We start from the raw sequence: 288358 nt of genomic DNA on the forward strand, positions 1-288358 counted from the left end.
TCGGTGCCTTGCTCAAGAGTCTCACCTCAGTCGTGGTATTGAGGGTGGAAAGAGTGTTGGTTATTCACTCCCCCCACATACAATCCCTGCCGGACCTGAAACTCGAACCCACGACCTTCGGGTTACAAGTCCGACTCTCTATCCATTAGGCCACGACTGCCTATATACTGTATGGATGGTCATTTATTGAAACTCAAATGTAAATATTCTAATATTTTGAGATACTGATTTTTGACTTTCATGAGCTGTAAGCACTAATCATCAAAATTAAAACAAAAACCTTTTGAAGTGTTTTACTTTACATGCAATGAATCTAAAATATATGAAAGTTTCACTTTTTGAAATGTTACAAAAAAATTGACTTTTTCACCATATTCTAATTTTCGGAGATGCACCTGTGTATATATATATATGTATGTATATGTATGTGTAAATTGGACAAGTATTTTAGCAAATAAATTTACAGTCTTATTGTGTTTAATATATGTGTAATAATATGAAATCGCGTTTGGTCTCGTGCTGTGTCGCGTATCTTGTTGGTGTGTGCATTTGCCTGGCCATTTTTGGTTGGTGGGCAGGAGGGTGGGTCCAGCTGAGTTGAGGTGGTGATTTGTTGGATTGGTATAAAGGGGGTTGTTGTGCCACGGCGGCGGTCGCGGCGGTCGTCGTGTGAGGCCCTCTTAGTGTGAAGACCGAAGAGTGTAAAGACCATCAACTCTACCGTGCGACTCCACCAAGGGATAGAAGTATCGCTTTTTATTTTAGTTTATTCATTTATATATTTATAATTGAAATGTTGTTATATGCATGTCAATTTTATTTAATTTCTTTATTTTCTTAAATATGTGGGTATATATTATTTATAGAGTTGTAACTTTTAGTTACTTTTTCTTATAAGTCGCTTTGGACAAAAGTGTCTGCTACATGACAAAAGTAAGTAAAAGTAAGTAAGTAATATATGTGACATGTGAAACCTTGTGTCATTCGTCCTTGAATAAAAGAATCAATACAAATCTCCTGTATCTGCTATTGTGATTAAACCACGGAATGTTTGTTATGAAACCTCAAACATTTGTGTCTGTATATCTCTTGATTATCTTAATTTACTGCCTATAGTTTACAGTAAATCTGATCACAGCTCTTAATCGCTTGGTCAATCTGTCTTTGTGCATGACCTGGTTGCAGTAGAGTGCGATCTTATTCATCTTTTGTGTGCGTGCGTGTATGTGTTTGCATGTCAACAGATACCACAAGGAAAACACAAGGTAAAATAACGCTGTAACAATGCATGATATCTGATGTAACTGCTAATATTGTGGGGTCCCTTGACCCACTTGTATTTTGGTGCTCTTTTCAGTTGTAATTTTTCAAGTTGTCATTTTTCTGTTTCATCAATTAAAGGTTCCTCAATCAGAGCCCCTAATTCACAATGAAGCCAGTGTTGTTCAGCATGACCGTCCTGCTCATTTGCTACAACTGTTTGAGTGAAGAACACATTTACACATCTATCGGTCTGGTCATCTGCTTCATGCTCTGGGCTAAAATGGTATTCTACGCAGAAAATGGCTTGTCGGATGGATTTGGCCGGGCGGTGTTGATTACAGGTTGTGATAGTGGATTTGGACATCACCTGGCAAAGAAACTGGACCGCATGGGCTTCACAGTGTTTGCCGGATGTTTATGTCCTGATGGTCCCGGGGCTCAGAGTCTGGTTGAAGATGGCTCTGACCGTATAAAGGTACTCCAGCTGGATGTGACCAAAGATGAAGATGTCTGCTTGGCCAAGGGTTTTGTGCAAGCAAATTTGCCAGAGAAGGGTAACTTAAACACTTCAATGTGTCTTATTCATAGTATTTCACATTTCAAGGATGAAATCCCTCTTGTTCTGTATATTGTAATTTTCCCAGGCCTCTATGCTGTGGTAAATAATGCTGGAATCAGTGACTGGGGAGAGACCGAGTGGAGCACTGCCAAGGACTTCCAGAAGATGGCTGACGTTAACCTGTTTGGTGCCATCAGAGTCACCATCCCATTCTTGCCACTTGTCAGAGCATCCAAAGGTCATTGGTGCTGTCTATTCTAACTTGCGTATAATGTACTAAAGTCATTGTTGATTAAAATGCCCATTATTATACCATTTTTAAGGTTCCTAATATTGTTTTGGGAATCTCCCACAATAGGTTTACATGCATGCAACATCAAAAAAACAGTTTTCTCATAAAATGCATTGACTTTTACCTCATTTTCCAACGAATCTCAAACGATTTGTTCAAAGCAGTTCTAAGATTCACTCTGCATCTCAATGTTTATACTATCCATCCTAACTAAAATGTGAGGTTATCCCAAAGCATAGTATTCCAGCAGGCACAGGACGTCATTGTAAGTTCAGATTGATGTTGAACAGATTCTGGTTGAGAATGACAATCGGTTTGACGTCAGTATTTGACACCAATTTGACATTGACTTAATGTTGTATTTTAGTTACACAATGTAAAAACAAGAAAAATCAACGTCAGCAGTCGGTATTGGACATCAAATTAACATTTACATTTAGACGTCGCAACCGAAATTTAACTAAATATCAACATCTTATGACATTGTGTGACTGCTGGGATGTTGAAAGGAGTTTGCCAATTTCAGGTAGATTTTTGAAGTGTGGATCCGTGCGCACTCTATGACCACAATCCATTGCACTTTGGTTCAGAACTACAAACACGAATAAAAAAAAAAAAAAAAAAACACAAACATGATGGATGTGTGTGACCAGTTAAGTAGAGCATTTTAAATAAAGCTATGCTACGGGGTGATTCATGTATGTCATATATGGGGGTTATTTCATATGTTAATATGTGCAGCAACAGTTTTTCATACATGCAGCATGTTGTGGATGTATTGGAGTGTAGTCTCGGTACTTGCTCTGCTGCCGCAGCAGCAGCGTAGCAGATCTATTCCGATAAAACCAAACACATTAATTCAATTCAAGTTTATTTGTATAGCGCTTTTCACGATACAAACCATTGCAATGCAGCTTTACAGAAAATTAAAGTTTCTACATTATATTTAGTAATAGCTTATCAGTGGTGGCTGTCAAGTTGATGTCCATATGGAAGTAATGTACAGTAAACATCATGCAGTTAGTTAATGACGTAATCAAACAGACGGTGAACACTATTAACAGCAAAGATTATTGCAATCAAACGTGTTGCACAATTTGGTAGTTTTTCATGTTGTCTGAGGGTTGGCATCATCTGAGGGGTTGGCATCATCTCTTCTCAGGTGTTCGGTCATCTCAGATCTTTGTAAGGATTGGATCCAGACTGAAGCTTGTGTAGTTACCTTGGGATGCCAATCCCGTGGTAGAAACAGAGAAGGAAATAGAGACAAAATTAGCATAGCTGCTGTTCCAACTAAGCAAAAACGATATTCAACCCAAGCATTAACATGTACATTACCATACCAAACACTGTAACCAACAGTGCACCCAATAATCTGGTAAATTTGTGTGCAGAAATGTTTTCTAAAATCAACTCTATACTAATTTTGCATACAGTACATACAGTTTTGCAATGTTTAAAATAAATAATTTAGAGATTATGCGCTGGTCTGTGCTCAGGTCAACTGTTGTCAAAATAAAAGCTGATACTGACACTGATCAGCCAAACAGAAAAGCTTATTGAGTGATGCAGATCATTTAAAAATGCCTTGATAATTTCAGTTGGCCACTTATATTTTCCATTTAGGTACTGATGTGTAGACTTTATGTAATGTATACCTTTAAGGTAGTAATATACACCCTTTAGAGGTGTAAAAAAAAACAAGCAAAGGCAAAGTGTACCTTTTTTGAAAGGGTACTACTGCGCCAGTGACTACAATTGTAACTTTTTTTTCTTACTGAGAGTTTTACTTACTGCTACTTTTAATTTCATCATTCATTCTTAGGTCGTATGTTATATGTGTCAAGTATCTTTTCTTTCTTCAACTGTCTGAACATGGGAGCATACTGTGTATCCAAACGGGGACTGGAAGCATTTGCAGACTGCTTGAGAGTAGAGATGGCCAGTTTTGGAGTTAAGGTAAGGCCTGAGTCATTCTTTCAAAGGGAAACTTACAGTGTCATTGATGTTTTAAAAGCCTAAGTGGACATTTATTTTTATTTTTTACTGTTGTTATTATTACAAATAGGACATTACTTTGAACACAGTGCATTATTTTATTTTTCTGTTCTTGTAGGTCAGTATTATTCAGCCTGGAGATTTTGGCATAGCCACAAGCATTCTGCCCAAGAAAACACCGCAAGACATATGGGATGAATTTGATGATGCACGTAAACTAACCTTCAACCAGAAATACATTGAGATGGCATGGGAATATTTTAATTTATTGTGTACTTCAGGATTTAAGGATTGCTCTATGGTTATCAATGCTATGTTACACGCTCTCACTGCTCCCAAACCTCAAACCCGATACCTGCTCGTATCCTGGAGAGATATGTTTTTTTTCTACATATGCCCTTTTCTCCCTACTTGTATCACTGATTCTGTGTTTTATGTGAGTTACATGTATCACAAGCGTAAAGTTATGCTTTACTCATAATTTGATTAGTCATAATAAGAAGAGAGCTTGCTTTACGCAGATGACTCAAGTCCTAAGTGTTGCTGTAAGACTGCTGTAACTCTAACATGAGACATTACAAATTGTTCCTGGACAGTTGTTAACTAAAATACTGAAGTGTATACTGAAACATTCTTTATTATAAAGGTGTGTTATGTACTCCTTCCCCTTTTCTTTCTGAGTAGAAACATAAAGTATTTATCACAGATAATCTTGCTGAAGCCTATGCTGAAGAATTTATCATGGGCAACATTCAAAGGACTTTAAAGGTCAAGAAAATCTTTCAATTCATCCCGCTTTTTATTTGGACGCGATTTGTCCTGAATTGTGACTGCTATTATAGATGTATGGGTTGGGAAACTATGTGGAACATTTATGCTACAAAAATGCATTCACAACACCACAGGACCACTAAAACTATTGAAGGTGAAAGACTGGAAAACTAAGAAAAAATGTGACAGGTTAACGTGAAAAAGTTTGGGGCAGTGAAATTAATTGAAAGATTCTGTTTTTAAAAAGAAATGCTGTTCGTTTGAGCTTTCTATTCATCAAAGAATCCTTGAAAATACTGTGCCATGTGTAACGGTGGTGGCCGCCCTAGCTTAGATAAGCTCTAAAGGAAATGTCCGGGCGCCAGTCAGGATTAATCCTGACAAAATTTAAAACCACTCAGGATAGCAAAAAAAACAAAGACCACCTGTTACAATACTAATTTACAAAAAAAAAAAAAAAAAAAACATAAAGTCAAATGTGCGGAAGTAAATGTGCGAGTGCGTGCGTGTGTAGTAGTGAATGAATGAATATGAATGAGTGTGTATGGGTGGCTTAAAGGTACTGACCAACTTTGCAATCAGAAAGGAAACTGGAGAGTGTTGCAGGTTTTGTAGAAACCAGGAGAGGTGGATAAACAGCCCTCACTTGTCTTCCGAACAGTATTACTAAAAGCAGATGATCTTGATGTGCAACACTAGAAGTCAAATAAACTTCACGACGCACCAGACATTGCTCACAGGAAGCCACAGTTCGACAAGCGTCAGTCTTTCCACTTTGTACGCCATCCACTCACTCTTACTACTGCAAACCTTACTGATGACGCAATTTTTTTCAGGTACGTCACGCTTCCTTCTATCCTACTTCCTTCCGCTGTTAATTGAAACACTCCACCCCAGTCACACAAAGTGAAAGTAAATGAATTCTGTGGCACGGATTTTCCGCATTGCCACACATGGTTTCCACAGAAATATGAATCAATGATTCTTGAGCAGCAAATCAGCATCATATAATGATTCCCAAAAGATCATGTGGTGAAAATTCAGCTTTGCATCACATACTAAATTACACTTTAAAATATACATAGAAAGCATAATAATAAAAATTAAAAAATGACCTAGAAACTTATTCATTAAACTAGTTGGTGAATTTGTAATGTAAATTTGGGTGTTTGATGATGCCATATTTCATCTGTATGCAAACTCAATGTGTTGTTCACAGATGTAGTATGAGGAACTAAGATAAGCATGATTTAAATAAATAAAGCTCCTGGAGAGACAACCTATGTTTTGCTGAAATGGTTGAAAAGCCTCTTTCACCAGTCAGGTTTTCCTCCTGTAATGTTTCCTGCTATCGTGGATATGGTATTACTCCAGGTCAAGTCATGATGTTTTATTTATAAAGTGTTTCATTTCTGCTTTTCTCTTTAACCATTATCTGGAAGTGTATTGCTCTGTGACCCATTTCGTTTGATTTAGATAAACATCCCACTACTTTCAGTAACTTGTGTACATTTATATCCAGAGGAAGAAGAAGCGTGTCATTGTCTACAGTTCGCAAAGATATAGTTAGATAGAGGGCCTCCTTTCCAACCACAAGGCCAAAAGTCCCTGTCTAACACTCCAAAAGTCATATAGCAATACAATGCTACATAATACAACACTGTTTTATCGCTTCATAGCCCTTTCCAGCAGACCTCATTTAGCACTGTCACAGTGAATCATTTCTTAATATTTAAAGGTTGTATGTTCACCCTGTAAAGCCTGACATATGAGCTAGTCAGAAAAATCAATCTTTGAGTTTTGAACTTTTCAAAATTGATTAAACTTTATTGAACCTTTATTATAGTTAACAGTTTATACACACACACACACACACATACCCGTGTTTTGCTGCAATGCCCTTTCACCAAATTTTATTTTATTAGCTTGCAATGTAAATCAATGGGATCTTTATAACAATATAGCAAATACTTGCTTTAAATTGTATAAATATCAGTCGTCACTCTATATCTCCAATAATATGTCTTAATAAAACTAAGCATCTAAATATCATCTTACTATCAAAATATATAATGCAATGCACAATGATTCAGTAGGCTTTACATGGTTAAATGCTTGTTTATAATATTTCTATAATGCATTATACTGAGCCTTTTACAAGATAAATGCATTTTTATACCTTAACACTCATATGGTTTAATACCATATTGTTGACAAGACTGATTTGCATTTCCCGATATGCATTTGCCTTGCAAATCAAGTATGGGTTGTAGTAGTCGGCCCACAATAAAGTTACTATGAAAAAGCTTCTGAATAGGATGACATTTAGAAAACAAAAATATTTACCATATTTTCCACATCAGTACTTTCAAAACAAGGCGTAACACTACAATAAAGTTCCATTTATTAACATGAGTTAACTACATTAGTTAACATGAACTAACAATGAAAATACTTTTCTTTTTCAACATTTGGCCAACTAATGCATTACTAAAAATTTGAATATATGAATATTATTTAATGGACCTGAGATGACATGTAATTCATAAATGCTGTAATAAATGTATTGCTCATTGTTAGTCAGTGTCAGGTAATGCATTAATGGAACCTTATTCTGAAGTCAAAAAGTTTACCAAAAGTTTCAGTTTCCTTTCAGTTATCAGTGAAACTAAAACACAAACCAAGCACCAAACAAACGATCCACAGATCACTGCTTCCTTAAGAACAAACACTCAAAAGTTCTGTCACATTGTAAATGATGATGGGTTCTCATGGTTCTGTCCAACAACAGTTTTGTTTGTTGATATGTACTGCTCAGAGGTCTGCTGAGAGGAGCGTCGCGAAATGTACCGTTTCCCCAGGCACCGCAAGTCTTGGAAGATCTGACAAAAGTGGCTCCTGAATTTAACCCCGATGAAGGCGTACAGAATGGGATTCAAGCAACAGTGAAGGTAGGCCACACTCCTGCTGATAGACAAAGTCATCAGAGTCGTCTGTTCTTCCTCGCAGACTCTCTCACTGAACCGTTTACTGGTGTGGACGAGAAGCGCCACGTTGTAAGGCAGATGGCAAAGGACGAACACTAAGACCACGGCCAGGACCACACGGATCGCCTTGTGCTTCTGGAAGTTTTGTGCTTTGAGTAGAGTCACCATGGTGCACGAGTAGCAGAATATCATGACCATCAACGGCACCAAGAACCCGAGCACCATCTGCATGCTCGGAATCAGGATTTTCATGATTCTGGCCAGGTTTTGCACCTCAAAGTCAAGGATGCATTCCTTGTTTTCCTCCTTGTAAAATATAAGCGTAGGCAGAGACAATATAAAAGCGAGCAGCCATATGAGTGAGCAGATGAGACGGCTGTACACCTGAGCTTGCAGTCGAATTCGAACCGATCGTCTGGCTTGCACGATGGCGATGTAGCGGTCGCCGCTGATGCAGGCCAGCAGGAGCGTGCTGCTGTACACGTTGATGCTGTAGGCTGCTCTCAGAAACTTACAAGCCCACGTGCCCATGCTCCAGTCGTGCTGTTCATTGTAGATGATCAGTGGAAGGGCGATGACGAAGAACAGATCCGCCAGTGCCACGTTGACCAGATAGATATCGGTCATGGTTTTTGCTTTCTTGTAGAAGGCGTATGTCAAGAGGACCAAAACATTGCCCAGCAGGCCGAGCGCGCAAATCAGAGAGTAGATGAATGTTGGGATGGTCACTTGCTGTTCGGTCACCAATGTCAGGTTACAAGGTTCCACATCATCTTCATAAAAATAGTAGTTATCCGTGGACTCATTCATAACTGTATGACTGACCTTGAAAGAACAGAGGGATGGAAAGAATTCAGATCTGAACATCTAAAATGAAAACTACCGCACAGTACCTCCAATGTTTTTTACGAGAGGAAAAAAATACATTTGCATATCAAAACAAGTGTACTTGAAATAAAAACTGTACTTGCAAATAATGTAATATTAATTAAATAAAAAGCCACTATCACTTTCATGACCGCGTGTCTTTTAAAAAGTGCACTTTGTAACAATGTCAAATTCAAATTTCTACTTTAAAGAACATTTTAATTCCCTTTTTTAATCATCTTTTGCTCATGTTTTTAAGTACACTTATTTAGAATACAATTCAATTTCATATAATGTCAATAGAAATTCGATTCAGTAACCTTTTTAACCATATTTTAAAGAAAATAGAAGTAATTATGAAATTATCAGTTCAGCTAATTGAATTTCCTATAAAGTATAATACATTTTAATTTAGTGGCAACTGATGTGCATTATGTGCAAAGTGTCAGAAAACATTACAGTTACTGTAGTTTGCACTATTAGTATATTACCGTAATAAGAACTCTTTTCAAAAGTATGCTAAACTTTTGCCTGGCAGCATGTGTAAGAGGGAAGTTATGCAAATGATTCTGCATCAAGGCTGCTTGTGTATAGATAGCAGATAAGATAATGATACCACAGTGATATTTACGAAAAAAGGAAAGGCGTTTGTGTCCTTGTTTCAGCCGCTTGCAGGTGTATTTCTGCACATGTAAAAGTCTGACTGCATTTACTGGTATTAAAGGGGGGAAATGTTTAGATAAAGACCACTCCAACTCATTCATTAAAATAATAATAAATGGAAAATTAAATGTTTGTTTTCTCTTAAGAAAGCCATGCTCAGAAACAATTTATATCCAACAGTATTTAAGCATTAAACAATTTAATATAACTGCACTGACACTAACGGATGAGAACAAAACTTGAACTGAACTCGAGTTGAATAATAACAATTTTGTCTTGCTTATAGTGCAAATGAATTATTTTCATAACTGATTAATTTCACAACATTATTACAAAGTGATCTTCCTGTTTATTCCTGTAAAACTGCTTTGAAATAATCTGTATCTATAGAAATAAATGTCGCTTGACATAATTCTAACATTCAGTCATTCAACATTTGTGATGTCAAAACTATGACAAATAAAAGCACTTTTTTCCCACAGTCTCTTGCAAACAAATGCACTTTCCTCAAATTAATATCTGTATTTAAAATACTGTACCTCTTCTTTTAAGTCCTTCTTTCTGACTCTTTCTCTGGCTGATTTGAGAAGAGAGGGATATTTCAACAGTTCACATGTGAATGTGATGCACCTGTTTCAGTGTGGTCCTTTATGCTTCTATAGACCGGCCCACATGTGAGATCATGCTGTAGGTGCTGTCACAAATGCAGTGTTGATAAAATGTTATCCGGTTCTGTTATCTGATGAAGCTTCTTCTTTGATGTCCTTTTTTTCCCTCCTACACTGATGGCAATTTTCATTTGGCTTTTTACCACCTCCAGGAAAAGCTTAGATCTCTTAAATATATATATAAAACAAAGTTTAAGAGACTGTTCTTTCAAAACATTACACCAGTCTGTCAGCTGACCTCAACAAACAAAAACTGAGAAGTAAACAGAGGAACAGAGAGAATTGCTGCATTGTCTGGTGACACTGTCACACAGGACACATGTTTTAATCCAGTCAATATGTATTATGATGGTTTTATAGTTGAGTTTATGGATTTGCATGATGTCTTAGCCATTTTATTCCTCTTACCTATTTTAATGCCTTTAAATTAGACTGGGTCTGCCTGTCATGAGAGCGATCACTGATCACATGACAAGGAATTGGAAATGGACATTATTGGATTGTATGCACTGTTGGACCAGAGATTGCCTTACTATTGGGAGATGAGGGGGTCTGTAATACTTACTATTGGAGAAAGTGTAACGGTCAACTTGGATTACGTGTGCCTTAATAACCAATGACATTACAGCCTTGACGTCATTGAGTTGTGCGATACTCAATCGCTGTTTACAGATACCATAGGAATGAATAAGAAATGCCATAAGCTGAATCCCACCTGTTGCAAAAAGTCAGTGACTTCTCTTATAAAACTGCATTTTATTTGTGGTAAAGTCTAAAAATTGTTCAATCCAAAAGTATCGTTTAGTGTAAAACATGTTGATGATTAGCAGATAAGCTGTTGATTCAGTAAATGATGATTCGTTTAAAAAGCTCTAATAAGCTGTTTATTCAGCGTAGTGAAGCCTCTCCTCCATTGACATCCATTCAAAAAAAAACAAAACAAAAAAACAGCCTCTGGTCTCCTTTCCATTACACTTTTTTGGCTAAAGGTTGCAGGCTCTAGTGGCTTTGGTTGGACACTTGAAAGTGAAAGTGAAGTGACCCATACTCGGAATTGGTGCTCTGCATTTAACCCATCCAAGTGCACACACACAGCAGTGAACAGCCATTCATGCTGTGGCGAACAGTTGGGTGTTCGGTGCCTCGCTCAAGGGTCTCACCGCAGTCGTAGTATTATTGAGGGTGGAGAGAGCGCTGGTTATTCACTCCCCCCACCTACAATTCCTGCTGGACCCGAGACTCGAACCTGTGACCTTTGGGTTACAAGTCCATTAGGCCACAACTTCCCCCGACTTGCATTTGAGACTATCAACACACTGGCACTCATTCGGACTGTTTTAGGGTATGGCGTTATGTGAATATTGTAAATACACATTTGATTTTCACTTTAAAATGGTCTGCCTCATGTCTTTAAACACTCCAAGCTCTCACACTGTTCTCACTCTTTCTGACTGTTCCAGGCGCATCTCAGTAAAACCTTGTTTCCTTGGTTTTTAAAAAATATTCTGTACCACTTTTCTCTCCTTAAAGTGTGGGTGTGATGAACAAATACATTATAATACAAATACAATAATTCCTCATAACTTTACCCTGATATTTACAACCATACTTGTCCTCCTTTTAAAGTCACAAAGCTTTAACATTATGAAACCAAAGTACAAATGTAAATAATTAGTAATAAATGAAAACATACATGCATGAAAGAACGAATAATGGACATATTGAAAGATATTTTATGCAGAAATTCCTGTTGGTTATCATTTGGTAATGAAGCTGTTGTAAAATACAAAGAGTTCCAGTTTTACGACAATACCGGGGTAAATTGTTAGGGTGCCAGTTTGATCAGCTTAGTGTTTATGTTGTGTCCTGTTTGTCTGGATCACAGGGCTGACACATGGTGTTTTTGTTGGTTGTGTATTGTTACCCTACCCCTCTTTTTACCTTGTTATCTCGTTATGGCTCACACCTGTTTTAGTTGGTTCATCACCCTTTTTATTCCCCTCTTGTTTTTGTCCTGTGACAGATTTAATCTTTGCTCTGACAGTTAACAAGGAACTTGTCTGCAGTGACAGTGTGACTTTGTCTTGTTTTCCTGCTTATTATCCAAATTTAGAGATTTCAATTGAATTGAATTTATTTTATTTTTATATTTTCTCCCTGTTCTACTAGCCTCTTGTTTTTGAGTTTAGCCTGGTTAGTTTAGTTTTATTTTATTTTTTTAATTCCTGCAACTGAATTTAGTTTACCATCCTAAGTCAATTAATAACAGTTAGGCGTTTTTATAACAATATGTGGGGAAAAAAGCTAGAATTGCATCTACATTATACAGTTGCACTGTAATGAGCAATAGGTGTTCATATCAGTGTGTGTGTATGCTTGAGTAGGCGTTTGACATTTAATCATGCTGATGCCAACTTTTGATATGCAAATTGTCTGACCTACAAAACAAATAATAAAGCAGTTCATTACACAGCCAAGACATCTTCTAGTTTTGTTCTTTCAGGCTGCAAGTGGATGCCTTTGGTGAAGCTTTACAAAGTGATGGCAGAAGGAATGGATCCTAGATTTTACTAATACGTAGTAAAACACACACACACAAAAATCATTAGATGTTGTTTTCAAGGTTATATAACATATGTTACATATAGTTCTATATCATTATACCAGACTTACAGTCTTAAAGGTTTTGCACTCATGTACGATACACAGAATCTCACATAGATCCATTCACACGGCCTGATCTAAAGAACAACTGGTTTATCATTGTATGGTGTGGATGCCATGGTGACAGTGGGTCCCCTCAAAGGGATTTTTCACCCAAAATTTAAAAAATTGCTGTTGAATAACTCACCCTCAGGCCACTGTACGTGACTTTTCTTCTACAGCAGAACAGTAAAGAATATTTTTAGCTGAAACCATATTCCTTGGTGATTTATAAAATGCAAGTCAACAGCTACATCACCATGACAGCCAAAAAAGTAAATAAAGTAGTGCTGTCAGTTGCTTAATCCCACCTAACATTAAAGGGGCCATCGGATGCTAAATTCACTTTACAAGTTGTTTGAACATAAATGTGTGTTGGAAGTGTGATACAAATCCACCCAGTGTTTTTTTTTTTTAAATCCCTATTTTAAAATCCCCTTTCTCAAATCAGGCTGTTCTGAGATTCCTGTCAGAATTAAAATGATCAATTTGTGGTGAAGGTTGATGCATCAGAAGTCGGGGGCCGTTTTGCCCCAGAGCTCTTGTTGTGATGGGAAAATACACAGCTGTGCTTTTCTTTTTTTTCTTCTCCAGCTTTCCCCAGTGGAATAGAAATACAATATCAGTAATTGCTGGCTGTCAGGTTGGCATTGGGAGAGTAGCACCACTGGTTGGAGGCTCAGGGGTACCTGTCATCATAATAACCTTGAATAAGACACTTGACATAACTGTCTCTGGTGGTCTTCCACTAATAATAGAACCACAGTTACACCAATAACTAGTAAATATCTTCTTGTTGTAAATTGGTGGAATCAACATCGATGTAATACATAAATATTTTCTAGAAAACTCTACTTCTTGATAATATATTGCTCTGTTTGAGTTTACTGACTTTTTTCACTGGTTTGCTATTTTATATTGAGGTGTTATACACTCCAAGAAAATTAGCTATTTATGTTAAATGCTTTGATATATTTTTGTTATGCTTTACAAACTATGCCAAGTTGTAAATATGGTGGCATAAATGTTATTGCTATGATTATTCTGATTATTCCACTTTATGTTTGGTGGTCTTAACTATTATGTACTTACATAAAAAAACATAAGTATGTACTTATTGTGTTCATTTTGCATTGCAAAACACTTCTGTTGCTATTGAGGTGGGATACAGGTAAGGTCAGGGACAGGTTTGGTGGGATGGGTAGGTTTAAGGGTGGGTTAAGGTGTAAGGGATGGGTCAACAGTGTAATTATAAATGTAATTACAGAAATTATATGCAGGTATTTTTTTAAATATAAGTACAATGTAAAAACATCCATGTACACAAAAAGTGTTGAATTACAACATGTTGAAAAAACATTTTGTTATACATTTTTAGTATGATACATTTCCAGAGTATAACAACTGGTGTCAATGTTACAACTAATCTGTAATTCAGGTGATTCTGTAATTTGGCAACAAAAATAGTAATTTGAATAGTCATTTAAAAACCAGTATAGTTCCCAAGTAAATGAATCTGTCTTCACAACTTCACATACTGCAAGTCATAAAGTTCACACTCAATAATCATGTCTTCCATCTGTTTATTTAAAAAACAATAAGTGCCAAATAACATCATTCTATGATTTAGCATTAACTTGGATCCACCAAATTAATTTTGATAGGATAACAGATGTAGGAGTAATATTCCTGCTGGTTGGTGTTTCCGTCTGGGATATCAAGTCCCACCTAGGAAGAATGACAGAAAGAGAATAATCTTCACTTTCTGAGAAAAGGATGCAAACCATTAATAAACATAAACAGTTGATGCAATCAGGGAAGCCTCAGACTCTTTTTTTCCCTACATAATAAATCACCTGCACCTTAGAGCACACAGACAAAAACCAATAAGAACTGCTGTCATGTGTTTAAATGTCTGATTTTTGGGAACTCAAACCTGTGAGCCAGTTCTGGGAGGTAATTATACCAAATCATTTTGACGGCAGTCTTAGGCTCAGGCATTTCAGACTGACTAAAACAAATGGGGGTGAAATGGGATTGCTATTCTGGTTAATCCTGTTATCTAATTATATATGTTGAGGCAACATCACATGAGTTTTTTTGTGTGTGTGTGTGTATCCAGGAATTTATTCAGTAAATTTGTTTTTCGGTATATTTATTTTCATTGTAGTTTATGTGCATGTTTTCTTACTGAATAAAAAAATAGCCACTTCAGTTGAGTGGATTCCTTTTTTAAGCACATTTTAAGATTTTATGAGCATCTTTGTGTTTTTTATGCAATATCCCAAACCTTGTATATACAAATGTGTAAATGTAAACAGCTAATGTCAGTGATGTCAGTGTCATTTTTTTCACATCAAAACAACAATTTCTGATTGTTGTTCACACAAAGCTTTTATATGTGTCACGAATTCAGCTTCTGTGGCTCCATCCGCTGACCACCAGAGGGCGCCGTCACCTGAGTATTAACCATCATTGGACTCCATTTCCCACATACCCCGTACCTGTGGCTGATTTCACTCACAGGTGTTTCCCATTGACTCTGGCCTATTTAAACTGTTCTCTCAGCTTCCTCATTGTGAAGTCTTGTCTTGCCATGCAAACATTTCTGAGCATTTCGGCCATGTATGATTCCCAGTGTATGACCTGGACTGTTTACTGGACTCTGATTCTCTGTCGCCTGCCTATTCTGATTCAACCTGCCTTGTTATTCGATTCTCCTGTGTGTTTGCTGCCAGCCCTGATCTTCAGCCTGAACTCTGACTTTGATTCTGCCTTATCTACGTTGTGTTTGAAGCCCGTGATTGAACTCTGCCTGTTTGACTTGCATTCTGTTTTAATAAAGCTGCACATGGATCCTAACGTCACTGACTCCTCGTTATAATATGGCTTTAAAAGATGTTGAAATTTAGCTCATGTGGACTACAATTATGATATTTTTGAGGCATTTCTAGGGTATGTTAAATATAATCTTACTAAGGCATATTATTGGAGATATAGAGTGACAACTGATATTTATATAATTTTATGCAAGTATCTACTATACTGTTATAAAGATCTCATTGATTGTAATGACAAGAGATCAGAGTTTAATCTTACTTATTGGTCATATAAATATCAGCATCTGCAAAATTTTGTATGTTTGCTTGCTTTGGGCCATGAATAAATTGACGTGTTTTTTCCCTCCATATATTCTCACTATGTCATACTATATATCTTATTTTTCAAATATGATACAAAACATAAAACACATGCTTTTTATTATTTGTTATACTTAAAAAAATATATATAGGCCTATATAGCTTTTCTGACTATTATTTTATATGCACTTTTTTATATGCACTTTATAGGGTTAAATGGCATTAGGTGATTGAAACCACATCCACTAAAAATGTTCCATTATTCATACCCTAAAAACAACTTTAAGTAACTCTGGTTGCTAGTTGTAAACTAGAAACATGTACTAAAGGACAAAGGTGGGCCTATTATTACTGGAATGTTTTATAATATAGAAAGTAGTTCAGTAATGAACAAATTATGTATTGATATATTTAGATACACACAAATGTAATTTTTCAAACAATAGTGCTTACCCCACTGTATAGGAGTCCAGTCTGGACAGGTCATCAGAGACCCCCAGCAGCACATCCAGCGTTCCTACCTTCAGAAACATCACAACAAACCGTTGCACAAGCTACAGCAATGGCATTATAGATGAATCAAACATAACAAAATCAACCTCTCACATGCTGAGGTTTCAGATCAGAATCCTGAGGGCAGGGGGTTTGAGGAAAGACTGCCTTTTTAATACAAACAATAGCAGACACTGTTGTGCAGTATAGTCTTTGGGAGACCTGCTTGGAAATAATCAATATTATATTCCGTTTTGTGCCCATTTTCTCATTACATCGAGTTCACCAAAAAATGAACCTTCTGTTATTATTTACTCACCTTCATGTCGTTCCAAAACTATATGATTCATTTCATCTGTCGAACATAAATGAAGATATTTTGAGAATTATCTTGCAGTGGGCCCCAAAACTGTTTGGTTACCAACATTCTCCAAAAAATCTTCTGTTGTGTTCAGTAGGTTTGAATTGACATGAAGTTGAGTAAATGATGACGGATCTTTTGAGTGAAATTTTTGGGCGAAATAACAATTTGATCCAGCAGAATATGGACCCACTGCATCTGCATGTAGCAAAACTGCTAAAAGACAAATAGGGTCTGTGTCATGAGGCTATATTTGCTTGGGTGGCACCCTATGGCTTTTAGGGGAAGTCCACTTGAAATTAATATGTAAAGTAAACCTCCATCTTCTTGGTAACCAATAACGGTAGCATTTGACTTCAATAATATTTTTTCTATACTATGGCTACCGTCAACAGTTTGGTTATCAGCATTTTTCAAAATATCTTCATTTGTGTTCAACAGAAGAAAGAAACATGTTTGGAACAACCTAAGGATGAGTAAATTACTTTTAGTTTTGTGTATTGTTTCCTCATTTGTAAGTACACTCTTAGAAGAAAAGGTTCTATATAGAACCTTAAAAGGTTCTATCAGGCGCTACATATTTGGAACCCCCAAAAGGTTCTACATAGAACCCTTTTTAAATGTTCAATCAAAAGAAGCCTTTGGGGTTCTTTGTAACCAGGAAAAAGGTTCTATAAAGAACCCTTTAGGGGTTCCCATCATGGAATCATTCTTTGGATTAAATTTTTGTTTTGTTTTAATTAGTTATATGAGCTGTTTAAGCCTTAATATTTAATTTATCACTAGAAAAACTGAAATATCCATAAGCATAACACATCAAGGTTTTGTGTGATCATTTAAGACATTTTTATTAGCATTTACTGTGACAAGCAATATATAACACAGCAATTCATAGTGCAACAGTTACAGAGATTAACATAAATCCATGTTTCTTTATTCATACTTTTTAATATATTTTTAATAAGCCTATAAACCTATAAACCAAGTAGTCTGACTTTTTTTTCTTTTGTATGCTGCAACTTTGCCCAATTCTGTAACCCACAAACGATGGTGAACCACATGTTTCTAAAAAGACTAACTGTAGTATTGTTTTTAAATTTATAAGAATTAAATATTGATTTTACATTCAGATAAGCATTTAAACAATAAAAACAAAGGACCCATGACAATCTCAGCACTGGGAAGGGCTAAATAGTGCTGATTGAAATTAACTGAACGATGGCTTTTGGATGCTCCATACTGAACAAAAAGTAGACAGCAAACAGATACTTCTGGCATCTGTGTTATTGGTCAGTGATGCATCCAATTTGATGCTAACTCTCGTTGCGATGATTAGGCTTGACATCCTAAGATGGGGATACAAGTCAGAGAAACATTTATTAGACCTATGGAGAGTACAGTACAACGGGAAAAAGAAAGGAATCTGTCACAATTAAATCAAATCTTAAAACTTACTTGAATTAGTTAGGAGTGGGGTGTTTTCATCTGTATGTTGATGAACAAACAAGTAATGCTGCTCTCCAGAGTTCAGACCTGCAGTGACAGTGCAAAATATGTATTTATTTATCAATCAATCATAAGAACATGCATGATATAACGTGGAAAATAGAAGAAGAAAAAAAGTTAGGCAGCTAACACACTTCTCCAAGCCTCAGCGTTCATGCTTTCTCCTTTAAACTGATTGCAGCATTTATTTATTTTAATTTTTTTTTGCTTTTTGATTTCTCTGTGCCGCCTTTCTGCTGTCGGTGTGACAAAGGACAGCTCAGCCTCGTCATTCTTCCATTCTCCTCCAGGGGGCGGTAGACAAGCTTTTTGTAAACTACTGTACATTTTACCCTCTTAGATTTTAAGTTAAAATTTATCAACAAAACACATTCTCAAGTTCATGTTTCTCTGATGTTGGTGAGTGGTCAAAAATGACCTGCAAGTAAACAAATAAAACAAATATTTCAGATTTTATTTAACTTTTTCGGGACTTGGAAACAGGACAAGTGTGTTTCATCAGCTCAAAAAAAAAGGCATTAACCTAAGAGCGAACATTTATTTATTTATTTATTTATTCATTCATTTATTCTTTCCTTTAAAAAAAAAAAAAAAAACATACGCGTGGCTTTTCTGTTTTTTAAATCATTCAAAATTAGGCCCCCATTTAGTTCCACTCAGGGTGCCTCACTGCAACATTGGTTTTTGACTTTTTTTTATTTCAGGAATCCTAAAATATAGCCCACGAGATCCACTTTTCTGCAGAGTTCAGCTCTAACCCCAATCAAACACACCTGAGCATGCTAATCAATGTGTTCAGGATTTTTAGAAAATCACAGGTAGGTGAGTTTGATCAGGGTTGAAGCTAAAGTCTGAAGCGCGTTGGCGCTCCAGGGCAAGATTTGAGGAGCCCTGATTTATTTAGGAATGAAAAAGAGGGACTAGTTGATATATGTTTTTTCACTAGAGCGTTTATAACACAACTTTGTCAGATTTTTATTTATTTATGTTTTATTTCCGAAAACCATGGGCATTTCTGTTTTGAAATCATTAAAAAAAATGGGCCCTCATTTGCTTCCAGTCAAAGTGGCTCACCGCAAGATTGAGTTTTGACTTTTATTTTAATCTATTTATTTATTCATTCATTTATTTATTTCGCTTGATTTAATTTATATTAACCAGGTATGACATTTCTGTTTTTAAATCGTTCAAAAATACGTCCCCATTTACTCACCGCAACATTGATTTTTGAATTTATTAATTTAAATGTATATTTTTATTGTTATTTATTTATGTCACTTAATTTGATTCATATTAAACACAGGCATGGCATTTTAGTTTTTTTTAATCATTCAGAAATACATCCCCGGTGTGTCTTCTTTAAATGGCTCTTGAGTGTTGTACTCGCTTACGGCCATACCACCCTGAGCACGCCCGATCTCGTCCGATCTCAGATGGAGGGAGTCTATGGAGACTCCTATGTTCGTTAGTTTATCCCAAAACACAGCACTTGAAATGTCTCTTTGGCGCTGACATTGTCAACCTGGTCTCATAAAAATGCATACCTCTGTGCACTTTCTGTGCGACACCGTTTTATGGTAACGGTGGGTTTATGGTAATACACCGACACAGTGTATTACCATACAGACATCTGTCTCTACATCTCACTGAGAGAAGATGTGGGAAAGCTTCTTTCTCACCTATACATTTGTTCCTTTCCCCCCATTGTCAACAGCAAAATATAAGGTTCTACATGAATGCAAGTGATATTCACTGTCATGTTTTGTATCATTTGAAATGTCTCAGTGCAACTGGTACAATGGTCTCAATCTTACAAGAAGCAGACTAAAATGTAATAAAGATCCTAAAAGTTATGTTGCTACCTGTAGAGGGTGTGCCCTTTCCCAGTGTATTTCATTAAAATTACCAACTGTCCCCAAAAGGTGTAAACTCTCCACATCTAGGCCTTGATCAATACAAATTCCAGTTGTTAGTACCTGTCTCCATTTGGAGGATCTTTCTCTTGGTCTGAGTACTTAAGGAAATGTTGCAAGAAGATAGATGAGCCCATGAAGTGGAGTGTGTTCACACACTATGTATTGTAAATCAGGGATGCATCCTTTACTCTTAGATTTAATGTCTTGTATTGATTATCTCTGAATTAACTATGCTATTTGCATGACTGAAACACAAGAACAAGACAAGACTGAACACACAGGAAACCTCCAGCCACCATTGGATACCTTTGTTGGGCAAATTAGGTGGAATTTACAGCATGAAAGCAACAATGCCAAGCTCATGCCAGTAAAGCTAAGCTGATAAATCTAATGTGAATGCACACATTATTTCCCATATAAGTAAAAACATAAGATTTAGTTATTCAATAGTTGTCTAAATATGACAGTAATGCAGATGTACACTATTATTAGATTAGTTGCATCATACTTTGAATCAATAAATATATCGAAACAGATGTATTTACAATAATAAAAACATGGCAAGCTATACAGACTGCATATAATCAGCACTTTAGGTTACTAGATTTGCACTGAATGCAGCAAAATACAATGAAAATCACATGCAATTAAACATTTGACTAAACATGTTTGGTTTTCTAAAATGATTCAAAAGAATGTATTTTAACATCAGTAAGACGCCACAGGTTTTTCAACAGGTATCCAATAATATTAATAAACAAGCTATTAGTAACAGACTGATTTTACAAATAATACAATTAAATAAATAGACAAATGATGGCAAGTGAAAGTAACGGTAGTCTTAGATAAATTATTTTCATGTCAAGACCAGATTTGAAAATGTGTGTAGTGGTGTATACTCTTTCAGTGTGTATACACATCTATGTTGAGGGATGCACAGCTGAGGCACTAGGGGCGTTTAAGGGCTCAGTCTGTAGGGGGTGGCTCAGAATAATCTCCTGCAGCAGAACAGCATTGGTCTCCTTCCACTCCTTGAATTTACTTGCAGTGAGAGCAGAGTCAGCCAGTACCTGCTCCAAAGTCAGTAGATCTGCTTCTTTAGCCTAAATGAAAAGATCATTTTTATTTAAATTAGTTGTTATCAGATATGCATATTAAAATACAGTCTATTTATAGCAAACTATTACACGGTTCTGTGCAATGCTTGAGTCATGAAATTCCAAGGTATGTCACTTCCTGATAACAACAGGTAAAAACTAATAACACAGGCTCATCAGTCACTCAACACAGGCACTGCAGTCGGCAGTTTTCTTCATGGAAGCTTTGCGTTTGTTTGGCTAATAAAATATTACAACTCAAATCACTATTCTCTGTTCAAATATTGAATTATGTCATCCTGGTATCGCAGACTCGGTCTCTTGTTTCTTACAAATGCATGAAACAACAGGCTCCGCTTTACGTCAGGCTGCTGGTAAGCCTGACAGGCTTTATTCTGTGAAAACAACCGGCTGGATGTACATTATCCCTTACTTATAAACACAAAAATTTATCATTTAAGTAATATTCACTTTATTTGACATAATTACAAAACATTACCAAAATATGCTTTATCGTCATGAAACCTTATCATTTCCATGTGTTTTTAAGCCTTACCATTTTAAACATTTAAGAGATTTTAAAGCATTCAAGCACAATAAGACACAAAATAACTTAACTGAGTACTCAAATTGACCCTTTCGCAGCTTCTTGTGCTTGAACGTACAAATACACCTTGTCAATTTAATTATCAAGCACAAAAAGACGTGAAAGAACTTAATTCAGCACCCGTGCGCTGTGGTCTGTGCACGCAGAGAGACGCGTCTCTCCTTGAGCTTGAACGGACGAATGCATACAAAATGATGTCGAAAATACTCGTCTTGGCAAGTGTTCTCTAAAAACTGTCGGTTATGTCTTAGGTGAATGTAAACAGTTGAGGAACAAATCAGATGTGTGTCATTATGGATCCATGCATTGTGTCTTAAAGTGAAAGAGAGAAAAAACTGAGAAAATCACTGACTGAATTACTTTTATATTTTTAACAAGAATTAATCTATAATTAATTTATACAGTGAAGACTATGCACTGCTATTTTACATTTGATTATTTGGTTTCTGTACCTGAACTCAATCATTGTTTAATTTTTATCTATGTAGTAATTATTTATTTTGTGCTGTTTACACAATTTCAAACAGTCAGGTCACCTTTATTTATATAGCGCTTTTAACAATAAAGATTGTGTCAAAGCACTTAACAGTATCAAATTGGAGGATAGAGTGTCAGTAATGTATAAAAATAAGATTAAACACTCAATTTTCAGTTAAAGGCATTTCATTATTGAATTCAGTGATGTCATTGTCTAGCTCAGTTTAGTTTAAATATTATCTGTGAAATCAACCTGACAATAATCACTAGAAATTAAGTGTCCCCAACTGAGCAAGCCGGAGGCGACAGCAGCAAGGAACCAAAACTCACTCTGTGACAGAATGGAGAAAAAAAAACCTTGGGAGAAACCAGGCTCAGTCGGGGGGACAGTTCTCCTCTGGCCAGGAGATTATTGTTTATTTATTGTTTTAATTAAAATTTTAAACGTATTAATGTATTTATTTATATTTTATATTGTTGCAATTTCTAACAATAATAGTATTATAGGTATTTTATTATATTTTTAGTTATTTTCTTTAATTTTTAAAAGAACAGTTTTTAAACAGGGCCCATGGGTACAACCTGCACTGGGGCCCTGCAAACCCCTGTTATGGCCCTGCTCCCAAGATATTAAAGACATCTTAAAGAAGCTCCCAAGACATAAAGGGGGTACTGGGGGGGGGTAAAAATCTGACAGGGGTCAAGATTCGGCACAACACCTTCACTTCTAAATTTGAATCTTTAGCATATAGCCTCTTTTTCTTGCATACTGGCACTTCTCACATGTTGCGTCATTGTCCGTGAGCAGCAAAACCACCAGTACTAACAAGCAATTTGAAAATATTTAACACAAAAAAATTAAGACATCCCACGCTTCTCCTGCATATTGTTAGCAGCTCTCTGTTGCTCGCAAATTATATACAACCTGCCGGAAATCAAGCGAGCAAGAGAGAAAAGCCCTCGTTTCCAACTGGTAATTATGCGTTTTGAAGGCGTCTCCTCTGACCACTTTCGTCACATTCTACATCAGTTTCACAGGAGTACCAACCCAGGTAACACAGCTTACGAGCAAACAACTGAAGATGAGAAGGGAGGACAGCTGTGATTTTTGGTGTGATTTAAATTTAAATTGGTTGTGATTTAAATGGCAATGGCTATCAGTTATGGAGCTACTCTTTTTTTTTTTTTTTTTTTTTTTTTTTACATTTTTACAAGATGTGACTGTTATATTATATTATATTATTAAAAACATATTATAATACACATGTGTCGCACAAGAGAGTAACAGCACTTTTTTCCCCACTTTAAGCACCGGTGATATCTTCATGTAAACTGTGAAGAATTAACAAAACAATAGAATAGTCATGACATTAAGCCTCTTGTGTAAGAAACAAGACATCCAAATAACTTGAGTGCTATTGTCATGATATATATTTTTTAGTCAGCAGTATTTGTACGAGGGGCAGTCGTGGCCTAATGGATAGAGAGTTGGACTTGTAACCCGAAGGTTGTGGGTTCGAGTCTCAGGTCCGGCAGGGATTGTAGGTGGGGGAGTGAATAACCAACACTCTCTCCACCCTCAATACCACGACTGAGGTGAGACCCTTGAGCAAGGCACCGAACCCCCAACTGCTCCCCGGGCACCACAGCATTGGCTGCCCACTGCTCCAGGTGTATGTTCACTACTGTGTGTACACTTGGATGGGTTAAATGCAGAGCACAAATTCTGAGTATGGGTCACCATACTTGGCCACACACCACTTCCCTTTCCCCTTTGTAAGTGCATTTGGTTTTCACGATATGGTAAATAGTTAAATACTGAGAGACAAAATGTTTTCATATGTTAGAAAATTTTTGTCTGAATGTCTAACCTTTAGAGTGCTGTTGAGGGTTCTGAGGAGATGTATCTTCTCATTGAGTATCTGGTTTTTGCAACGCTTTATAAAGGAGGCTCGTAATTCCCATTTAGAAGATGGCTTCCGCTCACCCGTTGGAGACAAACTTGCTCTTTTCAAATGCAAGTACAACCTTTCCATTTCATCATCAGTTCCTTCCTGTCCGTCTAGAACTATTAAAACAATTATAAATTTTATTTTTAACCTAAGCAGTCAAACTTTTAAAACATTTTTGTTATTATTATTATTGATAGACCTTTAACAAACAATTCTAATATGCTTCAAATTGATCAGCAGTCATGCTGAACAATGTAATTCCCTAGCATAAATCTGATGTTAAAATGGTCCGCCAACTTGCTTACTTTCTGGTCTGGTGTCATTTGAGATCAGCTGCGTTTCTGGTTCCTCTGGCTCTGCAGATATTGCCATAGGTGATGTGCTAGATGAGCATCCAAGGGGGTCTTGAGATGGAGCTGTGGCTTCACTACATGGTGAGGTTTCCTTTATTTTGGTGTTCACTGTATGGACCACAGCAGAGCAGACCACTGTTTCACCAGCAGTAGGGTTTGTCTGGGAAACAAGGTCCAGCCAAGACCGTCTATGCTTTGCCAGAGAAGAGACAGAGCTGTGGGACGTCATTGTACTGGCGGGGGAGGAGAGGGTTCCAGTGCCATCACTAGGAACAGGGGAGGAATATGGAGGAGGAAGGCTTCCCTAAATGGGGAAGATACCGCAGAGTGAGAGCAGGATAATGGCATACTCTAATATAATATACGTCTGGTGCAAATGTTTGCAAAATATCTAACATAGTTCTTCTAGTTCAGGGGTTTTCAACTTTCCTGCAGAGGTCCACTTTCCTGCAGAGTTTAGCTCCAAACCTAATCAAACACACCTGAACAAGCTAATCGAGACATTCAGGATAACTAGGAAGTTACAGGCAGGTGAACAAGGTTGGAGCTAGAATCTGTAGGAAAGTGGATCTTGAGGGCCAGAGCTAAGAACTCCAGTTATAGATCATAGTGGCTTTGTTTTATAAAGCCCCCTTTTTATTATCACAATAGTCATGAAGTACACCAATTACCTCATTGACAGCTACCATATACTATGAAATGGCAGACCACTAGTACAAATGACTATACCACTGTTTACTAAACATGTTCTCAAAATTATGTTGTGAGCCCAGATAATGTAAGGGATTCAGCTCAGTTATTAGAAAACAGTTGTCTCTTACTTTCATAATCAATCTGTATGTGAACAATCATATTCATGCATTTTCTCTGATCGGATAGCTATCTGATCGTGAAAAGACCAGGTGTAAATGCCCTCTGAAATGCATTCGAGATGGATTTAAATCTATATGCTCAAACCACTCCAGGTGGTTGTCTGGGATGTATTCCAGATGAAACTGGACAAAGTGTAAATGCATCTGGTAAATGCATATGTGAGAGCATGTTGTAGGCTATGACATGTTATAGTCATATACGACAGCGCTAACGCAACATGCATTGATGAGTAGCTGAGTATCTGTTCAGCAAGCCGATGTAGAAACCCAAGTGAAATTAAGTTGCAGACGCTCAACACACAATCATTTTCATTCAAAGTAGTAAGACTAACATATCTTTCCAGTCCTGAAGCTGTGATGAATGAATAAAATGCAGCTCATATCTGTTGCTTTCTTTGACGTGAACTCCATTAAATTTGCATATAGCAATGGATTTTAAAATTTAATTTATATCCGTTTGGTAGAGACACATTTATGTGGCCAAGTGTGAATGGATAAGTTTAAACAAATCAGCTATCCGATCAGAGAAAACACATGAAGTGACCAGGTGTAAACAGGCCCTAAAACACAACTGGCAACCATGTTCTGCTGCTGTGTGAATGTAGACCATGTAAAAACAGAAACTTGAGGTTTGCAAATAATGTATGGACAGGCCTTTGGCATAAGGGCAAGGCCAGATACACTGTGCATCTGTGAACTTGCCTGGTGCACAGTGGCTGATGGACCATTGACACTTGCTACAGCTTGGGTGTGGTGCTCAGAGTATGGTGGTGGTGGTGTGTCAGTGGACTCCTCATGATCACTGGCCTCACTGTAGCATTCTGTCCAGTCGAAAAATAAAGATGCAAAAAATAAATTTAAAAAGATGAATACTGTAAAAAATTCTTCCAACACTAGTACACTAACTCACACAGCTTACCAGCTGTATGAACCTCGGTGGGTTCATACTGAATAGATGCCAAACCAAGTTTATTCAACCATCTGAAATCACAAAACATCAGAACACGTTACCAACAATTACAAATAGGACTGTCAAAATGAATGTGTTTATACATTCAGTTACTGTCTAGCACCATTCTTTATAAATTAAATATTTAATTAATTTTAAGTTTCCATCTACTATCTTCAGTCACATGCTTTCTCTAAAGAAACCCCAAAGATATGTCAGACAACTCAACGTCAGTAAATCCAGACAATAAAAAAGTCAGAGTACACAACATTCAGTCAGAAACAATCATACATGCTGCTGTTTTGAGTCTTGAACTTTCAGAAACCAATTTGATTTCCCATATTTCATTCATATCCATCATAACTATTGTAGTATGGACATGGTAACCACTCACAGCACCTTTCATTATTATCAACAATCAAGTATTAAATATCAACCAAAGAAACATACACTAAAAAAAGTTATTATTTGTCATTTGTACAAACAAGAATGAGAAGGGCATCAGTGCCTCAGTGACCCTGAAAGCCATTTTGACCAGAGCTTTGGCTCCTGGTAGGGTCTCCCTCTGCAAATTTGTCCAAGGAAATAGGCCAGACAAATAGAGAGAGAGGGATACGGGGTTCCCTCTCCTGTATGTGAATGGTGCCTAGTTGGGCTTGAAAGAATAACATGGGATCATGTAGGACAACCTTCAAGGGGAAGCTTAGGAAAATGGTGTAATGCACAATGTACATAAAGCAGACAGAGGGGAGAGGGAAGAGGGAAGAGGGAAGAGGGGGGAGTTGGGGGCACTCACACAGGATACTGGACTCTGTCCTTCTCTGGAGTCACCCAGGGTGAGAGACAAGTGAGAGACCTGACTTGGAGTTTTGGAGATTAGCCTGATAGGGTTGGCTCAGTGTGATTTTGCGTCACACAGGGGAAGACTCTGACTCTAATTGTGTTCTGTGCTTATGCACTGAACCACATTTCAGAGTATTTGGCCTTCTTAGAGACCCTGGGTGGCTCTCCGGAAGGTGCTGTCAGCTGATCACCAACTGGTGGTGAGTTGGATAAGATGGGGGAGGTTGACTGACAGACGTGGGAAACACACTTTGCAAGTGAACAGGGAATGATTGGCAGAGGACCTTGTCTGGCAAATATTTAACTCCCACCTCTGAAGGAGCTATTGCTTCATTCCGAGGGAGACTGTAGACATGGAATCAGAGTGTGATGTGTCCAAAACCTCCATTGGAGAAGAGGCTGCTTCAAGCTGTCCCTGGAAGGTTACTTTTGCCTGTCACAATGGCACTATACTGAAGGCACTCAATGTGGTCAGGGACAGTGAGGGATAGTGCATGGCGATTGGCAGACAGGTGTTTCGGTTCCCATATAAAAAAAAATAAAAATGGGACTGAAGAGTGTGTTCTATTTATCAAGGGATCATACTTATCACCCTATCTGGCAAAGCTTATGCCAGAGTTCTGGAAAGGAGAATCCATCCAGTTGGAACAATGTGGACACTGGAGACTTACTGAAATGGTTTGAAAACTAGTGTGAAGCAGTGGGGATGAGGATCAGCACCTCCAAATCTGAGGACCGGACCGCCAAGGTGAAGCAGGAGCTGAGCCCAAATGCAAAGCTCTGTTTGTCAGGTGATTTATGTTCCGACCCTCACATATGGTCATGAACTTTGGGTAACGAGATAGTGGGTAGAAGTGACAGAAATTTGTTTTCTCCACAGGGTGTCTGGGCTAACCTTGATAGAGTGAAAAGCTGTGACATCAGAAGAGACTGGCAGAAGAGACACTTACATCACATCACATCACATCACATCACATAATTGTGAGACATCCACACAAATGGCCAAATGCAACAATTACACATTTGATTGCTTTGTTTTGTTTTTCTTAAAAAAGGAACTGAATGTGTTCATCTATTTTAACAGTTTATACAAACCACTACTTTGACTACTGTAAATACAATTTTGAACGTTACTAAACAGAATACATGTTTTTGTTTTATTTAGTTTTGTTTTGTCAGAATGAGATGTCAGTGGGCTTACAAGTTCATGTCCTCATTGCTGTCTGCTGCAAAGTAAAACATCATGACTTTGGGATGGCAAGCTTTGATCGCACTGTGAGAAACAAAAAGAATGTGAAGGGTTGTTCAGTTGAAAAATATTTGTAATTATCATAATGAGGACTGCATTCTACTTAAAGGCCATCGCAGTTGGAGAAAAAAACAACAACTTTGTACTTTGTAAAAACAGAATTAACAGGAATTTAAATGAAACTTACTATTTTTTCTTACATTCCATAGCCCTGTCAATTACAAAATCTGTCAAATTTATAAAGCCTTCTGCTTTTTCAGCCTGGAGAAACACAAAAACACAAAACCAAAGTAGTCGTACATACCATGTATATGTGTGTGTGTGTGTGTGTGTGTGTATATATACAGTGCCCTTCTTAAGTATTGGAACAGTAAAGACACAATTGCTCTGTTGGCTGTGGAATCAAGACATTTGCAAATATGATTAAAAGATGAATATGAGACAAAACTACCGAATGTCACATTTTATTATTAGCTGTTTCAACACATATATGTTTTACCAAATAAAAAGAAAAGCACTTTTAGAGTTAATCCCACTCATTGATGTGAGCATAAGTATTGGGACAGTTGAACATAAGGCAGATATAAAAGATTAAAAGCTATTATTTAGTTGCAGATCCCGTGTGCACAATCACAGCAGTGAGTCTGTGACCCATAGACATCACCAGACTCTTGGTCTCATCCTTTGAAATACTTTTCCCAGCCTTTAATGCAGCCAATTCCAATTGTTGCTTGTTTTGGGGAGTTTCTGCCTTTACTCTCCTCTTCAGCTGGTGAAATTCATGTTCAAACTGATTTAAATCTGGAGACTGACTTGGCCAATCGAAGACTTTCCATTTCTTTGCTCTTATAAATTCCTTGACTGAACTGGCAGGGTGTTTTGGGTCATTGTCCTGATGCAATATGAAGCACTTCCCAATGAATCTGGTGGCATTTTCTTGATTAAGTCGGAAGTCGTGGCCTAATGGTTAGAGAGTCGGACTCGTAATCCAAAGGTTGTGGGTTCGAGTCTCAGGCCGGCAGGGATTGTAGGTGGGGGGAGTGAATGTCCAGTGCTCTCTCCACCCTCAATACCACGACTGAGGTGCCCTTGAGCAAGGCACCGAACCCCCAACTGCTCCCCGGGCGCCGCAGCATAAATGGCTGCCCACTGCTCCGGGTGTGTGTTCACGGTGTGTGTGTGTTCACTGCTGTGTGTGTGCACGTTGGATGGGTTAAATGCAGAGCACGAATGCCGAGTATGGGTCACCATACTTGGAAGTATGTCACTTCACTTTCACTTTCACTTTTCACTTTCATTATTGGTAGGCAAGATGGTTTTGTACCGTTCAAATTCATTCTGCTCCTGTCATCATACATTAAGTCATCAGTAAAGTTGAGAGGGCCTGTTCCAGAGACAGCCATGCATGCCCATGCCATGACATCACCTCCACCATGCTTTACAGATGAGGCTGTATGCTTGGGATCATTGCAGTTCCCGTTTTTCTCCACATTTTTGCTTTCCCATCACTTAGATAAAGGTTCATCTTTGTCTCGTCGGTCCATAAACACAGTTCCAAAACTCTTCTGGCTCACCTTTGTGCTTTTCTGCAAACTCTAATCTTGCCTTTCTATTTTTGGTGCTGGTTAGAGGTTTGCATCTTGCTGTGTAGCATCTGTAATTCTGTGTCAAAGTATCCTGAGGACAGTAGATTGTCAGAGCATCACCCCAGCTTTCTGGAAGTTGTTGGTGATTTTATAGACACATCTTTTAGGATTCCTGGTCCCACTTTATATTAGGTGGCCTTAACTACTACGTACTTACATTTAAATTAATAATTTGATACAATGTACTTATTGTGCACATACATGTATTTACATTGTACTTATATTTTTAAAAATGCCTATATGTAGTTACATCTGTAATTAATTTCTGTAATTACATTTATAATTACACTGTTGACCCACCCCTTACACCTTAACCCACCCTTAAACCTACCCATACCTCCAAACCTGTGCCTAACCTTACCCATATCCCACCTCAATAGCAGCAAAAGTGTTTTGCAATACAATAAGTACATTGTACTTACATCAAAAAGTAAGTACATAGTAGTTAAGGCCACCTAATATAAAGTGTGACCGGATTCCTTTTCACAGCTTTTATGATTTGTCTGTTATCAACTACTGTTGTTTTCTCAGCCGATCAGATCATTGTTGGTTGCTGGTGTCGCTGGTGGTTTCCAAACTCTTGATTTCTCCATGCCCTTTATTTTTGCTAGAGCTCTAACTGACTTCCTCTTTTCTTTTAGCATCCAAATTGCTTGCTTTTCTCTCAAAGTCAGCTCCCTCGTCTTCATCCTGGTTTGTGTGTGTCATCATCGAATGCAAGATTCAGAATACAGAAGTAATGGATATAACTGATATGACACATTCCCTGCTTTTAATATCTGAAGAATTAATGTGTATATATATATATATATATATATATATATATATATATATATATTCAGTACTAGAGGAAACAGTAGCATGAATAAGGAGTATGGAATTCAGATGGAATTCAGCATTCAGATGACTCACCACTTGATTTGGGTACCAGTACAGAGAGCTTTTCTTTAGCACGAACCAATACTTTTTCCACTTAATACCCAGAAATCCCTTCCCCTCTTTTTTCCTGTAAAGCCAGCCCTGATGGTCGACTGGCTTCAGATCTTTCACTGAAACTCTCCTTCTGCTCATTCTTGGACTTCCTGTTAGAACAAATATTTAAATACCACAATAAAACAGAAATGATTACACAGGAAAAATTCTTCTCATGCGACTATATCTCAAGTTGTTTGCGCAATGTGATACTAACCTCCACAATTCTTTTTCTTTGACTTCTGTCTGAGGGACGCCTGAAAACAAATACATGAAATTTGCTGTTATTATCATGACCACACCATGTCTCGCTATTACGATTTCAAACTTTCTCAATGCAGACCAGAATATTTCATGTACAATAAATTCACAAAAAATTACCGGATTGTACTCATCAGAATCCAAACGAGGCGCAAGAGAAATGGGAAAGGAGGCCTGGTAAGAGACCAAAGCAGACACAACAAAGTGATTATTAGGGTCAGTCAGTTTCAGTCAGGTCCCTTTATTTTACGGTGCTGTTCTGCATGTGCATACTATGGACTTATCAGTTATTGTAATTAACCTTGAACCTAATATCTAATCCTGACCTTAAAGTCACTATTACATCAAAATGGACATTGCGAGGACCTCTTATCTCCAGCAAGTTGTCATTCCCATGAGATCACAGCAATAGCAAACGACAATGATACAATTTTCCAGTTAATTCCCGATGGGCAAAACCAAGTCGAGAAGCTGTTTCTCTCAGACATGTCACAACAGGGAGGAAAAAGACAAAACCAATTTCTGTTACATGCTGACTTTAAGTTCAAGTAGCTACCTTATATTACTCAGTACTAGTTAGTGGGTAAGTACACTGTAAAGTAAGTCTGCATTCTGTAAAATGAAGTGCAATCGGGCCACTGCTAAAATTCAGAAATCACACTGCTCAAAAAATAAAAGGGATAGTTCACACAAAAATAAAAATTCAGTCATTAATTATTCACCCTCATGTCGTTCCAAGGACCTTTGTTCATCTTCGGAACACAAATTAAGATATTTTTTATTAAATCTGAGACCTCCATAGACAGCAAGGGTCCAGGTGCCTACCACGTTTAAGGCACAGAAAGGTACCAAGAACATTGACAAAATAGTCCATGTGACATCAATGGTTCAATATTTTATGAAGCTACGAGAACACTTTCTGTGCGCAAAAAAAAAAAAAAAACTCTTTATTCAGCAATTCTTCTCCCCTGAGTTACCGTCTACTGCCATCATTGAGAGTAAAATACGCATGTGCTACACCTTGTTTACAGTTATGCCAAACGGGATACAGCTGCGGCCAATAAATTACATTTTCCACCTATTAGATTGTGTTTTATTAATGTCGACTCGACACCTAACCCAACCCCAACCCTAAACCTACCCCTTACAATAATGCAAAAACAGTAATTATTGTTGAACAGTGTGACAAAAATTACGCTATATTGATGTGCGCATGCCCAGTAGCAACAGCTGTATCCCTTCTAGTCTTAAAGGGATACTCCACCCCAAAATGAAAGTTTTGTCAATATTCACTTACCCCCCATGTCATTCCAAACCCGTAAAAGCTTAGTTTGTCCTCGGAACACAATTTAAGATATTTTGGGCTTGTGACTGTCCCATTGACTGCATAGTAAAATGCACTGTCAAGGTCCATAAAAGGATAAAAAACTTAGTCAAAATAGTCCCTCTGCCATCAGTGGTTCAATCTGAATTTTATGAAGCGACGAGAATACTTTTTGTACGCAAAGAAAATATAAAAAACGACATTTATTCAACAATTCGTCTCCTCTTTATCTCTCTTGTCCGTGAAGCGCCATTTTGAAAAGAATCCGATGGACATAAAGTGCGTACGCTGTTCTCTGTCATCAGCATGGATACGTATTGTACGTTTATTTATGCTGATTTGAATGGACACAGCATACTCTTGCATTACTGATGACAGAGAAGGTTTTACAGGTTTGGAACAATTAATGACAGAATTTTCATGTTTGGGTGAACTATGCCTTTAAGGGAACACTTAAATAACACATTGGCTCTCGATGGATGAAGCTGAAAATCTTTAGTCATATGCATGGTGTAATTTATTGAGAATAAAATGATGAGGGCTGGATAAAAAAAATAAATAAAAAAAAAGAGAATCAGACTAAAAATAATAATAATAATAATAATAATACAGGCTGATCTAACTGGCCTTAATTTCATCAAAGCAATTCATATTATAAGTCAGTAGTGTGTATGGCCACCATGTGCCTATATGAAAAATGTCTGGGCATGCTTCTGATAAAATGGTGGATGGTGTCTCCTGCCAGACCTAGATCAGGGCATCAGTGAGCTCCTGGAGAATCTGTGGTGCTACTAGCCATCTTCGGATGTTCCGACACACAACATCCCGGACGTTCTCAATTGGACTCATGTCTGGAGAACATGAGGGCCAGTCAATGTCATCAATTCCTTCGTCATCCAGAAAATGTGTACACACTGTGGCCATATGAGGCCTGGTATTGTCATGCACTAGGAGGAACCCAGAGCCTAGGCTTCATGTATCTTCATCAAGTGCAAATGCATAGAATGTAAACATAATAAGGTCCAAAATGATCAGCAATAGCCCAGTATGTAAACAGGACAATGCGACATTGACAAGGAATAAAGTGTATGAGGTGGGGAATCTGTAATAACCAGTAATGATGTGTATTGTTGTGTGTGCTGCAGCAATGCAAAGTCCAGTTCACAGTTAATGCCACTGTTGAAGATTGGTACATAATGAATCCAAATTTAAGTGGGTGGAGAGGGGAGAGGGGAGAGGGGAACAGTGTTTGTTCATCAGTCTAACTGCCTGGGGATAAAGGCTGTTGGCCATTCTGGTGGTCCTGGCCTGAAGATACCTGTACCTCCTACCAGAGGGCAAAAGGTGGAACAAAATGTGTGCTGGGTGAAACTGGTCTCTTATGATGTTGTGTGTCCTGCGCAGGCAGCGGGAGGTGTACATAGTAGAAACCTCCGGGAGGACGGTCCCAATGATTTTACCACCAGTTTTCACCACCCTCTGAATCATCTGCTGTTCAGCTGCAGTGCAGCTGGAAAACCATACTAGCAGCCCATAGGTCAGCACACTGTGAATTGCACAATTGTAGAAGTTTAACATGAAGTTCTGGGGCAATTTGGCTTTTTTCAGCTTCATCAGGAAAAAGAGACGCTGCTGGGCCTTCCCTACAGCTAAGGTGATGTTAGTGCCCCAAGACAGATCCTCCGACACAGTGAGACCCAGGAACTTAAAACTGTTCACCCGAATTTAAAACTGTTCTACAGCCTCTCCGTTAATGTAGAGAGGTGAATGTCCAGGATGATTTAATTTACGAAAGTCCGCTATAGTTTATTTTGTCTTTTTAATGTTAAGAGCTAGGATATGCTTTATACACCACCCTGCCAGTAGTTCAGTCTCCTCCCTGTATGTCATCTCGTTGTTTGTTATTAGGCCAAGCAAAGTTGTGTCATCTGCAAATTTAACAATGTGATTAGTGGGGAATGAGGCAGAACAGTCATGTGTGTAAAGTGTGTAAAGTAGTGGACGGAGCACACAACCCTGAGGGGCACCAGTGTTCGCCCATTTTCACACATTGAGAGCGGTTGGTTAAAAAGTCCAGTATCCAGTTACTAGTGTTGGGTTCGAGTCCACCTTTGTCGAGTCTGAGTCGATACCAAGTCTGTTACCTATTGAGTCCGAGTCCGAGTTTGAGTCCAAAAGGTGCCGAGTTGGACTCAAGTCCAAGTCTTTAATGTTCGAGTCCGAGTCGAGTCCGGTCGAGTTCATGGTAAATTATTGTGTTTGTGGAGGTTGCACAAACTCCAGCCTGTCAGGACATCGAGTCCACAGGTTTCCTAACAAGAAATAGGACGGTATCTTCTGGGCCTTGGTGCGTTAGTGCAGGTGAAGAGACTGGACTTCACTAATGCATCTGCTTCAAACACCGCGGTGGTGTGTAACTTAACGATCACTTTACACCGGAGGATTATCATCCAGGCGATATGAGTTTCACATGAGATGCTGAAGCAAGAATTTAGTGAGACTCGGTGCGGTTCCTTCGGTGCATCGGGTCCTGGTCCGCCTGTGTTCGGCCGCCGGCGGGAGACATGATGCTCACGGATCCGGCTGAGATGCAGCTCCACGAAAATGTCAACTGTGCACCGTAAGTCTTGTTTTTTTAATATTTTGTTAACTACCAAATCAGTGAACATAATTATTTAAATAATTACACAACGAGATGTGTATAAGTTGTTGTAAAGCACCGAAGCTAGTTTGTAAGCATTTGCAATATCGTTATATATTTAAAACCGTGTAAAAACGTTACCGTATGAGAAGGCATAACTGGTAACCTCATTTTGCTAATATTATTACCATCAAGTCTAGTGACAGCTTAGTGACATTGTTTGCACAGCTAATTGGTAATTTTTTTTTGTCATGTTGTGTGTTTTTAAGGCTTTGGGAGATGGGAGTGTGAAGATCTGAAGCAGAGGAGGCCAGCTGTTATGAAGCACCTCTACTGGACCACGGCTTTCACTCCTAATGGAGACGCAGATGTGATGGCGGCCAAGTGGAAAAGCATGGCCAGCAGTGAATGTGATCTAAACTTGTGTTTGCTTCTCCCAGCATATGCCGTCTGAGAGAGGCATACTGCAGGTCACCACAGGCTCCACGAGAACACAGCACTGTCATATCCACTACACCTGCTCCTCTCTCCAGATCCCTCCAGTCAGAGGATCAACATGATGAGGCTGTTGGTGTATATCTAGCACAGCCTTCACCATTTAACACACTTTAACAACACGAGTCCGAGTTCGAGTACCCCAACTCTACCAGTTACATAATACGTTGTTCAATCCAAGGTTGCTCAGTTTCAGCAGGAGTGTGTTTGGCCGGATTGTATTAAAAGCCGAACTAAAGTCAACGAAAAGCAGCTTAGCATAGGTGTTTTTGTGCACCAGGTGTTTTAGAAGTATGTGAAGCACAATGGCAATAGCATCCTCCGGTGATCTGTTCTTCCTGTATGCAAACTGGTACTGGTCGAGAGCAGGTGGTAAGGCCTTTTTTTTGTGTTTCATGACCAGCCGTTCCAGGCACTTTGCAGGGATCGGTGTGAGTGCCACAGACCTGTAGTCATTCAGGCATGCGACATTGGCTTGTTTGGGGACAGGAATGATTGTGGCTGCTTAAAAACATGCTGGGACCATGACTTGGACAGCAACAGGTTGAAGATGGTTGTGAGGACGTCTGCCAGCTAGGCCGCACAGTCCTTTAGCACCCGGCCCAGCACTCCGTCTGGACCAGATGCCTTCCTGGGGTTGATGTTGCTAAGGCAGAGTCTCACTTCATGAAGGCTCAGGACAGGTGCAGTGTTGTCGTTGGAGGGCAGGTGGGGCAACAAAGTGTCCTTGTTCTCCCTCTCAAAACTGGCATAAAACAGGTTTAATTCCTCTGCTAGGGTGGAAGCACTACTCACAGAGGCAGATGTTTTTCCCTTGTAGTCCGATATTGCCCTAATACCCTCCCACACCTGCCGGGAGTTTGTTGAGGTGTTAAAGTGGGCTTCAATCCGCCTTTTGTAATCCAGTTTAGCAGACTTGATGCCCATTCTGAGAGCACTCCTGGCTGTGCTGTAAGCCCCACTGTCCCCAGACCTATATTCAGCATCTCTGGCTTTAATCAGCAGCCGAACCTCATGTGTCATCCATGGTTTTTGGTTAGGAAAGACATGGATCAGCTTCCAGGATATAACCCTGTCTACACAGAAACTGATATAGTCCATCACTGTGGTGGTGTACTCATCAAGGGCCTTGCGTGTTAGTAATTCCAGGTCTCTGAAAACATCCCAGTTTGTATGGTGGAAGAAGTCCTGTAGCTCAGGGATAGCATTTTAGGCCATGTTCTAACTGGCTTCGCGATGGGCCTGGCAGTCTTAATAATAGGTGTATACCGAGGATGAGTGAGATGTGATCACTCAAACCCAGATGAGGATATGCCTGGACTTTGTAAGCATTTGTCACATTGGTATACACCTGGTCCAGCGTTTTATCTCCTCTGGTAGCACAGTTCACATTAGGGTGGAATTTGTGAAATACAGCCTTTAAGTCAGCATGATTAAAATCCCCCACTGCTATAAAGATACTGTCTGGGTGTACAGCCAGGCTGTTATTAATGCTGTCGTGTAGCTGTGCTAGAGCCAGTTTCGCATTAGCGTCTGGAGGGATATACACAGCACAGATATACACAACAGAAAATTATCTTGGGGGATAAAATGGTCTACATTTAAGCAGCATGAACTCCACGTCAGGGCAACAGAGTCTTCCAACTAGAGTGACATTTGTACACCAAGAGTTGTTGGTGTAAATACACAAGCCTCCACCGATCTTCTTACCCGAGTCAGCTGTTCTGTTAGCTCAGTGGGCGGTAAGGCCGGCTAGCTCAATAGCCACGTCTGATCCAGAGGTAAATTTCTAATCAGCATTGGAGTTAAGAAATGGAGCATAGCGGTACTTCTGGCAGGCCATGTTAGTCAAGCTCGCATCAGCTGACACTCAGCTGATCGACGTCTACCTATAGAATCACGACACCAATAATAATTCCCTTCATAAGGTCCCTTCAGTCGTTATTCAGCAGCTATCGCTTCGCTCAGGAACTAATAGACGGCATATTCCATCTCCATAGGAAGTGTTCAATCAGGATTTTCAACATAATTCCCACAGAGTATCTTACCAGATTCAGTTGTGAACTTAAAGCGAATTCGCTGTGTTGTTTGTCAAGCCGATAGACTGAAAGCGATCTGAGCGAGCATGGCTCCTCACAATTGATATAGACATTTTGCCTGCTTGTTAAGGCTTATCTAGTGTCCAGTATCATATCGTTGCTAGACCTGCCGTTGCTTAGGCTATCGGGTGTTTCTGCAGTGCTGGTATCCGGGTAAACTTGCGACAGCAAGAAGCTAATATTAAGCTATTGTTTAAGGCCATCTAATTATCTTGATATATGCTTGCTTCTGTGGGGCATCTGGTTATTGGTAATGCTATTTCTTTAAGTCTGACTACTGCAACATGCCGTGCTTAAGCAAGCTACACACTGTTGCATAAGCTTCGAGAGTATTGGTAAGGATTGTCTACTACACTAATGCGGGTTATCAGATAGAGGACATGTATGTCAGCGAACGCTAATATCATGGGAAGCAATAACCTGCATAAACATGACTTGAATTATTGAGTTATATGCCGTGTTAAGGATGCTAAGCTTAGGCTAGGCAGAATCTGCAATCGTTAAACCTGTCATTGCTTGCTCTACGGCTGCAGTACGCAGTATTTGCTACAACTGGCAACCCGGCTGAAATCTAGTGGATTCCGCATCTTAATTTCAGGTTGCATTAAAAAGTGGCTTGCTGCTCTTCTTGGCTGTTATTAAGAAGAGCACCTCTTTGCTGCTACACTCCTCCGGTAAGGAGCAAGCTGCTCTTCCTACCTGCTCATAGCATAAGAGCACCCCTTCGTCGCCACTCTCCATCCGTAAGGCATTCAGTTAGATTGCTATCAGCATTTTGGTTGGGGGGTTCAGTATATGGTTGGTTCGGGGGGTATTCTGCTCTCCCTGCTCCTATCCATGCTAGGCTGCGTGGATGGGCAGGGAGCGTTTGCCCAGAACAGAACCATTCCTCCAACCTAAAATGCATGCTAATCGTAAGTTATATTGACAATAGTGGTCCTAACAGAACTGAATAACTGCACTGTAGTGTATGCCAGAAAAAGCTGAACATAATCATTAAAACAAAAACATTACACTGGCATGGCATGGAAACGCTTCAAAATGTCACAACCATACATATATCCCTGCTTTATTAATATGAGAGAAAAAATTTATTCACAACAGAGGAACCAAGAAAAAGAGTAGAAGAGTTTACTGACCTAACATTGAAACTGTGGGTGGAAAAGACACACGCAAAACGAAACATATAGCTCCATTTCCTCAAACTGCTCATGTTCCTCTTTCAGGTATAACAGAATGGCAGAAACTATGAAAATAATATTTTCTACGATGCAGTGTAGACTTCTTTATGCCTGATCTTTAAAACTTGTTGCCATAAAACGTGTGAAACGCCATACCTTCTCGACTTATAAACCATTAGCCATCATAAACAATAATACAGGCTACAATCTGTACTGCACTGTTTTATAAGTGACATGAAAAATATGACTTAGGTGTCAAAATCTGCTGTCTATTTATGAAAAAATAAAAACATTTAGAATTCAATTTGTTTAGATGATTACTTAGAAGAGACATTTTTAAGATCTTCAGCCTGCAGTTGATAACGCTGTTCCATTACAGTACCTGTATATAATAATCTATGAATACATTATCTGTTTTACCTGTTCACCAGACTTGACCGGGTGGAGTGTCTGACCATCTGTTTTTATACTCTGAAATGGCATGTAACTGTCCTCCTACCACACTTAAAATTAAGTGGTTAAGGCCACAGCCAAATCATTTTAGAGAAAAAAGGACTTCTGCTTACGCAATAAACATTTCAAAACATCCTCTACTTCTTATTCTACACAAGCAGAACCATAAACACGATCACATGGAAGCTGATTATGTCTTCATCTACACATTCAGCTGTTAATGATGAATGGTGTTCACATGAAATAGAGGTGAACTCCTGCGACAGAGACCTGCGCTCTTGTACTCTCAGCCGTGTGTTGTGTAGTCTCTGCTACAACTGTTTGCAATAATCATGAATGAACCAAAATGTCAGCAAAAAAGCTAGTTAAGAGAATAGTGCAAAAAGTGTGAGAAGACTAACACTAGTCACTGTGCTGATATAAGAGCAGTAATAATAAGTGTGTGTGTGATTTTTTCAAATTAGAGAAGGACAGTTTTGATAAACGTGCATTGTGCATGGAGTACAATGACTGCAGTTTGTATTAACTTGAGTGAGTTTGGACATGTTTTATATAAAACCAGAATACAAATATTTTTGATACTGTAGTGTTCTATCATTGGATAAAGTCAAAATAATTCACTTGTCTGCACAGAGTTGCAGCTCCCTGTCTGTAAATAAAATAAAATAAAATAAAATAAAATAAAATAAAATAAAATAAAATAAAATAAAATAAAATAAAATAAAATAAAATAAAATAAAATAAAATAAAATAAAATAAAATAAAATAAAATAAAATAAAATAAAATAAAATAAAATAAAATAAAATAAAAATTAAATTAAATTAAATTAAATTAAATTAAATTAAATACTTTATAGATGTCACGAATCCTGGCCATGCTCTTCCGTTAACTCGCCACCAGATGTCACTCACTCACCACATTGACTCTTACACTACACAGCACACTGGACTACAGTTCCCACAATCCATTGCACAGATCACAGCTGTCACCATTCACACATCACACACACCTGATTATCATTTCAATCACCACCACACACCATATAAGCCTGGGACTTGCTCTTGCTCAGGGCCGAGTATTGATCTGTGTTTAGTGCTCACTTAGCGCTAGCTGCTTTACCCTGCCATTCCGTGTTTCTGTTGTGTTCCTGTATTGTTAGCGTTTATCACTCGCATAGCGATAGCAACTCTACAGAGCCATAGTCATTGTCTTAGCCTTAGTCTTGCCTTGTTTTCCTGCCGTGTTTGACCCTGCTCTTGTTTCCTGGATTTACCCTTTGCCTCTGCCGTTTGGACTCTGTTCGCTCCCCGTTTGGACTTATTGCTCTCGACTCTGGATTATCTCTCTGCCTTGCCCCTTTGGATACTGTTCGCCGATCGTTGACCCACGCTTGTTCCACGGATTGCTGTGTCTTGCCCTTGCCATACCTGTTTGCCACTGTCTGACCCTGCCTGTTTCTGACCATGTTTAATAATAAAGCTTTGCATATGGATCCGCACGTCTCACGTCTCGTCAGCCCCGTAACAATAGAAGTGGTTCTTACCGCTTGAGAGAATGACCAGGACCGCATGGCACCGTTGCTGTACCTGCTGAAGAGATGACAACAGATTTAATGTAGGAACAGGCATGGCACAATAAGCTATGTCTGAAGCTAAAGCAATAATACTGAAACAGGGTAAAGATACATAAAGTGGAAAAATCACTTGGTGTATGAAATTCATTTGCACAGATGAACTCCAAAGGTAGTTCTGAGCACATTCTCATTATAAACTTAAAATACATTTTTCAATCGTATAGTTCTAGATATTTGATTGTCTCCTCTCTGTTTTTTATTTATTTATCTATTTAAAGATTGATGCATTTTGCGAGCCTTTTCAAAATGTTTACAGCTTTTACATACGTTAAATATAATGCAGCCCAAAGAAAGCCATCAGTACTGAATGGGTGCATCATTAGTTAGACTGTCAAACGATTAAAAATGATAATTTCAATAGTTTTAGTGGCACCAAATAAGTTTTCAACACTGACACTGGAGAGACAGACACAGAGCCCCTGAACAATATTCCCACATGGAGTTATTTTACAGTCAAGGTCATCTTTTTGTGGCAGACTTGGGGCCATCGCACAGAACACATACTTGCATTCTGTCTAAGGTATTTCTAATTGGTGAAAACATGAAAACATGCATCAGAAGGATGTTGTTGTCAATTGTCTTGCTGTTTTTGCACTGCATTTTTAGGATAGTCAGACCCTTGCATTCTGTTCCTTTGCATTGCACTCTGTTTAGCATCCACAAACGAGTGCCTAAAACATGTTTTCTATTTAGGTGCTACTTCAAATTTGAATTCATATTTTTGTATTTTATTATATTTAATAGTTTGTGTTTTGCACTAAGGGAAAACAATTATAAGAGAAAAGGCTGTGAAAACAATGAAGGCTTTAGTCATCTCTATTTAGAGAAATCCCACCACTTCAGTCCCACGACATGCGACCAACAGTGTTTATATCAGTCCTGTTTTTATTTCCATATGGAACAATCCCAATACCAATCTTTTTTTCACTGTGCTTTCTTTGTCTTCAACAAGTAAATATTTTTAACATTTTATAATAATGTCCCATTCATTACCATTAATTAATGCCTTAGCCATCATGAACTAGCAATATTCTTTCTTTCTTTCTTTAATTTCCTTTGTTTTGCTTACGAAAATACAATTGTCCGTTGTTTGCTTATGCAAGTTCATAGTGCATCAATTAATGTTAACAGATTTAAAAAATAAATAAATTAGTAAACATTAAAATGACTAGTGACAGGTTAATATGTGACTAACAATGTTAACAAGCCTTATTGTCAAGTATTACCACAATTCCTGCTTTGGTTTTAAACTGCAGTTACAAACTAAATTTAATTTTTCAAAATATGAAATTATTTACTACCTCTACACATAATGGTACTGTAAGTGATCCAGATCATGGGGTTGTCTCTATTTTTGGTGCTCGCTGAATTTAAACCATGATGTCACCACACTATTGCTTGCTATAAATATACACAAAGGAGCAGAAAGTCCACAGAGCATCTCGCATCCTGGCAGGGAAAATATAATATAAATATAAAACTATCTGGGCTGAGATTCTTCCTGTGCTTTTGTTTTGGCTGAGAGTGAATGCGCACTACTCTGCGGATGCTGCGAGTGCCGTTAAGTTCTGCACCCACCTGTTGATGAATGCATTGCTAGAGGTCCAGTCAGCATCCTGTGGTAGGACAGAGAACAGTTAATATATGCTTCAGCATGGGCAAGACCACTGTGCTGTGCTCTACTTCAACATTTCATTCTGTTTCTTCTTGAACAATGAGTTCAAGTGGATGGGCACCCTGGTGGTGATACTATGTCAAAAGCTACAGCTTACAGACTAATTATTGTATACATCAGATAAAAAAAAAAAAAGAGTTAAGACAAAAGATATGATCAGACTACAGTGTTTAAGCAAAAACGTGTTATATTCCCATGTATCAGTCACAGAACACCATATAATTAATATTCATGCACAATATAATATAATATGAGTAAATTTACATTCCACGCAAAGCCTGTGCCCATTGCTTATTTGTTCCTTTACTCAGCAGGGATCAATGCATTTCTTCAATAAAGTACATTGCATTGAGCAACAAGCAGATTTCAGATTTTGTGAGGGCAAAGCAACAAATGTGGGAACATTGAAGAGGTCAGTATGAATGAAACATTAAGTGAAATTATTAGGGTAAGTTGGAATGATAGAAATAGGAAGAACACAGAAACAGCTAGAAAGATTGTAAAATCTTTATGTAAAAGGAAAGGAATAGGAATAAGAGAAAACTACACCCTAGTTTTGTGAAGTCATTCACAGTGTTTAAAAATACAAAGCTGTAAAGCTGCCTTAAGAAGGAGCAATTATTGGCAATTGTTAATACTTTTTTTGAAGTTGTTTTATTTTTAATTTATTGTAAAATGTACCATAAGTTGTACCATGCCACTCAATTCTTACTGTATGTTTAAGATGAGTACATCTTGGGACAAATGTCACCAAACAGCTGTATGTCATGAACATGATTTCATACAAATCAACTTTCTGCATACAAATCAACTTTCTCTTGGTCCACTTATCTATAGAGTTTTTAAATCGGTAAATATTACCGGTTACTAACTTGCATCTGCATCATTTTAATGAAGACAACCAGATAATTCAGTGAAGACAATACAAAAACATCTGGAACAGCAGCTTTAATGGAAAGAAGCAACTAATGTGGTACAAAAGAGTAAATGTGGAGGAAAAACCATCTTAGACCAGTAGTTAATATGACACAATCCCTTCTGCATAATCCAGAAATGCAAAATACTGTTATAAAACCCAGCATTCAGTGAAAACATTACATCTGATGTTGTAGTTTAACCATGAAATAATTGTTATTTATACAGTGCTCAATCTTATTTGTAATATTTGTTTCCATTTATCTGGCAGTGGTCACCCTACTGTATGAACCTGTTACCACAATTCCTCAATCAAAAATGATTTGACATCAGCAATGGCTAAAAAGCATAGATTTTACAGTGACAAGCTGCCAATTTATTTACCCTTAATTCAAAACCGTTCATATTTTCCTTATTTTGTGGAACACAAAATGAGATTTTTTGAACAACGTCTGAGTAGTTTTTTTTTAATAACCTAAAAATTCAATTTATGGTACAGAAAATTAAAGTTTGGACAACCTGCAAAGTATAAACAACACAGGGTGAGTAAATGATGTCAGAATTCCTGTTTGAGTAAACTATACCTTTGATAAAAAAATAAGGAAAAAAAAATGTTTTCAAAATGCAATAAACATATTCCTAATGTACCCATTGTAACGTACCACAAATACAAAGCACAGTACCACAAATGTAAAAGATCAAAAATTCATTCCTTTGGTGTAACACAAAAATAACTTACTCAAAAGACATACTCTTAACACACAAAGAAAACCGTAAACTGTAACCATAATGAAACTCCTAGAAACCTTAAAAACAAAGTTTGTTGAACCCTCCAAATACATCTATTGAAGGTTTTACATCCAACGCAAAAGGACAAGAGAAACAACAGGATGCATTTGTTTCTCTAATTAGAAATTAGTTGACTAATCTGTTTGGAAAGACATGGGGTTTAGTAGGAATGGGAAAAATGACAGGAATTTTTGTTCCATAAATGCTTTGAATTTTAAGGATTCCACAGTGGAAATAGCTGAGGTAGATATACATTTTCAAGTGGCTTAATATGCAAATTAATACAAGTGTACAAGTCATTATTTCTGAAATGCATCTCATTTTTGCCCAGGTGTTTCCAAACATACATTTCTGAGGTTAAATTCTAGTCATTTTAGACACATTCTAGGCAATCTAGTCAAGTGGTAATGTAGACAAATAAGAGGCACAAAGAAATACCCCAAGAGGAGAGTGAAAGCATGAAGTACATGAGAAAATAGTCACCGCACACAGCTGGACAAAGGGTGAAGGCAAGCTGACATTAGTGAGTCAATAGCTTAAGCCGTGTGATCCAACTGACCAGTAGCGAGGTCTCCGCGGGGGGGCGTTTGGGGGTGAATGTCATGGGGGTCTTTTTGACTAAGTCCTCTTGATAAGGTATGGTGGCGCTGTTGTGTAGATCCGCATTGACAAGGAATCGGTTGTTCCGTGAGTAGTCGGTCCCACAAGCGGGTCTTTCGGCTGTGAACTTGTGAGACGAGCCTGGGCCCGGGGCCTCCTCAACGATAGTTGGTATGCGTTCGTTGCTTAGGTATCTGTACAGAAGATCTTCACCTAGACCACAAGATTAAAAGATGCATGTAAGTGCAGATGTTTTCAAATCCCTAGAACAAATTTCTTAGCAATCATACGGTCTGTAAAAATGGGCTGTTTTCTAGGCAGATGTACTTATGTTTAAGCGTTTCCAAAGTAAAAGTGGAGTTATATAAACACTACCATTTCAAAATTTGGGGGTCTGTAAGATTTTTTACATTTTTGAAAGTCACACTCACCAAAGCTGCATTTATTTAATCAAAAATACAGTAAAACAGTACTACTGTGAAATATTATTACAGTTGAAAGTGTCTGTTTTTTATATATTTTCAAATGTAATATACTGTAATATAATTCAAAGCTGAATTACTCCAGTCTTTAGTGTTTTTCAGATATCATTCTAATATGATGATTTGCTGCCCAATAAACAGTTATTATTATCATTGTTGAAAACAGCTTTTGCTGCTTCATACTTCTGTGGTAAACATTACCATTTTTTCAGCATGAAAAAAAAAAAAAAAAACAGCATTTATGTGAAATAGATTTTTTGTAACAATATAAAAGTCTTTACTGTCTTAGGCAGGGCTTGAAAACGAAATGAATAAATCGGTTCACTCTGAGCAGAATCGATATTTTAACGTTTCTTTTCCTGCGTTCCTCTGTATTATTACCGTTCCGAAACCGGTTTGAGTACAAAAAATACCGGTTAAAAACATTATTTTAAAAACTTTTTCTTTGCCAATAATAATAATAATAATAATATTTTATTAAAAATAAAAAAAAAATGGTTTAAAATTAAACAGTAAAATTAAACTGTTAACGGTTTAAAGACATTAAAGTAATTTTTCAAGATATTTAAAAATATTTGGTGCATTGTAAAAAAAACGCTATTCATATGAAATTGCATTTTGAGAGGAAAGTGTAACTTTTTATGTTTCTTTAACTGTATTTTATTTTGATAATGAACAAGACTGGATTATAACTTTGAATTTTGGTTAGAACACATTTATGTTTGAGTGTTACATACATTGGATTGTAAGAGCATTACTGTGCACCTTTTTCTGGATTTTACAAACTGAAGTCTAAATGACTTTTTGTCATCTCTGAGGCCTCTGAAGTGGTTAAACTGGATCGGTGTGAAGATGTTATGTACCTTTCCGTCCCTGTGTCCGGGGCTTTGCATACAGGTCTGCCACGCTCAAACATGTATCCGAAGGCATTGACAGAGGTCGTGGTTTACCTGTGTGCACCATTCATGTAAAACAGTCAAACTCAATGTAAACAAAAATTTCAATTTAAGCTACACTGCAATGATGAAGAAAGAAAATGGATGAATGTGAATCAGAAATGTTTAAATCTGACATTTTTCTGAAATAATGACCTTGTGATGAGGATCTTCCTCTTGGACGCATCTGTACGTTGACCTCAAGTGGTTGAACAGACAATTTGTCATTGGTGAAGTGCTGGTGGCTCTCCAGGTCCAGGAAGGAGTTCGGGGACTCTGAGCCTTTAGGTCTGATATTAAGGCTGGTGTATGAGCTATTCCGTACTTCCCTGTAACAGAGGACAAAAGCTTGTTTAATCAGCAGGAATGATTAAAAACACAGAATCATGTTTAAAGAAATAGTTCACCCAAAGATGATTTTTTTTTTTACTTTAAGCCATCGCTTCTGGCCAAAATCCATTCAGAGTCCCCATAATCCATAACGCCATTGAAAAAGTCCATCCTTTTTTGTCCATTCCTATCCACCAACATATTTGTTTAGAGCTGTTTTGGACTGTTTTCGCTTCAAATGATGCTGGATATGTGCATATTTCACTCTTGATTCAGAAGAGTTCACTTTTACACTGGAAAACGCAATATTTTGGATAGCGGACTGTCATGGTTAAACTTAAACTGGGACTGGTTTTCACATATATCTGATCCTTTCAAAAGTATTTGTGACTCTTTTTGTTTGGAGCAATTGATAAATTTACCCACACGGTTAAATCACAAAGATCCAACTAAATCCACGTTACTTGATGTCGTTTTAACTAATGCTCCTCGTAAATTTTCTGCAGCAGGTGTTTTTTGTAACGATGTTAGTGATCATTGTCCTGTGGTTTGTATGAGAAACTGTAGGATTCCAAAGGGTAAATCTCATTTTATTTTCAAACGACAATTTAAATATTTTAATGAGCAAGCTTTTTTTGCAAGATATTTATAATAATGTTGATTTAGCCTGGGAGCATTTTAAAAGCACTTTCTTGACTATATGTGATAAACATGCACCTTATAAAAGATTTAGAGTGAGAAATAGAGATAATCCCTGGTTTAATGAGTCCATAGCTTCACGTATTTAAAAAAAGAGATGCTGCATGGGCTAAAGCAAAGAAAACTAATAATCACATGGACTGGATTAATTACAGAACAATAAGGAACAATTGTACAAAATTAGTAAAAAGCTCTAAATGTGATTATTTAAATATGATAAATGAGAATATTAAAGATCCGTTTTGGAAATTGACCAAATCAGTTTCTGGTCAAAAAACCTCTACCAAGCTACCTGATTATTTGAAATTAAATAAGAGTATAATTAAAGATAAAGAGAACACTGTAAATGCTTTTAACAGCCATTTTATTTTGGCGGGAGTAACCCACAACTATAGTAATGTAAGGGAAAAAGAAAATGTGGTGTTATACTACTCAGTTGTTCAGTTTTACTCCCATTTTAGCTACACAAGTTCATAAAGTTCTATCAAATTTGGATATTCAAAAATCAGAAGGGTCTGATAAAATAGAACCTTATTTTTTAAGAATTTCGGCAGATCTTATAACAGAGCCCATCGCTTATTTTTTAACTTGAGTTTAACTTCAAGTGTTATTCCTCGTGCATGGAAATCAGCACTGGTTCTCCCTTTGTTAAAAGGTGGTGACCCATCTAATTTGGATAACTATCGATCAGTTTGTAGGTTGTCTGTGTTGGCAAAAGTATTTGAATCTTTTGTTAATGATCAAGTGAAACAGTTCTTAACTGAAAATAAAGTTTTATTGTTACAGATGATATTGTTAAATGATTGAATAGTAATTATTTGTGCAGCATTATTTGTAGATCTCTCTAAAGCATTTGACTGAAATATAAACTGAAATAAAAAATGATAAAAGGTGTTCCACAGGGTTCTATTTTAGCACCAGTTTTTTTTCTATTTATATTAATGATATTGGTCGTGGGATAGCCTCAGCTAGAGTTCATTTATATATATGACAATTATTTACACAGTAGCACATTCGGTGAATCAAGCCATAGAGCTCTTGCAAGAATCTTTTCAGCTACTGCAACTGTCATTGTCCAACTTAAAATTTTAATCTCAAATAAAACAAAATACATGCTTTTCACTCGTTGCCGCATCTGAAACAGATCATTGTATTTTAACTTTACAAGGAGAATCTATTGAAAGAGTAAATTGCTACAATTACTTGGGTATATGGTTGGATGACAAATTGGGATTTTATGTACATATTGAAAAACTTTAAATAAAGCTTAAACTAAAATTTAGTGTTCTTTTTTCACTTAAAGAAATGTTTTCCTTTTGAAGCAAGAAATTTATGTTGATGTGATCTATATGCATGCCGGTTTATCTTCACTTAAAAATTTGGACTATGTATACCATGCTGCTTTACGTTTTGTGACGAGTGCCTCTTCACGCACTCATCATTGTATATTGTATGAATTGGTGGGATGGTCCTCTTTGTTTCAAAGAAGGAAAGTGCATATGCTGTTGTTTATCGCTAAGGCATTGTTAGGTAAATTACCAATGTATATCTGCAGTCTTTTATCCTTTTACACTTGTAATTACAGCACTAGATCTTCTGCTAAACTTCTTTTAAATGTTCCAAGAGTATATTCAGAGCTCGGCAAAACTGCTTTGTCTTTTTTTTGCTCCCTCGTTATGGAACGAGTTGCAGAGGGTTATTATGCTGGAAACACTCTTTAAATAAATAAAAAATACTCTAAAGGAAACATGTACTTGCTATGAGTACATTTTTTTTTTCTTCTTCTTTTTGTGTTATGTATTTGTAATCACCTGAATGTAGGGCAAACTGTTTGTTTGTTTTATGTGTTTGTAATTGTTTTATTATGAAACATTTTGTGCAGCCATTTTGGCCAGGACTCCCTGGAAGAAGAGATTTTGCATCTCAGAGGGACTATCCTGGTAAAATAAAGGATAAATAAAAAAAATAAAAAAATGGTTCTGTATAGTTAGTTTCATTATCATGGACTTTCCGTTTGTTGTCCTTTTATTCTAATTTCCCTCCATGTATTAGTTATTAGTTCCCTCAACTACCCTGTATTTAAGCTGCTCTAGTTCACTCTTCAGTTTTCGGTTGCTGTTTGTGTTTGAGTACACACTGTTACACTTGTTTGTGTCTTGTTTAATAAAAAAGCTTTGCATTGTTACATCTTCATCTTCAGACCTTCTGTGACAAGGACTCGTTTAAACTTAAAAAACATCTTAATGATGGAGCTATTGCTTAAACAGACACAGCTTCACAAACTGTTAACTGATGGACTGGAGTGGTGTGAATTACTTGTGGATTATTGTGATGTTTTTAATCATTCATTTTTTAGGTAAACTATTATTTTAGCTTTGGAATTGTTCAGAAATGCAATGGAAAAGTGAGAATCCTACAATCAGTACTACATTGGTACCATCTGATAGTCAGATAGTAACACCATTGTACTACATCCCATGAACGGAATATTTACCATGACTAAAATACCGTAATATTTACAAGGTATTTCACTTCTACATGTTACAAGAGAACATTCACAGAGGTTTTCTTGGTGACAACAGCAACCAGTCTCACCGTGGTGTGTAAGGCACTGATGGAGGTGGAGGGATGTACAGGTCCAGTATGGCTGACTTGTCCTTTGTACAGCCGAGTTTGGCAGAATTGTCTGACTGACTTTTACTAGGAGACGTGGAGCTCTGTAGAACACAAGGAAAACCATTTGTACTTCATTCACCCTTTCAAAACATCTCTCCACAAATAAAAAGCCAAATATATACTAAATAGAGTGACAAAATGCAATCTGATGTATTAATGCAGCTATGTATATAACACACAATGATAAAACAAACAATAGATCTATTGTTCAAACAGTTTTAGACATTGGTGTGACTCCAAAATGTTGAAATACTTTTTGGGGTCACTGAATATACCTGAAAATGACATACTCATTTTTAAGCATTCACAGCAAAGTATAATTTAAGATTTATAAACCGATACCAACGCACTTTGTTCAAACAATATTGTGATGTTGTGTGATTTTGTAAAAACTTTAGCAAAAAAAAAAAAAGTTACTTACTTGACTATAAAATTCCCATCCATTTGGATTACAATTTTAACATAAACAAATAAACTTCATGTCATGCATATTTGTCAATAATACATAAATTAAACAAGATTTTTACACTCAGCCACAATCATGGTGTAGTTTAATATTTACTATTTGCATCTACTTTAAATTTTGTAATTTTAATTTTATTAAAATTTTATTTTAAATACTTTCAAAATGCATATATCCAATTTGCTTAGAATCAGCACTAACATTTATTGTTATAACAATAAAAATGTATTCAGTATAAAGGTATTAACATGGTTAAAATATGGATAGCTGTGAAACAAGCAAGATTCAGTTAGTTAAAATTTATGAGACTGAAACACTGGCATATTACATTGGACTTACATATAACATTGTATGGACAAAATACCTGATTCAATATCTATTTCCAAATTTCATGTTAATTTAAAAAAATATTTTTTTGAAGATGTGTCCACATGTTTGGCCATATAGTGTTAAAATATGGTTACATAAAATTATTAATAGAAATACATAATACATGCTGTCTTTGATTAACAATTTTACAGTCTGAAAAACAAAAACAAAAAAACTATTCAGTTCACTTCTATGATCATCTAAGAGTTGATGACTGTTAGAATTGACACACCTGAGGCACGGGCGGTTTCCAGCGCATGTTTTTGAGAGGTGCTGGGGTAAATCCTGAGGTTCCTGTGGGCCTTTTCTTTAAAAGAAGCACCACACTTTTAGGGTCCTCTCTCAGCTTAGCCACCAGGTTCTTCAGCTGCCAACCCACCTGGAGCAAACAAGCACAAGCCCTTAAGTACTTCCCAAAAGCATTCTGTTAATACAGACACAGGCTCTTCAGATTATGTTCCCAAAGTGAACGAGGTTCCAAACTAAATCTAAGGCAGCACTGTACAAATCAGTGAGAAATTCATGCAAAATAGCAGATGGAGTGGTGAACAACTGCAAAACACATATTTTATTCAATACCCAAATTTACAGATAAAAAAGGGTTTAGTGTGATTGAAAGCGTACAATTAATGTACCACTGTTTAATACAAAGAAATTGTGTGCAGACATACATACCACTGTCTGCTGATTGACTTGGATGACTTCATCTCCAGCATGGATCTTGCGTGTCATATCTGCTGGGGACTACAGGGGAAATTCTATGAGTATTTGTTTTCTTGAAATATTGACGTGTCTGTCAAAACCATTTAAACAATTTGTCCCAAAATCCCACCCTCCCTCACTAAATAAATACAAAAAAGAATGCTTAAAAATTGGTACAATTGTAACTAATAAATCAAATCTACATTCATAATGGTGGGAAAATTTAAGTACATGCTATGGATTCATAAAAAGGCATCACCACAAGCAGAAATATAAATAGCTACCACATCTCTACATAAGTAAAATGTAAATAAACCAAAACAAGAAATTTAAAGTAAAATAGCATGTCTTCTAAAAAACTATGTACATGATATGATACACATGCTACACAAATAATTAAAATATTTAATTTTATGTTTCTGTACTTCCTTGCACCAAAGTCATATACAGTACAATATAGACAATATTCTATATTATATAGACAGTACAACAATATTCATACTCATCGGAAAAATGAAAAAAACGAAAACAATGTTTCTGCACCGCACCATTTTCGCAGGCCTGCTATTCAAGGGCTGCACAAAAAAAACAAATGAACAGGGCAACCGGTGTAGTCCGATTCACACACACAAAAAAAATCACTTCTGTGGTTCTCCCCATAGGAAAGAAAAATCTAAAGTGAGATCGATGAATGAGTCCTAGACATGAATGAGTTTACTTTAAGATTGAATGGAGATTTTTGCTCTCACTCTCACAATGGTCTCCTTTAAAGCTTTAGAAGAGATCTCAACAACATCAAACACTGTGCTCAGATTTTTCTCTTTAGCTAGAGACTCTGGATCGCTCACATTTGTCTCTTTTAAAGCTTTAGAAGAGATCTCAACAACATCACAGACTGTGCTCAGATTTTTCTCCTAGTCTAGAGACTCTCGATTTCTCAAATTTGTCTTCTGTAAAGAGATCTCTTTTATTTAATTTTTCTTCCCTCTCTGGTTAGCTTCAATGTCATTTATCCATACCATTTCAAGCAAAGACAAAACGTTTTAATGTTTCTCCTAAAATAAAACTGAAGACATCTTAAGACAACGCTGATATCTCAATGAGACATATAAGAGAATCATCTCTTAGTATACTGAGCGTAGAGAAACCTCTGTCAGAGGCATAGCCTTGTGGGCAGCACACTGACGTGAAGGCACAACTGCACCTCAGACAGCATGGGTTAAATCTCAGCTAAAGGTACTTTCCTGTTCAATTCTCAACTGTCCAATTGTTTCCTGTCTCTACTCCTACTGTCCTGACCATTAAAGGTGACAAACCCCATTGCAATAAACCAAGCACCCTCTGAGCAGTACAACATTTCTATAATGGAGTCTTGCAAGAGATAACAAGACAATAAAGAGATCTCCCAAGTTTCTCACACGTTTCTCTCCCATTGTCATTTTGGATTCCTTTCTTTCATAACTTTCTCATGTCTCAGTAGTGTCTACTTTTATTTCTCCTAAGGATTTTAAGGAGAAACATCTGAGACACTGTTGAGACTAAAATGAGAAATACATGAGAATCACAACTAAGTCTCCTGAGGTTAGAAATAGCAACCACCGAGCAATAAAATATTCCTATAATGGAGCCTTCATAGAGATTGCAGCAAGACAATAAAAATATATTCTATGTTTCTTCCACCACATTCTCAGCTCTTTTTTTCTCAAATATTTCTTGTCTCATTTGTGACTACTTCTATTTCTCCTGAGGAATTTTAGGAGAAACATCTGAAATGTTGTTGATACTAAAATGAGAGATATATGAGAATCTAAGTCTCCTGAGCTTAGGAAAAGCAACCACTGAGCAATACATTTTTCCTATGGGTCAGTCCAAATTGACTGCCATAGGAAAGAAAGGGATATAGGTAAAAAATATGAAAATACAATTTTTTTTTTTTTCATGTACCATCTACAATGCATAAAAAGTGAAGGTTTGAAACTCTAGTCTAAACATCAAGAGTGTCAAGTAGATACGCACACTGGTGTGACTGTTTTGATCATTTTTGCAATAAGTTTGTGTCTGAAAAACTGTTCTAAATAACTAGGGAATCAACAGCCTTTTATATATTTATAAATAGAGCCATACAGGCATCCATATTTACATTTTATACAGAAATAAATGGTCCATAATTTAGATGTGAATATTGTTCAGTAACACATACAGTAAGTATATAAACATTATTAAAATGAAATACAGAACATTAATTTCATTAAAATAAAGTTATTATACAATTATGGTCAGTTTTGACCACGAACATCACGAGTGTGATTACCAAAGCCACAGCGTTAATGAATTGTACAAAAAGACTCATGAATTGAGGAGTTGCCAGTGTGAATCAGTCTGACACATCTTTCTGATGAATCTTTCTCTAAATGAACGGACAGAGATCAGGCTACTGAATCAACAGAACTCACTTAACTGCAAATTTCATGTCCCTCCGTCATTATTTCAATATTGTCATGACGCTTCTACCCTGCCATCAAAAAAGCATAAAGAAATCTCTTTATCCATCTACTGTACCTCATTGTCATGCCTTTGGTGGTAATCTCGAGATTAGCTTGGAAGCATCATTTGGATTTTCATTGGGTCCAAATTGGGTCTAAAGCATAAGTTACTTGATATTAAATTCTTATTCAATGAACGGTCACATAAAAGTTGTACTGTTGGACTGAATATAAGAATGGCTATCATTAACTGCAGACTTGTGCTGATGGCTGAAACACAGTCTAAAATTCAGTACAACAGCAGTGCATGTGATATTGCTTAAATACAAGCTTGAGATGTTTTTGTTTTATTGTTTAAAAATAAACAATAAAATTACAAGCAAGAGTGATGAACAAACTGTAATTAATCATCAACTGGTTTGGGGCGGATGAATCATCTCTTGACTCTTGGGAATGTAGTTCCAGAGAAGTGTTATGTGATTTAGACATCATTGTCTGGAATATCTGTTGTTAAAAACTGACTAAAGCAAATTAATTAACCTGTTCAAAGGTTACAGGTTGGGACCCCTGGGACCACAAAAATGTGACAAACACCAAATCTGACGATTGGCAATGATTAAGCAATATCACAAGCAAGAGAGCTGTTGTTCAAATTAACAGAAGCGTCATCTTTACATGCTATTTAATATGTTTCAGAGCTGTAAAGCTCCATGCATTACTTAGGAATGCAAACCTGACATCTTTAGCCCTCACAAACACTGTTCAGTCTGTAAACCGAGAGAAGTCCCATCTACTTTCCATTATTTTCTTAATTTAGACTGAACATGGTGTGCACACAGAGGCTAAATTTAACTCAGCCATTGGCATCAAAAAGCGAAATGTGATGAATCAAAGGCTTTCGTCATTGGAGCCCTTACTCACATGTTCAGTGGTGCCAGTGATGACATGAAGCCCGTTGTAGGTGGATTTTATGTACATGCCCTGAGTAACAGGAAGACAGAGAGAAAAATCATGAAAACTACAGAAAAAGAGAGCAGACTCTATACAGTTGGTAAAGAGGAAGCTACAGCCATACAAAGGAAATATATGTTGATTCATATTCTGTGTGCTGATTTCTGACTGTATCTGGTTTAACGTAGCATGTCTTGTAATCACTGGGGCTGAGGTCAACCAGGAACACCATCTTGGTTAATACTGGAAGACCATTTTGGACCAGCAAAAAAAAATCTGCTATCCAAAAACCAGCTTAATCACCTTACGGAAGTTATTTCCCCTCCCAATTTAAATTTTGTCATATTTTTCTCATCCTCAAGTCATTCCACACCCTTATAACTTTCTTATATTCCATGAAACACAAACATGTTTAAAGGAAACATTTAGAATTTTTTGTTCATGCAATTACAATCAATGCAGACGCATTAACGTACACGGGAATACTAATTTGTATTGATCTATCAAGCATTTAAAACTTGAAATTGACCCTTTTGTGTTCCATGGAAGAATACTACATGGGGTTTAAATTATGAGATTTTTTTTTTTCCGCCAGTGAAGATATCCAATATGAACATAAATAATAAATCTCACCAATCCCTCTCCTGGTTTGATGCTGGCCAGCTGAACTTCCTCCAGACACGCTGACTGGCTCATGAGAGGATCAGAGGTGGTTCTCACAGTCTGGTCACAAATACTGTTCAATATCTTTGACTGCAATTTAGAAGAACAGAGTGTTTAGAAAAATAGTGTTGGATGGATGAAGGACATCTCCAAAATGGCTAACTTTATCTGGATAGTCTACTTTAGACATGTCAACTAGAGTATTAGTAGACTGTCTACTTAATATCCGCTAACACTTTATTTGAATGGCTCCCCAACAGACATTCCACAGACTACAAGTAACTTTGCAAGTTTGTCAACTTATTCTACCCTATAACCCTAACAGTCTACTTATAATTAGTCAAATGTGGACTAATAATTGGTCAAACTTGGCTATGCGATACAAATACATACATATCTGCAGATTTATTTCCACATTTGCCCCATGTCATAGTATCAGGTGAATGGAGAAGAACACAGCAACCAAGTCCCAAGGGGAAGGAGTTGAGATAATAGCTATTATCTAATTTTTCAGTTATGAACAGCTTTTAAAAACTATGGGAACTCCCTTCCTCCTTCGAAACCCACCCTTTTGTCACTTTACACTACCAAACCACCTAATTACAGCTCGTTATTAAAAAAGGTAGACTGGTGGAGTATATTTCTGCTCATGCAAGCATCGCACCAACTGAAAAGCAATACTGTGGATAAATATAAATAAAAACACATGATCGAAGGTGGTGTTCCAGAGTCTAGTGGACTAACACATTGATTATACCAATAATGTGAGCACTTACTTTAATCTGATCTAATGCAATCTTTAATCTAGGCCTGGAAAAATAGATCCATTAGGTCTACTTAAAAATTCCACAATAATCCAAAGAAGCCAAGCCCATAAATGAAGTCCAACAAATCATGAGGCTTGCATAAACAAACTGAATGCTATCTGAGCTTTGATTTAATTTCCCACTCAATGCACAAGAACAGGAGTATAAACAAAATGAACAGTAACATTCTGGATGAAACACTGGAGAGAACAGCAAGCGCCCATGATTTATTTTTAATTATGAATGTGTCACTGCTAGAATTGTCTCAACATTAAACTAGGTTGTAATCTGAAAAGCTGAATGAAGTTCAGCCAGGTGGTCCTAATGAGAAGCACTATTTTCCTCTCTATATAGTGTACAACATAACTTAATATACAAATCATCTACACTGGTCTTGTAAAGCAGACAGCCCATTTATACTATAAACTTCTTATGAATAGGCTGCCTTTATTTCTGTCGAGGTTACTTGACAATGAAGAAGATAAATAATAGCATTCCTGCTTTGGGTTTGTGAATTTGTCAACCCATTATGCTTACACTTAGCGTGTACTTGCATGTAATTTCCAAACGTCCTTCACCCTGCCTAATTCCCAATGCTTTGCCTGCTTGACAGCATATGCTCACATATCTGCTCTGCGCGTAAGAGTTTTTATTTCCAGTGTTGGGCAGATTAATAATATTCTATCACTGAAAATTCTAGTCAGTATTGTAATCCATTGATTACACATTATATGTAATGCATTCTGAATACTTTCTAATTACTTTGAGATTGTTTTTATATGTTTTTGTTTTAGTATGATAAAATGCATTTTGATATAAAAATACAAAGAGGAAAAATACATACATGAAAAGTACACACACGCTTGATTTTGTGAATTGTGGGGACATTTCATAGGCGTAATGGTTCTTATACTATATATTTTGCCCTACACCTAAACCTACCCCTTTTTTTACTTTCTCAAAAAAACTTTTGAAATATGGGGACATGGGGAAATGTCCTCATAAATCACCTTCTCCTTGTAATACCCATGTCATTACACAAATTTGTGTCCTCATATGTCACAAAAACACACGCACACACACACGCACACAAAATCCTCATTTACAAAATTAAGTGAAATAAATAACGTGAGCATGAAAAATGAGTATAAAATTATTTTTAAAAACTAATACTGGAAATGCAAAATACTTACAACATCCAAAATCTTCTCTTCCATGTCATAGATAGTGCAGTCCTGTGCAAGAAAGAAAGAAAAAGTCCAGAACATTGAAACCTCTGTGAATAAAAAGTTCAGATTTAGAAATGTTGTATAATTACAGAGCTTGACACAACAACAGTGAATGACCTCCAGCCTCAAATAAACAGCTTTCAGCCTTGAATTACATCTCCATGTCCAGTCCAAGACAAGATAATTACACAACACATTGTGGGAGTACACCAAAGTGAGGAAGAGGAGGACAAGGAAACCCAGCATCTGGTGCATTAAGGCAAAGAAGGCTTCAATAAAGGCATTTTGATGTCATATATTTGAAAGGAATGTTCTGAAGATTTCATATACTGAGCTGAAATTAAATGTACGCTGAATAGGAGAACCAGTCCTCCTGATCTAAAGAAGCTTATTGTTTTTAAATGTTCCAAGGTTGCTGGGCATTTGCTATGCCAGCGTTGAAGGAACAGTTCATCCAATGATAATCAACACTTAGTACACAGACTACATCAAATATGGTGACACACTTCAGCTAGAGTGCAAACCTCATTGGATTTCGATATTTTACATTTATAATCATATTTTGGAGCTTCACGTGACTGGGAATGAGAAGAAAATGTCAGAAGTTGTTTTTTGTTTTTTTCTGTCACCCCTCCGCATTTGTAATGCTGTATTCCAGCTCTCCAGTAAGAGGCTATGCAATCTAATGATTTTATCCCACATCATTAAACTCCTGACTGAGCTGGAAACTTGACCAGACAATCTCTTGACCCCCCTTTCCATGCACCCAGGTCATTTCTGACCAGTTTGGTCTTTGGCGAGATCCGTATTGGCTCTGGTTCCAGTTTACTCTCTATAGAGACTCTTGGTTGATTATTATTTTAAACACTCGCACAAGTGAAATAAATAAATAAACAAACACATAACATATATAATATATATATATATATATATATATATATATATATATATATATATATATATATATATATATATATATATATATAATATTTGTAATAGTTTTAGTACAAGTATTATATATTTATATTTAATTTAAATATATTTATTTTTCATTTAATTGAATGCTTAATTAAACATTTACATTCGCCTAAAGGCCCGTGCACACCAAGAATTGAGAGTTTAATAAGTATCCCAACTAGACAGCCGAGACCTATGGAACCCCAGCCATGAAGTCACAATTCTGCAGACTATTCCATTTCCCAAACAAGAATTTATGCTGGGCTGTCAAAATGTTAAATTTCTCTCAAATTCTGATAAAACATCTTAGACCACTGTCTGAATACACAAAAACTTGGAATGTCTACAATGTGACTGAACTGAACACTGCCTCTGGCCAACGATAATCCTTCAAAGCCAATAACTCTTCATATTAACAAAATTAAAATATACTATTTAACCATCCAAAGATCTTTAAATACTAGCCAGGAATGTGACAGGAGAGAGTATATACTGTATATCAAACTAACATCCTAACACCATCCACAGCTATGAAAGCATGTAACCACAAGCAAGGGAGATAACGTGAAGGAATGCTGGAGGCCAGCTTTAAAAGAGCATCCTGGCTTGTTTAATGAAACTGTAAACTCAGAACCTGTGACTGATGTGTTGGGGGTCTGCTTATTACTGTCTGAAGTAAACCCCCCAAAGCAAACACTGCAAGACAACTTATGATTAGATAACTAGCTGCAGTTTCCAGCTTTCCAGCTCCACTGGGAAATGCATGAGATCTTTACAATGAACATGGAAGGTGAACATTAGCATGTTCAGCATGTCTATACTATTTAAAGGAACGGTCATTGTACTGACCTGTTGCACTGTAGTGGTCAGTTCCAGACACGACTGAATGATTTTGTTCTTGGTGGTGGTGAAATCACTGATCCCCGTCAATGGAGTTCTGCAGACAGAAGAAACAAAGGTTAAAAAAGACCTTACAACATTCACACTGTATAGAAGATCAAATTAATACCAGGACAGGACAACAAACTCCTTGTGAATGGTTTTCTGATGTGGCCTTACAATAGCAAAGAACTTTATTTTCATCACCGTGTGTCTGGAGTTTCTGAGTCTGTGGTCATAAAAACTGCAGCTGGAATTAAACAGGTTACCAGGTCAACTCCCTATGAAACCATCAGGCACAGTCAGTTCCCATTTCTTTCTTTCCCAGACAGATCAGAACAAATCGCACCATGTAACTTGAGAATATATCTATTTACTTGAAAGGGGAAAAACATAATCTAAAGAGAACAAAGAGATACTACATTTTGTTGGTCGCTTGGTATCCGTTTCTGTGTTATTGCACCAGGGACCGTGCAGCTACCAATCTCAATGGACTGAATTACTGCTACTGAAAAAACGCAGTCTGTGACAACAGCCGCAATTTTGATTTAGTCTCTGGTCAACCCTATTGGAATTGTGTGAGGATCATTTGTGTGGTTTGTGGAGTAGGTGCCTCGCTGATGTTTCATATTTGTGAATTAAACAAAGACTATTGGAGTATGATTTACTAGAAAAGACTATTTCAGTCTTTCACATTTCTCATTTATTTAAATGTTACTTGCCATTTCCTTGTAATTATATGTGAATTTACTAGCAGTTTCAAACTAAATCCTAAACCAAACTGAAACAGCTTTTGTGCTCACAAAAATCTCTCCTTCATGAGAAAGATGTGGTTAGCTGTGCACAGAGGGTTAGGAAAGAAAGACGGATTGTATCTGGTTTCAACTGTCTGCCCTGTCTGGAGAAATCTAAGTGCTGCTCATGCAAGTCTAAGTTTGTACTTTGCAGTGAAATTTGTGACCTTACAGTGGGTTAACATCAGCTTTAAGAGTAAAAGCCCCTTATAAATCATCCGTGTGCAACACACCATAGCCCTTTACATGCTATACGTCTCCATAACATAAATAAAAAAGCAACAGAAACAGAAATATGCAAACAAAAATGTGTAAAGAAATGATGAATAGGGATATTTGTACCTGTCCAGCCATGCCAGGAGGCTTTTGGCTGCTCCAATAAGTTCAACCACAGAGGAGAGGAATTCATTTGGGAGCTTGCTAGACGTGTTGCTTTCATACGTAGGGCTCTTCCTTCGTTCTGATGTTGCAGTGTGAAGGCTGTTGGTCACAGCTCTCATCTTCAGCACCAGGTTCTTCAAGTTATCTGTCTCCACACCATAGTTCTGAGGAAGAATTATATATTTACTGTAAAATCCAAAGTATACTTTGTTTTTTACATATACGCTAGGGTATACATACGTACGTGTGATGTAAATATAGTCATCACCACAGTAAAATTGAAATAAAATCACAACATGCTGTTTTCGTGCATGTCTCTTTAAATGCAAATGAGCTGCTGCTCCCTGCCCCCTTACCAGAATAGGACTGTGCCTTTACAGCTCCTACCTCAGATACTCTGTTAAAAAACAAACATCTGTTTGGTTTTGATTATCATGTCTTTTGCACTGAAATCATGCATTTTAAACCATTAGTTTAAACTTCTGAAATAGGGTTTTCTGAGCTCACACATCCGAATCTTAAATGTGCCTTAACATTGGAGGCCGGTAGCCCTGCCCCATGAACCCCGGAGGCCTCCAGAGTGGAGAAGTGTATGTGGCAGCGGCAGCGCTCAACGCTGTTTGGAGAGGATTAGAGGCATACACACAGAATGCATTCATGCATTTAAACAGTTGACATAACACAACTGAAAGGATGGAACAATACAGGGACTGTATTGTTTTCTAAAAAATGTTTTAACTTAAATGCAGCACTCATGGCGTGAGGTGTTGAAAAATAGCAAGGCACAAAGCTGACCAACAACTGTTAATCTCATTCATTCATTTTTATTTGAATGACTGAGGGAGCAATAAATGTAATATGTCACTGAACTGATTATTGCTTCAGCAGTGAATCTTTCTTCTGGTAGCATTCCATGCCTATGACATGTGCACATGCAAGCACCTGATGCATATGAACAACACAAGTTTGCATTCCACTGCTCCAAATGTTTGGTTTCCTTGCATGCCTTTGAATTACACCACTTGTTTGACTTATAAACAAAACTTTAGGCTTGACTTGCCTCAGTACAGTTTGTTTGTAGTAGGCAAATTCTATCTACCTCTGGCATGCAATGAATGAAGGCTCGTCCAGTAGATGCAGCAAAAAGCAAAGAGACTGTTTTGCACATAGTGCAGTTTTATCTACGCTTAGAAGTGCCATCCTTGGTGTATCAAATTCAACACCGCTTGCTCAAGTGTTTCATGATGTAAAGCAATTGGACTGTTTAAAATTTCACAGCCCTATTTAGACTCCAAAATTGTTTGGCAAAATGTGTGTTGCTTGATTTAGCTGCTAAACCTGGCATCCCCATGTGCTCCACTTTTAATATCTTGGAAAGGACACATCTGAACTGCAGACTAGAGTGTTCCTCCTGGTCTGGCAAATCTCAAGATTGCAAAAGTACTGCATCTAAGACAGATACCCCTTTTTTTCCCTGATTTAAAAAAAATGCTATTGTCTACATCTATCTGCCATGGTCTAAAATGGATATGTATTTCCTCACCCTCATCACTTTCCAAATACAGTATGACCATTTTTGCTTGCACAATAAAATGTAGCATGCTGTGCCAGGGTTGATGCCAATAATGCAAGAGGTTTATGTATGTCTTGAATCCTATTAATTAAAATAATAATAATAATAATAATAATAATTGTAACAATAAAAACAAGGAATTTAAAAACAAACATTCTCAAGCTTTGTTCAAACTCTTCTGCACTAAGTGAAAAATCCTTCCAAAACACCTAACTATTCCACTACATCACCCCCTACTTTGACCATCATAAACCAAACAAATAGAACTCAGAGGTCCTACTTTCAACTGATTAACCAACACACTTGTCTTTCTTTGCCCACATTCTCTTTACCATCACAGCACTTACTTTAGCCTTCTGTTTAAACTTTTAAAAGGATATAAATTGAATTTAAAACTGTTATGATTAGGGATGCACGATATTATCGGACTGATATCGAAATCGGCCGATAATGACTTTATATGTAAATATCGGCATCGGCCTGACATGCAAAATTATGCCGATATGTCTTGCCGATAAGGGGAAGGGGTTAACTCGCATGTGCTCAGGGTGTGCTAGCGATTAGATCACGTCAGCAATGTGGCTCATTCTTGAAGCAAAGTTTTGTCTGAATGATGAATAGATTGACTGTTTTGGATCGCTGCATTTAATGTGTGAAGGCATGTACAGAATGACGCGTTCGGTGTGGGATAGAGTAAACAGTTATAGCACAAGCAGGGGCAGCAGTGACAGCCTCCCCCAGGTCCTAATGCCCGTTCGGTAAGTAGTTTTAATAGTAGGGGCGCTGTTGGCCTACTTCTAATTAAATTAAAAGTAAAATAGCCTACACAAATAACATTTAGACTGTGTTTCTGATTAAATAAAGCACTAATTGATGTAATAAAATAAGTATGTTTTGATTTAATGGTCAGAAGCTATAGCTTACATGAAAAAAAAAAAAAAAATCACAAACATGACACTTGTAAATTAAATAATTTTATATATACTGATTTATTCATTAATGTGTAACGTTTTATTTTTTAAACAAATCATGAGCTCTAAAAGATTTTCAGAATTTTTGCAACTCTTTTGTTTTAGACCATCTACAAATGTTAAATCTTAAAATAAAATATTAGGGTTAACACTGCATCTTTCTGGGGAAAAAATGCAGCGATTGATAGTTGATTTATATTTATTTTCAAAGCTTCAATGTACTGTTAAAAAACCTTTATTATTTTTAATTTAATTCTAATAAATAAGTTCTTGTTAAAAACTAACCAAAATTAATAATATTTTGCTTATAATTTCTGCACAGGAGAGACTTGGTGTTGTTTCCAAACAAAAGGAAATATATTGGTATCGGCATCGATATCGGCCAAAATGAGTTGAAAAATATCGGCATATCGAATATCGGCAGAATTCCAATATCGTGCATCCCTAGTTATGATTATACATAAAATTCAGTGCAATCAGTTCGGACGTAGCATAGTGCTCATTCAACAAATGCACAGCTAAACAGATGAGTTTTGAGTCTGGATTTAAATGTGGCTAATGTTTTAGCACATATGATCTCTTATGGAAGCTGTGGGCGGCATAATAGCTAAAAGCGTACTTATGGAGTCAATTTAATGCCATATATATTTGCAAGAGAATTGAAGCATTGCAAAAGAAAATAAAGTTTTGCAAATGAAAATGAAAGAGAAAAAATAAATGTGCTTTTTGCAACAAAAAAAAAAAATGAATTGCAAAGTATAAATGAAAAATACATATTTTCCATGGCCATATCTAATAATTTATTTGCGATGCTGCTTTTAATTTGCGTTTCAGTCAAGTTTGAGCTTGCGATACCATTTTCCCCATTGCGCTTCATGTTGTTGGTGTGATATGCTTAGATTTTCTGGTTCTAGTCAGAATCCTGGCAGCAGCATTCTGGATGAGCTGCAGTTGTCTAATGGTCTTCTTGGGAAGGTCGGTGAGGAGACCATTACAATAATCCACCCTGCTGGTGATAAAGGCATGAACAAGTTTCTCCAAATCTTGACTGGAAACAAAACATCTAATTCTTGCAATGTTTTTGAGATGATAGTATGCTGATTTAGTTACTGCTTTGACATGACTACTGAAACTAAGGTCTGTCTTGACCCCTAGAGTCAAGGCATGCATTCACCTTGAGAACTTCATCTTTGTTTCCAAATGCAATGATTTCAGTTTTCTCCTTGTTTAAGTGAAGAACGTTTTGGCATATCCAACTGTTAATTTCATCAGTGCATTGGCAGAGGGAGTCAATGGGGCTATAGTCATTTGGAGATAAGGCTAGGTAAATTTGGGTATCATCAGCATAGCTGTGATAGGCACTTTGGTTCTTTCTTATTATTTGACTTAGTGGGAGCATAGAAAATAGAAAAAAGTTACATTTATTGAACTCAGTAAGTCTTTATATTAAGCTGAACTTAAACTGTTTTTAAGATTTGAGTTAATATGTTTATACAATCTAATCAAATAAGTTAGCTTAGTCAATTGTCATGATTTTAGCCTGTGTTTCCCTGTCTTGTGTTGTGTGTTCAAGGACTTTTATTTTATATTGTGTTCCTATTGTTTCTGTGTTCCCTTCCTGTGTTTAGTTCCTGGTTTGCCTCTTTGCTCCCATCATCTACTGTTTGTTAGCATAGCGACCCCTATTAGTTTCCATAGTAATTAATTAGCTCCACAATCTCCTTGTTAGCCCCTTGTTAACTAATGTATTTATACCCTTGTGTTTCCCTTGTTTTTGTCAGTGTTTTGTTCTGGTGTCTTCTTGCTCCTTGTTCCTTGCATACCTGTGTTTATTGTTTACCTTGTTAACGTACATTAATTAACCTTTTGCACTTGGATCCGTCTCATGACTAGAGGTACACAAATCAACATTAACCCATTTAAGCCCACCGGCAACTATAGTTACCACAGGTTATAGTTGTCATTTTCCTTTTGTAAGTTTTTTTCTAGATGTTATCCATGTCTAAATGACATACAAGCAAAGAACCAAATAAAGGATTTCAAGAGAAAAAAAAGGTATTCACTTCCTTCCTGTCACATGAGGCTGTCAACTTCCTACCCCTACTTCGGGGAAGCATGGCGAAGGCAAATCCTCCCAAAGAAAGATAATTTTCATGTTACTAATAGATATTTTTTGTTGGCATATATATATATATATATATATATATATATACATAATCATGAAGCTCTCTAGAATCATCCAAACAAAACAAATCTTATAAGAAATCTATAGTTTTTTGTAAAGTCCAAGCGGCAACTATAGTTGACTTGTAAGTACTTATAGTGAAGTGAAGTGACATTCAGCCAAGTATGGTGACCCATACTCGGAATTCGTGCTCTGCATTTAACCCATCCAACGTGCACACACACAGCAGTGAACACACACACACCGTGAACACACACCCGGAGCAGTGGGCAGCCATTTATGCTGCCGGGGAGCAGTTGGGGGTTCGGTGCCTTGCTCAAGGGCACCTCAGTCGTGGTATTGAGGGTGGAGAGAGCACTGGACATTCACTCCCCCCACCTACAATCCCTGCCGGCCCGAGACTCGAACCCGCAACCTTTGGATTACAAGTCCGACTCTCTAACCATTAGGCCACGACTTCCCACATAATATATATGTATTACTAGCATCACAAAAAAGGTTCAAAAAAAGGTTCAAACATTCACTGATGCTCCTGAAGGAAACACGATGCATTAAGAGCCGGGGGGTGAAAACTTTTGAACAGGATGAAGATGTCCAAATTTTTCTTATTTTGTTGAAATATCATATTTTTCCATTTAGTACTGCCCTTCTGACGCGACAGAAGATACTTGCATGTTTCCTGGAAGACAAATGGATTTGATTTACCTTGATCTTCAAATTCAAAAAGTTTGCACCCCCGGCTCATCATGTTTCCTTCAGGAACATCAGTGAATGTTTGAACCTTTTTTAATTGTTGTGTTTGAGTCCCTCAATCATCCTCAGCGTGAAAAGGTGGATCTCAAAATCATACAGTCACTGCTGGAAAGGGTTCAAATACACACAAATGCTGGAAAACTGAAGATTCTGCAGGACCTGGAGGATTTTTCTGAAGAACAGAGCTCAGTTTAACTGTTCAGAACAAACAAGGGACTCATGAACAACCATCACAAAACAAAAAAACAGTCGTAGATCATCCAGGTAACCACACACAGTATTAAGAACCAAGGGTTCCCAAACTTTTGAATGTGGTTATTTTAATAATTTCAGCTATTTTTTTTGTCTTGTGGACTATATGTAAGCATATTTTATGGAAAATATCTTACTCAGGACAGTACTAAATAAAAAATAACATGCATTTTGTATGATCTCTCTTATTTTGGTAAAATTATCCACATTTTCACAGATTCTGCAAGGGGTTCCCAAACTTTCGCATGCCACTGTATATAGGTTATCTACACCTGACATGATTTGTAGGAAATGAGAGATTGGTTTCCTCCAACAGGGCATAGACAAAGTTCACGGTAGATACTCTCACAGATGGGGGCAGGAATTTGCTTCCTGTTCAGCACGAAATAGACTACAGGACACCCCATCAGGGAGAGATCTGGAGTGTTGGTAACACTAACACGCAGCACTTTCTGTATCCAGTACTTGGCCAGAGTGTCTTTAATATCATTTCCAGATATATGAGACAATAGGATAATTTTTCCATCGAAGAGGCTGCTGTGATTTACAGACAAAACAGATGAATAAGGTTCAGGGATATGATCTGGAAAAATCATTAAATCTACAAGAATCCTTACTGTGATGCATTTCACATAATGTGTTACATCTTAGATTCTGTGTGTATATTACTTTATTATTTTATCTGAATATTTCATGCTTTTAGATTATTCCACGACTATCTGCAATACTTGATTGCAACTGATCAATCAGACATTCTGTGGTCAAGCATTTGGAATAGTGCCTATACAATGTATTTAAAAATAATGGTTCTTTATTGTTATCTATGGTTCTATGAAGAACCTTTAATATAATACATGGAACCTTTCCATTGCACAAAAGATTCTTTATAGTGGAAAAAATATTTTTAAATGTTTAATGTTACTAAAATGTTCTTCATATTAAGGAAATAAAAAAATATTCTTTTAAAAAATGTTCACTGAAAGGTTCTTTTACGGAACTTTTCTTCTCATATCATAACAATTTCAACTGAATTTATAAATATGAAAAATCGCAGGTGGAAGATAGCAACAAAAAGGTAAAAACTGAGGATTTGTGGCCACTGCCTGCTTTTGATCCTAAGGGTCTGGGCCCAATTATAGCATTCAGTGCTGGACACTGGGATGTACTGTATCATTTACAAGCACTGACACGACCATCTGTCAAAGCAGCCAAGACCTTCTAAGCATGTCCATGTGTTCATATCAGGTCCTTGTATTTTCTACCCCCTACAGACACCAAAGTCTGTCTGAGCCATTGTCATCTCTCATGTAATAGTTCCTTTTTTCATCAACATACTGTTCTGTGTAGTAAACAACATTTTGCTGCCACGGTCTGTCTGAGTGTGAGACAGTGCAGCAGACATTGTGACAGAATTGAGCGTTATTCCTATGAAGGTTATGGTCTGCTCTGGAACCAGATTACTTTTTGTGTCCTTCCTAAAGGGAAGACGCTTCAGGAACACATTGAGGCATCGCAGATCCAAAACTGGGCGAAAACCGCCATCTTTTTTTGGAATGAGGAAGTAAGTTGAGTAAAAACCGTCTCTTTGTTTGAAAAGGGGAACTTTCTCTATGGCTCCTTTCAACAACAGCGAACAAATTTCCATGGAAAGGGCCGTTAATCTGGTTGAATCTTTGACGACTGTCGGAAGAATTCCTGAAAACCTTGGAGGCCGGCGTCGGAACTGCAGACTGTATCCCTTGTTCAGAGTCGTCAGAACCCAGGGGTCGGATGTTGAATTTTCCCAGCAATGTAGGTGTTCTGCAGTGAAACGGCCGACTGCCAGCCCAGGAACTTCAGGGTTTCGGCGCTGACGTGGCCCTCCGATGGTGGCGGGGAAAAGGGCGGCGTGACTGAGTCTCTTCAGCCACTCTATGTCGCTGTGGCGTTTGAAGTTGCGGACCGCTGTGGGGACGCAACTGCTGCTCCGAGCTTGAGTAGCGTGGGTGAGCCGGTGTCCTAAAAGAGGGAGCCCGTGGGGCCTGAGTTAACTGTCGTGTGGCCTCTGATAACTTAATTCTTTTTTCTAATAGTTCAGAAATGTTGGGGCCAAAGAGATGTCCCGGTACAATTGGTGGTTCTCTCAATGTCTTCTTACAATCTTCAGACAATCTTGCCTGAGCAAGCCATACCTGGCGTCTTGCTGTTAAAAGGGTCGCCGACAGTGTCCCAAGTTCACGCGTCACATGACTCATAGTCAATAGGGCAGTCTGTAAAAACAGAGGCACAGAGGGATCAACATTTGCTGACTCCAATGTGGCGTTACCGGCAAGCAGTAGTTGGCAAATGGTATTCTCTGCTTGGGTTATGTAGGCTACGGACTCATTTGCTCTTTTCAGTAATGTGTCAGTACGACCACATTGCGCACTTGGGCAACGCACATTGCCTCTAAGCACTTCGTCTGGTGATACCACTAAGGCTGCTACCGGCTGTTCAATTACAGGTGCCCGACCCACCCCAATAGAATCAGCCTCAGCCATTGAGGCCAGAGTACGGGCTGACTTTGACCTCCTCCTAGGTGCATTGGAGCTTGTTAAAGCACTGGAGAATTCAGTAACAAAATCCTTACATTGTGGCATGGTAAACGTAGTATCAGGATTTTGCCTGAAGAACACATTAGATTTAGCAGGCTGAACAGATCTATCAAGACCTAAACGAGCCGTTGCCATCTGCAAAATTGAGAGAATGTCATCAGGAGAAGACTGGCTTGCATTAGATGAATGTACAGACCAAGCGCTTGAACCACAGCAGACAGGCTGGAGAGAGCCTCCTGTGGGGGGCCAGGTTGCATGGCAGGATCCACCAACTCTTCATCAAGGAAATGTGAATTAGATGCACTCATGGAGAGAGCGTCTAAATCGATCATATCTGGAGGCTGGAAATCACTCTCGTTCACTGAAGCAGTTTTAGTAGGCGCGGTTGGTACCGGGGTTGTAATGACTGGAGAAGGCGTTTCATCTCTGCCATCTCTGAAGAAAGAGAAGCAACAGTCTTCGATAGCGAATTTTCTGTCTTCGGTAAAGATTTCTTCTTGGTCGGCGGAGCACCAGCAGCCGCTGATGTGCGACGTTTTTGAGCGTGTCGTGGCGCTATACACGGTTGTGCGAGGCTAGCAGATGAGTTAGGATCTAGCTCTGCAAGACGCAGCTGTCTTTCTGACAGCGGCAGCATGGCACAATACAAACACGGATCAGTCAACGCTTCTTTCAGATGCTGAATCCCTAAACATGACGGGCAGAGAACGTGTCCGTCATCGGGAAGAAGTGTGTTCGGGCACAGTTTACAACTCGGTGAAGAAATGGAGAAATGAGAGCTGTGATCCATGACTCTGTCAAACACGTCCTCGGTAGCACCGTAGGAACACAAACTGCGATAACGCGTACAAAAGAAAAACAGGCGTTGATAAAATCTTCGGATAGAACCGAAAGATTTAAGTGAGAGAATCACACGTGGATTATCAAAGCTGCCTTTGGATAGCACCGCAGAGCATTCAAGAGCTTGCACGACGGCGAAATCAATGATAAATAGGTCAACGGGGAACGCTACCTATGTGCGGTCGAAACCAGCTACCGGATAGTACCGTGAAGCACAGGGTTTCGCCGACACAATGATTAAATGCAAAAATGTGTACTCACGTAATGAAGAAGACAATCCAAAAAACATCCGTCTTGATGATAGTGCAGAGCGTGCTGACACAGCTTGGGAGGGCGAATCCTCGCGACTCAGGTAAGCTGCACGGGACAACGCTAAACCAATGACCTATCATAAGCGAGAAAGCGAACGAGGCTGGGAATCGAGCTGCTGTGGTTTACTGTATATCCTCGCATCTCAGTCGACGTCATGACGTGACTATGTTGTTATTTTTTCTCGACCTATCTAGCTGGCGCAGCGATTATCCTCTAGTGCTTAGCACCGCCTCTGGCGGTCAGGAGGAATGAAACAGAACTGATCTATAATTCTTTCCTTTAAATAATTTTGTTTCTCTGACCAAATAGGGTTATCATCTTTAACTAAAACTACAATTAAAGCTAAAACCATAAAAAACAAACAAACTAAAACTTAAATAAAATATAACGAGAATTATAAGTGACCCTGGACCACAAAACTAGTCATAAGTCACACAGGTATATTTGTAGCAATAGCCAAAAATACATTGTATGGGTCAAAATTATCGATTTTTCTTTTATGCCAGAAATCATTAAGATATTAAGTAAAGATCATGTTCCATGAAGATATTTTGTAAATTTCCTACCGTAAATATCAAAACTTTAGTAATGATAAAGATTAGTAAGATGCATTGCTAAGAACTTCATTTGGACAACTTTAAAGGCGATTTCCTCAATATTTAGATTTTTTTGCACCCTCAGATTCCAGATTTTAAAGTAGTTGTCTCTCGACCAAATATCGTCCTATCCTAACAAACCATACATCAATGGAAATCTTATTTTTTCAGCTTTCAGATTATGTATAAATCTGAATTTCGAAACATTTACCTTTATGACTGGTTTTGTGGTCCAGGATCACATAAAATAAAATGAATAAATACATAAATACGAAAATAGACTAAAATATAAAATTATAAACTATATTTACTATATAATATTTATATATTTTTAGCGATAGATTTTGTTTTAGGACCCCCCCCCCCCCCCCCCCCATTTAATAGAATATGCTGTTTAGTTAACTAAATTGTTCACAGATAACAAAATATTAAAATTAGCTGAGAATTTGATTTCAGTTCTGTCAGGCTAAAGTTAACATTTTCCAATATGTCCTACTGCACCTTTAACTGCAACTCACTCTGCAAAATGAGTTAAGTCAGTCTATCTGAGGTAGAGTTAGGGTCTGCTAACATGTTCTGAGACACCTTCTGTTCCATTCTTACGCATAGCAGTTGTTTAAAGCAAAATGTTTCCTCCTGTGTGAGCAGCTCTTCATTCTGTGCTGCCTGCTCTCTGTAAGTGTGGTTTGGCAAAATGTGTTGACTGTAATAGTAGCTTTACTAGGGCTTGTGCTGAGTGTGGACTGGCAAAAACATGCTGGCACTTCAGGCCTGAATTTCTCCAGTGGTAGTGAATAGTATGATGGGGAGCAATTCATTTTGTTTTTCTTTTTTTAATCATTTGATAAAAAAATGTACTTATTGTAAACATACACAAAACTCTTGGGAGAGCCAAATTTAGCCTTATTAAAGTTTATTAGTTTAGTTTAGAGGAAGGGGTAAATTTAGGTTTAAAATCAACACTGTAGTGTAATAACATTGCAATATAATTATATGTAGGTCTTGTAACTTTAAGTACAATTTATCAGTATGTTTGCACACAAAAAGGACATTGTATCAAATCCTTATGTAACGTATATACATAGTAGTAAAAGAAACCTAATATAAAACTGGTTAGTAAGTAAAGCTTAAATTGGTAGTCCTTAAATATATATTTCCAACAGTAAATATGTCATAAATAGGTCATTCATATAGGGCCTGTTTACACCTGGTCACTTCATGCGTTTTCTCTGATCACATATCTATCTGATTTGTTAAAACGTTTCCATTTACACTTGGCCACATAAATGTGTCATCGCAAAACGGATAATTCGGAGTTCACATCAACAAAATAAAAAGATAAGCTCTGTATTTTTATTAATTATCAGCTCATTTCAAGATCAAAGACTGAAATAGGAGAGCACGTGGCATCACCACTGGAAAGATAAGTTTGTCTTACTACTTTTAATGAAGATGATTGTGTGTTGAGTGTCTGCGTCTTACTTTCAGTTTCATTCACGGCAGTTTGCATGTCGGCTTGTTAAAGAGATGTTCAGCTGCTCGTCCGTGGCAATTCGTGTTGCATTATCGAAGTCATATCTGACTATAATGTCATATAGCCTTTAACATACTCTCACACGTTATTATTTTAACATTTTGGGAGGAGTCAAATTTACATATGTGGTTTCAACAACCAGATGCATTTACACTTGTCCAGTTTCGTCTGGAATGCGGCCCAGACCACCTCCTGAAGTTGTTTTAGCGATCGGATTTATATCCGTCTCGAATGCGTTTCGGAGGGCATTTACACCTAGTCTTTTCACAATCGGATAGCTATCCGATCAGACAAAACGCATGAAGTGACCAGGTGTAAACAGCCCCTTAGAGCCACAAGAAATGTGAATAATGACACTAACCAGAGCACAGAGGAGATCTACGGCCTCTAAAACCAGTTCCTGGTGGCCAATGCGGGCAATTCCCAGTTCCTCAAGGTCCTGATGGGAGATCTTCAGTAGCTGTTCTCCATTAATCTTCTCTCTCTCAAAGTTGTGCACATATTGTTGTAGACTGTCATCCAGACCTTCACATGAACAGAGGAGAGAAAATAAATTAATACTTTTATTGAGCAAGGATGCATTAAATTGATCAAAAGTGACAGAAAAGACATAACGTTTCAAAAGAGTTCTATTCAGAATCAGAATGAGCTTTATTGGCCAAGTATGTTTACACATACAAGGAATTTGTTGTAGTGACAGAAGCTCCACAGTGCGACAGAAAGACAGCAACAGGACAGGACACAGATAATTAAAGAATAATATAAAATATACAAATATGTACAAAACAGCAAAAACACACACAAAAAAATAAATAAAAAATAAGTAAGTGTGGTGAATAAATAATGTATAATAGTGTTGTGTGTTCCATGTTTAATGTCAAGTGTTCATGAGATGGATTGCCTGAGGGAAGAAACTGTTCCTGTGTCTAGTCGTTCTGGTGCTCAGAGCTCTGTTGCATCGACCAGACGGTAACAGTTCAAAGAGGGAGTGTGCTGGATGTGAGGGGTCCAGAGTGATTTTACCAGCCCTTTTGCTCACTCTGGATAAGTACAGTTCTTGGAGAGTGGGGAGGGTTGTACCAATGATTCGCTCAGCAGTCTGGACTACCCGCTGTAGTCTTCTGAGGTCAGATTTGGTAGCTGAGCTGAACCAGACAGTTATTGAAGTGCAGAGGATGGATTCAATGATGGCAGAGTAGAACTGTTTCAGCAGCTCCTGTGGCAGATTGAACTTCCTCACCTGCCGAAGAAAGTACAACCTCTGCTAGGCCTTCCTGACAATGGACTCAATGTGATTGTCCCACTTCAGGTCCTGAGAGATGGTGGTGCCCAGGAATCTGAATGACTCCACTGCAGTCACGGTGCTGTTCATGATGGTGAGTGGGGGGAGAGCAGGGGGGTTTCTCCTGAAGTCTACAATCATCTCCACAGTTTTGAGCATGTTCAGCTCCAGGTTGTTAAGACTGCACCATACAGCCAGCTCCTTAACCTCCTTGTAACCTCCTATTCCAAATAAATGCTGTTTTTTTTTTACAAATCTATTTATCAAAAAAAAAAAAAAGAAAAATCCCACAATAAATGAATATTTCACAGTATTTTTGATCAAATAAATGCAGTTTGGTAAGCATAATAATTTTTTTCAAAAACATAAACCAACCTTAAACATTTGAACAGAAGTATATGTAAGATAAATACATGTAGGAAAAAAGCAGCATGATTTCTTTAGAAAAGTGCTTTCTTTCTTGACACTGCAACAGGTGTGTATAGAGTTTCCAGACCCCATCAACATCATGTTGTTTTCACCTGCCCGAGTGTGTCCGTGTGTGTGTGTCAAGCTGTTTAAACAATTGACAGGTTTTGTTGTTTTTGCAAAGGGTCAACTATAATTACAGCAAACCTACTAACTCACAGAAAGCACACCTCAAAGGAAACTAATGTCAGCAGACTGGTTTAGCTGGATTCTTCAGGACTTTGTGATGCCTTGTTCAGTTTCTTCTTTACGCATTGATCTGTTTGGAAATGTTGATGAATTTCCTGCTTCTGTTTCCTTTTGATGTAAATCAAATGAAACTCGGTTACAAGGATTTGCTGAGCTAGCTCGGAAATTATGTCTGACTCTTGACATGGTGACAAGAGAGTCCTACACCCAGCCGGATACACAATGCACTCAGTCACCCAGGCTGCAGCAGCAGTGAAGGACGGTGAAGGATGGTCCTGTGGGACGAGGGGGATGGGTGTTCACCCAGTCAAAGGCACTACAGAAAGAGCAGCTGCGAAGGTCTGGCCCCGTGCCCTCGGACTCAACGGCTTGACAGGCCAGACAAAATCACTGACCTTAATATTCAATACACATTCCACCTCCATTTATCTTTGGAAAACTCAAACAAAGTTGAGGCTCTGATAAATCAGTGAACGGTTCGTTGTGCAAAAGAAGTACAATTCAGCATACTTTTAAAAAGAGTAATAGTTATGGAAACAGTATACTTACATGCAAACTGAATGTAATGGTTTTGACACCTAATTGCATGTTATTTACAATTAAATGGAAATGTACAGTTTAAATTGATATTAAATGTAATTAGCTGAACTTTAGAATTGGGATGGGTGATACCTTATCGTTTGGGATATACTGGTAAAAATTCTCCCCATGATAAGAATTTAGTATTCCCGCGATAATAACGATAAAGCCTATAGTTGTTGACATATTTCTGTGTGCGACTGTGTGGAGCAACATGGCGGAGTATATCGCAAATCGACGAGCTCCTTCTACAGTCTGGAACTGGTTTGGTCAGGGTTGTACAGTGCGACAAAAAAATCAGTCTGAGCCTTGAAAAAATGCTCTTCAGTAGCACAGTTTTGCATGTGTATAAACCTACTGATGATGCATACTGTGTACAGGCAAGCAGATGAACCCAGAACATAAACGCAACGTGCAAAGTTACACATGGTTTCCCATAGACCAATTTGGTGTTTGCAAACAGTGATGACATTTTTATGTGGGCGGAGCCCTATCTGGTGGCAGAAAATTATAGTTTTCAATCGGTGGTCTATGGAAACCATGGAATAAAAGAATAAAAAAGGTAAATTTGAGATTACATTTCAAAATTCTGACTTTATTCTCGCAATTTCAAGATTATATCTCACAATTCTGATATGAAAAATCAACTCGTCATTCTCTCTTTTGACTTTATATCCCACACTTCTGGCTTTTTTTCCCCCTCAGAATGGACAAACTCGCTATCGTTGAGTTAAATCGAGGTATAAAGTCCGAAATACAAGATATAAAATTGCATTTGCGAGAAAAAAAGTCTTAAAAACGATTTGTGAGACAAAATAGGTAACGTTAAATGTAAAATGTTATAGATTTAAATAGTATTTCATGCTGTAACTATAGGGCAAATATAATATGTTCCCTATGAACTGCATATGTGAATATTATGTAGACCAACTGTTTAAATCAATTTAGAATAGACTTTTACGTGCACCCCTAGTTTTCTCTTTCTCTTGTATAAAGCAGCGCAGCATGGCAGCAAAGGGGGTGACTGCGTGTTCCCGGGGGCAGGGTTTATCTGGGTTTGTTACATAACAAACCCAGTAAGTAACTCATTGTAGTCCCTACAAACCGTTTTTGTAGGCATTAAACCGCCATAATTTTAAAAGAACTTTCATTGAACATTGAGCTTTCAGCGCTGCTATTATTATGCTCAAACAGCAACATTACACACTAACTAACGTTAAAAAAGTGAAATCGCAATCAACCACCCCTTAGTGTAACAGCTTACACCAGCGCAAACTGTCTTTTGGCTTTAAAATAATACTGCCAGGTTTTACTAAAGACGCCCAGTGATGAATTAGCGCTGAAAAGGCATGGACACAGTTATTTTTGCACCTGACATTACTGAATATGCATTTGTAGGAGTTTCCCTTTCAGATGCAAAATTTATGGGAGGAGAATATTCAAGGAATTCTTCAGGAAATAAAAGATTAAAGATAAAAGAACCCTCAACTAGGAGTCACGCAATACCAGGTCTATCAAAACTTCTAGAAAAAACTTAATTTTTTGGCCTCCGGTTCTTTTCAACGTACTGTGGTTTCTTTATTTCTTTATGCTTTATTTGCGACTAGGCTAATTTGCGCTGCGCTTGGTATATTGCGTTGGTCGATATGTAAATGAGATGTTGCGTCTGTGTTCTTTAATTTGCGCGTTGATAGTAAATCACCCGCAGGAATTTCCACGCCCATCGGCGCTGTTTTGGAATTGCGTTTTTGCACTAATTTGCCCTGTTTAGTAAAACTGGCCAATGGGAGTAAGTATTTTAAAGCTCTGTAATACTAAAATCATAAATAGAGGTGTTGCTTCATGTTGCTTTTAGACTTCTATGTAAAAGAGCTCTACTTTTTTAAAAGAGGATACATTTACATACAGTGATTTAATGGATTGATAATCTTAGCGCATCGTTTGTAATGGTGTGTATAATGATCCTAAATGTGAACATATGACAATATTGACAATATTCTTATGAATGATTTTAAAAAAATGTCCACATGCAGTCGGAAAAAGGTGGTTTGCCCACTTCAGGTTGGTGGAGAGTTCCTGCCTCAAGTGGAGGAGTTTAAGTATCTTGGGGTTTTGTTCACGAGTGAGGGAAGGATGGAACGGGAGATTGACAGACGGATCGGTGCATCTTCTGCAGTAATGCGGTCGATGTACCGGTCTGTCGTGGTGAAGAAAGAGCTGAGCTGCAAGGCGAAGCTCTCGATTTACCGGTCAATCTACGTTCCTACTCTCACCTATGGTCATGAGCTTTGGGTCATGACCGAAAGGACAAGATCCCGGATACAGGCGGCTGAAATGAGCTTTCTCCGCAGGGTGGCTGGGCGATCCCTTAGAGATAGGGTGAGAAGCTCGGTCACTCGGGAGGAGCTCAGAGTAGAGCCGCTGCTCCTTCACATTGAGAGGGGTCAGCTGAGGTGGCTCGGGCATCTGTTCCGGATGCCTCCTGGACGCCTTCCCGGGAAGGTATTCCGGGCGCGTCCCACTGGGAGGAGACCCCGGGGAAGACCTAGGACACGCTGGAGAGACTATGTCTCCCGGCTGGCCTGGGAACGCCTCGGTGTCCCCCCGGAAGAGCTGGAGGAAGTGTCTAGGAAGAGGGAAGTCTGGGCATCTCTGCTTAGACTGCTGCCCCCGCGACCCGGACCCGGATAAGTGGAAGAAGATGGATGGATGGATGGATGGTCCACATGCATAACATTTTTTCAAAAGGCATCTCTCTTATAAATTGCAATTCATCCTAAATTCAAGCGCAATCTGTATAAATGCATTCATCATCAATGGGCAAAAAAATCCAAGCGTGCTTTTGGAAAATGTTAAATATTAATATTATTTTCAGGAAATCTTTAATATAAATAAATGAATTTCAGTAATTATTGAAAAGTAGTTAAAATGCTACTCATTCACACATATAATTAAATGAATGCATATTTATTTCTACCTTTACTAAATATAGAAATCAATATAAACAATGTAGAATTAATTGAATTACTGGCTTATGAGTAGCAGAAAGTTAGTATGCTCTTTAGTTTGCATCCATATGAGAAATTAAAGTCTTTATAAATCCTAATTTGTTCCTAACCTGATGTAGGATAAAAATCCATGTTATTTAAGATCAAAGCCTATCATATGTGCATTTTATAAATGAAGCCCCTAGTGAGGATCCCACTACAGAAAAAAGCGAGGGTGTTTTTATTCACTTAGAAAATCACTATTACTAAAAACCAGACAGCTCTACTAACTACACCACGTTTTTTTTCCTCTACAGTTTTTTTTTTTGTCCGAGACTTGTTAAAGTATCATGTTTCTGATCAAAATTGGATAATTACACAGTTGACTCAGTCTATAGTCATGTTTTTGCAAATCTGGCTCTTGCTCTAACAGACTTTGATGATCACTGATAAACCCAACACCTTGTGCTCTGAAACTAAAACCTGCACATCTGTTCTTACAGGATGTGCCCCCAGCTCTCGGTACAATGCAGAGGCAACCCTTCTCTGCAAGTCTCATAGCATAAGTCTCGCTCACACAGGCCCCATGTCAACAGAATGGCAGGCTGTGGTTCTCAGGGGCTTGATTACATGAGAGAGAAAGCCCTTCCACCATCCAGAATGGAGGGCCTCCCAGTGGGAGTCTGACCTCCCTCTCCACACATACTCCGTGTCCTCATACGCAGCGTGTACAATAGCCACTGCCACTGGAACTCTCGCTCGTTCTATTGAGATTTCCAATAAACCTGTTGGGATTCAAGGAATGTCCATTGTTTTTGGGCGTTCACCCTTTGTGGGAATTCTACAATACAATCTCGATAGACTTTGTTATTGTGAAGGCAATAATTAGAAAAAATCCTTTGTGTGTGAAACCTCTCATTAGATGCAACAACCAAATGAGTAAACAGAAAGTCACAGAAGTTAAACAGAGCACAGCAGAGATATGGTTAGTGTAATAAAATCATAAATCAAATAGAATATGCAGGTGCTGTGTGGTAAGTTCTAGAGCTGCACGGTTATGGTTAAACTGTTAACCATGATTGTTTTTGCTCAAAAAAATATATAAATCACGACTATTAATCACAATTTCATCAGAATTTTTGTACTTTCACATAAGCCAGGGCTGTCCAAACTTGATCCTGGAGGGCCAGTGTCCTGCAGAGTTTAGCTCCAACTTGCCTCAACAAACCAGCATGGAAGCTTCTAGTATGCCTAGTAAGAGCTTGATTAGCTGCTTCAGGTGTGTTTAATTAGGGTTGGAGCTAAACTCTGCCGGACACCGGCCCTCCAGGACCGAGGTGGACAGCCCTGACATAAGCCCAAATCAGGAGAACATCAACTTGCATTAATTGCTCGCAGATGTAGTCGCAGCAAAACAGCACAAATAACCGTGAGAAAGAAATCCTATATTTATTTGAGCAGAGAGATCACTAAACTCCCATTTACATGTTTGCCGTGTTTTCCTGATTAAAATTTAAAAATTAAATTGAAACTTTTCAGTATAAAACAAACAGCACACAAATATTGCAGACAACTATGCTTATTAAAATGAGAAAAGCAGAAATTGTGATCACGATTAAAATATGATTTATTGTGCAGCCCTTTTAAAATCTGTTGCATGTCAAGATTTGGTACCTCCTAAAAACTGAAGGATCTAGGGATTCTCAATACTCAGATTAATTAAGTTTTTTTTTTTTTTTTTTTATATCATCACTTCGTCCCCTGCTTTTTGCTCTTCCTCCATCAACCTCTCTGTCAATATAGTTTTAAGTACCAGAAAAAGCGCTGCTTTTTGTTATCACACAAGACTTGCTGACCTGATTTTGGGTATCAGATAAAACGGATATCTTTACAAGATCTGGTAAAGAGACTGGATCTAATATTGCTGGAGTTGAGATTCAATCTAACAAAATCAACGTGATAACATCAGTCACTTGTATTGATTAGATTATAGCAACTTGTATAACTGTCCATCTGATTTGCAAATGTGCCTGCAGTTCATCTTAAAAAATCCACACAGAAAAGAAAGGCAGTTGGATATGTTTTTTTTTTTTCACCCTTGATTCTTGAAACGAGAGACAAGAGGGACAAAAAGCTTTTATAATGACAGGTTTTAAGAAGATGCTCTGGGCCAAATGGCTACTTTTGCTATTCTGCTTGTCATTTTAGATGAAAAGACAGGGTGGAAAAGTCCTTCAGGGACAGGAAACTTAACTGACAGGTTTGCTGAGGGTTACAAACATCATCTGTGTCCGAATTTACAAGAAGGAGGACTAGGTCAGTGAGTTTAAGAGTCTCTGTAAAATGTATTTTGTAAACTAATACATTTTAATGTTTGCATACAAAACCAGCTCTATATGTATGGCTTTTCTGATGTTGTAAACGTGCTCTGTAGCTCACCTGGTACAGATCAAAGACTTGTAGAAGCAAGCTAAAATGGCATGGTTGCTTCTGCAAATTAGTTTTTATGTCATGTTTGCTTTTGTTATCACTACAGCGTAATAAAACATGAACAGATTCATGTTCATCAGTTTTGGATAAAACTGTATTGCACAAAATGTGCAAGAATCAACATGATATAATTTAGAAAAAAAAGGTTACAGCACATGCATGAAAATGCATGCAGAATATTATGACCGATCAATATGCATTTCAATTCGCAATCTCTTTAACAATAAAGCCCAATGTTACTTCAGTATTTATGTGTAATTTCATCATCAGCAGAGCAATGTATATGCACAACCTGATTTTTACAATTTATAAAAAAGTATACTTCTAACCCCACATACTCTTAGTTCATCTGTGTGCCTTGAATTAGTTGGTCCGCAAAATGACACAGTCCTGTCCCATTGTTACATAGTCAAAAAAAAAAAAAAAAGTACTGGAGACTGTATAATAATAAACAATAATTGTTTGTGTTAAGAGATACTCACAACTCATGTTCGGTTACATGTTACACATTCAGCTTTACATACTATACAGCACACAAAACTGAAGTTTACTTTGAGCTTAAACCAAATGTTCTCTGTACACTCAATTTGTAGCCTGCATCTATTATTTGCCCTAAGACCCGGCTATTGTTTGACAGTTTAAGAAGAAACAGAAGAGATTAAACTACTGGAGAATAGAACAAAAAAAAAATGATGCTGACAAGAGCATGTGATGGGCGGTTAGGGCATTTTTCAACTCAGGTTTAAAAAGAGTACAAAGACATTTATCGGTCAACTCCTGAAGTGAAATGACACCAACACTGGACAAAGTACTGGAGGATGCAACAACAATGTTGACATTCTGACAGAGCCATTTTACCGGTCATTATTCCTGAAAAGAAATAGCACAGACACTGGACAAAGATGACATTTTTTCGTGAGTAAACTGCATATGCTCATATATTTTTATTAGACTGAGTTTAAGGTAATTAGTGGGACTTCCCTACTTTGCTTCCCATAGTGAGTGCTGCAATTTCTGATTTTGTTGACTTTTTCTGCTAGCGCTTGTGAGCACTTCTTTAAAAATGACTGTATGATTTACATACAATGCAGGTGGTTTAACACATTCCACTTGTCTGCACACAGAAAATGTGTGGTTTCTGCCCAGCAGCCATTCAGAGACAGACCTGTACAAGATGCTCTGTGTTCTCATGCTTGCCAAAATCTCCTCATTAACTCCTTGTACAGTAATTGTTGTGGCTGAACAGCGCAGACACCATAAAGTCAGTCTGAGAGACCTGTAATCAGAAGTAGCTTTGAAAACAAAAAAGGCATCTGTGACTGGGTCTACCCTTACCTAACTCTGCCGCATCGCCTTTTGCCAAACCATAATTACTGAGACAAACCTCCCATGTTACCCCCATATCTTAACAACTACCTTGTCACACCATTATTTTAGCATACAACATGTACTGAACCAATGGAAAACATCTCAATTATGAAATTCCTGCATCATTTTTCAACTTGCTGGTTGCAAACAGAACCAATATAGGGTAAAACGTGTAATGAGAGCCAGAGACAACATGAACCTCAAGGGAATGCATTGCCCTTTCGTTGGGTGGCTGTGGATCTTCCTGCTGAAAGGAGCTAAAATGCAATAACACATTTTAAAGGAATACTACAGGGTTTTTCCCCCCTTACTTTTCCATGGGGAATGATATTATGGATGCTCTGCACTTCTCAAAGGTACAGGGAAATGAGTGACACCAGCCCAAAACAAGAGCTGAATGGCAATTATTATATTGAATAAGACTTTATTTTGCAGTGCAATCCTTTTGTACAGTTCTCTCTTCATTTTGTTACTTTCTTGCAGCATATCTCAACATATAGACATGCTTATATTTTGGTGGAAAATGTAGGCAAAAGTTTTAAAACGCCTCTAAAAAAGCTGGTGAAATCCTATAACTTCCTATCTTCAAAAATGTATGCAATGTGAAAATAAAGTTGGTGTACTTTATAAGCGATCCAAACTCAGCACCTAAAATGTGTTCACTTTGAATGATTTGACAGCTTTGATAGGTGAGGAACAGCAAAGTGATGTTGTTTATGGTCTTCTTGTCCAGGAAGTTATCAGTTCTGTCTCTGCAAAGTTCAATTTAATCTCTCAGCTCATGTCATAACCAGCTAAAAAGTACACTTGCTTACCTTCATTAGGTATTATCTGCACAAGATACCAGTATAGGACATGAGTGCATGTGCATAAGACCACATGTCCATTTGTTGACAATCTGCAAACTTATCATCACGCTACAGTTTCGCCAGCATTTTCATAACTCTCCACTCAGATAAGATTAACTTTTGAAACATCACACTGCTTTACAGATACCCAGTCAATATCGTTTTCTTGACAATTTAAATTCTAGTTTTTAATGGATCTTGATTTTGATAAATCAAGATCTTTCCGGCCATGCTGTTTTCACTGTTGATGCTTGAACTAAACATTATTTGTAATGCACCTGCCATCTAATAATCACAATACACTTCTAAAGTCAAAGTCTCTGCTTTCAAATTCTGCCAATTTTTGTGTTGTTGTGGCTCTTTAACATGATGTGAAAAATCGCTTATAGCCACATCAGCGCAGAACACATGAACAGATCATTCCTATTTAGTACGATAGCTTGAAGTGATTTAGTTATTGCTTGAAATAAACACGAATGAACATGAGAAGTGTTGTAATCACTCAATCAGTAATTCAACTGCTCTAGAGAGGATTTTGATAAATATATACTCTATATTACATATATGACTCACTTATTGTTGTCTTTATCATGTCATTTTTGAATAAATCAAGTTTTTATTACCATTTAAATGAATTTAAACAAAGAATTGGAGTTAAAACAAAATTATGTAATTAAAAAGTATAAATTAAATGAAAACTTTTACCTCGGTATCAGTTTTTCAGTGGAAAATTCATTTTGGTGAACAAAAACACATGCCACGTTATATATCGTCTAGTGTTGTCAAAAATATCGATATTTCGATAAATATCGATACTGAAATATCTGAACGGTACCAATATTAATTTCCCGAAGTATCGATACACCGATACTAGCCGAGCTGTCACTTTCACTTCTCTCCAAAGGCGCGTGGACAAGCACCACACGTGACCGCACTCGTCTCCTTCGCTCTGGTTAAATAGCAAAAGTGAAGTGAATAGAAAGATGACTGCTCTGGTTGTTAAAGAACACAGCAGGAGCGCTATCTGTAGGGATCTATGATCTCCGCGATGCAGAGAACGCGCACGGAATCCAGTCATAAACACGGAATTCACAGTTTAACGCGGAATGTCACGGAATTTGTCAAAGTTTGGATGAATTAATCAAAAGTAGGTCATTACACTTAAATCAAATCGCGATATGGACTAGTATCTGTAAATATTAAGCTGCAAAAGTGGATTTAAATATGAATCCTGCATGTTCTGCGCGTCTCTGTGTGAATGTGCTGCACCTGCGGTTGTGTTTACTAATGTGGCGCTCGCGGTGATTTCAGCGTCTGCCGTCTCAATGAGGACATAAATACATCAACAATATCTCCAGAACTGATCTGAAAGGCACTTTACGAGCATTTTACCATTTAATTTGAGTAAAACTAGCGTCATATCATACACACACAGAACTTTAAAAGTATTCACGGCAACCCGTCAAAATAAAAGTTCGGTTTAACTTAGCCTATTAAAGACCGTGTGCCAGAAATAGGCTATATTACTATTATTTAGTAGAATGTACATAATACTACTACTTACTACTACTGTTAATTTTTTTAAAGAAATAATCACAAAATATTTAAATTTGAATAGTAAATCCCCTTCATTTGCCAAAAATGTAAATGTTTAATTTTCATTAATTCAAATATAAATGAATTAAAATTGTTTTATGCCTTCATCTGATATCCAGTACAATTTAAATACACAACACAATTTCTGAGGGGGAAAACACATTTCATAAGGCTACTGTAAGAATAAATAAAAATAAAAAAATTTGTATGCATTCAAATAATAGACATGCTAAAACACAGAATTTGGTAACAATAAAACATAAGGTTCAAACATTTCATACGGCCCTAAACGTGTCATTTTTGTTACACTTTTAATAAATTAAATGTTAAATTGTATAATTTTCATGATTTTAATGAATTAGACATGCTTTTAGATTAATAGCATTTAATTTGACCATTAAAAAAAAAGAGTCCAGAAATTCAAACGGAAAAAAACGGAATCCAGAAAAATTTAAATGGAAAAAACTGAATGTAGAAAAAAATAAAACGGAATTTGGGGAAAAATAAAACTGATTTCATAGGGCCCTATATCTGGAAATATTTTGGTTATGAAGCAAATGAGAATATCAACAAATAGAACTTTGGATTTTAATTAGTACATGTATTAGTAAACGTTAGTTTCAATTAACATTTAACTAAGATTAATAACAGATTAATAAATAAATCAACAAATGCAGTACCTCAAGACATTTTTTTATTCATGTAAAATATGCCGCATGTTCTCGACTTGTTACATTTATCTTTAAATTAAAAAAAATACCCCCTTAATATTGTGGCAGTTTTTTTCTCCGTGGTATCGAAAATGGTATCGAGTATCGATATTTTTCAAGGTATCGTATCGAAGTTAGAAATTCCAGTATCGTGACAACACTAATATCGTCCATACCACCCAGCCCTACAAGTCACAGAAGGTTGAAGACAGTACTATAGTCTGCTATATGTCTGTTATTTTAGCTCTACTTGAGAAACAACAATGTAACAAAGAAAAAATGTCTTCATTTACTAATCAATTGTAGTGCATGAATGCAGCACTCTAGAGACATATTTAATTTCACTGAAGTTATGCAAGTTAACTCCTTATACTTAAGTATAAAAATACAGTAAATCAATACGTTGTGAACGTATGAATAGATCCAGAGTGAGCACTGAGAGATGGACAAAGGATATTATGGCTGGTGTCTTTTAAAGCATGTGCAAGTTATTGCTGTAGATGAGTCACATCCACCAAACTGTTCTCAGTGAATGACAGCATGAGCGACTGACTCAACCCCGTGATGCTGTTACTCTCGGATCTCACACAAACACAAACCCCTCTGACTGACGCACATGAGACGGATGTCAAGCATTTATTGAGATGACATGCTGGACTGGTCTTTTTGCAATATGTACATTCATGTTCCCTAAAAGAAAAAAAAATCCCAACTGTTTAAATACAAAGCAAATCATTTTTAACCTTGTCAGGATACAGACATGTGCCTGATCATACGCAAGTATGCAATGAACAAAGGCTCAATACATTTTTTTACAGCAGTGGCCACATGAAGGTGAGATCAGGATTTCCCATAATGCCCTGATGCAGTTCTGGCTCTTTGTCTGTGCATGCACAGTAACACCCTTCCTCTGTTTACCCAAATGCAGGTGCTGGATAAGAGGTATTATAATGTGACCTTTTCACCGTGCAATGGGAGACCAAATTCTTTTGTGATTTTTTTTTCATGAGCAGTGGAAACACACCAAAGGAAGAGAACTACAGCAACTCTGTCAATCAGTGCAGTCAACTGAACTAACTTTGTTTGTTTGTTTAGTATAATTATTATAATACATTAATAGAACATTTATAAAGTTTTGCAAAGACCAAAACCACAAGCAACACTATTTCTAATTCTCATGCCATTTGTGCTACGGACATGAATGACCATACATATTGCAGCTGTCTTAAAACCCGCAGGACCATTTTGCAATGGGTTCTCTTTTCCTATGGGTTGTTATAATGGTCTTTTGCAATTATGTCAAACTGATGTGACATCATTCCAATCCAAATTAGTCCAAAAAAAAGCTCATTTGGCGATTGATTCATACTTTCCTTAAAAGTTTTCTCCAGCTGGTAAACACCTTTGAACTACCATTGGTCTGTGGCGAATACATAATAGGTAGGTGTGGCTACATGGCTCTGCCTTCTTTGATGTGGAAATCTCATTAATTTTTTCTTTTCATTCGCATGTAAAACAATAACACTGGCGGGCTGCTTTATAGTAGAAATTAAAGTTGTAATTCTAACTGAATGTGATGCCATTTTAAATGTTTAATACTGTAAAGCTGCTGTACAAATAAACGTGACATGACTTGACTGGAGTGCCGAATTCCAGAGCTGGTGCACACATATCCATGATTGCTATGATGCTTTCTTAACTGCTATTTTTCACCACAGTCATTTTTGTTGTGTATTTATTTTGTCATTGAGAGCAGCACATATTTATATATTCATATAAACAGTGCTATCAGCAGTAGGGGGCAATGGGATTTTTGCAAACAGCGCACCACTGCTAAAATATTTCCAACTTCTAACCTCAAAGCAAAGAAGACAAAATAACTTTGTCGTGAGTATATCAGGGCCTTTTCACCTGGTTGCTGACCAACGTTTTGGTGGAATGGACTTTCAATATAAAGACCAAAATCTCTCAAGTTTCATTAAAAATATCTTAATTTGTGTTTATAAGATTAGCCGAAGTCTCATGGGGGTGTAATAACGTAGTATATAGTGACAGATTATTTTTTTTTTAATGGCATGAAGTTTAAATTTTCCCCATAATAAAGGAACTCTCTAAACAAGAACCGAAGATGGTCATTAAAATCTAAGTTTGCCCAAAGCTAATTTCTATCCCTTGAACTTGTGTATTTAATAGGCATTCCATTTGTTCCTGAGGATTAGCCTTTTGCCGCAGTGTCCCGTCCAACTTTCTGCCTGGCTAGGCACCCATGGAGGGGCAGTGAACTGTGTGTGATCATGAGGTTACATTTCCCCTGTTGCGTTAAGCTGCATGTTTATAGAGATCTCTGCTCTTATGCTGGCACTACAAAGCTACAGCGATCTAGGAGATTCACATTGTGTTGTTCAGTTCTGAATGCAAAAAACAGCAGGCTCACGCCTTGTCAACTCAGTGCTGTTATAAACGGAGCATGGATTCATGCAAATATCAACGGATTTTCAAAATGGGATCAAAGGTCTTGTGTGGAAAAGTAGAAAGTGTTGGAATGAAAATAACTGAGAAAGGATCAATGCCATACAATTCTGTACTGTATTTGTGTCTGCACTGTCTTTAAGAAATACTCTGCACACTACAAAAATACATTCCCGTCAAATTACAGAAGAGAACAGGAAATTCCAGGCACCTCTTCCATTTAAACTTCAACAGAGAGTCTCCATTAAATATTTACGAGAATCTCGTGAAGACACCATATGGTGATAAAAAGATCTAAGGGTTCACATATGGTGTTGTGGTTACGTGGATGGAAAACATCAGATTAAAGCATTAATATAGTAGAAAAGGTTCCACATCACCGGTAGCATTACCCAACTTATTGTCACAATTATGTTCAGTTAGTTTCAGTTTCATGGACTTTTAGCTTGTATTCTGTAGTTCCTGTCTGCCTTTGTTTGATTTTTCCCACTTGTCATTTGTTGTCATGGTTTACGATTTGATTATTTATGGTGTCAGATGTTGTCATTAATTCTTAGTACTTAAGTTTTCCTGTGTTCAGGGTCCGGTCTCGTTTGCGTTACGAGTGTTGTCTACTACCTTCTGTCCTGTTTACCTGTGCTTTATTATTAAAGACTTTCTGTTAGATATTCGATCGTGTATCATGTCTGTCCGTCTGCAACACTTTGTGACACTTATCAAACTAGCAAAATGTTCTTTAACAAATATATTCCTGTCCTTCAAGTTTACAGATATGGAAATATTTGAAAGAGTCACTGTAGAGGGATGTGTTTTTGCAGGTTGGTTAGCAAGGTAACTTTGTGTAGTCTGTGAAAAAATTAACAAGTAATTGTTACCATAATTTTAGCAAATAAAATCTTTCATAATTTCACCAATCCCCAGGTTGATTAAGATGATGTTTTCCCCCCAGAATATCTTAAAATATCACTGTCACATTGTTAGAAAATTACATAATTAATGATTAACAAAAACTTTTCTGCAGTTTCTGCAGTCACTTAACTGAATTTCGGCATTCTATATTTAGCATATATCATCACAAAATTCTGCAATTGAGGAGGGAGACTGGAAAAGTTAGAGACAGGTTTTATGGTATGGTTAGTTTTAGGGATTGGTTAAGAGTAGGTGTCGGATTAATGTTGTAATCTGACATAATTACAGAAATTAATTACACATGCAGGTATAGTTTTTAAATATATGTACGTAAAGACATGCAAGTGCAAAATAAGTGCAATATAACAAATGATTAATATGTTAACAGCGCTCTTTTAAACAGGTTCAAGTTCAACACGAGAAAATTTAAAGTCTGACATGTTTTTCCTGCTCCTTTTGACTGACAGGATATAGTTGGCTCTGATCATCGGCTGTTTTTAATCAAATAAAAATAAATGCATCCCTAACTATTATAATATTTTTTATTGTGCTTTGCATAATTTAGGTCATTTATAGGTTTTGTAACTCAATCATCTCAGTAGCTTGAGAACTTTTCTTTTTTTGGATACTTCTGAAGATTTAAAAAGAATGTAAGGCACCCAGCTGTCCTTCAACAAGTGTGGGAGTAGGACTGAAACATAACTCGTAAGTGTGAAATTATTCACTCCAGTTTCTGCAGAACATTACATGAATACACTCCAAATCAGAAAAAGCTTTAGAGACTTGACATTCAACTTTTACTGTTTGTTCATGCATGGAAGAAAGAGTGAGAATGGGAAAACCTGTTCAAATCAACTAGACCATTTTTCAACAGCAGAAGCAAAAATAAATAAAAGTAATAAAAAAAAAGCTAATGCTAAAGCTACCGATAGCATAACACGAGGCAAAGTACATGATGCATTTTAGGGTGCTTTCACACCTGGCCCATTGTTTCGGCACCTGGCACGTTTCCCCTTAGCTCGGTTCATTTGGGAAAATGTGAACACGGCAATCCGCGCCAAAACAATCGGTCTGACATCTCCTGAACAAGGTGGTCTCAGCTCGACTGAAAGCGAACTCTAGAGTGGTTCAGTTGTAGTGAGAAAGGAATCCGATCCAACGGACCAACGAACCAGGCTATATCACAATGCATGATGGGTAATTACATAAGTTCCGTGAAAAGCATTAGCTTTGTTGTTTTGCTAATACCTCAAAATGAACCTGTGAGCACGTCTTCGCCATTCAAAAATCAAAGCTCACTTTTTCATCTTATAATGCCGTCTTATTGCGCTTCTTCATAGTAGATGAATTTAAAAAAAAAATTCCTGATGAATCCTGGACTCCTGCTCAAAATGATAAATTAATATAATAACAGCTACAAAAAAACCCCAACAACAATAAGCCCGCGAAGCTGTTGTCGTTCCATCCTGATGGATGACAGGCGTGAATCCCGGAAAATAACCCGTGGAACTTTGACCAATGAGAGAACAGTTTACTCGTGCATGACTTGCATTAAAAAAATGTGGTCCGTTTAGAAACGTTGCAGTGTGAAACGAACCACACCAAGAATAAAAAGCAACATTGTAATAATTTGAATCTCTGTTTCGGAACAAAGCAATTGATCTACAGGAGTGAAAGCACCCTTAGTAAATATGAATTAAATACACCTGGCAGGTAGGCTACTCCTTCCTGGGGAAAAACAAACAAAGAAAAACATTTAATTCAACTGACTCTTGTCAGTACAAAGAAATCCAAAAATAAATGAAACGACACTGAGAGTAAAGAGAAGCCTCCACATGAACTACTGTAAACCTTTAAAGCCTTAGGTCATTTCATTCAGCAGAAAACGGATGCTCTTGTTCTTTTTTTCTGGATGTTGGCAATGTAGTACAGTTTACACTTCCACTGTATGTGCTCAAAGGCTATTCCAATTTCATTTAGAGTCATCTGGCACGCATAGCAGTTAAAGACTTGGGCTGGTAACTGAATGTTGTTGGTTCAAACCCTGCAACGGTTGATTCATTAACTGTCACCATTGTGCCCTTAAGCAAGTTATAACTCCACGATGAACGCACGCAATAAGTGTACGCTCAGACAAATGACAAATTAATATGTATGTTCCTTTAATTAATTAATAAGAGACTCACCACAAGGATGTAAAATGGTAACATTAATTACAAAGTTAAGTTATGATTCATTTTATGTAGTTTTATAGGGAAAAACATAACTTTTTACTCAGTTCTTAGGTGTCAGAAATTCCAGAAAAAATTGCCCGTGTAAAAATAAAAAATACATTTTATTACTTTAAAGACAAATAAACCAAGTAAACAACTGAACTACAGTTTTTTCTTCTTCTATGAATTATATTTAGAGCATGTGCCAACCTTTTAAGACCCACTGATCCAAATGCTTTTTATTTGATTTCAACAAAAAAATAATTATTCTTTGAAAAAAAATGACTTAGGCCTATGCTTGGGACATAGAAAAGCACATATTTCCATATTTCTAAACTGATCTCATGAGAAAACACACATGCATGATTGCTGGCATTTCATATAAGAATAATTTTTTGAAAAAAAGGTTCACCACTAACAACCCACCCCTCAGTGAGCCATAAACAGATCATATGAAAACATGATGATGATGCTAATAATAAACATTATGGAATTTGACTCTAACTCATGCAATAACAGGTGGTCCAATTCACATTTGACTCCTGCATTATTACTCTTTCCTTCCATTGATTACACATGTACAAATACCACAACCAGAACTGGATTCGGATTCACATTTGAATTTGACTTGCATTCACACTCGGACAAATGTTTCATTCCAGTTTAACTGTAATTCACTGCTGCACGAGCAAGTTCTTCAACACTGAAGAATAGTCCTTTATGTGTCAATCATCTGCTGTGATGGCAGGGTATAATTATCTTCTAGAAAAACGATGAACGGTTTGATAAATCTGTCTTCAGCAATCAAGAAGTGTGGGTGTAAAGTACCCCCACATAACATGCGTGCATAACAATCAAAAACACGGGATGTTCTTTTCAGAAGCATTTCTTTTCTGCCACACGATAGGATACAAGTTTGTTTTGTTTGAGCTTGAACATTGTTGACACACTAATCTTGGTTTCACCGAAAGTGCAGATAAACAAAGCACACGCTCCAGATTCTTACACCGGCTAAACTAGACCGAGAGATACCATTAATATCCAAACTTTTTAAAAGCAGCATATCATGCAGGAACTACAAAACTCACCCCTCATCCAGTCAACAACCTGCTTTGGTGTCCACCTCGTCACTGGATCCATTGCTTTAAAACTTCAGTCCAACCTGTTAGAGCTATTCTCAAAAGAGATGAGTAATAAAGAAATAATAAAGCACCAGCGAAATAAGATCATTCTTTCAGCTTGTGCTCTAGATCCAGAAGCACGCACGGCTCTCGAGATATCTCCATATATCAGGATAAACTCACGAGGAGAAGAGTTCATGTGTAAACTATGTATCAGATTTCAGCCCCACGGAGGAGGAGCAACGCTACCGAGCCGCCCACTCTTATTACTGCGTCTCCCGTTTATACATAAGCTATAACCTTTTACTTCATCATTAGATTTTTATTTTGTATTTTTAGGAGTCATGTAGGCTATGAAAGGAATGTAGACGGGAGATGTTGACAACAATGTTAAACGAATATACAAACAAATCGACACTTGTTATTAAATGTTTCGATTATATTAGCCTATTTAAGACATAATTAAAATGAAACGTGTCCCACTTTATATTGATAACATCTAATAATAATACTCGTTTAGTACAATGCAGACACACAGTGCATAAGTTGCATTGCAGAACACTTTTGGTGCTATTGTGATAGGATAAGGATGAGTTTAAAGGACAGGTTTTATGGTTGAGTTGACTAAGACAGGACTAATAGTGTAATTTGATGTAATTACAGAAATGAATAACAAATGCAAATTACATTCAGGTATTTTCAATGCAAAAATATGTGTCCACAATCAGTGTATTGGGTCACGTGATTCATTTAAATGCTAGTGGTGACACTTAATATAAAGTGGGTCAAAGTATCAATTGTTTTAAGATTCCCCTGTGACATGTTGTTTAACGCAATGCAAGTATCCAAAGCCTTTCTGCTATTCACTGATTGTATCGTGTTAACCGTAATGCACATGTTTCACACCATCAAATGTTGCTTCACTGATGAGAATCTATTTGACAAACTGTTGACTAGAGCTACTTTTTGATTGCCTTATACAAAGTGTAGACTTCAGTTTTATGTTATCTGACAGAACTAGTGTTAAACATATTTGTTCAAAAAAGCTTACATAAAATATATGAATTGAAAACCTTAGGCTTAAAACAAGTCTACTATGGCACAGTAAACTGCTAAATGCACCACACTGCAGTGACTATGTTTTTCCAAAAGAATACAACCCAGTGCAAGGAAACCCCATATTACTATATGAGGGTGCAATAAATCTGGGGACTTTTGACACTGGAATTCATGGCAGTATCATGATCATGTGGTGTGTACGTTCTTGTGTCTGGGAACACCCAGATCCATGAAAGCAGTCTAAGATACAGACAAACATTAAGAGCTTCCTTCATATATAGTGGAAATAACACAGAAACTGGAAATAACCAAAAATCAGCTTGATTCAGTAACATATGCACAGGCAACGTTTTATAACTAAATGAACACTCTGTACACTCTGCTTTGTAATCTGTTTATTTGCTGTTTCACACCATGAACAGCTATTTAAAATGGATACATGTTTAAAGATCCCACCGGTCAGTGAGGAACACATGACAATAGCAGCATCTTACAGAATCACACAAGCATCATAAAACAGTATGATTCTTTACACATATGTTTGTTGATTCATAAAACAGTTTACAGTCAAAAAGGCTAGAAAGTATAAGGCTATTATAAATTCTATTATTCATATAACAAGCAAAAAAATAAGATATATTGAGTACCAATCTTTATTTATGTTCTGGGGCATGAACTGGGCTTTGAAAGCCGTTGCCGACACAGTGAGTCCTGTATACAGAGTCTGATCCTGGATCACTTACATGTCTTCTGAATTTTAACAGTCCACAGACACACAGTATGCAGCTCCAGCTACACTAAATGTGTGATAAAAATTGTTTAAAAAATGTCATTGGTGAAACTGTCTAAACTTGAATTGTCAAATGCACCATTGTCTCCTGTGCTTGAGAAATGACACAAGCGATTGATGGTATATTTTGGGAACATTAGGAGCCTTCAGCAATAGGGTTCTGACTTTTCTTGTTGAGGTACTCAAGAACAAAGACCTGCAGGATCTTGTTGAGGTTGCTGATGGAGGTTCGATCCAGGTTCTCCTCGTTGTCGTCAAAGGTGTGCCACACCGCAGGAAAAGGAGTCGAAATGAGATGGAGAATCCGGACCCCTAGGAGTGCAGAGAAATACATACATAAGGCCTAAATGCTTTTTATATGAACATTCACAAATCTCAGAGACGGATCTTTCACCTTGGTTGAGAAATGGTATGTGGTCATCCAGAATGAGCCCCACATGCAGGCCAGGCCAGAAGTACTGAACCTCATTAGGGTGATTCTCTAGCTGACCGAGCACATGCAGCCGACGCTCTAGATAACACGAAAGAGAGTTTTCCTTTCAGCATCAATTCATTTACAATATTTCATTTGTTGCTTTTATAATGGTCAAATTTTTGTTTATGTTGTGCTAGTCAATATGGTGGTTGTCTTGGACTTATACTGATACATAATAGTGTAGATGCAAAAGCAAGAGTTTTCAGTAAACAACAGGATATGTGAGAGGCTTCATTCTTCACTGCTCAAATAGAGGTTACAGAGATAAATCCTGATAACTGAGGGAAAATTAATCATATGGCAATGGAGAGTCCTAAAAAATATGACATTCAATTCAAGACAGTCACGCAGAGACGACTGAACAGGAAATGTGTGATGGTGCCTTAACAGTTCAATAAAGAAAATATCAATACTGAGTAACTTATATTTTAAACATAATATTACTTTTAATAATAAATAAATATTAGTTTATTTTTGCTTCTTTTGTAAAAAAAACAAGTGTTCTTAAAAGTGCGTTCAAACGATTAATCGCGATTAATCGCATCCAAAATAAAAGTTTTTGTTTACATAATATATGTGTGTGTACTGTGTATATTTATTATGTATATATAAATACACACACACACACACACACACACACACACACACACACACACACACACACGCGTGTATATATTTAAGAAAAATGTGTTATATTTATATATTGAAAATATTTATATATAATATAAATGATAAAAATATAAATATGTTAATATTTTCAAAATATATACTCTATGTGTGTTTATTTATATATACATAATAAATATACACAGTACACGCATATATTACATAAACAAAAACTTTTATTTTGGATGCGATTAATCGCGATTAATCGTTTGACAGCACTAGTTCTTAATTATAATGAATATATACACTTGTGGTGTACTTCAAACCTTAAAAAATGGCAAATTATAAACATTTTTACCCTAAAGTATATTTTAAAACATTACGGTTTAATAATCTTTTGTCATGCTTCAAAGAAATACACTTATTTTGATATGTTGACTAACATAAGCATAAAAGTCTAAACATAATATAAATATAATATATATTTAATGCATCCTTCTTTCTTGCTTTCCTTCTCCACATTTTTGAATGGTAGAGTAGCATTATTTCCACAAACATTTGACCTGTAGTGTTTTGTCATCCATAACAAAACGAAATTTCTTTGGAGGTAAGAAAGAGAAACCGGAGGGGGGGAAAAGATGTGACACAAGGAAATAGAGCAGAAAAATACTAACCAATATTTTGTAGTCTTGAAAGCCATCGGGTCGTACTGGAGAACTGATTACCGAAGCGAGGATTTGGACCTCCAATCAAGTCCAGCAGAACAAACAAATCCTGGTGAGAAATTGAATGAATGAACGACCAGTTTAAGACTTTAACCAGTTTTGTTGTTTGTCAATGTTTGCTTGCATTCATACGGAAGCGTATTGCATTCACTTGAGGAAAAGAAATCTACTCGGTTTTTCTGAATTAACGACTTAATTATCTCAGAATTACGAGATAATTTTTAATGAAAAAAAAAAAGTTTTTGCTCTGTTTTTCTGAATTAATGACTTTTTTATTTTATTTTTTAATTATCTCGTCGTTAATTCAGAAAAACCGAGCAAAAACTTTTTTTTCATGAAAAATTATCTCGTAATTCTGAGATAATTAAGTCGTTAATTCAGAAAAACCGAGCAAAAACTTTTTTTTCATGAAAAATTATCTCGTAATTCTGAGATAATTAACTCGTTAATTCAGAAAAACAGAGTAGATTTTTTTTCCTCAAGTGAATGCAATACGCTTCCGTACATTCATGTTTTTTAGCCTTAAATTTACAATACAATCAGGCAAAAAAAAGTTACAAAAGCTGTCACTGTGGCAGTACCCTTTCAAAAGTTACTGTACTAATCTGTACATTTCAGGGACTAGCATGTACCTTTAAAGTACCAATATGCACAATATAGGTGTAAACAAGGTACAAAAGTGTACCATTTGAAAAGGAACCACCCCAGTGACAGATTTTGTAACTTTTCCTGTTTGTCCATTTGCATAAACAAGATAATTCAAGACTATATTCTATTTTCAGATTCTATAGTAATGGTGAATGGTGCATTTGCATCTAAAATATATCTGCTGATAGCGCAGCAGGAAGATAGCTGTGTAAGAGTGAAAAGAAAAATCTTATGAGGAAGCACAGATGTAATCTGAGAGCTACAGCAGAAGGAAAGCCTGTCAGTGAATACCAAATTAAATATTAGTGTGTTCCATACACAAAGTTTCAGAAATCTTATAACACTGTGCATAAGTCATATGGGCCACTTTAACAGTACCTGGGACAGGCGATATATCAAAATATTTCATTTTGTTTTTCAAGGAGAGCATATAGATTTGGAACAACATAAGAATGAGTGAATAAGAACAGAAAAAAACAAATCGAACAATAAGTAGGATACTGTGAGTGATTTTTAGATTAGTCTGGCTGTACGTCAACTATATTTATGTATTAATCAATGTTTGTGAGAGAACTGTACAATGCCGTCGAGCTGGCTGGTGTTGGTGGCTTCCGGTGGATGTGCTGTTGTTGCCATTTTGTGGGCTAAATGACGGGAGCCATAGAGAGAGTCTTCAGAGGTCCACTGGTAAAGTGCCTCCTCTCCATCAAAGAAGAGGAGCTGAAGTGACAAGTCTGACCCAGAATCCTGTGAGAAGGAGCAAACACACACATGCTGCCATCTACCTGTGACACTACAGAATACAGCACAACCATGATTGGCACACATTAAAGTTCAGCTAACAACTGGAAAAGAGAGATTGGTAATGGTATAAGATAATTATTAACACAATTCTTATTTAGTTCAATAAAGCTTTCAACTGTTTTCTCCCTTTCCTGATAACTACCGGCATTTCAACGGTAGCTCGTCTGATTACGCCGAAGCTAATTTATATGCAACTTCTGTTTTAGGAAGAACAATTTAGAAAACTGGCCACTTTACATGAACACAGAACATGACAGAAGAGATTTTTGACTTTTTCTGAAGAAAAAAAGTGGTTAGGGATTAAAATAAAATCACCTCAACCTAGCAACCCCCAATGACATTATGTCTTCACGACAGATTTAATATAGATTTTATCTCATTAACAACCGATGCTCATTACAAAAATGTGCCTGTGGTGACATTTCTTTACATGGCACTTTAAAGCAAAATGTTAATGCGCTGTCGCAAAAATTATGCACCACCTACAATAAACCCAACTCTAAACCTGATAATGTTAACAAAAGTAGCCTAAATGTAAGATAAAAATGCATTTGATGAAGCAACCATGCCATTTTAGCTTGCTTTGAGGTTTTTTATCGTGACTCATGGGACTCCGCATTGCTGTATCAGGTGAGCTACCAAGCAAGTTTACTATATGTCAGAAAACCATATATATGGTGCGGGTTATGTGATGCAAATGTCAAAATGTATTCATTTAATACATTGAAGTCATTAAAGTCTTTATTAATTAATAATCTGACCCTGTAATCATAATTTATGTGAAAAGTAATAAAAGTTGTTACCGTTTTACTGCTACCAGTGTTCATTTCAGATGGAAATTGCCATACATTGCAAGTATAGGTTTTGCAAAAGGTAGGTAGAGCATGTTTTTCCAATTAGCCTATATTTCTCCTTAATCTACTCTACTCATAATCTATTTAATATCATGTACCATGTTGAAACACAATGCTCATGGTTACGGCTGTAGTGGCAGTGCTTTAACAGGGAACATATTTCTAATACTCTCCCAAGAAAATTTTACTTTGAAAAAAGTTGCACAGTAAAAAAAAACTATAATCTGCTAAAAATATTAAAACTAAAAACAAATATATAAAAATATATGTTCCTGTGTCCATTGCAATACCTTCAGGGTCTTTAGTTCGTCATCTTGGGCTCTTGCCAGTTCCAAAATCATAGAGCAGGGAACAGCAGAATCCGTTGCTCCGAGAAACTCACGGCCGTCCCACTGTGGAGGGTAGTATTTGGAGTCAAAGTGGCAGGCCAGAACCAGCTGACGTTTGGCCTCAGGGTTGAGAGTTGCAATTATGTTGGTAAAGGGAAGTTGACCGTAAGGCGTTTGAGCATAGAAGGCATCCTCTGTCACTTCCCATCCTGCTTTCATCGAGCCGAGGGTTGATTTAATATGCTAAAGAGAGAGAAACTCAGACACCGAACACTGTCACATTTAACACTTGCTTTCATACACAAACACACACTGACCTGCTGAACGTGTTGGCTTCCAGTTGAACTAGGATAGCGCACAACAAGCATGGGCTTCAGGTCTTTCTGCCACATCCGGTCCAGATCGGTACGAGATACAACACTGCTCAGTTCACTGGAGATCAGTGTGGTTGCTTCATGTTTCAGCTGAAGCGAAAAGGAATAAAGACCTTTATTCATTCATTTATTCCACAGTGGGGTATTCATACTTTTGTGTCACAGCTGAGTCTTGAGTTAACATGCCCCTGGGGCCATGACTGGACCAAGACCACGTCCTTGTACAAGAATATGGTCCATATTTTCATAGTCTTGGTCTTGTCATGGACTCGGTAGCATGCCTTAACTAGGACTCCTTGCCATTAGTAATCAAATTGAAAAAAGCCTTCAACCTCAATTGATCAAACTGAGCTCAATCCAAATGAAATTCTGATCGAATTCAAAGGAGTGGCGTAGAAATAATCATATGAACAGGAACAAAAATGAGGGGAAATTTACACATCACTTTTTTTTTAAACTAAAAACAGAAAGCTTCAGCATTTTGGCCATTCATTTACAAGACAACAGCATTTTGGGGGCCTGAAAACACAAACTTTTGAAAATGGACTCGAAAGTGCAAGTTTTTGAACACGGCACCATTAGATCTACGTTTAAACTACAAAAATGCAATCATTATTGTGTAAACATACCTTGCCCACATGCTCTATGTATTGATGCATGTTTACCATAGCCTTTTTATAATAAGGTCTCTTTTTAGATACAGTTTACATCTTACAAAGGTGCATCGGTTTTTGTCTTATGAACTCGTCAGTAGAGTAGACTGAATATTTACTAAATATCTGCAAAAAAAGCTTTTCTGACATATTTGAGATATTTCCTTAGGTTAGGTAACTAAGGTAAATTAAAATGTGAATCGGATTGCAAAGTTTAGGGTTCATTTAAACAGAGATTTCTGAATCTGAAACTGGATTGAATTCATTCGGATTGACAAAAATGAGTGCATGTAAACTGTTGTTACAAATTTCAGCACAGCTGATTCGTCTGCAGGTAATCGCTGTTATGATTGTGTGCACGATGGTTAGTCTGATATTGCTTTAATATCGCTTTTAGAAACTAGTTGATTTGTGCATTTTTGCTTTGCCAAAATAGTTCCAGAGAAGAATAAACCATTGCATCCCTGAGCAACACAGAGTAGTGGTGAACAAATCGACTGAGTGAACCATTCAATGACTCATTGACATATTCACTTGCCACCACCTAATGGCTTAACTATGTAAAATCCCCTCTAATAATTCACAGACTGCAGCCTTATATCTCACACGGGGGAGGATTAAGTAAATAAAAAGTAATTCACAGACTGTAGATACATAATTGGTGCACTCATCACTCTTGTAACATTGCTCTGCCAATCAAATTTGACATAAACGTCAACATTTGGGCAGCCATTTGGCACCAATAGCCTTGTGGTTAGTGTGTCGACTAAACTAGTACAGTCTTGTTTGAATGAGAAATTATACACTGTATATGTCTAGAGGATAATTATGTGTTCGAACTACACGGCAACAGAAAGTTCTGACATTAAAGAGAGGGAAACACAGCTGGAGGATATTCAGAGACGATATCTGAAAAGTCTGAAAAGCTTTGATTATATTTTATTTCATGAATAACAATTTTAGGATGGATAGAAGACAGCTAATCAAACTGCTTCTGCTTTAAACATGACATTGATCTTCTGTTTTTTTGTATGTTTGATCTCAAAGTCCAATTCTTCTTGTGCTGTGATTATTGATTCTGCTTGTGTTGTATAAGCCACTGAATGACTGGCTTGATATGAACAACACGGAAGAGAAGCCCTCTGATATATTTTATAATAATATTTTAAATAATTTTTTTTGTTTGTTTGTTTTTATATTCATGTCATGAAGACAACAGTCAAAAGTAAACATGGTGGTGAAAAATAAAATGATAAAAGATTCTATTCCGCAACGTGACTTGCTGTATACATTTAATAATCTACAGTCTGTTGGAAATATAACTTGTCATTTTCAGTTTTCCCAAGACATTTCCCCAAAATGCAGATCTTAAGAACAGAACAAAGGGATTTAATTCTAAAGAGAGAAAATCTATAAATATTAAGATCTACTGGTGGATCAATGACAGGGATCCTGCTCCCATAGCAACAATGGGAGACAGACTGAGCATCATGAACGAAGCTTACTTTCCTCAGTCACTGTCACGATTGCAAAATTTCAACAAAAAATGAGGACATACAATAAGTAATGAATGAATGAATGCATGAATAAATAAATGATTCAATTTGTATTAGGTTATGCATTAAAAATAGACAAGACATTTTAAGGCAGACACACTCTCTTTCATGAGAAGCATAATAAAATAGGTTGAATAAACACAACACTGCTCAGAAACTGGACGTCTTTGCCAATTCTGTTAAAAGGCAAGGGCTTTAAATGACGCAAAACAAAGCATGAGCTGTTGATACCTTTTCCTCCTGCCACGGAAGCGTGTCGCAGCTCGTCAGTGCCGCTAGGATGCCAATCAAAGCCAGCAGACTCGTGGTCCAGCGTCGCTCGGCCATCTCCTCCGTTCTCCAGCCGACTCTAATCACGAGAGAGAGCAATGTACAAGACGGCCTGACTCATGAATATTAATAACATTCCGTGACGCTCTGACAAATGATTGGCTGAAAGACGGGCATTGCTAAGATGAGGGCTTGGATCATGAATATTAACCAGATAACAAGACTGGGCGCTCAAGGAACGTTATCAAGCAACGTACGTCAGCGATACTTTATTAATATTCATGACTATAATATTCGACTCTGCACAAAGAGCCAGCTGTTTACCAGCAAGAGAGTTATTTCTTCGCCTCACTCCCCTATCCTTAAATAAACAAATAGGCCGAATTTATATCATTCTGAGCTGCTTGCTGTGTACTAATGGGTATCATTAATATTCAAAGTAAAATAACAATTATTAAAAAGAAAAATACATAAACCTTTATAACTGGTAGATTTCTAAATAAGGCTTAAAGTGCCATTAAAAGCAAAAATGGATCTATAATCTGTTTATTTTAGTGATAAACATTAAGTTACAGTAATGTTTTATTATTTCAACATATTATTTTAACTTTATAGTCATAACTGCATTTTTTAAAAGAATGTTAGTACGTTTTATTTTACCCATAATCGATGTATAAAACACTAGTTCATTAGAAAGGGCAAACTGCAACCCTCGCGTTACAAATCGATCTTAATGATTCAGAATATTGCATCCTTTTAATATTCAACAGTCTTTTCAAAATAAATGTGATGACATTGAAGGAGTGGGTTATTATAGCGTGCTCCTCTCCTGCTGACGTAATCACGTGGTGTGTGCGCTACACGTGGGCAAACCCGGAAGTCTTCTGCAGTGAGATTTCTAGTTGTGTTTGGTGTATTCTTTTAGACGTTATAATCACAATAACTGCTTGTTAATAAAACATTTGGCATCGAGGTGATTTTTCGCGATGGATGATACGGTTCTAAGTTTGAAAACACAGCTGTTGGAAAAAGAGAGAGAGATTGTAGCTTTGAAGAAGAAACTTAAGGTCTGTGCTAATTATCTGAGTGCTACCTTTCTGTGTTTCTTTAGTATTTAATAATTTGATGCCAGCTATTATGTATTAGTGTATGAAGACAAAACCTCCCGCAAATGCACGCATCATTTTATTTTCAAAACAGTAACTTTCTTCATGAAAATGTTGTTTTTGGTCTGTCCCCAGCTCTGAGTTTATAACTTATCATTTTTTAGCAAATGCATTTAACGCTAGTTTATAAAAACAAATCTAAAGAATAAATGAATGGATAAATATATAAATGTCTTTATTCTAGCGCTCTCTTTTAGGTTTAGGCTGATTAGTATATATGTTTTAAAGACTGAGGGAATGATTTTAAAATGTCAAACCTGTTATAATGATTATATAGTAAACAATTCATAATAAAAAGTAGATGTTTGTAGAAATATCTGAAATAAATCCTACACTGTAGTCTCTTGACCTTAACCGTAAGGATTGTGGACTCTAGCCCTGTTACAGTTACCTTCCTGAATCCATACCATATATAGGAATATATTACATTTAAAACAAATATTAATAGAATGGCATTGGCAACATACCTTAATCATCTTGGTATCTGTGTCATGGAATGATATACAGCAGATGATTATGGTTAAATATATAGGATCCCTGGCCAGAACAGAGCATTTCTTGTCTGCAAACTGAAAAGGTGTTTTTGTTCCTCCAGGAAAACTCAGTAATAGCAGAGTTACAGGAGAAAGTTATCAATCTTTCACCGCTGAAATCAAACACAACGCTGAACAATGAAGACATCATGAGATACAGCAGACAGCTTCTCCTTCCAGAACTGGGTGTTAAAGGTTAAACAAAAATAGATTTGGCTTCAATAGTAGTTATGAATCTTTTCTTTTCCGAATGCATTGTAAAAACAAATGTCTTTTCTCCACAGGCCAGGTTGCCATAAGTAATATATCCGTTCTGGTTGTGGGATGTGGAGGTTTAGGTTGTCCTGTTGCACAGTATCTCGCTGCAGCTGGAATAGGTAAAGTGACCGTGTCTGTTTAATATGTACAAAGTGCTGTTCAATATATGAGTTTACCTGTAAGTGTAGTATATATATACAGTCATCGCCAAAAATATCGGCACCCTTGGTAAATATGACCAAAGGCGGCGGTGAAAATTAATCTGCATTGTTAATCCTTTTGATCTTTTATTTAAAACAAATCACAAAAATCTTTCATTGGATAATAAGAATTTAAAATGGGGGGAAATATCATTATGAAATAAATGTTTTTCTCAAATTCACGGGACGCGGAAAGTGAAGTATACCCGGGCCTTTACGTACACAGAATAATGCAAGTGAGCATTTTTAATTATTTATTTTTGTAATCACGGCTTTGAACGATTATGTAATCGTGGCATCCATAATTGTAATCGCGATTAGAAATTTGATTAATTGTGCAGCCCTACTAAGAAATGAGCTTTTTAGCAGCAAACACTCAAGATGGGTTTGGTGAACACAGGGATAAAAAGTACCCCATGTGTACAATGAAATATACTGCTGTATTTTTGATGTTGTGGGATATATTTCTGCTGGAGGTCCTGGACATCTTATTTACCAAGGGTGCCAATAATTCTGACCACGACTGTGTGTGTGTTTGTGTGTGTGTGCTGTGCATGTATATAAATATATATATATATATATATATATATATATATATATATGTATATGTGTGTGTGTGTGTGTGTGTGCGTGCATGTATATAAATATATATATGTGTGTGTGTGTGTGTGTGTGTATATATGTATCAGATATTTTTAAATATTTTTGGCCATGACTGTATTTACACCAAAGAATTAAATTGATTCAGAAGTGACATGAAATAGTTTTCTATTTCAACTAAATGCTGTTCTTTTTAACTTTCTATTCATCAAGGAATCCTGAAAAAAAAGGATCACCGTTTCCACAAAATGATTAAGCAGCAAAATAAATTCAGCATTGAGAATAATAATACATTTATATCCAAATATAAAACGGGTATTTTAAATCGCAATTTCATAATATTACTGTTTTTATTGTATTTTTGATTGAATAAATGTAGCCTCTGGTGAGCAGAAGAGACTTATTTCAGAAACATTACTAACTCCAAACCTTTGAATGGTATTTTATAACAAATATGCATCTAATAAATAGTAATAATTTATTTTTAAATTTTATTTGCATTTACATATTAACTTAAAAGAAATGCATTAAAAACCATAGTCTAAATGCTGAAGTAGAAGAGGCTGAATCTGCAAATATCTCATTCCAGTCTCTGGGCCTCATGCAGATGCATGCCACAGCTGTAACTGTGTAAATATTAATATAGTGTGTGTTTTCAGGACGATTGGGTCTGTTGGATTATGATTTGGTGGAGCTGAGTAACCTGCACAGACAGGTGCTTCATACAGAACTGACTCAAGGTCAGCCTAAAGCCCTGTCTGCCGCCCAGGCCATCAGCAGGTACCATCCTACTCGCTCACAAAATCCCAATAAAGGAGAGGTAAACAAATGAGAGTTGACTGATTGTGATCTCTTCCAGGCTGAACTCCTCAGTTCATTGTGTGCCATATCACCTCCAGCTCTCCAGAGAGAATGCCATACAACTCATTCAACAGTATCCACTCTCACTAATTGCTACTCATAAGTTAATCTTGAACTTTCTTAAGTCCTGTACAGTGTCTTTGTCACCTTGACTTTGCATCCTCATGTATGACATTGTGGCCGATTGTTCAGACAACGTTCCTACACGCTACCTTGTGAATGATGCCTGTGTTCTCACCGGCAAGCCTTTAGTGTCAGCCAGTGCTTTACGAATGGAAGGACAGGTGAGGTTTTTGAATCAAAGCCAGCGTGCTCTACGTTTGAAGTTTTAATTTACAGTGGCTCCAAATATTTGGATAGTCTTAGACATGCTTTTAAAGGGAAATATTTACGCATCATTAGATTTTCATCATTCAGGGTGTTACAAACCTTTTTTTCTGTGAAACATAACATCCAAATGAAGTTTTCAGATGTTTGTGCAGATTAACCTCACGTGATCTACTGATTACTGATTTTTCACAAGCATTAAGTGGAAAAGTTTTTACTTTTTTTGTGAATGTTTTGGATAAACAAGTGTTCTTGTGCTATTTTTATAGCAATAAATGACATTTCTTTTAATATTTGATTATATAGTTTGATTAAATTCACTTTAAGTATGGCTTAAGTGTTTAAATACTTTGGGACATTTACATAAATACTGTACTTTTCAAAAGTTTGGGGTCTGTAAGATTTTTTATTTTTTTTTGAAGGGAGTCTCTTATGCTTACAAAGGCTGCATTTATTTAATCAAAAATACAGTAAAATCACTAATATTATAAAGTAGAATTAGAAGTCTATTTTGATTGTGCCCTATGACGTTTGCCATTATTTCGAATTTTCTGGAATACCTGCTTTATAACTATTTTTTTTTTATAGTGCATCAAAGAATACAACAAAGAACACGCCAAACTGGGCATCAGGTGTAACACTGTAATTTTGCATTATAATGATACTTATTATCTGTCATCACTATCATAACTTGAGGGTATGTGCAGAATTTTGCCACAGTGCCACCTACTGTTAAAAAAAAATCAAAAATTGAAATTTTTTCCTTATAGCTTCTGAACGGTTTGGCCAAAAATCATTGGTCTCGTTAGACTTTGAATATTGTAAAATGCTGTAGAAACTTGATTTGTGTTCTCAGCACCATGCTCTGAAGCAACCTATGAAGTTTTGGACTGGAGCCACCTAGTGGTGACAAGATATAACAAGATTACAAATTGCTTTTGTGAATTTTATCCTATGACTATGAATCTAACCTTTCTCAATTCCTTGGGTCCTACTGTTTTTTTTATTTATTTCATATTTTATTTGTTTAGGGACAGATACAGTAAACATAGTTAAAATGGAAATGACAGTCATCCCATGCATGTATCATAGTGCTTGTAGCTGAAGCTCATTTGCAACACTTGTCCCTAGGAAGGCTTTTATAAATTACACTTACAAAAATAACAAGTACACAGAAAAAAACAACAAGTGTGTTGCTGAATCAACCAAGATTTTTTAATTATTATAATTTGCAGCAGATTTTAAATAATCAGGCAATGAATTCCAAAATGTTACACCTTTAACTGAGAGAACAGTCTGAGCAAAAGAGGTTTTACAAAATCAAACTTTACAATTTCCACTAGAATCTGCTCTAGTGCATCTGCCGCTCCCCTGCAATCTCTCAAAAATGTACATAAGGGCATAGGGCAAGACCATTTAAACACAAACTTTACATGACAAAGTGAGCAAAACTCCAAATCTTATATTTACTTAAGATCTGACAATAATTGTATCTTATTTGCTTTCTATACTAAAATTTTGAAAGCTCTATTGTAAAAGCATTCGATCTGATTAATTATAGATTGATTTGTCAGAAACCACATAGCTAATCCATATACCATATGTGATAATATCATTGAGTTTAAAAACAGAAAAGATGATCATATGTTAAATAATTTCTTATTATTGTGAAGCTGGTAAGATTTGCCTTAATTGCCTTAATATCTTAAACTTCTAACATGAGAGAAAAGTCTTACTGACCCTAGACTTTTAAGAATCTATACAGTACAGTTTGCTGGAAAATCATTATGGCTTTTCAGTGAAGGGGAAATTTTGAGATTTAATCTCTCTCTCTCTCTCTCTCTGGCATGTAGCTCACAGTGTACAACTATAGAGGAGGGCCGTGTTACAGGTGTTTGTACCCAACACCACCTCCCCCTGAGACCGTCACTAACTGCTCTGATGGAGGAGTTCTGGGAGTGGGTCAGTCCTCTGTTTGATGCCATTACACTCAGTACTATCAGAGCTCGCTGCTTCTTCCGCTCCACTTTCCTCTCCACAATTGTACTTGCGTTCAGACAGAATCCATTCAACTTTTGTTAATCTAAGGAAGTTTAGGAATGAAGTTTGAATTTGACGTGCATTGTTAGAATGTTTGCTAGACAACAGAAACGGAAGATGTCATTATAACATTTGTGCACTGAATAGCACTTGCTCTTCTTTCTTGCATTTAATTCTACACTAAATGTTGTATGGCGTATGCTGATTGTCTTGCCATAGGCGTTTCATTTACACACAGCTGAAGCCTGAAACCTTTGCTTAACTACAGTTTCAGTACTGTTTCTATATTGAAAGCGCTGATATTTCCATTTTTGCTTCAGATCTTACCTTGAAGAACTGTTAAGTTAATTCTGACTTTAAAAAAGTGACTGAATTCTTCTTCTGTAATGATTCAGTAATTCTAAGCTAATGTCGCAGGGTTCTTTAGTGTGCCTTGTTTTGATATTGTGCAGTGCCTGGAATAATGGGTTGCCTTCAAGCATTGGAAGTTCTGAAAATTGCGTCCGGTCAAGGATGTATCCTTTCTGCTCTTAATGACACCCTGCACTGGAACAATTATGGCTTTTATTTAAACACATCTGTTACTGTAGGCATAACATAATGAAATAACTCCTTCACTGGTCAGTTCAGCCTCGTTTGAGAAGCAGCTGTTGATGTTTGATGGCCAGGAGGGGCGTTTCCGCTCCATACGGCTGCGGCCCAAGCAGGCTGAGTGTGCGGTGTGTGGAGAGACGCCCACGGTGACTGAGCTCCAGGACTATGAGCAGTTCTGTGGCTCCGCTGCAACGGATAAGGTCTGAGGATGAGGAAAACTCCCACTTTCCTTCCTATATTCTTCCCTGTGTGTGTCGATGATGCAAAATAATCAGCTGTGGTCAAATGTCCAGAAGGCGTCACTGTGAGACAGTTATTATGAAGAGTGTGTGTTGAGTAGAGATCATTACTTTTATTGTGACTACATGCTACTCTTAAGTTTTGAAAATCATGCATTTATTCAATTAATGGCACATGCACCACACATTGAGCTTTTCCAGCAGTTTTTGTGGTGTTTGTTAAAGCAAGCATTGGCATTACAATTGCTCATACCGAACTGGAGCAAACCTCTAAGCCTTCTGTACTGATCAAAGGTTTGGGATGAGTAGATGAAGTGATACTTTTATTAACCAAGGATGCATTAAATAGATAAAATGACAAAAAAAATAATAATTCTAATGCTACAGAAGGTTTCTGTTTCAAATAAATACAATAAACAGGACTTAAAAGTATTACATTGGAGCAGGAAGTCTTTAATTTAGTTTTTTGCATGCACTGCAAAAAAATAACAATAATAATAAAATTCTCTGTCAGTATTTTTTTTCATGTTTTCCAGTACAACTTTTTGAAAACTTGAATTTTTCTGAGCACATTGGCCGATATAATTTTTTAAATAAAAAAATCCCTTAATTTTGATATTTGAAAAAACAAGACTCGTGTGCCATTTTTGCCAACATGTCAAAAATACTGAGGAAGAATGTCACTTTTTTTTGCAGTGTAATCAGAATATACAGTAAAAATGATTTCCATATTCTAGCTGAGCTTTTTTCGGTAAAATTAATAAACAAATGCAACTCATTGTGTTACCGTTTGAGATTTACACTTGAACCTATTGGCATGTTGTTTTTTATTTAATTTATTCCTTAAATTTTCTTTAATTGGTCTTAAAAAGGTGTTTAAAAAGTCCTAAATTTACCATCATAAAACATGCAACTCATGTTAAAAAATACAACAACAATAATAATAATAAAATCACTATTATTAATAATTTTAATAAATAACAATAATACATTTTATATTATTATTTCAAATATATTACAGTAGAAAAGTTATTTTAAAATTGTAAAAATATTTCACAATGTATTTTTGATCAAGTAAACATTCTTGGTGAATCTTATTCTGAAATTGTATTGATCCCAAACAGCTTTGAATGGTAGCTTGTGAGTATTATAAATTAATTTTATTAAATTGTTAATTTTATAAAGTATTTTTTAAAGTAAATGCTTAAATTACATAAATTATAGTATAAATAATATAAAATAAAATGATAAAAAATATATATTTTAAGTATTTTTAATTCACACTATTTCACGATATTTTTTCAAATCAGTGCAGCCTTGGTGTGACTGCTTTCAAAAATATTTAAAATAATCTTACTGATCCTTACTGATGTTAATCTTACTGATTTTGAATGGTGGTGTAAGTGTTCTTCGAAAAAAAGAAAACTTCTTGCATTTGCATAGCAACCTCATAACAAACACCATTATGTCAAAAATCAACTCAAAAACCAAAAAAAGTCTAAGATGGGCACCTAATCACACAAAAGTGTGGTGGTTGTGGTTTAAACGTTGTGTAATGAAAAACAGTGCTGATTTATTCTGTCTTGTTTCTGCTTCGTTTCATTTCCAGTGTCGAAGACTGAATCTTCTAACCAAAGAACAGAGAGTCTCTGTGCAGGTGCTACAGTAATTTGTCATAATTCTGGGCAGGCAGGGGAATGTAATATGTGACCCTGGACCATAAAACTTAAGTCTTAAGTCGCTGGGGTATATTTGTAGCAATAGCCAAAAATACATCGTATGGGTCACAATTATTGATTTTTCTTTTATGCCAAAAATCATTAGGATATTAAGTAAAGATCGTGTTCTATGAAGATATTTTGTACATTTCCTACTGTAAATATATCAAAACTTCATTTTTGATTAGTAATATGCATTGCTAAGAACTTTTTTTTATTTTTTTGCACCCTCAGATTCCAGATTTTCAAACATTTGTATCTCAGCCAAATATTGTCCTATCCTAACAAACCATACATCAATGGAAAGCTTATTTATTCAGAAAAATTGACACTTAAGACTGGTTTTGTGGTCCAGGGTCACATCTGGGCTGTTTAAATGTCCATTTGGTAATTTAGATTATATCTTTAGCAGAACCGCTCAATGTTAGCCAGTTAATTACTGAGCATTGTGGAAATGTGCAGCTGCTCATTATATAAAGCAGATCTGATCTGTCACCTTGCACTTCCGTGTAGTTTCCTTCCTCAAATGTTACATATATATTTGTCTTTCATTGCAGGAGTATAAAGCCATTTTAGACAGCTCGACCCCTCATCTCCTCCTTGACGTTCGACCCAAAGTAGAGGTGGACATTTGCCATCTGCCCATCTCAATCAGTATCCTTTCCCATGAGCGCCCTTTAACAGTTAAGTATCACATATTTGCAATATGACAGTATACATAAGATGAACTCTACTTGCGAATCACCAGTGCACTACGGAATTTTATGTGCATAATTAGGGCTGTTGATTTAACACGTTAATTTGGTTTGATTAAGTATAATGCATTTAATGCAGCCCACCATGGCCTGAATGCAGGACGACTGACTGCGTTATGCAGCCTATTTCAAGATCTGTCTTATATTTATATCATGTGATATAGTCTAGCACTAGAACATGAGCAATAGTGCTGTATTTCCCCAATATCTGCACAATTGTAAATGAGATATTGATGTTATAGAATAATTAAAGAAACAAAAAGTAAACAAATGTGTTACAGTTTTGACAAATGAAATAAAAAATAAAATAGATTTCATATGACCCTAAAATGTAATTTAAGTTTTCATATAAATAAAATAAATATAATATTAATTACGTGTTGTTAAATTGCAAGTTTTATGATAATGCAGTTATGTTAATGAGCATGTTATTGTTTAATTTAACCTGCCCACCCTCGAAGTAAAAAAGTACGGGGAAAAACAGTTTCTCTACTTACCTTATGAAGTGTGGGGAGAAGTCTGATTTGTGCTGATTTTTCTGCTTCAGACTGCTCTAATCAAGTCCTGTGCGGGTGAGAAAATGAGCAGATTTAGTGGTTAACTTCATATTGTCTTATTATTTGATATGACATTTAGTTGGGTGGTGTGAGAGTGTGAGAGAAACTGCCTGAAAGCAGTTCTGACAACCCTGTCTTAAGAAAATGTAAAAATCAAGTTAATTCATTCTGTTCATTTTCTTAAATTGCATGACAGACATTCCACTTTCTAGTTTAGAGAATAAGAAAGCCGAGCACCTCACACTTTTAAACGACACAGTTAGTGACCTTAAACAGCAGATGGACATCAAATCTCAAGTCCCAGGTAAGAACTAGCATTATTTTGTTGCATGCCATTTTTTGTGATCAGTGTTTAACAATCCATGCTCCTGCATCTGAGTTCTTTTTGCTCACACATGATGCTGACAAATAAGTGCATGTGCTAAATCCACTGAGCGGGCCTGAAAACTGACTGTGCCGAGCTGTGCTTCTTAAGTGATCCTATCTTTATACACAGTAAGTGCTTGTATGTATGCCAGATGCCCACAGCCAACCCTCATTAGACCTTTTGAGTATTCTGAGCACAGAGGCGGCGTAATCTGAGTTTTCTCAAGCTGATTAAGCATTCGGAGCACAGTGTTGCCAGCTACCTCGCTTTTCTTGGATGGCGATGAGGTGGTGATGATGGAGTTGCTAAGCAATTATTTTCCAACACAGAAATGGTTTAGTCATCAGAAACACCTGGAATAATCAAGTCTTTTTGAGTCTTGTAGTTTTTAGAATTTATAGTATTTTAGTCTATTTGAGCTAATTGAATATGGAATTCTGTCCATTTTATTAGGAAATTCAAGCAATAAATACTGCTTTGGCGCTCTTTAATGTGGCGTGATAGATCACTGTAGACACCTCAGATCAAGCGATTCGCTTTACTATACTCGCCTGTGCGTAATCAAAGGCATAGCAAAAGACTAGTGAGTTTTATTTCTGTTTTGGAGCTGATGATCCCATGCTCTGCTGCCTCACTGGAGCGCACTTGCCACCACCTGGACAGTTACAAATTACAATAGATCACCCTCAGTGTAGTCTGTCAAAGTGCTGCTGTCACTGCTAAAAAAAAAAGTTTGGTTAACGCGACCTCTGATACATACATACATACACACACATATATATTTATACATACACACAGTTGTGGTCAGAATTATTGGCACCCTTGGTAAATATATGATCAAAGAAGTCTGTGAAAATTAACCTGCTTTGTTAATCCTTTTGATCTTTTATTTTAAAAAATCACAAAAATCTAACCTTTCATTGGATAATAAGAATTTACAATGGGAAGAAATATCATCATGAAATATATGTTTTTCTCTAATACACATTGGCCACAAGTAATGGCACCTTTTTATTCAAAACTTTTTGAACTTTTTGCCAGTTTAACAGCTCTAAATGTTCTCCTATAATGTCTGATGAGGTTAGAGAACACCTGACAAGAGATCAGAGACCATTCCTTCATCCAGAATCACTCCAGATCCTTTAGATTCCCAGCTCCATGACGGTGCTTCTTCTCTTCAGTTCACCTCACTCATTTTCTACAGGGTTCAGGTCAGAGGACTGGAATGGCCAGCAGAAGCTTGGTTTTGTGCTCAGTGACCCATTTTTGTGTTGTTTTTGAGGTTTGTGTTTGGATTATTGTACGGTTGGAAGATCCAAACATGGCCCATTGTAAGATTTCTAACAGAGTCACTTGTTGATTTTTTTATCTGTTGGTATTTGATAGAATGATGTCATGCGTCTAAACAAGATGTCCAGGACCTCCAGCAGAAATATAGGCCCACAACATCACAAATACAGCAGAATATTTCATTCTACACATGGGGCACTTTTTATCCCTGTGTTCACCAAACCCATCTTGAGTGTTTGCTGCTAAAAAGCCCATTTTTTAGTTTCATCTGACCATAGAAGCCAGTCCCATTTGAAGTTCCAGTCGTGTCTGATAACTGAATATGCTGGAGTTTGTTTTTGGATGAGCTAGGAGAATTTTTCTTGAAATCCTCCCAAACAACATGTGGTGATGTAGGAGCTGTTTGACAATTATTTTTAAGGTTTTCTGACCCCGAGACTCAACTATTTTCTGCAATTCTCCAGCTGTGGTCCTTGAAGAGTCTTTAGCCACTCAAACTCTCCTCCTCACCGTGCATTAAGACGATATAGACACACGTCCTCTTCCAGGCAGATTCATAACATTTTCTGTTGATTGGAAATTCTTAATTATTGCCCTGATGGTGGAAATGGGGACTTTCACTGCTCTAGCTCTTTTCTTAAAGCCACTTCACTAATTTGTGAAGCTCAATTATCTTTTGCTGCACATCAGAAATATATTCTTTGTTTTTTCTCATTGTGATGGATGATTAAGGGAATTTGGGCTTTGTTTTCCCTCCTATTTATATTTCTGTGAAACAGGAAGCCATGGCTGGATAATTTCATGTTCATAATCACCCTGGAGTGCTCAAAATTGTAAATATGAATGGGAATATACTTCAGAGATATTTTACTCATAAGATTTTCTAGGGGTGCCAATAATTGTGTCCAACGTGTATTTGAGAAAAACATTTATTTCATAATGATATTTCCCAGAATTCTTATTATGCAATGAAAGGTTCGATTTTTTTATTATTTTTTTTTTAAATAAAAGATCAAAAGGATTAATAATGCAGGTTTATTTTCACAGTCTTCTTTGATCATATTTACCAAGGGTGCCAATAATTCTGACCACGACTGTATATATATATATATATATATATATATATATATATATAAATAACCTACTCCAGAGCAGGTTATATAGAGAGTAGGTTGCTATGGCTTACATACACTGAGAGTTACCTCCGTTTTTGGAAACAAAAGCTGAGTTTATCAACTTTCTTACCCTTAAACATACATATGTCACATAACCTGCTTTAAGGAATACCCTCCTGGTCTTTTAAATTGTATTAATATTACTGGCTTTTTTTTTTTTTTTTATCAAAGCAAATTATAAAAAATAATAAAAAAAGATTTCTTTTAGAAATAAAAATTCTTAATTATTTCAAACCTTTATATGTGTAAGTGTGTTTTGTTTGAGAAATTAATCTTCTTTGTATGCAGTATGATTGGAGTGAATAACCTTAACTTAGTCTGTATGTTTACCTTTATTGTCTTGCAGTGTTTGTGGTTTGCAAACTTGGCAATGACTCCCAGAAGGCTGTTCAGCTGCTGGAGAAAATGTCTGGACAAGAAATTGAGCAGATCACTGTGAAGGATGTCATTGGAGGATTGATGGCCTGGGCTAACAAGATAGACCCCTCTTTTCCTCAATATTGACTGTCATTAATCATCTGTATTAATGTCATGAATGAAAGCTATAAAGTTGAAATCATTTTACAAAATCGATGTACGTTTATTTCATTTATTTGATTATTGGTGTGAATATTTATGGCACCTTATCACTCCCAGCCTATTTGTTGTTCAAAGTATATCTTAATGTAATATAATCAAACTGATTTCTTTATACTAATTCTATAATAGTTATTCTTACTCTGTACCTTTAATTTTATACTAAGATTCTAATATACAGTAAAGTTATCCCTGTTACAGCGTGTCAAGGCATTTAATAGAAAACTCAGGAAATACACACTTCAATATAACTACTGCAACGAAACTGAATGCTCACAAAGAACAGGAAACAAAGGAGTAAATGAGATGATTCATACTAAACAGGTGAAAAAAATAAACGATGATGAACTTAACTAGAACAGGAAAACCCAAATAAGGACAAACAGGAACTAAACAGAAACCAACACGTGACAATCCCTCAATACATTTTATACAGCACAGTATGGCTGTATTAATAACTTTATATATATATATATATATACCTTGTGGAATATGCGAAATCTGTATATATATATATAAAATAAATAAAGAAATCATAAAAGTTTATTATTTTAATTTTTAGAATAAGACCCTGAATAAGCCATTTCACATCACAAATAATATGACTTTTAAAAGATAACCTTGTTTAAAGTGTAAAATGATTCGTAATGCTGTGTGTTAGAAAACTTCTTAATCGACTCGTGAACAACTATCACAAAACATTCATCCAGATAACAACAGAGTCAAACAAACATAGGCCTGTGTAATTATTTGAATGGGGTCGTTTGTCTTCTGTGATATGAGTTATGTGAAATAGATTAGGAAACAAAACAAAACACATGCAATCTTTGTGATCCTCATGTTTTGATAAAATGATTATACTGCAGCTATAATGGCTGTACTTAATTTAACTATAAAAGGTCATTAGCAAATATTATTAACCATAGCTTCTGAGTTAATTAATAGTTAATGCATATTGCAATAATTAGAAATATTATAATACAGGTATGAAGCTTTTGCATAATTATATTTCAAAGAAAAACTGAACCATTCCATTTGTATAAAACTAGATATAAACTATATGATATATCGTATAACAGCTTTGTGGACCGTCGCAGAAATATCGCTACAATGTAACTAATATTCGGGACGCTCTAAAGCGTCATAGCGTCACAGTGGCCGGTAGAGGGCGCGAGCACGCGCTCAGAGCTCGTATAACGGAAACTGCGCGTGAGAGACATGCGCGTGAGAGAAAGAAAAAACCATTTCTGCACTTATAAAGCTCAACTTCACGTTTTCAGCTCGACATTTCCTTCAGGTTTTACGTTCTCGGTCTATGCGGCGTTTCGGAAACGGAGAGCAGGTCCTGAGGCGCGAGTAAAGTAGTAGACTGTAACATGAAAAGAGGATAGAAAGTTTCAAATGTGAGGGACTCTACAACCAAGCGATGCTTTACTGACGAAGCTGAGCCTCAGAAGCCTCCTAAAACTAACCTCGAGGCGCTCAAGTCCTCGTCTTCCATTGATAGTAAGTTTTTTCTCTTTTCTTTCATCTCTTCACTTGTTAGGGAAACGCCTTTCCAGCCTTAAAGGGACGTTTCCTCGCTTTTCCTGCGTGTCTTTTAGATTGACTCTCGTCTTGAGATCCAGCTGCTCATGATGCATGATGATAAAGCCTGAACAAAAGACATTGTATAACTTGTTTTGCTGGTATTTGTGGTCTTGTGCCAGTTATGTGATCTAGAGTGGGAGGGTCTCCAGATGTGCTTCCAGATGTGAGCTGGAGCTCTTCATGGCAAAAATGTGCAAAACTCTTCCAGAATACAAGCCATGGAGTGTGAAGTTACACTTATTATGCGTGTAGATGATGGACACTGTGGAGTAAAGACTTGAATCTGTTTTGTTTCAAACAGGAATGAGAGTTGAATGGGGAGCTGGATGACAATGGAGGCCACTTTGTCCAACATCACGCTGGCATCCTGACAGTCTTATCAATCCAACGAGTGCAACATGTGCTGGAAATCACACGGCCAGCCATGAAGCATGCTCTCCGGATTGCATGTTCTTCCGAAAAATAGCCACCTTATTCTGTGGTGTGATTTCACTACCTCGTACGGCACGGATTGCACACGACTGTCTTAGGACAGAAGAATATTGTGTTTAATTAAAAACACAACCCGCTCTCTCATTGGATATCAGCCACGGTTTCCAAGCTTGTCAGTTTTACACGGTTTACTTTCAATCTGCGGAGGAAACTAATGTCTGCCAGTAGTAGCACCTCTCCTCTGACCTTACCTAAACCCTTCGTCCACTCTCAGCATCAGACTGCACCCCCAACCCCCTCTCCATCACCCAGCCCTCCGGTGCCACTCTGTGTCCGTCTCTCCAATGGGAATCACAGCGTTCCGAGCCCCACCAGCTCCCTCCACGGAGTGTCCTTCCTCCTTCAGATCGGACTTACTAGGGAGATGGTCACCCTGGAGCCACACGATCTGTCCCTCAGTTCTGTGAAGGATTTGGTCTGCTCCATAGTCGATCAAAAGGTAATAACGCTTTAAGGATATTTCTTATATGCATGATTCTACTCACCGAATCTAGGTGCTTGGTCACACTTTATAACATCATTTGACTGTGCATCTGTCAAATCACTACACGTTTTTGCTTCAAAAACTATATGTTTTCAGACCACATGATTGTTTTTGAACTTGAGTTCTGGTCATTCTGGTCAATATTACTGATGCGAGTTGTTTCCTGTAATCTTCAGGAAGTTGATTTAGGTGGATGAGCATGAGGAGCATTAGTGACTGATTAAAGAACACATTTTCATTCAATCTCATCTAAATCTGCTTTGATCCACATGCATTTCCGCAGATGAGGTGGGATGCATGATGCTAGCAGCAGTGTTGCCAAAGCTACTTCCCCACCCCTTTTGAGACTTTTTATCAAAAGTTTAGGGACAAATATAGCAACTTCTTGGACAAACCTTATCTAAGTTTTTTTTATCTTGCCCACTGATCTATATTCATCTTTATATAGATCAGTGAATTTTGCATTATGATGTCATCTAGTGACATTTAGCTACCAGCTTTAGCTACTTTCAATTGAAAGCAGTTGGCAACATTGGCTAGCAACACATTTCTGCTGGTCAGATGGTGAAGGCAATGGCTGTGGATTTATGATTTCAGTCATAACTTGGTGTTACAGTAAATGTATGATTTGAATTAATTTAATTTGAATGCTTGGGTAGTTTAAAGAGAGAGAAAGTTGTGGTGGCGAAGGCTATGTGGCTGCTAAAGTGTTGTTAGGTCTTTTCTATCTAGTTTGGGTGGTTGCTAGGACAAATCTTGGTAGTATAGATAGATAGATAGTAGGGCTGTGCGATTTGGGGAAAATATCTAATTGTGATTTTAATTTTTTTTGGACAGATATTGCGATTTGCGATTTTTAGATTTGCAAAGTCAAGCTTCAGCTCAATATTGTCAATAATGTGCAGCACAGTGTGGGTATCGTTACCCTGCTGAAAAAAAACAAGCAAAAAAACCCAATAGAAACCATCACAGAAATTCTTATAATTTCCATAAAAACCAATACAAAATTTTATATAAAACCTTTTTGTTTTGGGCATTATTCCAATAGGAATTACTGTTGTTCTATTGGTTGCCATCTGCTAGATTACACTATATAAAGAGACCTTGATTGCATCCCACCAATAGAATGCATTATAGTTCACATTAAAACCAATACAATTCCCATTATAACCCTTAAATCTTTACATTTTCTATTGTGTTTTGGGAGGGGTTGTACTTTTTTTTTTTTTTTTCTCTGCAGGGAAGATTATAATGGTATTACTACTTTTACAGAATTACTGAATTTCACAGGAAAGATTTGTTTATTTTTTATAAATAAAGAACTGTATTTCTTTAGTCAATTACTAAAGTATTACACGGGCTGATTCATTCATTTTTAAGTATTTGGGATTTTAAGAACAAGTGGAAAATGTGCTGAATGTTTAATTTCATCCAAGTGAAATTAGCAAACAATTAGACTTAATTTACATTTGTTTTAAACACGGAGCCAGGTGCGAGTGGACACGGGTTGCGCGCGTGCGTCAGGCCTCGTCCATGTTGCCAGATGCGCTCGTGAGAGACTTGCGGAGCAGAACCGGACGCGAGACCGTGAGTATAAAAGAGCATTACGAGACAGGCTGCGTGTAAACGGCTCGTTCGTGAGATGCGGGAGGCGTGCAGCGTGGAGCGAGTATGAGATGCATTCAGAGACACGGGCTGTGTGTGCGGTCTTCTGAATAAGCGAACATGCATTATAAACTTATTTCAAGTTAATCTGTTGGGGAGATAAAATGTCTAAGATAAGGTTCATGTAGCCTACAAATAAAAACATCTAAAAATGTATCTTTTATTCTCCAGTACTGAAAGCAGAACCGATAAGGGAGCTCTTGCAAATTACCTTTTTTGTTCGTTGTCTGTCATTTCGAAGCTGAAATTACATACGTTTGTCTTTAGTTTTAATTTGCCTAACTTTCGATCTGACCCTTTTTAAATAGTGGGCGTTTACGCAGTTGGCTAGAGCAGTGCTGATTGGGGAGAACGGAGGTACGCTCACTCTATTGGTTAGTAAGACTGTCACTCAAGGCTGGCAGTCATGCATATGATCTGGAACAGAGTATATCGCGTCCAGATCGCAGGCTTTGCGATTAGCAGATCGCAACGTCTCAAATCGCGATTGCGATTCGATTTCGATTAATCGCACAGCCCTAATAGATAGATCGATAGACGTCGGTGTTACACAAAAAGATGTTTGATTGTTCATTAGAGTAAAACAGGAAATCAATCAATTAGAAAAAATCCAAAAGCCTAAAGGTCATTGCACACGGAGTCCAAAATTTTCCTGTGTTTTTCAGTTTTTTCGTAAACCTTTTCAGTTTTTTCCTAACAAAATGCATGCTACGAATGCGAAAATGCAAAAACTCGAACCTGATCCGAATTTTTTATGATGGACAAAAGTTTCGGAGCCAGTGTGTAGACGTGATTGACACAACGTGAGGTGGTATTTATTTCAGGGCATGCAATCTTCAAAAGGCTGCAAGGTTTGGACTAAATGTTAAATGAGATTGTCTAGTCTACAGAGGATTGCTGATGACACCTAGCAACCGTGACAGCTGCCATTGACGAGCATCAATGATTCAGTATCATTTTTACTGGACTTCGTTTTATTAAAAAAAAACATTAACTGTCTGAAAACAGGGCAAAACTAGTCTAAACATTTTCCTCTTCGTTGATATATGTGTGATGAAGTAAAAATGCATTTTTGTGCATTAGGGCTGGGTATCGAGTTCGATACTTTTTAGGCACCGACCGAATTGCCTCGATACCACTCAGTACCGAAAAACGTCTTGTCGTTCGGTACCAAATTTCGATACCTAAGGGGTTAATCTCATCAACGTCAGTGAGGCAATAAGCCTGCAGCACTAGGTGTGTTTGACTAGAAGTGACGCGGCGCTGATTGATCAGTGTTTGACATCCGCGAGAGCGTTTCGAAAGCGCACGGAGCAGTCTGCTCTCTATATCGTGCGGTTTCGTTTACTAAACACAGACTGAAGCACGTGTGACGCTCGCGGTGATTTCAGCATCTGCCGTCTAAATGAGGACATAAACACATGAACAACAGCTCCAAACCTGCTCTGAGAGTCACTTCATGAGCATTTTACCGTTTGATTTGAGTAAAACTAGCGTCATATCTGCACACAGAACTGTAAAGGTATTCACGGCAACCCGTCAAAATAAAAGTTCGGTTTAACTTGGAAGACACTGCGGCAGAAATAAATTAATATTGTTCAGCAGTGTATAGACGGCTACTATTACAATTATTAAAACTTTATATTTTTTTTTAAGTAATGATCACACAACATTTCTTCCATGTTTTAATTTTAATAGTAAAATTTTGTTTCCCAAAATGAATAAAGTTTAATTTTCAATATAAGTGAAATTAATGTTTTATGCCTTCATTTGAAAACCAGATACAGAACACAGAATTTCTGAGGAAAAATAAAACATTTCATAAGGCTATTTTAAGAATAAATTTGAATAAACAAAGTAGTTTTTATGCATTCAAATAATTAAATATACTACAAAACTGAATTTAATAACAATAAGGAAAATAAAACATCCACTTATGAAAGTGGATAAAGATTTTAAATTTCTTGAAGTCTTTTACAACCTAGAAATGATGATTCTGTCTGAGCTATGCGTTTTAAAACGAGCACGCACTAGTGTAAACTGAAAACTACTTGAGCTTTATTAAAATTATTTGCACTGATTTATTGTGTTGGCTATATTTTGTTCCTTTGTGCAGTGGCTCAGGAGATCAGTCTTTGAGTCTGTATACATGTCAACAAGCTGAAAAAAATAATTTTTTTGAGAATTTAATCTTATAAAATTGGTATCGAAAAAAGTACGTTCAGGAACCGGTATCGAACTCAAGGTATCGGTATCGAAATATCAACATTTTTTGAGTGATACCCAGCCCTATTGTGCATCTCCATCAACATTTAAACCACTATAAAGTTGTTGTTTTTTGTAACATTCGTATTTAATGTGTTTTATAAGTACTAATAAATAGGCAACAGGGATCAACCCCCGGTTGGGCCAGTGGTACAAATTTTTACTTGCCCTGCCAACATTTTCACTGGCCCTGCCATAAAAAAAATTTATAATTGCTGTTATCATTGTTTTTGATCTATGTTATCTTGTATTCTAATTAATAAGCTTATATGACACTAATATTTTGGATATAAAATTTTACAATTCTCTATTCCAATTTCAATACCACTGCAAAAATAAACATAAATATAAAGTTTAAACAATATTAAAGACAAGTGACAGCCAGGAAATAAGAACAAATGAACAGATTACAAGTAAATAGCACAAATAAACATAGGCCTATAGCACAACGATAGAAATGAAATGATGCTTTAGGTTTTTATGTTTGTAGATGTTCAGGTGCAGAAATTGAAAAATCACATATAAAATAACATTTGAATATTCTTCAGTGTGTTGCACCTTGATTTTTTTCATAGCAATTTGAAATTAGAGGCAGCCACTGCATTTTAATCATGGATTAATCCACAAAAAAACATGTGCAATGTTTGATTTATATTAGACTGTATAATTCCAAAATCTGAAGCAAAAACAGAACGACCTGACCAGGGCTCCAAACTGCGACTAAAATGGTCGCATTTGCGACCAAAAATATTTTTGAGTGAAGTTTTTGCTGAGGTCGCCACTGGCGACTATATATAATTTGCATGAAAGGACTTTTTTCCCGATTGTTTTGCGCTCACATCTTTTGTTATGTTCACGTATTAAACTTACATAAGACGATGCGCATCAAAGTTTTACTGGAAAAGAGTTTCAAACAGTCCTCGTCTCTGCCGCCCACACAGTCTGCTGAACGCAGTGAGAGAGACCTGAAAGGTGATAATATAAACACCAGTACGCCGCGTCCACACGGTCCGTGTATGCGTCCGTATCGCGCGAGCGGAGAGTTTCGCACTTAATGCTCAGGCGCGATCTCTTTAGCACCTCAGTTAAAGCAGCAAGTGAACACATTATATATTTCGATTTACTACTATAGTATGAAATGAACATGATCAAAAGGTAGGCAACAGGGGCGGCGTTAGGGGTGGGCTAAGGGGGCTGGAGCCCCGAATGTTTTCAGTAAAGCCCCGAATGTTTTTATTACTATGCCATCAATGAGTTTCCATGCGCAATAAAGTAATTTATATTAGAATTTAAATAAATAAATAAACAAATAAATAAATATCTCTCGACTCTCACGTCTACAGTGTCTGTCAATTTAAGCGTTGTCATTCACACCCGACAAAAACCGCCCACTGAGTCTAGTGCTTCTGACTGACATGTAAACTGGCCAACCATCGATGAGCGTCTGTACGATCCAGCCAATCAAATTAGATCTTTTGGAGCCAGGCGGTTTGTTGGCGTGTAGTATTTTACTAGATCAATTTATTTGAAAAATAAAATGGATATTTCAAAATTCTTCAAAAAAAGGAAGTAAAACACCAGCCAACACTTGAACGCCAAGATACAACAGCTTCAGGTATCTGTAACTTTTAATCATAGTATTATATTTCTTATTCGGTTTTAAATTGTGTCTGATTTAACGTTACATTTTGAACATCTAACGCTAACAGTTAACGGTTGCGCAGCACAGTCTTTAGGACACACACACACACACACACACACACACACACACACACACACACACAGACAGAGCGGTTATAATGTTGGGTTAGCATGGTCTGTGGCAGACTTTTCGTGTCAGGGCAAACAATTCAATAAACAAGATAATAAAAAAAGACATATTTCGCTAAGGAAATGGTTCTAAATTTGCGTGAGTAAATGATTCACTGACCCATTCATAAAAACAGTTGCTTACTTTTTTTCTGAATGAATCATCTGTTTCGAACGAATCGATTGATTAAATGACTGACTGACTCACTCATTAAGGCAGTGGCTTGCCGCCACCTAGTGGCAAAGTACCATTCTAATTTTTTTCATCATTTCATATTTCTGTATTCCAAATTTTATATTTGATACATTAGCCTCATAAGATTATTTATGCAATTTGTAAGTGCTGTGTAAGTGCTCCTTCAAAAATATAAGTGTATAGAGCCCTGCGTTTATAATTATAATTGGATGAAAATGAGTCATCCTTAACATTTTTGGTGTTTTGGATTCACTACAGCTGGAGAACAATTAAATACAAAATAGGTTATAGGCTCTACTGGGTGATTTTTTTTTATTTTACTGAGTAACATTCATCATTTTCCCATATAGTGTATAGATTTTTAGGCATTCTATTATCTCAAACAGCCTGAAAAATAGTGCATTTAGCTGACGTAAATGGGAAAAAAATCTCCCCGGGGGAACATGCCCCCGGACCACCCTAGGTTTGGGCTAAGCCCCGAATGTTTACATCGTCTGGCTCCACCCCTGGTAGGCAATAAGAAAGCCTATAGTACAACTTACTGAAATGTTTTATGTAAATGCTCATTCAGTGTTTCAAACTGAGGAAATGTATAAAGCTTGTAAACATTGCATTGTAATACATTTACCTCAGAATAACCACTCAGTGTCCATAAACTCATCAGTCAGCTAGAAAAATAACTATAAAGAGGAGCGTTTTGCTATATTTATGCGCTGTTGCATATTAATATTTTTACTTATTGTGTTGTACATGATTCAACTCCTCCTATAAAATTGCATTTTACTAATGAAGAAAAACAGACTGAATGTGTGAAAGACGTGACAACATTTATAGGATGCACTGCACTCAGTTGCCAAGTGATACTTATGGTCCATGATATTGGTACAGATTCTGTATAACGAACAATTCTTTGTGACTGTATATTTCAAGTTGTAAAAGACATTTAATTCACACTTTAAGTGAACCTTAGTCTCCCGGTCGACCTGATCATCTACAAGATGGATTAAAATGCTGATAAAGCCTAGAAAAGATAAGACATAAACACATGACAAAATGATTGAAATGTTAAAATAGGGGGGGGAAATAAAATGATAATAATAAAATAAACCACTTTTATTCTGTGGCACCTAAAAAAATAATTTGGCGCCTAAGTTTTTCTTTTATAGGAGCCAATGGCTCCTTACTCGATTTTTTTGTCTGGAGCCCTGCTGACTTTAGCTTTGTGAAATTATGCTAACGTTACATAAAATATGGGCACTAAACAGGGCTGAATGAGATGCAATTTTACTCTCTGACAGCAGGCGGCGCTTATGGGACAGCGATCCAGCATTTCCTTGGTTACCACTGTAAACACAGGAGCTGTTGCGCATACTAACACCAATTTAATATGCATTATATGGAGACAAGATGAAAAGAAAACGCCATTTCTAAAAACAGTCTTCCTACATTTCACGCAACATGAACAGATATCTTGTTCTGCCTGCTAGTGCTACAGTATTTTCTCCTTTTTGTGTCCGTCTTCATCGTCTCTGGCCTCTGTTAACAGCTGTTTACAGACTAATTATAATAATAACGTAATATTTCCACACAAATGACATTTGGGGAAATGATTGCCGTGCAGTTTGTGTGCAAGCACGGAACAGAAGATGCTTGAAAATAAAACTAAAAATGTCCGGTCGATCGGTGCATCTGTACTCCAGTGTATAAATTCAATATAGATTAATCATTGTTAAAGTTACTTGCCAAGAGGGGTATTTTGACATACTTTTGTATGTATTTGCCCGTTCAGGCGGCTCATGCGTGTCAGAGATACGGTTGTCTGTCCGTGCGCTGTTCACACAGAACAAAACACAGCTCTTAAGTGCTGAAAGGAGTTGTCTTTTGCGCCCAAATGCTTCTTAATCGCTTGTTGTTGTTTTTTTTAATTAACGAGGCTTAAAAATGCATGCAAATGATCAAATTTTGTGACGACGCTGCAGTGGCCCTGTAGGGCAAGTGACAAATCTGTCTACTCTCCCGAGCGTCCTTCATGCTGGTCCCGGGCCATCGGGCAGTCCTTGTTGTCGAGCCCTGGGCAATATTCTGGTATTATGCGTGCTATTAATAGTGAGAAATGTTGTTACATTTGACTTGATGTTACACCACATGACATTATGGGTTAGATTTACTAAACAGGGCATATTAGCGTTAGAGCGCAATTCCATAAAAGTGCAGCTGGAAGGGGAAAATTCTGCAGGTGATTTACTGACAAGGTGCACATTAAAGAACAGAGATGTAACCTCTCATTTCTATAATGACAAGCGCAATTTACTAAGAGCAGCGCAAATTACCACCTGCTTTAAGACGTGCTTTTTTTAGGGCGTTAAATAATGCTGCAAATCTTAGTAAATTGCATTACGTGATGCATTTAAACACTCCCAATAAATTTACCAATCAAAAGGGAAACTCCCAACAAATGCATATTCAATAAGATGAGTCACAAAAATAACTGTGTCCACACCTTTTCAGTGCTAATTTCCCACTGTGTGTCTTTAGTAAATCCTGACAATAGTTTTTTAACGCCAAATAAGGGTTTGTGCTGACGCAAGCTGATATAGTAAATCTGGTCCTAAAAGTCATTATATTGAAACTTTACAAGATTTTCATGGTGGTATAGTGTAAAAGTTTTCAAAAACTTGAATACAAAAATACATTATAAAATATATATTTTTGTGTTGTTTACTTTACAGTAAATGCATGAAGTTATGCATGTGTCATTGTTAATCAATGTAATGGTATTTTAAACAGAGGTCTGTTTTATTTTTTATTTTTTACATGCACTGTTATGACAGAACACAATAACTTTGGAGAATCAGTTTGAGAGTTTTTTGTTTGTTTTTCTGTGGATAATACGAGCACATTTTTACCTGTCTATGTAATGCATGGGACAGATAAGTGTGTGCGTACAATCTATTAGAAAACAGGAAACAGTCTTTATCAATCAGACACTAAACAAGAGGTGTATATTTTTTATGCATTTGAATTGTCACACATTATACAGTGTGCGCATGCTTTTTCTGAGAAGATGTCATCACCCTGTGTTTACACTGAGTCTGCTTTAATCCGCTACTTCATGTCAAAGTTTCAGTTATTGGATCTGTTAAAGTTGCAGTTTCTGTTCATATTTCTCTTTTTAGTGTCCAAAATTTAGGTGCATTCCTAGTAGGGCTTCAAAAATTAATGGTTGAAAATAAACAAATTATTGATTAATCAAGTTCTTGCACTGCATTTAGAACCACGTGCATTGACAACTCTTTAAAGTGTTTTTTTTTTTTTCTTGTTTTGGAACTGTAAATAGATTTATTTTGCTGAACACCTTCATATTTTAAATAAATTGTGCAATATGTAGCACACATTCAGAAGACTTCTATTGTGGGGAAATTTTAATTGGTCAGTTCTAGAAAAAAACTAAACCACAACTGATCAGCACACTGTGTCAGAACAGGCTGAAGGACTGTGCCAAATTTGGAGTATGCACTTTAAAAGTCTTAAAGGATTTTAAATTCTCATTACACTCTTTTAGTTGTATTGGCTTGTTTGGTAAATCTAAATCTCAGGCTTGGGTTTTTCTACCAATTAATAGAAACTGTAAATAAATCCCTGCCTTTTAAAACCTGTAAGCAGTGGCTTCAAATCATGGCCTTGTTCTGAGAGCAGCTATGTGGTCAGGTGACCTGTGAATGACAGCAGCTGTGCCATTACTGCCTGGTAAAAGAAGCTGAATATCAGGTCAATATGCCACATAAGAGCAACACAGTGAGTTAATGACATGCTGCATCTGGCTTTGTACAGTCTGTCCAGTGCAGTTCGGGTCAAGTTCACATTCCTTCAGGCCAGTGTGCTGCTGCTGCTGTTGTTTATGAAGTTTATTGGGTCTAGTTATTCAGAGGGGAAAATACTCTTGATATTTCACGGAATCTTGTAAGATGTGAGCATTAAGGCAGGAATGTTGGACAAAGACCCAGTCCAGGCATTTGGAGCAAGCATTTTGTTGATGAGTCACACCCTCTAGCTGACCTGAAAACAGTCCTGGTCCTGAAAGTGCAGAAGAGTTCAAAATTATGATGTGATGTATGTTATGTTGAAATAAAAATAATTAATAAAAAAAATAAAAGTGGTTTAAGATTTACTTTGAAACTATTTTCACCAAGTAATTTTTACAAATTACAAGCAAGCTTACAGAGGATAAAGATGATAAACATGCATGTATATATTTAAGAAAAATGTTATGTTTATTTCTTAAATGTATTTATATATAATATAAATTATATGAATAGAAATGTATACATGTAAATATTTTCAAAATATATACTGCATGTGTGTGTATTTATGTATACAGTCGTGGTCAGAATTATTGGCACCCTTGGTAAATATGATCAAAGAAGGCTCTGAAAATAAACCTGCATTATTAATCCCTTTTTTACGCAAAAATCGAACATTTCATTGAACTAAAACAATTGAAAATGGGGAAAATCTCATTATGAAATAAATGTTTTTGTCAAATACAGTTGGACACAATTATTGGTACCCTTAGAGATTCTTATGAGTAAAATATCTCTGAAGTATATTCCCATTCATATTCACAATTTTGAGCACTCTAGGGTGATTATGAACATGAAATTATCCAGCCATGGCTTCCTGTTTCACAGAAATATAAATAGGAGGGAAAACAAAGCCCACATTCCCTTAATCATCCATCATAATGAGAAAAACCAAAGAATATATTTCTGATGTGCAGCAAAAGATAATTGAGCTTCACAAATTAGTGAAGTGGCTTTAAGAAAAGAGCTAGAGCAGTGAAAGTCCCCATTTCCACCATCAGGGCAATAATTAAGAATTTCCAATAAAACGTAAAATGAAGAGGATGTGTGTCTATATCGTCCTAATGCACGGTGAGAAGGAGAGTTTGAGTGGCCAAAGACTCTCCAAGGACCACAGCTGGAGAATTGCAGAAAATAGTTGAGTTTCGGGGTCAGAAAACCTTAAAAATAAATTGTCAAACAGCCCCTACATCAGCACATGTTGTTTGGAAGGGTTTCAAGAAAAATTCTCCTAGCTCATCCAAAAACAAACTCCAGCATATTCAGTTATCAGACACGACTGGAACTTCAATGGCACTGGCTTCTATGGTCAGATGAAACTAAAAAATGAGCTTTTTAGCAGCAAACACTCAAGATGGGTTTGGTGAACACAGGGATAAAAAGTACCCCATGTGTAGAATGAAATATACTGCTGTATTTGTGATGTTGTGGGCCTATATTTCTGCTGGAGGTCCTGGACATCTTGTTCAGACACATGGCATCATGGATTCTATCAAATACCAACAGATAAAAAAATCAATAAGTGCCTGACTCTGTTAGAAATCTTATAATGGGCCATGTTTGGATCTTCCAACCGTACAATAATCCAAACACAAACCTCAAAAACAACACAAAAATGGGTCACTGAGCACAAAACCAAGCTTCTGCTAGCCATTCCCAGGGGCGTAGATGACGCGGGGGACGTGTCCCCCCCACTTTTTATAAAAAGTAAATTCGTCCCCCGCACCTTTTCATTGGACAGTTGTGTTCTCGACATGTTGAGGTTTTAATGGAGCAATGTATATAAATGCAGAATGATTTAAAATTCAAAGAGACAAGATATACATGACATTTACGTTTCCATGGCAATCAGTCACTCAGTTTGTGACGTCACGACATGCCCAGGCTCGCGCCCGCGGTCCCGTGCTGTATTCATCAATCATTATAGGTCGAGATGAGTTCAAAGCGGCAAGAAACTCTTCTCCTTTTTTACGAAGAAGTCAAGCAGCGTAAGTTGGCATGTGGGATCCGAATAGTGTTGCACAATGTTGAGTGACTCTGCCTATTGCTCTTGCTGAATAATTAGCAAGTTTGATGTTCATTATATGGAGAAAACAAAAAACCGCCTGGACAAACATGCACTTATTTATTTTCAGTGTATTTTTCCGTAACTCTTTTGTAACGTCTTTTATTTTGACACGTATGTATGTTATCAGAACCCTTCAAATAAGAATAAAGATAATGCTGAACTGAGATTTTACAGCGTTTGCAGCATTGTGACACTCTGCCAATACTATACATTATGTATTTCAATCAAGTATGCAAGCACTGATCTGATACAGGACCGATCTTCATTTAGGGCTGCTCTGTCATTATTGCACTAATTTGACGTTTTTATGTGTTGTCAAGAATGAACAAGAAACAGTCAGCCTAGGTTTGTTAGAGCAGAATCAGGACGACACGCAAGAAAAACAAACTTCACAGGTGAGAAGAACTGATAGAGTGTCTTTTAACACCTGGCTGTTTTTACATTGTATAAAATCTATTAATACACAAGCGTTTGTAGGATTATATTTGGACCAATCATAGAAAACACAATCAAATATAGAAAAATAAAAAATAACATTAGTATGATGAACAACTTCTCAGCTATCATTTTTAACTACAGTAGGTGATTATTAGCTTGCATATTGGTTGTTTATTAGTACTTAAGCACATATTAATTCTGTATTCTTCATGACCATATTCTGCATCCCATAATCCTAAACTTAACAACTACCACGACTACCTTACAAGCTATTAATAAGCAGTAAATGAAGAGTTTGAGGCAAAAGTCATAGTTAATAGTGAATATGTGTTTATCATTCTAAAGTGTTAAAAAATAATTTAGGATACAAATGATTGGTTATTGTCCAGCAGTGTACTTAATTATTTTCTTCTGTATGTCACTATTCCCTGTATGTACGTTTCACACACTGCTTTATTTGCTATAGACGGAGGCAGAAGTGAATAGTTGAGAGTGAATGAGGCAGAGAGTTTCAGTGAGGCTTCAGAGGTAAAGATTATTTACAGCATTGTCGATGATAAGATATTTTTTTTAACATAGACTAATCAGACTAATGTATAATAGAACAGAACAGAATAAAGAAGTATGTGAATGTGCAAGTATCCATTACTGTGTGCCATGTACTGTACATACAACACTCACAAAATACAATCTGAAATATGTAAACAATAGCACCCTTATAAGGACATATTTGTAACTTACTCAGAAAGGTGCACATATACTAGAGTACCAATATGTACCGTAATGTACAACTATGAAACTTTTTGGGGTAAATAAGGTACAAAGATGTCCTTTTAATGGTACTGTCCCAGTGACAAGCTGTTGTATTTCTTTCTTTTTTCTCTCTTTCTTTCCTTCTGTTTTATAATCATGTACAACAATATAATCATAAAGCATATTAAGCAAAAAGGTATGATTAAAAATAAAACCTGTCAATTAGACAAGGGTTAACTGAAAAAAAAGAACAGGTATATCACTAGACATTCTGTCCCCCCCACTTTTGAAATGATGGCTACGCCCCTGGCCATTCCAGTCCTCTGACCTGAACCCTGTAGAAAATGAGTGAGGTGAACTGAAGAGAAGAAGCACCGTCATGGAGCTGGGAATCTGAAGGGTCTGGAGTGATTCTGGATGAAGGAATGGTCTCTGATCTCTTGTCAGGTGTTCTCTAACCTCATCAGACATTATAGGAGAATATTTAGAGCTGTTAAACTGGCAAATGGAGGTTTCAAAAAGTATTGAATAAAAAGGTGCCGTTAATTGTGGCCAATGTGTATCAGAGAAAAAACATTTCATAATGACATTTCTTCCCATTTTAAATTCTTAATATTCAATTAAAAGTAAAATTGTGATTTTTTTTTTTAAATAAAATATCAAAAGGATTAACAATGTAGATACATTTTCACAGCCTTCTTTGATCACATGCCGATAATGCCGACTACGACTGTACATAATAAGAGTAAATAATACACAGTACACACACATATTATGTAAACAAAAACTTTTATTTTGGATGCGCTTAATCGTTTGACAGCACTAGTATAGATGCTAATTAATTAACAAAATTTGATGATTTTGTCAAAGCTTATTTCTGTATTTTTATATAAATATTTAGAGCTTAATATTGAATCTTCATCAACGGAAAACAAAATGCATTTCCACTAAATTCAACAATCAGAAGTCAAAATTAATACTTTAATACTTGTTTTGCATTGGCTCTGCGTCTGTAATTAGCACTTAACACAAAAAGGTATGCCAACGTAAGACCTACACCAAAAGTTCTGGACATATTGGGCAAAAACTTGTATTTTAAATTTATTAGCATTGTTTAGAGTAACTTAACTTATTCTTATATATATATATATATTATAAGAGGATTACATGATGCATTTTTGTTTGCCAAAACCAGGAAACTAGTTGCATTTTATCACTTCCAGTTCCATCATCTTGAAGTCAATGGGATTTGTTTTTATGAGTTTTGGTTGAATGGTTTAAATAAAGTTTGTGGTTAATACAAGCTCAAGATATTTTCACATTTATTCTACTACCTAAAACAGAACCTGGACAGACCAGGGACATACGTGAGGATCCTGTTTGTGGACTTCAGCTCGGCCTTTAACGCTATCATTCCAGACCTCCTCCTGCCCAAACTAACTCAGCTCTCTGTCCCCACCTCTGTCTGTCAGTGGATCAACAGGTTCCTGACAGGCAGGCAGCAGCTAGTGAGGCTGGGAAAATACACATCCAGCACTCGAACCATCAGCACTGGAGCTCCTCAGGGCTGCGTTCTCTCCCCACTGCTCTTCTCCCTCTACACCAATGACTGCACATCTAAAGACCCCTCAGTCAAGCTCCTGACGTTTGCAGACGACACCACACTGATCGGCCTCATCCAGGACGGTGACGAGTCTGCTTACAGACAGGAGGTTAAGGAGCTGGCTGTCTGGTGCAGTCTCAACAACCTGGAGCTGAACACGCTCAAAACTGTGGAGATGATCGTGGACTTCAGGAGAAACCCCCCTGCTCTCCCCCCACTCACCATCATGAACAGCGCTGTGACTGCAGTGGAGTCATTCAGATTCCTGGGCACCACCATCTTTCAGGACCTGAAGTGGGATATTCACATTGACTCCATTGTCAGGAAGGCCCAGCAGAGGTTGTACTTTCTTCGCCAGCTGAGGAAGTTCAACCTGCCACAGGAGCTGCTGAAACAGTTCTACTCTGCCATCATTGAATCCATCCTCTGCACTTCAATAACTGTCTGGTTCAGCTCAGCTACCAAATCTGACCTCAGAAGACTACGGAGGGTAGTCCGGACTGCTGAGCAAATCATTGGTACAACCCTCCCCACTCTCCAAGAACTGTACTCATCCAGAGTGAGCAAAAGGGCTGGTAAAATCACTCTGGACCCCTCACATCCAGTACACTCCCTCTTTGAACTGTTACCGTCTGGTCGACGCTACAGAGCTCTAAGCACCAGAACGACCAGACACAGGAACAGTTTATTCCCTCAGGCAATCCATCTCATGAACACTTGAACTCTTAACAATAACCATGAAACACACAACACTATCATACTTTTTATTTTTATTTTTTATTTAACACACATACTTATTACATTTCAAATTTGCACCTAACATACCTGTACATACCGAATTGTCTATTTTGTATATTGTGCTTGTGCTATTTTGCATATTGTCCATTTTGTATATTTGTACATTATTATTTTTATTTTATTTTATTTTTTTAATTATTATTATCTGTGTCCTGTTACTGTCATTCTGTTGCACTGTGGAGCTACTGTCACTAAAACAAATTCCTTGTATGTGCAAACATACCTGGCAATAAAGCTAATTCTGATTCTGAATTTGTTAAAGATTTTTCTTGTCTTGAAAAAGGTGGTTTGTAAATTGGGACTACAGAGGTAGTCATGATAATAAATGTCATCACACCTTTCAGGTACAGTGCTCATCTGCTCACTGGTCACTTTTTTATAATATAGATTTTGAAAACCATTCTAATTTTTAAATAAAGAATGAAAGAGTTGTCAAAAGCTTAATAGCGGTGGCGACACTGAGGTCATGTGATTGTGGTGCAGTTCATTTCTAGTCTACGTTTAACTTTGCACTGCTAACGATTGTTTTTAGGCTTCAGAATTTTTAGAAGTTGCGTTCATTTGTGAAGATGATCATAATTAACAAAATAATAATAAAAAAAAAAACATTTTGTTAACCACAGAGCTTACTTTCTGCAAAGATGTAAAAGCTAATAGAAAATCCTGTTGAGTTTTTGCTGAGGGAATTAAGGTGATCTTAAAAAATATATATATATAATATACATATATACACACAATAAATAATTATGTCACTGCTTAAGAGTCTTGTTTTTATGAAAACTACATAAAAGTGCAAATTTTCATTTAAATGCTGTTTTTTAAAGTAGTCATTCAGACATTGCATGATGGCAGCATTAGCTTTTGTCAGCAGAGTAAGGGCTCTGAAACGTTGACTTCATATTCAAAGTATGTGTCAGTGTTTCAGTTAGCAGAACGATAAATGAAACAAAAGAGAAGGTAGTTATGTTGTCCCTAGGTGTAGATTTCTGTTCATTTGCACGTTGGTCCCTACAACAATAAATCCATTTTCTGATACAATCTTGGAAACGCTGAAGTGAATGCAGGCCAGGAACGATTTTCAGAGCTGTTCTGCATCACTCTCCAAGCCCAGGGGATGAACAGCAAACGCCATCTGCTGAGATCCAGTTGTGCAGGATCATATGGCTTTGATATCGGTGGAAAATATGACTCTGGTTTCTCCCATCATCCTGGCCATCTTCACTCGCGCACACACACACTGTACGCTGTTACTAATACAGTCACTCAGCCTCCCCAGTGCTCTGCTGGAGGAATTTGACCTGACTTGGGAAAGCATGAATTCTAGCAGTCAGCAGAACGCAGCGCTGCCACAGTCAACAGGGAGCAGACAGGAAAGTGTTTTATATGCTGATGCCTCATTAGATATGCTTTTGGATGAACTCTGTCTCTGGTGGCTATTATTTATGCGACAAAGACACTCAGGGAAGTGATTCGCCAGCATACATTTATTCACAAAAGCACTACAGCAGATGTGCTCTTCATCCCAACTACGTTAAAGTCTGATCAGGACGTTTGTGCCCGATACCATACCCAAAGATAAGTTGCGTTTCAGTGCAAAGCGCTAACTGTTAAGAAATTGCATGTATTTATTGCATGGGTATTTATTTTTGATCTTTCAGATCACTTTGCAGACTGCATTCTGCCCCTTAATGTAAAATCCACAGCACTTGGCTTTCTATGGAGTGGGATGAGCAATAGGATCACTTATGAATTATGTATACAGGTACACAGCGATCTGTGCTCAGCTTCACTGTCACTCTATACTCTCATTACTAATCAGTGGAATCATTATGACTTTGAATAAATAAAGACAAAAGTTGCTGTTCGTGTTTCATCCATAAACATCTGCAAGGCACTTCCTGTTTCGGTGTCACCCAGGCTCTCGTCTGCAGCCACGGAGGGAGGCATCATAAAACAAGAGTTCATCGCACTAACACCGGCATGCAATCAGCGTTCCTCACATTCCTGAGTGCTGATGTCAAATCAAACATCTCGAACTGACCTAATGTGAATCAGGGCACTTCTTTCAACTGCTGCTCTCGTTTCAAGGATAGTCTATTGATTTGAACTGCATTGGAAATGCAGGACTGTTGGACAGTTGGTGGCTTGTGGGTTTTATTGCGGTTCTCTGTTCTGCTTCACAATGTAAAATAGAGAGTTTACAGTGTACTTTGGACAAGAAATGAACAGCCTCTCTTCTCCTATCAGAGAATGATATAGCTCCATAGAAGAAAATGTGCAGATTTTTTAAGTCATAAAAAAAAAAAAAAAAAAAATTTCACCTCAATATTGCTCAAAAGACAATGCAACCTGTCTTTGCAATATGGGGACATCTGGAAACAGGATTTGCTTATGTGGATGTCTTCCATGAAAGCAGGTTAGTGGGCCTGTGTGTAGTTTGATGTCGGTCAGAAATATCCATGTGCTTGTTCACTGGTAGATGAGTGATGATAGAGTTATAGTTGTTTTTTTCTTCAGGAAATAAGCTTTTTATGCTACCGGAATTCAGAATACTCTGAAATAAATATAAATATAGAAATAGAGATCAGTGTTTAAAGTCTATGATCTCAGTCTTAAAGTCTATTTGTGATGGCACTTATCCTGGGGGACTTTACTGGAACTTATAACTTCCATACGATAACAATAGTGATTTTTTGATACAACTGCCACAACTTTAAGGGTATAACATTTTTTTTGTTTTATTGAAAGATAAATATAACAAATGCATGACAATTTTTACATTAGTAAAAACATATTGAGCTGGTAAAACACCAGAAAAACTTGCGTAAATGTAAATTACTCGCATATGCGACTAAATCTGCACTCTGGGCGACTGAATGATGACTAATATTAGCCACTGGCTAATAAATTCTCCGATTTAACTCGCCAGTGTGTGATTTGGAGGCTAAGTATATAAGTTTAGCACAGATATATTTCAACTCGCCGAACACTATGACTGAGCACTTCAGGATCAAGCGATCTGTGATATATATCTTTTTTCAGTTCATCTGAATGGATGCTCAGTGCACCTGGGTGGGAGACATATAAGCCTGAAAAAAGTTTTTATTTTTTACTTCAAATATTAGGCATAAAAAATATTGAGTTGTGTTGTACTGACTCTTGCATTTCCCAAAATATATGTGGTCTTTTAGATTTTGTATTTGAAATTGGATTTATTCACCAATTTGTTGCATTCGTGCCTAAAATTGTCATATGGTGTGACAAAAGTTATTCTATATAAAATGAAAATGGGATATACTCTCCCTAAGTAACTAACTTCAACATGAATCTTTATCATTACTATCTTAAGATTTAACATTTCTTTTGTGCAGATTCATTAGATTTTGTATTGTTTTTCTAAATTATCATGCAAAGTAAGTCATCTCTCCTCAGCCTTTCCAGATATTTTAGATTAATTATGTTAAACCTGGTTATAAATCTATGAAAATTCTTGTGACTCTTGCTGATACTATTTCTCTTGTGTTCCGTTGAGTTTTTTATGATTTATAATTAAGAAAGTATTTTTACTGGCACAATTCTGAATGTCACACCAAATTATATAGTGTCACGCTATATGATGAACTGCACCACTCCACAATTTGTCAATGCAAAAAAATTTATTTTATTTGCATTCAACATTCAATTAAGTTAACATTAATAATTTAAAAAAATAAAAAAACAAGCTAACATTGTCTTAAAACTTTTAAAATGATAAGAAACTCAGAAATATGAGTAAATCAAACACCATCTCACTTCAAGAACATTCAGCATGAACAATTTCAAATTAGAGGAGAGTGTGTGTTGTAACAACAATTCTAATTGTTAAACAGTAAAAAACAAATCAATTTACAATTAGTTGAATGTTTTAGATTGAAAATTCATAGATATTAGTAAAACCAGATACAGTAAAAAACATACAATGTATAATTTGCATATGAATTATCCAATGAATCTTTAAACAAAAACAAAAATGTGTATTTCACATGGGATCTTTAAACATCAGTTGAAGCTGAAAAGCCGAAAGCCGATAACATTTCAGACCATATTAAACTTCAGCCAGTCAATCTTAGAAAGCTTGGTAGACCTGTGAAGAGGTTCTGGCTCAGATATTGTGCAAACTATTTGATCACAGCTGTAAAATATGCAGTCTGGTTTATTTGGCCAGATGAAGTTATTCTTGTCACCAGCTTTCTTCATGCAATTAATCTCAGCCTCGTTGTGACATATCTTCATGATCTGGCCCACATATGGCCTATCATCGTAGTTGACAATGACAAACTTTCCAACAGTGTAGCTGGTGTCATCATCAGAATCAGTGCATTCTGCTTCAGCTGGGTGGTTTGCTTCTTTTGGTTTCACACAGGTAACATCTTGGAGAAGAGCACTTTGCTGTTCCACATTGGCACTGCCAGCTTTAGAAGCAGAGACGTCAATGTTAAGTTTCTTCGGCTGATAACAAAGACACATTTCTGGGTACTTGCAAAAGCAACTCAGGCGTCTATATAGTATTTCCCCAGGTGAAAAGGAGAGCACTTGGTGTGTGTTACTAATTCCAACCACTGGGCACACTGTTGAAGGAAGCAAGCTATCCATTTATCTTCTTCAACCCATTCAATGGTCACTCTTTCTGTGTTTTGGCAAAGATAGTTGAACAAATCTTTAGGTGTTTGAAGATCTCCACCTCCATGGACATATTTGTCAGCAATACGTTTGAGAGCTCCGCCTACTCCATCAGGAGCCCCCTTGCCATGTGACCTCTCAGAAAAGTTCCAGGTAACCATTTTGAAACCCCAAGAGTATGGAATGCTGCTAAGAAGAAAGCAGTTTGCACGATTACGATACTGGGTTGCAGGACCATCACTTAGGATGTGGAGTGTATCAATTTCATGATCACTCTTGGCCTTAAAGTCCTCTGTAACTGGCTTGATGTGAGCCCACACTCAAAACATTGCATCTTTTAATAGGCAAAGCATTGCAAATATGGTGAAACATGGTTAAATTAAGTATAAAATTGAAAAGAAATACATTAATTGTATAGGTAATTTAATGTTCACTATTAAATTAATCTAATATGTTTTGAATAGTTATTTATTTATCATTAAAAAAGGTGTATGTAATATTGTGTGACAAATATATCATATGGTGTGACTTAGAAAAACAGTCACACCATATGATACGGTGTCACACCATATGACGTTTTGTTCAGTTAAGCTAATCTCTTGGTTAACTAAAAACAGCTAGCTTATACTTAGCATGTAAATTGCTACGTGGCAGGAATGATTTTTAAAAATTAATAAGTAAAATTCGTATAAAAGTGTTTCATTTTTATGTAAATTGACCACTAGTGAGCATATCAGATACAGAGCTTTTTAATTAAAAATTAAGAAGCCAGAACTCACCTCTTGACCTTGCAAACCACTCCAGAGATGACACTGCAACATCTTGGTTGAGTGTGGACCTCTTCATCATAATGATGTCCAAATTATTGCCCGTTCAAAATATAAATTGCAGTGTCACACCATATGACGCCCATTTTACGGACAAAATGTGTTTGGCCAGAACTTGCTTTAAAATCATACACAGACATCAACACTTTCTGTGTCTGTTGAAATAGCCTAATTCTGTTACTTAAACTGTAAATCTATCAATTATTTATACTTTGCTGATATATGTTGTCATATTAGTAAGGTCACACATATGCCGGACAGTCACACCACATGACAATTTTGATGTTTAGATAAAAATTTGAAGTAGAGGTCTTTATACACCAACTACAGCTATGGTATGCTGTAATAATATCTTGTCAGAGGAACAACATGAAGATATGTATTTTTAACAAATACCCATTTTTATTAGGTTATGACATCATGGACGGGTAGAATTGCATGTCATGTCTCCCACCCACCTGTGTTTGATGTACCGTAAACTCTAGTGTGAAGGCGCATATCTCGTCATCTCACACGCAAAGAAAGAAAAATGATATTCTTTGTTGTATTTTCCTGTCAAAATAACAGCGTTCCTGTTATTCCTGGATACTCCAGGATACTACAGTTCCTTTTGGAATTCTTCAGCTTTTAAGAACTGCCGGGTTTTCCGGTAGTGCGCGGAACTAATGCGTAAACAACAATCTTGTTGAAGTACTAAAATAACGAATTAAATAAAAACAAAAATTTAATTTAAAAAAAATAAATAAATCCGTTGTCCCTGCCCGGTGGAGTCGCACGGAAGCGTCGGTGCTGGTCTTTCCACGCTGCTGCGGTAAACTAACCTTATTTATACCCGTCTAACAAAATACTAATTGAATTCAGCTGGACACACTTTCCTTTTTATCACAACAACTGGCCAAGCAAGCGCGGACACTGACAAGGTACGCGATACAAAACGAGACCAAATGCAATTTCAGCACGTCTCCACACAGTAAATAAAACAAGCGTTTCCTAGCAACAACAACTGCTAAACACTAATGAGACAAGTAAATACACTTACTTATACTTATTTGATGCTATATATAAATATATTTAAAATATAAACAGCATATTTTTCTTAAATATATGCATGCATGTGTTTGTATTTATACATAATAAATATACACAGTATACACATATTTTATAAACAAAAACTTTTATTTTGGATTAATCGCGATTAATTGTTTGACAGCATTAAAGTGAATCAATGTATGGGAATCACTGATGATAAATTTGGTAAAAGAAACAAACCTGATGTTAGATCTGTGTCCTAGGCACAGAGTTTCTTCTTCTTTTAAATGTTTTAAACGATTATGTTTGCGTACTAAACTAGTGCAGGGTGTTTAAGTGGCTCTTTGTCTAATTGTTTTAAACACATCTGGTCACTTTAATTTCATTGGAAAATTGCTGATTGCAGATATATTACACCAGCAGCTGACAGGAAAACGGGGAAAATCTGCTTTGTGTTTTTTGAGAGTCACTTAATCATTATATTCTTACAAGTTCATTGGAGGATAGTTGACAACATTGCACTGTTGCCACAGAAACCTGGACATGGACTGCAAAATAACTCAAATAGGGAGTAAGAGAAATGGAGAAAAATAGTTAAATGGAGGGTGCACTTGGAAATTGGACTGTGCCGTGATCCCACTGGCCAAAACTAACTGCAAAATGGTCAGGAAATACATTTCCCCCAGCCCAACCCCAGTGGCCCATATAGCAAGCACACATCTGCTCCCTCCTATGGAAGAAACCATATTTCATCTAGTGGCCAGATTGTTATACAGTTGCTGGGAACATCCACACAAAAATGGTTAATGGATTTCAGTATTTCTTAGTATTCGGCAAGCCTACTTTTTTGCTTTAATGACAGCATTCACTCAAGCTGGCACAGGTTACAAAAGCTGATGCTTCATGTTATGCCAGCATATTGTGAGAATGTTCCAAAGGGCATTAGCGTGCTTCAATGGAAATAAGGAAATCTGATCTTTTGAGCTTCCTTTGTAATTAAGGAATTGAAATGGTTCCATTCACATGTACACTGATAGTCTGATTATTGCCAGTAATCGGTGTAAGGAATAGACAGATCAAAGAGATAGTTCACCCACAAATTAAAATGAGCTGTTAATTTACTTGACTTCAGGCCATCTAAGATACAACTCATCCAGTAGAGCAGTAAAGAAGATTTTTAGCTGAGAAAAAAGGCCATTGGAGATTCATACAATGAAAATCAGCAGCTAAAAAATAAAAGCATAACAGGGACCAAAATTAACATTATATAAATAAATAAATAAATAATATATTTATATATAAATAAATACATCAATTTTCCAGTTTATGTAATCACACAATGACGTAACGTATACACAATTATATTATTAAAGCACCCAATAATGTTTAGAAAAATTCAAATGGTTTTACACGTACAGAGCATATTAAGTGAACAAACTACTCTTAAAGAACTAAAACAAGCTTTTTACATAAACTATAATTCCGCACTTTCCTTTAAGTACTCAGTTCATCTATACTCTGATCACTGGCTCATCAGTCTTCAGTCCGAGTCTGAACTGTTGCCTCAGTATTTTGGCTCATTTTGAGTCGGAGTGGATGTCAGGCATGTCTGAAAGTGAGGTTTGATTGAGTAGCTTGTAGATCTGTGCTGCTTGAGCCACAAACTCTTTCAGATGATTCAAGCCGATTTGGTGAACCGGTTCTTCTAGTTCACTAACAAGAACCGGTTCAAAAGAACGATTAATTTGTGAATCAGACATCACTACAGACCGTTTTCCTGAGGCTCAGGTAATAATGTTGTAAATAATGTTCAGTTTCTTGAAGCGACCAATCGTTTCTCTTCATAAGACAGTGTACACAACTGATATAATAACAACAGCTGAAGAGTAAACACTTAACCAAACAATAACAGTACATGCATTAACTGAACACTAGTGATGTAACGTAGCATTGGTTTGTAAACCAAAATCGTGCCCCACACTTTATCATTATTCAAGATAGTAAGAAAATTTGCATTAATCAACATAATTTGATTTAAGTGGGCCCACAGACAATTAGTAGCAGTATTTCAAGACCATAATGTGAGAGAGGCAGTTAGCAGAGGGTCACAGGGTGTACACAATATACGATACCAAAACTACACGTTTTGAACACATGGTAGAATTTATATATAATCATAATAAAATAAAGCCCCATCTTTAATGAATAAGCACTTCTGCCAATCCTATGTTAAATTTGGCCAGATTTGAGAAGCACCAGTAAATGACAGGATTTAGGGTTGGGAAAGGTTGAATAGCGAAAGGTTGTAGGAGTTACGCTGCTGTGGTTTCACTGTAAAAATGGATTTTTAACTAGGGTGACCATACGTGCCATTTTTCCCGGACGTATCCTGGCCAGGATTTCTATATTGCCTAAAATATCTATTGGCTTTGTTTGCGTGTGCAGACCGATCGGTGTATGACATCGGTTCCTTATGTTTTCTAAACGCTCTCTAAGTACTTTGAATCAAAGCAGTATAAAATTCCTGGTCAGGACGCGTCCAGGAAAAATGGCACGTATGGTCACCCTATTTTAACCACTGACTCTTCACATCATCATCCTTTATGCCATCACACTGCACGATTTTAGCACGATTTTTCACTCGCCGACAGGTTGAGAAATCGCCGACAAATGGCCGAAATCGGAGACAAATCGGTGCTCGTTCACGCAGGTGACAATCACGCATGCGATCTGAGGGAATAAATAAATATCTGGAGCTGTCGGAGATTCAAAATCATGCTGTGTGAATGAGATCTAACTGAAAAAAAACATCGGCGATGACCTACAGCCAATGAGAACGCTTGATACAGGGCAGCGCGAAGGTCGGGGGGGGACTTTTATTTTACAAAGCGATTAGCCATTTACAAACAACTTGCCTACATTTTTGCATTAGCATATACATAACAGGTAGGTTACATTAAAATGAAGAAGGGGCAAGAGTTTTATTGCATTTTTCTTTTTCATCACTTTGAGGGATTTAATAGGCTATAAGAAATAAACTCATTATAAAATGCACAAAACGTTGGTTTCACTTTCAAGTAGGCTACTTAGGTTTGTGTATATAACAATTTCCCAGCAGAAGTATGTTTGTTAAAGAGGTCATATGACGTTGCTAAAAAGAACAATATTTTGTTTATTTGGTGTAATGCAATGTGTTCATGTGGTTTAAAGTTCAAAAACACATTATTTTCCACATACTGTACATTATTGTTACCTCTATAGACAATAGATAAACGCGTCGATTTTTACAAAGCTCATCGTTCTGAGAGGCGAGGTGTGCTCTGATTGGCCGCAGTACAGACGGATATATGGAATAAAGTCGTTATTTTTGTTTTGTTTGAGCAAAAAAGTATTCTCGTAGCTTCGTAACATTACAGTTGAACCACTGATGTCACATGGACTACTTTGTCGATCATCTTGGTACTTTTCTGTGCCTTGAGCGAGGTAGTTCCCTTGCTGTCTACTCTGCAAAAAAAAAAAAAGTTGAGCCAATTTAATAAATTTTAAGGCAACCAGCTTCAGCAGATTTTTGAGTTCTCTCAACTTATTTTTGTTGGAGATTCTCAGCTTTTTGTTGCATAAACTTAAAACAACAAGTTGAGAAAACTCAAAAATCTGCTGAAGCTGGTTGCCTTAATTTATTAAATTGGCTCAACTTTTTTTTTTTTGCAGCGTAGACAGCAAGGGAACTACCACGCTCAAGGCACAGAAAAGTACCAAGATGATCGACAAAGTAGTCCATGTGACATCAGTGAACTCATTTTTGTGAAAACCTGAAATTCGACCAAAATCGACATTTTTCACTTTCAATTTTGTCTGCAGCTCAAATTGAGCCCATGCGCATTCCAACTCGTTTTGCCAGCACGGGTCACAAATGTGAAGAAGGGATCCTGGCACCCGTTACATTCCCAAATGGATGTTACAGAGTTTGTGTGGAGCGGCATTTATTGCAAACCAAGCCACTCTGAGCCACTGAAAACACTTGTGTGTAAATGAACAGAATGCTAAATAACATTATATTTATTTTATTTAGTTAATAATGATTTAATTAATTATTAGCTTTTCGTCGACTCACAAACCCCCTTTTTGGAAACCCTGTTTTTAACTAAATAAGTGAAAAGCGCTGTAGATAAATAAGTATGTCTTAATTTCAGGCCATTATCCTCTGTGATGCTAGAGAGATACTCGAGTGAACGTGTAATGACATTACATGTCAAATGAAAAATAAATATTAAGCTGCTGACTTGCTTTGTATCACAATTTTTATATTTGTGGAACCCCATTGAGATTTCGTAGACAGTGAAGGATATCTGAGCTGCCCTCAAAAATCAATCACATTAATACATTTTAGTACACGATATTACATGAACATTGGATTCATACTATTTTTTGATGTTTTGCCAACTTTAGAAACTGACAAGTCTTTTTTTAAATCGTTGTCATGGTTTCCATATGCAGTCATCTTTTCTGTAGCTTGCGTCATTGGCATTGGCTTGCATATCAAATTTACAGCATGATATGGTTTGAAATCACACACAGATGGTGTGGCACTTTGTCAAGTTTGGCCTCTTACTGCCCAAAAAGAAATACAGCTTTCAAGATTTTGTCTTCCATTATTCTCTTTGCAGTTCAGAACCAATGACAACAACTCCTAACAGAAAAATACCCACATGCCATGGAGACACAACAATGGAGCTACTGTTAGTGCACAAAAATTGAGATTTCCTCCGATTATGTTAATAGTGGCACGTTTATACAATGAAAACCATATGGAGGCCTCACTTTTCTCAGAGTCTTAATGCACCATGCTAACTTTATTGATGAGAATAGTCTGCTTGGCAAAACTGTTTTATAAGCTGTTTGCATTTCCTGTCTATCAAGCCAGTAAGTGATCAGTAAGTCACACCACAAGGAAGTGTAAAAGGCCTTTAGACACTCAGACATAATCTGGTCCTCTCTGAAAATTGTATTACAAAGTCATTGACATTCTGAGGGAGTTTGATTCATGTACTGATAACCATACAGTTGATCAATGGGAAAGAAACCTGCTTTCTTAGAAGTGAAAAATGATCTGTGTGAGCTACTGCTACAAACCGCATGTAAGTTGTCTGTGACCATGTATTGCTTTTTACTAATGTAACATTTAAAACCCATATGTGATTAAAGGTCAAATAAGATATGTATATACATACATCAAATAAAATAATAATAATTTTGGTGATAAAAAGTGCAATCTTCCTATAAAAGTTGTTGCAACAAAGCAAGTTCTTTGAACAACAAAGAAACACATTACACATATTTATTTTGACATAGAATATCAGTATCAGTGAGCATTTGAAAGCAGTTGTCATGGTCATGAGACGTGAAAGGGGCTTACTGTTTTAACATTTCCGCAATATACATTATATTCCCTAATTTTATATCATCAAGTCAAGTCAAGTCACCATTATTTATATAGCGCTTTTAACAATACAGAATGTCAAAGCAGCTTTACAGTATCAAATAGGAAAATAGTGTGTCTGTAATGCAAAAGGACAGTAGTAAACACTCAATTTTCCGTTAGAGGAGGTTCATCATTGAATTCAGTGATGTTATTGTCCAGCTCAGTTCAGTTAAATAGTATCTGTGCAATCAAGTCAACGATATCGTCAGTAAAGACCTTGCAATAATTTTGCCAATAATCCATGCATTGTCCAGCCCTAATTGCTTCTGAAAATGGACTTTTAATTAGTGAATGAATCAGTGATTTTGAAGGAATTTTTACATGAACAAATCCGCATTGGTTAAAGAGATGGGTCTTTAATCTAGATTTAAACTGACAGAGTGTGTCTGCTTCCCGAACAGTGTTAGGTAGATTGTTCCAGAGTTTGGGAGCTAAATAGGAAAATGATCTCCCGCCCGCAGCTGATTTTGATATTCTAGGTATTATCAAATGGCCAGAGTTTTGAGATCGCAGCGGACGTGAAGGACTATAATGCGATAAGAGCTCACTCAAATACTGAGGTGCCAAACCATTCAGGGCTTTAAAGGTAATTAGCAAGATCTTAAAATGTACATGATGTTTAATAGGGAGCCAGTGCAGTGTTGACAGAACCGGGCTAATGTGGTCATACTTCCTGGTTCTAGTAAGAACTCTAGCTGCTGCATTTTGAACCAGCTGGAGTTTGTTTATTAACCGTACAGAACAACCACCCAATAAAGCATTACAATAATCTAGCCTCAAGGTCATGAATGCATGAATTAATGTTTCTGTATTTGACATTGAGAGCATAGGTCGTAATTTAGATATATTTTTAAGATGGAAAAATGCACGAAATGCATCAAAAAGTACGCCTAGGTTCCTATAACTGATGACGAAGAATTTACAGAGCAGCCATCAAGTATTAGACAGTGATCTAGATTATTACATGCAAAAGTTTTTGGTCCAATAATTAACACCTCTGTTTCAGAATTTAGCTGTCAGAAATTGCTAGTCATCCAGTTTTTGATATCAACTATACATTTTGTTAGTTTTGCAAATTGGTAAGTTTCATCGGGTCGCGATGAAATATAGAGCTGGATATCATCAGCATAACAGTGAAAGCTAACACCATGTTTCCTAATGATATCTCCCAAGGGTAACATGTGCCTTATGGAGTACCTCAAGGCTCAGTACTTGGCCCCAGATAAGTACTATTTGAACCATGCCAGTGCACTTCCTCTAATGTCAACATCAGTTTCTAGTCTATTTAAAAGAATGTTGTGGTCTATAGCAGTGCTTGAAGTGGGCACTTCTGACATGTTGTACTCAGAGTAAAATCGTCAGGGTTTGGGTGATTAGGCTATATGATCCCATATATGATTAGAAATTATATAGAAACTATGTAAATCACACTACCCAGGCGGGATCACCTCTCATCTCGTCCAATCACGTGAATGAAGGCAAGCAGAGTCGGTCTACTTCATTGTGTGCTGCGCGAGAGCATGTCAGGGGAGGCGCGCGGACGAGTAGAATAATAATTAATTATTGATTACTAATTTGAATCAGTACTTTATAACAACAATCATATCTTAAAATGAAAAGAAGCAGGCTTTTGCAATCACATAATTTTAATTCCAAGGATCCAGTGAACGAATTCAAACAGTAAGCTCAAAACAGCGCTAATGCAGAGAAAACGTGGCCGATTTTATCAGTGATTACGGAGAGAATAGTGACTTACGTCCAGATGTCAGTAAAATTATTATTTTCAGCGTGTATTTATTTATTAATATAAATAAATAAGGGGGGGGGGGGGGGGTGCTGAGTACCGGCACTTCTTTTTTTTCCACTTCAAGCACTGGTCTATCGTGTCAAACATGGCGCTAAGATCCAGTAGCACTAATAGAGAGATACAACCACGATCAGATGATAAAAGCAGGTCGTTTGTAACTCTAATGAGAGCAGTCTCAGTACTATGATATGGTCTAAAACCTGACTGGAAATCCTCACATATATCATTTTTCTCTATGAAGGAACATAGTTGTGATGATACTACCTTTTCTAATATCTTTGACAGAAAAGCGAGATTCGAGATCGGTCTGTAATTAATTAATTATTTGGGGTCAAGTTGTGGTTTTTTAATGAGAGGCTTAATAACAGCCGGGTTGAAGGTTTTTGGGACATATCCTAATGACAGTGATGAGTTAATAATATTCAGAAGAGGATCTATGACTTCTGGAAGCACCTCTTTTAGGAGCTTGCCACTTCTGGTCGAATAACGGAATAAGAGGGAAGCCTTATAAGGGACACATGAAAAAGGTCCTGTGTTCCCCAGAGTTCTATGCTGTTCACTGATGATGTTGATTTAGAATGTTTTTAGTTTTCATTTGTATTTTGCTCTGTTTAGTAATTCTGAATGGATCTGTATGACATCTATATGCAGTCCGGTCAGGAGGACTGATAAAGTGGTCTTTTGGTATCTCCATGTGTTCCTGTTTGGTATCGCATCTTGACTTATAGTTATTTTTGTTTATAGATACTGTATATACACAGTACAAGCATTTCCCCCACAAATGACAACAAAGAAGATACAGCCTTTTTCCTTCCATTTTTTCAAATACAAGGTATTACTTCTATTAACTATAAAAAAAAAACTACAGTAATAGCCTAAATAAGTGAGGATTTTCAATAATTAGAATTCTTCTGCTCCATTTTTCTTCTTCTTGATGAGGCTGGCTCACATGCAGAACTGAAGGACTGACTTGATCTCTGTTTGTTCAAAATATGTTTGAAGACTCTTGTAATGATCAGCCTACAGGCTGGGTTACAAAGTTTAAAATGGGGTCAGATTTTACTGTGTGAGAGATTTGTGGGTGTTAAAAGAATGACATAAAACAGAAATGCGTTTAAGAGCGGTGTATTTACCAGTGTTAATTTTGTCAATGAAAAATATTGGTTAACGGACCTTTTTTCTGTGACTAATACGAAATGTTGACGAACTAAAATTAATATCTGATGATAAAAACTATGACGAAATTTATGCCACGTCTTCGTTAACAAGACGAGACAGGACTAGAATGTTATTTGAGGACTACCGGACATTCAAAATACATCCTAGGCTAATGCTGCGATAATGGATAATGGAATTATCGTAAATACGAGCTTCCTAGAAATTGGCCATATAAGGCCTCTCTAAGGCCATTGATATCCAATTTCCGACTAGGAAGCTCGTATTTACGATAATTCCAATAGCACGTGAATGCAGCATAAGTTAACTGTCTTGTTTTTCAAAATGTGTGTCCCTGTCATTGGATTGCAATCAGATGAGGGGCGTTCACATATCTAGTCTCCGTATGGCAGCCGCAGTGGACGGATAGGCTACCAAAACGCGAACTAGCGATCTGAAACAATGGCCTCAGCACCTGAAGGGTTAGGGATAGGGTGACCAGATGTCCCGTTTTAACAGGGAGTCGCAATTCGTTGTGGATTAACTTAAGTTAGTGAAGGCGCGATAGGCGGAATCGCGCTAATAGAAGTGCTCTCTCGCGCTTGCTCCACTTCTTCAGTTCTCATACAGCGCACGATCAGTTTTCTGCGCTCAAATACACACACAGCAGTCCAAATGTCTGTGTAGAGTATCTCGCACAAATACATTCGGTTATGGCTTAAGTGAATGTAAATGGGTGAATTTGTGCCAGTGAGCGCGTTTACATCCACGTTTTTAAACCGATTATGCTTAATAAGCCGAAAACGCATGTGGTCATGTAAACGCGGAAACCCATTTCCTTTTATCGGAGTAAGGTCATTAACGGTTTAAGCATAAACCGGTCGTAGCCGGACACATGTTCACATGACAGGCCAACCATACATTTCTTAAAGACATACACACTAAAATGTTAAGAGGAATAAAATGGACTTAAGGAAACATGTAAACCAGTTAAAACTCTATTATACATAAAATCACTGCAAAAAATAGAGCGGTCTCTTGTGTGACAGTGTCACACTCTTAAAGGGGTCATCGGATGCCCATTTTCCTCAAGTTGATATGATTCTCTAGGATCTTAATGAAAAGTCTATAACATACTTTGGTTAAAAATTCTCAATGGTAGTGTAAAAAACACACCATAGATATGTGTAGATTCCCTATTTGACCGCTCAAGCATTCACCATAATAATCAATGAATATTCCTAGATATACAAGCGTATAACTTGTTGTTGTAGACCAGGGATGCCCACACTTTTTTGGGTGGGGATCTACTTTTCAAATGAGAAACTTACCGAGATCTACCAAGTGAAAAATAAATAAATAAATGCATGTAAAATAAATAGGCCTAAATATAAAAGTTTGTTGGGATGTATCTTTATATTGCATTAATTTTAAATAAAAAAAAAAAAAAATAATAAAATAATGTTCAATTATTAGTTCCGTGCCTGCATTTACCTAAAGCAGTGGTTCTCAACCATTGTTTTACTCCAAGACCCCCTCCTCTCCAAATCAATACTGCAAGCGCAAACTTTTCTATTTCTAAAACCTTTGTATTTTCATGTTTTTTTTAAACAATGCAAATTCAAATAGATTTAAACATTCCATGTTCTTTTTTGCAAACATAGGCCTACTTCGCAAAAATGTCACTTCAGATATTCTATACAACTTAAAAGTTTTCAAAAATATGTATATTCTGAACTCGGCGATCTAAAGGCAGCTCGACGCCATCAGTGAATAGTTCCTCTGTCAGAACAATGTTTGGAGCATTTGATGCCTATATGTACATGAACACCACTGATCCTCACACACTTCAAAACACACGAGCATCCGTTATAAAACCCTCGCTGTATTTAATATACGGAGCTATATTCAAGCAGAACTATGATGTTATAGTGATCAGTGCGCCGAGAGCTCACATACACACGGTTCATTTGCGCATCAAATAATGGAAATGTTAGTATTGTAATTTTACTGTTGTTCTGTAAAATAAAAAAAAGACATAATAACAATTAAAACAGCTCTATTAATACATTTATTATAACATTCACACAGTGTTGAAATTGGGATCTGTAATATTTTCTAATGTTTCAAAAGAATTCTCTTCTGCTCAGCAAGGCTGCATTTATTTATACAGTAAAAAAATATATGCCTGATTCAAGAAGGGGGTATTAATCTTAAGTAAAATTGTGATTTGTTGGTATAATGTCTGCTGTTAAAAAATGTTCAGTGTTAAGTAAATTTTTTTAAATTGTTGTTTTGTAATTGTGTTCTGTATTCGGCCATCGGTGCATCCCTAACACTAAAGTAATGGCTGCTGAAAATTTGGCTTTGCCATTACAAGAATAGAATGTAAAATATAATAATTGTTGTTATACAGTATATTGTTATAATATTTCACAGTAAAAAAAAATTTTTCACAATAACATGCAGCCTTGGTGAACAACAGAGACATTTTTTCAAAAATATATATTTAAAAAAATCTTTATTTTTTGATGTAACCAGTACAAATGACATGCTGTAATTCTTTTCATGACTAAGTATTGCTGTCACTTCTGAGTTCTTGTGCCAATAGCTAGGAGACAAAAAGAAAGAGCATGAGAGAGAGGAGGAGAATGACAGACATAGATACAGACGCAAGTGAGAAAGGAAAGAAAACAATGAGTAAGCTGGAGGGAGAGCCATCACTGGCAACAGGAGTGAAATATGAGCCATATGATGAGTGCTACTCACTCGTTCCAGCTGCTCTGCTGTGATTGGATCAGCCACCCAATGAGCTGGAGAAAGCGCTGCGCCACATAACACACTATTACTGTATGCCTTGGTTTTGGATATTGGTGGTTATTTAGACGTACAAACATAATTAACTAAGAACAGCGTTTACATTTATGCATTTAGCAGATGCTTTTTTTCCACAGCAACTTACAGTAGGAGAAGAAAAGCAGTTACAATAACTTGGGACTGAAGTCATCAAGCTTCAAAAAGGATACAAAAGCACAACAGAAGTATTGCAAAAGTGTCCCATTGCCTTGTGCAAGAAACAGACTTAGATATATTTCGATATCCAGTGATCTTCTCTTCAGTTAAAGGGGTAATATGATGGGATTTCAAGTTTTCCTTTCTCTTTGGAGTGTTACAGGCTGTTCATGCATGGATAAGATCCCTGAAGTTGCAAAGACTAAAGTCTCAAAACCAAAGAGATATTCTTTATCAAAGTTAAGACTTGTCCACGCCCCCCTAAAACGGCTCATTCAAACACGCCCCACATGTCTACGTCACAATGTGGGGAGACTTACAAAACACCGCCCAAATGTATACTCAATGAGAGAGGGCATGATTTTTATTCTGGCTGTAGTATTGTTGCTGCCGCAGGCGCCATGTCGTGGAGACGCTGTGTTTCATTGTGAAAGTGAAACTACTATGTTTGGGCTTCCAAAAGAGGACACAACTAAAAATCAGTGGTTACGTTGTATTTACAACACTGTTCCAGAGCAGCACAACGCAAATATTCGAGTGTGTGCAGCACATTTTACGGAGGACTATTTCCTGAACCTGGCAGGAGAGTAGCCTACAATGCTGGCTCGCACAAAGACTGTTTCTATAAAGTGGGGCAACTCCAACTTTGCAAGGACAGTCTGACGCTTCTGACTCACAGCCTGTAAGTATGTTTCTGCTACTGACTATTCAAACGTGAGTTTTGAGCTGTGTAGAGTAGAGCTTGTTGTTTGTAGTTTCCAGAGTCGGACAGTAACTAAGTACATTTACTTGAGTATTGTACTTAAGTACACTTTTTGAGTATCTGTACTTTACTTGAGTATTATTTTTTCTGGAAACTTATGACTTTAACTTCACCACATTTGAAAGACAAATATAGTACTTTTCACTCCACTACATTCCTATCAAGGTCCTGGAAGTAGAAAGTCGTTACTATGTAGCAGCTTTGAAAGTCAGTGGGTGATTTTTTTCTTCTCTAAAACATGACTTTCTTTTTTTCAGACAGTTTATCAGTAATCACTCTTGTAGGGCTACATGAAGTGATTTCCCAGCATTTTTTGAACACTGAATAGTAGCAAATGTGATATTTATTTACAAAAATTCAATAAGAATAAGTTTATATCGTGGTATATATTAGAGACAATATTTTCTGATTTTTCTAAATTGTGTAAGTGAAAATATTACCTATAAAGTCACAGAAGAACTGTTGTGCGTCTCCTAATAAAACACAATATAGGTATTGGACTTGAAGCAGCACTGCACAGATCGTTCTGTGTGTGAGATCAAAGTACTGCGAGAGTGATTAGACAGCATTTTTAACATTTTTGTTTTGATGTCAAGTAATCTTGCTGTTTTGCTTTTTTGTTAAAGCAGTGTTGCTGTTGTAAAGTTATATAGCTACAGTTGTGTTGCTGGGTTTAAAGCAGGTTTGATTTTTTTCCCCTTCCGTATCACTTTATATTTACAGCAATTTCACTGTCCACTCTGTTTTAATGTGGATGAATGCCTATACATAGATGTGTGCACTCACTGTCAGAGCTGTGTGAATCCTGTTTTTGTGGGGGTGGGTAGGGGTGTTAAATAATAATTTTTTTTGTTTCGTTTTTTTTCCTCATAGGGTTTTAACATTCCAAAAGCTCTTTATTCCAATGATATTACAAGCTAGTCAGGTTATTCAGTAGGTGTAATGTATTGTAAGTTGCTTAAGAGGGTATTGCAAGTATTACATAAAACAATAATAAAACAGTGCATTGACATAAAAAAGGAAAATTACTTTTGGTACTTAAGTACTTTTAAAATCAAGTGCTTCTGTACTCTTACTTAAGTAAAAACCAGTCTTACAACTTTCACTTGTAATTGAGTAATATTTGACCAGCAGTATCTGTACTTTCACTCAAGTAATGGAGTTGTGTACTTCGTCCGCCTCTGGTCGTTTCTCCGATCACAAATGCAGACATAGTAATGTTTACGCAGCGCGATGCACACTCTTATAATCAGCCATTATGTCCCCACTGGATGCAACAAATGCCTTGTTTGTAATGGGTTTTATTGTTTTAGTCTCGTCGGTGTTAGGAAATGCCATCCAAGGTTATTATAGTTTTAATTTTTAAATTTGTTTTATTTTAATATCGTTTTCAAATTTGCTATAAAATTCATTTTAGTTTTTATTAGTTTCAAGAATATTTTTGTTAGTTTTAGTTTAGTTTTTATTTTGTGAACACATTTTTTTTTTTTATATATAGTTTAGTTTCAGTTTTAATTAAAGTTTAGTAGAATCAACAGATCACTTCCAGAGCGCAGGCCAAAGAAAGACAGGCATAATTTAACCTTATATTGAGGCAAACGTCTAGCGACACAAAATTAATGCATGCTGAGATTGATTAGATGGTAAAAGTATACAAATATACACCAAAGGAAGTAGTCAAGCCTTTTTACTAATCTACACAAGTAGCGCTTAATGTCATAACTAATTATATGTTTTGAGATATTTAATATGAAAATAAATGTAGCCTAATTTGTTATATTAGATGTCTTTTTTTCTTATTTAACCATAATCGTGATATTGTATTGCTCACTTTTCCGTGAACAGCCGCGCATGATTCATAAATGGGACTAATGAAATTCAATAATAACGGCAATCGCATTTAACAGTAAGGCTCATTTTTTTGTTATTTTAATTTATGAAGAACTATAAGCATGTGTATGATGTGTATGATTCTGTAGTTTTTACAAAATAATTCTGGCAGCTGTGGTTGCCAGAATAATTTTGTAAAAAATATAGAAAAACTGTAAACACATTTACAGAACAAAACTGTAAAATGTACAGTAAAACTGTAATTTACAAACAGGGAAATTTGAATGTAAACCAGTAAATTCAACAACACACACTGCTATTAAAATCTGTTTTGAACCTTTAACATACTGACTACCACTAAAATAATGCAGGTGGTAAAAGAGAAAACCACATGAAGAATCAAAGCTCACCACAAGTAGCTTCACCACAAGCAGAAGTATATACTAATATACAGAAGGTGCACAGGGTCATTCATACAAACACAAAACACCATCATGCTAACACACACAATACTTAAATAATGCAATAAACTTTCATTAAACAACAGAAGATGTAACATAAAGCCCAAATGTACATAACTGATCACAAAAACTATTAAAAAACATGATTATTTAAACAAAACACTTTCAAATGTGGAGTTTCAAGCAGGGAATTCTGGGAATATCAGTTTACAGTTTTTTACTGTAAATTACACATTGATTTGTTATTTTTACTTCTAAAAAATGTACAATTAACAGCACTTTACTGTAAAATTACATGAAATGTCTGGTTAGATCTTTTACAGTTTTTCCCTGTATATAGTACAGGAACTCACTGTTAACATATTAACGTTTTTCATAGTAGCGTTTTTACTAAATTTTACAGTTAAAATTACACTTATTTTTTTTACAGTGTATGCATATTTGTTTGAAAGCCAGAGTGATCACAAGATGCTAGGCAAAAGTTAGGATATTGTTTACAGACAATGCGCGTTATCATTTTTTTTTTTCTGTCAATTATCATGTTGCGCTGCATGTCTGTTTTTCTTCAAAGCACCAACTTAGACTGCCTAATGTTGGTTTGATTGCTTGTGTTACATGAGAAAATAAATAAGTTTGCCTACCTGATGTAACACATTTAATGCGGGTACGGTTCGGGTCTCGACTCACGGTCTTTATGTCAAACGGTTCTGGTCTGGTACAGAAGTAAATTAGTGTTGCTGTCGGATAACGGGTCGGGCGTTCTAAGTACTGCTGGTGCACATTTACCAAACAAACTCTGCTTTAAACTGCTTTGCGTCTCTCCGTCAGATAACCCCGTGATGCGCCATTTACAGGCATTTCCCTAAACCGCCACACAGCGCCACAAAACGATTATTTATTTTTGATTATTATTATTTATTTCAGTTAGTTTTTCAATAACTGTTGTTAGTTTCGTTTAGTTTAAGTTTTTCAATTAATTTGATATATTTATATTATTTGTTTACGAAATAGTTTTTTCATCACTCGTTTTCGTCTTAGTTTTAGTCTTCGTTTACAAAAATAACCGTGATGCCATCACAATATGGTGAGGGGCGTAACATTTCCGTCACACGCTTTGAGGAGCGTCTCGCTGCAGCCCACAAGATCCAGGGGGTGTGGTTGGATCCAGATCCAACTCCTCCCACCTTACATATACCTAAACCTACTCATCTCCACCCCCTAAACCTACCAATCTCCACCCCCTAGATGTGGCTCCAACCATGCCCCCTGGATCTTGTGGACTGCAGCGAGCCCTACTTGCACGTTTGAGGTATTCGGCCAATCACAACGCACTGGATAGCTGGCCAATCAGAGCACGCCTCGCTTCTCAGAACGATGAGCTTTGTAAAAATCGACACGTTTCAGAAAGGCAGGGCATAGAGGAGTATCAATAGTAGTACAGTATGTGGAAAATAATGTGTTTTTTGAACTTTAAACCACATTTATTTACACCAAATACACAAAATATTGTTCTTTTTAGCAACGTCATATGACCCCTTTAAATCTTCACCTCTGAACTCAAGAACCGGATCAACTGGATTTGTTAGTGAACCAAGAGCATTGTTATTAAACTATGGTCCCAAGTTATGGTGTTACCAACATATTTCAATGATTCAGTGTCTCTCGAAACCACAGTACTAATGAACATTTGTAGAGCACAAGTTGGCACTACAGCCTTGGACCTGTGGTTAGAAGCATAGTTTGACCTGCATGAGGTCATAACGATAGTTAGATACGATGATGGATTTGTTACTGCAGTTTCAGGAAGCAGCTATGGTTAATTTCTCCAGCGATGCATCGTACTAGGGTAGGGATGCGCGGTATACCAGTACTGGAAAAATACCAGTATATATTATATTTCAAACAGTATGATATCATAATTTTGCTCAATTCGGTATTTCATATGCTGCTGTTGTTCACATGTAGGTGGCAGTGCTTCCCAAATTGCTGCGCAACCGGTAAATGTGACAACAGAACATGTGTGTGACACGCTAGAACCAGTGAAGCTTTGGTCACGTAATATATGCACTTGAATTTCAATACAGTCCAATATTTAGTATCGATACCGAGGTATTACATTCTGGTATTGTACCGAAGCCAAAATTACGGTATTGAGCCATCCTTATACTAGGGAAGTTGTTGAAGTTTTGAACCCTATAATTGTGTTGAAAAAAGTTTACATTTTCTGTTTTTGTGCAGTGGAAGACGGAAAGTCATTTGGGTTTGGAACAACATGATTTTATGTTAATTTGTGGGTGAACTATTTATTTAACCAAATGTTTGGAAGTTGAAAGTGAGTCATGAAACAGCCTGAGCATACAAGCTAGATGCTGCCTACTAGTACTGTATGTAACACTGTTTTCACTAACTAGTAGAATTGGAATACTGTAGTAACCAATTGAGTGGTGCAGCGTGTCATTTACTGCATGTGCTACCAATGACCTGTTTTTGGTTCTGTAGCATGTGTGTGCATTACCTCGATAGCATTTTTGTCCTGATCTGAGTTAAAGAAACAAAATGATAACATTTTTGTCAGATGTTATAGCTGGTTTGGAATATGTAATACTGCAACACTGTATGCCAGCCAGGGAACATTACCAAAATGGCCACAGAGTGAACAGACTTGCCTTAAAAGGACTTTAGTCCTGCCCCAAACTCATGCCATTGGTTAGAAGCCCAGAAGCTGACATGTCAGGCTGCTCAAGCAAACATCGTGTTTTGAAAGCGCCACAGTGTTTACACTTTCCAGGGCCATTAACCAACAAATGGCTTGAGACTTAAATGATTAAATCCCATGACTTGCACAGTGCTTATGAGTGGGTCTGCTTCCATAAATCAGCTTTAAGAACAACGCACACTCACAGAATTTGTAAGGAGTTTCTTTCTCTTCATGTGAGTCAGAAACCAGATCCTGTCTGTTTCTTCTCTTTTTACATGTTAGTCATCTGAATGTGGGCAACATTTACAGCTTCTTTCTAGCTCCTTGGTCGTGGTGTGGCTCGCTGCGGCCTCTCCCAGCCGCCCGCCCGCCTGGCCACCAGCTGCTGATGAGAGGGAATGGGAAATGCAGGGTGGAAAGTGTGTGGGCCATGCCAGCAGGAGGAAGTTGAAGGGTCCAGGTCCAGACTTGGGCACGGAGCAGAGAGGAAAGCTCTCCGTGACTTCTCTCTCAGGAAGGATGCATGTCAGGAGCAGCCTGTAAAACGTCAGGGGTATGACATAAGTTAAAAGTAGCCTATGGAAGCAGGTTTGCTCTTTTAAAATCGGTGGCCAAGTGGATGTTGTTCTGTTTTCAAGTCAGCGAGTCAGTGAAAGGTCAAGAAATGGCAAGTTCTGAACCAGAAAGCAGTTGATTCATTTTGGTTTGGTCTGTTCATCACACAAACTATTGTCTACACAGAAGATGGAAAATATATGCAGACGTGTGAAAAAAAATAAGTGCATCCAATGTAAATTGTTGGCTTTTTTTGACATTTGGACAAGCAAATATTTGATCCTCTTTGGAATGGTGCCTATTAATAAAGTTGATATACTTGAACAAAACCACAAGGAAAATTAGATTTTTCAGTTGTTTATTCAACAGAAATATCAATAGGTGTTAAGGGTGGGCGATATGGCAAAAATATCATATCATGTTGTTTTTTTTTCAGGAATATCATGATTCACTATTGCCCTACAAGGTAACAAAATATAAAAAAAAAAGAAAAAAAAAAGAATGACAGATATTTAGGTCATATAGTGGGCGAAGATAAAAAACTTTGTCATTATTTTATCTTTGTTATTAAAAAATAAGATGTCAGTTATGCACCGAGGAGAAAACAACATCTCAAATGCATTAAACTGCACAGATATATTTGCTGTTTGCCATGCTGGATCGATTTGATCGACATTAAGGGCTGCTTAAGAATAAGCGTGCACAAATGAGTTGGATTGTGTGAATTTAATTAGTTTTTTATGGAACCGCTTTAGCCCCGATTGATTCGTTAGGCTATTTCAAGTCAGGTTTTGGACTTTAATCCCCGCTTTTCCTCGGGTCTCCGTGCTGTTGTGATTCGTCATATTCACGCAGCAGTGGTAATTAGAGAACGCGCTTGAGAAACAGTTTAGAGAGGAGAAAATAGTCACAGATTATTAGTCGCTTTCTAAATAATAAAAGTATAGCGCATCCACTAGTAATTATATGTAAATTAATCGTATTTTCCCGATGCAAATATGTTAGAAATGATGCATCATGAAATAAATGCCCATTTGTAGCCGATGCGCACTTTTTAAATCGATGCATCGCATCGTTAACGTTTTATGCCGATGCACCGAGCGAATCAGGGAATCTTCCCATCCCTGCTGTCCAGAGCACATTACTCCAAAAGGTCTGGTCTTTGTGCTCACTGGCAAACTGTCTTGCTATAGTTCACCCAAAAATGACAATTATGTCAGTAATTACTCACCCTCATGTCGTTCCAAACCCGTAAATCCTTCGTTCATTTTCGGAACAAAAATTAAGTTATTTTTGATGAAATCCGAGAGCTTTCTGACCCTTTATAGAGAGCAATGTAACTGAAATATTCCCAGGCTCAGAAATGTAGTAAGGAAATAGGTAAAACAGTCCATGTGACATCAGTGATTCAACCGTAATTTTATGAAGCTGCGAGAATGCTTTTTGTGTGCAAAGAAAACAAAAATAACGCATTTCATCTCTTCCGCCATTATTGAGAGTACCTCTGCACGTAAACAACGCATGCGCATGATGCCTCTGATGTAGAACATGCACGCACTGAGCCTTGCAGAGGAAAGCAATGTGCATGTGTCGTAGTGCTCTCCATAACGGCAGAACACGTTATTTGAAGAAGAATTAAGTAGTTTTTTTTGCGCACAAAAAGCATTCTCGTAGCCTCATAACATTACCGTTGAACTAAGTTTACCAATGTCCTTACCACGTTTCTGAGCCTGGGAACATTTCAGGGTAACACTTTATTTAGATAGTCCACTTTAGACATTCTACTAACAGTAAGTAACTTTGCAACTACATGTCAACTAGCAGTCATTAGAGTATTAGTAGACTGTCTGTTTAATATCTTCTATCACTTTATTTTGATGGGTCCACAACATACAATATACTGAGTATAAGAAACTTTGCAAGTATATGTCAACTTATTCTACTAACCCTAAACCTACTCTACTTAGAGTTAGTAGACATGTAGTTGCAAATGAATGAGAATTAGTTGACATGTCATTGACATATAGTTACAAAGTTACTTATAGTTAGTAGAATGTCTAAAGTGGACTATCGAAATAAAGTCTAACCCATTTCAGTTGCATTGCGGTCTATGGAGGGTCAGAAAGCTCTCGGATTTCATCAAAAATATCTTAATTTGTGTTCTGAAGATGAACGAAGGTCTTACATGTTTGGAACGACATGAGGGTGAGCAATTAATGACATAATTTTCATTTTTAGGTGAACTATCCCTATAATCTTCAGTTTAGCAGGAAAGGCTTTTTCCTGTCATGCCTCCTATGCAGGTTGCCTTGTTTTTCTCATTGTAGATGCATGTACTTTGATACCAGCATTTGCAAGACTTACTAGCAGATCCTTTGATTCATTTTTATTTTTATTTTTTGTAGCAGACGGCCTGCTCTTTGGCTGAATTTGCTGGGATGGTCAGTCCTGTACAAGTTGGCACTCATTTGAAATCTACAGTGGAATGATGTATTTCAAATAATTTGGAGATTCTTTTTAAATCCCTTGCCAGACTCACAGACATCCACAACCTTTTTTTTCAGAAGGCCTCAGCTCTTTGTATCAGAGCATGATGATACCATGAAGGGAACACCAGACACTAGATATGAGAGGTAAAATAAGGCAGGTTCGCTGGCACTCAGTCTTGAACATCTAAATCTAATAATAATTTTATGGATTTGAAGGTGTGATAAATGAAAATTCTGATACAATATTCCGATTCTCATCATACATATGCAATAGGAATCGAACCTTGTCGTTGCTAGTTTCCAGCAGAGAGCTAACATTTGATCTGCTGTTGATGTCTGTATGCAACTCCAGCCAGAGTGGGGTCATTCAAACTTTTATCTGCTATGAATGAAATGGGGTGCAGATTAGATCCAATGTCCAGCTGTGTCAAATGAGTTTATAGAAATCAACAGAAAGACCAAGGTTTTTATGTTTCTTGTACATTAAGGGATAAAGCAAGCCTAGCTGCATGGAATTATGATGGTTTTAACATGACCAAGCCATTTTATGGATTTCAGCTGCATTTTGCAGATTAGTTATTTTAATATGATTTAAGGAGTGAAAAGAAGTTTGCCAGATATAATATGTATTATGCAATGTGTGCAACCTATATGGTTGTAGTGATTGATGCAGATTACAGTGTCTAGATACCAGGGTGGCTGTTTGATATAATCAATATAATTGAGCCTGGTTTCTCCCAAGGCTTTTTTCTTCATTCCTTGCCGCTGTTGCCTCTGGCTTGCTTAGTTGGGGACACTTCATTTCCAGCGTTATCGTCGACCTGATTGCACAGATACTATTAGAACTGAACTGAGCTGGACGATGACATCACTGAATTCAATAATGAAATGCCTTTAAATTAAAATTGAGTGTTTAATCTGGTCACTTTACATTATTGACACACTATTTTGATATTGGAAAGTTGCTTTGACACAATCTGTATTGTTAAAAGCGCTAAAAATAATACTCTCAAATGGCCAAATATTGGCCAATTAATTCACCTGGTTTAAGGAGCATTTCAACGGATATTCGGCGGTATAAGGAAGTGACGTCTTTGTTTAGCGTTCGAGCGCATTCAAAACAATGGCGGCAGGTGCTTGATGCACAGTGGGATTGCGATTAATTTATTTAATTCTGCTGTTTAAAATGTCCAAATTAAAATGAGATCCTTGTTGCTCCCTCTGGCCTGGAACTAACATTAATTTATAAATAATGGGAAATTAAAGGGTTATATGTCTGAGAAACGCGCCTGGATTGCAGAAGCAGAATAGACACTAGCAGCTCTAGGATATACAGCACATTTCCATTCAGGTAAGGACAAAGTTCTTGTTTTTTCCATTTGATTCTTTGTATTTATTTACGTTAACTCTTCAAGTATGATGCAGCATTGTGTTTTCGTCATTGTTGACATATGCGCCTGGCGTTTTGATTCTCGTTTAGTGAAAAAGGCCAAGCTTTTATTGCAAGCGTTATGTGGGCTATAATTAAATATGAGTTCTCATTAGTTGTCTAGCTGTCTTGTCTGCAGATAAATGCAGTGAGTAACACATTATAGAAATGTATTCTCTAAACTTGAATGTTGAATAGTGAAAACTGCAGTATTTTACATAAGCTAATGGTAAACATTTTCCATCACGTATGCTTGTCTAATGTTAATTCCAACATGCACTGATGTATTAAACAGTAATAGTATTATTTGTAAATGTTGTGCATGAAATAAAATAATTTTTCTACTTTTGTCTTTAGGAAAGCCATCATCTGTAATGTAAGACACCTAAGACAGTGAGTGCTACAGGGAGACAGGACAGTGCCAAACCACATGTGACCATATGAACACCCAGATGTGTTTGAGAACTTGAGGATAAAATACAATGTAGTACTCAAAGCTGCTCATGGTCAGCCTGCTGCTTAATAAATATGCTGGAAACAGTCTCTGTCTTTTGTTTATATGCAGTACTGGTCAAATGTCTGGACGCATTACTATTTTTGATGTTTTTGAAAAAAGTCTCTTATGCTCATCAAGCCTCCATTTATTTTCCGTGAAGGAGTTAATTGTAAGCATCCCGACTGCGATACATTTACCGCCATCTCTCGTGTACATGCACACATCAATCAGAGCCATTCGGAACACTACTTTTAATGTTCTTTGTCAGTTTGCACCAATCATATTTAAAGAGTAATTCTATTTTTGTTTTTGTTTTTTAAATACCTAACTTGCGTTTTCGCTAGATTTAAAAAGTATGCGCTGTAGGTTTTGCTAGATCTGAGATTTAAAGGTGGCGCTACTGGAAATGCTTCAGGACCAGACATGCGCAGTAGCGTTCCAACGCCTTTGACCTAAATATAGACCATTCCAAGGACGTAAACAATAACAATCACTACAGTTGACAAATGAGCCAAAAACATTATCTCTTTCTTGGCTCATTTGTTGATTGGACTAAAGATCTCTTTTATACCTGAAGAGAGCTGTAATGTTATAAATGAATACATTTATAAAGTTTATTATTTATTTTTTTTACTCGATGTTATGTAAAAACTAGCTCCCGAGCTCGTGAATCAGTATATCGTGTACACGAATTGGATCACTGGAATGTACTAGCTTACTTTTCAAATGTTCTATTGAGTGTGTCATTATATTTATGATATGTTTTATATTTCCAGTAAGGGAGCATAGTGAGCAATCTGAGCGTTGATGCTCACTAGTTTTTGGGGTGCATTGTTGGGGTTTTCAGGGAGTGAACGTTCCAGTGCACTGTAAAGATTTTGAGACGGGCTGCGCAAACTTGAATGCTTGAAACAGGTTTGGCTTAAAATTCAGTCTTATTGCACCTTATTCCACCTTTATTTTAGTTTCTTGAGGATAGCAAAAATGATAATCACAATTAGTTGGGTCCATATTGAGATCACGGCTGTTTAACATGATTACTCATTGACTTTGGAAACATCCTGCTTTTTGTTATTTTTTTGTCTTTCTTTCTTTTTTTTGAACCCTTTAAACTGAGTTTTTTTTTTTTTTTTACTTAAAATTCCCCCAAAAGATCATTTTAAGTTATTATTGTTTTAAATGAGAAAAGCACTGAATAGACATTTACAAAAAAAAATATATATATATATATATTCAGTCATGGCCAAAAATATGGCACCCTTGGTAAATATGATCAAAGGCGGTGAAAATTAATCTGCATTGTTAATCCTTTTGATCTTTTATTTGAAAAAAATCACAAAAATCTTCATTCATTGAATAGTAAGTTTATTTAAAAAAAATCACAAAAATCTTAATTCATTGAATAGTAAGAATTTAAAATGGGGGGAAATATCATTATGAAATAAATGTTTTTCTCAAACACATAAGGATTTCTAGGGGTGCCAATAATTGTGAGTAAAATATCTCTGAAGTATATTCCCATTCATATTCGCAATTTTTAGCACTCCAGGGTGATTATGAATATGAAATTATCCAGGCATGGCTTCCTGTTTCACAGAAATATAAATAGGAGGGAAAACAAAGCCCAAATTCCCTTAATCATCCATCACAATGAGAAAAAAAAAAGAATATATTGCTGATGTGCAGCAAAAGATAATTGAGCTTCACAAATTAGTGAAGTGGCTTTAAGAAACGTGTGTCTATATCGTCCTAATGCACGGTGAGGAGGAGAGTTTGAGTGGCTAAAGACTCTCCAGGGACTACAGCTGGAGAATTGCAGAAAATAGTTGAGTCTCGGGGTCAGAAAACCTTAAAAAAAAAAAAATTCTCACACAGCACCTATATCCCCACATGTTGCTTGGAAGGGTTTCAAGAAAAATTCTCCTCACTCATCCAAAATAAAACTCCAGCATATTCAGTTATCAGACAGGACTGGAACTTCAATGGGACTGGCTTCTATGGTCAGATGAAACTAAAAAATTTGCTTTTTAGCAGCAAACACTCGAGATGGGTTTGGTGAACACAGGGATAAAAAGTACCCCATGTGTACAATGAAATATACTGCTGTATTTGCGATGTTGTGGGCCTATATTTCTGCTGGAGGTCCTGGACATCTTGTTTAGACACATGGCATCATGGATACCAACAAGTGACTCTGTTAGAAATCTTATAATGGGCCATGTTTGGATCTTCCAACCGTACAATAATCCAAACACAAACCTCAAAAACAACACAAAAATGGGTCACTGAGCACAAAACCAAGCTTCTGCTGGCCATTCCAGTCCTCTGACCTGAACCCTGTAGAAAATGAGTGAGGTGAACTGAAGAGAAGAAGCACCATCATGGAGCTGTGAATCTGAAGGGTCTGGAGTGATTCTGGATGAAGGAATGGTCTCTGATCTCTTGTCAGGTGTTCTCTAACCTCATCAGGCATTATAGGAGAACATTTAGAGCTGTTAAACTGGCAAATGGAGGTTTCAAAAAGTATTGAATAAAAGGGTGCCGCTTATTGTGGCCAATGTGTATCAGAGAAAAACATTTATTTCATGATGATATTTCCCCCCGTTTAGATTTTTGTGATTTTTTTAAATAAAAGATCAAAAGGATTAACAAAACAGGTTAATTTTCACAGTCTTCTTTGATCATATATTTACCAAGGGTGCCGATATTTTTGGCCATGACTGTATATATGGATTGTGCAAGGCTAATAGGGCAGAACGAAAATCTCAAAAAAGCTAATTTTTGAATCAAATAGAATTGAAGAAATGTCAATGAATGCACGCGTGTCACCTGATATGCGTATGCACATCTTAATCACTACATGCACAATTCGTGATATTTTAATGCAAAATATAACATTTTGTATTCACAAATGTGTCTCTATTAGAACAAAATGCTGCACATTCATGCAATTCTGAATTTCACAGACACAAGTTGAAAGGCATTTGGTTGTGGATAGTGAGATATTCAGTCAGGTCCATATATATTTGGACACTGACACAATTGTATAATTTCGGCTCTGTATGCCACCAAAACAGAATTAAAAATAAAACAATCAAGATGAAATTGAAGTGCAGGCTTTAATTCAAGGGGTTATTTTAGGAATTACAACCATTTTTGTACACAGTCCCCAAATTTTCAGGGGCTCAAATTTTTTTCACATTTTTAATATTTTGTTGAGAATCCTTTACAGGCAATGACTGTCTTAAGTCTGGAACTCATGGACATCACCAGAGACTGGGTTTCCTCCTTTGTGATGCTTTGCCAGGTTTTTACTGCAGCTAACTTCAGTTGTTGTTTGTTTGTGGGTTTTTCTGCCTTTAGTTTTGTCTTCAGCGAGTGAAATGCATGCTCAATTGGGTTGAAATCAGGAGATTGACTTGGCCATTGCAGAATATTCCACTTTTTTACCTTCAAAAACTCCTGGGTTGCTTTTGCTGTATGTTTTGGGTCATCAACCATTTGTACTATGAAGCACAGCCCAATCAACTTTGCTCCATTTGAATGAATCTGGGCAGACAGTATATCTCTGTCCACTTCAGAATTCATTCGGCTGCTTCTGCTTTGCAGGGCTTCTGTCACGTCATCACTAAACACCAGTAACCCAGTGCCACTGGAAGCCATGCATGCTCATGCCATCACGCTGCTCCACCATGTTTCACAGATATATGCTTTGGATCATGAGCCGTTCCAAGCCTTCTCCATACTTTTTTCTTCCTGTCATTCTGGTACAGGATGATCTTAATTTCAACCATCCAAAGAATGTTTTCCAGAAGTGGTCTGGCTTTATTAGATGTTTTTTGGCAAAGTCTAATCAGGCCTTGTTTACACCTTGTAGTGAACACTCTGTATTTGCTCTCATGAAGTCTTCTCTTTATTGTAGACTTTAAAGGGATAGTTCACCCAAAAATGAAAATTCTGTCATTAATTACTCACCCTCGTTTCTTTCCAAACCCGTAAGACCTTTGTTCATCTTCGGAACACAATAATTTGTGTTCTTATGTCTTCGTAATCTTAATTTGTCTTCCGAAGATGAACAGAGGTCTTATGGGTTTAGAACGACATGAGGGTGAGTAATTAATGACAGAATTTTAATTTTTGGGTGAACTATCCCTTTAACAGTGACACACCTACCTCCTGAAGAGTGTTCTTCACTTAGAAGAGCTCACTAGTACGTTCTTTTTTTCTCAGACTGTACCAAACTTTTGATTAGTTTTTTCTCTTTTTCTCACTTTCCTTTGCTTTTAAATAGCTTGTAAAAGTGGGGTGCGCATTTTACTTTCACTTTCAAATTAGCAGCAATTGGGCATAAAGTAATTGTTCATTTTTAGTTTGTTTGATTTTTCCTTCTTTTCCTTGCTTTCCTTCGCTTTTAAATAGCTTAAAAGCGCCGTACGTTTATTAGCAAAACGAATAAGAAAGCTTGGAGGCACAACATACACCTCAATGTCAAATAAAAAAAACTGTTTAAAAAAACTTCCGAAATCACCTTAGATAAACGGCAAAAGTCAACAGGCTTTTCAAAATCCAAAATATTGCCAAACAACTTTTGCATTTCGTTTCGTAACTAAATCATCCGCTATCATGTTGCCTGTCTTACCTCACTCTTCTTGTCAGTCAACTGGACTCACTCTCCTCGCGTGATAAATGAAATCTGATCTGTGATCATGCGACTATCGTTCAGCACGCTGCATTGAACAGCCGCGTTCAGTTTTTAATTGTAGTGTCTGTTCTCTAACTGAACTAAATGATTTGTATTACTATAAAAAAATCTAAACGACGCTGACGGGCGGTGCCCGGTGGGCAAGTGACATAACCGGTGTTGCAGCTTAACACCACCAACAGATCTACAGATCTTTGAGGGGTGGATGTGTTAAATGCATTGATAATTTGAACGCATAATGTTTTACCCCAAATTACCAATTGTAACATGTTAAATCGACAGACCTAATTTAAATATAATTGTACTGATAAACAAATTTTTCCTTTCCTTCATGATTTTAGTGCATTTTTTTCTTTTCATGACAGTCATTGTGTTGATTGTGAGATCCTGGTCTGGAGTCAGTACACAGCTGGACTAGAGCCAGACAGGGATTTCTGCACACAGGTGACATTGGGACAATGCCAGAAACATTGGCCGTGGATTTGATTGGCCCTGGCATTATGGGCAGTATTGTTTTGAGTGCATTGTGTGTTCGGGCCCTAGCCGGGAAACAGCTGTGTCAGATGGATTTTTTCACTGGCAGTGAGACGTACCGCATCCAGACCCTTCAGCAAGGGGCAGCTTTGATCCTCACCCATCTATTCCTATGCTCCCTCTCTTCCTCTCCATCATCTTTCATCCCCTCATTTCTGATATCCAATATTTCCTCTTGGCCTGTTGTGAAGGGCTTTGGAAATATTTCCTCACAAGCATCAAACTCCAAAGAACTGTTTAGTAGAAACCCCCCCAGAAAAGTTATAGAAGTTTCTTATTGTAATATATATACGAAATAGCATTTTTTAATATTTTGTTGCAATGTATTTATTTATTTATTGCAGAATGTCACTATATTATTGCCCAGCTCTTTATATAAGTTGGATATACACTATAAGTGTGTTGTACTTTATCAGTTAACGACACAGTAGCAACTCTCATCTGCTTGATTGCTTGTTGCAAAAAGTAAAATTATTGTCCAGCTCAACACAATGACAAATCCGAAAACAAAACAAGTCAGAAAACACAACGACAAATCAGAAAAACCGGAAGAGGTAGGTATAGTTTGAGACAGCCCATTGGTTTGGGAATAGATTACTCACCGCTGACTGGACGAGACATCTGTCAATCAAGGTGTACAGGAAGAACGAGAAGAAGAACAGCAGAGTCAACTGAAGCATCAGCATCAGCTCCAGTGACGCAGATAATAGAGCGCGTATCATCGTCTTTTTTGACGCGATCGACCCGGGTTCTTTTGCCGAACTTTTATTTCTCCCTTTTCAAATCTCGTATCGCATCGGAAAGGCATTTATTTTCAATAAAAATTAAGGAAATAATCAAAAAGTTGAAAATAAAGTATGGGTTAGGGTTAGGGTAGGTGTAGAGGGCTTTATTGTACCAATAAGGGGGTTAATTAATAATTAATGATTATTTCCTTAATTTTTATTGAAAATAAATGCCTTTCCGATGCGATATGAGATTTGAAAAGGGAGAAAAAAAAAGTTTGGCAAAAGGTGGGATCGAACCCGGGTCGATCGCGTTAAAAAAGACGATGACACGCGCTCTATCATCTGCGTCACTGGAGCTGATGCTGATGCTTCAGTTGACTCTGCTGTTCTTCTTCTCGTTCTTCCTGTACACCTTGATTGACAGATGTCTCGTCCAGTCAGCGGTGAGTAATCTATTCCCAAACCAATGGGCTGTCTCAAACTACCTACCTCTTCCGGTTTGTCTGATTTGTCATTGTGTTTTCTTACCTGTTATAATGTTTTCTGAATTATTATTTTGTTTTTTATATTTGCATTTGCATTTTTTATTTATTTTGTTTTCAGAATCGTGATTTGTTTTGCACTTCCCGGCCACCATACGTTACGCCATGAAGGCTTTCCTTCATTTTTTTTTTTATATTATTTATTTGATTCCTCAGTGTTTGCTAAACATTCTGTAATTTATTAGTCGGTATATTATACAGCATGTGATGTGTCCTATATGCCATGCCTCGTCTTATTTGTTTTTGCTTATAAACATTATGTAAGACAGATTGTCATTGCAGCCTACTGTTTTCTCATAGTTGTGCTTTTTAATTAAGAATAACAATGAATCCATCTTTTATTTTAGTCTTAAAAAGTGAAAGGTAAAGCGTTTTCTTGTAAAGCGTGACACCAAGATCGCAAATTTGAAAGTGAAAGCGCACGAAAAGAGGAATTCCTGTTCACAAAATTTCACAAATAATACTGAAGAACAAGAATGAGTTGAATGTTGAACACTTCGTTACCATATAACTATACACTATGATAAAAGTTCATCAGCATGCATTGATTAATCAAATGTTGTATCAAAAAAAAAAAATTGTGACCAAATTAAGTGCTTGTGCGACCAACGGAGAAAGTTAGTCGCACAAGTGTGACCAGTGAGAAGAATGAGTCTAGAGCCCTGAAATATTAACACACTGAATTCAACTTCTCTGATGTTCCCAAATTGAAATAGTGCTTTCTTATAAAAAAAAGTTTCATTTACAACCTTGAATTTTTTACACTGTATTTGATTAAAGAGACACTGCTTGCTTTGTGTGCAAATATTTAGCTCTTTTTATGGATATATTTAGGCATGTTAAAGACACATAAGCAAGGGTAATGAGCCCTCTATCTTGCAAGTAATTTTCTTTTGGTGTTTGGCATTTCTTCCACGTGGAGAAGAACTGTGCTGGAGGAAGTGGAGAACAGTAGTGTGACTCATCACTGTGGGCTTGATTTCAACAGATGTTTTTCAGACCTTCCCTTTGCAGGGCTAATATTCCAGACTCTGCTCGGCTCCGCATGCCTCCCAGCTTTAGTAATCTCCTTAGAGGCGGGCCATTGCTGAAAAACAGGGCCTGGATGTTTCTCTCGGTGTCTTTGGCTCGAGTGCAGGAATTAGGATTCATCACACATTATTATATAGATCTCTGGAATACTTGATTCTGAATGGTCATGTGTGTCAGTGTGTACTATTGTGTAAGCAATAATTCAGTGCTGTCCATATTTGAGCATTTTATACTATCTATCAGCCTATCTGTCTGTCTTAAAGAGAGAACTTAAAATAGAGGAAGACATGTCGTATTGTTGCTAACTAACTTTTCCAAAGAAAAATGGAACTGCAATAAAACTGTTGTATAAATTAATGTATAATATTGTTGCAGTTTTCAACAGCTTTCAACTTTTTTCAGAAGCTTTAACTTTTGAATAGCTTTAAAATAAACATCTCAAGTCATTAATGAATATGAAACTTCTAAATATGAAATATTAAGTTCCTTTTTGTATTTATACAAATTTACTGATGAATAAAATAAATTCTTTTGATGTTTGATTTGATTATTAATAACAAATCTCCTCCTCAGTTCCCAGAATGTGGATTCTTTGGCTTGTACGATAAGATCTTGCTCTTCCGCCATGATCTGAACTCGGACAACATCCTCCAGCGGCTAACATCGGCAGAGGATATCCACGAGGGAGATCTGATTGAGGTCGTCCTGTCCGGTGAGTTGTGCTACCTTTCACCATTGGGTTTTTTGACAGAAATGAATACTTATATTCAGCAAGAACGCATTAATTTGATCAAAATGAAAACATTCATTTTTCTTTGTAATAATTGTTAAGACAATGTTTAAAAAAGTTTACTATTTCAGATCATTTTTTAATAATATATTTAAATAGAATTTAAAATATATATATATATATATTTCCTATTATTGTAGTTTCACTGTATTTTTGATCAAATAAATGCAGTCTTGGTGAACATGAGATTTATTTATAAAAAAGTCTTGCTAACCCCAAATTAGTGTATATGGACAGTATTGGGTAGATATAACCTTGTAAAGGGTACTGTGAATAGGGATAACAAATGAAGAACCATGCAGCTACAAAACAGGAGCTTCAGGTCATCTTGACTGTAGTTTATGTTCTTTAAATTATGCAATCATTTATAGCTTTGCAGCCGGTTACACTGACGGCCGTATATTGCTAGCATCTCTGCAAGACGGAACAGATCAGTTTAACTCTGTAATTAGGTTGTAATCGGTTGTGGCACATGTGTACCAGATGGAGGGGCCCATGTTAATCTAGTCATTGTGAACTTCAGGTGGTTTCCCTTCAAATGCCTGTTAACACAGGCAGGTCAATCCCCATGAGACATCCCATCACGTTCAGTTTTCTAATTTCACCACATGCTCAATGTACAGAGCCATGCGTTGAAAGATTTATGGCTTAAGGATTCTGTTTACTTGACAAGAACAAGTGAATTTGTCACTTATATAATATTAGGGATGGGACGATACCCCTACCTCTCGATTCGATACTATCATGATACTTGGGTGCCGATATGATACGTATTGCGATTTTTTAAAGAATTTTGATTCTACAAGTATTGCGATTCAATATTGCTATGTGTTGCATAAAATAATGAAATAAAAATAGATTCTGAGGTAAACCAATCGATTTTTTTATTGTTTTAAAAAGAATTGCGATAGTTAGGTGAATCGATTTTTTTCTCCCACCCCTAATAAATATGTTGCATCCCGGACTATCCAGTTCTGCTGTCACTTAGTGCAGTAAGGCCCCAACACTTAGGGTTTGAGCTCATCTTTGTTCCCATGCAGAACAGTTTGTACATCCTGTGTAGGCCTTCTCTATGAAGACTGATCTTCCTGTCGGTGGTGTGTTCACATGGGAGCTGTACAGCACACCTGCTCTTCACATCCTCCTCACTCAGTGGCAAACACACACATTCAAGTGTCCGGCACTGGAAATCCACACAATATGCATGACTGATTCCAAGCCAGTGTTCTGGATTGTTCCGTCTAATGTCCCAAGCGCTCTACCAGAACTCGGATCCTTATTCATGAAAGTTTTCCTGAGGTTATTGAACCTATGCTTTAAACACATTGTGTGAAACTGTTTAAAGAGATAATTCATCCAAAAATTAAATTTGCTGTTAATTTACTCACCCTCGGCCATGCAAGATGCAGGTGACTTTTCTCCCCGAGTAGAACCGTAAAGATTTTAAGATGAAACCATTGTCTTTGGTGCTTCATAAAATGCAAGTCCATCTTTGAGAATAAAAAAAAAACATATCAAGGAACATAAAATGTATACCCGCTGCTCCTGATGATATATTAAGGTCTTACGAAGCAAAAAGATGGGTCTGAGGAAGAAGCTGAAGATTATTTGCAACATTATTACCTGTAATCCAGAGCCTCAAGCAAACAGTCTGGAGTGATGTTCGGTTTGTGAACGAATTGTTCTTTTGAACCGGTTCATTTTGTTGAACTAGATTCATCCAGTTCACCAAATCCGACTGAATCATCTGAAACAGTTCTCGGCTCAAGCAGCACGGATCAACAAGTTACTTCATCAAAGCTCACATTCGGACACCTGACATTCAAATGAGCCAAAATGCTGGCGAATATGATGCTGGTTTTTGCCAACTCATGCAACACTCCAGTTCCTCCAACAGTCACTGAACTGAGGAAACATTTCGGACTTTGACCGAGGAACTGATGAGCTACTGATCTGCGCATGAGTGAACCGAACACTTGAATGAAGGGGTGAAATAAAAGTTATGGTTTCTCATGATTTATGCAAAAAGGTGAGCTGATGAAGACTAGTTTATTCACTTTATATGCCACGTTTCACATCATTATTGTGTGCTTTAAAAGTAAAATGAAGTATACGTTACAGGTACATCAGTTCATGATTGTGTAAACAAACACCACCAGACTGACTTGTAAACAAAGTTAAAACATTCAAAAATTTTCAACTTGGGGGTTCTTAAAAAAATGTTTGTAATGTAAAATTATGGTAGAAATATTTAAAATTTTACCGATTTAACTTATTCACAGTAAAAAATGTATTTAATTAACTGATATAATGCATATATACAAACCTGTTGAAATATTAATATCTGTTTTGTAGCACTGTAATACACTGATAACTACCAAAAAAATAGATGGTGATAAGAAAGTCACATGATGAATCAAAGTTTATCAAAAACAGCTTTTCCACAATCTGAGGAGAGAAAAAACTGAACAGAAAAAATAAATAAAAAATCAAATATGAAGTGCCATGCAGGGAATTCTGGGAATGTCAATTTTTCAATGTAAAAAAACCAAAAACTGTAATTTAAACAGTATTTTACCCTGAAATTAAAGTTATTCACAGATATAGAAACTTACTGTTAACCAGTTTTTTACTGTAGCATTTTTACAGTCTTTTACTGTTAAAATCACGATCATTTTTACAGTGTAGCGGTCTATACTTATAAAGTCATTATAATAATTATGACTATAATAGATTGTAAATAGTCAAAATAGTCTTTTCATTACTTTATTCAGTAGAATCACAAATTTTTTTTCACAGTATATATCCAGGATTAGAATAAAAAAATAAAAATAAAAAAGATCTCTTTTGAGTCTTAATAATTGGCAAATGAACAGTTTCAAACTGTTATCTGTGTATTTTGGTTCGATTTCAAGTTCAGCAACTTCATTTGAGGAACTCCTGAAACTGAATGTTTTCGAGGAGTCTTTGTAAAAGAGTATGAGTTTAGACTTTATTAACTATGTCTGGATTTTTTGCCTGAAGACTAATAGATGAGTTTTGAGATGCTGGGTTCCTCATGTGTTATAATGTATGTAGTGTCTTCATGAATGGCTCATTATGAGTCTGTGTTCCAGCGCTCTGGACTGCTGCCTGCCATGTGATTCACTGCAAGCTCAAATGTTTTACTTTGTCTCTTTGATGTTCAAAAAGGAATGCACTTTTTTTCTTTTTTCCCTACCCGGTTTGATTTGATCAAGTTTGAGATTCTTTGTTCCTTTAGTTTGTATCCTAACATCAGAGAATACGTTTTTTTTTTTTTTTTTCAAGCTCGTGGTCAAAACAAACCACATTTGAAAATGCAGCTTTCTAATGGAGACAATTAGCTAATTGAAGAACCGTCATTATTCAAAGAAGCAGATTGACATGAGAAAAAAATAAATACAAGATATCTGGCTCCATTAACACTTCTGGAACATCTGCATTCTTCTGCCAATTTGAACAGTGCAGCGTAATAATATATATTTGACATTGTCATAAGTGATGGATCACATTAGAGTTGTTGGAGAATGCAATTGTAACTGTGCTTTAACATCTTGACCCGTGATGAGTTTTTTCATCACGTTATGCAACACAGTTATTGTTGTATGAAACATAACTATAGTTTATGGGCTATAATATGCTTTGTGTCAATAGCTGATTTTCCACTGTTGGGCCAGTACGAGCCAGTACTTTAAACGGGCTGGACGGGGCTAATAGGCTCGGACCTGTAGCACCGAGCCCAAAATCACGATGCGTTTCCACCGTCGGGCCAGAAGCTCCGCTGCGCTTCACTAAAACCCACCCTTTACACGCCTCTCTGGAACAATGGCACGTCATTTCACCAACAAAGAGAAGTTGTCAGAAAACTAATAAAAAAATAAAAATAAATCACTGCAACTAGCGTGATCACAAATCGAACATGATAAAAGCGTCAGTTTGTTTGCATGTTTTGTTAAAGATTTAAATCCAAAAGCATTGATGTTTTACAACAATAAGTGATACATTGATCATAATGAATTTATTTATCAGGATTGAAAATTAGTCACATAGAAATAAAGCGTATGAACAGTCATTTCACAAAAGCAGCACCGCCTTTCGGATGAGATATTAAACCGAGGTCCTGACTCTCTGTGGTCATTAAAAATCCCATGGCACTTCTCGTAAAGACTAGGTGTAACCCTGGTGTCCTGGCCAAATTCCCTCTACTGGCCCTTATCAATCATGGCCTCCCAATAATCCCCATACACTTGATTGGCTCTATCTCTCTCCTCTCCACCTGTAGCTGGTGTGTGGTGAGCGCACAGGCGCCGCTGTGCTGTGGCTGCCGTCACATCATCCAAGTGGATGCTGCACACTGGTGGTGGTAGAGGAGAGACCCACCCACATGATTGTAAAGCGCTTTGGGTGTACAGAAATACACAATAAAGCGCTATATAAATGCATCATTCATTGTTCAAAAGAATTAGGACACTTACCCTATTATTGTTACGAGGCGAACAAGACATGAGGCGTGCGGATCCATGTGCAAACTTTTAATTATAAACACAGTTAGTACACAGGCAGGGTCAAACACCGGTAAACAGAAATGGCACGAGCAAGACACAAGAGAGATCCTAGGGCAAGCGTGGGTCGGCGATCGGCGAACAATATCCAATAGGGCAAGGCAGAGAGATAATCCAGGTACACGAGCAGTAGTCCAAGAGAGGTACAAACAGAGTCCGAAGGGCAAGGCAAAGGGTAAATCCAGGAAACAGGCAGAAAACAGGAAACAAGACTATAAACAAAACAAACTTAGACTTACAAAACACAGAATGGCTCGGTAAGGCAGCTAACACTTGGAGAGTGTTATACGCAGAACTAGACTCAGATCTAGACATACACACAGAAGGGCGAACAGCATACGCAAGACAATACTCGGCAGAGAGGAAGAGGAAGTCCATGGTTTAAGTAGAGTGTGTGATTGTGTGATAGTTCTCAGGTGTGAGCGTGATTAGTGCAATCAGCTGTATATGTGTAGTCAGTGCAATGGATGATGGGAATTGTAGTTCGTGGGTGAAGTGCAACAGTGGTTTGGTGCAAGAGTCAATGTAATGGAGGAGTGACCTCTGGTGGTGAGTAAACAGAAGTCCACAGACCAGATTCGTGACAATTATTCAGTCAAGTCTGTTTCTGTTTCTGTTTCTGTTTAGTCACAGTATACATCACATTTAGGAAGAATGATCATTTCTAAAAAAAACCTTTTACATTAAAATACGACCTGAGTAGCAGAGGGAGCTCCTGAACAAAAAACATTATTATATTTTTATGGCATACGTGGAGCGTAGACGAGACGAGACTTATGACAGATAAGACACCTTTGTTCATAACCAATCCTCTAGCCCCAGGTGGCCCACTTTGGCCCAAGGGTTTCGTTGGGCCAAAAAACCCTGGCCGTTGGCCCTGAGGAAGCACCAACGAGGCATGATCAAGCCCCGGAAATGGCTTTTTATTGGATAAAATTCACATTCAATTCTTCATTTTTGTAAATTGTTCCATAGTGTTGGTTTGAATTGAATCATGACCAGATTTCAGATTTTGCAATGCAATCATAGAGTAAATAATCCAAATTCTCCAATCAAATTTCTATAATGTCACATTGCATTGTAAGTTGACGTGGTTAAAATCAATTATTAATCAGATGTTGCCAAAAATAAGCATGCTATTTAAGTTACCTGAAAGAAACCTGGGGAAATGACTATTCTTTTCAAATCAAATATTTGGAACATACACTTGGTAAAACATCAGATTTTCTATTCAAAGTCACAGAAAGTTTGAGTTGACCAACTACAAAAATTCAGCACAAGAACAAATCTGATGTAAGAAATGTATCTGTTCAGGGTCAGTTGAAACCAAAATTATACAGGACTTCCTTAGGACGGCTTAGATAACTAGTCTTCCAGGCAACCCACCGATTAGTCGATTTGAAAATGTGTAGTTGTGTGGGAGCATATCTCATGTGCACAAGAATGAACAGTCAACTTTCAAGCATGCAGTTCACTATTTCCTGCTAATGAAGGTTTTTGTAAACACAGCTTTGTGGTTTTTTACCACTTCTGTGTGTTTGCAGCGTGTGTAAAGGTGCGTTTAGACTTCTTTTCGCAGACTTGACAAATATGAAGTGCTTCACAGTCAAATTATATCCCAGATTTGAGTTTTGGAGAGCTAACCAAGTTTTTCGATACATTAAATGTAAAAACCTGAAGCTGTATAAGTCTTGAATTGATGATAACTGTTGAAACTACTTTTTTTTTTACAATGTAAAATTACAAGCCACAATAAATACAAATGTAGCATGCCATAACCAATATTGTAACTCTGAAGTACTCTTCTGTACTTTTGACCTGATGTCAGATCACTTCCCTCCCATTCCGTCAAAATCCTGGGTATGTTCACTACAAAGTTAATTTGGTGCTATATTAGATCGATGTCACATAGTTTGTGAATTTGTGGGGTGTCACGCTGACCTTACTGAATGTTTTGCTCTTATGCTACATGAGGGGAAAAGGTAGAAACTGAAGTAGTAACTTCATTGAAAACTGGGTGTGCATTTATAGTTAAAAAAAAAAAATAGTTACTCATAATTTTAAGAAAAAACATCCACCTGTGACACAGTGACAGAAATCTAGGACACAGTTTCTTTCTCTTTTTCTTTCAGAAATTGCACATTGTTTGCCATGCACCAAATGTTTCCTGACCTTATAATATCATTTTAGCAGTGCACTTTTGTACTTGGCAGATGCTTTCTCACTCACTGACTGACAAGAGAATGTTAATGGTGTATGTGTGTATCAGACTAACCATGTGCCAGACGTTTCTAGCCTTTCACCAGTACTGGAGCACAGGCCCCCATCAAAAAGGGTCCCTATATATATATAGCTTTGCAGTGCAGAGTAATACATGATAAAAACATTTGTAGGTTTTGCTTCCTCTTTACTTTCCATTTTAGGTAAATGCATTTCTGTTTTCTGTCTTCTAAAGTAATCCATACTGTTTAGGTGAGAGATCATTCAAATAATACATGAAAAGAAAACATGAGGACTGAAATGTCTGAATAAATCTGAACTGAAAATAATCTCAAATCTGAATTGAAAAACTGCAAACTAATTCAGACCAATTTGTTCATCTGTTTGTCAGATTAGATCAAGAGTGATTGTGGCGTCATTAGTTCTCTAAACGGCGAACAAACACAAAATAATTGCTGAAATGTTCTCAGTAATCAGTTGTACGGTAATCTTCATTTTACTGTGGCACAGCAATATTTCCTTCTGTCGGCACCCCTGGACTGAGCCTCAGAACAGTAATATTGCCAGTGCAGTCACAGTGTGCGCTACTCGAGTCTGCCAGTCATGTATTACGGTAAAACCACAAACTATAAAACAGGAACTGCAGAAACAGCTGAAGTGGCGTGTAGTTTCACAGCCTTACAAGTTGACTTTCTCATCACACACATGAAGTGATGTTCAGTTCTTTCAGTGTCTGATTCATCCTCGTGAATCATCCAAATGGACTCATTCCAGTCTGAGTCACATCAGTTTATCACTGACCCTGGATCAGACTAAACATCAGTCATACATCTATGCTTTTGCCTTCAGGAGATCAGTCTGCTCATCTCTCATTAGTCTGTAGACCGCTGACTAAAACAAGGGTGGACCAGTTGTCAAAAAACGTACAAGACAAGCAGTTTCATTGTTCTTTGGAATGTTATGAAACATTATGACTGCTAGACTCCTAATTATATGCTGCTAATGCTGACTAATGTTTTATATGTATCTTGTTCTTTTGTTTCATTTCGTTCTCATTTGTATTATTTTGCTCAGTGTTTTGTTGCATCATCCATTCTTCGCCTGAGTTGTCCTTTAAGTTGCGTTTTGATTACAGCTCAAGCTACAGTGGAAGACTTCCAGATCCGACCCCATGCGCTTTACGTCCACTCCTACAAAGCGCCCACCTTCTGTGACTACTGCGGAGAGATGCTGTGGGGACTCGTCCGACAGGGCCTCAAATGTGAAGGTAGCAGCCGTATAAGAACATGTATTGTATTTTAAAGAAGCGTTTGCTCACTTCTTCCCCATTGGCCACTGTAGCATATGGAGATTTTAGTATTATTGTTGTGGGTATGATGGTGTTATGACTAGCATTCGTAAAACTAATATCTCAAACAGGCTGTTGCCATCACAAACAATACACTTTTCTGTTTTTCTGTCAGCTGTGCATGAGAAACTTCACAATCTCAATCATGTCTTACAATTGTGATTGCTGGGTGTATGTTCATGCCCCTTTTTTGCATAAAAAGTTTGTATTAAATACTGTTTTCTAATCACTTCTGGCATATTTTATGGCGACAGGGTGGACATGTTAAGCTTTGGCAAACTCAGACAAAGAAAATTTGTCAATTGAATAGTCACCAACTTATTCACCTCAGCCGTTGAAATTCCCACCACTGAAGAGACTAAAAATCTGTTGTCCTGATGTCACTAATGTGGGTGGGCTTTTCTTAAAGGGGCACATTCCCCAATACGACAGAGTGGACAACCATTCGAGGTACATAGACAAACCCTTCTTTTTTATTCAATCAAAATATAGTTTTTTATTACCAAATGATCAATACACTCAAATTGAGTAATCTCTTATTTAACAAAATATTAATAGGAGAACAAAATTTTGACATTTTATGATTTTCATTTTATGATTAAGGTATTGTTGTGGTTCTTAGTGAGTCTGAGACTGCTTTAACGATCTGTGAGTCTGACTGGAGGCGATGGATTCAGTGTGTCAGTGCTGCCATCGCTTCAGCTTTGAAGTTGAAATCAGGGGCTGTTTGAATGGAACCCAGTGTTTCTGCCAAGCGCTGGATGTGATATTCAAAAGCTGCAGGAAGATTATGGGCTCCAGTTGTAAGAAGCCACACTGATGGATACAAGCTGTTCATATGTAGAGGCATGCTAAAGCACTTTACGCTTTTAACTGTTGTGAATGTGATTTGAAAAAAAATAAAAAAAATGTAATCTAAAATCCCGACCCAGTCCTCTGGAGATTCATTTGGTTTCTAAGTAGGTATCTAAACATGCTTAAGTGCCCATATGTCTGCGAGTCTGAAAAGAGAAGAGGGAGCCCTCTGCTGGAGTTTAGGAGTAAACTTTGATGGAATTAGCCTTGTGTTTGTCTGTGTGTCATCTTATCTTTAGTCCTTAAACCTTATGCTTGATTTTTATCTTATTGACCGTTTACCGTATCTTGCTTTAATCCAAGTCTTTTTTTTTCTAATCCTGAACACTAAAGTTTTCTTTGTGGATTTTTAGGATGTGGCCTGAACTATCACAAGCGATGCGCCTTTAAGATCCCTAACAACTGTAGCGGTATAAGGAAAAGACGTCTTTCTAATGTGTCTCTGCCCGGCCCGTCGCTGTCTGTTCCTCGTCCTGCTCCAGCAGAGCATGCTGTCGTGAGCTTGGAAGAGGTAAGGGATGATTTTATTCAACATTTGATTATTTATTTATTTTGCACACTATTTATAGGTTTTAAAGGATATGACAGTAGATCTTTGTTTGTTTTTAAATAATACAAAAAAATGTGGGAAAATTCTAGTGTCCAAATAGTGTAACTACACCTGTGATTATACTGCTATCTGCTGGCTGCACACTAGACGATTTTCAAATCTTATCCATGGATTTTAAAACCATGGGAGACCACAGACATGAGATAATTATATTCGTCTGAACGCACACACTAGACGATTCGAGCAGACCGCACACTTGAAGATTGTAGGAACGATTTCACAGTGAAAAACAAAACATACGAAAGAATATGGGTGATGTTCTCTGCTTTCACGGCATGTTTGTGGCTGCCAGGTTTCAGCTATAGAAGCACGCAACATCCGGTGAGTGACGCTTGCTCGCTCTCATTGGCTCTCGTGGGTATCACGTCAGAGGCAGCCCGATCAAGAGTCGTAAATATAAAACATGTTTGATATTTACGATTTGAGTTCGGCGACGCTCCGTCTCGATCGGGAGCAGATAAATAATCGTAATGACACCACACAATAGAGGATTTTTGGACAAAAAATCGCTTGCGACAAGCCGCGAATTGGGCTACACGGGGGTGCGTTCGGGGGTGCAAATCGGCCTCAAAATCGGGCTTAAAATCCTCTAGTGTGCGGCCAGCCTTACCTGTGTAAACTGATTTCATACATTGACAGACAATCACATGGACACAAGCTTTTTACCAATTTTTAACCAAAAGTATTTATTTAAGAATATCAGTCTAAAGCACAGCTATATTTGTAGCAATAGCCAACAATACATTGTATGGATCAAAATCATTAGGATATCAAGTAAAGATCATGTTCCGTGAACATATTTTGTAAATTTCCTATCATAAATATATCAAAACTTAATTTTTTTTGCACCTACAGATTCCTGATTTTCAAGTAGTTGTATCTCAGCCAAATATTGTCCTATCCTAACAAACCATACATCAAAGGAAAGCTCATTTATTCAGCTTTAAGATCTAAAATAATGACCCTTATGACTGGTTTTATGGTCCAGGGTCACATATAGTCTAGTATAATTTGAGTTCTAGTATAAAGCTGCATACTCTTTGGATGTGACATAAATATCTAAATACTTTTTATGCTTCACTTCTTATTAATTTATATTTATAGTTTACATTTAACAAAATGGCTTGAAAGATATGCATTGTTTTAGCGTGATCACCTCATATCAGCCCAAACCCAAACATGGCAAGTACACTGTGTCCTTTTAGTCGTCGCACAATATCCCTCTTGGACACTCTACATTCGCTTGTATGTTATGCTTATTTTATTTCAAGTAAACTCGTCTCGAGGCCTGACATTGTATTTGCTGTCCTTGCCAAACCATGCAGTTGTATTTAAAATGTTGCGAAATATCACAAACTCAGCTCTTTACATCTGACAGCTTTTTAGACCTAATGAAATGTTCCCCACATAAGCTCAGTATAACATAAGAAATGAATTATTTTGTTTTTGACCCCTATAAAAAGGTCAGATCAATAATTTTCTGATTTCTCCCTGTCTTGTCGAGGTCAGGGTCTGTGTGAAGTCCTCTGTGGTTGGGCAGCTTTTATTTTAACTAAGTGTCCAGGATCAAAACATTCTTGAGAAGAAGCAAATGCAATTCTCAGTTCTCTATTTGTTTACAGCAGGGGTGGTGAACTCCGGTCCTGGAGAGCCGCAGTCCTGCAGAGTTCAGCTCCAAGTCTAATTAAAACTCACCTGCCTGTAGCTTTCTAGTAACCCTTCAGACCTTGATTAGCTTGTTCGGGTGTGTTTGATTAGGGTTGAAACAAAACTCCGCAGGGCTGCGGCTCTCCAGGACCGACGTTCGCCAGCCCTGGTTTACAGTAATTCATCTGAGCTGTCATTTCAGAATTCAGCAAAGTAATGTGTGCTGTGAAAACCTGAATCATTAAAGATCATTTCCTCTGTGTTGCATTCATATAGATGGCTGCTGCACTGTGTATTCTTGCATGCACTAACGTTCAATGCTTTGGGATCAGAACGATTTTTTTATTGACAGAAGTCTCTTATGTTCATCAAGTGAATATGTGAAAATAGCAATGTGAAATATAATTACATTTTAAAATGTTTTCTATTTGAATATATTGTAAAATGTCATTTATTCCTGTGATGAAAAGCTGAATTTTCAGCATCATTACGCCAGATCCTTCAGAAATGATTCTATATTGATATGCTGCTAAAGAAATATTTTTATTATTATTATCCGTGTTGAAATCAGTTGAGCTGATTAATGTTTTGTAAAAACTATGATATTTTTAACAGCATTTATCTGAAATAGAAAATGTTGTAACTGTAAAAATCTTTTAGTTGTTAGATAAATGGATTCTAAAAGTATTCATTTAAAACAAAACCGTATTTGTCATACTGCTCTTACCATCTCTGTGGTCTGCAGTATGCATGCTGTAGTTACAGTAGTCCGTTTTTTGTTATTTTGTTCTCCGCTGCAGCAGCGCCCCAATCAGGAGCCGGGTAAGCGGATACCATCATGGAGCGGCCGACCAATCTGGATGGAGAAGATGGTGCTGGGGCGGGTGAAGGTCCCTCACACCTTTGTCATTCACACCTACACCCGCCCCACCATCTGTCAGTACTGCAAACGGCTGCTCAAAGGGCTTTTCCGCCAGGGCATGCAGTGCAAAGGCGAGTATCGCCATCTTCCTTTATGCTTTCCAATATAGAAAAGAATTCTAGACATATGTAGAAAAAAAAAGTGATCATGAGGTGTTTTCTTCACCAGACTGTAAATTCAATTGCCACAAGCGATGTGCTTCAAAGGTACCAAAAGACTGTCTTGGAGTCTTCAATGGAGGTATGGTCATGGTTTTCAGCAGCCACATCCTACTAAAATGAAAAACTTACTAATAGAAACATCATTACGTAGGTTTACTGTATGTTTCTTTCAGAGCCGGCCAGCCCAGGTCCTGACTCTGATACCACGATGGAAGTAGACAGCAGTGATGTGAACAGCGATAGCAGTCGTGGTCTGGATGATTCAGAGGAACCTACCACTCCAGAAGACAAGATCTTCTTTATGGACTCCCCCTTCATGGACCGTGAGAAAGATGAAGAACCTGTGAAGACCATCAGGTATATGCTCTGGATAATTATAACATGCCTACAAAACCACCACTGGCTCTGCACCCCTTTACCTAAATTCACTACTTCAGAAGTATGTGCCCTCCAGAAGCTTGCGTTCTGCAAGTGAACAGCGTGTTATTGTTCCATCCCAAAGAGCCACAAAATCACTTCCACTGACTTTTACCTTAACTGTTCCCATCTGGTGGAAATAAATGACCTGCCCAACTCGATCCGAGCAGCTGAAATGGCTAAAAAACACATTTCTTCCATTTACACTTGACCCTCTAACATTTGCACTCTTTATTCTATTTCTATTCTATCCACTTGTCTTCTATTTATGTATTTAAAAAACTTGACCATCTAACACTAGCATTTTCTTTCCCTTTTCTATTCTATATGCTTTGTTTTTTTTTTTTTATTATAAAAATATAATAAATTGACCCTCTTAACACTAGCTCTGTCTTCTATTCTATGTACTCAGTTCACCCAGAAATGAAAACTCTGTCATTATTTACTTGCTCTCAAGTTTTTGCAAACCTATATAAGTTTAATTCTTTTGCTGAAGACAAAAGAAGATATTTACAAGAATGTGGGTAACCAAACAGTTTCTGGTTTGACTAGCATAGTATTTCTTTATAACTGTGGAAGTAAGTGGGGACCAACAAATTTGGTTTGGTTTGGTTAGACAGTCATACATGTTTAGAGTAACTTTAGGGTGAGTAAAAGAAGACAGAAGTGTCATTTTTGGGTGAGTTAAACCTTTAAAGTCAGAAGTTCAGAGTTTATATTTTCTTGATCATTGATCCACATCAGCACTATCGATCACTGCCGTTTCTCTTATCTTCTTTAAGCCCCTCTACCAGCACCAATATCCCCCTGATGCGTGTGGTCCAGTCCGTGAAACACACCAAGAGGAGGAGCTCCACTATGGTCAAAGAAGGATGGATGGTGCACTACACCAGTCGAGACAATCTTGTGAGATTTGATTTCATATTCACACGTTTGTTTGTTTATTTATTTTGGCAGTTTATGCATTTTGATAAGAAAGCATCTGCTAACTGTATAACAATGATGAAGAATTACTAACTACAACTGCTACTTTCATGATAGTATATGGTAACTTTTCCATTAAAAGCTTTTTTTGTGGTGTAGTGTGAATTGGTTTGTTTAAAATACAGATTCAGAGACTAATTTGATTCATCAGTAAGGTTCCCAGAGCTTTTAAGTCCTTTTTGTTGTTGCAAAATAAATATGTAGTTGAATACTGATGTTTACCGCTATTGTTTCAATGCAGGTACTCTTAAGACAGATACATAACGGCTATGATTTATTCAATTATATAATCCGATGTAACATTTTTGTAAAGTTTAGCTTAGTAGTTCAATCAAAAAGATCATTTTTTTATCCTTATGTTGTTTCAAACCTGCATGATCTACTATATCTGGAAGGCAAATTGCAGTTTCATATAATAAGTAGCCTAACTAAGACTTCTTTTACATCTAGATGGCATCATAATTAATTTGCATTAAATGCCCTTTATATCAATATGTGTTTTCTCACAACTTTCCTGAGTTTTGAAATTAGTCAAACCTGTTTTGTCCTCAGAGAAAGAGACACTACTGGAGACTGGACAGCAAGAGCCTGACTCTGTTTCAGAATGACTCAGGAGCCAAATATTACAAAGTAGGTATTATAAGTGTTTCTATTTTCTGTTATAAGTATTCTACTTGTATTTACTAAAACAATTGTTGATGAAAAAAAATGAATCATTCATGTGTATATTTGAATGTTATCAGAACAACCTTTAGAATAACCCCAGAAATCATAATATTGCTCATATACTTGTAACGAAACTGATTATGCAGCAGTCCACCTTTGATCTTTGTAATGTCAAAACATTATAATTAATTGCTCATTTCACACAGCTAAAGGCAGTTGTATTTTCCCCTCTCACATTCACCGCTGAGGTGTCTGGCAAGTACCACAGAATACCCCTCCTCCTCTGCTTCAGCTTTGAGCTAAAAGCCATTCAGTAAGAGGCAGGAAGTGTATCAAATACACGGTGTAGTTAATGCAACTGTATACAGGTTTGCTCATAGTCGTACAGCAAGTTTGGTGGCAGATCATTTAATGCCTAATATTTTTCAGATATTTAAGTATGTGTTTCACATTTAAGTAAGATTTACTTTTAACAGTTTTCACTCAGAAATCGATATATATACAGAGTTGTGCTCAAAATTATTCATACCCTTGGTAAATATGATCAAAAATTAATCATACCCTTTTATTCAATACTTTTTTGCAACGTCTGTTTGCCAAGATAGCAGCTCTGAGTTTTCTCCTATAATGCCTGAAGAGTTTGAAGAACATCTGATAAGAAATCAGATTAGATCCTTTATCCAGAATCACTCCAGACCCTTTAGATTCACAGCTCCATGTTGGTGCTTCTTCTCTTCAGTTCACCACTCATTGTCTACAGGGTTCAGGTCAGAGGACTGGAATTTTGGCTCTTTTCTTACAGCCACATTCTAATTTGTAAAGTTCAACAATCTTTCGCTGCACTTCAGAAATCAAAATCAAAGAAATATTCTTTGATTTCATGATCAATGGTTAAAGGAAATTGGCCTTTGTGTTCCCTCATATTATTTATATGTGAAACAGAAAGCCAAGGCTGGATTACTTCATGTTCCTAGTCACTCTGGTGTGCTAAAACATGGAAATATGCTTTAGAGATATTTTATTCATAAGAATTAGGTACCAATAATTGTGGCCATTGTTTATTAGAGAAAAATAATTGTTTCATAATGTGATTTCCCCCCAATTTCACTTGTTTTACTTTAGTTAAAGGTTAGATTTTTTTTAATGAAAGATAAAATGGATAAACAATGCAGACTTATTTTCACAGGCTTCTTTGATCATATTTACCAAGGGTAGGAATAATTTTGAGCTGTGTGTGTGTTTAGAGTGTGTTTATGTACATTTACATTTTATGTTTTAAGATACCATTCAAAAGTTATTTTTTAAGCAATTAATACATGTATATACACAATATGTCAGAAGTACATTGTATCAAATGATTTAAATTTAAATGCTTATACATAGTAGTTAGACACAAAATATATATGTCCAAACTTTCTGTGACACTGAGGACTGGAATAATGATACTGAAAATTCAGCTTTGCATCTAGGGAATAAATTCGATTTGTAAAATATTTTAGGTTACACTTTATTTTGATAGTCCACTTTAGACATTCTACTAACTATAAGTAACTTTGCAACTACATGTCTACTAACTCTCAGAGTGGACTGTTAGGGTAGGTTTAGGGTTAGTAGAATATGTTGACATACTTGCAAAGTTTCTTATACTCAGTATATTGTGGATCCGTCAAAATAAAGTGTTAGCAGATATTAAGCAGACAGTCTACTAATACTCTAATGACTGCTAGTTGACATGTAGTTGCAAAGTTACTTACTGTTTTTTGAAGGTCTAAAGTGGACTATCAAAATAAAGTGTTACCATATTTTCAAACAGGAAACAGTTCTTTTAATTTGTAATAATATTTCACAGTATTACAGTTTTTACTGTATTTTTGATCAAATATACACAGCCTTGGTGGGCAGTAGAGAGTTGGTGGGCACTAGGGGGAAAAAAAATCATACTGACCTCAAACTTTTGAATGGTAGTGTATGTATTTTGGCTTCCACTGGGAAATGAGCCATGGTTATATCTTCAGTAACGTTCACACATCTGGAGATATATTGTCATAATAAAATCAGTAGAAAATCTAAATATTTTTAATGCTCATTGGTTTTTTAAGAACTTGTGTGTTTCTGTGAATGTTTCTGTAGCAGCTCCAGTGTTCCCAGCTGTAAAACTAAAGTCAGGAAACCTCACCACCCTGGGTGAGACTTCAGGGGGTGTTTAAGACTGTTTTACACACCACTTTATTATCAGCTTGGCGCTCAGCTCAGATCTTAAATTCTAAAACAGATACTACTTCTTTGAAATTTTGACAAGAATCTATATTTCATGCAAGCTTATGTGGCTTTGTTAGATTCACTATTACTAAAGCACTACATAATTCTAAAGAATAACAGTTTGTTAATAAATAACCATCTCCATTTCTGTCCTTAGCTTTATTGTAAATTCTCAATTTTTCTCAATCAAATCGACTGTGAGGTAGTCAATAAGAAAAACACTTCTCAGCACAATGAGTAAAGTATAAGATTCCCAATGCTTTATACTTAAAGTATAGTGTAAGACATGATCGTGCATTTGATTTTCATCTATAACTTAACAGAACGGGTCAGATTTGCACATTTGGAAATCATAGTGTTCTCTTTTGAAGATAGAAACCCTGTACTTTTGGTTTTTGGGTAAGGGGGATCCAGGCCTTTCTCAGGATAACCACAGTGTGACCACCTCCTACATAATGTATCGGTGGCTAGAGTAAGACTTGCCTACACACTCATACACGTATGCACACGAGCGCTGCCCTGTAATCATGGAGCTCTTCATAGGGTTGGGTCACATGATTCACCCACTAAACCACAAGCACTTCATCTCATATTCAGAGGAGACCGCAGGCGCAGCATTTGCGCTGATTGGCCACAGCTACTGTTTTTCCTGTCTCATCTGAGAGCAAGTTCGGGGGCTGGGCAGAAGGTGGACTCTTAAGAGACTGTCATAATCAGACTTGGCACATTAGGCTCTGCGTCGTCAGTGAAGATTGAAGCTTAACCCTAGACTGCAAGCTTGGGCTGCATTCGCAGACAGTGCTATTTTTGATATGTGTGATAAGGAACATTTGAGAGTATCGTTTTGAATCTGGAGGAACCACATGGACTTGGAAAGCGACCGCCCTTTACTTCTCATCAGTGAGATCCTGGTCACTTTGACACCATAGAGTTGATGAACTCTGCAAACTCTTTTTTTTTTTTTTTTAACTGGACTGGACGTTTTAATTCAACACCACGTGGATTAATTTAATGACTCATTTCCAGACCCAAAGAGCAAATGCGAGGTTGTTTAATTGGTTAAACGATCTTATCTAGCTGTCACTGAGTCAGTGTCTAAATTTCTGACTCATTGTCTGACCCACAGGAGATTCCCCTTTCAGAGATCTTGCAGGTGGAGGTTGCACACGACTTCGGTAGTTTAGCCCTGGGGGGCAATCCGCACTGCTTCGAGGTCATCACCGCCACCATGGTGTACTACGTAGGGGAGAACACCGGCAGCCTTCACATCCACAATCCTGCGCTGGCTGCCGGTGGCGTGGGGCTGCAGGTAGCCCAGGGCTGGGAGAGGGCCATTCGCCAGGCCCTGATGCCCGTTCCAGTAACACCACAGCCCAGTGTGGGTGCCGCTGCCGGACAGAGTAAAGATCACAGTGAGTAGTCAGAACTCTGTATTTTACAAGTCTTTTAAAAACATGTGGAGTGAATCTTCATTTTCATCCGTGAAACAGAAAAGGAGATATTTCACAGAATGCACATACTGCTGTTTTACACACAATTGGTAAATTGAAAAAAAACAAAAAAAAAACAGTACTCCATATGACCATATGATTTACTTTGAAACTATTTTCACTCAGGAATTGCTAGTACATTTCACAGATAATACAAAGAAACAGCAAGTAACACACTGAATTAAACATAAGATGTTGAAGCAGTGAGCTATAGTATTTTCATGTACACTTTTGAAAAATATTTGTTTACAGTAATCGTTTCAAGCCATATGAAAAGACCTGAATTGTAGACTTTGAACACCTGGCACTTCATGACACATGAAGTTTGAGCATAAATGATTTTTGTCTCTTTAAGGCTTAAAAAGATCACCCAAAAATCATTTACTCACCCTCAAGTTGTCCCAGACCTGTATGAGATTCTTTCTTCTGTTGAACGCAAAAGTTATTTAGTAAACTGATTGCCACTTTAATAAAACAATATATTAGATATGATTTAATGTAAGCATTTTAAAGAAAAAAGGATGTTTTGCGCACAGAAACCATCTATCACAGTGTGCGAGTACCACGTCTTTCACGTCGTCTTGCGCTTGAATGGCTAAAAACACTGTTTAAACTGACAAGACTAAACTTTCTTGAGGAAGCAGCACTAGCCCGATCATTCAGGTGATTAGTTAAACACTGGAGCATCCTGTTAACAGCAGGCAAGATAATTGTATTCTCAGGTAAACATAAAATATGCTATATAACACTACTGGTGATGAGCCAGTGTAATGCAAATATGTCTGACATAACAATAAGATGCGACATGAACGATATTGTATGAAGCAGTATTTGTTTATATCATGTTGTGCCAAAAGTTGGGGCCAGTATGTTTTTGAAAGACGTAAATACTTTTATTCAGCAAGGATGCATTAAATTGATCGAATGTGAGTAAAGTGACTATTTTAACGCTCTGGTATTGTTCATTTGGGGGTCACACTTGAGTTGTTTGTGGTCAAAATGTCGAAATGTGACTTTTTTTATTTTCAGTAAAATTAGTGTAATATATTTTTGTTCCATAACATTTTTTATTTTGTATTTTAGAGAATTTCGTGGTGCTAATTAATATTTATGCAATAATTATGATACATTTTTTCCCATTGAAAATAATACAGTTTTTATTTTCTAAGATTTTGATATTACTTTTCAATTATGGCAGTATTTCATGTTAAAATAGAGACAATGCCTTTAAAATCAAATTTTTGAAGTCAGATTAGTGCCATCTGGTCGGAGTAAAAAAAGAAAAACATCTGTAATTGCATGTTTTAGCCACTAGATTCCTGTATAGCTCTATATAAAAGGCTTTATAAATTCTTTAGTTGTTTTTAGGCATAAAGACTTATTTTTATTAAGTTGTGAATCTGGATATACACTCATTGGCCACTTTATTAGGTACACCTTGCTAGTACCAGGTTGGACCCCCTTTTGCCTTCAGAACTGCCTTAATTCTTCGTGGCATAGATTCAACAAGGTGTTGGAAACATTCCTCAGAGATTTTGGTCCATATTGACATGATAGCATCACGCAGTTGCTGCAGATTTATCAGCTGCACATCCATGATGAGAATCTCCTGTTCCACCACATCCCAAAGCTGCTCTATTGGATTGAGATCTGGTGCCTGTGGAGGCCATTTAAGTAAAGTGAACTAATTGTCATGTTCAAGAAACCAGTCTGAGATGATTTGAGCTTTGTGACATGGTGCATTATCCTGCTGGAAGTAGCCATCAGAAGATGGGTACACTGTAGTCATAAAGGGATGGACATGGTCAGCAACAATACTCAGGTAGGCTGTGGCGTTTAAACGATGCTCAATTGGTACTAAGGGACCCAAAGTGTGCCAAGAAAATATCCCCCCCACACCATTACACCACCACCACCAGCCTGAACTGTTGAGACAAGACAGGATGGATCCATGCTTTCATGTTCTTTACGCCAAAATCTGACCCTACCATCTGAATGTTGCAGCAGAAATCGAGACTCATCAGACCAACGTTTTTCCAATCGTCTATTGTCCAATTTTGGTGAGCCTGTGTGAATTGTAGCCTCCGTTTCCTGTTCTTAGCTGACAGGAGCGGCACCCGGTGTGGTCTTCTGCTGCTGTAGCCCATCTGCTTCAGGGTTTGACGTGTTGTGCGTTCAGAGATGGTATTCTGCATACCTTGATTGTAACGAGTAGTTATTTGAGTTACCGTTGCCTTTCTATCATCTCTAACCAGTCTACCCATTCTCCTCTGACCTCTGATATCAACAAGGCGTTTTCGTCCACACAACTGCTGCTCACTGGATATTTTCTATTTTTCGGACCATTCTCTGTAAACCCTAGAGATGGTTGTGCGTGAAAATCCCAGTAGATCAGCAGTTTTTGAAATACTCAGAACAGCCCGTCTGGCACCAACAACCATTCCACGTTCAAAGTCACTTAAATCCCCTTTCCTCCCCATTCTGATGCTCGGTTTGAACTTCAAGTCGTCTTCACCACATCTAGATGCCTAAATGCATTGAGTTGCTGCTATGTGATTGGCTGATTAGCAATGGAACAGGTCTACCTAATAAAGTGGCCGGAGAGTGTATATTTAGACATATATCAAGACAACTTTTTTATAAAGGTTTAGATTTTCTTGTTTGAAAATTTGGTTTGAAATGTTATTTTTTTCATAAATTTTACTACAGTCAAACCTGAACACAGAGAAAGGCATTTTGTTACACATAGCATCAAAATTCAACAAAAATGCTTTATCAGAGATTAATCAGTCTGATTCCAACCACTTATTTGAGTCTTCTGGCTCAATTTTGCCATATTGTTACAGCCACACCAGCTCATTTGTGTGTATATAATAATATGTTGTGTGTGTGTGTGTGTGTGTGTGTCTGTTTTGTACTCTTGACGTTTTAATGTGTAACCCCTTCCTTGGTGTCTGTGTTTTGACTGCAATTTTGGCTGCATTATTGATTTTATTTCATGCATTTGCAGAAACATGCTTTGTGTTACAGTCACACTAGTTCATATATGTGTCTGTGGGGGTGAGCGGAGTGTGTCTATTTTGCACTCTTGATGTTTTAGAGTGTCACCCCTTTATTGCTGTGCACTATTTTTCTTCATCGTGAATGATTTGTAGATTGTACACACACACAATTATCTGTATTTTCATATTTTTACGTACAGGGGTGTGAAAAAGTGTTTATTTTTTTCCATGTTTGTCACACTTTAATGTTTCAGATCATCAAACTAATTTAAATATTAATCAAAGATAACACAAGTAAACACAACATGCAGTTTTTGAATGAAGTTTTTTATTATGAAGGGAAAACAAAATCCAAACCCACATGGCCCTGTGTGAAAAAGTGCTTGCCCCCTAAACCTAATAACTGGTTGGGCCACCCTTAGCAGCAACAACTGCAATCAAGCGTTTGCGATAACTTGTCTGTTACAGCGCTGTGGAGGGATTTTGGCCCACTCATCTTGGCAGAATTGTTGTAATTCAGCCACATTGGAGGGTTTTCGAGCATGAACTGCCTTTTTAAGGTCATGCCACAGCATCTCAATAGGATTCAGGTCAGGACTTTGACTAGGCCACTCCAAAGTCTTCATTTTGTTTTTCTTCAGCCATTCAGAGGTGGATTTGCTGGTGTGTTTTGGATCATTGTCCTGCTGCAGAAACCAAGTTCGCTTCAGCTTGAGGTCACGAACAGATGGCCGGACATTGTCCTTCAGGATTTTTTGGTAGACAGCTGAATTCATGGTTCATTTATCACAGCAAGTCTTCCAGGTCCTGAAGCAGCAAAACAGCCCCAGACCATCACACTACCACCACCATATTTTACTGTTGGTATGATGTTCTTTTTCTGAAATGCTGTGTTACTTTTACGCCAGATGTAATGGGACACACACCTTCCAAAAAGTTCAACTTTTGTCTCGCCAGTCAACAGAGTATTTTCCCACAAGTCTTGGGGATCATCAAGATGTTTTCTGGCAAAACGGAGACGAGTCTTTATGTTCTTTTTGCTCAGCAGCGGTTTTCGTCTTGGAACTCTGCCATGCAGGCCATTTTTGCCCAGTCTCTTTCTTATGGTGGAGTCATGAACACTGACCTTAACTGAGGCAAGTGAGGCCTGCAGTTCTTTAGATGTTGTTGTGGGGTCTTTTGTGACCTCTTGGATGAGTCGTCGCTGTGCTCTTGGGGTAATTTTGGTCGGCCGGCCACTCCTGGGAAGGTTCACCACTGTTCCATGTTTTTTTCATTTGTGGATAATGGCTCTCACTGTGGTTCGCTGGAGTCCCAAAGCTTTAGAAATGGCTTTATAACCTTCTCCAGACTGATAGATCTCAATTACTTTCTTTCTCATTTGTTCCTGAATTCCTTTGGATCTCAACATGATGTGTAGCTTTTGAGGATCTTTTGGTCTACTTCACTTTGTCAGGCAGGTCCTATTTAAGTGATTTCTTGATTGCGAACAGGTGTGGCCGTAATCAGGCCGGGGTGTGACTAGAGAAACTAAACTCAGGTGTGATAAAACACAGTTATGTTTTAACAGGGGGGCAAACACTTTTTCACACAGGGCCATGTGGGTTTGGATTTCGTTTTCCCTTCATAAAAAAAACCCCTTAATTTAAAAACTGCATGTTGTATTTACTTGTGTTGTCTTTGGTTAATATTTAAATTTGTTTGATGATCTGAAAAATTAAAGTGTGACAAACATGCAAAAAAATAAAAAATCAGGAAGGGGGCCAACACTTTTTCACACCACTGTAATTCCTATTCATTTCCAATGGCGGTCAACCCAAATGTGACTATTTTTTTTAATGACCATTTAACTTTTTGGAATCAAGTCCAGATTTTTATTTTTTATTTGTTTGTGGTCACATAGCGACAGCCATACAAGTCACCAAGTTTCGTACCATTCCGATGAAGTAGCGATTTTATTTTAAATTCTAAACTTTTTTTTTTTTTTTTTTTTTTTCTGGTCTAAAATGACCGAACAACACCAGAGGGTTAAATGAATGCTGTCATTCAGTGTTGCATCAGAGGACTAATTACATTTTTTATATACGTATATTCAAATAGAAAACAATTATTTTAAGCTGTAATAATAATACACAATATTACCATTTTGTACAGTATTTTTGATCAAATAAATGCAGCCTTGGTGAGACTTCTTTCAGAAACATTATAGAAACATTTTAGTGTAATAGTTAATTTAGCGCTACATGCTATTAAATTGTACAATTATCCAAAATGACTATAAAAAGAGCACTTTAATTAAAAAGACACATGACCTGCTATGACATGAAATTTGCCAAGTTACCGCTACTGAAAATAATAGTAATTTTACTCAATGCAATGATTTTAGCCAGTCCCCTGCACTTTATAAAGCATAAACATAAAAGCACATCTAAAAAAAAATAGCACCACACAATATTCATAATACTGCAAAAACTGCAGTTGCAACATAAGTCAACAGCATGGTCCTGAATGATGTTTGGATGTATGGATGAGCCTGTGTGTGTGATTTAAATCACTGAAACAGAATGAAGTTGGAAATTTAAAATGTCCAAACAAGCAGTCATTGATGAAGCAATGGTACAAACTGAGACGGCCGTGATCTTTCAGGCAGATCTGCAGCTCTATTCTGCAGAGTAAATGGCCGAGCTTAAGTATTTAATATCCTGATGCACCTCTATTTAATTGTATTGAGAGACAGAAGATTAAAGAGGTTTGACAGGTCTGGATTAATGAAAGCTGTTTAGTTATGAAACAAACACACTTTTGATTCAGTATTCAGAGGAGATTCCAGCCCAGAGATGAGTGACATACATAATTAAGGGTTTGTCTGTAGGCAAATCCAACCCAAAAAATAAACAGAAAAAGCACAAAGTGTCCCTTCAGAGAATTACTGTGTAGCTCATGCTTGTCATCTTCAGAGTAATTTACAATTCATTATATATTTCAGATTTGATATGTTTGAATTATTATCATATCTTGCACAGGAATGGGAATAGGACTGTGGAAAACATGCTTCAGCAATCAAATTGCTAAAAGTTTTGGATGTGGCACCAATTTAAAAAAAAATATGTCTGCTTCATATTTTCCTACATACAGATTTGACATTTGAACATTACCCAGATGAACTGCCAAAGCTAATCCAAATATGTTTGTGTTGTTTTGTGTGTTCGTGTGTATTGCAGAGGAACTGTCCATCAGCATTTCTGTATCTAACAGTCAAATCCAGGAAAATGTGGTGAGTGTCTGACTGTTTACCAGCAATATTTCACAACTACACACTCTTTTTATTCACACTTCTGCATGTTCGGTCATGTCCACGGTCAAGCCACACTGCAAGAGTGAAGAACTGAGAGAGGAAATAAAACAATTTGGGGTTATTAATTTAACTGTATTTGGACTGAATGTACTGGTGAAACTATATTTGATCTTAATATGTATTCTTTGCTCCATCTTTAGGACATCAGCTCAATCTATCAGATCTTTGCTGATGAAGTGTTGGGTTCTGGACAGTTTGGCATCGTTTATGGAGGTACACTGAAAAAAAAACAATATTCAGTGGCTTTGTGAATATACCAATGATAAATAACTGTGCTACTTTAATAAAATCTCTGGATATCACTGAAGTGATGGTTATTTATATATATTTCTTTTAAATCTGTTTTAAGGGAAACATAGAAAAACAGGCAGAGATGTGGCCATCAAAGTAATAGACAAGATGAGATTCCCCACCAAACAGGAGAGCCAGCTGAGAAATGAGGTTGCCATATTACAGGTGATCAGTCTTTTTGATGTGATTTATTGAGAAATTGTGGCTGTAGATACCACTAGATCAGTGACTTCCTTAATTCATTATGCTGGAGACAAGTGGTGCCCTTTAATATGTGACTGCTGTTCTTTTCTTATAGAATTTGCACCATCCTGGCATCGTAAACCTGGAGTGTATGTTTGAGACTCCAGAGAGAGTCTTTGTTGTCATGGAGAAACTCCACGGTGACATGCTGGAGATGATCTTGTCCAGTGAGAAGAGCAAACTTCCAGAGCGCATCACCAAGTTTCTCGTCACACAGGTTTGCAAATATCTTTGTTTTCTCCTGTCTTTGCAAATCCAATTTTTTATGTTTATCTCCTGTATTCTGAAGTGCGTTTTGTTTCGATGAGGCAGTAGTCTGGATCTCATCTAGAGCTAAATTAGAGAGGCGAGTCTGTGGGTTGAGCAGTTGGGCCCCTGGGGGCCCCGAGAGCTTATCTATTAGTCGTGGATCTGAAGCCACAGAGCTGTTGTGATGTGGCTAAGATGCTTCTGTTTCAATGAAAATAAATGGCAATGTTTAATGATTGTGATTGCATCCATGTTTGTTCTCGACATGTAGCCCAATGCCTGATGTCAGTGGTGTTGGTCTCACATCCTATCAAACCAAGCATTTATACACCACTGTTCAAAATTTGGGGTCAGTAAGATTTTTTTATGTTCTTGCAAGAAGTCTCTTAAGTTCACCAATGTTGCATTTATTTGCTCAACAATACTGTAATAATATGAAATATTATTACAATTAAAAAATAACTGTTTTCTATGTGAATATATTTTAAAATGAAATTAATTCCTGTGATTTCAAAGCTGTATTTCCAGCATCATTACTCCAGTCTTCAGTGTCACATGATCCTTCAGAAATCATTCTGATATGCTAAATGCACTGCTAAAAGAAACATTTCTGCTTATCAATTTTGCGGAAGAAAAAAAAAAGTTATTTATTTTAAGTTTTTATTGTCACTTTTGATGACATCAATTTAATGTTCTTGCTGAAAAAAAAGAGAAAAAGTTGTGTTACTAAAAACATTTTTACTAACCCCAAACCTTTGAACAGTAATGTGATATGAGATTGGATGAAGTCCAATTACTCTACAATATTGTATTGTAATATGAAACTATTAGCAGCTCATCTAGAATGCTTTCATACTGGGGAGAAATCTCATCTCTCTGTCTGTTAGAAACAAATGAAGGGTTTTTCTTTGACATTAGAAGAGCATATTCCATTGATGGCCAGATAAAGCTTTAGAAAAGCCATCCAGCTGATTATTAAGTGACTGCTTTACTGTCATAGATCCTTGTGGCTTTGCGACATCTCCATTTCAAGAACATTGTTCACTGCGACCTGAAGCCAGAAAATGTGCTGCTGGCATCCGCGGAGCCGTTTCCTCAGGTAAACAACAGTGAATAAAAGACATTATCCTTAAAAAAAAATCACCATATAATAAGCATCGGGAAACTAGGACTTAATAATTAGTTAAATCATAAAACTAATAAATGATAATAATACAGTATTTTAAAATAAAAACATTTAAAATATAACACAAGAGAACAGTTCAATAATTTAGATGTTTATTTGTAACCATTAACCGACTTCATAGAACTGCAAATGTGTTGATAAATTATTGGAATATTATATTCAATTCTCAGGAGCTCCTTCAAGTAAATACTTAGTCAAACGGGTTCAGCTGACAAAAGTGTTAGAGAGTTCCTGAGACAACACATGAGCAAACTAGACCACTTGCTCAGTGAGATCACTCTCTTGTTTCAGGTCAAACTGTGTGACTTTGGGTTTGCTCGGATCATCGGCGAAAAGTCTTTCCGGCGCTCAGTGGTGGGCACACCAGCGTATCTTGCCCCAGAGGTGCTGCGCAGTAAAGGCTACAACCGTTCCCTGGACATGTGGTCAGTGGGAGTCATTATCTATGTCAGTTTGAGTGGCACCTTCCCCTTTAATGAGGACGAGGACATTAACGACCAAATCCAGAACGCAGCGTTCATGTACCCACCAACACCCTGGAAAGAGATCTCTGCAGAAGGTAAACAGACATACTTTACTGATTTCAAGCTACTTTCTGAAGAATGAACCTGTTTTCTCAGCACCACTATGTTTTTGTTACAGAGTAGTTGCAGTTGCTGAGAATAAACCAAAATATAAACTGGTTTTGTACATTTTTGGAAGAAATAGGCAGTGCTAGTGCATGCCGGATAAGGTGTTTTCATCTGAACCGTAGTGAGTAGAAAAACTGTCTTGTGCTTTAGACGAAAGAGGGAGATGTCTGTCAGACAGCGAGCAGACTGTCCACCCCCACGTCTGTTTAGAATAGTTCTTTCCGCCCAGGACCTGAGAGATTATATCAGCCTCTCCCAATTTCAGTCTGTCACACTCCTCTACGAGACTATAAATGTCATTTCTCTGTCTCTGCGTTTCACATCATTACATGTTTAGTTTCATAGTTCAGTTTATTTTTGTTGGAGCAATTATACTCAAATTCATCATTACACTCGTTTTAATTTATTGTTGAACTTTGAACTTATTTTAATTTTGTATTACTGTATTACCATTCAAAATATGAGGGGGTCAGTAATTAATACCTTTATTCAGCAAGGATTCATTAGTTTACTAAGTGACAGTAAAGACAAAATTTCTGCTTTTAATAAATTCTGTTCTTTTGAAGTTTCTGTTCATCAAAGAATCCTGATCTATCACGGGTTTCACCAGAATATAAAGCAGAACAATATTGTTTTCAGCATTGATGAAAATAAGAAATGTTTCTTGAGCACCAAAAAGAATCATGTGACACTGAAGACTGTTGAAGTCCAATGGGACTAGTAATATACTCCAGTATTACAAGACTTCTTGGGACTAAACTGGCTTCAAGTGTTTCTTTTGTGTTGCTGTGAAGTATACTACAAGTGAACTTATTGGTATACTATTAGTTATATACTTCTAGCCCTTGGTTGTAGTGATTTAGGAGTCCCCTGGCCTACCCAACTTTACACAGATTAAAGAGCTAAAACACTTCATGAAATACTCTTGTACAATGTAGGAGTCCTAAAATTAAGACTGACACGCCCATTATATTTAATAGTTTCTCCTAAATCGGCAAGTTTGGAGTTACTTTTAGCCTTAAGATGTTTTGTGAATACGGATTTAATTCCACTAATGTACTATTTTTTCTAAATTGTTTATAAGCTATTTAACCCCAAAGCTGTCTTGTTACTATAACTTTGTACAAGGAAGTTCAAGTTTGAAGCACTACCATAAAGTAGCATTTTATATGTGTGTATATATATTTCTGATTATTATTTCATATGAAAGAGCCAAATATGAGATTTTTCTGTATACCTGTAAGTATACGCTAATTGTGGTTTTCTCATTTACTCAGAACCATGAGAAAGAACATTTTATGTACTTATCAGAGATATAAAGTCCACTAGGTGTATATTCTCATTTTTGGGTTAAAACAAGTACACCAGCAGCACACTTGAATAAACCTCTCTTTTATATAAGTGTACAATGTGGCCCAGATCTGTAATATTGTAACATCCTGATCATGTATTAACTAGTCTCTCTATGTTCACAATCTCCAATTGAACTCTACAGCTACAGATCTGATCAACAACCTTCTCCAAGTCAAGATGAGGAAACGTTACAGTGTGGATAAGACCCTCAGTCATCCGTGGCTACAGGTAAGGAACCTATAAACCTGTCAAACGGCTTCTTTGAATGTTTTAGAGCTTTATACCTCAACTTATCCATGTCTGCACTGTCCCAGGACTACCAGACGTGGCTCGATCTGCGAGAGTTTGAGACGCGCCGAGGGGAACGCTACATTACTCACGAGAGCGACGATGCACGCTGGGAAAAGTACGCTTACGAGCACAGCCTGGTGTATCCTAAGCACTTCATCATGGCGCCAAACCTCGATGATATGGACGAGGACCCCTAGTGGCCATGTGAGCCGAACTGAAAACGAGGTCAGATGAAAGCAGCAACCTGTTAATGGTCTGTTGCTGTGGAGATTGAAACACATCAGCAATCTGAAGCAGACTTTGAGGGGAGCAAACTGTTACGAGCTCAGCGAGGTCGACCGCTCTCTGGATGTCAACAAGAGTCATGGAAACTGCAGATCCACACTGCTAATGAAGATGAAGGCTGTTTCAGAGCGTGGAAATATTCGCTGGGAGTGCATTCAGAAGTCTTAATGACTCTTGTTTTCCAAACGGTGCTGTTATGTTTGTTTCTTATCGAGGCGTGTGTTCGAATGTCAGAAACTCGCGTTATAATAATAGAAAGGTTAGTAACAGATGTGAATGAAGTAAAACAAAACACATTGGGGAGAACGATGCAGTCGTTTATAGTAGTGTTCACAGCCTTTCGTTTGGAAAGCATCAAACTGGAACAGCATTTTTTTAAAATTCCTATTCTTCTCTGATTTTCTAATTCATTTTGTCTTAAAATATAGGTTACACAGCAGACTGAATGATTTCAAAAGGGTCGTTTTTTGCACTAAACAATACAACCACTGCAGCTGGTACAATTAAATGTATTATGTGACGTAACAGCACACCATTCTTGAAGAATCCAGAAGATTCGCGCTTGTGCCGTCGGATGAAAGGACAGCTACACTTAAGCTACAGTATGTTTGAGCTCTGAATTGAATCTGCCAGATGGAATGGGAGATATTAACTTCAGCGGACCAAAGACATCTGTGTCTGTCGTGACTCTTGTTCTTACGTCGTTTTAGAGCCGTTGTCCTCAGAGCCATTCGTTTTATTTATTCCTCATGCTGCAGTCTTAAAATCTAATACCAGCTGAGCAGTGCAGAAAGATGTGTTGGTCAAAAGCCTACTGTGAGAAAGCTTTATGACTCATTAGCAAAAAATAATGTATTGAAAATAACTGCTAACAACTTTTATTAGAAAAAGATGAACAGTTTTATATTCGTTTTGTTCCTTTCCTTTTTGGTTTTTTTTTATATGGTATGTATCGTACCGAAGAATGAACCTTTCTATGAATCCCAGAACTGGAAAATCTGAAAAATATTTTTGGTAGTGTTGTAAAAACCACCTACAATATTAAAATTAAGCTGGATAAATTGGCACATTGTACCTACATCCCTCTACACACACACACACCCTAGTGAAAATGAAAAAATATGAGGAGAAAAGAAGCCATTTTTAAGTAGTTTCTTTTCATTGTCCATGAAATGAACACTGTACCATACACAATGAAATACGGGGTCGAGGATTCCTCTAAATCATCACATCTTGATCACTATGTTGCCGCTGGATTGGCAAGTGTCAGTGTTCTGTATATTTTAGTACATACTGGTTCAATAAAAGCTATACACTCCATGTGTTTGGGGTGATTTTTCAATTTTTTGGATTTGCTGATGATGGTGAAGTTTTGGCCATTTTTGCAGGTCATGAAATGATCAGAGGACCCAATAGACCTATATTTGAAGGCCCTGGGCATGTCTGCACCAGAATATCATAAGGAGGTTTCACGCATACAGCCCTTTACACAAAAATACTGGAATATTTTTGTTTACAGATCTTGTGTGAAGAAGACAAAAATCAGTTCTGGCAATTTGCTGTGCTTCACAAGTCAATCATCACTGTATTGCATTGCATTATGTGTTTTGATAATAAAACTAAGCATTTAAATGTGAATATTTTTATATATACTTTGTCTCAAACTATCCCATTTTTAAAAAATGGTGTTTCATATGGCAGGTTTTACTGGCTGGGTTAAGCATCATGGGTTGTCAAGGAGCCTGATTTTGTGTGTGTGTGTGTGTGCGTGTGTGTTGTGTGTGCGTGCGTGCGTGCGTGCGTGTGTGTGTGTGTGTGTGTGTGTGTGTGTGTGTTGGTGTGTTGTTTGTGTGTGTGTCGGTATGTTCAGAGCATTGAGCCACAGTATAACAGTGGCACCACAAATCAGCTCCAATCAACAGCAGCTGGATGCAATTATGTAACCGCTGAGATCAGGCACTGTGGCCTTCCTCACAACACTCACAATTATGACGACTGGCTAAGTTTACTTTCATATTTAAATTATCTGCATGTCTTCATGTTTCTCAGAGATTAACAAATTTAGATAAGTTTTGTCTTAAGTCAAATCCTTAAAATCCTGTTAAGGAATATGAGGAATAAAAGTAAAAAAAAAGTTACTGTGAGAAAATATATTGAACATAAACATGCACTTTGTGCTATATAAAAGGGCTCTTTAAAAGGTGCTATGCAGTACCTTTGTCAAATAGTGCTACAGTATATAGAACCAGAAGAGGAACCCGGATATTACCCAGATATTACTCCACTCTCATAGGTTTGCTATGAATGGGAACTCACTACAATGGCAAAAGCTGTCTTGAATGACATTTATGCTTTCCTGAGGTCAAAAGGTCAACTGTAGGGGCTCATAGCGGGGGTCTTGGGGGCAAAATGATTGAAAACCATGTATTTTAATGTTGTTTTGAAATCCTTTCCCCAACTAAACTAAAAGACTAAGGAGAGTTAGAGAACCTTTAAATAACTAAACAGGGACTTTTAATAAAACTAATAATAATATTACATTAATTAATTAAAATTAACATGAATCAAAAGTGACCGTAAATACATAGTTACAAAATAATAATAATAAAAGCTGTTCTTTTTTAGCTTGCTATTCATCAAAGAATCCTGAAAAAAAAAATGTTCCATAAAAAATATGAAGCAGTACAATTGTTTTTAACATTGGTCATAGAAATGTTCCTTGAGCAGCAAATCAGCGAATTAGAATGATTTCTGAAAAATCATCTGACCTTCAAATAGAAAACAGCTATTTTAAATTATAATAATATTTGAGTATTGCTGTTTTACTGTAGTTTTGCTCAAATGCAGCCTTGGTGAATAAGACTCTTCTTTCAAACATTAAAAAGGGTATTTAATCTATCAGCAGACGTTCAGTCAGAGCTATGCTGGGTACTCGAGACAGCAGGTCCGTCTCTTAAGAGCGAGTCTCATCCCCTTCCCCTGAGATGAAGGGACCTCTGAATGAGCTTCTTTATCTGCCTTCTCCGCAAATGGCTTAAAGATGTGTGGCCGTGCCACATGGCTGACTGATAAGTGTTCATCTTCAGGAGACAGGAAAACTGGGCAGATAAAATTACTCTGTCATTTTATTTCATGACCAGACCTTGCAAACTGAGGATACATTTGGTTTTGATCATAAACTGGTTTAGATAAGGCACCTACAGGCCTGAGATTGGAAATAAAACAATCTTTCTCCAAATGACGTGACTTGAGCTAAAATAAAACTAGAAAGAGCATGGCTTTTTATTTATTTATTTATTGGCAAATACTTAACAAAACTAACATAGCAACACTGATGTGCTGATGTTGCATTTTCCTTCTGTGGAACATAAAGCAAGATATTCTGAGTGTTTTTCTCCATACAATGGAAGTCAGTGGTCACTAAACTGGTCACAAACATTCAACAAAGTCTCTTCTTTGGTCGAGGAAAACAGAGAAGGTGTAGGTGCACTGTAAGAAAAGCAGCAAGTCGAGTTGCCTATTCTATCCAGAAGCGTTTCTACAGTAAAATGTGGAGTTCTTAGTATTTTGTCGTGTCAAAACACATTTACTTGAAAAGCTAAATGACATAAGCTTTATTTTCTGAAAATGCAGCAAAAACATCAATCAATCTGCCTATGGGGTAAGAAAAATGATCTTGTTTCCCCTTCTAATCTTATTTTCCGTACTCCTTTGGTGAGCTTACTCCAATTTGATACATAATTCAGAAAACAGGGCTTGATATCTTGGCTATTTCAGATATTTGTACTGGAAAACAAGTCAAAACTGAGAATATTTAGTATGTGGATACATATGAAAGGTTACTGAATCTGAAGGGCTATGTGACATATTGCTAAAATGTTATAGGCTGTTGGAAATGATTTGTCTACTCGTGAGTGCCCCAGATAAAAGGTCTAGCGACGCCGCCAACCTGCTCGCAGTCATCATGAATGAACGCACAATTCATTTTTATTGCATAGGAACACACATGTAGTCTCACTTTCCATGAAGCCTGTAATACAGCATGTTTAGATGCACGCTGGCTGCGGCCACAGGGCTTGGCGCTGTCTGTCGTTCGGTAGAAGCACAAACCACGCGGCACTGAGAGCCAGAGATTTATTGCTGCAGATTCAGCCTCATTCTAGATGTAAGGCTTGGCAGTCCATTAAATGCTGGAAAGATTGGGGGGAAACGTAGAGATCAAAACAGGCTTAAATGCACATATTGTGTAAATATGGGTAATGAAGTCCAGATGCTGCTCCAGAAGGGGAAATGGAGCCCTGAGGTCTCGTTCATTCTCCTCTGCACTTCTTATATATGATCTTCAGACGCATTTGTTATAGATACCACTGAAGGATCAAATGCTCAATCAGTCAATTATGAGAAAGCATGATAACACATTTGCATAGTCTGTTAGATGCTCAGAAATCCTGGTTAATGGCATGACGTAAATGCAGTGATTCTTATGAAAGTGTTGAGAACTACTGTTGGCTAATCATATAAAATACACAGGCCTATACATTATATAATGATTTTATAAATAATATTTGCAATCCTTTGTCCATGAACTCTTTCTAATTGTATCATTTCAAAGTGACGTGGTGCACCATATAGGCTATAGGTATGTGTTTGGAAAAAAGCTAATAATTACAAAAATAGACCTATATAGTGAAAAGAATCTCAATGGGATACAAATGAACTTCTTTCCTTTTTTGTCTCAGCAACCACCATCTATTCTTCTTGGGAGGGTCGGACAGACTTGATTTCACTTCCATGCCACTAGAGGGCGTTCTGCTCATAGGATTCTCAGCAAACCTCATGTGGTCAGTGCGTGCTTGTATTATATACCATTAAAATGTCCATTTCGCCAGAGCATCGGTCTTCGAGACGCATATTGTTCTCATAGCAGGTTCGAATCTGTCATGTTGCCATTCTATAACTTCTCTCTCTACCTCTTCCCAGTGTAACTTCTGTAAATAGTTTGGTTCCTGTTTCATTTCAGACTATTATTGCAGATGCTCATTAACACTGCAACAATAAAAATATTAGAAATAAAATTAACAGTGATCTTTTTCTTTCAGATAACTGTTTAGATTATACATACATACATACATATGTATATATATATATATATATACATAAGAAGAGCAGCAGATTTCAACACTATGGAGTGATTCATAGTGTAAGTAAAAATATGGGTTATGTATATGACCCACAAATCTACATTAGGGGTAGTGATGCAAATCTTCATCATTTAAAACACTTTACTTTAAGGTGATGCAGTTACACAAGTACATACTTTAATAATAATAATAACAACAAAAATGCAACTGCGTAGTAGTCCATGTAGTTATTTAACATATTCTGTACTTATTTGTGTTTTAACACTGTAAAAAACATTGACTTCAAATAAAATGTAACATTTAAAAACATCCAATTATGTAATTTCGCATGATTCACTTCACATAAAGACACCTTAAATAAGGAATTCTTGGAGTGTCAGATTGCAAAACAAATCATATAAAAATGATCAACTCAGATTTTGCTGAACAATCCTACAGTATTATTGTAACACATTAGGCTTTAACATTTCTAACTCAACATTTCTAAGTTTTGTTTTGTGCTTTTCATCTTAAATTTTGATATAATATTCCCAGTTTTGTTTGTTACAAACTGTAGTAGATTAGAAAAGTCAACTTATTTCTAAAGTGTGCAAGTTCAGACAGTGCTACAAACGTCCTCGCTGGACTAACACCAACACAGAACATGCACATGTAGCTTTTGGTTGTATTATGGTAATCACATGTACTTGTTTGAAATAATTATTCTATCCTTCAATCTTACTGCAAAACACTCCCATTTCAATTGAAATTCAAAATGGTATAGGAAACTTTCAAAACATATATAATACAGACTGTGTGTGAGAGAGTGTGTATGATGTTATTTCTAGCATGACAACTCTCTGAAGATTTTAGCATGCATGGTAATGGATATGATAATGTATTTGGTCTTGGCGGAATAGATGTTGGTTATTGCTGTAGTTGTAGATTATTGCTGCTGCTGCTGAAAGCAAGTACAGGAGCTTGCTACTGCCAATGCAAATATGCCGATACGGTGCTGTGAGTATTTAAGACATACTGCTGCTGCACAAATAGCATATAAAATAACCAGTAGCAGATCTATACAGGTGGAGCTGGGGAAGGTCGAGGGTTTCAGAGAAACTGCTCTAGTGAATGCTAACCAGCCATCTAAATGTAAAGCAGCAAGCTCATCGGCTGCGTATACAACATCAACCAATCAGCTTGTGCAAAGTATTTTAACACTGTTAATGTCATCAGTTTGCATTAAAGGGTTACTCCACCCCAAAATGAAAATTTGGTCATTAATCACTTACCCCCATGTCAGATATTTTGGATGAAAACCGGGAGGCTTGTGACTGTCCCATTGACTGCCAAGTAAATAACACTGTCAAGGCCCAGAAAAGTATGAAAGAAATCAAAAAGCATTCTTGTTGCTTCATAACATTCAGATTGAACCACTGATGGCAGATGGACTATTTTGACAGTCTTTCATACTTTTCTGGGCATTGACAGAGTTATTTACTTGGCTGTCAATAGCAGTTGCAATTTTCATTTTGGGGTGGAGTAACCCTTAAGGATCCATCAGCCTGCGCCAGAGTTTCATGACAGAACTTGGCATAAATCAACCTCATTTTAAATGTATTATTTAAAGAAATGTTTTTCCAGATAATTCCAAATTGAGTGGTGGTCCTAGAACCAATTAAACCTACTTGAATACCCCTAACTAATAATTAACAACTAATGAAATGCATGCTAACATATTTAGCATGTAAACGTAACGAACAAGACATTACTCATTGTTAGCATTAGCACAATCCTTGCTCATAGAGTCAGTGCAGTATGAACTTTCACACAGACAAACACAACTCAGTCACAAGCACTAGCATACTCTTCAGCATAATGATATGCTCAAAAACATAAAAAAAAACCTCTCTTGGGTCACAAATGGGTCTTTGCCTTTATTAAAAAGCACATAAAATAACGCTTAATTTCAACATTTATTCACCTGAACAATTCTTCACCAGAACTCCACTGCCGGATTATTATTACAGAACTCATCAAAATAATGTTTGCAACTTAAAAGGTATCATTAATTGTTGCAACCATGCATTTATGTTGTGGAAATAGTAGGGTCCATGAAATAGTTTTTTTTAGAGTGTCTTAAAAATGTTCTGATGTTATTTACTTATTTTTTGTAAGTCGTTTACATTTTTCTACTATCTTCTACATCATGCCAGGAAGGTCGTGGTCATGTATGGCAGTTCTTTCACCCCTGTAACTAGTTTCTGATTGGCTAAACTGATGAAGTAACAACTCACCCCATGTTAAAACCATCTCTGGTCTTCACTATTACAGTTTAACTTCTTACATGGATATTTTTTTGTCATATAATTACTATTTTACAGTGATTTCATAATTGCTTAACAGCTTAATTATTCATTGATTGCTTAGTTCTTTAATTGTTTCTTAATTCATGAATGTCCATAAAGTACATCTGTCTTGATATATTGGACTATGGACTGAACACATTCACTGTATTGAGGAAAATGTATTCTGTTAAAAACCTCACTTTTATGACATATGAGAATTTCATATGGACCAAATCTGTCCTCAAGCAATCAATAAAATTCATTTGTCAGTGAAGTATGGGAGCTTTGGGGCTGTAAGCCTTCGCTGTTCTGTGTATACTATAAATATTATCTGCTGACCTACATCATCTTCTGTCCAATTCGAAACTCTTCTGCAGATCAGACATTAATGCATGTTAAACCACCATCTAAGTATAATTCGGGCTAGCATCAGCATTCTTCAGCCAGCTCCAAGGGTGGTCCATGTGGAGTGTCGTCTTGCTGCTGTCTGTCTTCACAATGCAAGGCATCGACAGGCATTATAGCAAACAAACAAGCAAACACACAAAGAGTAAACAGGATCAGGGAGCAGATTCATTTGAGGTGAGAGAGCTGATTGCAGTAGAGGAGACACCCCCACTAGAGCAGCCTATCTGGAGCTTTGACTGAGCACAGAGGTATAGCCCTCTCCAGCTGTGTGCCTTTGACGTTACGTCTTGTTGGAATGCATTGTCCGATATGAGTCTGAGCACTGCCGTTCTGTGTTGGCTTTTCTCACATGACATGCTGGTGCTTTAGTTGACAAGTCGACATTTATGGGGCTGTGGATGTCTGTAGATGCATCTGATGTGCACAGAAATTCTGATTCTGTTTGGTATGATCTTAATACTCCTAAAATCCTATAGTAACTGGAGCGAAAAATTAGGTAACGGGACCAATTCTGTTTATTTGGAGTTTATTGAGGCAAAAGTCATAGTTAATAGTAAGAATTAGTCCTCAAACACAACTGTGACCAATAATTACTATGAAAACATATATATTTTTTTTAATTAAAAGGTTCCAAAGAAAGTGTTTTCGCAGCAATGGGAGTTAGTTTTTAATATAATAGTGATTTATTAATTGCAATGGATTCACGTGAAGGTTGGGAGTTAGTTTCACCACCGAAGAGCAGTGAGCGTGAAGGTTTTTGAAATTGACATTACCATGCAATGAGGGAATAACCGATATGTGACCCTGGACCACAAAAGTCGTCTTAAGTGGCTGGGGTATATTTGTAGCAATAGCCAAAAATACATTGTATGGGTCAAAATTATCAATTTTTCTTTTATGCCAAAAATCATTAGGTTATTAAGTAAAGATCATGTTCCATGAAGATATTTTGTAAATTTCCTACTGTAAATATAGCAAAACTTAATTTTTGATTAGTAATATGCATTGCTAAGAACTTCATTTGAACAACTTTAAAAGGTGATTTTCTCAATATTTAGATTGTTGTGCACCCTCAGATTCCAGATTTTCAAACATTTGTATCTCAGCCAAATATTGTCCTATCATAACAAACCATACTTCAGTGAAAAGCTTATTTATTCATTTTTTCGAAAAATTGATACTTTTGACTGTTTTTGTGGTCTGGGATCACATATGAATTATTTAATTATGTAATGTGGATAATTAACTGTGCAACTGTTAACTAAAGAGCATTAAAGCATTCTTTTCATTTGACACCCCAATCTGGAATTGTTTTAAATACCTTCTGAGACTGTTATGCATACTGTGCATAATGCACATAATTTCATTTATTTTCTGCATACATCTTCCCTGTCTGTAAAAGTGCAAGGTGCTGCTTTAGTGATTTGATTTGAAGAAAGAGCTCAAGTGGTTCATCTGATCACTAAACCTCCCGCGATCAAGTTACACATGATTTCCTTTCCTACTTCTGTTGAGAACATTTCAGTTCAGCACCAATTCAGTTCAAGACACTTCTATTAAGGTAGGAGTTTAATGGCCAGTTGGCGCCTTTGTAATTGCTTAGTGAGGTCAAAGGCATCTCAAAAACAGCACCTACTTGATCAGGTCAATTCTCAAATCCCACCGTTACTGTGAGCTACCGAATCAGCCATCCAAAGATTGTATGTTTCAAAGGAATGACACTTTCCCTTTCCTGTTCTATCGGTCCACACGCCAGAGTTAAATGAGACCGACAGAATCCACAAAGAGGCTGAAATCTAAGGGCCAATCCAAGACTGGACTGATTGGATGACTCCAGCTGTGCCGAGAGGAATTCCCATAGCTTCACACCTACTTCCTGCAAGTGAGTGACTGCAATACGCAACCTCTGAAAGGGGCAACCATTGAACTCTCAAGCAAGTGGCAATATTTGCTCACCTGAAATACACACAACTCTCCAATTGGGCCACAGGGCTGGAGCGGGACTCGGTGGCTCAGGCAGCTGTGAGGCAGAGAGAAGGGGAAGGTCAGGAAGTTTAGTGAAGGGGAATCGGACCCCCGCTGGGGTGTTGTTTATCGCCGACGGTATTTTATGGGAGGGAAGGCTATATTTGTCCTTAGCCACGGGAGGCTGATGAGGTGCTAATCTGTTGAGGGGCTCGCTATTGGAGTCTCCTTGTTAGCGGGCTAGCTTGTTAGCTATCCAGGCCTGTAAAACAGAGCTTGAATTTACGGGTTCCCCTCCCTGGATTCTGCCACTGTTCATGGGTAAGCAAACACAGATTGGGCACTGATGTTGGGGCGGCGGTGTCTGGGGGACCTTTCAATGAACGGCTGGGATGACAAAAAGATTGAGCTTCCCTGGGTCCCCCATGCTGCTTTTCAGTAAACATTACAAATTAGCCATTTGCATATGGATGGATCTTCAGGTGAGGCAGGAAGGAATTGCAGAGCAGAATTCTAATAACATTCCCTCATGAGTCTCATGGAAACTCACACTGGAACAGGTGATCGAGCAGATATAGGTGTTTATCAGCATCACTATGGAACAACATGCATAAGATTAACTTTATAAAGGGTATATGAAATAATAGTCAGGAATATCCATTTTTAAATGGAGCCGTTTATTCAACCTTTAGACAGAATCTAAAAAAGTTTGCATCTGTCTTTTGTTTTGTATCACATTTGATGCATCAGGATTGTAATACCCATAGGAATACGGAGCTCAGTTTGGTGTACACGCTGATAATTACGTGACCAAAATTGAAGATATTTATAACAATATAGCAGACTACATGATATAAATGTTTTCACTTTTTAATATATCTTCGTAAAATTATATTTAAATGCTTAGTTTTATGATCTGTAGTTTCAAAACATATAATGCAATACAATACAATAAAGATTGAAAGATAAACAAACTAATATTCCTCAAAAGCCTGATGATCATATTTGATACTAGCATTTGCAAAAAATGATGCATGGATAATCAAGTAAATATTATTAATATAAGTTGCTTCAGTCCAGTAAGTGTATTATTAGGTTTACTTTATAATAAATCAGTAAAAAGGTCTTTTACTTGTTAAAAAAAAAGTATGAACTATCAATCAGATGACAGAAGGCATGTAGTAGATTGTGTAACAGGTTTTTCAAAAGACATCATTTAGAAGCCTAAATAAAGAAAACATTTCAAATAAAATACATTTAGACGCCTAAATTCTGCAACAATTACATTTAATAGGCATACAGAATGCACAAAAGAAGTTACTACTTGGATACGTGAAGCTGAAACACAGAGTAAAGCTCTTGGTGATGGTTGTATTGGGTCAGCCTTCATTCCAGCTATACTTTAGTCCCAAACTCACTATCACCTATCAGCCCCAGAATACAGATAAGACTGGCCTCCGGCAGACACGGGAATAATGGAAAATGGGAACAGTCAAATGCCTTCTGACTGATGTAAAACTGGGCCTGAAGGCCTGCATCAGTTCAACCGGTGCAAATGCTGATAATGATTGGCACTGATTTACAAATGGCAGAATCTACTGATTAAGATACATTATGTGGATTTCTGGGCTTTCTAGAAACATCCAAAAAGTAGCGCTGCTGGACTCAATTTCCTCTATTCCCGTTTCTACCCTTACTAATGGAAGGAGAGAGGATGGCACTGAAAGGCAGGAAACTCTAATCTCTTACTAACTTCACGTTACACACGCTGTCACCTCTTTAATAACTTTCCCTAATGAATTGATTTGAGTCAAGCCCGTGTTTGCTTTACTGCAGCTCGGAGGTGAAAATGTGTCAGGTGAGTGTGAACGATGGCAGCTCGTAGTGCTCAATCTGGACTGATAGCAGTGATATTTAAGAGCTTCTCTTCCCACGGGAGCCTGCCATTTAATTAGCATACTGACGCTTGTCCTCACGTTTAATTGCTTTTGGCTTGTAATTAAAATGTGTGTTGACTTTGCAGTTCCCTCACTGATGAATAGCAATGGAGGGTTATGTGATATTACATTTTTGCTGCGGCATACATTAAAAATGGAAGGATTAAAATAACGGATTTAATCCGAACCTTTTTGTCCTCAGAGGGTAATAGTTTGTCAGACATGCCAAAGCATTATAATGCATTAATCTGATCAATTAAGAGATTTACCATCTCAAGCCTTGTTTTGTTCCCTCTGTCACCCCGTTTAACTTCTGCCCGGTTTGGCCATGTAGGTGAAATGAAGAGATGTTTGATTTTGTGCATTCAGATCCTCCAGTGCTGGGCTTGCTGGATGTGGATTGGCACCTTGTTTGAGGTATGCATGATTGTGCCGTGCTCTTTTTTGCATGACAACAGAAGTGTATTGCAGTGGGCCTTGGATACAGACCAAACAGAAGCGCACTACGGGGCAGTCCTCGGCGAATGCTTCTCAATATCAAAATGTGCGTATTTGAGGAAGTCCTTTGGTCCATTTACGCCACTGTTTGCGCCCAGGCCCCTGTGCAATATCTTCCATACCACCCCTTTGGCTTTGAATGGCATTTCAATGGCAGGGCTGCGTTTCCCCCCCCCTCTGCATCCAACCAGAGTTGTGTGCATTCCCCGTCGCTCTACTTTTGAGATTCATTTCCAGGTAAACATGCTTTGGTGGCCACAAACCTGCAGCCAACAGGGGTTGTCACAGCTGTGCCAGATAATAGCCAGAACAAACTCCTGTCTCGCTCTGGAATGTTTACTGTCGCCACAGACACTGTGCGGCAAACATTTTTGCATCTTTTATTTGGAAAGAAAGAGATCCAGTTATCGGTCTCACACAGATGAATCGTAAGCTTAACCTGCTGGCCCTTTTGTGTTCCATCAGATAAATGACGGGGGTAAAAGTGCAAATGCCAAAAAAAGAAGAAATTAGAACAAACATAGTTTCGTTTAAATGCCTCTTTTGTGGTTTAAAAGCTTTGAAAGTGGAGCTCCAAGTAACAGCAGGGAATTTAATGAAATCCTGCTGCCTCACTTTTACTGACTATCTATCTATCTATCTATCTATCTATCTATCTATCTATCTATCTATCTATCTATCTATCTATCTATCTATCTATCTATCTGCTTCTAGTAGATTAAAACATCCTGACCTCTCTATGATCTCAAACATGAATTCCTAGTGACAAAAAGGAGAATGGAGGTCAGTGTTTAAAGATTCCATGGCAATATTTACTGAGAATACAGGCCCTAATGTATGAGACTGAGGAGGATCACCAAGGCGCCACCCACAGTGACAGTATTGCAACACAGAGAGTGCGCTGAATCGCATGATGAATGAACGAGCCCTGGGCCACGCACAGAAGCAGAGAAAATCCTGACGCTTTAGAGAAAGAAAGTGCGCCTCAAAAGATATCTAAAAGTTTTGCGTTAGACCTTGATATTTTGAGAGACATGTGACATACACCAACACAAGTTCAGAGGTGATCAGGCACAAAGTATGGACCTATGCTCCAACGTGGTGTTTACTCAAAGACGTGGTTCTTTTGCATTTCCACCAAATACAGAATAGTGACCTTCTACACAGAATGCATCCACAGTCTGTACCTTGTCCATTAATAATTAACTTCAAACAAAATAATCAAGGAGGACATTGTGCCATGTAATTTAAAAGGCATCTACAGTTGCATAATTATTATTATTATTTTTCAAAATTAGGTAAGCCTAGTTACCTAGTTTAGTCTAGCTTGGTAAAATTAGATTAAAACAGACACACACACAACAATCCTGTCATTGGGTGTCCATATTAACGGCATGATTTAGATTTGGACAACTGGACAATGTTGTAGTGACTCAATATTCAGAAAATCTACGCTGTTGTCAAATACTCAATATGGTGCAGTCGTTTGAGGATGCTGTGTATCTATTTGTCTCAAATTGTGGGTTAGTCAATGCAAACAGTACTATCAATATTGTGGGGACAATGGTGCTATTAATTGCCATTAATGAACATTTAGAAAATGTGCTAGGCTACACACACACACACACACTTCAATCTCTTTATCTGAGATGTAGATCAAGAGACAGCTGGCAAATTATAGTGCTCTTTTTTTTTAAATTCGATTTTAACTCAGATTTTTTTTTTTTTTTTTTTTATAATTTCAAATCCAAGCAATGTGAACTTGTTAAACACAAGAAGTAGATCCATTGGCACACATTTTAACGATGAACAATTCTCATTTCAACTGAAGGAATGCTTATTTTCAATCACTTCAACTAATTCAAACAAGCTACAGCATAAATAAAGCCTCAATTTCTAGTGAGGGCCCATGTTTAACTGAATTACTGTTACAATGTTTTGTTGACTGCTGTAAAAGAAGATTTGTCTTCATAACTACCATGGTTTAAGATGTTCAGTGGCACACAGCATGTCAAAACACAATAAGAAATTGCTACGAATTTGCTGAAGGTTATTTGTTCGGCGATGCTGCGCGCGTTTAGCGGTGTCTGTGAGCACGACAAACTTACACCGTTTACACAATACACACAGCTCCAAATAAACTCCGTCATTATATTTGCAAATTACCCTTGTTATACACAAATACACACTAAATCTGATTCTACAACATTATTACAACGCTGGTGACGCACGTGTCCAATCGAGAAAGAGTTGATGCCTTGCTGAACTATATTAAGAAATATTATTTTATTAAAAGGATAAGGAATGACAATATTGCACATTTAGTTCAAATGTGATTCTAAAATGAACTGATACCGAACGGTAACCGTTATGATACTTTGTGTCATTTAAATATTAAATTATTCATAATATTACGCTTAAAAGAACAGTAGCTATATTATGTAGGCTTTAGGATAAAAATCCAGGAAAATCCAGTGACGTTTCGACTAGTGATCTGTTGAGCAGGACTTAATTCAATTTGTTAATAAAAAAAAACAAAGAAAAAAAAACAAACAAAACTTACCATGTTCGTTATTTTAAAGTGTTAACAATTGAGAATACTAACCTATTTCTGTGGAAAAATCATTTTGTAGACCAAGAGAGGGCGCACTAATTTTTTTGCACCAAATCAAGAGATGCAAAGCAATCAAAGAAGGGCCAGAAGACTATGAAAATATAAGCACGTATTGTGTTTTTTCCCCGTTGTCCTCAGTGCACCAAACCACAGCTAAATATCGTGGATAGTCAAACAAAGTGTATAAATGTTAGGCTACTTTGTTTAATGAAAGCAATCAAATGTTGCCACTGAGCTCTGCAGAAGTAACACCGATGACCTGCTCTTACATTAGCAAACTGCGTACCGCTATTAGTTACATAAACTAGAGCCAGGTAAACAAATTCATTCAAAATAGCCGAAAACATTTCAGAACAAACAACGCATTATGAGCACGTTTCGATCTGGCCTAAGTCACCGTCGTCCTGCTTTCTCTTATATATATATTTAAAATACAGGCCACTGTCCTTTTGCAAATACTTCTTTAAAATTTGACTTTACTGAGCTCTTAAAATGTATTTAATAGTTTTTAAAAAGCTGCCAAGAATAAATAAAGTGAGATGTATTTGCTGATTTAAAATTGATTCCCATTGATTGTGAATAATAAATACTGCTTATAAAAACTTTATGAAAAAAAAAAAAACACACTCGGACAGTTGATCGATCTGAATAAAAACTATACTTGAAGCCAGAGGTGTTGGCATTTTTAAATTCGTCCTCCCCAATTTTATCTGGATGTGATTTCAAACACTCCTCTCCCAGCAGTCCAAACTTCTATTCCCCTCTTTCTCCCGCTGGAATACAATAAGATTAGGATATAATGAATCTTTTCAAATGGGGCTGCTCTTTTCAAGCTGCGCAGGTGTACAATAGGGGGGCACATGGAGAAGACTCGCGCCTAGGTGTGAGCAGATTATTCAAATAGGGGCCGAGTGAAGCAGTAGGGATTGGAGGCTCGCCTGGGCGCACAGAGCTATATCACTGCGTTAAGAGCCAGCAGCAGGCGTCATTTCAACTGCAGTCATCTCAGATACACACACACACACACACACACACATGCGCCAGCCCTTGACAGGAGGAGAGCACAACGACGACACGAGTGTATCCCGTGGTCCCCAACAACCACCTTTGGCTGCCAAAGGACACACAATACCGGCATTTCTCGTGTGGGGAAGCGTTTTGAAAATTACACGAAACTTTTTTCCAGGATGCTCGGTGCTGTGAAAATGGAGGGACACGAACACGCAGCTGACTGGAGCACTTACTACGGAGAGCCCGAGGTGGGTAACTCACCTAAATAAATATATATGTATTTTTTTTCTCCTCGTCGAAATCCGATCCGGTTTTATACAACTCAATATTAGCCCTGAGATAATATTAACTTTGAGATCAAATATTGACTTGAGGCGCCTCCAAATCCTCCCCCATCATCTCGACGCCCTGCACTATCCTAACAAAGTTGTGCTTGACATACAATGCAAACTTTTCATTTGCAATTACCGATGCCGACGAATACATGGGTTTTCTTCTTCGACAACATCGAAAGCGAAAATAACCGGACATTTGACTTTTAAACAAATAACCTGCTCTTGGTTTTAAGTTTCTGAGTGGCTGTAATATCGACTACACCTGGGGTTTCCTGTAATATGCTGGAAAGCTGTAACTGACAAAAATGCCTTTCACTTTATGACACATCTCCAGATTAATTCGATTATTTTCTCTTAACCCCAACAAAACGAACTGTTTAATAAAACATTTATATATTAAACTATTTATATGCTGCAATATATATATATAAAAAAAGCTGTTTTCTTATGTTTCTCTTTTCAGTTTAGCGAGGCCAACGATTCTATATATTTACTGCTTGGAGTTGCATTGCGCTTAAACGCATTGTCTGATTTCTTTCGCAGTGTTACACCTCCGTGAGCAACATGAACACCGGACTGGGAATGAACTCCATGAACACTTACATGACCATGTCCGGAATGAGTTCGACCGCCAACATGACAGCAGCTAACACCATGAACATGTCCTATGTCAACACGGGCATGAGTCCCTCGATGACAGGCATGTCTCCCGGCACGGGAGCGATGGCCGGCATGGGCGCGGGTATGACGGGCATGAGCGCAGCCCTGAGCCCGACCATGAGCCCCATGGCAGCGCAAGCGCCCTCCATGAACGCCTTAACCTCGTACAGCAATATGAACGCTATGAGCCCCATGTATGGCCAGTCGAACATAAACAGATCAAGGGACCCGAAGACCTACCGGAGGAGCTACACGCACGCCAAGCCGCCCTACTCGTACATTTCTCTCATAACCATGGCCATCCAGCAGTCGCCCAGTAAGATGCTGACCCTCAGTGAGATCTATCAGTGGATAATGGACCTTTTCCCTTTTTACCGACAGAACCAGCAGCGCTGGCAGAACTCTATCCGCCACTCGCTGTCCTTCAACGACTGCTTCCTGAAAGTCCCGCGCTCCCCGGATAAGCCGGGCAAAGGCTCGTTTTGGACCCTTCACCCCGATTCCGGAAACATGTTCGAAAACGGCTGCTATCTGAGGAGGCAAAAGCGCTTCAAGTGCGACAAGAATCTGAGCAAGGAGCCGGGTCGGAAAACCTCGGAGGGCGGCTCGAACAGCAGCTCTGAGAGCTGCAACGGGAACGAATCTCCTCATTCCAACTCGTCCGGTAACGAGCACAAAAGATCCCTGTCTGACATGAAGTCGGCTCAGGGTCTGAGCCCGGACCACGCAGCCTCCCCGAGCTCTCAAGCGCAGCATCTCCTGGCCCAACATCACTCGGTTTTGGCGCACGAAGGACACCTGAAGCCAGATCATCACTATTCCTTCAACCATCCCTTCTCCATCAACAACCTCATGTCCTCGGAGCAACAGCATCACAAAATGGACCTAAAGACATACGAGCAGGTGATGCATTACGGTTACGGCTCTCCGATGGCCGGCCCGTTATCCATGGGCTCCATGGCGAGCAAAGCGGGCCTGGATGCGCCGGACACATCGTACTACCAAGGTGTGTACTCCAGGCCCATCCTGAACTCTTCCTAAACTCTCACGGACCTTGTGACCATTTGTACATTTGTAAAATGTTTGTGTATACGTATTCTGATTTTTGACGTTCTCCGTTAATTTAGATGTTCGTTAGTAATTATTTTGTAAAAGATCTGTCGACAATGTGACGAACTCTTCGAGGCGGCTTTTGAAAAATGGACCAAATCCACACCGAAGGACTGCGGACGGACTGAAGTTCTTCAATCACTTGTGTAAACTTATTTATGGCTTGTAAATGTGTATTCTTGTAGTTGATGACAAGAACAGAATCTATATTAAAGTGTTATTTGGATTTTTTCGCAATTCTGATTTTCACTCATTTGTGTTATTGTGTTGTCAACAACAGCATTAATAATAATAATAATAATACTAATAAATATCATTTTGCTCAACGAATTATCAAGGTATTTGCACATACGAACCACTCGTTAGTTGCGAGGGCTACAGATTTATATTTAATCTGCCGCAGTTGAATTATTTTGACTGAATGATTTCTATGCTATTTTCAACAATGACCTGAATTAATATCAACAATAAAACAGAAAAATAGTCCAAGAACACCCCCCCCCCCCCCATATATGAAATAAGCTAAATTTCTTATAATTACATACTTTTCGAAACATTCATAAATTTCCCAAATAATCAGTATTAAGCTTATATTCTAACGCCTTGAAAGATGTAGGCCTACTGCATTTCACTTAAGCGATAGTCAACTGAAATCTATTATCACGACAATAAAATGTAGCATTGTGTTAAATAAGAGGACACCAATTATTTGCATATAATCTGTATATAATTATATATATTTATACATGGACAGAATATATATGAGTCATAACAAAAATAAACAAAGAACGGAGCCCATTTCTGAATTCAGCAATATCTTTAGTCATCTTTAGAAATTATTTTATTTCCTACTAATTAGACGAGAGACCCTTTTGATGTAAAACGAATAAATAAAAAATATCATGAGTCTCCGTTCATTTAAACACTTCAACAGTTTTGCAGGAAATATTATAGATTAACATTTTTTTTTTATGAAACATAACCGGAAAAATAAATAAATAGATAACATAGCTCCCATTTCTGAATTGTCATTTTTATGACGTCTCTCGTTTCTTTCCAACATATAAATACGACCTGAGACCCCTCTTATGTAAAACGCTATAATAACAGGAAACATAAGTAAAAGCAGAAATAGAAATGTTGATGTAGTGGGGCTGTTCCGACACACATAAGGAAGCTGTGTTACAGGCTTTCACCTTTTAATAGTAAACTTGCAGATCAAGAAGTCATCTGTGGCCAACAAATCATCCCCCTGGGGTATCACATGAACGTGTACACTAAGAGCATTCTCCTGCTGCTTGAATAATGGCAAAGAAGGCCTGGTTTTGTCACCTCTGTGTTTTTAGCTCTCAGTCCATTCCATTGTATTTCAAACCCTCATGATCTGCGAATAAACACAAACTGGTAAACAATGAAAAAGGCGGTATTAATACATATAGGATGTGTACATGAGCAATCAAATCACACGAGTGTAAACTTTGAATAAGAGCACGTCACTTCTAGGTAAATTTACACAGAAATTAAATTGCGCTGCCCCTCGTTTTAGACATAATGCTAGGCTGAATTTTTATAGCGCACTGATCGATATCTTGGTAAAATAATCATTTTTTTAAACTAGCGGGGCAGTGAAATCTTTGCTTTGTTGCTAAAGTCAACAGTGACAGAGTTTGAGCTCAAATAAATGCCGCGAGGCTTCCAGTCCTGTGCAGAAGGCAGCGGGAGAGGCTCCGACACCGTTCTGCAGGCTCCAGGTACGAACATTTCCATCATTAAATCAGCTCACTGCTGAGGCTGTCGATGCATGCTGAGTGTTTGGCTTAATAAGGATTTCATACAGGAGGTTTCCGCGTGCAACAATGCGATTTCACGGCAATATGGCTCGTCGCTTGAACAGACACAACTCAAGTGCTGATGTTAAGGGGCTCTTTCAGCCGACTGTCAGGTGGCTATTCCAGCTGATTGATGCCAATGATACCGGAGAAGACATGCATTGCTTTCGCCTTGCCGATAACCGCAGCGCATCAAATTGAGTTTTTCTCAGGTACATAGTGGTGATGTCTTTTTTTTTAATCGGACAAACTTGTTGTCGAGATATAAACGACTTTGCAACCAAATTATCAACGCAGATAAAGGATTTTACGCTCGTACAAGTCTCTCATTTAACGAATGCGAAGCGTTCAACAAATTAAATTATTTTCAACAACCAAGAATTTCTGGTGTTAACATCGTTCCAGAGACACAAATAACAACAGCCATCTGCAACCTATGTTTGACATCAGACAAAATAACTCTTACCATGACAATTTACAGAAAGTTCAGGTTTACCCTCACAACGTAAAGAAATGAATAAAAGGAGTGATAGCTTGTCAGATTGTTTCTGTTCTGATTCATAGGCTGCAATGTAAAAAAAAAATAGATAAAAAAAAATCAACATCAAGGATCAAGGACGACCACGATAATATGAATAATAATAATATGATTATTATTATACCCATATTTAACTTACTTGTGACTAAAAGGCCTGGAATGAGAAAATCCAAGATGCTTTTAGGTAGATTACACTACTTTAAAGGATGCAATATAAAGTAAGATCTAAAATATATTTCTAATATCTGCTTTTTTAAAAGGCTGCAAGTTAAAACGAATTAATACAAAAGCTAAAAATCTAATTATTATTGTTGTTATAGCAACGAGATCAGCTTTTCCCTGGCGTGTTTTTCCTTCTCACTTAGGTAACTCTGTTTAATTGCTTTTCGTCGGAGTCGTTCAATTTGCATATCATACTGCAAACGAAAGCCGGAATGTAAACAACCGATCCTCCAAATTCTTATTAGGAGTGTAAAGTTTCTCAAGGAGAGCTATGGGCATCGCCTAAACTTTCATAAGTAGCTACGTCACATACAAACAGAATACAGGCCAAAAATGGTTAATGCACACACTTACATGCATGGGAATGAAACTTTGATTTATTTTGATTGATTTGAATACACATAAACGACTCTTATTGTTACCTAAACCACAAAATGAGCTAATTTTGGAATGGAAACACAGTCTGATCCGAATCGCAGGACTGTGCGTGGTGGCATCTAAACTACATCGGGTCAGCTACATGGCTTTAGCACGTATTTTGCTCTCTCTGCTCAGTCCTGGAACACCCAAGTGGACCCGGTCTCCAGGGAGATCTGCGGGACACCCATCTTACAAGCTGTAATGCCGCTTTAACCCATTGCTGGGGAGGGACCGATTTAAGACCAAATACTCTTAATCCTGCTGCTGTCCCACACTATATTAATGCTCAACACAGACGCCTAATCTACGCCCTAAAGTTAGAAAGGCAGTTTCACTGCAATATGCCGAATAGGATTAGGTTAGTCTTTGTAATAGTCTTTTTAAACGCTGCCCAATACGATTACATGCAAAACTAGCGCAAAACCGATTATGATAAAATATTAATAAAAGCATCTAGACAACATCAACAACTACGACGACAACACCATTATTAATAATAATAGTTCTATGTCATATTTCCACAAATATATTTAAATAGTCTATTAATGCTCGGGGAAATAAAACGATTTTTGAAGCTTTTTCCTAGTTAAATTGCAATAGCTTAATTATTTTTAAATGTTTTTCCTAGTAATTCCATAATTATTGACTGGTCTACATATATAACAAAGTCAGACAAAAACACTGGAGAGCACACGCTTAATTTCCTAAAGATGATCTTGAACAGGTTGTGCAGTTTGAAAAAACGATATTTCTCCCCGACACAACCACGAAAAAGTAACAATTGTTTTTTTGTTAGTTTGTTTTTTTCACATTGAGTGTTTTTATTTTATTTTATTTATATAAAAAATGTGGAGTATGCATATAATACCTTTACAATAAACTGTACTACTTCTTAGTTATCTTGGTAAAAACAATTATTAAAATATTAAATAATATTATGTGAGTAATACGATACGTATGAACAGATACACTTATGTTTCTTTAAGCCAATAACCTGAGCAAATGTGCCTTAAGAGACATTCCACACAGAAAAAGATCAAATGAATGTAGCTCTAATCTAATTCATCATGAAATTGTATATTTCTTCGGCTGGAGAAATGCATGTTTTCTGATCTTTAATGTTTGCATTTCATGTGATACAATGCTTGTTATAGAAACTCTTAATATGAAGTAAATACATTGTTGGAGCCATTCTGGGTTAAGTTTGTAATTACTGTTTCAATATGATATGAGCTGACTAGTTTTCTAAATAAAACACTCATGAGCATCTCTTGAGTAATTTACTATAGTAATTAATGGGATGAGTAGGTGGCATTGTTTTGAAATGAATCATCACTAGATTTATTTATTTTTTTCTCACATTACTTTTAATGTCATGTACATGCCCAACCCTTCAGACACTCTGAATAGGAACATTGTCTATTATTCTTTAGCTGAAAAAGGCTGTATGATTGTCTAGGAGCTGTTGTTAAATGGCCTACATGCTGTCGGGGTGTTGTGATCGGAGAATCATGGCGAATGCAGCGGAAATAGTGTAAGAGTGTGATGGTTCAGGCCTGTGTTCACACTCATCCACCAGCTGGGTGTGAAATTCTTGCTGAGACGTACAGGCCAAACCACATGTCCATTCAACCAACCCATTCGCCCGATTCATTGTTTAAACATCAGCATCTTTTAGGGATAAAATTGCCTGGACAAATGCCAGATTCCATTTTACGGCTGAACTAAGTAAGGTATTAAATAAGAAATGACAATGTCAGTGTCAGCTATGCCATTTCCTGTGCATTTACATTAACACACATGTCTACATGGTATGGACGCCAATAGTTCACAGACTTGCCCAACATTTCCTGTGGTCAAACGCTGTGGGTAAAATCTAAGTCACTGGGAAGGACACTTGACTCATTAAATCTTAATGAAAGCAATAAACACAGACGCCAGCAATTCATTCAGACCTCCAAACCAATCTCCATTTCTCACCAAAGGCAAACAAGCCCAGATGCCCCAGCGTGATTCCCTGCATAACAAAAGCGAATCAGATTGTGTCCTGCATGTGTTCTCAGTGCCGAAATGGTAAAGGCGATAGGTTATTCCAAGATAGAGCTTGTCCAATTTATTGTACGTGAGAGGAGTATGTCACAAAGGTGATTTCTGCATTTTTTTTCAACATTGAGGAGCTTGTAGTTTAGACGGTGATGGGCATATTCATGCAACATTCATGAGAATCTTTTTCCTCAAGCATTCATGGAGAATAAACACACACACACGAATAATCTGGCTGCAGGATTCACGAGTTTTGTAGTGATGCATCTTTATGTTTATTACAACTGTTGCAATTTGAAACTTAACGAAGAAGCTCCTTTTATATATGAACCGTCTTCATTTTGCATTCAAATGATTTGTTTGGTAAACAACTTAACAAAAGCAGACACGAGCAAACGTGATGGGAGAGCAAATACCAGTTGATGTTCTTTCATTTGATCAAGTCAGATCTCTTGCCACGAGCAAATTTAACCTACTAGTAAATACATATCCAGGATCTCTACCAATACTGTCCCCAGAGTCCACAGCAAGAGCTCTTAAATTAAATCCCCCAACTCAGACCGAAATAATTCACCAACCCTTTCTCAAACTAAAGGCAATCTTCAGTTTAATCCAGTATAAATGCATTTATCACAAAGAGATTAATGTCTGGGTGTTGCCTGTTAAAAAGCCCGGAGGAGCCTGTGGTACGTTAAAACAGATTATTCTCAGATGCTACACAGTAGTGGTCCCTTGACACACAATGTTTAACCCCTCTCCTCGCGCTGACAGCCACATAGCAGGCAGTTTAATTCAATTTCCTGTCAGATCAAGAGCTTTCCTCATTGTTGTGTCTGATTTATTATCTGCAAGCATGTCTTTGTTTTCCAATTTACAGATGTGCTGACAATTGCATCAATTAGTTAAATGTTAACGAGGCCCCTTAGTCACATTAAAAGCTATAATAACCATCTGAAGTGTATGCTTAACTGTAATACAAAAGTTATTGTGAATTGCTGATTCCCATGAATAGCATATATCAATAGTTCTGAAGAATTAATTAAAGAACCTTGACAAGAAGCATTTAAACACATGAAATTGAGTGCATTAGCACCCATTCACTTTTTCAGTGGGGTTGGTCCCGGAAAAATGTTGGTCTTTGTTAAAATGTTATAAGCCACCAAACCAACCAGCTATTAGATGAAGCACAACAATGCAAAGATTGATTTAAAGCAAAGAAGTATTAAAAAGATAAAGGTACAAGACAGCATTAATGAGGAAAAAACAATCCCATGAAGCACTGCGAATTACTTGAATTAAAAAGTTGTTGATTTTATCCAGAGAAACAAAATATTTCAAGATTATTGCAAAATATGCATGTGGAGAAACTACTGTATGTGGAGAGCAAAGGGAGACCAACTTGATTACATCATTTGTAGCTCTTTAGGCGCGATTGGCTCATTGCTGCTCTCTGATTGGTGAAATTTTCTATACAAGGTATGAAGGTCCTCAACACGAATTCCACTGTTAAGTATAAAATAAGTTGAAAAATGGCTTTAACACAAGCTTATCCAATTGATTAGCAACCTCAAAGCTCACAACAGGTTTGTCTTTGAAGGCTTTGAAACTCAGTTTCTCTATGGAAAAAAAAATGAGTGGATTTTTTACTTCCGGAATTCGGCTGCTGCACTCTCTTAGTGCTGAAAAAACAGGAAAAAAGAGAGAAAATAGCTATAGGCTATGTATGTTTGGTATAGGCTACATTACTAGCAAAAACCGTTACATAACTGTGTATTAGGAAGTTTAAAAGGCTCAACTCATCGTTGAGGTCGCTCTTCCCATAGACCGTTCTTCAACCAATGCAAACCTATACCGATGCAAATCATCCACAGAGCCATTTTTACATGCAAACAAAGCATTGTTGGAGGATGCCTTGCCATGGTGCCACCTTTGAAGCAAATCAGATGATGGATATGAGCAGTGAGACATATATGAGAGGTAGTTCATAATCTAAACAAATCCATGTGCCTTTTATGCGACAGGTTAAGACTCATTTTGCCTTTACGATGCAAATGCTCTCTCTGTGAAAGAAGGAAAAGACGGGAATAGGGAAGATGAATTATTTAGCATTTGAGGTGGTAACGGACAAGAGCACAATAGGGTTTACTATTAATTTCAGCTTTTAAATGGTACTTGAAGTAACAGCTATATGTCCTTTATGACATTTAGGAATTGCGGTTTGGCTTGGAAGAGTGTTCCACTTGAAAAAATAGACACTTTCAATAAGGAAAGGCACAGTTTGAATTGTGTTTGACCTGAAAAAGAAAATGGCAATTGAACAAGCTGTGCGATTTGATGTTCCTCTCAATGTAATAGGCTATCCAACAGAATCTGAATTTCAATACGGTCTTAATGACTTTTCCCCACGTAGGACGCAGATACGCAGATACGTTTAATTTTATTTAGCCCAGATCCTTAACCGTGTCCTGCTGCGTGCGTCTTAAATATAATCGCCGACAACTGAGGAGCTCACGGCCGAAGTCGAGGGCATAATTACGAAACATCTTACTGAACAGTTGGCGATAAACGCAGTCAGCCCCCTCCTCGGCTTAAAGCAATTAATTCAGGCACCCTGACATCAACTCTCCAATCCTCTGACAGCTTGGAGCCCAAATCAAAATGCTAGTTCTCCTGGGAACAGCAGAAGATAGCCGGCTCTTTTCTGGACTGTTTGCTCACTGGGCCTGAGAGCAATCTTCCTTGCCGAATGAAATGCAAGGACACAAACAATGTGCCGGCGAGAGAATGGAAGACGGGGAATGAACAGTTTGGACTATTTGCTCAGCAGAAGGGCAGTCACAATAGCTGGCCCATAGCTTTCCCATGCATCAAGCCTCTTAGTCTTAGGGCTCCTTTGTTGCTGGGTTTCGTTCAGATAAGAGTCCAGCTGCCCCATGTGTTTAATTCTCATTGTATGTTGTACTGTATGGTCATTTAGATACTTTTGCATGGCAAACACGCTCATGCCACGTATTGCGTGCATATCTCCATGGCCGGGCTTCACCTCTGCATGTGCTCTCATTTAAGGGGGACGGCTGAGCAAAAAGGGGGTTAAGACTGTGCTTCGAGGGCAATGTCTTATCTTGTCAAGTATAAGTGTTCTGATATGTGATTTGTGCTAATGATAGACAGTAGCTCTCTGATGTGTTTCACAAATAAGTGGTAGCAAAAAAAACCCCAATTCATGTGACTCCTTTGATAAGTAAAAAAGAAAGAGGGATGACAATGCGATGGTTGCTCAAAAAGAGAAAGCCTGTTCCAGAGCTCATGTGCTTCTTTGTCGTGATTGCACACCGTAAAAAGTAGTAAACACATAACGGTAACATAATGAGCTCTTATTTGTTAACATTAGTTCATGCATTTACTAACATAAACTAGCAATGAGCAGAATATTTGTATAGTGTTTATTATCCTTTGTTCATGTTAAATACAATTGTTCTTTGCTTGTTCATTGAAGCTCAGCGTTCATTAATGTTCACAGACGCAATTTTTACTCTTAAAATTGTATCGAAATGAACAAGAACAGAATAACGTTTCATGATTGTTGTTCTAATTTATTGTTCTAATTAATGTTATTGTAAATTGTTATCAATACAACTGTTACCATTATTCTCTATTTCTATTTATTCAAACCCTTAAAAAGCAACCTAATGTTTGTTTTAGTCATAATGAATAATAGTTTTGACTATTTAAATGTCAACTGACCACATATGTTTTATATGCATTTTGTGTTCACTCTTATGATACACACAACAGCCTTTAGTCAGTTTAAAGTAAAATAGGTCGACCTCTGAATTATTATATTTTTGTGTGTGTTCAGTGTTTTGTATTCTCTACTTTAGCAGTGCGGACACATCTGAAAGATAATAGTGAATTATGGATGTATTAGGGAGCTAGATAACTGAATAAGTTGATGAGAAGAATCATTTAATTCCTGTCATGACTCATATACTAACATTAATGCATTAGTGCATAATATGGTTTAAGCAATAGGATCTCATAAAAAGATGACAGATTTCACAGTTCAGTCATGAGGATGTTGGATTTTAATGAATTAATTTAGTTTTTTTTTTATATGTAAGCATGCGAGTGCAAGTATGTACCGCATGCACATTTGTGTGAGTGTGTGTGAACAGGTTGTGTGTGGGATGGTGCAGCCTTACGCTTCACTGATAGTAAAGTAAAGCTCTGTTCATGGCTTTTCAGCACTTCTTTAAGTTGCCACCACTGTGTAATTTATGGGTGCTGAGAATCGCTGTGTTGAAACACGACACAGATCTCTACTGCACAGAAACGGCTGAGAACGACTGACTCATATAAGATGAAACACACAAAATCTGGGTGATTAGCAAGTACCGGAACATGCCAAAGATACAGCTATGGGAACACACACGAATAAAAACACACCCTGTTGCCCAAGTGAGACTTGCTAAAATAAACGTAAAAGTGATACAGTATTTTGGTCATGCATTAAATGAGAGACCAGGAGCTGTGAAAGGCTTTTAGGTATTATGCTGTGAGAAAATATGAAATAAAATGAAGGGCCAGGCGGTATGTCTGTTATACTCGTATTCGTATATGCCTATTTTCCAGAACTGAATTAGTTAATCCAATGATGGATTTATGTATAAAATTGTACATTTAAAGTGAATCAGTATTATGAATACATTATAAATAAATGCCATCTTAATTTGAAATGGCAGTTCACATCAAAAGTGAAATGACTATTTCTGCAGATTTTCAAAAGATGGAACTACATATCTTGAAAGTTTGCTTAGATTTTATAGTAATGAGGGATTTTTATTTTTTTTAAGTAAAAAAGGTAAAAGATGAACATTAGTCATGCTTTTAAAAAACATTTAAAATGTTTTGCATCTTTCTCAACTAAACCCACTTCTTAATTCTAGTTATTTCCAACAATTTCCTTCCAAACTCTTTTGAGAAATGCTAAATGATAACAGCTTGGCTATACACATGGTCTCAAAAAAAGGCCAAACATTATAATCTGTATCTTTTCAAACGTTCATTTCGCTCGCACTCACAGGTCTGGTCTCAAAGAGTACACCAGAGATAAGACTCAGCCACACAATGTCCCCTCAGTAGGTCTCATTGACCGGCCCATGGCACCAGCCAGGTATGCCAGCAATGTTTAACCAGCTATCCATCTTCTACCTGCTGCTGGTAAACAGGCACCTTTGTTTAAAGCGCACTACGGTTGGGGCCTGCTCTGACTCAACAAATGAACTATTTATTTCCCTATTGGCCCGGGCTCAGGAAATATGCCTCTTATAATCCGCTTTTTATTTCTCTGACAGGAGCAGTGTGGTAATGCATGTCTCTGTGTGGGTGGGAGTTTCTTCAGAGGAGAGGGGGCACATGGCCTGGTTAACTAGTGATTTTTGCGGTGAACTCATGTTCCAAGCTCTTATCATTCGCGTCCAGGGTGAACAAACAAACAGTGTGTGGTGTAAATCTGACGGGATGTCTGAACATTGTGGGTTCAGTCATGTTTCTGCATTTTAGTTAAAGGTTTGTCATTTCCTTAAATTGTATGTGTTTCAATAAAATAAAATACTGAATAAGGAATATTTGTTTTAAAGTAAATAATTCTACTAGAACTAGAATACACAATTACAATGCACAGGTAGCTCACATACAAATTTGAACCTCAGAACCTTCATTTATATTGCCAGGGTGTTCGATCTATGCTGACTACTTAGTAACCTCTGCCTAATTTTTTTAATCAATATATGCCTTTTTAGGAATGAACACACTACAACTCTTATAAAACATGGACTTAGTGTTTTAAACCCAAAGTCTACACTTTAAAAAATCTTTAACATCCACGGAATCTTTCCATTCCATAAAAGATTCATTACGGTGGAAAAGGTTCTTTAGATGATTTAAATGTTCTTTACACTATATGATAGTTCTTTTAAGAACTGTTCACTGAAAGGTTCTTTGGGGAACCCAGAATGGTTTTCTGTGGCATTTCGGCTAAACCCCCCTCTTGGAAGCTGTAATTATAAGAGTATATATGCATTAGGGAATTGCATTGGGGTAGTTGGGTCTTTGGAACAACCAATAACAAGTTCAGACAGAAGTACAATCTCAGTATCTTTTCAATACAGGATGGTTTAGACAACTTACTTCCTTAAAGATGGATGTGTTCCATGTTAGCACAAATGACTTTAACTTCCATTATTGCTCCCCTTTTCTCAATTACCATGTCAAACAAGACTCCAATGGTTGCTGCTAAATTTTTATTATATATTTGAATGTATTTTCTGGAATACAGATATTTAGACGCCTAAAATGTGTATTCTTGTCATATATTTACACATTCCCCCATTATTTATATATATATATATATACTTTACAAATATTTCACACTCTAATCATGTTGAATACACTTTTTTTTTAGATCTGAACCAATCAGCAGTCATCTTCACTGTTGTGCCACTTCATTTGGCAACTGCTGGTTCAACCCTTTCCATCAGCCACGTTCACCTGCAGCTACCCACAGTCACGTCTGACCTGGATGCATGAGCAAGATAACATTCACATCTGCAACGTCAAGAGAGAGGGGCACAAGGAACCCTGACATTAATGATTAACAGCGCTAAAAGCCCCTGCTTTTGTATTCCCATGGTGCCGGGGCTATCTGCCGATCATGTGACCTGCACGGAGAAGATTGGGGGAGTGAGCGCAAAAGCAAACACAGGTGTTTGGGCTGGAGTCAGTCGGTGCTGTTAGGGACAACTGCAAACACAGGCTGCCATGTCTGGAGACACGAATGCCCACCCACACCAACAGGACAGCCAACCGGAGTCACCGACTCAACTCTGATGCTCTCTGCCTGCCTTTTTCTGAACAATTAAGGCTCTTCATTGGCCTATTAAAGTCTGCTCTTTTACGAGAGTTTGACCTAAGGAGCTTTACTGAGCATAATAAATAGGCATCACCATAAATAAAAATAAACAAAGATTTTTATAAATAAATATATAGATAACATAAAAACAGCTTTCTTCATGCAGCAAAATGTTGTAAAATTATGGCACCTCATATGAGGTTACCACTGATAGTGTCAACGTTTTTAAAGTGCAAATCCAGTGAAAAATCACATTGTTTGCAAGAGATTTGTCTGGTTCGTTCATCTAAAAAGCCAACTCATTGTAAGCTAGTTTCGAGTTGATTGAGAGGGCGGGCACTTGTTGATTTAAACACGAATATGGATGTAATTTATTTTCACATACTTGACTGAACTCATTTTTAAATCAACCATAATTAAATAAACACATTTTAATCCACTTATTACACTCCATTTGTTTATTTAAAATTTGTTCATGTAAAATCATTTTAGAAACGACATAGCATATTTGATATAAACAATGTAAATGAAGTTGAAGGAGAACGCAACTGCTGATCTAGATTCAGCATTTCCTTCCTACTAGTAATTAAGTTTTTCAAGACCAGCAGAATTCATTGTTGTGCTCATGGGAAGACTAATCTTACACGCTCCGCCTAAGAACAACACGTTTAAACTTGAAAATTGACAAAACTTACATAACACAACTATATTTTTTGATATTGACATCGCACAATATGTCATCAGGATATTAATGAAACCCAAGATACTTGACTAGCGTTTTTATCAACCATAAGTGTGCTGCAAAAGTAGTAAAGAGTATTCCGCTATCTGCGGTACGATGAAGGAAACATACAAATAAAGTTTGAAGGGTACTGTAAACACTATAGCACATTAAGACACCTGTCTCTACGCATTGCCACAGTACTGCAAATTAAATATAAAAAAGCAGGAAAAAGGAGTTGAGGCATTTTTATTGATTTGAATTAGTCAGCCACAATAATTATAATTAAGGTTACAATTAAGACGATTATATAACCAAAATACCTCTATTTTTTTATGTGAATCATCACAGTATATTTAGAACTTGTAGGGCTGTAGAGCTTTTAAGTATAAAAATTGATAATATATTGCATATGTTTTGTAAATTGTCGAGTTAAGCGAACTTTCGCAGTGATGCCATGAAAGAACCATTGTGTGTTCCCCAAACAACCTGTCAGTGAACAGATCTTAGTGTGAAGAACATTTTAATAATCTAAGAACTTTTTCAACTGTAAATAATCTTTTGTGTAATGGAAAGGTTCCACGGATGTTAAAGGTTCTTCATGAAAGTTACCAATAAAGTACGCCAAGTGTTTTAACCCCATTTGGGTCGGGATGGAAGTAAGAGGCTGTATATGAGCCTCTTGTAGAAAAACAGCCAGACTTTGTTTTGCATCGATTAATACTATTAATATTTATAAGTCAGTCAAGCAAACACTTTTAATAACCAATAGGGGTAATGAGGTTTTGATGGTTAAGGGGGTCGCGTCCAAAAAACAGACAAAAACAGTAAGGAAGTATACAAAAGAGGCAATTAATTTTTGAGGTATAACACTTTAAATAGCCAAGGTAATGAGGTTTGGATAGGGAAGGGGGTCGAGTGCAAAAAAATAAACAAACAAACAAAAAACAACAACTAAAAAACAAAAACCACAAAAACAAGCAAAAACGGTAAGGAAGTATACAAAAGAGGCAATTAATTTTTGAGGTATAACACTTTAAACAACCAAGGTAAGGAGGTTTGGATAGGGAAGGGGGTCGAGTGCAAAAAAATAAACAAACAAACAAAAAACAACAACTAAAGAACAAAAACCACAAAAACAAGCAAAAACGGTAAGGAAGTATACAAAAGAGGCAATGAATTTTTGAGGTATAACACTTTAAACAACCAAGGTAAGGAGGTTTGGATAGGGAAGGGGGTCAAGTGCAAAAAAATAAACAAACAAACAAAAGACAACAACAAAAACATAAAACCACAAAAACAAGCAAAAACGGTAAGGAAGTATACAAAAGAGGCAATTAATTTTTGAGGTATAACACTTTAAATAGCCAAGGTAATGAGGTTTGGATAGGGAAGGGGGTCGAGTGCAAAACAAACAAACAAAAAAACAACAACTAAAAAACAAAAATAAAAGACAACAACAAAAACGGCTAGGAAGTATACAAAAGAGGCAATACATTTTAGACATATAACACTTTAAATAGCCAAGGTAATGAGGTTTGGATAGGGAAGGTGGTCGAGTGCAAAACAAATAAACAAAAAACAACAACTAAAAAACAAAAATAAAACAAAAAACAACAAAAACAAGCAAAAACGGTAAAGAAGTATACAAAAGAGGCAATGGATTTTTGACGTATAACGCTTTAAACAACCAAGGTAATGAGGTTTGGATAGGGAAGGGGGTCGAGTGCAAAAAAATAAACAAACAAACAAAAAACAACAACTAAAGAACAAAAACAAGCAAAAACGGTAAGGAAGTATACAAAAGAGGCAATGAATTTTTGAGGTATAACACTTTAAATAGCCAAGGTAATGAGGTTTGGATAGGGAAGTGGGTCGAGTGCAAAAAAACAACAAAACAAAAAAAACAACAACTAAAGAACAAAAACAAGCAAAAACGGTAAGGAAGTATACAAAAGAGGCAATGAATTTTTGAGGTATAACACTTTAAATAGCCAAGGTAATGAGGTTTGGATAGGGAAGGGGGTTGAGTGCAAAACAAACAAACAAAAAAACAACAAATAAAAAACAAAAATAAACAAAAAACAACAAAAACAAGCAAAAACGGTAAGGAAGTATACAAAATTGGCAATGAATATTTGACGTATAACACTTTAAATAGCCAAGGTAATGAGGTTTGGATAGGGAAGTGGGTCGAGTGCAAAAAAACAACAAAACAAAAAAAACAACAACTACAAAACAAAAATAAAAGACAACAACAAAAACATAAAACCGCAAAAACGGTAAGGAAGTATACAAAAGAGGCAATGAATTTTTGAGGTATAACACTTTAAATAGCCAAGGTAATGAGGTTTGGATAGGGAAGGGTGTCGAGTGCAAAACAAACAAACAAAAAAACAACAACTAAAAAACAAAAATAAAAGACAACAACAAAAACGGTAAGGAAGTATACAAAAGAGGCAATGAATTTTAGACATATAACACTTTAAATAGCCAAGGTAATGAGGTTTGGATAGGGAAGGCGGTCGAGTGCAAAACAAATAAACAAAAAAACAACAACTAAAAAACAAAAATAAAACAAAAAACAACAAAAACAAGCAAAAACGGTAAGGAAGTATACAAAAGAGGCAATGGATTTTTGACGTATAACACTTTAAATAACCAAGGTAATGAGGTTTGGATAGGGAAGGGGGTTGAGTGCAAACAGAAACAAAAAAAACAAACAAACAAAAAAACAAGCAAAAACAGTAAGGAACTATATAAAAGAGGCAATTAATTTTTGACGTATGCCACTTTAAATAAACAAGGTAATGAGGTTTGGATAGGGAAGGGGGTCGAGTGCAAAAAAACAAAAACAAAACAAAAAAACAAACAAACAAAAAAACTAAAATAAAACAAAAAACAACAAAAACAAGTAAAAACGGTAAGGAAGTATACAAAAGAGGCAATGGATTTTTGACGTATAACACTTTAAATAGCCAAGGTAATGAGGTTTGGATAGGGAAGGGGGTCGAGTGCAAAAAAACAACAAAACAAAAAAACAAACAAACAAAAAAACTAAAATAAAACAAAAAACAACAAAAACAAGCAAAAACGGTAAGGAAGTATACAAAAGAGGCAATGAATTTTTGAGGTATAACACTTTAAACAACCAAGGTAATGAGGTTTGGATAGGGAAGGGGGTCGAGTGCAAAACAAACAAACAAAAAAAACAAGCAAAAACAGTAAGGAACTATATAAAAGAGGCAATTAATTTTTGACGTATGACACTTTAAATAATCAAGGTAATGAGTTTTGGATAGGGAAGGGGGTCGAGTGCAAAAAAACAAAAACAAAACAAAAACAAGCAAAAACAGTAAGGAAGAATACAAAAGAGGCCATGAATTTTTATGTATACTAGAAATATAACTTCATAATGCTTTATTTTCATTAAAATGTATTTAAAAATACATTATCAGCTTAACAATTTGAGTTTAACTGAAAATGACATTTCAGAATATGTCTGCCTGGCTTCAAAAACAGCATATACACAGAAGCTTCATAAAACCTGATACATGCAATCCAGCATGATTTGAGAACTTTAGTGGAAGAAAAGAAATCAGAGTTTTTGTACAGTTTTTGTGGTTTACACATCACAAATTTGAGATTAGATTTATTTTAATATTTTATTTTAACTTTAATTCAAGATTTTTAATTGGGTTTTGAATCCATGAATTTCAATGTGTATTTCTGGACTTTATTTTTTAAATACTTCATTCACTTCTTTATCATGCTTCTCCCAAACGTCAAAACATAATATAATTTCAGTCATGTAAACTTTAACGTTATTGTCTGAGCTGCTGAACAGTTTATTTGAATTTTTTTTTGCCCAAAAAATAGAAAAAAAAAGAAGCAAATTAAAGAATGAAAAAAAAGAGCGAAAATAATCCAAGGAATAAATAAAATAATGCTAGGTACAATTATTCAATTATTCAACTATGGATCAATCTGTACTGTATTTTGAGGTAGATGCACACATCAAACCACTGCTTTGAAGGATTTGAAGCATCAGCTTTGTAGGCATTGTCTCACTCCAGCAAGATGCGTGTGCATTGTCAGCTGAAAGTGAGCTAATCATAGCGAGCCGGCAGCGATAAGCTGCAGATGAACAGTGCTTTGCTCAATTGAGCTTTTGAAGTTACAGACACAATGCAACATGTAAAAAGAGCAAGTGTCCTAAGAAGCTTTATTTTTTTTTGTCTGGCTCCACACCTATAATGAGGTCACTCAGCAGCCTGTGCTAAAGCTGTCTATAGCGTATTCATTCCCACGTTAAAAGATGCCACTAATACACAATCTTAGAAAAAGAGGGAATTTAAGAATTTTATCAGGTGTCAAACTGCCGATCTGCTAAATCCCATAACTACAGAGAGAGCAGAAAGATTGTTTTCCACTACAGTCTTTTTGGACCAGATGTGATTTAGGCAATAACAGTTCAGGGACGGTTCAAGCACATGCATGTGTGTGTGTGTGTGTGTGTGTGTGTGAGAGAGAAAGAGTGTGTTTTAATCAGGGGTGGTAAAAGCTTAATTGCACTGCTCTTCAGGTAGCAATGCAGAGGCCAGGTGCTCGCTGCATGGGTCACCACAAGCCCATTATCCAGAGAAGCTCTTAAGGAGTTGAACCAGTGCACTTACCATGCAGCCTTCACTGGTCAGGAGTGCAGAAATAAAATATATCGGCATTGGACAACAAAAATGTTGAAATAATTTGAATTATCCCAGGGGGTAAAAAAAATTACAAAATGTTTGTCTTTGCAATGTGTCATTCAATTGCTCCACCTAAGAAATAACTTTTTTTTTTATGGCTGATGTCAAACCCTTTGAATTTTATAACAATGTCCTAATACATTCTTCTTTTTTGATGCATATAATACATGTTCATGTTTACTTTAAGGGTCAGCACAAATAGAAATAGCTCATTAACCATATAAAATCTACTGTGTCATATTTGATACACAAATTTCTATTTTTTTCAAGGCCTCTAAATTATCAACATGATGCACTGAACAACCTTGTGTACTCAATCTACTGCATGCCATCTGATTGATAGTTTGGACTTTTTTTAGCAAATGAAAGGTCTTTTAGTATAATTGTAAAAACGTCAACCTTCAGGTCATGGTTAACATGTCTTTTTACTGTGAAAACGTTACTGATTTTTAAACATAAGAATCACTTTTATATTGTTTGTAATATTTTAAGTTGAACACTTACTGGACTGAAGCAACTTGAGAGGTTTGATCATAAAACTAAGCATTTAAATATAATCTAAGCCATATTATTGGGAGACATAAAATAACAAATGGTATTTAAATTATTTAATGCCAGTCTGCTATACTATATATCTCTTTGAAGTAAATCAGAATTTCATCTTATTTTTTGGCTCAGTATGGGCCTGTTATATGAGCTCCATATTATTCTTAATCATAATATGTGAGCCTGGTGACTTAGTGAATATGTGACTTTGTGACAGCACATTTTCACTTTTTTACACTGTTTTGTCTCAGAAATACAAATAATTATGTAGAGTTTGAGTACAGGTGACTTAACTGTACTATGCAGAGCACAGGTGTCTCACTGACACGGGCTTTAACAACGTGCCCACCGTTTGATCTCCTTTATTCAACTGCAGAGGAAAGAGAGGGGGAAGGGAGCGGAGAAGAGAGGCGCACGACTGGTGACAGGTGTACCTGAGCGGAGGTGTGTAAGAGGAACAGACAGAGGCCATTAGAGTACATTCACTGCCATCATAATACTGAGACAAAGAGTGTGTGATGCGGTCATGGAGGAAGAGACCGGATGGGACTATACAAGGACAACACAGACAAAAATCTTTTAAATGCTTAATAAGTCAGATTGTAATTTTGAAGAAATGATCTTGGATTGATAGTTCATTGAGTAGTTTTGGATACATACATATTTAATGAATTATTTTGTGCCTGGTTAGTTTTTATTCATTCACTAAGACAGAACAGCAAAAACATACTGATAAACAGATTCATTTCTGTCCTAATCCTAATTGTTTTTCAAAAATGCACAGAATATGAACCCAAACTATAGCATCCGTTTCAGTTGAAAAAACAGTAGCTTTTAAACTGTGTGTCGGAGCATGTTGCTGCTTTAGCTGGGCATCTGAGCAGAGCTGATTGTTTGGGGTGAATGGCTGTGTGGGAGAGTATGCATTTATGTTTTTGAATGAGTGTGACTGGATGCGTGACTGACTGTTTTGAGTGTGAGTGAGTGAGTGCGTGTGTTGGAGCGATCCAGAGACGGACAGCTGCTGTCTGACAGAGGCGGCTGCTACAGGTAGCAGCTGGGCCGACTCACCTGTCACGCAGATCCAATCCCGTCAGTCAGCGCCGGCGAGGAGGAAAAGCCGTGCGTTCATTCAGCGGGGATCGCAGAAAGAAACAGAAACAAAGGAAGAAGGTAGTTTCCACGAACGAAAGAGGAAGAAAAGAAAAACACATGGATTGTTATCCAGGTTACTGACCGCCTCTCATCCTGTCCTATTAAAACATTTAATAGCAATGGAAGGATTCCAGGATACTACCTTAAAAAAAAATATATATAACTGTAATTACACTATTATTACTTTGTTACTAACATGTTATTAATTTAATATGTACCTGAATGTAGCTTACTTTTCATTTTCTATTTCAGATTTTTTTTGTAAATGTTCAGATTAATATAATATAATATCATGTAAATTGTTATTGCATAGTAATTAAATATAAATATGTATTAAATAGTATTTTCTTGTTTCCTTTCCTTTCTTTCTCTTTCTTTCTTTCTTTCTTTCTTTCTCTTTCTTTCTCTTTCTTTCTTTCTTTCGTTCTTTCTTTCTTTCTTTCTTTCTTTCTTTCTTTCTTTCTTTCTTTCTTTCTTTCTTTCTATTTAAACTACTTGTCTATAGGGTCATTATTATTATATCATATTGTATTATATTATTTTATATTATATTATATAGTACACTTGAACAAGCTCAGTTCAGGCAACAATGACAAAGAGCAAAACATAAAAATATATATATATATTTTTTTTTATTTCTCCCCTTCAGTAGGGATTTGTCTGTCTCGATAGAGCAAATTGAAGAATACTGTGAGCGGATTATGTGTAAGCAGAGCTGTGCTCATGTGTGCGGTTCTGATGCAGTCTGCCTGATCGGCTGGGGTCGGGATAGGGCTGATAAAGAGATGACACTGCGGATAAGATAACACAGCCATAAAGGAGACATTCAGATAGGGGGCAGGAGGAGTGCGATGCAGAATTGGCATCAGATAAAGCGAGAAGGGCCCCTAGAGGGCAGAGAACAATAGGGGGAGGCGGAGAGGCAACGAGCTGACTAAAGAATCATTTCCGGAAACATGCATGGAGAGCAGGCTTGAAAGAGTGGGCTGGGCCGGCAAGATGAGCCTCCGAGATCCCTTCCATTAACCTCATTGAGTGCACGCACACTACAAATTCATTAACACACAAAGTGAGATGGCTGTGCCTGATAATGCCAACATACCGTTGCTTGCAGTGAATATGTCATTGTCGTGATAGCTTGCTAAGCAGTGCTTTTAGAATAAAAGTAAATAGAAATTACAGTATATCATGGTGCTGAATAATTGCAATATTAATGTTTTTTTTTTTTTACATGCACTGTAAAAAGTAGTAACCTGCAATTATTAAAATGCATTTGTATAATACATAAATGTATAATATTTTTAAAGCCAATTATTTAAAATTTAGGTTACTTTTTTTTCAGTGTGGGTATACTCCAACATGCATGTCTGCAATAATAATAATAATAATCATAAAAATAATAATAAAACATGATATTACCATTGTCCTTTTGTTAATGAGTATTTACCTTCATCAATGAAGAGGGATTCAAACCAAGGTCCAGATTTAAGAGCAGCAGTGACCAGAGAGGACAAGAATTACTGCTTTATTTATGGATGCGAACACACAACAGAACAGGCTCTGAATCTAAAATGAACTCATTTTACTGCTGCGACATTGACAGTATGACAAAGACGCCGAACGCCTCGACACAACGGGAGAAACAAAGAGAAAACTAACTTTCACGTGCATGAAAAGGAGAGGGTATCGAGCCAAGCTCTTTTTAATGGCAGCAACATTGACAGGAGGCAGGCCGTATTTAACGGTGCACATCGGCCCATTCAGCCCAGCACAGAACACCCTTTCACAGGCCTTTGTCAGTAACCTGTGGTGACCTGCATTCACTGCCATGTCAGGGTCCCCTGCACAAAAGGTACTGGCCAAAAGAGACGTGGGACTGGTGGGGGTGCGCGGCTGACCGCTGCTCGTGACCCCACAAACGCCACTCGGACCATGCAGGGGACGATAAAAAATGGACTGGGAGTTTAAAATAAGACACATGGACAAACAAACACAAGAAGAGCTAGGTACACACGTACAAAGAATGTACAAATAACGTGGAAACAAAAGGGCTCTTGTAATGCAGACCAGGAACTTGATGAAAAATTCAAACAATATTATATGGAGAATGTCAACAGCCGCCACACTTCTGCTGAGGGCCTTACAAACAGATGGAGCAACTCTGCACACACATTACGCTGGGCCATCTCAAGCTCTAAGCGTAATGATGATGGCTCTGGGCCTGCTTTTAAAAACACGGCAAACAGCAGAGAAGGAGGGTGAGGAGTCTGGACCTGTCCACACGCTCGTACGCCGAGGTTATGGGTCACCTGCGTAACCCGCCATCTCCTGACCGCTCAGCAGAGTGCCGAGTGCTTTGTGAAAGAGCCAGATTAAGGTATCTCCATTCTTGCATTCCACCTGTCCTGCTCCTGAACATCAGGCTTTAATTCCTCCTGACAGAGCAGCTTAAGCAGCCAATGATTCCGCTGCATCCTTCAATCACATATCAGAGCCTGCACAAACACACTCGCTGTGGAGGCGTCTCGGCCGCCGCTGATTTGTGAATGAGATCTAAGACAGTTGAAGAGCATCCGCTTTAAACATGCAATTCATTAAATTCATTCTTTCTTATTTTCTCACTGTTAGTGTTTACAACACCACATCACTGGAAGAGCCAGATGAAAATAAACCAGTGACTTTCTTAGGAAACAGCGCCATTTATGCTGTTAACATTTCAAAATTTTGTACATCACTATAAATAAGATTAATGCTGAACTTTAACCAAATCTTCTTTTTTTTTATGAAAACTGAAAACTATTTTTATTACAACAACAACAACAACAGAATAGTGAGATTTGATATCTGAAGTTCACAAAACTAAGCAAAAAAATAAAAATCTTCTAAAAAGACATGTTAATAATTTTTTGTTTCTATGTTTTTGTGTTTATTTTTATCAGCATTAGATATTTCAGATGTTTCAATTATTAAAGAGCTTGTCAAACCACAATCTCAAGCTCTCATTAAGGCACTGATCAGAAGACTTCTGCATAAAGATGCCCAACATCATCAAAACAGAGATACACTGTAAAAAATAAATTAAACTATAATAATAATAAATAAAATAATAAATTGCCTGTAAATCTCTCCATTTGCTTTATTATCACCAAATTTTGGATTCAATCTTTTTGTCAGCTTGTTTTCTTTTAGTTAGCAGGTTTTGTATTTCTTTTTGGAACTGATTGATCTGAGCTTATGCACTTCAGTTGTTGAGTCAAAAAAAACTGAAACGACAACAATGCAGCCAGAACAAGCATAAAAATATTGACACTCATTTTTACAAAACACAATGGACAGTTTAGACGTTCAGTGTATATTAAATTTAGATTTTTCATAACAGTTTATTTTACTTCTCACGGTTAACTAGCTGCTTATAAGCATGCATTTTAATAGCATATTGGCTGTTTTTTAGTACTTATGAAGCACATATTAATGCCTTATTCTGCATGAACATACTTTAGATCCAAGCCATTACCTAAACTAAACAATTACTTTACTAACTATTCCTGAGCAGCAAACTAGGAGTTAATTGAGGCAAATATTGTAGTTAATAATTAGTGAATAGTGAGAATTTCTTCCCAAGCTAAAGTGTGACTTTTATGTATTTGCAAAATTGCGAAAAACATGGATATGCAAATTGGCTGATAAAAAATTAAATAAATCACTGGTCGAAACAGTTTCTCAGTTGCACAGTATTCAAAATGGACCTGATCAGGATCCTCATTGTCAGGTCCGGTATTGGGAGTTCAGAAGTTTGCCTGAGCTGAAGCATGCAGCCGGAGAAAATCGACAAACTTGCACACCTAATTGTTATTGCGGCAGTGTTTGGCCTGGAGCCAGTCGATAGGAATCAGGGATCAGCTCCTGGGCTGTTGCTCCCACTTCCAGTGTCTTAGTTGTAATGCATCCCTCTACTAACAGGGATCAAGGTATTAGGGATTCAGGTTATTTGTATTGATTTTATGTGCTGTCATGCCGCGTTTCAGCCAACTCATATTTGTGGAAATTGCAAATTTCACCTCGGAAATGTCACCTGCCTTTAATCCCGCGCAGGGTGGTCAATACAGGAATGTGGGGTTGATCGGACCAGCATTATTGCACAGGGGCTGGGAGCTTCCTTTGTTGCCATGGCATCGACCCAGCGGTAAAAGATGGGAGTGGTCCAAAGAGCTGAATGTGAAGAGGACAGAAGACAATCTGGATGTTACAGATTGCATCATCACATTTATCTACAGAAGAAGAATTCATTGCTATAAATTTGAACTATTGGACCAACATGATTCTTGTCTGAAGTAAAACCAAAATTATTTTATGCTTATACATTATAATATGTATATAATAAAACTCTATATAACAATAAATAACAGAGTAATCTTTTCATTAAAAGAAAAAATTGTAATATATACTGCCAGTGTCACACTTCAGAAATCATTTTGATATGCTGATTTGCTGCTCTGTTATTAATATTATTGCTCCTTAGTTATTAATGGCTATTATTAGTATCAATGATGAAGACAGCTTATAGCATTTCTGTGGAAACCACAATATTTTTTCACGATTATTTGATTAATAGAAAGTTCAAATGAACAGCATTTGTCTGAAATCAAAATCTTTTATGAAACATAAATGTCTTTACTGTCACTTTTTATCAATTTAATGCGCACTTGCTGAATAAAATCATCAATTTCTATTTCTTTCTTTTTTTTTTCTTACTTATCTCTTTACACAAAAAATATGAAACACCCTAACTCTTTTCAAAACCGATAAATATAAATGTTTCTTGAGCAGCAAATCAGCAAATTAGAATGATTTCTGAAGGAGTAATGATGCTGAAAATTCAGCTTTGATCACAGCAATCAATTACATTTTAAAATATACATTTAAACAGAAAACAGTTCTTTTAAATTGTAATAATATTTCACAATATTACTGATTTTGTGTATTTTGTATCCTTGATCAAATAAATGTAGCCTCGGAGACCTTAAAAAAATAAAATAAAATAAAATAATATATATATATATATATAGTTTTCCCTCAAATTACTGGTCAAAAGTTAATAATATAATAGTTATGGTATATATATATCATAGCTATTATATTATTAACTTTTGACCAGTAATTTGACGGAAAACAATTTGCATTCATTGATCATGAAAGCAAATATTCACATAGCATGAAGCAGTCGTTTACAAAAGAAAGTCTACGACTAAAATATACAATTTAACATCATTCCCATGCTGCAGATCATGCAAAAAAAAAAAAAAAAAAAAAAAACACTGTAACTTGCCTATGAGGCATCACCTGCTCTTGGTCATTTTCTGCTAGGTTTACCTCTAATAGTTCTAATAGCTTTACCTGCAGGTAAAGGTTTATCAAAACAAAGCTGGAGCCATGTAAATATACAACGACACGCAGTGGCACAGTTTGTTGGCTCACATGCCGCAGACGATGTTTTCTTTCATTCCAAATTTGCTCTGGAAACTAATCGTGTCCCAATAAAGCCCATGGCAAATATGGGCAAGAATGACACCCACATGTGGAAGTTTACATAGCTTGGTCAAATGTACATATAGGGCATGGAGTGGAGGGGTCTGCGTTGACCATTTTTGAAGGGTGGAGCGGGGTCAGAGTCAGACTTGTGGGAATTGACAACAGGGTTGGATGTAAAGGTTAGACGGACATTAGCCGGCTCGCACAATCACGTAAAATAAAAAGCATAGATTTACAAGTCCACATGCATAACCAAAATCATTCAATTTGTACTTCCATTCTTAAATGAGTTAACGAGAGCCTCTTATTGTCTTTCTATACCCTTTGTTTGATTTCTAAGAAGTGTGAACAAGCCGTCCTTTCACAAATTGCTTGGTGAGGCAGAGAAAAGACTGAGCAATGAGTAGGCCAGATCATCCTCTAACTGATGAGTCCGATGCTAATCTGCGGATCAATTAGGAAAAGCCACATGGGGTCAAACTGCAGATATTGCAGTGCCTATTAGTTCTTCTACCTGCCATTATTACAGAGTCACATGTTCAAACAAAGAGCAGCGGCTCGGCATGTAGGCAGTAGCCAAGGTAAACAGACCGGCAATGAGGCTTGAACAAAATATTGATCTGACACGAATCTGCAGACGGGCTTCAATTCTGTGATTAGGGTTATTGTGTGTGTGTGTTGGAAGTAGACCATTTCAGATTATTTATCAAGCATTAAAAAACAAACAAACAAACAAAATATTCTACAAAGATATGTTAAATGCAGCATGCTAATTATTTTGTGTTTTTATTTCTTTGTGTTTATTAGATATTTCAGATGTTTCAATTATTAACGAGCTTGTCAACCCACAATCTCAAGCTCTCATTGAGGCACTGATCAGAAGACTTCTGTATAAAGATGCCCAACATCATCAAAACAGAGACACACTGTAAAAATAAATACATAGTTAGTTACATTTATGTAGGTTTGTTTAGTGATATTAACCCTGGTCAAAAATGCATGGCATTTAAAAAATGTGCCTGTAAATCTCTCCATTTGCTTTATTATCACCAAATTTGGGATTCAATCTTTTTGTCAGCTTGTTTTCTTTTAGTTAGCACAGGTTTTGTATTTCTTTTTAGAACTGATTGGTCTTAGTCCTCAATGATCTGAGCTTATAGACTTCAGTTGTTGAGTCAAAAAATAAATAAATAGTGGATAATTTTGACAGTTCACTCAAAAACTGAGATGCATTAGCTCAGACCAATGAGGCCAAGAATCAACAACCTATGCTAATAGAAAGAAAACAAGCTAAAGTTTATTGAGGCAAAAGTCGTAGATAAGGGTTTGTTAATGGTGAGAATTGAGCCTTAAAATAAAGTGTGACTGATTCTCTCCAGATCAAAACAACATAATAAAGGGATAAATAAATTTGGACTCGAATAAAACCAGTTAGTTTAGATGTTACCATTTTTTTTCAGTCAAGTCACCTTCACAGAGAACAGACTTGCCATTTGTTGGAGGAAGAGAAACAGATTCATATTTGCACTGGCAATTCATGTGCTAATTTCCATAGCTATGCATTCATTTACAATTACTCTGTGTCTAGTTATGAAAATGAGCTCTTTGAGAAAGCGCATGAGCAAATAAAGAAGCTTTTGCACAATTACTGCCACATAACAACACAAAAATAACTGATTAAGGAGCTGTAATAAGGATGAAATCTGACATTCCAGTGTCATTTGTGTTCAGATATACCACAGAGACGAGTGTGACCTGGCTGTTTGGCTTTGTGTTGTGCACTCCAAAGCTGGCCACAGTGTTGAGCCTCATGCTACCTTTCAAAATCCATGTGCACACATCAGTTATGAATACTTTCAGATTTGTCCTCTGCAGATTAGATTAAAGCAACCATAGGGGGTACGAATGCTTAATGAATGCATGTGAAAAGGAGCAAAGCAATCCAACATTCGTCGATCCAAAAACCATTGAGCAACACCAAAGGTAACTGCAGGGGGCCGTATTATATGAGATCACTATGCTTTTAAATTGTCGAAGATTCACTGGGGTTACAATATGTCCCCAGACCAGTAACAATGAGAAAAATAGAAAAATACGCTATTGATGTGTTGCCAAATGGTAAAGCCCACTGATTGTCATTGCCATTTCTTTCATTTCAGTTAGAGACTTGGCATTATTATAACCAAATGAGCAATTGTGACCTGAGCAAACATGCTGGGATTTGGACTTGTCACAATAGCCACACAGAGGGGTGCCGGTCCGAAGGGGACATCCCGCACAGCAGGGTCCCCTCTCTCTGAGATGATCTTATGTGGCCTCCTGCTGACTGAACCAGTCCAACGTGATAAAGTAGCTGGCTTGCGAACAAATGAACCACAAGGAGAATCCCTGGCTACCTTGCTCACGCCGTCCCTCACAGCATGAAGACACAAAAAGCATACACTATCAACACAATCACTTGATTATTTGAGGGTATTGAATGCTAATTGACATTGGAGACCAGGACAGAATCCCATTAGTTATCTTCTAGAGGGTAAAAAGAGTGGAAGTATACTTGATAATGACATTAGGACAAACTTACTGAAAAAAATATTTGACAAAATTAAAGTGTAATATCTTGGTGTTTTTGCCACCCATTATTATTCAAAAAGGGATTTTATAAAACTTTCCCACGTCAATTTCTCCAGTTTCTGTAGTAGTTCTGGTTCCCATTTCCCAATGGGTGTGACTATTTCCCTGAGCTTGTGGCTCTGAAAACCTGGGTGGCCGTGGCTCTCCCTTTAGAGTACAATACAAGCTAAGTTTAGCAACCTAAATCTGCAATAACACAGCTCCTAGCTGTGGCTAATCCTATCAAAATGGACTCCCTCGCAGAGACAATGTGAACCAGTGCCTGCTAATGACTGAGAGATGTCACACATGGAATGTTCTGAGCAATGGGAGGACATGTGCCAAACTCCCGAGAGCTGCTCCACCTAGGCCTAAAACCAACAAGCCATGCAATTGAGGCCTGCACAGATCCATCTGAACTACCTAAACAAACTGCAGATGTTCTGGCAGAGGCTTGAGTGGTGACATGCACCTATACAAAGTCACACATGCGGTGTAGACATTGAGAGATGCGGAGAGAAATGTTGAAGTTTGCTGCAGTCTTTTTCAATGGTTGGAGAGTTTGTACAATTATAGATCAGTCCCAATGATAATTCCCAATAATTCTTTATTGGAAAATTTGATCATTTGGAAGACGCATTTATAGACAATCATATCCATGTAAAATTCTCACTTCAGATTAATAATCTTAAAGTTATGAACAAACATTCTTCCAGTAAAGTTAATAGAATGATTGTTCAAAATGATGTTTTTTTTTAAATGTTACTTCTTGTTTCAGAACATCCAGTGTTCCTATAATTCTAAAATAGATATCAAAAGCATTTTAAAAAACGGAATGTGTTAAAGGTTCAGAGAACATTTAGACAGCAAATCATTCTTAGAGCATATTTTTGCTTGTCAGGATAATAATAAACACCATGCAGAAACACATTCATCTTGTCCGCATTGGCTTAATACTTGGTGTGGCCCAACACATTTGTCAGAAATAAATACTTAAATAAAATGATTTGATTTTGGCGCCATTGGCAGCTAGACTTTGTTTTGGACAAAGGCTTCATAAAATAGCATCACAAGCTGAATGAGGCATCTTAACGGAACATACACTCCCTGAGGTTGTATGTAATGCATATTAATCACCGGTAAATTAGTGGTATAGAAGACAATTACAGAACTAAAAGACCACCAGGTTTGTCAAACCTTTGAAGAAAGTTTTCATCCTATTTTTTCTTTCTCCTTACACAAAACCCAAAGCCTAATTTGCTATCATCAGGTCTCTTTGTTAACCCAGGACTGGTATTTGGGAATAATCCTCCACTCATAAACAGAATATCGTCCCAACAGGCATGGACAAGATCACCTTCCAGGCTTTTTAGGAGACAAGCCTTTGTGAGTTATGCCACGTTCAAGACTGAATACGTTCTTTCTTGAGAAACTGAGAGATAAGTTGGACAGGACATAACTTGGGCGCTTTGTGTTTGTCAGCAACAGATGGCTTCTCTAAATTCGTTCATTAATAGTCATATCATTGTCTCAGCCTTCCACTTTATAAATGTCCACATGCAGCGATATTTATGATAATTACTTGACCTTGTCAAGTCTCTCTATGCAAATCACCATTTTGAGTCAGTTTTCTGATAGAGTACAAAACAAACACTATTCCTTCTCTAAATATGGATACAAAATTCAGCTCAGATTTCATTTTTAACCTTTGAATGGTATCAATGCAGTGATTTTTGACAAAAAATAATGTTTGTAAATTTAGGGCTGATAATGTTATTGTTCGAAAGAACCAAAAACATAAAATAATGCATAACACATGAACCAAACATTTTAAGCTTGCTCCGTATAGAATTATGAACCTATGCATTTTAGTTTAAGTTTCTATATTTAAGAAGGCATTTGCAGGCTTTTCCCTTCATTCACAAAAGCATCACTAATCAGTATCAAATAAGGGCTTCTTTAAATATTGTCAAAACATTTTCCATCATTTTTAAATGAAACACTTAGGCTAGGTTTTGAAATACATTGAGTTTTTTTTTCTTCAAGAGAACTTTTCATGAAATATTCCATGAATGATATGCCCTTGATCTATACGATCACCCTTGTGTAATATCTCAACCCTGACAGCCAGTCAGAGATACAAACAATACGGCAAATAGCAAGTTGCAAATGGTCATTGATTGTTTAGATGTTCTTGGTGACAGCATGCCATTGGAGGTCACACTTGTTTACTCCCCAAATTTTAGAAAATGTTGAAAATGCATTAAAGAGTGTTGACCCATTGATGAGGTTTTCCGTGTTCAGACAGTGACATTGGAAAAATCCTTATTGTGAAGTCTGTGAAGTAAAAAAAAAACAATTGTCACTAATTTTCTATTTTCCGGTGTTTTTGGTTTATTTCACATTCATTATATTTTGAAACAGTTTTAAACTTTAGCAAACAAACCTTATTAGCTGTCTTTGTACTGCTGTAAAAAGCTAACACACACACACACACAAATCTTTATTTATTTCTTAAAAATGACACAAACAAAAATAAATCCATAAATTCTAAAATGACAAGAGGAATGCGGTGTTTTTGTATATGAAACACATTAGGACAAACGCTTGTCACTTTCAACAATGCAGTAGAATAGATGGAAATAATTACAGGGAAGAGGACAAAAAGGAGGAGCCTCGAGCCGCACACAGAATGCCACGCTGAAACTAAAAATGAATCCATTTACTTCAGCCTGTTTACTTTGTACTTTTGGCTGGCGAGGAAGAAAAAGAAAGAGGCAGTTCAGAGGCCACTCTTTCTCCCCTTTTTCTTCAAGCGCTTTAAAAATGGGCCTAGCAAATGCCCTGGCAGCGCCGAGAAGAAGCAGAAAGAAAGAAAAGCACAGTAACATCTGCAGACGCTTCCAGACAGACAGTTGGGATGTGAATAACTCAACTCTCAGCCTGCCCTGACCTCTGGAGAACAAAGGGGAGATGCCTAGCAGAGGAGCGGGGAGCCCCCGGAGCGGGACCGGTGAGCGGGATTTATTGTTCCTGCTCCGGGTGAAAGCGGGTGCCATCGGGGCACCCAGCGCTGCATACCACCGCGACTGTCATAGCTGCCGCACAAAGATGCGCAATCCCAGAAGAGCAGCGCAGGAGCGAAACATAAATTCCAAGAACGCACCGCCGTGAGCAATTAAGCTATACGTGAATGCAAAGTACAGGTATACGTACTATGGCCACTGCCGTAAAACAAGCTGCAAAAACATTTAGAATCAATCTTTCCTTTAAGTAACACTCCTAATAGTCAATACGCATTTTTCTCCCTAAATCAAAGCATAAAAGGACAATTCTCTCGACTAGGTATCAAAGGGAGACATAACAAAGCAACTGTGTACTTCAAGACTTAAATCTTACAAGTCTCTAATCCTTCTGTAGTCCGCGCGGGACCTTTGGTCTCCATGGAAACCCTAGAGCATTCAAGCAAGTGATTGCCTCCAATGAATTTCAGATAAGAAGAAATGGAAGAGAATTGATGTGATTTTAATGCAGAAGAGTGCAGCGGAGGGGAGGTCCACTCGGTTCATATTTGAATAAAGCAAACAGAGAAGACAAAAGGCTGACAGCCGTAAATGACATTGTCAGTACAAAAATTATCAGCCAGTTTACAATCTGTTTGCTCATGTAGAACAAACAGAATGTGTGTGGCATCCCCTGGCTTTGTGAATGACAGGGCCGCCGGCAGCCAGCGCGAGAGAGCGAGAGAGAGAGAAAAGCAGATCTCCTCTCCCCCAGCCAGAACTGCTACCATTAGATAGCAATATGACAGACGCATGGAAAAAGCCAGTTTGGACCGCAAACAAGACTTTCGGAATAATCATACATTTATCTTCGACAAACCAGGAGAAATAAGGCGGACCGGAGTCGGCCGACTTACAGAGGGGGAAATCGCGGATCTAAAGGGAGACGCATTCCAAACAACTGACCCTCAGTTCCCTAGCAAAGGCCCACACCACAGTTCTTTTTATCCCCTCTGTCCGTCTAGGGAGCGAGTGATAGAGAACAGGGGGATGCTCTTTAAACACAGACTTTGAAACCCACCCCCCTCCCTTTTGTGCCATTTTGTCTCTACTTTTGTTTTGAACTTGTTAACTTCTCGGCGGCCGTATCGGCCCCAGCAGCTGTCCAGCTCGCCGGGACCCTCGAGGCATCAGTATTCAAAATGAGTGGCGGACGCATAGAAACTTGTACAATATATCCAGAAAAGTTAACAGTCTGGGCAGACGGCAATGTCAAAATATACTTCAGTGGCATTTTAAAAAATGTAAACCGTATTATCGGACAGCTATTCATATATAGAGATATATAGGTACTACAAATCTCAGATGTCTGTTTTTTTTAAGCATAATGTATAATGTTAACTTCCATCTAAGTGTAAGTATATTTAAGTATGTTCAACTTTACATGAATACACACAGTATACTCACATAAGTCAATATACACTGTATAGCAAAAAAAAAAGATATCATTGTAAAATATTACAATATTTTCATCCAGCTCTTTATATAAAGTTGGATATATAAGTACATTCAACCTTATCTGCATATGGGGCAATATTTACTTTTTTAGAAAATCTGATTGTAAAAGGTAACTAACCTAGTGAAAAATAAATAAGCTAAAATGTATTTGAAATATTTATTTCATGCAAAGTATACTAAATACACTTACATATTTATAATGAATTAAAAAAAATACCCTGCAATTGTACTTTTAGTATACCAAACTGGTATAGTCCAACTAAACATATACTGAAGTATATTTGATTGTGCTAAAATGGAACTATACTTCATGCACATTTGAAATATATTGTATTTAAAAACTGATATTATTCAAAAGATCATAAAATCCTCATCAAAAGTGACATTAAAACACATTTTAGGCTCAATATTAAGAAATGTGCATTGCGCACAAGTAGTACTCCAAATAAAGTTTAATTGTAATTTTAATATCCGTAACTCTCGAGTGATATGTCAGTAAATAAATGTATTTAAATTTTTTTTTTTTACTAGGGTATGTTATTGCCCAGCCCTATATACAGTATAATTTTATATGTATATTATATTTCACTTTTTTCACATGCATACAGTAATGTGTAAAGTTATATAATGTATATAATATCTAAACCGCCTGTTTTATTTTCCACAAAATATATTATAGCCCAGCCCTCTATATAAATTTGGAGTTTCTGCATACATTATATGCATGCAAACAGTATACTCAAGTAAAGCAATATATACTATATATCAAAACTGCTTGATGGCTTGAATCGTCACAAAATGTAACATTATTGTCCTTCTCTAATCTTTTAAATGTGACTATAAAGCATTAAGATTTTAAGAAATTATAAACATCAACATCATGGTTTTCTATGAAATAATGTGTACTGTGAAAAGCACTTTGAAAATACATTTAATTTGACTTGTATGTTTTACCAGTTTGAACAAATTTTGGTTGAAAGCTTTTATTTGTCTACTATCACTACAATTAGTAACATTTCCCAAATGATAAGGAAACATAATTTGTGCCATTAAACCTGTCATACGTACCGATGGTGTTAATATATCTTTCCACATGCGCACACTGGATGTGTAGAGACATAATAAACTGCAAATCAATACAACCAAACCTTCCAAGATAACTGTGTGTGTGTGTGTGTGTGTGTGTGTGAGAGAGAGAGTCTTCATTGATATTCATCCCTACATTCCCAGCGAGCGAGAGTGGCGAATCCCTGCACAGGCTGTGGAGCTGCCGTTCCCTCTTATTAAAAAGTTGTTTGATTAGCGGGGCCCGGAATGGCACCATGGAAAGGTTAGATAAAAGACGAATGATAAATAGGCAAAAAAGGCTGGCGATCATCAGTCTGCCACTAGAGCATCAAAACACAGCCAATTCTCTGCAAAGTTGATCCAATTATTGTCAGCTGGTGGGCGATAGCTCGGACGCTTTTCTCCATTCATTCCAATCTAAATTGCTCTTCCCCTTTTCCTGATACAGAAATCGCTCGTAAAGGGGCGGCCATCATTAAAGTTGTTTGAATTGGAGCCCTATAGTGTTTGGTTAAGAGGGCAATTGCAAATTTGATGAAAGAATAAGGCTAAATTTACATATCTGCCTCAGCTCACACGGGGAGGGTAAACATTCTGTTTATCTCGAGTGTCATTTTATGATTTCAGTAGAATATAAAACTGACCTTGGCCTCGACCACTGCAAAAGACATCAGCGAAATATACTGTTGTCCAAATACAATTTGTTGAAGAGGAAATTGTCAACAGATCCTCAATAACTCAGCAAACACAAGACCAATTTGTTGGTATGGAAATACACCAGAACCAGACAGACCAATCTTGCTCTTATGGGTTCATTCTATTTATATAATAATAATAATAATAATAAATTAATATTATTTTACAAAATTATTATTATTATTATTTATTTATTTTTTTTAAAGGTAAGTGACCATATGATACATAGCCACACATATGGATTTTAATAGACAAAATAATGTATAGTAAAGTATTAAAGCACAAGGTATTATTATTATCATTATTATTATTACTACAACTTCTACAAGTACTACATCTAATAATAATAATAATAATTCCACATTAATATTATTTTACAAAATTACATTTATATTGCGCTTTTTTAACATTTGTTCTTTTGTTTTGTTGTTAAATGGTGAGCAGCCATATGATGCATATCCACACATATGGATTTCAATAGACACAAATCTTTTAATGGGAAAAAAAATACTTAACAGGAAATTTAAAGTATAAATCAAATCAAACAGAGATTACATGCCATCTCCTAAAAAACATTTGTTTTCAAATTGGCAGTAATTACACTGTAAGTACTGCTCCTCTCTTAACACTAAACTACCCACTATACTAACCACTGTTATAACAGAGCATGACTTTGTAGATCACTTCCTGGGTAGAAAAGGATATGATTTTCTGATCATTTTTGTTGATTTCTTATTGTCTTCCAAAATGTAATTAATCTAATAAAACATTGTAGGGATATGTATTTACTAAATAAATAATTGTATTTTTTTTATGTATTTATTTAACACATAACTGAATGTGACAATGACCACTACAAATCAAGTTTCAAACATGTTTGCTCTTTGATCAGCATCTTCAAATAAACTTGAAGACATCCAAGACAAGCCTGAGGACAAACATCTTCCTAATGACTTGTACAAGTAGGCATACAGTTTATTCCAAATAGCGGGATGAGTGAATGACTTTCACATGACTAAACAGGTCTTGTTGTGTTTTCACTTTATGCTCCAGAGTGAACTTCAAAGTAATGTTGCTCCGGTTCTTCAGCCTCAGAATAGACACAATGAGTGCAGGTGCAGTTCCATTATGAATCATATTCATGCTGACAGGGCGGTATGAGGTAACAGGTAAAAAGGTTCTATCACATTTACCTTCATTTGTCTGGAGAAATCTGACAAAAGCAGTTTCCAACAAAGCACGAAAACAGAAAAAGCTAAACACAACAACTGCTATTGTGCAGGTATGTGAAGATAGTAACGCACCCTTGCTGCAATTTATCAAAAATGAATTAAAATGCTGTTATCAGAGCCTATGTTTAGAACAGAAGTGTCATGCCTACTCAAATAAGGGCTGCTTCAGATTTCTGAGCCACGTGGATTTGTTTAAATTAAACTCCCCAAAACAAACAAATACATATATAAACAAAATCATAAATCTTCATCAAACTCATCTACCCCTCATTACACTAAAAACTGACTTTTTTCTCCAAGGAAGTAAATGTGGAAGCTGCTCTGTCCATACCATGAAAACGATGGTAAATTTCTGTTGCAGTTGTTTTGCTTTTTCAGTTTTGCTTTTCTTCAAAGCAAAGCAAAGCAAAGCACAGCAAAGCAAAGCAAAGCACAGCAAAGCAAAACAAAGCACAGCAAAGCAAAGCAAAGCAAAGCAAAGCAAAGCACAGCACAGCAAAGCAAAGCAAAGCAAAGCAAAACAAAGCACAGCAAAGCAAAGCAAAGCACAGCAAAGCAAAACAAAGCACAACAAAGCAAAACAAAGCAAAGCAAAGCAAAGCACAGCAAAACAAAGCAAAGCAAAGCACAGCAAAGCAAAGCAAAGCACAGCAAAGCAAAGCAAAACAAAGCACAGCAAAGCAAAACAAAGCAAAACAAAGCAAAGCACAGCAAAGCAAAGCAAAGCAAAGCACAGCACAGCACAGCACAGCAAAGCAAAGCACAGCAAAGCAAAACAAAGCACAGCAAAGCAAAGCAAAGCACAGCAAAGCAAAGCACAGCACAGCACAGCAAAGCAAAACAAAGCACAGCAAAGCAAAACAAAACAAAGCAAAGCACAGCAAAGCAAAGCAAAGCACAGCACAGCAAAGCAAAGCACAGAACAGCAAAGCACAGCACAGCAAAGCAAAGCACAGCAAAGCAAAGCAAAGCAAAGCAAAACAAAGTACAGCAAAGCAAAACAAAGCAAAGCAAAGCAAAGCAAAGCAAAACAAAATAAAACTAAATAAAATAAAACAAAACAAAAAACAAAATGTTCTGTCCCCTTTGACATTAAACAAAATACACAAACTGAATTCATAAAGAACAACTAAGTAGTAAAAAGCGAAAAGGTAAAGGTTTTTCTGTCTCCCAATTGGTCATGTTAGGGGACCAAGTGAGTCAGCACTGTGACTGATTCGCACTCAAAAAAAGTGTGCATAATGTCCTTTTTCAACACTGTCCACAACTCCATTGTTCTATTAAGTTAATAGTAATAATGATTACACTCTTATATGTTTGCTACAGTATATGACCCACATCACATACATGATGACATATTCAAGAGGAGAGCTGTCATACCTATGTCTGGTCAAAAAAAAAAAAACAGACTGAGGGACACAGAGGACTGAGGGTTAAAAAGTTCATCGTGCAATTCAAAGCCATGGACCACCCCTGAAAGAGCATGAGCTCGCTGTCACTCTGCTCTAATCAATCATGCAAGTAAAGACTTTTCATCAGTCTTGTTTTCATTTACCGTGTGAGTCATTTGCCGGTCATGACATTCTTCACAATATTAGTAATACTTTCCAATGATACTGACAGTGGCAAATGTGTCATCCTTTCCTGTCAATTTCTTTTGTCAGACAACTCTGACATCAATATGCAATTTTAGCGTCATCGTTCTATCTGTTTTGCAGAAATCTCATGTTCGTCAGAAGGCTCTTCTTTGCTTGTGGAATCCATTCCACTGCATGTGCCCTTGTGTAGGATAGAAATTTTCTGAAAGATTATAAACTTAACTTTCCTTCCAAATTACCATCTGGTCGTAATATCCTTTAAGTAACACAATTCAGCACACAATTGGGCACAGGGATTCTGGTGGGGCTTTCTAAGCCACCTGCTACACCCTATCACAGATTCACATCCCATAATTGAACCTAATGACATGACCAAATTCTCTATCCCAGCAGTCAAGCTCTACAACAATCTTGTAAAACAAACAAAAAATTCAACACAGCAAAATAATCTGATTGTTTAACTACGAGAAATGCCTATTTCATTGATGTTGCAAGATGTAACATATACATTTTGGAAATCTAGTGATGACATGGTACAAAAATTGCTGCACTAGCTGTGAAAATACGATATTTGTTGGGCCTCGTTCATAAAAATAAACAATGTGAGATGAATCATAATCAGAAATATTAAACTAACGATTAAATACAAGTAAACTGCACCAGAAAAGGATTTATGTTTTAACGTATGCTTGTAAAAAGAAACAGCGAGCAACACATTGAATTAAATGTGTTAAATTAATTAAACTGAAAATATTTTCTCTTAAAACATACTTCAATAATTAACATACGTTAATGTTTTAAAACTTTGAAAATAAATAATATTTTTTTTACAGTGTACAAATTATGAGTAGTGTAATTAATTTTGCATTAAGTTGTAAGTTGCATTATTCTAATCTATAAATTATTGAAGCTAATGACGCAATCAAGCCAATAACCTCAGTCCTAAAATTTGAAGTCCGTACGTCTGTCAAAATATCTCCCAGGGGTCCCAAGCTTTACTTCCAATGTGTTGCAGTCTGTTCCGTCTGTCATTGTGTCTGTTAGCTATAGTCACTCATAACTTTCCTTGACACATGCAGTCACAAAGCCAGCAATGAGTCCATTTCTCCAGGGTTATGGCTGGCAGGATTCAGTGCCTGCTGCTCTCAGAACCACACAATGCTTGGCACACAGATGCATATAACAGCAAACTACAGCAACTACATTTATATTGTATACCAAACATTTTGCTTTAAGGTACTGTATGTATTTTTTTTAATGTAGTAAAGCATACAAATACAATATGTGTGAAAGTTCACATTCTTGTTTCTCCAAAAAAAAAACAATGCTACAGCCAGTTATTCTACACTTAAATGTGTGTTCCCTGTCAGAATGTCTGTTTTTGTTTTGGTCTGTGTCCACCTACTGCCATTTTACCCAAGAGTATTTCAACACCTCAGGTTGCCAGTTGGTGGAAAATGCAGCACATCGCAGCCATGGAAGCCAGCAAATGAACTTGGTCAGAGATTACATTTACGCATTTAGCAGACGCTTTTATCCAAAGCGACTTACATTGCATTCAAGTTACAGTTTTTACATTGTATCAGCTCTTGCTTTCCCTGGGAATCGAACCCATGATCTTGGCGTTGCTAGCTCCATGCTCTACCATTTGAGCTACAGGAAAGCCTTACAGATTACAGATTCTACCTGAGCTAAAAAGAGGCATATTATGAACTCATCAAATCATAAGGCTTGTCACCTTATGTCAATTGCGATGACTCCTGCTATGTGCCCTCATTCTGGCAACCTGCATGATCATCAAGTCTGAGGAGAAGGGGGCGGGAGAAACAATTCAGTCCGATATTTTGAATTTGGACTGGAATAGCCATTTCAACCACTAGCTGTCAATATTAAATACTGCAAATTGTAATAATTTCTTAGCTCGTTTAACCTGTCCAAAGCGTCAAAGTATTTACACGGTAGTTGTTTAATTTAAATTTGACTGTTGTTGGGTTGAGAAGTGTCAAAATGCATCGTGCAAAATCAAATTCTTATATACGTAGTTGAAAAAGTATTCGAACAGACAAAAATCAAGATTTTAAATTGATGTCTCAGATACACATCCACAGGTCTTACAGCAACATATTTCAAAGGTCTATATTAACTGTGTGTATTTTTCTTTATTGTGCTTACAAATAAAATACATAAAGAGTTTGTGTATTTAATTCATTTAAACATTGCTTAAGATATAAGCAAATACACTGTGTTTTGGTATTCTTTACTCTGCAAACATGTCTTTTAATAGATTAAGTCAGACACAGTTATCAAAGCAAACCAGCTCAGTGACTGACAAGTGTGTGTGACGTTATTTTCTTTCCCTCTGCCCTGCACTCTGTGGATCTAGTTCATTGTGAGTCTGTCAATGAGCTGTCAAGGTGTTGTTAGGAAGGAGCTCTATTATTTTCCCCTCTTAAAGAAACATCATTTTAACCTGAGAAAGTCAACCACCCCAACAGAGGGTCATTGCGAAAAATTTGACCCTTGGGGCAAGGCCTTAGAAATTCACTTAAAGACACATTAATCAATTTTCAAGAGTGTCGCCATACATTTGAAGGTCATCAGAGAGAGAGGATGTACTTTTCATTTTGGCACAACTGACCTAAATATATGTGAATTAATCTAGCTGTGCTAGTAACCGCTAATTCTAATTTAACTGATAGTTTAAGGTGTCATAATACACCACAGCAGAACACAATGCCCGTATTTACACTTGGTATGAACATCAACCTTAGGTGATCCAATCACAAGTCATTGGTGGACAAAGGGGACAAAACGTTTAGTGATCAGCCATGTCCTAAATGATTCTTACAAACTGGAGCCCAAAGATCAAATCAAGAACAATGTTGCTGTCACAAAACACAGTACTGTGTTGAACATGAACGTCCTTAAATCACTGTTTTGCCAAGACAAAGATGCTGCCGATGAACCGGCCCTATTACTTGCTGGTTATCTGCGCTTCTATTCAATTACTAGGCCAACAAATCCAGTTACAGACCCAGCGGAGGCTTGAAAGCTCACACACCAACCAAAAAGTTCCAGAAAAGCCACACATCTATACAGGTGTGTTAATGACCAATTAATCCAACTGTAAATCCCTGGTATTGGAAGGTTGCAGGTGTTTGGCATTACTTACTGATTCACAGAAGTCTAAATAGTTACTTGGAAGTCTGCCATTTGTGTTGAACAAAAGCAACATCCTTTAAAAGTCCCGAACATCTGTTGGGTGAATCAAGGTAGTCATGCATCTCTTGTGTTGCAGTAACATTATGAGGCTGAACATTGGGCATCTGAATTACCAGAGACATTCCCGTTAGCAACTGCTCACACACATCCAAGGCGATGCAACAATAGAAAGAACAACAACGTCTGATTAAGGCAACCACATCTAAACCATGCCATGGTAATGCACCTGGCAAGCCACATTCCCATAAATCTCACAAAGCAATACAATGAGATGGTAAAGGGAAAAATTGCTTATTGTTTGGCTTCCTTTAAAGATGAAAATCAAAGTGAAAGAATATTCTCCACACAAATGCTGTGCCTCTTCAGCACTAAAACACTACTGTTCATTCCTAATATAGAATTTCTCTCTATATGAAATCATCATGTAAAACAAATTAATTATCTAAATGGTAAACCCAATTTATAATGGTTCTAGAGATGTATTGGAAGATTTACCATGTTGTGCAATACAGAAGGAGGTTTTTGATGCAGTGTTGACCAGAGGTGGACAGATCATTTTGTGACTGGCTCTCACATAATATAATATAAAACTGTATGGGCACGTGTATGGACATGTCATCTGGATGAAGTGGTTGAATGGAAAAAGGATGGTCTAACAGAAACTTTCTAGCTCTCCCATTCATCTCAATGGCAGTAGCTAAAATGATGGGGTCAAATGATGCGTGACCCCTAGGAAGTGCACCTTTGCTCATGGGTACACAGTTCCTAATAATCTTCTTTATCTTCAGTTAATCATCTGATCTACCACATTGTTCAGCAAAGCTATCCGATCCTGAACATCCATGTCATCAGCAGCAGTAGAAAAATATAAATCTAATTCATGTTTTTATGATGCCTCTCTTACTAAAAGTATACTACAATAAATGTATTTTGCGTCACCAGTTTAAATGGTTATCATTGAAGAACTGTTAGTGGAGAAAGATATGATTTAACTGTCAATATGGTGTAGTTATGCCATTTACCAGCAGGGGTTCATTAGACTATGCTAACCAGACAAACCTTGACCCCTAGGATGGTTTTAGTTAGCCATGCATGGGCTTCAATATGCTAAATTCATCAATTAAATTAAATCACAAGTACTAGGAAATGCTCTAAAAACACCTTTTAATGTCACAGAGGTGAGTATGCCCTTTAAGACATGAGTTCAGTTTCAACCATGGATAACATTTTATGTTTCTATAAAATCTAAAATGTTCCTGAAACATAGCATGCTACAATTTGAACAGTTTACTAAGTATTTATTTGATCTTATATTATTGTTTAACTCTTTCAGATTGGACACTTTTGGCTGTTGACCACAATGATAAGGCAAAGCGGAAGGCAAGTCCAAGTGGATTTTTTATTTGTATTTTTTTGCAATGTGCCTTATGCAGATTGTCAAATTGTCATTTTTTTGATGAACCCTTATAAGAAAAGCACTACCAACGGCCTCTTCCTGTAGCACCATCTGCAAAGGCTTAAACTTGTATTATCAGAGGCACGCAATATGGAAATAGATATTGATTTCATGAATACTATTTTTCACTGGTTACAATGGTTACAATTATGACAGATCCTTTTAAAAAGAGAATACTGAATGGAATAAATTTACATCTCAGGCCAAGTCTTCACTTAATGGTTCTTGAAAACGGTTTACGTTAACGTATAATACAGACGTTACAGCTTATTTGACTGCTAATTTGTTTGGGCGATAGTTAAGAGATGTATGTAAACGACTGTTTATGTTAATTTATTAGCAACCTAGCGAAGCTCATTTGAGCAGTGTTCTCACCACCTGATTGGCTGGCCAGATACTTTAACGACAACGCAAATAGCAAGTAAAACCTACCCATACACAGTGGAATCAGTGGAACCTGTGTTACCAAGTTCCTGTTTTTAAGTCCCCAGCATCTACTTATTCAAATGTCATGGGCTTAGTTTTGTATGCTATGTCTTACTGTATTCTTGTTGTTGAGTATTCGTAATCAAACTAATTCGGGCAATCAGTTGTGCTCATATCTTACCATGTTATCTTCCATAATTGCACTTGTTTATCATATTCATTAATGCATTCCTTATACATTTATGATGAAATCTGAAATGGCGTGCTACAAATATTAAGCACAAAAAAGGTCACAAAATAGTCTGTGGAAAACATTTGATAAACGTTTTTATCAAAGTCTTCAGTCTTCATTGTGGGGCTCTCATTTGATCTACAATTTGCATTATGTATTTCAGTATTAGAAGTCTGTGAATAACATGTTATTTCTTCTTAAGCTTTAATAGAGAGAAAGTGTGTTTTGTGTGTGGTTTTCATTCCACAAGAGATGTCTGAACATCATAATGTGTCAAAATGTGTTCACTGATGTAAAGTCTAGCAAAGACTCTACGCTCAGACAACAGACACTGAGTTAAAAACTACACATTATTTGATGAGAGAGATCTCAGCAGATGCATCTTGATAACTCCATGGTCAGATGAGCGACAGAGTCAAAATAACTATCCCAGAATCAAGAACTCACATACCGTCAATTGATAATTGATGCATTGGTGAGTCATTGCTTTCAAGAATAGCAGCCTGCTGTCATAAAAAGTGCAGAACTTTCCTTTGTACCTGGCAGGTGGGAGCAGTAACTCCAGTTCGCTGAGAGCAGAGGCAGAGGAGCTTGTGCGAAAGGTGTTGAAAGGCACTAAAGCTTGGGTGTAAATCCTGGTACCTCCCTCTCTGTAAACACAGGACCATTGCTTAATGCTCAGAGTGTCATGAACTGAAAAGGGCTCGACCATTGATTAATGAGCACATTCTGGGAACATGGAGGAAAAAGGCATCACTAAAGCTTATTCACAGTTTCAACCTAAGGCCTTCGGTGTTCTTCGGTGAACTGCCAACGCTCAGCAGACAAACTGAAAGTCATTTGGAAAGTCTATGCTAAATACATTTGAATGGTTCCAGTACCCCAAAACCTAGCTTTACTGATATTAAATTAAAATACGACTACATGCAATTCATTTAATAATGGGGGGCTATATTGTTCTTGACATGAAACACCCTGCACTTGTGGGTTTTTTCAATCAGCCTGATCAGGGACAGTTTGGATAAATACAGTACGTTACGTGATGTTCATGTGATGTTCATTAGTCTATATTGTTCTTGAGTGTGCTTTGAATACTAAGTCAAAATCCCATAGCAAACATCACTTTCACAAATTCAGTATGAAGGACAAAATTTAACAAATTGGACTAATTCCCTTTGTCCAGCTTCTTAATTAAATGCAAGTAAATGATGCCTAAAATTCACAAACCTGGATTGGTGTTGCAAGCTCAGTATTGAAGGTGACCCCAAAATAGAGAGCATAAAGAAAACATTACAAACTTCTGCAATATCTGTATGTTTAGTGTGAATAAAAGAGCAGTGATAATTATTGAGCATTTCACTTACTTCATTTGAAACATAAATAAATGGTCTGTGTAGAGCCACGCGTTTGATGAGGCACTACCAGAAAGGCTTAAAGTCATTGCTTGCCTGGGTGTGATAAAAACTATTTGCAGAAGGATCTTCTGACTTAATGCATATTGCACTCCAAGACAAGAGCACTTGTTGTTTGATGTCTGTGGATCTAAGCATTTTCAGCGCATCGTTGCTGAATCAATCCAATATATCCAGCCTTATTTCTGCCGGCATAAATGCCATTCCACAGAGTCATGTCTGAGATCATTTTCCATATATTATTCAATATTCCCTAACGCTATGCTAAGAGAACACAATTTTCAAAAGTCGCACATCTAACCGAACTAAATCGTATACACCATCAGGTAAACAGGACAAAATGATCATTCAGTTATTGTTTTTGCTTTTAATGGCACATATACTGAACAGCCAGTGTCTACACTTCCTTGAATATCCTCTTGTAATGTCCATATCTGTCTTTTTATATGACTGCTGATAAGGCAGGTGGCTTGGCCTGTGTGTTGTGATGGGGATACAGCAAAATAACAGCTATAATAAAGCCATAACTCAGCAGAGTCATTAGAGGAACGTTACAGCGTTCGCCACACCTGCTGCTTTCCTCTTTTATATCAGACACAGGCTGTACTTTATGGCCTAGTCTCTCAGTTTAGTTTGGTGAAAGCCGGGGTTAACACTGTAAACTGCTGCAGCGCCAGCCAGTTTTTAACACATGGCTCTCTAGCAGTCATCTATGTTAATGTGCCAGTCAAAACCATGTTGTGTAAGCAAGGCCTCTGTTTAGTTTTTTTCAGTATTTTTTCTTTGCTATGCATTTTTTTTATATGTAGGACATTTGATAACTTTAGAAATTCATTTGATAGGACCAGATAATTGCATGCATTTTTGTTTTGTATCTATCTATCTATCTATCTATCTATCTATCTATCTATCTATCTATCTATCTATCTATCTATCTATCTATCTATCTATCTATCTATCTATCTATCTATCTATCTATCTATCTATCTATCTATCTATCTATCTATCTATCTATCTATCTATCTATCATTTCATATTAGTACAGCTTTTAAGGTCCTACTGATGTAAAGGCTTTACTACAAAGAGTTCCCAGAATAAAAGTTTGGTGGCGTTGCCCTGCCCTCTTTTGGTGAGATTGTAATGTCAAGTAAGAATTTTTAATGGAGTGATTAATTGTATTCCCCATTGTTAGACTGATCTGTCAGAGTGGGTTAAAACAAAACGGAGTGTATGAACTGTTTTTCTGAAATGCCATACATTAAAAACAATGGCGTTTAAACAGATAAAAGGGTGGACTTTAACAACCAAACCAACCCATTCATACACCCACTCACTTGGTGATCATTGCCAATCTGCCACATAAGTGCAGGAACAAACATGTTTTATTTTTCTGTCACCATAGGGACTAGCATTTGAATAAATGAGTCAGGCAAGTGAAATACGTACAGGTGTTAGTAACAATGCCTGGCTGAGATAGACAGAGGCATTTATCATGAATAAATTTGACAGGAGTTCACAGGTTATCTCATGTTATTCTACAAGGACACACCACACATTCACTAGCTTTGAACACCAGTTTAAACATTGGTAAGGACTATTTATTGGTGTTATTAGGGTCAATAACATATAAGGACGTATAAGATATGGGTGTGTGTGTGTATCATTCAAAGGTTTAGGGTTGTACAGTTCACAGAAGTCTCAAGTCTGAAAGATGCTCAACCAAGGCTGCATTTATTTAATTAAAACACATGTGATATTCTGACATATTATAAGAATTTAAAATAACTGTTTTCTATTATAATATATTTTAAAATCTAATGCATTGCTGTGATCAGAGCTGTATTTTCAGCATCGTTACTCCAGTCTACAGTGTCACATGATCCTTCAGGAATCATTCTAATATGCCGATTTGCTGCTCAAGAAAAATCATTTTACATTTTTTATTCTTTTAATCAATGTTGAAAATAGTTGTACTGCTTGATATTTTTTGTGGCAACTGTAATACATATTTTATGGTTCTTTGATGAATAGAATGTACACATTTATTTGAAATTCTTTCATTTGAAATGGAATACTGTCACTTTTGATGATATTAATGCATTCTTGTAGAGTGATTGATTTCTTTCACAACCAAAACTCTTTCTGTTCCCAAACAGTAGTCAAAAAGCAGCTAGTCAATAGTGAGAACTGGTCCTTAAAATAAAGTGTTACCACACAATCTTACTAAACTACTAACACGCAGCTGTAATTTTCTAAATGTGACAGGACAGGCTGGAGTAAAAGGAAGTGAAACTCTGTATTACAGCTTCAAAAGCTAATTGGATTTAAGAAGATGAGACTGGAAGTAGGCCTATAAGTCCCTTTAAATACGGGCACACATAGTCGGTTATTATCGGTTCTTCTCTAGAAAGACTGGTTAGTGTGAATCACGTCAAGCATTGCTAAAGACCTGGGTGTTTATGATTCACAGTAAGATGCCATGCCTAAAATGTAGAAAATTCTGGACTGCTAATCTTCCTATGCATTGACCTTCTCTTTAAGCTGGCTTTGATTGGCGTCACTACTAGAGGGCAGGGGTCGGCAAGTAAGTTTGGCATCGGGCCAAAAAACTAAACTAATTTCACCACTAGATGTCAGGCCAGAACATAGTCAAAGGATAATTTAAGATATTATTTGAAGAAAAATGCAACCAGAATTGACTGTTACAGTGTATTTTGTAACTGGTAGTGAGCTGTTACTCTGTGTAAAATCCTGCGACAGTTACAAAAAGCCACATTTGTGTGGCGGTGTCCGATCAGAGTATGTGAGCGAAGTTGAGCGTCAACAATTTCCCCTCCGCGCTCCGAGCATTTAATAATCACTTATATTTTAAAATGAAACAATGTTATTTGAACAATTACACCTTCCTGAGCCATCAATGTGGCATTTTTTTTTTTATTTTATTATATAGAATTCCAAGGACCACAAAACTTCTTGTCCCCACAGCAAAGAAAGTGCTTTATTTTGAGGTCAAAAACAGATTTTTCTTCTGTTTAAAATACAAAAGTGTATTCATAACTATCAAATATATGATGTAAATGGCATAAAAACAAAATGCCAAATAAATATTATAAAATATATAATGAAAAGAGTGGTACCCTGGAGTTGTGTCACTGGTGTTAAGCTTAACAAAAGTCTTTTATTTTGGAATAAAAAAAATCACACTGATGACATCACTCGACTTCCTCCTTCCTATTTTCTAAAGATCTATGAAAAATGGCCCATGTTATGTCCACTGTTTCTTTTCAGTTATCTGAAAATTTCTCATTTATCTCATGATTTCATATGAAGCTTTTAGTTGATGTCACTGGTATGACCTATTTATTGTTAGGGAATTGTAAAAAAAAAACTATAATACAAATGGTTTAAACTAATTAATTTAGTGAGTATACCATGATTGACAACATTTAGTGGCCCGCCTGTTGCTGACCACTGGTATAGGGTATAAGTGAAAGGAAGTAGAGCAAGAGTAGTCCACGTTTGTTCTCTAGCTAACCGGTACTGGAGAATGATTCGAGATTTGAGCTTTCAGTATCTCTTCGGCAAGAGCGAGGTTTGTTTTTCATGTATTACTTTGGCACAATGTTGTTGATTAATTTGAATAATGTTAAGATTTTTTTAGTTAATGCAGGGAATGTTTGTTTATTGTTTTTTTTTTTTTTTTTTTTTTTGCACCTGTGGGGCGAGGACCCGATTGGAATTGCTCAGTTTCTTCTTCTTCTCCAAAATGAAACACAGTTTTGAGGGCCTAAACATACTTGAAAACTAATTGCACACACGCCAGAAGTGGCGAAAATTTACATCTGATATGGGTTTCAGAAGTGGGTGTGGCAAAATGGCTCAGTAGCTCCACCTATACAATTTTAACGAAGTGCCTCTCCAGGTATGTTTCACATACATGTACAAAATTCAGTAGACTCATGTAACACACGAATACCTACAAAAAAGTCCCCCGGTACGAAGTCCGACACACAAAAACTCAGTTTTTGCCATTTTTAGGTGTTGTATTTAAAATAACTTCTCCTAGAGATTTAAACCGATCAACACCAAATTTGGTCAGTGTAATCTACAGCCCTTTGTGATGTTAAATTGCGAAGATCTTGAGTTTTCCTTGAAGGGCGTGTCCGTGGCGGCCTGACAAACGTCGATGTTTCACCATGATATAGGAAGTCGTTATAATTCAGGCAGACAAAGCTGCCCCAAACTTCACATGTTTGATAAGATCCCGTCTTACAACAGATCTAAGAATACATCTAAAGGCCAATATTCTATTATAATCATAGCGCCAACTGCTGGCAACAGAAAATGTCTTGTTTTACACTAACTCAAGTTTGGTGACTGCCACCCTGTTTGTTTGTCATGCTGCTCTCTTATTCAGTTGTAGTTTCCTGCCATATAGTTCTTAAAGATATACACACACTTAAAATGTTAAGATGGACTAAAAAACATTAAACCAAAAAGTAAACCAATTAAAACTCTATAATACATTAAATAATTGTAATAAATAGAGCGGTAAAACATGTATTTTGTGTGACAGTGTCACAGGGTACTATGAAAAGGTTCCTGCGGTGCGAAAGGCCCTATAGAGAACACGTCACCAGCTCTTCTTTGTCTTCAGGAAGCTGATAGTTTGTCTGTGCAAATGGGAGCAAAGCATGCTCGGTCTGCTCTTGAGGGGTCTGGCAGTACTCACTGTGATCACTCCACAGTGAAAAAGCTAACTCACTGGTTACCGCTCATCTGGTGCAACATGGAAGGTCCCTGTCTTGCCCTCAAAGCCGTGCCAGTTTACTTCACGTCTTGTGGGCAAGGGGTACATGGCGGCAAGCCAGGTTGGTAGAGTGTTTTCACACCATAGCAGTGCTGAAAGCGTACCAGGCAGACATTCTGAAAGACTCTGATAATAGTCAAGTCAAGTAAAGTCAATATTATTTGTATAGCGCTTTTAACAATGCAAATTGTGTCAAAGCAGCTTCACATCAGCTTGATATAAAGCTGGGTGGCTTTACAGTATTTAGACGGGGAAATAGTGTGTCAAAATAGCGTCATTCTCCTCTGGCCAGACAAAATCAGCAGTTTAAATATAGGCTGCAGCAGAGTCAGATTGTGCAAAGGACTCATCTGGTTCCTGTGGTCTTGTCCCGATGGCCGTCTAGGAGACAGGGTCTTCAGGAAAGTATCTCCAGACACAGTCCTGGAGCTCCACCATACCACCAGGTGGCGACCCATGCCATTGGCTGCTCACTTGCTGCCATGGTTGCCACAAAGCAATATCTTTGAATTAAACTTTTGGGGCTCAAGGAGCAGAACAAATCATCTCTTTGATGCCTTGGTCTTGCCTTCCAGGTTGTTTCTGTTCTGCCGTTGAAACTGTGGTCCAGAAGTTCAAAGAGAGAAAGGTTAAGTCGGCTCTCCGGTCCTGGGAGTGTGGAGGTAGTAGCTGTATGCTTTCTCTAGCATTGCTTGGTCAGAGGTAACACGCTCAAAACAGTGGAGATGACAGTGGACTTCAGGAGGAACCCCACTCACCATCATGGACAGCACTGTGGCTGCAGTGAAGACATTCAGGTTCCTGGGCACCAACATCTCTCAGGACCTGAAGTGGGACACTCACATGGACTCCATTGCTAAAAAGGCCCAACAAAGGTTGTACTTCCTTCGCCAGCTGAGGAAATTCAACCTGCCACAGGAGTTGCTCACACAGTTCTACTCAGCCGTAATTGAGTCTGGCCTGTGCACTTCAAAAACTACAAAATCAGAAATCAGAAGACTACAGGACAGTTCGGTCTGCTGAAAGTATTATTGGTGCTCCCCTGCCAACCCTCCAAGAACTGTATACATCCAGAGTGAGAAAAAGGGCTCAGAAAATCACTCTGGATCCCTCAAATCCATGCCATCTCCTTTTTGAACTTTTGCCATCTGGTCGGCGCTACAGAGCACCGAATACCAGGACAGTCAGGCACAAGAACAGTTTATTTCCCCAGGCAATCAACCTCATGAACAGTTAAATGTTTCTCCCACTGTGCAATAAAAATGTGCAATAACCTTATTTATTCATCACCCTACATCCTAGTACATCCCTACATCTAATTTCTTATTTGTATTCTATTTATATTATATTTTGTCTATTCCCCCCCTTGTACATACAACTTATTATTATTGCTTTATTTTTTATTTAATTTTTATTTTTTTTGTATTTTGGTTTATATACACACACACACACACACACACACACATATACGTATATATATATATATATATATATATATGTGTGTGTGTATGTTGGTGTGTGTGTGTGTTTGTATTTTATTCACACCTTATTTTTTTATCTGTGTGTTGTTGTTGTTTTCTCTGTGTACTGGAAGCTGTGACACTAAAACAAATTCCTTGTATGTGCGAACATATTTGGCAATAAAGCTCTTTCAAATTCTGATTCTGATTGGACCCTTGGAAATGGATAACCACTAGCAAGTCTTTAACTTATTCGGAGCGACTGGAGAAAAGAATGGGTCTTTTGGCATGTGCGTCACTCTTTCCCTGTGGCTCCCTCTGGATGGTGGAGGCTGGCTCTTGGTGGATTATGTTTACACCCCATTTTTTTATGTTTGTTGGTAAAGAGCAGGGAGATTAGGTGCTCCATTCTCAGTAATCTCTCACCAGATAGTGTATTCAATAAAAACTTTAAAGTTTCTAGTAATCCTGAAGACTTTTATTAGCTGGTTCAGGATTGTTTAATTAGGATTGGAGCTGCACGACAGTCCAAGGGTACCATCTTGTTGCTGTTGTGTCCACACTACATGAGGGATCGCAACAGGTGGTTCACATATTACACATCTTTTCAGTAGGAAGAATTGCGGATAACTATCTTGTCTATAAACTACAATTCACAATCAAACATGTGAGAAGTGATGCAGGAAATAATGTGAGATAATCATGAATGAGATAGGAGTTCAAGACTGGATTTCTTTCTGTAAGAAATTGTAACTCATATAAAGCTTGGTATACAGATTGTCTGTATGATGGTTTGCAGCGATAAAGGAAAAAAAGAAAAAAGAAAAATAAAGGGGAAAAAAGGGGGAAAAAAGAAAAATATGAAGAAGAAATGGGTGCTTGCAGAAGTCATGCGTGCTGATGTTTTGTTGCAGATCTATGACTCTATCCCCTGAACTTTTCCTTGCCCTGTCTCTGATTGGTTGTAGATCCAGATATTTAGTGTGCTTGATATCTCACAGGCATCAGTGATGCATCATGATCATCTCTCAGATCATGTCTTTGATAACAAACAAATGTCACACATATGAACAAACACTTTTGCCACTGATTTCAGCCATTTGTCAACGATTTCCACAAAACTGTCAGCAATTAAAAAAAATCGCACATCATGCAGTATGTGCCTGGCATTTGTGTGCTTCATCTCCATCCCTGCAAGCTCACATTTATCTGCCTCTATTGTTTTGAGTGCAACAGCCACATCTCAACATCCAATCAACAACAGATTCACAGAACCATAATCCATTACACCAGCGGTTCTCAACTCTGATCTTGAAGACCTACTGCTCTGCACATTTTAATTAAGATAATCAGCTCATTATGACACAGCTCCATGAACTGAACTGAGTGTGTCAGATAAAGCCAGACAAACACTGCGCGATTTTTAAATTACTCTCAATATACAAGCAAATCTCATGCAGTGTATAGCCAAAGATCAGGATTTATATGTTCACATTATACGACCCAATTGTCAAGATGCTTGACTGCTCACACTATATGTGCAAAATAAACACGTGGGACACCCTTGAACCCTGAACTGTGTAGCCTCCATCACTTCCATCCATGGTTTTGTTTCTGTTTTCACGTTGGCGCAGTAAGGCAAAAACACTGAGTTTAGGGCAGTTGGTTCATAGCTCTGCTTTACCTGTGCGATACCCTCTGTCACGGAACACATAACAGAGATGACAGGTAAGTGAGTTCAGCAGGTTTATTGTAGCCGGTGTCCTGACATTTTATCCTACCTGTCAGATTTTCCTACCGGGGCTTACTGCGCACATCAATATTTCGTCCTTTTTCTCATGTTGAACAACAATATTTAATGCATCTGCATTACTGTAAGGGGTAGGTTTAGGTTTGGGGTAGGTGTAGACGTTAATAAAACACAATCTAATAAGTAGAAAAAATTATTTATTGTTGGTTTCCGGCAGCTGTATCCCTTCTAGCCACAACTGCGAATATAACACATAATTACTGTATATACACACTACTGTAAGGGTAGGTTCAGGGTGTGGTAGGTGTAGACATTAATAAATCATAATTTAACAGGTAGCATTTTTCATTGTCGAATTGTACAACCTACTGTTTTAATGGGAGGTAGGAAAATCTGACAGGGTAGCACAAATAAAGGAGGCTTTGTAGACATCAGGCACAAACTTCTGTTCAGGTGAACAGAAAGTCTTTTAGGAGAGATCGCTGGACTTATCTCATACGAACTCAGTTCAATATTCCTTTTGCAGGTTTGAGGGCTCAGAGAGCAGGCAGACAGAGGATTCTCTGGAAGGTGGGTCAGGACTAGGGTTGGGTATCGTTTGAATTTTATCGATTCCGATTCTTTTCGATTTCCAGTTTCAATTCCAATGTGATTAAATAATGATATCAAACATTTATCCTGTGTCTCTTTTTTTGCAAACCATTTATTGGAGCTGGATATCATGGACAAAAGTCAACAGGCTACATAAGAACTTGACTCTTTAAGAGCTGTTTGTGTGCAAAATAGAACGGCATGATTCTGGATAAATTGAGTTTTTTTTATTTTTTTTCCCCGCAATGGAAGTTGTGGTTCTCTCATGATTCTGAAGAAAAAAAAAATTAGACAACTAAACAAAATCACATGTAATTTATGAATGACTCACTCAGGATGTACTTGTTTCATTACTGGATGAATCAGCGTCCTTGAAGGAATCTCTTGTATGTTTCAAAGGCAAATACATTATAACAGACCCTTTTCGCCACCTACTGGTGTAACAATGTAATCGATAAATCTTCTTTTGAAGCATCAAATTACTTTCAAAAGGAGATTTACTCTATTTTAATCGCTACCGTACATATCAGAGTTTATATCTGATGCAGTGCAACTTTGGAGCGCTTAGATTAGTGAGCAAGGTCCTGGCAGATCACATCGGTCCTCACCGATTCACCCAAAAATGAGAATTCTGTCATTAATTCCTCACTCTCATGTCGAACCAAACCCATAAGACCTCCATTCATTTGCGGAACACAAATTAAGATATTTTTGATGAAATCCGAGATCTTTCTGATCCTTCAAAGACAGCAAGGGTCCCAACATGATCAAAGCTCAAAAATGTTGCAAGGGTATCGTTAAAATGGTCCATGTGACATCAGTGGTTTAACCATAATTTTATGAAGTTACGAGAATACTTTTTGTATGCAAAGAAAACTAAAATATATTCAACAAATGCAGTTGAAACACTGTTGTCAATTGGACCCTTTTATTGATGTCCTTACTGCGTTTCTGAGCCTTGAACTTTTAATTTCCCTTGCTGTCTATGGAGGGTCAGAGAGAGCTCGGATTTCATGAAAAATATCTTAATTTGTGTTTCGAAGATGAATGTTTGGAACGACATGAGGGTGAGTAATTAATTAATGACAGAATTTTCATTTTTGGGTGAACTCTCTCTTTAAATCTAGTTCAACCTGGTATACTTTGCAAAAACGCATCGATTTGCTACAGGAGGCCTTTATTCATCCCCCGGAGCCGTGTGAAGCACTTTTAATTATGGATGGATGCACTTTATTTGGACTTCTTTTGGACAGTTGAACACAACCACCCGCCCAATGCAATTATAAAAATAAAGTTTGGAAGAGCCAGGGCCGGGTTGCCCGATAGCGATTGATCTTAGCATTTAAGAGCGTTTCCAACGAGTCATTTTACAAATGTTCATTATTGTTTAACGTGCGTTTCCCAAAAATGCACTTTTAACACAATCGCATGTAGTCCTGCTGTATGTGCTATTTAGAAGTCACTATCCATGTCAAGTGCTGAAATGTCAATTTATAGAATGGCTCGTAATTGTAGTACACGCTCGTTTATTGAGATGTTAACCTAATGCTGAGTTCCAGACAGCTATATAATAGTCATAAGTATAATATTAGTATACAATAACATATATTATTTTATATATAATTTCTGTAGAGATGTTAATTCCAGGTCCAATACATTTTGTGCACGACAGCAAGTCATTGGGAAAAATGGGGATAAAGCCAAAAAAATCTGTCAGTCTTTGAACCATTTTTCCTACATATTTTAGTGGTGACCCCGAATAGTCGACGATTCGATGCTTTGATAGACTCCCAATCTCACAGTCGAATATTAGTGGGGTGTTATGATCATGCCATTTTGGCTATATGGAGGTGCTCAAATGTCTGATTTCACATTGAACTACCGGTTTTCTCCCAATAAGTTAATATACAGCCTAGTAAGATAATGCTGCAAAAAAGAATCTGAAAAGAAAGAAGCTTTAAATAAATGTTTTAACGTAAATAAATCCAACCACCCCGATAGATTTAAGTTTCACTTTCCATAATCCGTGACCGACAGCAGAGCATCTTGCGGCAGAGATTTACATTTTTTAAGACTCTAATTTTTCAATCAGGTAGGGTACAAGTGATTTCAAAACATTTCTATATATCGTGTATTATTTAACTCGTACAAGATGCATTTGGTTGAGTTACGCCGCAGTAAAGCACTTGTAGTACTAAGGTGATTATCTCTTCAGGGCGCAGCGCAAGCAGTACAAACAACAAAGCAGAATATTAATGACTATGACTGGGACTGTCATGTACATAACATTATAATGAGAACACCATTATAATAAAACACTGTGAATGTTTTGAGTTTAGTTGTCGTGCTTCTGCGCGTTGTTGTGTAAAGAACACGTCCACAAAATGAGTTCATTCAGAGCCGCGCAGACACGTTCATGCATTCAGGGCACTTTTTGCAGATAGCCTGTAAGTCGTAATATTGATCTAATGTTGTATAAATAATGAAGCGTATTCTATATGAGATAAATTATGAGTTATATCCCATTGATTAAAAACATGCTATCACATGCTTCATTCTACTGGTCATCTTCAGCACGCGCAGCTCAAAACAGAAATGCAGAACATTAATAACTACTGTCACATACATAATATTAAAATGAGAGCACTATTGTAAAAAAAATTGTGAATTCTTAAGGTTTCACTGACGTTTAATGTTAACTATCTTTTAATCAAAACATAAAACATTATTTTTGTATCTGTGAGGCATCCGTTACACATTTTCCCTGTGTGTTAACGTCAGTAATTATGACTGTCGAATGTCTGACTTTACTTTTGGTAATGTATTTTGCCCCATCCCCCAAACATATGATTCATAGTCGACTATCGGCAAGACTCGAAAAGTCAGATTTGACTACGAAAATCCTTAGTATTTTTTAATACTTTTAATTTATTTAATTTAGATGTTTATTTATGTTTTTTTCTGTTTTCTTATGTTATATATATATATATATATATATATAAAGAGCAATAAAGTGTACAATAAAGTACAATCAAAACCTTATATTACAATCACATTGCACATAATCTGCCGATTGTCCTGCAGGTGACCTCATTACTCTGTCTTCTTAAGATGCACAAGTGCTTTACGATTAATCCAGAGCACTGGTAAATCTACCATGATTATATTTAGATCAGTCGTACGATTGTTTTAATAACTTCTTAGGCTTACGATGCTTTTTGGGAAACTTCTTTCGTCTGAAAGAAGAAAGTCATGTACACATAGGATGCCTTGAGAGTGAGTAAATCATGGGCTAATTTGTTGGATGATGACATCAATGCTGTAAAACAAATGTTTTATTTTTGTGATATTTACAAAGCCTCTGAATTATTTTTACAGTGTATGTTTACACATATGAGGAATTTGTTGTAGTGACAGAAGCTCCACAGTACAACAGAAAGACAGCAACAGGACAGGACAGATAATAAAAAAAGAATAATATACAAATAGGCAATGTACAAAACAGCAAAAACACAATACCGTATTGACCCGAATATAAGACCATGTTTTTTTCTTGGAAATACATCTGAAAAAACACAGTCAGTCCTCTTATATTCAGGGTCTACTTTGAATATAATAATACACCCACAACAATAGGTGGAGCCAAATACGCATAAAATGAGTGTGCCATGGAATATGTAATGTAATGTGTGCTTGTAAAGATCACGAGTGAAAACACAAGAAAAAGAAAAGCTTACAGCAGCATGAGTCGTGACTGTCATGTTAGCCTGATGGACCAAACGTCCTCTGTAAGTGATTCTCAAATATAAGACATTACCCAGATTTGAAGACTACAATAAGATTTCACTTCTACTGATAATGAAATTTTGGTAGGCTACTATGAGATGGATAGCCTAAATGTTATATAATTCAGATGGGCTACCTGTTATTTTTATGGTATATCAAAAAGTGTATGTTTTTAAATATCATTGTTGGTACATTTTACCAGTATTTATTTACCATGCTTTCAAAACAAAAATTAAAATAGGAAAAATATTTTTTACAGAGAGAGAGGAAAAACAAAAACAAGATTTGGTTCTCAAAAAGCCTGTTTCCAAAAGGTACATCTGGAAAAAGGGGGGTCGTCTTATATTCGAGTCAATACGGTATATAATATAGACAATTATGTGTGTACAGGTCTGATATGTGCAAATTTGAAATGAAAAAATAAGAATGTGTGGTGAATAAATAATGTATAAAAGTGTTTTGTGTTCCATATTTAATGTCAAGTGTTCATGAAATGTATTGACTAAGGGAAGAAACTGTTCCTGTGCCTGGTCGTTCTGGTGCTCAGAGCTCTGTAGCGTCGACCAGACGGTAACAGTTCAAAGAGGGAGTGTGCTGGATGTGAGGGGTCCAGAGTGATTTTACCAGCCCTTTTGCTCACTCTGGATAAGTACAGTTCTTGGAGAGTGGGGAGGGTTGTACCAATGATTCGCTCAGCAGTCCGGACTACCCTCCGTAGTCTTCTGAGGAATTGTGGTGCCCAGGAATCTGAATGACTCCACTGCAGTCACAGTGCTGTTCATGATGGTGAGTGGGGGGAGAGTCAAGTCACTATTATTTGTATAACGCTTTTAACAATGCAAATTGTGTCAAAGCAGCTTTACATCAGCTTGATATAAAGCTGGGTGGCTTTATATCAGCTTTCTCAGTATTTAGACGGGGAAATAATTTGTCCAAATTGTGTCATTCTCCTCTGGCCAGACAAAATCATCCTTTAAATCTAGGCTAAAGCAGAGTCAAATTGTGCAAAGGACTTATCTGGTTCCTGTGGTCTTGTCCCGGCCATCGGTCTTCACTGGGGATCAGTCTATGGGGCTCATCTAGTTGTCCTGGTCTCCGCTGACATTCAGGGCTGTAGAGGTCATCTCTAGGTGCTGATCCACCATCTGATCTGGATATGGACTGGATCTGGGTGGCTACGGTGACCTCGGAATAAGAAAGAAACAGACTAATATTAGCGTAGATGCCATTCTTCTAACAATGTAACAAGTACATCAGGTGTTTTGGGAAGTGTTCCCGGTTCCGGCTGACCTAATTAATGCAGTCTAACAATCCTTTAACGGATTTGAATTGTAGAAATGTGATAGTGTATTATGTGTAAACCATGTTAAAGAGATGGGTCTTTAATCTAGATTTAAACTAACAGAGTGTGTCTGCTTCCCGAACAGTGTTAGGTAGATTGTTCCAGAGCTTGGGAGCTAAATAGGAAAACGATCTCCTGCCCGCAGTTGATTTTGATATTCTAGGTATTATCAAATGGCCAGAGTTTTGAGATCGCAGCGGACGTGAAGGACTATAATGCTATAAGAGCTCACTCAAATACTGAGGTGCCAAACCATTCAGGGCTTTAAAGGTAATTAGCAAGATCTTTAAATGTATATGATGTTTAATAGGGAGCCAGTGCAGTGTTGACAGAACCGGGCTAATGTGGTCATACTTCCTGGTTCTAGTAAGAACTCTAGCTGCTGCATTTTGAACCAGCTGGAGTTTGTTTATTAAACGTGCAGAACAACCACCCAATACAGCATTACAATAATCTAGCCTCGAGGTCATGAATGCATGAATTAATGTTTCTGCATTTGACATTGAGAGCATAGGTCGTAATTTAGATATATTTTTAAGATGGAAAAATGCAGTTTTACAAATGCTAGAAACATGTTTTTCGAAGGAAATATTGCTATAAAAAAAAGTATGCCTAGGTTCCTAACTGATGACGAAGAATTTACAGAGCAGTCATCAAGTATTAGACAGTGATCTAGGTTATTACATGCAAAAGCTTTTGGTCCAATAATTAACACCTCTGTTTTTTCAGAATTTAGCTGTCAGAAATTGCTAGTCATCCAGTTTTTGATATCAACTATACATTCCGTTAGTTTTGCAAATGGGTAACTTTCGAAGTTTCCTCACATATTTTTCTCTAAGAAGGAACATAGTTGTGATGATACCACCTTTTCTAATATCTTTGACAGAAAAGGGAGATTTGAGATCGGTCTGTAATTAATTAATTCTTTGGGGTCAAGTTGTGTTTTTTTTAATGAGAGGCTTAATAACAGCCAGGTTGAAGGTTTTTGGGACATATCCTAATTACAATGATGAGTTAATAATATTCAGAAGAGGATCTATTACTTCTGGAAGCACCTCTTTTAGGAGCTTAGATGGAACAGGGTCTAAAATACAGGTTGTTGGTTTAGATGATTTAACAAGTTTATACAATTCTTCATTTCCAATAGAAGAGAATGAGTGGAATTGTTCCTCAGGGGATCTATAGTGCACTATCTGATGCGATACTGTGGCTGACAGCTGCATGGTAACAATTTTATCTCTAATAGTTTCAATCTTGGAAGTAAAGTAGTTCATAAAGTCATTACTACTGTGCTGCTGGGTAATGTCTGCACCTGCTGATGTTATATTTTTTGTTTATTTAACCACTGTATTGAATAAATAGTTGGGGTTGTGTTTGTTTTCTTCTAAAAGAGACGTAAAGTAAGCAGATCTAGCAGTTTTTAAGGCTTTCCTGTAGGAGAGAGTATTTTCCCGCTAATCAAGATGAAATACCTCTAATTTTGTTTTTCTCCAGCTGCGCTCCCTTTTCCGGGCTGCTCTCTTTAGGGCCCGAGTGTGCTCATTATACCACGCTGTTGGACTCTTTTCCTTAATCTTCCTTAAGCAAAGGAGCAACCGTATCTAAAGTGCTAGAAAAGAGAGAGTCCATAGTTTCTGTTACATCATCAAGTTGTTCTGAGCTGTTGGATATGCTGAGAAATTGAGATAAGTCAGGAAGATTATTTATAAAGCAGTTTTTTTTTGTGGTAGAAGTGATGGTTCTATCATATTTGTAACAAGGAGTTGGCTTTACAGCTTTAGCTATATGGAATATACAGGAAACTAGATAATGATCTGAGATATCATCGCTCTGCTGCAATATTTCAATGCCACTGACATCAATTCCATATGACAGTATTAAATCTAGAGTATGATTTCTACAATGAGTAGGTCCTGAAACGTGTTGTTTAACACCAATGGAGTTTAGAATGTATATGAATGCTGAACCCAACTAATCTTTTTCATTATCAACATGGCTATTAAAATCACCAGTAATTAGGACTTTATCTGCTTCCAGTACTAACTCATATAGAAAATCAGCAAATCCTTTAATCATTCTCGGGGACTTTAAAACAGAGTCCGGGTGTTTTTGTTCTGTGTCTGTGATCTGATCAGCGAGTTTCTGTAAAGCTGATCTCGTGTTCGCTTGCGGTGGAATGTAGAAGCTCACGAGAATGAACGAACAAATCTCCTGCGGCGAATAGAATGGCTTGCAGTTAATGAAGAGCGTTTCTAGATCTGAACAGCACATCTTCTTTAACACAGTTACATCTGTACATCACCTCTCATTGATGTAAAGTCAGCTGGAAGTTAGGCAGATGTACCACGCTGTCCGGTATGGCGTCATTCAGCCAGGTTTCTGTGAAACACAGAGCAGCAGAGTTTGAAAAATCCTTGTTTGTCTGGAAGAGCAGGAGTTTGTCCGTTTTGTCCCGCAGGTCATCCCTGGTAAAAACTGATCGTGTTTGAGAAACAAAAAACAGAAAAAACAAGCAAAAACAGTACAAACACTGAAGAGCATAGCACTGTAGCTGCCAGCTGCGGTGCCAGATCTTACTTATTACTTATTGGCATTATGATTTTTATGAAAAGTAATCATTTGTTTTACATTCAATCGCGTGTTCATATTTACGGTCATGTTATTTAAAGAAATGTTTGCAAAAAATGACAGACTGCACGATAGTGCCACAACATATTTTCATGTTTTATCAGGGCTGTAAACACCATAGACATTCAGGGGGGCTAGTTCCCCCAATAATTAGCATTAGCTAAACTATTTTTTCAAATATTTACTATTTGAGAGAGAGAGAGAGAGAGAGAGAGAGAGAGAGAGAAGTTGCGTGTATGCGCGTCTGTGAGTCTCTCTTTAAAATAAGTGAGTTTACTTCAAAAACTGCAAAAACACCTCTCATTGATAGAAAATATAATGTAGCGATTCAGTATTTAATCTTTTATTAATAAAAGTCGTGGGGTAGCTTTGACAAGTTTCTTTGCTCCTGCATGTGAGAGCTGCGCAATCTCCGGTGTGTGTGTGTGTGTGTGTGTGTCAGTAAGCAGCACTTAATATAAGATTCTAATGCACACCAGCACAAAACATGCATGACAAAGATGAAATTCGTCCCAACTCAAAAAAGAGTTCAGCAATCGGACAAAAATCGCACAGTGAATTTAAGAGAGTGGGCTTAAGAGAGACATACAAAATGCACAGAGCGATGGGCCCCTAGGACCTGAGATGAGAACCCTGCATTACACCCTAACGTTACCCTTAAACCTAGACTTTTTGAAAATTACAGATTATATTCAAAATGGTTGAACAACCCTGCTGAAAAATCCAGCATAAACCAGCATAGATTGCAAGCTAGTCCAGGCTGTTTTTTGCTGGTTAGTGCTGGTATAGTGTGGGTCCGGGTTGGTTTATGCCAGTATAGTGCTGGTCTAGCTGGTGAACCAGCATATTCATGCTGCTCTCAAGCAAAATGGGGCTGGATGATGGTCCACCAGCACACCAGCATCGTGCATACCTTATGCTGGTGACCAGCAATGTTGGATTTTTCAGCAAATTTACCAAAACTTTCCTCTGGAATTGTAAAGACTTTGCAACAATGTGCAATTAAAGACCTTTTAAGGTGATTTTACTCAAACTTTCTATGTTAATGGCTTATCAATTTTGACCAATAGGTGGCGCTGGTGAAAATCGGACAAACTGTCTAGTAGGTTTTCAACGTAAATCAAAATGATGGACAGGAAGTTCGGCTGATTATACCGATTATGCTGATTATCAGTTCTTGGGATGATCAAAGGAATCTATCAAGACAAGACTCGTGACAATAGGCAAAAATAATCAAAAGTATTACTGTTTTTTGAAACGCCATTATAATTTTTGACCACACTGTGGTAATGCCAAAAAACTTTTTGAGTACCTTCAGACTATGGTCTTGAAGAAACATAACAAGTTTCATAGTGATTCGCCAATGCGTTCATAAAATGTAGCATTTTTTGTCAAAGTTAAAAATGGCCGACAGCCAAAAATGGCTGATATGGGAAAATTGGGTACTATTCAACTGGGTACAATGCAAATAAATAAATAAAAAGGATATCTGAATACCTAACTAAATAAATACATAAAGATGATATTGGGGCATGGCTTCTGTAGCATCCTGAGCCAGAGGGTGTTTAGTTGGTGCAGAAATTCAGATTATGTTAAGGAATTGCAACTCAAAACACACAGAGACAGACAATAAAACAAGTGTAAGCATTGGCAGTGTTTTTACAAGATGAAGGAATCTGATGGAATGCTTGAGTTTCAGTAGATATGACGAACATGCAGAGTTTCTTCAGGACAGGTAAGCCACATTTTAAGTTAAAAGTATTCCTAATATGTTGGACCTTTTATAGAAAGTAGCCCTCTCTTAGTTCAAATTAAGGTGGGTAGGAAAGCAGCTATAGTGTCTTGTTGCCGTGAAACTGCAACTTGGCTATTTGATCTCATTCTCTCAGTGTCACGTGGCTCACCTGTTGCCCAGCAAGAACAAGGAATGACTGCATCCAACGGAAAGTGTAAGATGGGGTAAGATTTTCAATTAAAAATAGTTTTTATTTTGAAGTGAAAAGATTAAATTACACCCTTTGGGTAAGATGAACCCTCCACAGTTTGCACAAAACTTGAATTCATAGTATTGCTATTATGACATATATTCAATTAAAATGTGAGCAATTAATTATGCAAATTCTCCTGTGTACAAATCAGAGTCAAAAAACATTTTACTGGGTTTCTGCTTTGTCTATCATCAGTTATGTAATTATTAAACTAAACAGTCAAAATACAATATCAGTTGATTAATTTACATTAATGACACTTTATAAAATACATTTTAATAAGAATGGTATCAAAAGTCATCTTGCTCCAGCTGTGGCCTCTTTGATTAATTTTGCATTCTGTGCTATGCCAACTAAATTAGCATGTTTCATTTTATTTCCTATAATAACACATTGGCTGTTGTATAATCGTCCTGCATATCACACAAGAAATCACACATGTGTGTTTTCTTATTTTAACCCCAAAGAATATATCTGTGTAACACACATTAAATTTATTATTATAGAAGTTATTATAAACCTACTTTAATTGACATGTGAATTACAGATGTGTGCTCTGGAAAGCCGTTCAGGTGAGGACAGCTGGTGTAGTGAGGCACTATTTCCTTAGCTCTTCTATTTATTTTCAATTCAGGATTTATAAGCTGCCATCTGCTGTTGGGTGTGCTCAAGCTGATTATTGTCCCAGGGAAAATACAGCAGTGAAAAATGAATGTGTGCGTGTACTGAGCTCTGTCCGTCTGACCCCGTGGACACTGGCAGAATGAGAAAGCAGGGTCGTGCTGCTGTGAGATGAGGTCAGCATTGAAGGCAATGCGGAGAGGGTCCTGATCTCGACTCGTGACTTCACCTGTCCACCTCTATTAGCCCTCTTAACAGATCAGATATGAGGCAGGACATCCAGGAGATGGTCTAATGCATTCATTTTGTGTCTGGATTGGAAAGAAAAAAAAACCTAACCCTAACAAATACTTGGTTTGTCCAGCAGATGGCAGTGCAACATGTGTATTTTGTGTACAACTATTGTAAACTGCATGCCAAAATATGTGACCTTATATGTAAGGCAAGTGTTTCACTAACTCGAATTGCACTATACTGTTATTTATTTATTTAAAAGCATCTTGTTCTTAAAAAGAATGAGATAACTGTTTTGTATTGTATATATGTGACTTCAGTGTCACTTAATCATTTGAAATCATTCTAATATGCTGATTGTGTGCTCAATAATAATAATAATAATAATAATAATAATTTATGAATAAAAAGGTCTAAAATAACATTTATTTAAAATAGAAATCTTTTGTAATGTTATAAATGTCTTTACTGTCAATTTTGATCAATTTAATGCATCCTTCCTTCCTTCCTTCTTTCCTTTCTTTCTTTCTTTCTCTCATAAGAGACTTCTTTCAAAAGCAGTAGTGTACATCTGCACATCACTTTCTCACAGTGTTTTCTTACGTGACTCGGTGTGTTTTAGAGAATGGAGGATTCTTCTCCAGTCCCCAGAAATCTGTGGTTAGCAATAACTGTAAAGTTCATGTGGAAAGATGGTGTCCAAACAGCTGGTGAAAAAGATCCCTTTGCATCTGGCAGAGTCCATTCTGCCCTGCCAACAGATTAAGTGGTCACTAAAGCCATAAAATGAAATTTTTGTGTTTTGTATGAAAGCATAATTTCCATATCCGTAAGCTCTCTGTGAACCACTTGTCTAAATATTGTCATAAATCATCACCGAATTCCTGCTTTTATTTGAGTATATGAACTTGAAGAAAAATATTAGGTAGACGTGGGATGATCTTCACACAAAGAAACAAGATTATATATTGCATATTCAATATTACAGAATCAGATATGCATGTTGATGATGCAAAATACAACAATAATGTCAAAGTTCTAAACAATGCAAGGATTACACCATGAAACTAAATTTTTAAATTTATTTATTTTTAATGAATTTCGGCATACTGAATATGAAAATCACATTACTTTTTGTGTATCATTAACAGTGCTCATGAAAACTAAAATATTTCTTAACAACTTATACAAACTAATCTGTTATTACTCACGCATAAAAATGACATGGAACATCCACAATACTGAGCTAACTACAGTTTAACATGAACAGATACCAAAAGCGAGTCCCACAATGTTCTGGAATGTTCCAGAAAGCACTAGAATGTTATAGAATATCGTAGAATGGTTCAGAAACATCTAGAAAGTCCCTGTACTTGCAGAAGCAAAATATCTTTAAAAAAAACTTGTAGAATTAGTACAAAAAAATTTGTGAATTAAACCAATGTTTCATAATTAATTATATGAAACATTAATGTTCTAAAAATGTATCTGACCTAAATGTTTACCAAAATATTGATGTTACGTGAAACTAAATAGTACAGTAATAATTAGCACCACTGAATTGCAGAAGAACCATCAAAATTAAGTCAAACTACTTTTGTATTCTACTTTGCCATTTAATTAAATTAAATTTAATTTAATGTGTTACTTGCCATTTCTTAATGAAATTGGTTTTGAAATTTATTAGCAATTTCTGAATGGAAATCAACATCCTTTTTATTCAGTAAACAGGTATAGATATTTGGGGTTTTAGATTAAAAAAGACAAGCACTCCTCATATATCAGTTACCCTTCTGGCTCTTGTGTGTACAGTATTGTCTTTGGAAGCGAATCACCTCTGTGAATGAGGGAAAGACTCCATTCTCCACCTCCCACATAATGAGGAGACCTTCACAGGTTATATCCTCATCTTCAGCTGGGATTGCCATTTCCTCTTGCCTTTGACCTGCATGTCGCATGGCTGAGTCATACAGGAATCAAGGTGAAGAAGAACAAACACAAAGACTGGGAAAAAATGGGAAATCTGTGTTGCAAGTGCTGTTCAGCTGTGCTGAGCTCAAGTGGACTTTGCCAATGACAGAGGTTTGGAAAACTCATCACCTGCAGCTGGACCGGGCCCCTAGTTAAACATGGGTGGTCACCAACAAAACGTCTCCAAATAAAGGGTTTTGCATGATGCGAACAGTATCTGTTGTGAAATGTTGAACGGGGCCCATATGCAGTGGCCTAACTGCCACTTCCCTGTTGAAAGATAAAATGATGTATGACGCAACAGAGTGCTATTTGATGACCGCCAGGGAAAATAAAGATGAACAGGCATGTTTGTGTACGAATTTGGTAGGCTGGCTGGACTGGGACCGAATGCGCAGGATATATTTGGAATAAAATAATAAACCCTTCAAAGCCATAGGGGGACTGTATGTCTTCTGTGGAGTGTTTGTTCTTCCTCTCTGTCATTTGCTGATTCAGAGGCTACTATTTAGAACTAACAAACACAGAGAAATATAAATTCAGCTGTGTCAGACTCAATTGAAAAAAAAGGACCAGAACAACCTATGTGCTATCTATGTCCAACTAAAGAAAGACCTAAACAAATAAATAACAACAACAACAGCAATAATAATAATAATTGTTATTATTAATGTTATTTGTTTGTTTATTCATTTTGTTTTATTTTATTATTTACTTTTTTTCCTTCAGATATTTGTGTTTTTCTGATAAAACAGTTCAAGAGAACATTTTAATAATAATAAATATATATATATATATATATATATATATATATATATATATATATATATATATATATATATATATACAGGCAGAACTGATGGAAAATGCATGCCTTTATTTAATGAAACACAATGAACTAAGCTACATTTATAAATTATTTTACTTTCCATTCAATATTTATTCAAAAGTTATTTAAAAATTGTATGTATTCTTCACTTTGTAAAGAGGCACTGTAACACATTTTATTAAGATGCATAACTAAAAACGTCCACTAGAGGTCAGAAAGATCAACAGAAACTTGTGCTTGGATAAAATTGGCATTTACATTTCCTTTCAAACAGTTGACTGGCTCATATGTAAAACAATTACTTCTTGGACCTGGCTATTCCCAACAGATGTGAAATACATCTGACGTAATGCATGTACTGAATTCTGATCAATTCCTTTCAAATTAACTATTATGCAAAATCTGTATTTGTACAGTACTGTATTGTACTGTATTTGTATTTATACATTCAGTTAATATAATTATAAAGCTTCAAAAATGCTGATAAAATGATACTGAATCATGAGATTAAACTAAAGCACTCAAAATAAAAAGCGTAGCGTATGAAAAGAGCACAGCACATGTGAGTCCTTTGCAGACAAGCAGTCCTCTCTGTGCTCTAATTTAGCTGGTTTCGATCAGCATGGATCAGTCCCAAAGGAGTTCTGCAGCCTTTAACTTCTGTCTTTCTGAAATAACAGGCAGCCACATGTCTTTCAGAAACCTTAGTAATGGATTCTCCTGAATCACAGCTGTATGTTGCCCGAGTCCATGAGAAACAGTTGAGATTCTGTCTTTAAAGACAATTTGAGTTTATTACAGCTGAATTTACTGTGTAGTATTTGTAAATTACTTTCACATCGTTGTTGTCAGGTGAAATAATTGAACTATTGATATTAGTATTATAAATATTAAGATCCTCATCATCCTCAGCATTTTCAGTGAACTTATTGTACATGTTTTAACAAGACATTCATAAATGTTGGTGATGGTGAAAGAAATTCTTAATCTTTTTAAACTGCATATGCACTTTTACATTTAAAAAATATATATTATATATAATATTAGTTTAATGTTCCTTATTACATATTTTATAGCTTCCATATATTTCATTAGATTCATTACTATTGTTCTCTCAGTTCTTGGTGTTTATGTATAGTATAATTTAGTTTATATTAGTGAAAAACACAGTTTTTCAAAACAAACACACACACACACACACACACACACGCAGACATTTACTGTATAGAGACAAATATACATATCTTATTTTTGGAGCCATAGCAAAGTATTTAGGCCAATATAAGGCTTTCCTCCAACATTATACTGCTTGGCCCCCAATCAAACCGGCTTTATAATATTTAAAGATTCTCCAGAGCCCACAAAGTCAAAAGAGCAATGGAGGGAAAATCACGAGTATCCGCCAACCACACACACACTCTCACTGAGCACATCCTGCTAAACTGCAGTAAATCTTCAGGAGAGAGAAGTCCATGTGGAAGATATAATCATCTAAGACCAATAAAAGACACATCTCTGTAAATCCAGCAATCACATATCAGCACGTCAGAGCTGTCATTGCTATTAGTTCGCTTTCATCGTATATATATATATATATATATATATATATATATATATATATATATATATATACACACATATATATATAAATTAGAATATCATGAAAAACTGCAATCTTACAGTGGGGATCGAAAGTTTGGGAACCCCTTGCAGAATCTGTGAAAATGTGGATAATTTTACCAAAATAAGAGAGATCATACAAAATGCATGTTATTTTTTATTTAGTACTGTCCTGAGTAAGATATTTTCCATAAAAGATGTTTACATATAGTCCACAAGACAAAAAAAATAGCTGAAATTATTAAAATAACCACATTCAAAAGTTTGGGAACCCTTGGTTCTTAATACTGTGTGTGGTTACCTGGATGATCTACGACTGTTTTTTTGTTTTGTGATGGTTGTTCATGAGTCCCTTGTTTGTTCTGAACAGTTAAACTGAGCACTGTTCTTCAGAAAAATCCTCCAGGTCCTGCAGAATCTTCAGTTTTCCAGCATCTTTTGCATATTTTAACCCTTTCCAGCAGTAACTGTATGATTTTGAGATCCACCTTTTCACGCTGAGGATGATTGAGGGACTCAAACACAACAATTAAAAAAGGTTCAAACATTCACTGATGTTCCTGAAGGAAACACGATGAGCCGGGGGTGAAAACTTTTTGAATTTGAAGATCAAGGTAAATCAAACCCATTTGTCTTCCAGGAAACATGCAAGTATCTTCTGTCGCGTCAGAAGGGCAGTACTAAATGGAAAAATATGATATTTCAACAAAATAAGAAAAATTTGTACATTTTCATCCTGTTCAAAAGTTTTCACCCCCCGGCTCTTAATGCATCGTGTTTCCTTCAGGAGCATCAGTGAATGTTTGAACCTTTTTTAATTGTTGTGTTTGAGTCCCTCAATCATCCTCAGCGTGAAAAGGTGGATCTCAAAATCATACAGTTACTGCTGGAAAGGGTTAAAATATGCAAAAGATGCTGGAAAACTGAAGATTCTGCAGGACCTGGAGGATTTTTCTGAAGAACAGTGCTCAGTTTAACTGTTCAGAACAAACAAGGGACTCATGAACAACCATCACAAAACAAAAAAACAGTCGTAGATCATCCAGGTAACCACACACAGTATTAAGAACCAAGGGTTTCCAAACTTTTGAATGTGGTTATTTTAATAATTTCAGCTATTTTTTTGTCTTGTGGACTATATGTAAACATCTTTTATGGAAAATATCTTACTCAGGACAGTACTAAATAAAAAATAACATGCATTTTGTATGATCTCTCTTATTTTGGTAAAATTATCCACATTTTCACAGATTCTGCAAGGGGTTCCCAAACTTTCGCATGCCACTGTATTTCAAAAAGTGAAACTTTCATATATATTTTAGATTCATTACATGTAAAGTAAGACATTTAAAAAGTTTTTTTGTTTTAATTTTGATGATTAGAGCTTACAGCTCATGAAACTCAAAATCCAGTATCTCAAAATATTAGAATATTTCCTAAGATCAGTCAAAAAAAGGATTTGCAAAACAGAAAAGTTCAAGTTCTTTAAAGTATGTTCATTTCTGCACTCAATACTTGGTCGGGGCTCCTTTAGCACAAACTCCAGCATCAGTGAGGAATGGCATGGAAGCGATCAGCCTGTGGCTCTGCTGAGGCACTATTTAACCTTCAGCTGTATTGTTGGATCAACTGTTTTTCATCTTTCTCTTGAAAATATCCCATAGATTCCGAGAGTCACGTGACGTGCTCATGAACCTAGTCGCACCCTAGCTCCGTACGCTTGGCCTATTTTTGTTGATTTATTCGTTTTGTTTTAAGTTTTATTCATCGGTGATGCTTTACCTGATGGCATGCAGTCGTAAACAGCAGGAATTAATCCGTCGGCTTCTCCGATTGAGAAGAAATCCAAGTCGCTGAACTCAAGCGATATGATGGACAAGATGGCGAACACTGTTACACACTTTGAGGACATTCTAGGAGCTGAGTTGATGGCGATGCGGAACGAGTTCGCTTCTCACATGTCGGTTGTTCAGTCACTATGCTCTGGGCTGGATCTTCTTACAGGGGAGATGAGAGAACAGGGCAGGGTTGTCGTGGATCACGTTGGACACGTTGCCGCGCTCGAGCAGCAGGTTGTGGACTTACAGGATCGCAATAGGTGCAGCAATCTGCGTCTGGTTGGATTGCCTGAAGGTTCCGAAAAGGACGACCCTATGGGCTTTTTGAAAAGATCGCTACCGACGAGGCTCCCGTCTCTGGCGGGCAAAGAGATTGAAGTGGAGCGAGCGCATCACGTGTACACATGGCTCTCCTCAGATCGCGCTAAACCACGGGTTTTCATCTTTAAACTGCTGCGGTACACAGACAGGGAGCTCCTTCTGCGGGCTGCCAGACTTCATGCCCTGGTGAAAACTTCTGACGGAGCAACGCTGTCTTTCTTTCCAGATTTTTCTCCGGTCACCGCAAAAAGAAGAAATGCATTTGCGCCAATTAGGAAGGAGATGAGAGATGCTGGCATCCAGAATTTTCTCCTTTATCCTGCAACACTGAAGGTCATTCTCAATCAAGGTGGACCTAAAATGCTATATTCCCCAGAAGAAGCAAGAGTTTATCTCAGATCCCTTTCATCCACCAACTCTCAGTGAACTCCAGCTGGACATTTGCTGTCTAATCAGAGAAGAGATGCTCTAAATGGTTAGGTGACTGTGTCTTCCACTGTTCACTTCTTAATTCATAGTTCATTGTGCATACAGTATCGCTTACTGATTATGATATTTCATTTGTTTTAGTTGTATTCTTTATCTCTCGCTCTTCTTCTTTTTTTTTTTTTTTAAATAGAAATACTACCTACTCAATATGTGACTATGGAGCAAAATGTTGGTGCTACAGTAATGTGCAGGCTTTTGTTGACGCCACGGACCATATTAAGGGGTGCTGGCAGATCAAGGTTTGTATTTTGTCTTATTATGCAGTAATTCTGTTTGATACCTATGACTGACCTTAAGTAATGTTGTAATATTAATGGGCTAAATGGCCCTCACAAACGTACAGGTTTTCTGGATTTTTGGCGAAGAAGCTTGATATAGTGTTAATTCAAGAATCCCATTTGAAAGAGGAGGATAGTCACAGGTGAAATAATAAGTTTTATGAAGTGGTATCTCACTCATCTTTGGATACTAAAACCAAGGGTGTCCTAATATTGGTGCGGAGGACTTTACATATTACTATTTTAGAGAAAGGTGGTGATACAGATGGTAGAATAACACATATAAAAACAATAGTGGCTAATAGGAATATTGTATTTCTCTCAGTTTATGCCCCTTGTACTCCTGACCCTACTTTTTTCTCTGCTTTGTCAACCTATCTCTTGAAGTTTTCAGATTTTGAAATTGTATTGGATGCAGATACGAATTCTGTAATGTCGCATATCCTAGATAGATCTGGACCAAAGGAATCACACTCTCAAGCTTTGTGTTCTGACAAACTTCGGCAATGTGTAACCTCATCCTCATTGGTGGACAATTGGCCTTTATTAAACCCTTCTGCTAAGTCTTACACTTTCTTTTCTGCTACTTAAAAATCCTATTCGCAAATTGACTATATTTTAATTTCTACTTCTCTATCTTCAGCTGTTCGTGATGTCGATATCTGTTCTTTATCTTTGTCGGATCATGATGGAAATTTGTGCAGATTATCTTTGATCCCTCGGCTATCTCGTGCCACTAGACAGCGATTTAACCCTAAATTGTTACAGGATGAAAATTTTTGCAGTCAATTTAGAACTAAATATGCTGAGTTTATTGAAATTAACCAAGGTTCAGTGGATGATCCTCGAACACTTTGGAATGCAGTTAAAGGGTTTATAAGGAATAACTCAATTTAATATGCCTCTTTCCTTCAGAAAAACCGACACAACAAGATAGTTGAACTGGAATCACAGCTCCAGAATCTGACTAGAGATAATCAGCATTGTTTCTCAGACAATACACAGTAAAATCATGGCGATTAGGTCCAAACTCAATTCATTACTGAGATCCAGGGCAGAATTCCTGATCCAAAGGTCCAGGCAGAATTACTAGGCCGCCTCATGTTAGATATGATAAATTTTTCAGTTACTCAAGGCTCATTTCACCCATCTATTAATATAGCTGTTATTTCTCTCTTGTTAAAAAAAGATAAAGATCTGACTTCCTGTTCTAGTTCTAGCCACTTTCTTTGATAGGGACTGATGTTATATTATATGCTAAAGTAACATCTCGTCGTCTAGAGAAATTTATGAATAGGCTAGTTCATCATGACCAAACAGGATTCATTAAATCTCGCTCAGCTTCGGATAACTTATGTTATATCATATTATTAATTCAAATAATAGTTTGTCCTCCCCTTGCGCAGTATTATCTCTAGATGCGATGAAAGCTTTTGACCAGCTGGAATGGAACTATTTATGGGCAGTTTTACAGCATCTGGGTCTGGGATTGAGTTTCATAAATATGATAAAAGTTCTGTATGCCAATCCAGCAGCCACTGTTCTCACAAGTGCTGTTCGCTCTAACCCATTCTTTATACAACGGGGTTGCCCGCTGTCTCCTCTGTTATTTGCCCTATCCTTGGAACTAGTGTTGCTTTCATCAATGAAAATTATGACTAAATATCGTCGTCAACGAACCTTTATCACGTGACGAAAACGAGACGAGACGCAACGTAAATGCTGGTCATGTGACGATGCCGATAATTAAATGTATAATGCAATATTGTTGACGAATAAAAACGAGACTAAATGTGGTTTACAAAATAAAAAATATGCTAAAATGTCTCTTCATTTTCGTTGACTAAAACAAGACGAAACGAAATGTTATAACGTTATTTCGTCTCGTTTAGTCGCGTTATTGTTATTATTTTGCAGTATTTCTGTTTCCGGTGTCTCACTTCAGGGGCTGCATCAGGTCGCACTGCGCAGACGCAGGCGACATCACTTCCTCAAGCCCCACTCGCGGCGTTATTTAGAAGACGACAACAAAGTTAAGTCACAGAGAAAGGGACCGATGGTCGGCCAGCCGGGGTTCGTCTTTGGGAGATGTGTGTGTACTTCTAACATGTTTGGTTGGTAAAATAAATGTTGTAAATTCAAATCAGAGCATATTCCGTGTCTGCAATGGATGTATTCTTGAGTCTATAAGGTAACAATAATATAATAAGATAACCTTGTTTGAAATGGGTTTGGCTAAAATAAAATTTTGGTTTCGTCTATACTACTAGGTACTTATACTATATTG

At 37.1% G+C, this 288358-nt stretch overlaps 7 protein-coding genes across 9 annotated transcripts in view; 4 read left to right on the forward strand and 3 right to left on the reverse strand.

Annotated features, from left to right (window-relative positions):
- The window catches only part of LOC306885943 (retinol dehydrogenase 16-like), a 14622-nt gene extending 9869 nt beyond the window's left edge, over window positions 1–4753 (forward strand). Inside the window, exons 2-5 of the mRNA XM_079442769.1 lie at window positions 1402–1817; window positions 1908–2060; window positions 3940–4073; window positions 4231–4753. Of these exons, the coding sequence (XP_079298895.1) occupies window positions 1430–1817; window positions 1908–2060; window positions 3940–4073; window positions 4231–4593 (1038 nt within the window). The 5' untranslated portion in view covers window positions 1402–1429 and the 3' untranslated portion in view covers window positions 4594–4753. The remainder of the gene's footprint in view (window positions 1–1401; window positions 1818–1907; window positions 2061–3939; window positions 4074–4230) is intronic.
- A 1940-nt stretch (window positions 4754–6693) lies between these two features.
- LOC306886055 (C-C chemokine receptor type 6-like) lies at window positions 6694–10017 on the reverse strand. Its single transcript, XM_079442916.1, has 2 exons — window positions 9940–10017; window positions 6694–8695 (listed from the first exon to the last, which is right to left on the reverse strand). The coding sequence occupies exon 2, from the start codon at window positions 8678–8680 to the stop codon at window positions 7628–7630; it is 1053 nt and encodes a 350-aa protein (XP_079299042.1). The 5' UTR covers window positions 8681–8695; window positions 9940–10017; the 3' UTR covers window positions 6694–7627.
- Window positions 10018–20479: 10462 nt separating this feature from the next.
- LOC306886488 (connector enhancer of kinase suppressor of ras 3-like) lies at window positions 20480–92128 on the reverse strand. Its single transcript, XM_079443626.1, has 25 exons — window positions 91855–92128; window positions 73020–73183; window positions 61031–61233; window positions 59865–59952; window positions 58023–58064; window positions 55994–56113; window positions 55331–55390; window positions 51900–51968; window positions 51457–51603; window positions 50312–50433; window positions 46844–47016; window positions 46616–46702; window positions 45230–45483; window positions 42870–42907; window positions 41202–41247; window positions 31585–31638; window positions 31421–31460; window positions 31144–31313; window positions 28773–28846; window positions 28538–28609; window positions 26464–26525; window positions 26247–26365; window positions 24625–24976; window positions 24239–24435; window positions 20480–21289 (listed from the first exon to the last, which is right to left on the reverse strand). Exons 1-25 carry the CDS (start codon window positions 91904–91906, stop codon window positions 21107–21109), a joined length of 2988 nt encoding a protein of 995 aa, XP_079299752.1. The 5' UTR covers window positions 91907–92128; the 3' UTR covers window positions 20480–21106.
- Window positions 92129–93328: 1200 nt separating this feature from the next.
- On the reverse strand, window positions 93329–101114 carry LOC306886004 (glutaminyl-peptide cyclotransferase-like). Its single transcript, XM_079442853.1, has 7 exons — window positions 100992–101114; window positions 98495–98641; window positions 98139–98420; window positions 96770–96937; window positions 95492–95591; window positions 94131–94247; window positions 93329–94048 (listed from the first exon to the last, which is right to left on the reverse strand). The coding sequence occupies exons 1-7, from the start codon at window positions 101085–101087 to the stop codon at window positions 93873–93875; spliced, it is 1086 nt and encodes a 361-aa protein (XP_079298979.1). The 5' UTR covers window positions 101088–101114; the 3' UTR covers window positions 93329–93872.
- A 753-nt stretch (window positions 101115–101867) lies between these two features.
- LOC306886006 (adenylyltransferase and sulfurtransferase MOCS3-like) lies at window positions 101868–114275 on the forward strand. 2 transcript variants are annotated; one of them, XM_079442857.1, is made up of 12 exons: window positions 101868–102097; window positions 102792–102924; window positions 103014–103106; window positions 104447–104567; window positions 104647–104932; window positions 106829–106937; window positions 107468–107530; window positions 107646–107809; window positions 109458–109505; window positions 110124–110220; window positions 111075–111182; window positions 114057–114275. In XM_079442857.1, exons 5-12 carry the CDS (start codon window positions 104813–104815, stop codon window positions 114212–114214), a joined length of 867 nt encoding a protein of 288 aa, XP_079298983.1. In that variant the 5' UTR covers window positions 101868–102097; window positions 102792–102924; window positions 103014–103106; window positions 104447–104567; window positions 104647–104812; the 3' UTR covers window positions 114215–114275. The 2 variants fall into 2 exon arrangements, with proteins under 2 accessions (XP_079298983.1, XP_079298982.1); XM_079442856.1 differs by lacking the exons at window positions 106829–106937; window positions 107468–107530 and having other exon boundaries at window positions 101896–102097; window positions 104647–104721; window positions 107641–107809.
- A 1191-nt stretch (window positions 114276–115466) lies between these two features.
- Window positions 115467–200012, forward strand: LOC306886565 (serine/threonine-protein kinase D3-like). 2 transcript variants are annotated; one of them, XM_079443759.1, is made up of 19 exons: window positions 115467–115792; window positions 116178–116807; window positions 169111–169249; window positions 177266–177397; window positions 178687–178844; window positions 181391–181583; window positions 181681–181752; window positions 181847–182030; window positions 182873–182996; window positions 183627–183704; window positions 187126–187411; window positions 193713–193765; window positions 193987–194059; window positions 194196–194302; window positions 194436–194597; window positions 195630–195728; window positions 196107–196374; window positions 197943–198028; window positions 198115–200012. In XM_079443759.1, the coding sequence occupies exons 2-19, from the start codon at window positions 116523–116525 to the stop codon at window positions 198286–198288; spliced, it is 2673 nt and encodes an 890-aa protein (XP_079299885.1). In that variant the 5' UTR covers window positions 115467–115792; window positions 116178–116522; the 3' UTR covers window positions 198289–200012. The 2 variants fall into 2 exon arrangements, with proteins under 2 accessions (XP_079299885.1, XP_079299886.1); XM_079443760.1 differs by having other exon boundaries at window positions 115478–115792; window positions 181394–181583.
- Window positions 200013–214266: 14254 nt separating this feature from the next.
- LOC306886007 (forkhead box protein A2) lies at window positions 214267–216619 on the forward strand. Its single transcript, XM_079442858.1, has 2 exons — window positions 214267–214525; window positions 215156–216619. The coding sequence occupies exons 1-2, from the start codon at window positions 214454–214456 to the stop codon at window positions 216311–216313; spliced, it is 1230 nt and encodes a 409-aa protein (XP_079298984.1). The 5' UTR covers window positions 214267–214453; the 3' UTR covers window positions 216314–216619.
- The last annotated feature ends 71739 nt before the right edge of the window (window positions 216620–288358 follow it).

Source organism: Barbus barbus (genome assembly GCF_936440315.1).
Source record: "Barbus barbus genome assembly, chromosome: 20".
Lineage (NCBI taxonomy): Eukaryota > Metazoa > Chordata > Actinopteri > Cypriniformes > Cyprinidae > Barbus > Barbus barbus.

What these genes read in the sequence shown, in the direction of transcription:
- LOC306886055 (XM_079442916.1), bottom strand. Translation starts at nt 8,680, where the DNA reads ATGAATGAGTCCACGGATAACTACTATTTTTATGAAGATGATGTGGAA.
- LOC306886565 (XM_079443759.1), top strand. Translation starts at nt 116,523, where the DNA reads ATGTCTGCCAGTAGTAGCACCTCTCCTCTGACCTTACCTAAACCCTTC. An exon ending in CGGACAGAGTAAAGATCACA is followed by an intron (nt 187,412 to 193,712) that starts GTGAGTAGTCAG and finishes TGTGTATTGCAG; the next exon opens with AGGAACTGTCCATCAGCATT. An exon ending in ATGAGGTTGCCATATTACAG is followed by an intron (nt 194,303 to 194,435) that starts GTGATCAGTCTT and finishes CTTTTCTTATAG; the next exon opens with AATTTGCACCATCCTGGCAT.
- LOC306886007 (XM_079442858.1), top strand. Translation starts at nt 214,454, where the DNA reads ATGCTCGGTGCTGTGAAAATGGAGGGACACGAACACGCAGCTGACTGG. An exon ending in CTTACTACGGAGAGCCCGAG is followed by an intron (nt 214,526 to 215,155) that starts GTGGGTAACTCA and finishes TTTCTTTCGCAG; the next exon opens with TGTTACACCTCCGTGAGCAA.
- LOC306886004 (XM_079442853.1), bottom strand. Translation starts at nt 101,087, where the DNA reads ATGGCCGAGCGACGCTGGACCACGAGTCTGCTGGCTTTGATTGGCATC. An exon ending in ACGAACTAAAGACCCTGAAG is followed by an intron (nt 96,938 to 98,138) that starts GTATTGCAATGG and finishes TCCTTCTCACAG; the next exon opens with GATTCTGGGTCAGACTTGTC. An exon ending in TTCAAGACTACAAAATATTG is followed by an intron (nt 94,248 to 95,491) that starts GTTAGTATTTTT and finishes CGTGTTATCTAG; the next exon opens with AGCGTCGGCTGCATGTGCTC.
- LOC306886006 (XM_079442856.1), top strand. Translation starts at nt 102,017, where the DNA reads ATGGATGATACGGTTCTAAGTTTGAAAACACAGCTGTTGGAAAAAGAG. An exon ending in TCCAGAACTGGGTGTTAAAG is followed by an intron (nt 102,925 to 103,013) that starts GTTAAACAAAAA and finishes TTTTCTCCACAG; the next exon opens with GCCAGGTTGCCATAAGTAAT. An exon ending in GCCATACAACTCATTCAACA is followed by an intron (nt 104,722 to 107,640) that starts GTATCCACTCTC and finishes TTCACTGGTCAG; the next exon opens with TTCAGCCTCGTTTGAGAAGC.
- LOC306886488 (XM_079443626.1), bottom strand. Translation starts at nt 91,906, where the DNA reads ATGGATCCAGTGACGAGGTGGACACCAAAGCAGGTTGTTGACTGGATG. An exon ending in CCTGGTCATTCTCTCAAGCG is followed by an intron (nt 31,639 to 41,201) that starts GTAAGAACCACT and finishes GTCTCTTACCAG; the next exon opens with GCCTCCTTTCCCATTTCTCT. An exon ending in AAATGACACCAGACCAGAAA is followed by an intron (nt 24,436 to 24,624) that starts GTAAGCAAGTTG and finishes TTGTTTTAATAG; the next exon opens with TTCTAGACGGACAGGAAGGA.